This window comes from Desmodus rotundus, chromosome 8 (assembly GCF_022682495.2).
Source record: "Desmodus rotundus isolate HL8 chromosome 8, HLdesRot8A.1, whole genome shotgun sequence".
NCBI lineage: Eukaryota > Metazoa > Chordata > Mammalia > Chiroptera > Phyllostomidae > Desmodus > Desmodus rotundus.
In genome coordinates this window covers 50,545,772-50,794,422 of record NC_071394.1, presented here as the reverse complement: position 1 = coordinate 50,794,422, position 248,651 = coordinate 50,545,772, and the positions used below count along the sequence as shown (strand labels likewise).

Genomic DNA, 248,651 nt, shown 5'->3' with positions numbered 1-248,651 from the left:
TATGCCATAACTAGCACTGCAAAATCCAATAAGCTAAAAGGAAAAAAAAATGATGAAGAAAACTCAAATAAAATTGTGTACACTATCTTTATGTGGGGAATAAAAAGTTTCAGGAAATAATTAGATTCGTAGTCTAAAATTAAAATTAGACTTTTCCTAACATTTTTCCTTTGCCTAATATCATCTGCATATTACCCTACTTTTATAGTGTAACTTAAGATTACCAGTGATCTCTTTTCTCCTTCTTCTAAATATTCAATTACTCAGTGGTAATTATTATGTGGCCTTCTTGGCTTACTCTAATATTAGATTAATATAGATTTCTTGTGCCAAATTAGCGGAAATCACTGTTGCACATAAGAGTGATTCACTCTTTTTTGGTTGTATTTATGTTATAGAAGCAGCATCATTTTAGCTTAAAAGCTTTTATATTTTAAATTTGGATATACTGTACCTTGGAGAGCATAAGGTAGTTGTATTTAAAACATTTCAAAGTACATTGGAACTTACATGAGATTCTAATTCAGTTATGTTTAAAGGAGGCCCCCACCTTTTTTTTTTTTTTTGCTGGAGTGGCATTACTATTCTGTTATAAAAATCAACCAGTAGGATTTGAAGTTTCCTGGTTTTTCTTAAATTAGACATTTGTAAGTGCAAGTTAAATAGAATAGAAATATTTAGAGCTGTCCATGGTAGTATGCTCTTTAAAAGGTTAACTGTTATAAAATGCATATCTATATAATCTGTGTAACTGGTTTTTAAAGGTTAGGATTAAATTCTTATTGGATAAATTAACCTTGTATATACAGTTGTTATTCGCAAGTATTGTAACAATTTTACTCTTATAACTAAATTATAAAACTTTAAATTTCCATAATGTTAATGAATGTTCCTGGTTGCAGCTTTAAGTATTTGAGTAAATAAACAAAAATCACAAGCTATTAAATATATAATTCTTTGGGTTGACAATATAAAAAGACAGTGCAAATAGTTTCCATGGTAGTAGGCCAGTGTGAACAAACATCAAAAATGTAACTTGCATGACTTTATTGCTCTTGAAATTCTTGTCCTTACGTGACCTGCCATGTCAGCTATAGAAAACCAAAAGATCATAATTGTTTGGTATGAAATGAAAAAAGAATAGTTAAATTGAAAGTTTAACATCATGAAATTCAAAATCCCAAGCGGTATATAAACATTAAAAGAAACTTTGGACTGCTAATCCTAGGAAATGAGTTTTATGGATTGAATTCAACAAGGCTTCAGAAATGGTTCCATCTGCTGCCTAGCAGCTGGTGAAAGGATAAATTTAATTCATTAATTCATTTGGAAAAAAGGATCCAAGTAGTAAAGACTTCATTGCTCATAGTGCATATAGGTGAAAACACAAACTGAAATCTGGTCCAATTGATCATCTTAGATAATGAGCTACATTTTGTCTTCCCTGTTTTGGTAAAGGTCTCAGTGATTGAGTCAATACGGTGTTGATTTTTATGACAATAACCAATCATTTCCAATTATTTCAATGATTTAAAAAAAATTCAGGGAAATTTACAGTAAGTCGTGGTTTTTTAATCCTGGAAACGGGAGGCACTAGAAACTACACACTTCCTCATTTTATACATGTATATGTGGGTAGCAGTGTGTATATCTATGCTGATCATATGTCCATATATATTCTCTACATCATGGATTCCAAATCATGTCAGTGAACTACTTATGTTAAGTGGCATTCAACCATTTGTTGAAATACTCAAAATTATTTAGCCTTCAAGATGAATAAAGCAAATTTTAGATTCAAAATATATATTTCCTCAAAAGTTGCAAGATTCCAATAACACTTAATTTTGTTTTCTCCTCTTTCCATACTTCAAACTAGTTGCTCCAATCTGTTTTCACTCGCACCCTGCAGAGTACTTCAAAAGATAGAAACTTGTACGCAGTCTTTCCCCAACTCCTCTGCTATGTTGATCACTTTGACACTTTGACATTGACATAGGACATGGAGAAAGATTTAGTTCACTGGATTGCACAGGAGTTTAGTACCTTCATATAAAAATGATGGAGGTTTGGTGCCCAGTTTTTGGATTGTTTAAAGTTAATCAATATGATGAGGTTCTAGAAAAGTTACTGTTGAATTCCCTTTAACTTATAGTCATATCTGTAGAATTTTTAATTTGCTAACATTTTAATGAGAGTTAGGTTTCCCTTCAAAATGCATAGGTCACGTTTTTGGACGAGGTACATGTTTTCTGGTAGCCAGTTAATTGATCCGTGGTTAAGATAAGACCATTCCTGAAGTAAGGCTGCTTCAGCAGCCAGCTTACATTTTAGCAATTCTTTTTGGATGATGATTTCATGAATGGTTTTTGACTTTTATTTCTCTGTGGCCCATACCTCACTGTGGTCGGTTTGTTGGATTTACTATAAAGGTTCTGTTTGCACCCTGTGGGTTGGGTTAAGAATCAGGGTTTATGCATTTACTTGTACTGTTGCATTGTTTATACAGCTTTGGTTTAGTTTTGATCTTTTTTTTTTTTTTTTTTTTTTGCCTTTGAGGCTCTTCCACAGTGTCAGCTGCTGACTGATAGTAGGAAAACGGCCTCGTGGTGTGAATGAAAGGGACCTAGCGGTTGGTAAACAGAGATAAGGAATAAATAGAGCACAGGCAAAAGGAGATAGTTCTGTGGGGGCCCAGATTGCTGCCAGTCTGTTCAAGGGAGATGCAGAGCCTGTCCTTTTCCCAGATTAAATTAGTGTGCGAAATCTCCAGTGACCTGCTCCCCTTCTCCCCATACTCTTTAGCCAAGCTGAACAGCCTCTGCTGTAAAGTATTCATTTTATCCAGGGACAGGCTGGACAATAGAACTCTCCCTGATACTTATGGACAGCTGTCGTCATTCATAGTGCTTTCAGCATTTCATTTTTCATAGAGTTAAAAGGGTTTTTACCTTGTAACTGAAAGAGGGCATAAATGCAACTTTGCCTGTTCTGAGGCTGCTTAGGCAGGGCGTAGGACTGAGGTAGGGGTGACTTTGGAATGAGGAGAAACTGCTAAAAAAGGCAATTCTTTCTTGCTTTACTAATATGATTAAATTAAGACAAATTAAATTTCAAATCTGGGTTTCTTGCAAGGAGACTATAACTTTGATACTGAAAGTTTTCTAAAATTAAGGTCACCAGTACAAACTAGATAATACATCTCTGCCTACTCTACCCTTGTTTTGGCTAAATATGCATGCATTTTATTACCTGCGAATAACCACTCGTAAACAGTAAGCCTGTAAGATACCTCGGTAGTCCCATTTTTTTCTTTTTTCTTTTTAGTGATTTACTGCAAATATATTCAGCATTTGACTGATTAAATAGACCTTCGGCAACCTTGAGGGTCACTGTGTAGAGTATGTACATAGAAAATGCATCAGCCCATTGTACCCTGGCAGCTAATGAGATTGGTCGTTAAGTAAATGACACAAAGCCTACAAAAAAAGCTTAGCAGCTCACTAGAGTATCACAGAGTGTCCCTGCACACCACACAACGACACAAACACTGGACTAACCTAGCCCACCCCTGCTTTATTCTACATCACTGCTTCCCTGATGTCAGCGTGAGAGGCAGAACAAAGGCTAGGAGGCACCGGTAAGTCAGTCTGGCAATTAAGCCCTAGGGAGAAAGTAGAACAAATCGTAGCCTAACCGTGGGGCTGAAAGTCCGTTTCTTGACAAGTAGGTCAGAATGAAAGGGTTTTGCTATCACTTCTAGAAATATTGTTTCACTGATTAATGTTCTTATATTGTTGTTATTGTTGTTTTGTTTTACCATTTCATAAAAGTTTTTACATTTCAAAAGTAAAGTGTACTCCCAAATGCAAGTGAACTTGAATTTGAGAGGTAGACTATTTATCAGAGAAATGGTGCTTTCACAAGTGACTACCATTCAGGTGTGTGTTCAGGTTTGAAAACTTTCAGATGCATACAGAAACTTTGATTTTAGTTAGTCCTACGGCTTTTAAAAGAAAGTGGAAACCTGGGGCATAAATGTGCACAGTAAAGTTTATTCTTATTTAATATAAAATTGTTCCATCTGCTAATATATATTCAATATAATAAATAAATGACCATTTGCTCGATCAATATCTTTAACTATCTAACAATCAAATACAACAAAACAAAAATAAAATAAAGGCTTCTCTTTTCTTCATGTATTCTACTTCTCTTGGATCTGCAAATAAAATCATTGCGAATCTGTAATATTGAACAGGATTAGTGGTTATTTGCTTGCTGTACTTGGGAAAAAAATCAAAGCTATCTGACGCTGAGCAGGATTGGCTTACTATGTCCCTTGGAAAAATGCATTTGCAGTATTGAAGTATAAGATTGCAGGATCCTTTTAGAGAAATATGGCAACAGGAAGTTGCCAGAAAGCCTTACTTGCCTTGCTGAAATGTCGTCTGCCTTAGACTTGTGTGTTCAGAGGATGTTTAGTTCAAGAGGGGATGATATTGTTACAAGAAATTCAGGTAAATTAAATATTTTATTTTAAAACTATCAGCTAAGTGGATTGTCACCAGCTTAACAAACTCTGACAATCTCATTGAAAACACTTAAAAAGTATTGTTAACATAAGTGTGGTGTTTTAAAATATATGGATTTATAATATTAGTGTCAGGATTCAATTTGTAAAGACACTGTCATATAATATTAGAATGTCATTTCATAGTTATCTGTTCTAGAATTAAAACTCTACTTATTATATGGAAATCAGTTGCTGACTTGCATAACTTGCCCAGAATATTTTTATTTATATAAGAATATAGACATTATGATATAGAATAAATCACTTGTTATTAGTATTCATGAGAGATTCATAATAGAGGTTTATATTATGATCGGGGTGGTCAGAGGTCACATATTCAGGGGGTTTTTGTGTCTTAAAGTACTTTTCTTCCAAATTTGTTCCCAGCATTCATTTTTTATATAATTTAAGTCTATCTGTGTATATAGTACATAACATACATTATGTATCACAAACTCTATTATTTTTACAGTAACCAGAATTTGAAGGAAATAGATTTTGTAAAGAAAGTAGTATAATAGTGTCTTGTTAATTTCAAGTAAACTATAGGGAAAGTGTACTTTGATTGAACTAAATTCGAAGTTTTCTAATATGTAATCTCGTCATCATACCTTTAATGTGGCAGATCTGAAATGGCTAAAACTGCTACCTAACATTTCAGTTTAAGGCATAGTTATGCAGCTAGTCACACTCTTCCAGGCGTTACAGATATATTAGATTGTCCTTATGTACTGGACACCTTAAGCTTGAATTTTATGTATTATAATTTATTTTTCTATGGTTGCTAAGGTTCATCATGTTACAGGAGTGAATTGTTTAGAAAACACACAATCCTTTTGGATGGCTATACATATTTTACCCCTGTCCTCACCAGTACAGCAAAGGGTGAGCAAACTTGAATAATAGTCTTGACTATTTAGACTGTATATAAAACTAAGTGGAATTAGTTTCACAGATATGGAGGAGTCATTCTTGAAAAAAAGTACAGCTCTGTTGTAATTAAGATAAAAGGTACAGATCGTTACTTTTGGTTTCTATGAACTTGTTTTCACTAATATTGTTCTTGAACCTCAGAGATTTAAAAAAATTAACTACGAAAATACACTAAGGGAGTGGTTTTATCTAATGTATAACTTTCTTCTTTAATAAATTGAGGAACTTAATTTTTGTTGACAGAAGGAAACTGTATGCCTGAACTTGTATTCAGATTCACTTATTTGACAAACAAGTATTATTTAAATGACTTGGTTCAAAGGATTGCATTAGGGGCTGCAGATACTATAAAGTCCTCATTCCCACCCCTAAGGATCCATGATCTAAGAAAAACTAGAAAACGTTTTCTAGATAATAAGATAGTCATTATAAGTGCCACATAAGTCACATAAAGTAACAAGAGAATCGATGAGACTCCTTTCTTAAGTTGATATGTGAAAACTGGGTCTTCCGTTTATTAAACCTGTGGTCCTTTATAAGTTATTTAACTATTCTGGCCTCAGTTTTCCAGTCTGTTAGATGGGGGCCAGGGTAGATAAATCTTGCCTTATGATATGTGACAATTAAAGAAGATAATGTGCTTAAAGCCCCTGGTATATAGTAGGTTTTCAAAAAGTGGGGTTTTTTTGGCCTGCATTTGGAGTTTGAGAGAGCAAGTGGCTCATATCATGTATACTCCCTACACATTTGCTTCCACCGGCATAGAATTCTTTCTCATATTTGTACTTTCAGAGCCCTAAATTTTGTGAGATTTCTTGAACGACTGTGGAAATTCCATTTTACATGGCTGAGTGCTCATTTCAAGTCTAAGGTAATACGTTAAAAATACTCAATGTGTATTAAGAATATGTGATCAAATTGACCTGTTATGCATAGTTTTATTAACAGAAATAAAAAATGTTCATTAGAATTTCATTACACTTTAACTTAAAACTTTCTATAAGCAGGAATAATTAATTTCATTTCATTTCAAAATGGTTTATCGCTATCTTAAGTATTTAATTATAGCAAAGGTCTTTATCTACTAAAATTTTTAAGTTTACTCTTCATTGCTTTTTAAAATATTAATATCTTAATTTTGCCCCTTTGGGATTTATTTAAAGGTTTGGCCTAGCTTGTTTTCTTTATTTGATACCTTATATTTGGTTTAAAAAACCATCAACAAGGAAATATTTCACTTTATCAACTATGTAAAGAAACTTGAACCTACTTTTTTGTTGTTGTTGTTGTTCAAGTACCGTTATCTCCATTTTACTCCCACCACTCCCCTTGCCCCACCCACTCCCACCCTCCATCCTACCCCCCTTTTTGCTGAATATTAAAAAATTTCATTCTAGTGAACTCTCTAAGAGATACCCAAACTTCTTTACAAGTATTTGAATATTGTCAGGAGTTGCATCAAATTTATAAGCTTTTAGGCAAGTATTATTACTTTTTTGGTTTAACTTCATAGATTGATTGTGGGAATATTTGTTCTAATATGGTTTGATGTATACCTTCAAGTTGCAACATTTCAACAAATCTGTTGCTAAGAAGAATTTCTGATCTCATAGTTCTGACATCCATAGGTAAATTGCATTGGCTCAAGAAATTGCTAATGCTTTCAGTCTCAATAGTAACTTATTTATACTATTAAGTACTATCAACTAGCTTTTTAGATCAAAACATTTTTATTTATTTGATGAAGATAGTGAAAATATGAAAAGGCTAGAGATATATGCAGAAAATATGTGTTCTTCAAATATTCCTAAATATCATACTTGTTGGTTTGTTGGAGTAAATATATATGTGGATCTATATAAATGAATATATATTATTGTAATGAAGAGTTCCATATGGTAATTCCATGAAAAATGTTCACATTATGATTTTATAAAAAAGTAAATATGCTATTTTTGAGTGGTACATTTCTCTACCTTCTCCAAAGTTTAAAAGTAAGATAGTTTAGTTTAATTTTCTAAATGTTGAGGTTTTCCTCATGAAGGAGACATGGCTGTAGGTCAATGTGCAAACCTCCCCTCATCCTTTTTATCAGATGCATCATATATGGACTCAACTTCTAGAATAAATTCATGCTTGGCATGAGACAAAATTTAGTTATCTTTACTTGTCATGGTATTCAGAACCAGGTCAAAATGAAATGTAATTATTTAAATGCTATGAATAGTATTTTCATTCCTGAGATGTAGATTACAGAGAATAAGAAAACAAAAACTGAAAAATTTTGTTATTGACCTAATTTGTAAAAGAATAACATCAGCTAGAAAGATGCATCTACTGTTTGCTCTTTTGTTTCTATAGTATATTTGGTATGAATAAGAATGAAGGTATTTACCTCTTTTGCATTTCCTTCTTTCAAATATCAAACAATGATAGGGAATTAGTTTTAACATTTCTATTCTGAAGGATGAAAATGGGGTGAGGATGAAATATGCTTAAGAAGAAAATGAAATCAAGAAAAGATTGAGGCTGACAATATGACTATTGGAGGAAGGGAGCAAAAATTAGAGTGTACAACCCATTGTGTACAGAGCCCTTAATCTTTTTTGTGTGAAAGATACCAGTGTCTACCAAAAGGGTTAAAGAAAACGCATTCTGTTGCATCTGCTTACTAAATCCCTTACTTTAGTAGAAATTCAAATTTTGTAAAGATTATTCGTTTTATTGATGCATATAATTATAATCACAAGCCATCTGCTGATTTGGCAGGCATGGTTAAAATTCTCTAACTCTCATAACCTTTCAAGTACAGTGCCCTTGGGACTCTATTTCACTTTTATATTTTGGAAAACATGTAGGGACAAATAAGGGCGGTCATCTGCAGAATGTCAGACCTGAGGAAATGAAAAGAATGAAGATCGGGGTGGCTTTGGTGCTTATTTTCAGTGATAGGGGAAGTTCTTTTCTTTTTTTCTTTTTTTGGTCCTGACTTCATGAAGTATTATCTTAGTTTCGATGATGTGTTTTGGAATTTTTTTTTCTTAGGGATTAAAGCTCTATTATTTTACTCCCAAAAGTCAGTTCTAAGTCTAAACAAAAAGATTAAAAACCCTTCCAAATATTGCTTACATTAGTTTCCACAGATAAATTAAATGTGTTTCACCTAGACTTTTTGAACTAATAGAATATTCCACTGGCTTTACTTTTCTGAAATACATACACTAAATTGAATAACCTTCCAGCCACAGATCTCAGGTTGTAGGAGAGTTTGTATGTTTTGATACAGACTTGTTGGTTTAAAAGGTAGAATTTCTAAATGTTTTTTGTATGAAATTATGTACTGACCAGATGTCCTATAGTAGGTATCTTCTTGTGGCCCTTCTTTGCTATCACAGACATTTAAAGTTTGATGACTTTTCATACCCGATTTACTTACTTTCTTGGAAATGTTTCTTCCACAATAAGCCTTGTCAACCAGGGGCCTCCAAGGGTCAGGCTTTGCAGATTAGAATTGGAATATAGGCCATATCACAGCAGACTACAGTAGGTTGAGGGAAATTTGAAGAAACCACAGGATCCTAGGATTTGGCTTTGTCAAATAATATAAACATTCACATACACCCCTGACCACCCCCAAAACATGCACAAACACACGTACACATACCCACACTCACACTTAAATCTTTCACCCAAGAATGATTTCGTATGGTTTGGAAAATAACGAAATGAATTTCTGGTACAAATACTGTGCATATGAAATGTTTTCAAAATGATTATATACATGACAATAATAAGAGTAAATCTTGAACTATTTACTGAGTACTTGCACTGTGCCAGGCACTGTGTTGTTTACATGTGTTATATACTTTAATACTAATAATATTGCCATAAATACCCCTTTTTTCAGGTGAAACAACAGACCAAGAGACATTAAGATGTTTTTGTCTTAGGTTATCAGCAGGATAGAGGCACAACCCAAATCAAACACAAATCTGACTGTTCCTCAAACCTGTGCTTGTAATCTCTCCCTATGCTACAAGGTCTCTGCGCATAAAATATAGGAAAAAAATAGTGTCCTAAGTACACCTGGGTTCTATCATTACAAGTTAAATATCATTTAGTAGTTGAATGATCCTAATGAAGTGACTTAATGAATTGCTTTTATTTTCCTTATAAATAACATCTGTCACATTAAAGGTTATACTAGGTGAGCCCTGGAATCTTTTTCTCTCTGCAAATTCTAAAGCTCTATGAACTTTTTATTGTTAAAACATCCCATGAATTTGAAAAATAACTCAGAGACAGCATAAGCCTTTATTATACCTCTCAAAGACATACATGTCAAGCATGCCAATTAACCTTGATATCAGAAGTAACCATTCTAAGAACCCTATGAGCCTTAGCTCCATCATTTTAAATCTTAAACATTTGGCCAAACAGCCAGGAATCTTAGCTCTGTGAACATAAACACAGATACATAGAAACATCTGATAATTGATTTCTTCTTCTGAGTATTTTTGTGTAAAGCAGAATATATTTTTAATAATAACAATAATACTAATAATAAAACACTGACATAGGTCCAACCAGTCTTCTAAAAACTTTAATCTAGGAATTCTAATTCTCACATAACCACAACTAGAGCAGCAGGCTATAGGTTAAGGTCTACTACCTTCCCGTTTTTATAGATGAGAAGACCGCACCAGGAAGAGGCATTGCAATCTGCCTGAGACTCCATAGCTGTAGTGTCGGAGCCCTGACTGCACCTCGGCACCATGGCCTAGGGCAGTATGCCCTAACCACTACAGTTCTGGCCTCTGTGAACTGGGGATTATTTCACTTTGCTTAAAATAATGTTTGGAAACATAGATTACAGGTTACAAAATGTTTAGACATATTGTAGTATTTATTTTTGTATTTTAGATCTTAATGAGGCAGTTACTATTATAATACTCATATAGTTAAATTAAATTATTGTAAGTTACCCCGAAAATCTTTTTTAATCTTTAGCAAGTACCATGTTGAAAATATAATACTAAGCAAAAAAGAGTTAAGTTAATGAGGTCAGACCAAAATCTTTTGGAAAAGGAACTATATTTCAAATTATTTTATTCTCAGTATCTAGCAGAGAAGCTTTAAACATATTGGGAAATACACAAATGTTTGTTATAAGAAAGAATGAATGTAGGAATAAAGAGTTTCAATCACAATAGAACTCTTCCCAGGTAGATACCTCATCAAGCTCACCAGAAATTAAGATATTTTATTCCAGTTGGATATGATTTAAGATATGGTTGTATTTTACATGTACTAAAGTTGCCAAAAGAGTGACATAAAAATAATGTAAATATCAGCACTAGAAAATTATGAAGAGGTCATTTAGGTTCTGTACAATGAATCTAATAAGAAATATTTGTGTTTTTAGAAGGTACCAGAAATATAGAGAATGGATATAAGACATGACACTTTCCCTCAAGGACTTCATGAGCCGGTGTAGAGGCCATTGGTATAGACGAACCTCCCAGCCTTGTCTATGGGATATGGGAAGCTTGTGCACCACCATGGCTTGCGCAAAACACAAAACAAAACCGTAGTCTCTGGCCCCGTGCAGTTCCACTCTGCCATTTGGCCTTAATGTATGTGGGGCCAGAGATTCTCACCAGGCATAGTCATTTCTACTTTTACTCTAAAACATAAAGGTATGGCCTAAAAATAGAATGACCACCTTTCTTCAGAGAATAAACATTTAAAGATTTTTGAATCTATTTATTTGATAAACTCACTGAGAGTCTATTTTGTTTGAGCAACTGTGTCAAGCAGTGAGGATACAAACAAAAATACTGTATGATCTCACACCAAAGCAAGTGACACAAACAAACTGACATTTCTAATAGAGTGGGACTATGTGCTAAGCAAGAGGCAAGCCTGAGGACACTGATTTGGAAACTGAAAACGAGTCAAGAGTCATAAATGACAGCCATCTGGCTTGGATTGCAGGGTGGATGGGTAACCAAGATAAGACGTTCAGAAGGAAAAGGTTATTTAGAAGAAAAAGATCGTGTGCATATTGAATGCAGAACAACCAGGTGGTGTTGACTATACAGCTGATCAGTGGATCTGAAATTCAAGAGTGAGATCTGGGATAAAGAGGTGGACACCGGACGTTGTTTCCAAGGAGAATACATCGAGTGAGAAAAGGAACACAGTGAGGAGCCCCAGGGAATACTAATATTGAATGAAAGGTAAAAAAAAGGGCAACCAACAAAGAAATTTAGAGAAGGCTGAAGAAAGCCAGGAGTGCCAGAAAAAACAGAGACAGAAAATGTTTCTCTAGGGAAGACTGAGCAATAGTGTTGTTGCTAAGAAAATATACTAAAAATGCACCAGTAAAAAAAAAAAAAAAAACAAATAAAAGGTTTCTCATTATATTAGCCAGAGAAAATTCATTGGAATTAAGGGTGAAAGCAGAATGGCCATCAGTTGTGTAGGGGAGGTAGGTGAACAAAAATGTTTATGGGAAGTTTAAGAAGTTTGACTCTGAAGAACAGAGATAGTTATATATAGAGGAGAAATGTTTACATACTGAAGAGAAGAAACTGTAAGAGATAAGAAATTTGAAAAAGTTTGAAGATATGGAAGAAGAATAAACTAAATGAAGTAGGAAGCAAATTAATGGAGCCTATTTTATAATGGAGGGACCCTCTTTCAGTAAAACCAGAGAAAGGATGCAGATAGAAATATATTTATTAAGCATAAAGGTGAGATGTTAAGACTAAGACAATTGAGAAGTGATAGCCTCATATTATATGAAATATTAAAGGGTCTTCTTTAAGAAGAAGAAAAAAAAGATAAAATATGAGCAATAAAATAGCAATAAATACATATCTATCAACAATTGCATCTAAAACAAAATGAACAAGTAGAACAGAAACAGACTCATAGATACAGAGAACATTTTGACAGTTGCCAGATGGGAGGGCGGTTGGGGGATGGGTGAAAAAGGTGAAGAGATTAGGAAGTACAGGTTGGTTGTTACAGAATAGTCATGGGCATATAAAGTACAGCCTAGGTAATAGAGTCAATAATATTGTAACAACTATGTATAGTGTGAGATTTATCAGGATAATCACTTAATAAGATATGTAATGCCTAATCACTGGGGTATATACATGAAACTAATATAATAATTGTAATTGAAAAGTAAAGACACAAATATAATTCAACTGAAAAATTAAAACAATACTTGGGCAGAATTGATAGCTTCAAAATTTTCTGTAAAATTATGAAGCAAAAGTCTATACAACTCTTAGTTGAAATGTTTTCATTCTTTCTTAAATTCTCACACAAGTATATATTTACTGAATCCAGAGAGAGAAAGAGAAAGAAAGAAAAAAGAAAAGAAAAGAAAGAAAAGAAAGAAAGAAAGAAAGAAAGAAAGAAAGAAAGAAAGAAAGAAAGAAAGAGAAAGAAAACATCAATGTGAGAGAAACATCAGTCAGTTGTCTCTCACACGTGCCTGTATTGGGGATGGAACCCACAACCTAGGTATGTGCCCTGACTAGGAATCGAGCCTGTGATCTTTTGGTTCATGGGAAGATGCTCCAACCAACTGAACCAGACCAGCCAGGGCTGAGTTGAAATGTTTTAGACTGAAAGTGCTTTTAACTTGTCACTTTTTATTAATTTTTACATTTACATCATATTATTAAAACAAAAGCTTCTACCTCACTCTTAAATGTTATTTGTAATTCATAATGGCATAGAAACTCAGAAGACTAATGAGAACCAGAAGCACTAGGGATTTTCTTCTTGGATTTGCACATATTTAGGAAGGGTAAAGTGGAAGTGGAGAATGTCCTTCCTTCTGGAGCCATATGGATGGAAGAGTACAAAGAGTGGGTAAAAGAAGAAATTGGCTTCTCTTCATAGAGGACACGTGTCAGAGCATTGGGAGTAATGAGTTTGTATCATAGCACACACCAGATACATTTCTGCTTTTAAAACCTCTTCTTCTCATATTTTTTCTTATGTTATGCTGGAGATAGAATTCCAACTGTTAATCTTCTCTTTACTTTTACTACCTCCAACCCATACAAGACCCACCTTCTTATACCAAGAGGACTTGCATGGCCTAGAAACTGATTTCTCTGCTTTCACTTCTCTGCACAAAGCATCCAAGGGCATCCCATCACACTTAAAATAAAATGGCTCCGTGTACTTTTAAAAACAGCTTCAATAGTGTCTAATTCACATAATGTATATTTACCCATTTAAAAGTATACAACTAGATATCTTTGGTATAGTCATAGTTATGCACACATCACCACTGTGTTAGAACATTTTATTTCCCACAAAAGAAACTCTTATGCACATTATCCATCATCCTCCAATCCCCTCTTCTGCCCCAGATTCTAGGAAGCACTAATAATACTTTGTGTTTCTGTAGATATGCCTATTGTGGAAATTTTATATAAATGAGATTACACAATATGTGGTCTTTTATGGCTGGTTTCTTTTACTCAGCATAATGTTTTTAAGCCTCAAAAACATTATGTACTCAATTCTTTTTTATTGCAAAGTAATATTCCACTGATTAGATGTACCACATTTTATTTGTATACTCATTAGTTGATTGACATTTGGGTTGTTTCTACTTTTTGGCTATTATGAATATGTATGTAAAGTTTTTGTGTGTGTGTGGACATATGTTTTCATTTTTCTTAGGTATGTACCAGGAAATGAATCGCTGGATTATATAGTAACCCTATGTTTAATCATCTGAGAAACTGCCAGCCTGGTTTCATATGCAACTGCACTACTTTGTAGTCCCACCAATAGTGTATGAATTTCCCATTTCTTCACCTCCTCACCAACACTTGTTATTGTCTGTCTTTTTTATTATAGCCACCCTTGTCGGTATAAAGAGGTATCTCATTATGGTTTTGATTTGCTTTCCCCTAGTGACTAATAATGCTGAACATCTTTTCATGTGCTTAGTGGCCATTTGTATATCTTCTCTGGAGAAATGTCTATTCAAGTCTGTTGCCCATTTTTAATTGGGTAATTTGTCTTTCTAATATTGAGTTGCAGTTGTTTTCTATATATTTTAGATACAAGGGCTCTGTTTTCACCCTAGCACACAATTCTTGTACTCTTTCTTGAAATATGATTTTAACCTGAAACTAAAATAAACCCCCATCTTCTAGCCTACATTATTTTTTCATAGTACTTAGCACTGTTTTAAATTGCATTATATATTTATTGTTTCCTTGGCTTTTGGTTTGGCCCCCACACTGGCATATAATTTCTGTGTTGTCCATCCTAGCTTTTCCATCCCTGTGTTGTAATGCTGAGAAACTATTATGATACACACAGACATTGGAGGTAGAATCCAATTCACAGTGTTCCTCCTTATTGGCTCTGTGACCCTGGACAAGTACTTCTCCATGTTTTAATCTCCTTACTTGAAAGATGAGAATAATTAATAATCCCTGATTCATACAGTTATTGTGCAGATTGAGTTAATATAATATACATAAAGCATTTATATTAGTATCCAACACAAAGAAATAATAGCATTAAAATGTCAACAAATATTTTTGAATGAATACTTAACAAATTTTCCTGCTAACTACATGTTCCCTTGAAGAAAACAAACTGTTTAATCTCCAAGGATTTAATAAATCTCATCAACACACACCATCACCATGACCACAAAGATCATAGTTGGGTAGTACCTACCTGTGGGCTTTGCATATGGGCTGATCTCTTTTCCCATTATAAAATTTTACAGAATTTGTATTGTGTGCAATGTTGCAATGTCTTTTACATGTGGCATCTCACATAATTCTCCCAGCTCTAGAGGAAGTTTCTGTTATTGTGTCTCTCTACAGATGAAAAATCTGAAGATTAGGGAGATTAAATACAATTCTAAGATCATTGAACTAGAAAATGTGAGAGTCAGGATTCAAACTCAGGTTGGTGTTAGTTTAAAAACAAAGCATTTCCCAGGTCATTTATCACTGTCTTCTTCCATATACTGGTTTTATGATTGTTACCATATTTGTGTCTACATCATCTTAGCATTTATTACCGATTTTCTAAAATTCCTATTCAGTCTGTATGCAGACTAAATACAGCATAAAAGTTTGTGTCCCTTGATCTCCTACTCTATCATTGTGGGTCTTTCTATGTTTTGCTGAGAAAAAGGCATGTGGTCGTTAAACTTCACATGGACATTTTAGCCAGCACTACAGAGCAGGAAAAACACTGGCATCAGACGTGATTTTGAATACTATTTCTTACCAATAATGTGACCTAAGTTTGCTCCACTTAAATTGGGAATGAAAATGTTAACCTCCTTAAGTAGCCGTGAGACTCAAATAAGATAACTATACAATGCCTAGGCTAGTGCCTGAGTCCGTATGCATGCATAGTTATTGGCAGCTATCAGTGAAAGCCTCATCTGACTTTGTTTTTTACTTTTTGCCTCCTTTAGAGACCTAGAGCATTGCCTACCACTTTCTATTCTCCACCACCACTATCTAATTTGAGGCCAGTATGTCTCTTAGCACATTTACTTGTATTTTCGTGATAAATAATATCATATTTCTTCTACTATCTTTTTATTTTATTTCTTGGTATTTTAAGAATTACCCAACTTAGTTTCTTTAGGCCTTTGAAACATGCCAGTCACTCTTCTAATTTTAACATGTGATTGAACCAGCAGTGACAGTTCTTAAATTTTAACACCCCTCCCCCTTTGCAATAAAGTCAACAGTTATATGTGTTTAGGACGGCAGTATTACATGGGCTGATTACATTTAAAGTGAATCTCAATTTACAGGTAAACTGTTCATAAGATCATTATTTTCTACTTTATTAGTTTTCACATATAAAATTAATAGAATAATAATTACTTTAACCATTACATTTATTAGTCTTATAAGTAATCTAAACTGTATGTTGTTCCCAGCATAACTTTTGCTACATGCTATAGATAATTTTGTTTTATCTCTAAGTATTTGATCCATTGTTTTCCTAAAATTTATTATCACAGAGGCAGTGGCCTCATTATAGTTCCCTACTTTCTTAATAATTAGTCAACAATTACTCAAATAGTCAACACTCTCATTGTGTACCTTGTCTAGGAAAGGGAAGCAAAGAGGAGTTTGTCCTTGTCCAGCAGTAACTTTCCATTTAAAAGCAGATGATGAACATGTCAACAGTGATTCAGTATAGTGGGTCAGGTGCTACTATAAGAGTAGGTATAGCTTTCTGTGGGAACATGGCACCTAGATGTCAGACAAGAGGATTTAATAAGATGAAAAGAAACCCATCCAGATTACTCTGAGGCAAAATCTCCATTTCATGAACATTCTTGTTATTCACGTTGAAAACACATTGTGTAAATTAGATCTTTGAAAGCAAGGATTCTATGGTTCTTCCAAGGTATTTTCTTCTTGCACATGTTTTTTGAGAAAGAATTTAATGTAGCTAAAAAAATAATGTATTATTACCTCTGTCAGAAAACTAAGGTCAAATTCCCTTAGTTGTCCGCTTACCACTAATGAAACATTGTGCTATAGAGAGAAACTAACTGGCCAGTGAAAGTCAATAAAAATAATAGACTGAACCTGGATAAGCATAACACAAGATGCCTGATGTGAACTGTACTGACCTCTGATTAATCACATCAGTCAACTATAAAACCAGATGTTCAAATGACCAAAGGCAAGGCACTTATTTAGTTTGATCCATTGTAACTCTTAAAAATCATCTAAGGAGAGAGATCAGGTTAGGATCTCGATAGTCACATGAAGTCTCAGCCCATGAAAACAATGTATATTTCCTATCTAAATTTGTATGCTTATGAGTTCTTCTGTACTCAAACTATATACCCTGATATCTGTACTTCTGAAGGAGAGTTTTCAACAAACCCATCAGATAGGTCTCCCAAGTTACCAGAAAAATAAATTCAGCACTCACATATCCTCCTGGATTTTTATTTTGTCATCTTTGATTCTACAACAGAAATGTCTGTACTATTAGAGTGGCATGCACCATAACCCTCTCCACTCAGTGAGAGCTCTACTTGTTCATGTAAACAATTTCTTCACTTCTCCAGAAGAATAGGTGCTTAATGAAGATTTGAGTAAATAAATTATGAATTCCTTAAATAATACTGTTCTATACCAAAAGGGTTGGTTACACAGATAAAATCAAACTCCTTATTTGTGACATTATCATCTTCTTATATTTAGATGAGATTGATGTTTTTAAAGTAGACTTGTTAATTTATAGATTCAACACGATCCATATTAAAATATGGATGACATATTTCACAGATATAGAACAAACATTTCAAAAATTTATATGGAACCATAAAGTACCCCAAATAGCCATGGAAATTTTGAGAAAGAAGAAGGTGGGGTCACCATGCCTGATATCAAACTATACTACAAGCCCACTGTAATTGAAACGGTATGGTACTGGCATAAGAACAGACACATAGGCAAATAGAATGGAATAGAGAGCCCAGAAATAAACCCAAGTCTCTATGGTCAAATAACATTCGACAAATAGGGCAGAAGCATAAAATGGAGTAAAAATAGCCTCTTCAACAAATGGTGTTGGGAGATCTGGACAGCTACATGCAAGAAAAATGAAACTAGACCACCAATTTATACCATACACAAAAACAAATTCAAGGAGGATAAAAGACTTAAATATAAGTTGTGACACCATAAAAGTCCTAGGGGAGAACATAGGCAGGAGAATCTCAGATATTCCACATGGCAATATTTTCAGTGATATGTCCCCTAGAGCACAGGTGGCAAACACAAGGCCCAAGGGCCAAATCTGGCCCTCCACCTTGTTTTATCTGGCCCAGCACCTTGTTTTGACCCAGCAGCAGTGCCAAGCTCTCGCTTAACTGTTAAGGAGTAGTTAAATTGATACAGTCCTAAAATTATATTCAGCCCTTTGAAGGCAACTGCGAGGCTGATGTGCCCCTGGTGAAAATGAGTTTGACATCCCTGCCCTAGAGCAAGGGACAATAAGGAAAGAGTAAACAAATGGGATCTCATCAAAATAAAAAGCTTCTGCATGACTAAAGAAAACATATTAAAATGAAAAGAGAACCAACAGTATGGGAAAGTATTTGCCAATGATACCTCAGACAAGGGTTTGATCTTTATAATATATAAAGAATTCACATGACTCCACTCTAGGAAGACAAACAACCCAATTAAAAAATGAGCAAAGGACTTGAACAGACACTTCTCCAAGAAGGACATACAGAGGGCCCAGAGACATTTGAAAAGATTCTCAGTATCACTAATCATCAGAGAGATGCAAATTAAAACCACAGTGAGGTACCACTTCACACCGGTGAGAATGGCCATCATAAACAAATCCATAATCAACAAGTGTTGAAGAGGTTGTAGAGAAAAGGGAACCCTATGCACTATTGGTGGTAATATAGACTGGTACAGCCAATGTGGAAAACAGTATGGAATTTCCTCAGAAAACTAAAAATGGAACTGCCTTTTGACCCAGCAATACCACTGTTGGGATTATACTCCAGGGATCCGGAAACACCAATCCAAAAGAAACTATGCGCCCCAGTGTTCATAGCAAGACAAATTACAATAGCCAAGTGCTGCAAGCAACCTAAGTGCCCGTCAGTAAATGAGTGGATCAAAAAAACTATGGTACATTTACACAACTGAATACTACACAGGAGAAAGAAAGAAGGAGCTCCTACCCTTTGCAACAGCATGGATGGAACTGGAGAGCATTATGCTAAGTGGAATAAGCCAGGTAGTAAAAGAGAAATACCATATGATCTCACCTATAAGTGGAACCTAACAACAAAACAAACAAGCAGGCAAAATACAACCAGAAACATTGAAATAAAGAACAAACTGACAGTAACCAGAGAGGAGGGGGGAGAGGGATAATAGGGGAAGGGACATCAAGGAACATGTGTAAAGGACACATGGACAAAGCCAAAGGGGGCAGGTTCAAGGGTAGGAGGTGGGGATGGGTGGAGTGGGGGGATGTGGTGGGGTGAAAATGGAGACAACTCTGCTTGAACAACAATAAAAAAATAAAAAAAAAATAAAATAGCTTTGTTAATAAATATTGCTGGGATAACAAAGCCGAAAAAGGGGCAGTGAGAATTCAGAAGATGCATTTATTCCGTTATTCTCATGTGCTTACTGATATTTCTTACTTTGAGCCATATTCTTTCAGCTTTACTGCAGTACTCTTTAATAAGTTCAGGTTTCAGGACAATAGATAGTTTTTCCTGGCCTAAGCAGACCAGTACTAAAGCATCAAACTTCTGCTCAGAGGGTAACTTGCTGTTTGGAAAATCAGCCTCCATGTCTTTGCTAAAACACACTCAGCGATATTTCAATTTGTAATTTATCTTATCACCAAATGGTTGCACTCTCCTCTTCCTAATATATGTGTTCCTATGAATAACACTGCAAAATGTCCTTGTAAGAAGTTTATCACTGTGATATCTACATGAACAGCAATGAAAATATATCTTTAGTATTAGAAGTTTTCATACCATTTAGAAAATAAGTCAGAATTTACTAGAACTGGTACAATAGTGAACGCCTCAAGGAAATTTGCATCCTTGATTGATATTGAAATTGAAATTTGTTTTTATGATATAATTTTTAATTAATTCATTTTCATATTTTATTTACTTTTGGCAAGTTTAAATATTGTGCAGTCTTAGATTTGTAATTTGTGAGCTTACATTTGCTAATGGCACCTGTAATGAAGAAATACATAATTGCTGTTTCTTTCTTGACATCAATGGCTTCCTCTGAAGAGAAGATCAAGTTCAGGAAACTATAAAGTGGTTCTCAGAATGTACTTTGATGATGGGCCAGAACATTCACTTTTTATCTGTTCCTTTCCATCATAAAGTAGTAAAAACAAAACAAATAAACAGTTCGAGAATAAAATGAAGTGCTTCTGTTCCATGTCGATGGATAGTGTTTGGCCTTTGAGGACTGAGTTTTTTCAACACATCTAATAGTAAATATCTAAGGCAACGATTCTCAAAATTTTGTCCCCCAACCATCAGCACTTATATCATCTGAAAACTTATTAGAAATGTACATTCTCAGGCCTCGTCTCTGGCTGCTTAGTCAGTAACCTGTGCTTTAACGAGCTCTCCAGGTGACTGACTCCTGCAAAAGTTTGAGAACCACTGCTCTGATACAGCTCTTCAAAGTGTGGTGCATGGAGCAGCAGCAACACCTGGACCCTTATTAGCAACGTGGGACCTCAGGGTCCTGGAATCAAGACCTACATTGTAGCAGGATGCCCAGGTGATCCTGATGCACATTAAAATCTGAGAGCTACTGATCTAAGGTTTACAGCAGGAAAGTTAGTTACCAGTGGGAGGAGAGTAACCTCTATTCAGAGGCAATTTGGAGGTTGTCAAAGTGGAACTCAATGGATACTTTACTGATTTTATGCCCCACTCAGTTCCCTTTGGAATTTAAAAAAAGGCAGGGGGGAAGGGGGAAAGAGATGTATAAACCTCTTGGCTATAATATTAAAAAATATATAAAGGCATACTAGGTTATGATATGGAGAGCAGGGCTATTATCTGGATAATAAATTGTGGGTGTGTATGTGATAGATATTCCATATGGCACATATATATCATTTGTGCATATATATCACACAATGATCTAGACAGATGAGGTAAAAGCATAGCTTTTAAATCTAAATTTTTCAAAAACTCAATTTTCTAAGTTATGTTTAAATCTAAGATATGTTTTGTGTCTTTTCATGTTAGATTATTTTCTAGCTTTAACTTTTGTTTGTAGTGAATCATTTTAGAAAATCTTTTCAACTAGTGAAGTAAGTTGCAGACATTCTAGGCTGTCTAAGAGAGGGTAATTGTTATGATGCTAAGGAGTCATCAGTAAGACAAAGCTTTCTGTGGCTGGGATGAAGTTTGCTTCATTCTAAGCACTTGGCATTTTTACATTTACTCGTGGTGAATCCGGTGGCCTGGAAGGAAAAAAATAGTTGACCAAGTAAAATCTGATGTGTAAAATATTTTTAGCATGAAAACACATGAAAATTAAAAGATTAAAAAAATCCTCTTGAAATTTTTGCACAACAAACACCCCGATATGTAAATAGGACTGTCACTTGGTGTTTGTCCACAGCTAGAACTCCAGATGAACCAGTGTAGTGTGCGATGACAGGAACAGCTGACTCATTAGCAGAGAGCAGTGAAAGGTAATTAACCCTGGGAAAAGTACAGCTGCCGTGCGGGCTGTTCCTTTCTGTAGGATCTGATTAGAAATTAGTGTTAAACCACTTATTCTTTTTTTTTAAAGGACTGTCATTGATAATTTTCACTTTCACTCTCAGGTGTGTCCCTAGAAAAGGTTCTCAGATGTATTTATTATACACAAAAGGGCTCAAATATAAAAAGCATTTCCTGATAACAGTGGACACCTGTTCTTTCAAACGAATGTTTGTCTGTTGAAGATTGGTCGTACCCCAACCCATACTTGAATAGTCAGTATGTAAATTACTTGAAAGGATTGTTTCATATAGTCAAAAAGCTGTAGATAATTACCATTTAATTGAGTTTTCTCTTTTCTTTCTTTTCATTTTTCCTCTGATGATGCCTCTCGTCAGTAGCAATGGAAACTCTCCAGTTCAAATCCAATAGATATTGGTGAAGGTAAGTGAAGACTATTTGAAACTAAACATTTCCTCCAAAGAGAAGTGATCCTTAACTTTTCAATGCTTGTCAAAAATTTGAGACATCAAGGAACTTGTTTTTAGGGGTCTACCAAAGATTGTTGACTTTGTTAACATTGGTATCATCACGGCAATTTGAGTTATATTCATATATATTTTCAGGAGTGAATATACCCTTCACCTTGATTTATGACTTCACATTTCTCATATAAGGAGTGTTAATACTTTAACACAGAATTCACATTTGTAGCTAAGGAATATGGTAGACAAAATAATGGCCTTACCCCCAAATGTCTATGTCCTAATTCCTGAAATCTGTGAATATATTATCTAATATGGCGGTGTAATTAAGTTAAGAACTTGGAGCTGGAGAGATTATCCTGGATTATCCAGGTAGACCCAACTAATCATATGGTCTTTAAGAGAAAGGCAGAAAAATGAATCAGAGAGATGCAACTTAAGGAGGACTAAACTCAATTCACCATTTCTGGCTTTGAAGCTAGAGACAGGGAACCATGAGCCAAGAAATGCAGAAGCCTCTAGAATCTTAAAAACAGCTCTCGACCTACAGCCAGCGAGAAAACAGGGCCCTCAGCCCTATGATAGCAAGAAACTGGAGGCTGCCCAGATGAGCAAGGAGACTGGTACAGTCTCCCCTATGGCCTGCAGAAAAGATTGTGGCCTAACTTAAGTTTAGCCTGGTGAGACGGTACCAGACTTGGGACTTCCAGAGCTGTAAAATAGCATATTTATGTTGTTTTAAGCCTTTAATTTTGTGGAAATTTGTTACAACCACAATAGAAAACTAACACAGAAGATAAATAAACTAGCCAATAGATGGGATATATTTTGCAACGGGCAATATAATTTCTGTAAAGAATTTCCTGTGTTTGAATGAAAAGGAGAAAAAATTCTTGAGAGACCAAGGCTGATAGTCTAGGAATTGGGATATTCATTTTGTAGATTCAAATGATGATTGTTACCAACTGTGAAGTTTCTGTCTCCTGCTTTTCTAAGCCCTTCCCCATACCAAAAAATAATTCTTCACAATATTTGTGGAAACACAATGCTTATCATCCAAGGTGCAAATGAGTACATTTGATTGGAACATCTAGCTACCTCTGGGAACAGTGGACAAGGTAGTGAATTCACTTTGTTCCCTTTCTTCATATGTGAAATTGATAATACCTCCCCATAGGCAGGCCATTACGACTAAGGAAAGAGCACATTTTTTACAAGATGCCTGTTTTTAAGAGTTCAGTAAAGGTAAGCTATATTTGGTTAAAAAATAATGTGTCATTTATTATTTTGATCAAGTGAATAGATCACTTTTGTCTTTTTTCATGGTTAATGCTATTTAATCTCCAATACAAAAGTCGTTAGTTTAGAGTATATGGATGTGCCTTGGTTAACATAAAATGTGAGCGCACAACCTTCAGGACATTCTTACACATTGTGAGTAGGAGAAGTGAGGTCTAGCAACTGGGAAGTGGATATAGCTTGAATGAGTTGGAGATCTTTTTAGGTAGTTTTCTTGCTGAATTTGGAAAAATAAAATTATATTTCTATTTTATCTCTGGTTTGTCTTCCCACAGAAGAACCAATTTAAATCATAAACTCTAATTTTTATGTAAATTAAATAAAAGTAGACACTGGGTAAAATCTGACAATAAAATCTGTTATACTTCCTGCTTGCTCTTGCATTTGGGAGCTCATGTTTTCAACATAAAGGAAGATAAAATGATAAACTCTTCTTAGTTGGCATAGCAATGAAATAGACTAAATCTACAGAATCCAAGACGCTGTATATCTGGGGTGTTTTGTATTGAAATACAATTAATAAAATAATATCTCGGGCATCTGAAGAGGATTTTTTTCTATTTTAATTCAATTCAATCATAATGTATTGAGCATCTACTCTGGCCACAACATTATGTTGCAGTAAAAGGTCAAAAGGGCACAGCGTCTCACATCCATGGGCTTATACTGGTACAGAGAAGAGTCGGTGGACATAAGTGAGTATCAGACAAAGCATACTAATCAAGACGAAGGTGCCATCAAAACACTTTTCGGATGCGGAACTCTGTGAGATCCCGTCACTTGAACTGCAACACAAATGATAAATGGCACTTCAGCAGATAGATTCTGCAGTTCTGACACTGAAGTAGAAGTTTCTTTGAAAGTTACAAATTAAATTGATGAATTCTAAACGTTTAATTTAGCACATTTAATTTTGACCATCTAGTCTTCTTTGACCCTTTTGTAACTATATAAAAATATGGCTCATTACATTGTTTAGCCAAGCCAACTACAATTTGACTCTTTGTATCTTTTCTATTGGCCTTTGGGGACATTTATTTATTTTAGTTAAAGTTCTCTGAATTTCTCCAGGGATGAATTCTTCAGTAATCATCATTTTCTGGAAGCATTTCCAGTCTGCCTAAGCCTGCACTCCCATTTTTCCTTCTGCCTCCCTCCGTTGCCACACTTCCCACATCTTAATGGAATCCTCAGTTTGCTGGTTCGTATTCATTGGGCAAGAATTGTTCTATATATATATATATATATATATATATATATATATATATATATATATATATATATATTTAATGCCCCCTGTCTAGCATAGAGCAATCTATTCTAATAAATGTGTATTGAACCAATATAAGTAATATTTAGGAGAAAAATACTTATATTAAAAGAATTCATATTAAATTAAATACCGGAATGGGATTAAAATCCAAAGGTCATTCTGCAAAAATCCATTGCCTCACTGTCCTCAACAATTGAGAATCATTTAATTTTTTGTAAATTTCTGTAGGTTCTTCCATTCCATATTTCCTGGTCAAATAAATGACCTTTTAAAAAATCTTAATGAAGAACAAACAGCTACTGTTGGAGAAACAGAAGACTTGTTGAAAAAAATTCTAAAAAACCTCATAAAATGGATGAGAAAAATAGAAAATTACTAAGGATATCAAGCACATTGTATAACAATTTACATAATAAAATAGCTTAAAAAGAGAAAATTCCCTTTACATAATAAAAAGCCTCTTTTTTGAATCAACAAGTGCTCTTCAAACTTTATTAAAAATGTTTTGACATTATATGCTTGTTTAGTACAGATTTACTCAAAATAGCACATTTAGTTGCAACACAAGCCTTGAAGTTAAGTGGTTACTTTAATAAAACAGAGTTTCCATAGTTACCATGAAGAACAGAGGACAACTTTTATTTCTTTGGAAGCCAGGAAGGAGCTATAGGAAAAGAACTAAGCAAACAGACCCAAGCAGGTTTATTATGTGCAGCTGCACACCTGGTTGGGGTTGTTTATTTTTGAAGGAAAATTGCGATATTACAGGAAATTATATTTTTTCCCACTAAAACCTATAGCAGCACATTAAGAAACTTGAGCATTGTTTTTCTCTGGGCATTTCAAACTAGATTCTGAGTCAGAGAGAAAGCTAGTTTAATACGATATCTCCATGAGATGCATTTTTGCTCAGAGTACTTAGTTAATAAACCATGTCATAAACAAGTGGTGTAATGCGTGACACAGAAGACAGCAATGCCTTCCTCTACGGGACAAAATCATGCAGCCTTAGGTCCAACTTTATTGCTCTTGGGCAACATTGTGTTGAGAGGCCTGATGGAAGAGAAATGGACACCCACAACAGTGACTCTGTCTCTTTGCACTAGGTTTATTGTTGCTCAGTTTAGTGTTGAGATATGCTCTCTTTGAGTGTTAATGGAGGTCACTTTCAGCTTTGTCTCTTGCTGTGTCTAATTCAAGGAGTTCTTCACAGTTGACTGTTGAGAAACAAAATGATGTGGCTTCCAGTATCTCACCTTCGCTCCTCAGGCTTTAAAGCAGCAGTGATTAACAGGACTTTTACAAAGTTTCTATGTAGTTACAAGGACAGTTTCAATCTTCTGTCATTTTTTTGCATTAGCTATGATTATGCTTTTACCACAAAAATGCATTTGTTTTAAAGGTAACAATACAGACTAGGAGAATAGCTTATGTTTCATCTATATTTATCAGCACTCACTGTACATTTGTGTCTTCATTACCAGGAAATATTAAGGGACATTGTGCCATCTATTCCTGTTTACAGTTTATTATGCAGAGATAGGAAACACTTAGCATGTAAAATGAATGTAGAAATTATTCCTGGATAGAAACACGGACATTTCCCACTCGTTGGCTCTTTCTCCTCCATCACCGGATCAGAGTGTAATTGTCAGTAATCAGGCCTGCTTGCTGCTGATAAAACCACTCTGAATGCTAGCAGCCTTCTTTGTGTGATGACTCAATTATTCCAGAAGTGCCTCATCAAATCTGCCCCATCAGCTGGGCTAATAAATAAGGAGAAGAAACTGGCCCCCCAAAGCAAATTATAAATCCATTTGCATTAACCATTTCACTGGTCCATGATCTAGGCAGAAATAAGCATGGCAGATTGTGCTAAGCTTATTTGAATATGTTTATAATGTTTACAGCATGCAACTTTTTTCCCACAAGGTGTTGGAATTATCAGTCGTGAATGGCATCTAGATGCAGTTTTGTCAACTGCAGCAAGGCTTTAAGTATATTTAGGGCTATTTTGTTACTTAAATCAGGTGAAAGTCAAATCCTCTTGTGGTGAGAAATATGAGCCTTGTGCAAGTTGTTGGCATTGCTTCGGGATTTAAGGGGAAGAGGCTTGTGTTCTCTTTTTACAGGGGCTGGAAGAACAAACACAAACACTATTGCCTCCTAGAACAAGTACAATTACTTCATATACAGTACAGTGGAACCAGGAGTTATTTTGATGCTCAGTGTGACTTCAGCAATTTGCAGAACAAAAATTGCATTTTCTGGAAGACCAGAGTTGCCATAGTACTCCTTGTACTTAAAATTCCTTGAAAGATTCTATAGGGCAGAAATTTCAAAAAGCTAGGCAAACCAATGAAAGTTAATTAAATCCTTCAGTGGAAATTTTGTACACTGATAAATCTTATTTTGTTATTTTAAAATGACAAGCTGTACTGAATAACAAGAAGTTTTATTTATATTTGAACTTCAGTGATTACTCGGGAAAGCAAAAATATCCAAAAGGGATCAAGAAAAGCAACTTGATTGCTAACATCAAAGACTTAATCTGGTTGAGTATGTAATGATTTAAAATCTGAAACATCCTCCCTAAAAGTAAGGGATACCCCTGGCTCACTTTAAAATAGGAGCAGTTTTTCCTGCAGAATAGTTCCAGTTTTGATGAAGCCTTTTTTGCTCCTGCTGTGATCAGGAGCCTAATTAAGGGCTAATAGCAAAAGAAAAGCTTGTGGCCCATAACAGTATTTTTCTTTGCCTAAAACAACTTAAATGAAACTCACTACTTCTCTTCATCTGCTCCAGCCAATGAAGCATATCCCTTAATATCAACCTGGAGAGATAAGCAGAAGAAAGTCATCTTCGATGGCATAGATATAAAGTGGTAATAGGCTTACAGAATTTTTATGAATCAATTTCTAAATATATTATTTCTTGGTATGATGGGAAAATCAATTCTGTAGCTCATTGATTAGAAGTTCCTAAATAAGGTGCTTAAATTTTCATTAGAAATTTAATACAGCAACATGTCAAATGGAAAACCAAAGAATTTGATTGTCCAAGCAAAGATATCATTAAGGTTTATACAAAATTTGACTCTAATTTAAATTATCATACTGAGTAATATAAAAATAAAAATAAATCTGGAAACTTAGAACTAAGAAGGACTTGCTTTACCATTCACAAAAATAAACCTCTTCATCACTCCAACTAATGAATGATTGGTAAATATATTCAGGTTAGAAGAGTGATTAGGAGACTGCAAGTGTTATGGAGACAGTTTTGAGTTGCGGAGACAACTCAAATGCTAAGGTAAATATACTGGCATTTTTCTGCTTTTATTTTATTCCTTAAGAAACTAAATCTGAGAGTAGTCCTGGAGTGTGTATCAACTTTACAAACTTCTGACAGGCCCCTCTGACAGGCCCCTTTTGGGCATTCCTAAATTGACTGAAATAGATCAACAAATTCCAAAAACAAATTGATGGTAGTGGCGAGCTCATATTAGTTATATTACAGGGCTACAAGTGCTACATACATTTCATGTTAAAGTCATTTGCCTTTTCATCAAGTTATTCACTTTGAGTTTATTTGGAGGATTTTTTTAAATGTTGTGCTGTTTTTTTTTGAAACAGGTAAATCTATGACTCCGCTTTAAGGATACAATTGACATATACATTATATCACTTTGGGTCACTTCCCCCCACACCCCAATAAAATATAATATGATTTAATTTTTTAAAAAAATAATAGTAGATTCATTACATTGCATCATTAGAACCAGGTACTCACCCATGAAGCAGCTGTAAAAAACTGACTTCCTAATTATTGGCATATACTAAAGCAGACAAATGGAGCACCTTGTGATGACTCCATTAAACAAGTAAAGCCATGTCTTAATTAGGGAGCACACTTAAGGATTTTGTAGCCCATTAGGTTATTAATACCTTGGTTGTCATGTAGTTTTACCTTTTAAGATTGCTGTCTTATAGAAATACTGGTGTCCATGCATAGATAGAGCTAACTCTGTTGCCAGGTGTGCAAGCTTGGTCAAGATTCCAAGTGTTAGGTTAACTGTCTTCCAAAATGTGTATTTTCTACAAATATTTTAGTAAGACGTTAAGTTTTATAAAATGGTTTAAGATCAGCTACAGAGATTAAAGTGTTGCAATTAATAGAAATGAGTTTTTAAAGGGATTGCCTTGATGTAGTAATAGGGCACATGCAGGGGATGGAGGGAACCGATGTCAGTGGAAGATTCCTTTTGGTATCAGCCAAGAGTGTGCTTCCCAAAAGAGGGTGGGAGGAGTTGGTAATGATAGGCACATGGAATGGTGAGCCTCTGAAGGGCTCGTATTTTTCCACTTGTATCTTGGTGTACTTGGATTTCTCGAGCCCGAAGCCCGTTTGTGTCAAATCATATTTCTAAAGTTGTATTTTGTCCGAGCCCTCTGTGCACTTCTTCAAGTCGATCTCAGCTGTGCTGCCTCAACTCTCTTCCCCAGAGAGGGGAGAGACAGCAGATGGGGTTAGGGCAGAGGGCTGATGCGTCTGACAGCAAACGGCCGGGTTGTTGAGTGGAAGCTGCGAGCATCAGGAAGCTACTTTTCCCCTGAGAACCAACTAACCACTGAAGAAAGTTGAAAATGAGCCCTTTGAGAAACGCTATTAAAAGTAGTAAAAAATTGCAATTGTGCAGATGATGTGCTGCTGTGTGCTTATTCGGATGCTAATGAGTTTGACATTAGGGAACTCAGAGGGTTTACAGCTACTCCCTTATGTGATTCAGTTCTTTATTGGCAATCTTTGAGAAAATAAATGGAAAATGTATTGCTAATAAATACATAACACGATAGGGTATTAGACAAAAAGCCATTACTTTCAGGATTTAGAAAGAGCTTTGCTCACCAGTGTGACTGTTTTCCAGGATCTTTTGTTTTAGGTTGGACTGTGACAAACAAAGGGGAATAGGCAGGTGGAAGGCTTCAGAACTCTTTCTGAGCTGAGGGTGAAGTAGACTAAGCCAAGCGCGTCTGCAGAAACCGCCCCCCCCTTTTTTTTTAGTTGCAGTGAAACATAAACTAAGAATTCCCAAGCTCCCATGCTACTTTTCAATTTTTACATCATGTGTAGCAATGTGCTCTCACTTGAGAAAGTTTTATCCCTGTTTTTCCCCAGGAACCACAGTTGGTGACTGGAGTTGAAGAAGCATCTGCTTAATGTCTGCTCAAAGCTTACAAGTAATACAGAAATCTATGGTTAAAAAACCAGGCACTTCAATCCTCTGCAAAGGGTAAAACGGGACAACAGAAGTCTTCTGCAAGGAAGGTTGGTATTTTGTGTTTTAAAATACCAGAACTGCCAGATATAAGTATTTTAAATCTGCATTGATATAGGTGGTATTTATATAAACAGCCCCCCTAGTGTACTGCACTGAATTTCAAAGTTTCCTCATAAGGGTCAAATGGCTGGGAGACAGATTCTGTTCTTATCCCTTGAGACCAAAGAGAGGTGATGCAGCTCTGTGCATTATGTCCGCAGGCAAAGTAAACGAAGAGCAAATTGTTCCCATGGAAAACAGGTTAAAACGTTAGCAAAAAGAATTAGTAGCATTTTAGGACGGCCCATTAAAGAGAGCCCTAAATCACAACAGGATGAATTTTGAATCTGTTTTGTGAGTTGAATGAAGCACATTCCAAATCTTGTCTGAACTTTTTCCTTTGGTGCGTATGAGTAAAATAACAGTAATAATAGAGAGTCTTTCTTATCCGATTTCCCTCATAAATTGAAGACATAATATATATAGTTTGGTAAGAAAGACAAAAATGAATTTGGCTCACCTTTAAAAAAGTAAAAATATGTTTACCATTGATGTGTAGCATAAAATATTTCATTCTGTTTATAGTATAGTCCAGCCAAATTATAGGTAAAAGTGTCAATACATTATTTATTGTTCACTTTAGTGTGTTTATTGTTGATCTTCTATTTGATTTGTCATATCTGATAGACTTCCCTTCTTTTATCTTTTATCTACTAGAATGAATTTTAGGATTTCTCATTGAAGTGGACAAAGACATTTAGTCACTTAGAAGAAGCAGGGCAAACCAAGTTGGCATACACGTTACCTGGAGAAAAAGAGAGGTAAAGTAACATTTTTATGAAAAAGTAAAATATATTAAAATAAAATGAATCTAATCAAAGCATTTATATAAAAGCTCTCCTGTATAACAGTGCTTTATTTCTGTGGATTTACTTTTAAAAATGTTTTGTTAATGCTAAATTTAGAATTGTGATTTTTGTCAGAAACATAGTTACTGTAATATTTAAAAATATTAAACAGATGAAGAAGGCCTCTGAGCCTACAAACCTTTTGCATATTGATTAGTATGTATTATTTGTTCACACATTTGCCCTTAAGGAAGGGTTCAGAGTTAAATAGTTTTAAAAACTTGATTTAAATTTATTTGTATTAGAAATTAATTACTTAAGGATTAAAAGTAAATCAGGGATATATTTTACAAGCATGTTTTAAAAAGTACTATATGATATGTAGAGTTAATTCCTACAAACACTGAAAAGTAAGGAATTGGGTTGTTTTTGTTTGCGGGGGGGAAAGCTATTTAAAATAATTTATCCATGTATGAAGGAACTTGTTTGCTAACACATATTTTGCAACACATGTCTCAAAATATTAGCAAGAAAAAAAATTTAAGAACCTTTTAAGGTGTTACTAACTGAGTTATCTTTAAACGGGGAACACTAAAAAAAAATGTACGAAACAGTCTCCTAAAACATAAAGCCAGCAATTGCCCTCTTATGTTACAAAGCTGTGACTCAGAGGCCATGTACGGCGACTAATAGAAATCCTTGGCACACGTTGGCTACCTAAGGGAATAATAGAACTATTTGCTGGAATCGTTTGGCAAAAGGACACAAACATATGGCTTTGGTTTATATTCAGCATTGCCAGTTGTGCAAAGTTACAGGAAAAAGTGTACAACCCCAGTGACAACTCAGAAATGAGAAGTGAGAATCAAAATAGATCAGCCTCCTCAGAATGCTGCCCCAACTGGTCTCAGGTCTAAGATTTCTTCTAGTGCAGTGCATTTCCAAGTGAGTCTAGAAAACCACCTCATCTGTGGGAAGTGTGCACGCATTAGGCCCTCAGGAAGAGCTATTCCCGAGAACTGTGCTGAATCAGATGGCAGATGGAATCTGCTCCTTTAAGTATGGTGTTTGTTGGTGGTAAGAGGGGTTAGTGGAGACGAGGAGAGGTGGCATAAATGTAAAAGGTGGGCATTATGCAACTCGTTGGCTTTCTACACAGGGTTGAAGACAATACAATAGGAGACAGATAGGAATGGAAAGTAGAAATCAGGGACAGTGTGCCCTCAATAAAAAATTCAGAATTTTTAAAATTTTATTTAGGATAAAGGATTCAGAAAATTATACACATGTCTTCACTAATTATACAAAAACTCTGTTTTTATTAGTTTAGACTTTTTAAATGTTTATTTTCTGAATTACCCTTCTTGAGTAATTAATAAATGTATCAAAAGAAATCCAGAAGAGTAAAAAGAGGGTAAAAACAGAGGAAAAACACTTAGTGTTCCTCTCAATAACTCAACTATTCTTTTAGAATCATACTTCATTTTGCTCATCTTTCCCCTGTGTAACAGCAAAATATCTTTTGTTGTCATTTTGGACTGATCCAAAGGTATGCTTAAACAAAATGATGCCAGAATTGTCAAAGGAAAGGGCACTCAGTGTAGGATTCTTTGTTCTTCAACCTAGCCAAATTTTATCCCAAGGTACTGGCATCATCTAGTTAATTCATTTGGGGGCTTTTGGCCTTTCTCAACTTCCTGAGTTGCCCTGTCATTTGTTTTTTAACAAAATGGACCTTTGTGAGGAAAACACCCCTGAGGCTTCAGGGCTCTTCATAGAGAAGCGCCCGGGATCTCCAGGACTGAAATGACATCACACAAGACCAATGGGACACAACACACAAAACCCCGTTCCTTGTTCCAAAGTATCAGGCAAGGAATACAAGAAACTCTTGTTTAAAGTGGAAATTATTGCAAGTTGAATGTATATAAAGGACTTTCAAATGTGAAGTAGCTTCCTGCGTGAGACTATAGATACCCAGACGGTGTGAAAATTAATTGTATAAGAATTTTGAGAGAGTGTCCTCAAAACCTTATGATCACCATGTTTTTTTCTATTTATATTACGAAACTTGAGACTACTTATAAATAAGGAGTGAGGATGTCTGTGTCTAAAGTTCTGTTCAAGGAGACACAAAACTTAAACATTACCAAATGATTTGTTTTATTCAGTTCTTAAGTGATTAAGTAAAGCATAGGAAATGTACTCAATAATATTGTGATAACTATGTATAGTGCAGTTGAGGTACTGGAAATATCGGGGGGGAACATTATGTAAAGTATGTGACTATCTAGCCACTAAGCTGTACAACTGAAACTAATACAAAATAAAATTGAAAGAAAAATGATTAAGTTGGAGCAGAAAATTAATACATATGTATGTATACATACATGTAATATATATATATATATATAGAGAGAGAGAGAGAGTCTGTCTCAAGGTATCCAGGCATGTAATATGAAAAAATAGAGATATTTATTGAAGAAGATACCAGGTACAAGAAACATTGCACATCAGACAATGACACCTCAGTCCCCCTCAAAGCAGGCACCTTGGGACCTCACACTGTTCTCCCAATCTCCATCAGCTGCCCCATAGTATTCTCCTGAATCTCATTGTTGGTCTGAAATCTCTTCCCTTTCAAAGGTGATTTTAGTTTTGGGAAAAGCCAGAAGTCACAGGGCACCAAATCTGGGCTGTAAGAGGTCTGCGTCATCTGGGTGATTTGATGTTTCATCAAAAAACTGCATGAGACATGATGCATAGAGCAGGTATATCGTTGTGATGAAGCTGCCAATCACTACTTGCTCATAGCTGCAGGCTTCTGAATCATCCTAATAGTTTCCATGGAGTAAATATGCAAGCTTAACACAAAATCTGATGCAGATTCATTGCTCTATTCACTCAGTAACTTTGGACACAAAGGCCACACAGTACACATGCTCACCCAATGGTGCCTACTGCTCCCACTGACTAGTACAGTGAAGTCGTCATTGTTCATGCATGTGCATTCCAGTCCACTCTCCTTTGCTGCCAGGTTGTATCATAGTCATGCAAACTCATCTTGTTACATATTAACAATGCTGTGTTTTTTCCAGACAGACCTTGTATATATACTTACTTGGATTTTCTTACCATTAAGTTAAAATAGGATTATGGTTGAAAAATAAAATTAAAGTGAATTAAATCTCCTCATACATCAGTAATTTATTCATGTAAAAAGTAAAATTGAGTTTATGAATTCTGTGTCCTGCTCCTTGAATCTCTCCATCCCACAAACTGGTAATTCCAGGACTCCCTTGTCTGCACAAAGGAAAACACCAGATCTGTGCATTGGGGTGCTGTGGACAGGAGACCAAGTAATGGTCCCTGATATAAGAACTAGTAAGAAAAGATGGTCAAGTACAAGTAACTAAGAAATTACTGTGTGTACCTGTTTATAATTTTATAGTTATATAAGATGTTAAATGAGAACTTTGCAAATTCAACTAAGTAGTTACATTTTATTTTATGGTCATTTTTCTTTTTCATTGCTGATCTACTTATTTCCATTGTTTGTTCTTGTATGACTTTCCTCCAAGCTTTGCTCTTTTGCCCTCTTTCTTTTATAATGCCTCTTGTCATTTCTCCTCCTACTGACTCCTCTCCCCAGAAAACTGGGGAATAAAGTTTTCTTCATGCTTTATTATGAATTAGATAACAACAAAGAACATATCTATGCTTATAAGCTAAGTAAACTTTTTAAAAAGTAGTTTCAGATCAGGAAAAATGAGAATGGCAAAGCCTACCTTTAGTATTCTCACCCTATTGAGAAGTAGACTGCAAAGCCAGCAGGAACCATTATAGGTATCTCAGAAAACATCTTATCTTGTTCCTCCATAAACAATGGAATGAGGTAGATAAAGGTCCTAAGAAATCAAGAGATGGACAGCTTTTTAGAAAATCATATCTCTGTTTTGAAAAAAGAAAAGGTAGCTCACTAAATTTTATAAAATAAATTGCATCCTTGCCGATAACATTCGGGTCTTAAGTAGTAAAGATGATCAAGCTTCCTTTTGCAATGGAGGTGGGAACTTTGTTCCCCACGGCAAATGTCATTTTTAAGATTTCAGCACATGTTATTTAGGTCAATGTCCTGAATCATACAACAGTCATGTGCCTCTTCTATAACTCTCAGAGGATATGAAAGGACGGTGGTCATCATCACACCCCTGGTCTCAACACATGCACTGAGGCACAAATCTCTTTCTTCTTTTGATCAACCATTACCCACTGGATATGAGGTATGATTTTGCAAAAGTAATTCTATTCATTGTAAGTTTATTAAAGTTCATGAGAAAAGTTCAAATGAAGAACACTTAGACATTTCTAATCCCATTCAAAGTTTTAGAGAAAAAAACCTATTTTCAAATTGAGATTTATGAGGAGAGTTGAGCCATCTCATAAATGTTATAAACTTATATACCCCCCCTACCCCATAAGGAAAGCATATATGCTTTAGGTTTCTGCTATTTCTATCCCATGACAAACTATGAGATATGACCAGACACTGATTTTCCTCCTTTTATTATTCTTCAGGTTTGAGGGGAAGAAAGAAGGTAAGATAGATAGGCTGTATATTATGGCTTTGGTCCACTTTGTTCCTACAATGTGGCCCACACATTAAATCTGAAAACTTGGTTTTATAAATGATTGAATTATAATATTTATATAGGACATATATCCTACACCAACAAGAGAATAGTGGCTCCTCAAATACAATTATAAACCAGCATTCCAAGTACAATCAAGCAGAGGTCCATGAATATTTGTAATCCCTTCCAATGACTTTAATGGGGAGGCGGCTGCACGGGTGATGACGGACCGGTCAGGTCCTTGGATAGTTGAATTGCAAAATAGAACTAGTCTTAAAGCTGTTACAAAGCAGCTTACTTTTAAGTAGGTTTCAGAAACTTCTATTTGTGCCTACTGGTACTCTCTGCAGTCTGTGCTTTGTTCTTTGGGAAAGAAGCTCATGGAGTTCAACCTTCACTTGCCTTTTGGGGAGAATTTTCAGAGTGGCTGGTAGTGCCTGTGTGGCAGGATAGCATTAGACTTGAGGTGAGTGAATGCTTACCCACAGGAATAGCTTCATCAGAAATAGTGGAAGGTTTTCATCATTTTAACCCTCTTGCTTCTGATTTCTCTTAATCAAGTTACTCATTTAGCACATGGAGAGGAGTTTGTATGAGTTCAGCCACTTTATATGCATCAGAGGGACTTACAGAGAAGGAGGATTTCACAATGCAGTGCTCACCATCCTGAGTAAACCAAGCCATTTTAATCCCAGGCAGTGTCACATCTGTCATGAATTCATGTGGTTTTAAGGGAAGAAAAATCTACAGGAAAAAAAAATTCACTTCTGTTTTATTGTTCTTTTCTCCTATATAATTTAAAATAGTCATAACAATGAACTATTTTATTTAGACTAAAGCAACTGCTGCTCAGCAAAAGCAGCAAACACTTTTTGTTTTCTAATTTAAAAAATAGTTGTATGATTGGTGTGGTGTTTGTTATGAAATAATGACAAAAGAGTGCTGGTGGTTTTAATAGTTTTAGCTTAGGAGAGCTGTCGTTAATTTTGTCTGTAGTGTTGCAGGTGAAAAAATGCACAATGGATAAATAGTCTATATTGGTTTAACTGAACATAATATATAGTATGTTCTGGAGTTGTTTGTCTCAATAGACTATAGTAATCAAAAGTAATGAACCTATTATGTGCAAGACCTTGGAGAGCGTCAAATGGCAGTAAAAGTGTGGCACATAAAAGGTTTATTAAAGGAAATTAAAGTCCATCATTGCCACACCTGCTCCCCTATTATAAGTCTATGGCAGGTCAGTGCCTTCAATCACAACTCAGCCTCGGAGAGCAGAGATGCGTCTCCCATTACCATTACGGTCACATGGCTTCCATGCTAGAGTCAGGATTTAAGGATGGGAGCCACAGAAAGCACCTTCTGCCTGCATCTCATTTTCAATAAGCAAAGCAACTTCTTTCTATTTCAGGAACCCTTCTGATAATGTGTAAAGTGAATTAAACTAAGAAATTATTAGGGAAGTCTAGGGAAGTGGATGAATGCACTGAGGTCAGGGTCTGTCTCCACATGGACAAAAGAGCAGGCTTCTAAAGTTTTTGCATCCTCTGATAATGTATTTAATTATATTTAAAATATTTAGTGATGGTGTTTTAGGATATTTGCTGATGCACACAACTCTCAAATTTCCCCTTTCTTATAGATTTATTCTGGAATTCTTATAGTAGATGTATGTCATTGTTGATGATCGACATTTCTAATGGTATTTTGAAACAGGAGCATTTCAGGGGCTTGCCTTCATGCTGCTTTTTTACTCAGGGAATTATTTTTCCTGACTTGGCAAGAAATATGTTATCAGAAAGGGTCTAGAAATGCAAAGGAATGAGGTTTTAGTAAATTAGTCTGAAAACTTTTGCTTTGGCATTTGAAATTTTGTCTCCTTCACAACCATTGTTAATGAGACAATCATTTTCCCCCCATATTTGTAATGCCAGAAGTATTTGAAGCGCTAGTAAACACTTATAAACAAAGACATCTGCCCTCTTGTCACTGCTTCCTCTGGTTGTAGCATCTATAAAAGTATTTCCAAACCTCATGGAGCGTGAGGTCGCTCAGAGTTCCACCCCTCTGGAGTCAGAGCACAATTCAACAGCGTGGAAGTGTACTCCGTTTTTCAAAATGACTTTAAGAACCTCTAATGACGTGTTTTCATATTTTGGTCCATGTCAAAGAAATGACCTCAGGACTTGTGCTCATGTTGCAGATGGATGCAGAGGCTGAAGATAAAACACTGCGTACCCGCTCTAAAGGAACGAAGGGTGAGTTAGCAAGCGGGTTCCAGGACACCATGCCTACCACACCATGAAATATGGGTGTTCCTGTGCTCAGGCCCTGGTGTTCACTCAGAACAATTGCCACTTCTTCCGGGCTTGTTTTCGGAAATCAAGCCAGAACTTTGGATCATGGTATCGAGAGGCAAAATATTATGACCCAGGAGTTAAAGGACTCCCAAAAGTCCAAATGCTATATAATGCTAATTTTTACAAAATGCAACTGTCAGTGGACTTGATATCATGCAAAACAACATAAGGGTTACTGAGGGAAGACTGCTCCATGGAGACCTTCAAATTATTTAAGTGACCTATAATGGCCAAGGGAAAACACCACATTGTCAGTTTGTTGCCAAAGCAGGTTTTGATTTTTAGGTTATCTGGTTTAGTGATTTCCAATCTAAACTTAGTTCAAGTAAAACGATGATTATTTCTTTTATTGTTCCTGCTGGGAATTTCCAACGGCTCTGAGAAGAAATGTTTGGAAGGTTTAACTTACTGGTAATTCCTCTTTTTGTAACCAACAGATGGTAATGTAATATTGAAATATAAACAGGCCCTTGATGATATAAACATCTGGAAGACAGGATTGACTGGCAATAATACACCTTAAGGAAAATAACTTTTATTATAATTAGCCATATTTTTGTGATCCTTAATTCTAAAGGGAAAACTATAGGCTCACCATGGCCTCTGAAAACACTCTGGGTAGCAGTTCCCCACCCCACCCTTTTCACGTCGGCCTTGCTGAGAAGGGCTGAGTCAAGTAGCAATCGTGCGATATTTTGGAAGCTTTTGAGATTTATAGTTGAAAGTGGTTAATCAAATGGAATGCTTTCGTTAGCTATGTTTATATTTGTAGACAAGATAAATAATTACAGTTTGAGTAAAGTTGAGGATCCCCAAATTTTTAATAAATTCCAGGAAGATTTTTTTCAATTCAAATGTAATTGTGGTTATCATTAGCCATGATAAACAAAATGCAGAATAATACTATATGAGATATTGGGCTTTATTAAACAGAAATTTTATACCATATTATTTTCCAGTTTTAGTTTAAGGTACTTTTTAAAGTAATTGTATCACACAGTCTAATATTTGGAATTCAGTATTTATAAATGTTAAGTTTTTATGCAACAAACTTCTCAATAGAATACAAGTTAAGAAAAAAGTTTCTGTAATTATTTAGGATAAGCTCATGTCTGCCATAAGTATCAGTGTTTTAGGGACTGTATTTGGATTATTTCAATCTCTCGTTTAGATTCCTAGAAGCACACTACTCTAGCCTACTTTTAACTTGTGGCTGTTTTAATTTAAATTTTTTTGGACTTCAAATTCCTTGAGCACATACATATACACTCTTAAATAGAGCCAAAATGTTCTTCAAGAAATGAAACAACTGTTTCTCATGTTGCATGAGTAATCTTTAAAACCACCTGTTGTCTCTCTCAGTATGCTGTTGTCCTTGGGTATTTATAAACATGAACTTCTTCAGTTCCCATCATTTCAGTAAGAATTATCAAAGCTTTTTTTATATAAATTTCTTACTTTTAAAGTGATGTTGATATCCACACAGCTAAAACTTATTCTCCTCTTTCTTTACATATGGATATTTATGAAACAAATCTTGGGACATACTCATTAGTAAATCTGCTAGTTTTATTTATATACTTGTTTATTGTTGAGATCTAAATAGAATACTTCTTGAAAAATTTTTATAAACAAAAAATGGGTTAAATTGATTTAAAAAATAATTCAAGTCCTTTGTTCCCCTTTGAATGTATCTTTAAAGACAGGTATTTGGGAAGTACAATCCATGACGGCAAGTTCCCAGGGTCACCTTGGGCACTAAACCTAGAATCATTTGTTCTGGGCCCTGTTCATTTGTGCTCTTGTCTCCAAAGAACCAGACCCAGAAAAGATGAATCTACCAGGTGGGAAATTATGTGTGGGCTATGCTAATCATCTATTGGTCATTATCTCTAGGTAGATGAAAGGTTTCAGTTTTCAAAATTGCACACTGATTTTCTTTCTTTCTTTCTTTCTTTCTTTTAATAGTGCCAATAAACTCTCTAATCCAGGAGCTCAGGTAAGATTTGTCCTACATTAATTTTTCTAATGTTGATTTGCTTTAATTATTAGAATGTCTTATATTCAGAGTCCCTGTTTCAGTATGAGGAATAAGCCAATGGCTTATTTCATGTAATCTCTGTCTGTATACTAAAGAAGTGGGGAAAGAGAAAAGCTATTGATAATTGATCCACAATTCCAGCTACTATTGTGATAACAAAACCCAGCAGCATTTGCTGTAATGTGAGTAATTTTCCACTTTTCTCCATGGAGTGTGTACTGCCTCTGTGAACACACCTCACCTGTGTTTTGTTTTTGTACTGATGGTAAGTGAAGAACTGAGCTATTATTTGTGAACTTGACTAACAGATAAACCAAGTCCTAAATTCTCTATATTTTGAGCACGTGATTTTTTAAATGTAGACATTTGAAGATAATATCACTGATGGGTATTGGGTTGGACCCAAGCATTTCCACCTTAGATACTGTAAATGCACCTCAGGTAATATTCTGAAAAGTCCAACTTAATAGGTTTTGCAGAATAAACTCCAATTAGATTTTCCTTCACAGGGGTAAAAATTTTTTTAAGTACATATTTAAAAATGAACACACACTGACAGTGAATTTTCAGTATTGGTGATATTTTTAGCAAAATTATGTCAGGAGCAAGATAAGTACCTAGTCTCTTCTCTATTTACTATTGTAATCCCAGAAAGTCCCACACCCACTAAGTAAAATGGCAATGGTCTGTATGTGCTCCTCAGAGAAATGTTTCAAAACTGAAGGATGTATAACGGTGTCCGACACACATTGAAACTTATAATGCATGCATTAACAATTGACATAGTTATTTTCCAGGCAACTGTGTTCTGTGATGTCCTGAAGCAAGGGATTATTTACTTCCGTGTTCTATGACTCATTCTATCAGTTTTGTTTCACCTGTTTAGCAGAACATGTATCTATCAGAATTGATTACGAGTGTTCATGCTGATGCTCTTATCCAAGGCAATATTTTAGTAGGAAATCCATGGCCCTGCCTCTCCGATCAATTTCATCATTGAGAAATTTGCATTTTAAACTAATAACAGCAGAATATATAGTATACCCCACGTTGAGACAGGATTAAAAGATTGAATTGTTGGGCTCACTTAAGTTCCTGCTGTTAAAATCTGTTCTCATTTAGAATTCCTATCTGTTTGGAGACTTTATGTCTCCTATAGAAGGATCAAAAGAAGGTTAAATTATTAAAGGCCCAAAATGGGTGAGATGTTTACCATCGCAGGGAATGGTTTCCTCGTGGTCTGCAACAGAAACAGGGTGCCCAGGGACTCCGACCCTCTCGCCTGTTGAAGTGATTGTGGTTTTAGTCAGCGTCTTTCTTTGTAGGGAATCAAACAGAGGGGGAGGGGGAGGTCCTTTGAGTGATGTGTCTTATAGAATAACTTGGAAAAGAAAATAGAATATTGAATGAATGATGGTGTGCTTTGACCTTGGGAAAAATATGTAATTCACAGAGAAAAAAGAAAGGAATTAGCAGAGGGAAGCAACTAAGTGGGAAAAATACATTTAATAGAAGTTTCCTGGAGAAATAGAAATTAATATTTACTTTATTAGCATTAATTATTATAATGAAACTAATATTTATTGAGGTTTTATCATATGCCAGACACTCTTGAGCATTGTATATCACTCTCTCATTTAATCCTCACAATTACATTACAAGGAAAAAAATATGAGAGTTCCGATTTTCAGATGAAGAAAGTAAAACTAAATAGCTTACATAAATAGCCCACTGGTAAGTAACCCAGATTTCTGACTCAGAGTCCAGCTTCTCAATCACCAAGCTATGTTTTCTGTCATACACAATTAATAGTAACTGCCTAGAATATAAATTTTAAAAATGGTTCTTTTTTATTTTTATATTTTAATTGTTTATGCAGCTACAATTGTTCCTGGTTTTTCTCTCCTTCCCCACCGCCATCCAGCCCTCCTCTCTCCCCTCCCCAAGTCAGTTCCCATATTACTGTGTCCATGGGTCATGCATAATTGTTCTTTGGTTAATCACTTCATCAAATTTCATCCCCTCCCCTGCTCCTCTTCAACAGCTGTCAATCTGTTTTATATATCTAAGCTTCTGTTACTATTTTGTTCAACATATAAGTGAGATCAGGTGGTATTTTCCTTTCACTGACTGGCTTAATTCACTTAGCATAATTTTCTCCAGGTCCATCCATGCTGTTGCAAAATGTAAGAATTTCTTCTTTTTTACTGCTATGTAGTATTCCATTGTGTAAATGTACCAAAGCTTTTTCTATCCACTGATCTACTGATGGACACTGAGGCTGTTTCCAAATCTTGGCTATTGTAAATAGTGCTGCTATAAACATAGGGGTGCATATATATATTTTTTTTGTATTGGTGTTTTAGAACCTTGGGGTATATTCCCAGAAGTGGAATCACTGGGTCAAAAGGGAGTTCCGTTTTTAATTTTTTAAGGATACTCCATATTGTTTTCCACAGTGGCTGTACCGGAGTGCATTCCCACCAACAGTGCACTAGGGTTCCCTCTTCTCCACATCCTTGCCAACATATTGTTTGTTGATTTATTGATGGTAGCCATCCTGACAGGTGTAAGGTGATAGCTCATTGAGATTTTAATTTGCATTTCTCTGATGGTTAATGATGTTGAGCATTTTTTTCATATGCCTATGGGCCCTCTGTATGTCCTCTTTGGAGGAGTGTCTATTCAGATCTTTTTCCCATTGGGTTGTCTTCCTGGCATTGAGTTGTATTACTTCTTTGTATATTTTGGAGATTAAACCCTTCTCAGATGTACCATTGGTGAAAATGTTCTTCTATAAAGTAGGTTTCCTATTCATCTTGTTGATGTTTTCTTTAGCTGTGCAGAAGCCTTTTAATTTGATGTAGTCCCATTTGTTTATTTTCTCCATTGCTTCCAATGCCTTAGAAGATACATTAGCAAAAATATTGTTATGTTGGATATCTGAGATTTTATTACTTGTGCTTTCTTCTAGGGTTTTTATTGTTTCACAACTTACATTTAAATCCTTTATCCATTTTGAGATTATTTTTGTGTATGGCATGCGTTAGTTCTCTAGTTTCATTTTTTTTCATGTGCCAGTCCGGTTTTCCCAAAATGCATCGCAGAGACTGTCTTTGCTCCACTGTATGCGCCTGCCACCTTCATCAAATATCAGTTCATCGTATAAGCATGGGTGTATTCCTGGGCTCTCTGTTCTGTTCTTTTGATCTAATGCCAGTACCAGGCTGTTTTTATTACAGTGGCCATAAGTATAGTTTAATATCAGAATTTGTGATACCTCTAGCTTTCTTCTTTTGCAAGATTGCTGAGGCTATTAGGGTCTTTTTAGGTTCCACGCAAATTTCTGGGATATTTATTCTAGTTCTGTGAAATATGCCATTGGTATTTTAATAAGAATTACATTGTATGTATAGATCACTTTGGGTAGAGTAGACATTTTAATCATGTTAATTCTTCCAATCCATGAACAATGTATATGTTTCCACTTATTTGTATTCCTTGACTTCTTTCTTCATTGGCTTATTCAGTTTTCTGAATATAGGTCTTTTACCTCCTTGATTAAATTTAGTCTTAGGTACCTTATTTTTTTGTTGTTGTTGCAGTAGTAAATGGCATTGTTTCTTAGTTTCTATTTCTAAAAATAAAAATAAAATAAAAAGTTGTTCATTGTTCATTTCCTTAGCAGGTGGATTTTAAAATTATGGTATGTTTTTCAAAGCTTAGTTTTCTGAAATTCAAACAAAAATGTGTTTTAATTAAAAACAGTAATGTGCCCTGGCTGTCATGGCTCAGTGGATTGAGCACTGCACTGTGAAGCAAAGGGTCGCCAGTTCAATTCCCAGTCAGAGCACATGCCTGGGTTTTGGGCCAGTTCCTCAGTACAGGGTATGCCAGAGGCAACCACACATTGATGTTTCTCTTTCTCTCTTTCTCTCTCCCTCCCCCTCTTTCTAAAAATAAATAAATAAGTCTTTAAAAATATAAAAATAAAAATAGTAATGTTTCTTGTTCTTCTAATTCCCTAAAAATTATCTTTTATTAGTTATTTAGTACCTAATTTGTCATTAGACCAATTCAGAAAGTTAGTGATGATTGCTGCGAAAATTTATAAACAAAATTAATTCACCTAATTTTCTTTAATAAGAACCAGTTTATAAAAGTTATTGATTACTGTTAAGTTTATAATTGCTTATTTTCAACAGAATGGTTGTGCTCAGGCTCAATAGGTCCCAAGTTGTTTTTTAAATGTTTAAATTGACCCACATAGAGACCCTATTTATCATTTATGTATTACTAAATCTTTTCTAAAAGTTCTAATGTTATATGTAAGGTTATATTTTTAATTTCATGAAATTTCATTTGCTACAATTACTCCTCCAATTTTTTCTTCAGATGTATTCTGCTCTAGAACCCAGAATTTGTTTTGCACCTGAAATTTGAGTATCTTAGCCAATGTGGTATATTTTCCTCGGTATAAAAGTTATGGCTATTTTGTAAAGAACATGGTTAACTTTATTTCATTTTCTTTTTATAATGCATTGGGCATGTTATTGCTTCCAGAGATACCACTTAGAAAAATACTAATCCAAAAGAAGCTGATTTAAATATACTATATATTGTTCATGACACTAATAAAAATTGATACTGACATTCTAATCTTCTTATTATACTCTATGTCAGCTACTATCATCACCATTAAAAAAGCAATTTATAACCACAGGCCCACCTTTAATCATAATCTTTATTAGCATTTCCAATCTTGCCCCCAACACAGTTCAGGTTAGAAGTGGTATTGAAAAGACTCTCTTGACTCTTTGGGAATTAAGACCATTGTACTATCTTTTCTCTTTTCTTTCATTATTGTTATTCTTAATCTGACCCTCATGTTATCGCACCCACTGGTACTTGTCTCATGCACTGAAAAAGTGTTTTTACCCAAGTTCAACCCCTTTGTTCTAATTAGAAAATATAGTCTAGATTCTGAAATGACTTTCCTACGTGACTACTTGGGGACAAAAATAAATTCAGTGCTCTTAAGTATATTAAAGTCAAATCGCCACTGTTTGTTTCATGGTCTTGCAGATGCTTACCAAGTTGTTAGTTTAAGTTTTATAATGACATTTTTAATTTATTTATCATTTCTTACTTTGTTTTATATAATTCATTTCTTTATTTAAAACCTTATTATCTGGCATTTTCTTGTAAGTTTTAAAATGTGAATCTGTAATCAAGAAGCTATAGATTTAAGAGCAATATTTGAAAAAATTAGTAACCCTTAGATGGCTTTTTTCTTGTACCTAATTTTATTTACTAGTCTTTATACCAGTTAAACATTTCACTTAATACTGGCAATTTTTGCTTCTTAATCCCGTCACCTTCTTCACTCACAGTTCCAAGCCCCCCTGATCTGGCAACCATCAAATTATTCTTTGTATCTATGAGTTTGTTTCTGTTTTGTTTGTTCATTTATTTTGTTTTTTAGATTCTACTAATAAGTGAAATCATATGGTATTTTTCTTTCCCTATCTGACATATTTCACCTAGCATAATTCCCTCTAGGTCCATCCATCTTGTCACAAGTGATGAGATTTTGTTCTTTTTTCTGGCTGAGTAATACCCCATTAAGTATATATACCATATCTTCTTTGTCCACTTGTCTATCAATGGATACTTAGGTAGCTTTCATATCTTGGCTATTGTAAGTAATGCTAAAATGAACATTAAAATGCATATATCTTTTTGAATTAGTGTTTTGGGTTTCTTCCAATATGTACCCAGAAGTAGAATTGCTGGGTCATAAGGTACTTCTATTTTTAATTTTTTGAGGAAACTCCATACTGTTTTCCATAGTGACTGCACCAGTCTGCAGTCACTGGTGCACCAGTCCCACCAACAGTGCATGAGGGTTCCCTTTTCTTCATATCCTGGCATCATTTGTTGTTTGTTGATTTATAAATGTTAGTCATTCTGACAGGTGTGAGATGATATCACAATGTAGTTTTAATTTGCATTACTCTGATAATTAGTGACAATGAGCATCTTTTCATATGTCTATTGGCCATCTGTTTGTCCTCTTTGGAGAAGTTTCTATTAAGTTCCTTTGCCTATTTTTTTATTTTAATTTTTTAAAAGTTGTAAATCACTGTGCCAGTTGGTCTTCTTTTGCATTTATTGAATTTATTGGGGTGACACTGATTAACAAAATTAAACAGGTTTCAGGTGCACAACTCTATAACACATCATCTGTACACTGCATTGTGTGTTCACCACCCCAAGTCAAGTCTCCATCCACCAGCATTTGTTCCTCATTTACATTCCACATCCACGCCCCCCTTCCTTCGGCAATCCTTACACTGTTGTCCTTCTCCATGAGTTTTCTCTCTTTTTTTTCCTGGATTGTTTGGTTTTTGGTGTTAAGCTGTATGAGTTTTTTATATATTTGGGATATTAACCCCTTATTGAATGTATCACTGGCAAACATCTCCAATTTAGCAGGTTTTCTTTTCATTTTGTTGATTTCTTTTACTATGCAAAGTTTTTAAAGTGATGTGTCCCATTTGTTTATTTTTTTGTTTGTTTTTCTTGCCTGAGGAGACATATCCAAAAACACATAACTAAGAGCAATGTCAGACAGTTTACTGCCACTTTTCTTCTAGGAGTTTTATAGTTTCGAATCTTATATTTAAATCTTTAATCCATTTTGAGTTTATTCTTGGTTATGGCATAAGAAACTGATCCAGCTTCGTTCTTTTGCATGTGTCTATTTAGTTTTTCCAACACCATTTTTTGACCTGGCTATCTCTACCCCATTGTATGTTCTTGCCTCATTTGTCATACATTAATTGACCATACAGACATGAGTTTATTTCTGGACCTTCTATTCTTTTCCATTGATCTATGTGTCTGTTTTTATACCTGTACCATGTGGCTTTGACTACTGTTGCCTTGTAGTATAGTTTGATATCCTCTAACATGATACCTCCAACTTTGTTCTTCTTTCTCAAGATTAATTTTGGCTATTTGGGGTGTTTTATGTTTCCATGTAAATACTAGGATTATTTGTCCTAGTACTGTGAAAATGGCATTGGTATTTTGATAGGACTCATTAAGTTTGTAGATTGCTTTGACTAGTTAGGACATTCTAACAATGTTAATTCATTCTTCTTATCCATGAGCATAATATATATTTCCATTTATTTGTGTATTCAAGAATTTGTTTTGTCAGTGCCTTATAGTTTTTGGATTACAGGTCTTTTACCTCCTTGGTTACATTTATTCTTAGGTAATTTATTATTTTTTAAAATTTTATTATTAGTCTTTTAATCTTCACTTGAGGACATGTTTATTGATTTTCAGAGAGGGAGGGAGGGAGAAAGAAAGAGAGAAAGGGGGAGAAAGAAACACTGATGTGAGAGAGAAACACTGATCAGTTGCCTCCTATATACAACCCACCCAGGGATCAAACCTGCAACCTAGGTACCGTATTTTGTCATGTATACTGTACACTTTTTTGCTGAAATTTTTGAGGGAAAAATAAGGATGCACATTATACATGGGTAGTACCTGAAATACTTTGTATCTGTTCTTGTGTTTTGTAATTATTTGTTACATAAAATTTCTTGTGCCATAATGTATTAGAAAATAATTGCTAAAATTCCTTTACAATACAAAAAACAAGTATCTAAATATAAATAAGTAAAAAATTGAATTAAAATTTAAAGTGAAAGATTTTCTTCCTGAAAGTTTGGCCAAAAAATGTGGGTGTGCATTATACATGGCAAAATATGGTATGTGCTCTGACTGGGAATTGAACCTTCAACATTTTGGTGTACCAGATGATGCTCCAACCAACTGAGCCACCTGGCCAGGGAGTAATTAAATTCTTTTCATTCAATTGTGAATAGAATTGTTTTTTAATTTCTCTTCCTTATTGGTGTATAAAAATGCAACAAATTTCTGAATATTAATATTGTATTCTGTTACTTTACTAAACTTATTTATTTTTTTAACTTTTTTTATTGTTCAAGTACATTTGTCTCCACTTTCCCCCGACCACTCCCCCCCATGAATTTATATATTAATTCTAATTGATTCCTGTTGGATTCTTTAGGCTTGTCTATATATACAGTATCATGTCATATACAAGTAATGACAGTTTTACATCTTCCTTTCCAATACAGATACTTTTATTTTCCTTTTCCTTCTCTAATTGCTCCTTCGGCTGGGACTTCCAACACTATATTGAACAAAAGGGGTAAAAGTGGACATCCCTTTTTTTCTGCCTGATCTTAAAGCTTTCAGCTTTTCACCATTGAGCATTATATTATCTTTAGATTTGTCATATATGGCCTTTTATTATTTTGAGGTAGATTCCTTCTATTCCCACTTTGCTGAGAGTTTTTTTAACCATAAGTGGAAGTTGAATTTTGTCAAATGTTTTATGCATCTGTTGACATAATAACATAATTTTTATCCTTCATCTTTTGTTTTTCTGGATATTGAACTAATCTTGCATCCCAGGAATATATCCCAATTTATTATGGTGTGTGAACTTTTCAGTGTATTGCTGAATTAGGTTTGCTAATATTTTTCATTAAATATTTTATTGTTATTCTATTACACTTGTCCCAGTGTTTCCCCCTTTGCTCTCCTCTGCCCAACGTGTCCCCACACTCATAGTCAATCCTTAGCCTGTTGACCGTGTCCATGGGCCATTCATACATGTTCAATGATTTTCTTCCTTCCCTTCCTTCCACCCTTAACCCCTTCCTCCCACTTCTGGCCACCCTCAGTGTGTTCTTTGTTTCCATACCTCTGGTTCAATTTTGCTCATTTGTTTGATTTGTTCATTAGGTTCCTCTTATAGGTGAGATCATATGGTATTTGTCTTTCACTGCCTGGCTCATTTTACTTAGCATATTTACCAGTTTCATCCATACTGTTGTGAAGGGTAGGAGTTCCTTCTTTCTTTCTGCTGCATAGTATTCCATTGTATAAATGTACCACAGTTTTTTATCCACTCATTTACAGATGGGTATTTAGGCTGTTTCCATCACTTGGCTATTATAAACAACACTGCTATGAACAGAGGGGTACATAGGTTCTTTTTAATTGATGCTTCAAGATTCTTAGGGTATAATCCCAGAAAGGGAATCATTGGGTAAAAGGAAGTTCCATTTTTAGTTTTTCCAGGAAATTCCACACTATTTTCCATGGTGGCTGCACCAGTCTGCATTCCCACCAACACTGCACTAGCATTCCCTTTTCTTCATATCCTTGTCAGAACTTGTCTGTTGATTTACTAATGTTGGCCATTCTGACCTGTGTGAGATAGTATCTCATTGTGGTTTTAATTTGTATCTCTTTGATAGATAGTGATGTTGAGCATCCTTTCATATGTTTATGTGCCATCTGTATATCCTCCTTATAGATGTATCTGTTCAGGTTCTTTGCCCAGTTTTTTAATTGTAGTGTTTATCTTTGTGTTCAGTCATATGACTTCCTTATATATTTTGGAGATCAAACTCTTGTCTGAGGTATCATTGGCTAATTTGTATTCCCATACAGTGGGTTCCCTTTTCATTATGATGTTGGTTTCTTTAGCTATGCAGAAGCTTTTTAATTTGATGTAGTCCCATTTGTTTACTTTTTCTTTATTTCCCTTGCCCTAGGAGGTATATTGACAAAAATATTGCTCCATGAAATGTCTGAAATTTTACTGCCTATGTTTTCCTCTAGGACATTATGGTGTCACAACTTATATTTAAGTCTTTTATCCATCTTGAGTTTATTCTGTTGTATGGTGTAAGTTGGTGGTCTAGTTTCATTTTTTTGCATGTACTTGTCCAGATCTCCCAACACCATTTATTTAAGATGATATTTTTACTCCATTCTATGCTTCTGCCCCCTTTGTCAAATATTAATTGATGATGGTGACATGGGTTTATGTCTGAGTTCTCTATTCTGTTCCATTGATTTATGCATCTGTTCTCATACCAGTATCAGACTGTTTTGATTATAGTGGCCTTCTAGTATAGTTTGATATCAGCTATTGTGATCCCTCCTACTTTGTTCTTTCCCAAGATTGCTGAAGCTATTCAAGGTCATTTTTCATTCCATATACATTTTTGAAATAGTTGTTCTAGATCTGTGAAATATGCCATTGATATTTTAATAGGGATTGCATTGAATTTATAGATTGCTTTGGGTAGTATGCACATTTTAATGATGTTAATTCCTCCAATCCATGCACATGGTACGTGCTTCCATTTTTTGTGTCTTCCTTAATTTCTTTCTTCAGTGTTCTGTAATTTTCCAAGTACAGGTCTCTTACCTCCTTGGTTAAGTTTATCCCTAGATACTTTATTTTTCTTGTTGCTATAGTAAATGGGATTTTTCCCTAGTTTCTATTTCTGATATTTCATTGTTGGTATACAAAGATGCCTTCAATTTCTGAATATTGACTTTGTGCCCCACTGCTTTTGACAAATTCACTTGTTAGGTCGAGTAGTGTTTTGGTGGAGACTATAGGGTTTTCTATGAACATTATCATGTCATCTGCAAATACTGACAGGTTTACTTCCTCCTTTCCAATTTGGATGCATTTTATTTCTTCTTCTTGTCTATCACTGTGCCTAGAACTTCCAGTACTATGTTGAATATAAGTGGTGAAAGTAGACAACCTTGTTTTGTTCCTAATCTTAAGGGGAAAGCTTTTAATTTTCCCTTGTTGAGTATGATGTTGCCTGTAGGTTTCTCATATATGGCCTTTATTATGTTGAGGTATACTCCCTCTATGCCCACCTTATTGAGTGTTTTTATCATAAATGGGTGCTGGACTTTACAAAATGCTTTTTTGGCATCTATTGATATGATCTTGTTATTTTTGTCTTTTATTTTATTTATGTGGTACATTATGTTTATTCATTTGAGACTGTTGTACCATCCTTGCATCCCTGGGATGAATCCCACTTGATCATGGTGTATAATCTCTTTAATATATTGCTGGATTTGGATTGACAATATTTTGTTAGGATTTTAGCATCTATGTTCATCAGAGGTATTGGCCTGTAGTTTTCTTTCTTTGTTGTGTCTTTACCTGGTTTTGGATTTAGGATAATACTGGACTTGTAAAAAGTTTGAGATCCTCCTCTTCTTGGATTGTTTTGGAATAGTCTGAGAAGTATAGGAGATAGTTCTTCTTTAAATGTTTGGTAAAATTCACCTGTGAAGTCATCCATTCCAATGCTTGTGTGTGACTATATTTTTTTGATTACTGCTTCAATTTCACTAGTTGTTATCAGTCTATTCAGGCTTTATGCTTCTTCTTGATTCAGTTTTGGAAGATTGTATATTTCTAGAAATTTATCCATTTCACCCAGATTGTACAATTTCTTGGCATATAGTTGTTCATAGTAATTTCTTACAATCTTTTGTATTTTTGTGGTATTGGTTGTGACTTCTCCTCTTTCACTTCTGAATTTATTTATTTGAATCCTCTCTCTTTTTTTCTTGATGAGTCTGGTTAAAGGCTTGTCGATTTTGTTTATCATTTCAAAGAACCAGCTCCTGGGGTTATCAAACCTTTATTTTTTTTTATTCTTTATTTCATTTGATTCTGCTCTGATCTTGATTATGTCCTTCCTTCTGTTTGCTCTGGGTTTTGTTGTTATACTTTAGTTCTTGTAGATGTAGGGTTAGGTGGTTTATTTCAGATTTTTCTGTCTCTTTAGGTAGGCCTGTATTGCTATGAATTCCCTCTCAGCACTTCCTTCACTGTGTCCCATTGGTTTGGGGCTGTTGCATGTTCATGTTCACTTGATTCCAGATACTTTTTGATTTCTTCTTTGATCTCATTGTTAGCCTATTCATTATTTAAAAACATATTGTTTAGTCTCCATATATGAATGTTTTTGAGGTTTTTCCTTGAGATTAGTTTCTAGTTTCAAGCCATTGTAATCCGAGAAGATGCTTGATACTGATTTCAATTATTTTGAGTTGTTAAGGCTTTTTTTGTATCCTACCATGTGGTCTACCTTTGAAAATGTTCCTGTGCATTTGAAAAGAATGTACATTTTTCTTCTTTGATGTGGAAGGTTCTATAAATATCAGTTAAGTCTGTTTGATCTAGAGCAGGGGTATCCAATATTTTGGCATCTCTGCACCACACTGGAAGGAGAGGAGTTGTTTTGGGCCACATATAAATACATTGTGACACATTAAATATATTATGACATATAATCACAAAAAATCTCATAATGTTTTAAGTAAATTCACAATTTTGTATTGGGCTGCATTCATGTCCATCCTGGGCTTCATGTGGTCCATGAGCCATGGGTTGGATACCCCTGAAGTGTTGTTCTGTGCTACAATACCCTTGCTGATTCTTTGCATAGAAGATCTGTCCATTGTTGACAATGGGGTGTTAAAAATCCCCTATGATGAATGTATTAATATTGATATCTTTCTTGAAGTCCTCCAAGATTTTCTTTATACAGGGTCCAGCAGAAGTAATGCCTGCTAAGTGTGGTTGGTAGGGTAATGTATGTATAATAACCTATAGTTTTAATTTAAACATTTTACCTAAATTGTCATATGGTATGCTTGAGTGTAATATTTTTATATTACAGAATTGTATGCTTATGATTTTGTAACAAATGCTTTTGTACTAAAAAAGGGCATTATTTATGCTGGCCCATGGATGTTTAGGTGCTCCTATGTTAGGTTTACAAGGGTTTTATCTTCCTGATGGACTATTTTCTTAAGTATTGGGTAGTGACCTAGTTTGTCCCATTTTATGGCCTTTCTTTTGAAGTCTATTTTGTCTAATATAGGTATTGCTACCCCAACTTTTTTTCTCATGTCTGTTTGCTTGGAATATTTTTTACTATCCCTTCACTTTTAGTCTGTGTATATTTTTTGTTCTGAAGTTGGTCTCTTATAGGCAGGTGGGTCATATAATCTTATCCATTCAGGTAGCCTATATCTTTGATTGGAACATTTAAGCCATTTACATTTAAGGTTATTAGTGATAAGAAGTTATTCATTGCCATTTTTTCCCTTTGTACCTGTGTTCTTCTCTCTCTTTTTCTTAATCTTCTTAAAGCAGTCCCTTTAGCATCTCTTGCAGTGCTGGTTTGGTAGAGATGTACTCTTTCAGCCTTTTTGTCTGGGAAATTCTTTATTTTGCCTTCCATTTTAAATGAGAGCCTTGCTAGATAGAGTAGTCTTGGTTGCAGGACTTTGCTTTTCATTACTTGGAATACTTCTCGCCATTCACTTCTGGCTTTTAGTGTTTCTGTGGAGAAATCAGTTGATCGCTAGTTCAGAGCTCCTTTATATGTCACTAGCTGTTTCTCCCTTGCTGCCTTTAAGATTTTCTCTTTGTCTTTAAATTTTGGCATTTTAATTATGGTGTGTCTTGGAGTGGACCTCTTTGGGTTCATCTTGATCAGGACCTCTCTGCTTCCTGGACTTCTGTGGCTTTTCCCTTATCAAGTTAGGGGAGTTTTCTGTTAATTACTTTTCAAACAGGTTTTCTATCACTTTCTCTCATCTTCTCCTTCTGGTATCCCCATGATATGAATATTATTACATTTAAAGTTGTCCTGCAGCTCCCTTAAACTATCTTCATTCTTTTTGAGTCCTTTTTTCATTTTGTTGGTCTGTCTGGGAGTTTTTTTTTTCTACCTTGTCCTCTAGCTCACTAATTTGAACCTCTGCTTCATCTAATCTGCTTTTAATTCCTCGTGCATAGTTCATTTAAGGTATTACATTCTTCATTTCCTCTTGGCTTTTATTGATAGCTTCTATGTCCTTTTTCATGTTGTAGTTTCCAGTAAGTACCTTGTAGCTTCCATAGAGTTCCTTGTAGTTCTCACTGAGTTCCTTGAGCATCCTTATAACCATTATTTTGAACTCAGTGTCTGATTGATTGTTCATGCAATTTCACTTAACATTCTTTCTGAGGATTCCTCCTCTCTTTTCAATTGGGGGTTGTTTCTTTGTCTCCCTGTTTTAGGTAACTCTTCTTATGTGTGTCTGCATATTGGATTGATCTACTTGACTCCTTGTCTTCGTGGTAATGTCTTCTGTGGTAGGAGACCTGTGGGACTCGGTGTTGTAGTCTCCTTGATCTCCATAACTTGATGCTCTTGGGATGCCCTTTATGCAGTTTATGTGGTATTTCTTGTTGTAATTGGGTTTTGGTTGATGTTGGGTCATTCTTTGGTGGGTTCTTCCCTCTGACTGACTGACTGAGAGTTACACTGCTCACCACATCTTATATGCTGTTGTACAGGTGCTACCAGGACGAAACAAAACAACCCAGGAAACAAAAGCCACATCTGCAGCTATAACCCCTACCCACAACCACACTATGAACAGCAAATGAGAAAATATTAATAAAGTTGTAAAGAGATTATAAGAAAGGAAAAATGAATATGAGATGACAAATTGAAAGACAAATGATTTCGAGAGGGTACAGGGTGGAGAAATAATAAGAGCAGGGAATAGAAACAAGGTGAAGAAAGAAAGAAAATAGGATTACATTGTAATTTTTAAAAGAGAGGTAGAAGGTGAAATGGAGTAAATAAAGTGAAGAGTATAATATGAGATTTAAAAAATATTTAACAACAGTGAAAAAAATCAGGAACCAAATTGGAGAAAAAGATGCACCACAACAATATCAGCAACAAATGAGCAAAGATTAATACCAGTGGAATGGGAATAAGAAGGAAAAAAGAAAGAAAAGAAAGTTTATGAGATGTCTAGAGGAAAGAATAGTGATTTTGAGAGGACAGAGGAATAAGAAATACTAAGAGTGAGGTGTGAAAACTACACTAAGGAAAGGAAAAACTAAAATTTATAACAACAAAAAAAGAAAGGGTAGGAGAAAGGCAAAATGGAAAAAAAGAGGGAAATGATAAAATTTGAGATTTGAAATACAAAAATAGTGATGGTCTAGAAATAAAATTGGAGAAATGCAACAACAAACACTGTATCAACAACCACCATATCAACAACCAATGAACAACAATTGGTAAAGGTGGAGAGATAATAAGGATATTTTAAGAATGGGGAAAAATGTGAGGTGACTAAACACAAGAAAATTGGTTTTGAGAGGCTGGAGAGGGGTGAAATAGTAAGAGTACAGAATAGAAATAAGTTGTAGGCAGAGGAAAAAAAATTAAAACAAAAATAAGAAGAGAAAGGAAGAAGGTAAAATGGGGTAACAGAAGGGAAGAGCAAAATATGAGATTTGAAATAAACTAACATTCTAAAATAAACTAAAATAAAAAACCTAGTGCAATAATAGGCATGAACTTGAAGACAAAGAAATGAACATTAAAAAGCTATGCAGGAAAGAAAATAACACAAATCATGGAGAAGGCAATGGTGAAATTCATCTCCATAGAATCCAGAGTTTACCATTATCTTCTCTTTCTGGATCTGCCCTTCGTAACGTCAGATGGTGTCCTAGTCTGGCCCTAAGCAGTCTGTTCGAGACTACAGTCTGTGGCTGTCTCTTTCAGATCTGTCTGGTCCCCACTGTTCTGCCCCGCTGGCTTTCCATTAGCCCAGGGCCCAGGAGTGGTTCATTTAATGACCCAAGAAGACTGCCAGTACCTTCTCCACCTGTCTCCAGATGCGGCCTCTGGTGTGATTAGGAGGGTGGAACCCTAGTTCATCCCTCTGCAGGGGTGGGGTGCTTTTCACTTTTTAGGGAAGATAATAGGAGTGTTTCCATGACCCCCCACCACATGTCTAGGTCTGTCCCAGATCTTTCTAATAATGAATAGTTTCTGGTGAATTAGCTGTCCATTTCCTTTGAGGGGCCAATCTATTTAAAGGGGGCAGCTCTTTCCCACTTGATGAAGACAGCAGCTCTGTCTAAGCACTGAAGCTGGGTGTGTGGCCCCCTCACTGCAGCACCAAGCCCTCAGGGCCTGTTCTCCACATGCTCTCCCTTCTCAAGAAGCACAAAGTCTCTCTCATTCAGGGCTGGCCACAGCCTGCCAGAGCCTCTGACACTTTTAAATAAAATTTCTCTCTGGATTGCTCCCAGATGGCACTGTGATACAATACAATACTATAATATCAATGATAGTATAACAGTGTACTATAACAGTGATACTATAACACAGGGTGGGGGTGGAGTACCCTCACACTTCCTCCAGTAATTCTCAGCCTCGGGTGGGCCTGCTCCCATCAAACTGTTTCTTCAGGCAGCACTGCCCTGGCCGTCTCTCTTTCCACCCCCAGAGCTCACATCTCCTGAGATGAACTGTAGCCTCCTTAGATTCTGTCCTGCTCTTGGTTCCTGTGGCAACTGGGGTCAGGGAGGCTACAGTCCCTTCCCCAGTAAGTACCGCATTCTCCAAATCCTGGTTCCTGGCAGTGGTGGGGTGCACAGCCCTGCCGGGGTGGAGGGCACAGAAACATATTTGGACACTGAGGTGCAGGAACTCTGGAGGCTTCTTCCCAAGGAAGATATTTTAAATTCCTCAAAATGGCTCCCACCCCAAATCTGCACAGCCAGAAGTGCTGGGTTGGGCAGCAGCAGTGGCAGCTGCTCCCCTAGAAGAGCCCGGCCGCCTGCTCCCGAGTGCCCTGCAGACAGGCAAGCTCTTGCCCACTCATGCACATGCCCCATACTTGTCCACATACACCACACTCACTCACACATGCTCTCACTCACTCTCAGCTGGATTTTTGAGTCAATTGCTCTGTGGTTTAGCTGCAAGACTGGTCCAGATCTGGGAACAAGTGGATGGATCTAGCCACTCTGTGGCCATCTTGGATTTCCTCTTGGTCCAAGGCTTTTGTTTGGTAAGAGTTTTTTGATTACTAATAAATTTCTTTAGTAGTTATTTTTCTGTCCATATTTTTAATTTCTTCCTGATTCAGCCTTGGAAGACTGTTTGTTTCTAGGAATTTCTCCATTTCTTTTAGGTTGTCTAATTTATCGGCATAAAATTGATCCTTATATTCTTTTGTATTTCTGTGGTATTGGCTGTCACTTCTATTTCACTTTTTATTGTATATATTCATGCCCTCTCTCTTTTTTACATGATGAGTATGACTAAATGTTTATCAATTTTGTTTATTTTTTAAAAATATGAGCTCATAGTTTCAGTGATCTTTTCTATTCTTTTAGACTCTTTCATTTAGTTCTGCTATCATATTTATTTCCTTCTTTCTACTCACTTAGGTCTCTGTTTTTCATTTTGTAGTTCCTTTAGGTTTAAGGTTAGATTGTTTCTTTGAGATTTTTCCTATTTCTTGAGGTAGACCTGTATAGCCATGAATTTCCCTTTTAGAACTGTTTTGTCTGTGTCTCATAAAGTTTGGGTTGTTGTGTTTTCATTTTCATTTGTCTCAAAGTATCTTTTTATTTCTTCCTTGATCTCATTGCTAAACCATTTATTGTTTAGTAAGATGTTATTAAGCCTCCACATGTCTGTGTGCTTTTTAGTTTTCTTCCTGTAATTCATTTCTAGTTTCATATTATAGTGATTACAGAAGGTGCTTGATATGATTTCCATCTTCTTAAATATATTGAACTTGTTTTGTGGCCTAACATATGGCCCCTTTTGGAAAATGTTCTATATGGCCTTGAAAAGAATGTGTAGTCCACTGCTTTTGAGAGAATTATCCTAATGATATTGTCTATCTTCTTTTTAACATGTTACTTAAGGCTGATGTTTACTTGTTGATTTTCTGTGTGATGATCTATTCATGTGAATGGGGTATTAAACTCCCCTATTCCAACTGTATGGTGTCACTCTCTCCTTTATATCCGTCAATATTTGCTTTACATATTTAGGTGTTTCTATATTGGGTGCATAGGTATTTATAAGAGTTATATCCTCTTGTTGGATAGATCACTTTATGATTACAAAATGCCCTTCCTTATCTCTTGTTGCAGCCCTTGTTTTAAAGCCTATTTTGTCTGATATAATTATTTCAGCCCCAGGATTTTTCCCATTTGCATGAAATATCTTTTTTTATCCTTTTACTTATAGTCTGTATACATCTTTTGATCTGAAATGGGTTTCTTGTAGGTGGCTAAATGGTTATAAAATAAAAGACCTATACATATAGGTCTTTTATTTTATAACCATTTAGCCACCAAAGTCCTTTTTATGAAATGTATTGGGTTGCCCTGGCTGGGTGACTCCATTGTACACCAAAAAATGTTGCAGGTTCAATCCCTTGTAGGGGCACATACCTATGTTGCAGGTTCAATCCCCGGTAGGGATGTGTATGAGGGCAATTGATTGACATTTCTGTCACATCAATGTTCTTCTTTTTTTCTCTCTCTTCCTCTCTCTCTAAAATCAATTAAAAATGTATCCTTGGGGGAGGATTAAAATATTTATTGGAGTAACATTTGTTAATAGGATCATAAAGATTCCAAGTATACAATTCTATGATATATGATCTGTATATTTCATTGTATGTGACCAATCCGAAGTCAAATCATCTTCCATCACCATATATTTGTCCCCCTTCACCTTCATTTTTGCCCCACCCCGTTCCCTATGGTAACCACCATACTGTTGTCGGTGTCTGAGTTTCAGTTTCATATCCCACATATGAGTAAAATCATATGGTTCTTAGGTTTTTCTGATGGGCTTATTTGGCTTAGCATAATATTCTTAAGGTCCAACCATGTTGTAAATGGCAGTATTTTATCTTTTATTGTGACTGAGTATTATTCCATAGTACATATATTCCACATCTTCTTTATCCAGTTCTCTATTAAAGGACACTTTTGTTGTCTCCATGTCTTGGCCACAGTGAATAATGCTGTAATGGTCATAGGGGTGTATAAATCTTTGTGAATAAATGTTTTCAAGTTTTTCACATATATTCCCAGAAGAGGGATTGCTGGGACATATAGTAACTCTATTCTTATTTTTCTGAGGAACCACAAGACTGTTTTCCACAGTGGCTGTACAAGTTTATATTCCCACCAACAGTGAATGAGGGTGCCTTTTCTCTAAAACAATTGTTATTACCTGTCGTGTTGATAATAGCCATTCTAGCAGGTATGAGGTGGTATCTTATTGTACTTTTGACTTGCATTTCTTGAATAGCTAGTGAAGTTTAACATCCTTTTATATATCTATTGGCCATTCATATGTCTTTCAGGGAGAGGTGTCTGTTCAGGTCCTCTGCCCATATTTTATTGGATTGTTTTTTTCTTTGTTTGCTGTTGAATTGTATGAGTTCTATCTATTACATAGATCTGTTATGTCTCCTAGTCTTGGCAGAGTGGCTTTGTGTAGTGGGTTTTTGTGAGGCCCCATGGCACAGTTTCACTGGTCACCTGAGCTGAGTGCTCCAGGAGTGTCCCTGGTGTGGCTTGTGTGTGCCCTCCTGTTGTAGTTGAGCTTTGATGCTGATGGCTTGTTAGTGGGTGGGATTGACTCTCAAGGCCGAATGACTGTGACAGCTGGCCATGACTACAGCTGACACACTGTTGTAAGGGTGCTGACCCATGGAACAGGATTCAGTTTAGCCAGGCTCTGGCCCCAGCCTAGTTTGCCCTCCAGATTTATCATCTGTCGTGATGGTTCATTGGTACTCTGGTGTAGTCTGAAGCCAGCCACCAGGTTTGTTGGTCCTGAAGCTTCTTGGGAGAGACTCTGATGCAAACCAAGTTCATCTGCCATTTATGCCCAATTTGGGGCTGTCTGGTGAGAACTACAAAATGATCTTTGTTTTGGGTTGACACTTGTGCAGGGCTTAGAGGTGCTTGCCAGAGGTTATGTTAAGAACCAAAGCTGACTGTTGCTAGTGCTATGCTTGGCATACTTTGGTGGGTACCACAATATGAGCTGAGGCCAGTCTCCAGGTATACTGGGTTTATGGCCACTTAGCTGAAGCTACACTCCAACCCAACATTGAATGCAGTTTATGCCAGGCTTGGTGCCACCTTATGGGTGTTAAAATTGAAGATGAGACCAGTTGCCACTTCTGTTGTGATTAAGGCTACTTAGCAAGAGGTACAGGTCACACCAAGGCCAGCCACTACTACTTGTTTGGAGTTTGTGGATGCTTGAGAGGTTTCAGGAAATTTTACAGTCAAGCTGAGCCTGGCCACTGATCTGGGAAGACCACTGAAAGAGTCTTAGACTGGGCAGGTGAGATATGTATGGCAAGGTCTCAGGAAGTCACAAGGGTGGGGTCAACAGTGTTTGCCAGGTTAAGAGAGATCTCATACTTGGCACCTGCCTGTACTTGCTGGCTGGGTGGGGAAAGGGCTCAACAGAAGAGCAGTGGCTTCTGCCAGCACTTCCATCTCTAGAGAGAGCTGCCATGATCCCTGCCCCTCCAGCTCTTGCCCTTTCAGTTCCTGGTACTTTTTGAGCTGCTTCCCTGGCACTGGAGCCCAGAGTGAGTTTGTGAGTGAGCAAGTCCATGCACAAACCCGTCAAAAGGAAAAGCAACCCTCCATCTCACTCAGATGTGACTTCCACTGGTTTTCATAGCCAAATGTTATGGAGATCTTCTCCTTGGCATTTGTGTTCTATGGTTTTGGGACCTCCCCATCCAATGTCTCTGTCCCTCCTATCAGTTTAATTGTGACTTTTTCTTCATATCCTTAGTTATAGGACTTTTGTTCAGTTAGGCTTTAGGTTGTTCTATAATTTAGTGGTAATTTTGATGTGGTCATGGGCGGAGGGAGGAGTGCTTATCTATGCTGCCATCTTGACTAGAAGTCTTCATCATCTTTTTTTTTAATAGACTTTATTTTTAGAGAAATTTTAGGTTCACAGCAAAACTAAAAAGAAGGTACAGAGATTTCCCACAGATACCCTGCCCCATACACACACAGCCTTTTCCGATACTGACATTCCATACTAGAGTGGTACATTTGTACAATCTACATTGACACAACTTCATTTAATTTTATCATTCACATTGTGGGGGAAATATTACTTTAAACTTTATCAACAAATTAATAAATGAAATGAAACATGTCAGACATAGAAACTCATCCCACCACATTTTCCTAATTCACTGCATGGACAATTATAAGAAGCCATTGTCCTTTCCTTCTAGAATTATTTTTCATGAATGGATTGTGTGATGTTAAGTCTTTGTTAAAGTTTGTGAAGATAATGCAAATATCTGACTTTTACTTTTCAAACTGCTACCTCTTATGTGATGAGCTATCATGGGCCTTGTACTTCAGAAACCAATTTTCTAGTGTGGGAGGTGTGTGCCACTTAACATCCACCTGAAGCCACTGGTACACATTTAGAAATGAGCCCACAGTGGGGTCCTGTCCCTTCATAGCATGCTAGAATAAAATAGCTATTTGTTTTCTAGTTGGCACACATACCATATTTTATATATAAATACATACATATATATCATGAATATATAACTAAATATATATTATATATAATTATAACTGCATGGGACAGGGCATTCCTTGTATATGCTCTGTTTTAAATTTTGGTTGCATTTAAGAGAAATACTGAGGCTTATGAGTAAATATCCAGAGTGACATTTCTCAGAAAAGAATAAGAACAAGAAAATATACTGTATTTACTTTACTTTTTTTTTCTATGTTCAAATATTTTCACAAGGATATTAATCAACGAGTTATAGGAGTCTCAGGCACTAATATCTCTAGAAATCAGGCATTTTCTAAAACTGAAAAAATGCCACCACTGCAGGCTGCTCATGAAGATTTACTTCACTGTGGCATTCAGGTTTTCCAAGCTCACCCACAGAGATAATTTCTTCATCCATCTAGCTTTCTTTGTAACATAAATCTTTTAACACGTCAGAATTTGCTACTCTTGACTGAGGAATGAATATTTCTTCATTCAATGTTTCTTCTGTACCTGCATAGTACTAGGTATTGCAGTGGGCACAAAATTAAAGGCATCTACGTAATAAACCCAGAGAATTTTGTAATAACATCATTGTGGGTGTTATAAGCAAAGTGCTATAGGCATTCATGGGAGATATCTCTTCCAACTTGAGCATCAGATGTTACCCTGGAGCCAGAGTATCACCTTGGTCAGCATTCTTAGTCCCATGCCAGTTTTAATGAACCTGCATTTTAACAAGATCTGTGGGCTATTAACATGCATATTAAAGTTTGAAAAGCACTAATTTCTTTAGTACTTACTTGGAAAAGCTAGTTTTCAATGGTGTCAATATGCAGAAAAGTAAGTGTCTGGGTTCCTTTGGATTTATCTTGATCTGTGAATTCTTGGGGTCATTAATGATTGCATTTCTTTTTGATGAAGAGTAGCATAATTCCAAACAAACAATTTTGACAGTAGTGTAGCAAAAAGCACAAGCCTTGGTCATTTGTAAGTCTTTGATTTGACCTCTTGAAATTGTTTGAAATCAACTAAATCTTCCTTAAATATTTTTCCAAGACCATTAGAAAAAGAATTTATGTAATGACATTTTAAACACCATTTATATCCATTCATAGATGACTCCCTAGTCATCCAGAGCATATTCTCAGAATACTTAACGATGTCTCAAAAATCCAAATTGGTCAACTTCCATATGTCACACGACGTCTTGCCAGTTTGATTAATTGGTAACCAACATGCTGAATTTCCTCTTTGTTGTTTTGGTTAGTATATTCATACCCTAATGTTCTCTTGAGTATCCCTAACTCAACACAAAATTATTTAACATTATTTCTTGTTTCTTCTCAACCCTCCTTGAAGGAGTACATTAATTTTAATTCTCAAGCACAACACTTCATTTCTTATTGTTATCTTTTAAGTAAACTATCAACATTTGACCTCTTATTTTACTTACATTATATTGCAAACTTAATGTTTCTGACATCCTGTAACACTTTTCCTGCTTAAAGTGTGAACTGAAATAAGTCCCACAATGTTGACAAATCAACTCCCTACAACCAAAATATGGTAAGCTTTCATTTTAAAAATTTTCTCACAACAGGTGACTTGCAAAACTCCAGTGCAAACCCTCATTTAGAATTTGACTGGTTTGTGTGGCAACATGACAGTAGGGTCATAGCAGCCCTAGGCCTGGGGCTCTATCAATGAGTAGCTGTGTGACTTTAGAGAATTGTTCAAAGTCAAGTCTGGACTAATAAAAAAATTTTTTATAAAGCACTTTCAGATCTGGCCTCTAAATTCACCACTCTGTCCCCTGCCCCACCCTTCACTACCTCCTTCCCCCATCTCAAAGCATAGCCAAATTTAACCTCTTACTTTATTCAAACATGTCTTCTGAGTTCCTCTTTGCCTTTGAACCTCTCTTTTGCTATCTTTTCACTTGTTTTTTTTCTTTGCATGATCTCTCTCCTTGTTTCTTTCCTCCTCCTTGAAAGAGAAAGTACCTTTTCTAAGCACCCCCACCCCCAAATTTGTTCTTCCAGTCTCATCACCATACTATTTTCTGCAGGAAATCCCATGCCCAAAGACACTTCTTATTTTTTTCTTTGTGTAAAATGTTCTTTCCATCTCAACTCTGTTACAGGATATTCCTAGCAAAGTTCTCTTTCATCTTTCCCAGATGGGATTTTTACTCACTTTAAGGCTAATGACTAATATCATCTCCTTCGTGAATTCTCCCAATGACCTCCCAGGCTGACTGATACTTTTTTTCCATTGTGTACCAAAAGCACCTCTTTATCTGTCTGTCTTAAAGCACTTTTACTTTTAATCATAGCTATTTTATTATTCATTCATCCATCTGTCCACTAAATCAAAAGAAAGCAGATTTCTTCCTTTAAGTTTACAGTTCAGTTGGGAAAACAATAAAAAAGGACCAAACTATATAAGAAAAAACTTTAATTAATCATATATAGTTCTTTCTTTTTGATAAAGACAAGAAATCTATTTTATTCACTTGTATCCTTAGTACATGGTGTTACTTGAGAAATATTTCATTTCATGTTTTCTAACAGAATTTGTTTTGAGAATAAATAATGTAATTAGTAATTAATTGTAAATGAATTTACATTTTATATATTGATTTTCTAGATCTGTCTTAAAGAAACTGCAAATTTTTGCTTCCAGATTCTTAGATTCTTCCACTAGTTCTAACCTTTTAGAGTTAAGACTGTTGACCCAACAGAGCTACCACTGCCCCTTAACTACAAACCAGCCTCCTCTTGCTATTACCATTTTAAATGCATTTTTCTACTACCAGTAAGTGTTTTCTTCTACAAATATATTTTATGAAAGTATCAGATATACAAGTGAGGTACTCTTAATTTTGTGAACATCTCCCTTGATATCATTTTCATTGAGGAAGAGAAAACAAAACTGGAACAGAAATGCATAATGCCCTTTTCTGAGCTTGCTTGTATGAAGGGATCAGCCAACTAAATCTATTGATAGGAGTGGCCTGTTGCCACAAGATCAGAAAGTAAAGCCACTGATGGACATGTGAACACTTAGAATAAATCAAAGGCTGGGGCAGCCAAGTACAGAGCAGTGTAGATAAGAAAGAATAGTTTGGGGGGTTTATTTCAAGATCCTCAGTCTGAGGCATGAGAACTCACTCCATCTGTGTGGGAGGCACACATGGAGATTTTTCTTAAAGATGGAATGGGGAGTGTGTCTCTAGGAACTCATTCAAAATCAGGGCAGGGGAGTGAAACTTGTATAGGGAAAAGATTTACAATATACCTCTGCAGGCTGTTCTTCATCTTTATCCTCCTCCTATGTGGGAATCACAGAGTACACTCTGCTCTTCCAGGTTGCCCCTCTGAGAATATAGAGGCTTTAGACTCCTAGATACCTCAAAGTATTCATGACAATTGCTCTAGATCCTCTAAGGATGCTGCGTCCTTGTAGGTGAAAGCACACAAAGCCTTCCATTTGTCCTGTAGGATCACAGCTCTGGGTTTCTGAAATGCAAGACTTGCAAGCCAGCACTCTCCTTGGTCATTTTCAAAGAAATGTGACTTCCCATCATAACGTGCTCCTTGATTTCCTCCTACCTCACTGACTCTTCTCATTGCTAGTTTCCCCAGTCTCTAAACAACAGACTCTCACGGTACATCCTTGATCCTTTTTGCTGGTAATCCATTGGTGATCTTATTCAGGCTTTTCATACATTTACATATAACTGAACCCTGTCTTCCCTGAACTTCAAAGGTATATCTCCAATGTTTTAGTCAGCATCTCCATATGAGTCCTTAATGTGTATCTCAAACTTAATACATCCAAAATTAAAATTATAATCTTCTCTAAATTGGACAGACCCACAGACTTTCCCAGGTCAATAAATTAAGAACCAAAGCCCTGGAGCCATCCTTGGTCCTCTCTTCGTACCCTATATGCAAACTCTGAACATTCTTATGGCTCAAAGTTCAAGATAAACCCACAGTTTGACCATTTCTCACTATCTGCATTACTATTTCTATGTTCCCATACCATCATTACTCACCTAAATTAACATAGTAACTTCCTCACTGATTTTCCTGCCTCTGTCCTGCGCCCCTTACATTTTGCTCCACAGGCAGCCAGAATGACTGCATTTAATATTCCCGAGTACCTTCCATTGGTTTTCCCTTTTCTCAAAGGAAAAGAAAAAATCCCTACTCCAGCCTGATCTCTTCATTGCCTCCAGTACATGGAGCCCCTCCCTGGACTAGACCTGCCAGTGCCTCAGCCCTTTGCCTAGAAGGCTATTTCCTGCATAGCTGCATGTCTCTCTCCCTCACTTGCCTCAAATGAGCAAGGCCTTCCCTGACCTTAGGCTTTAAAGTGCCAAGCTCTCATTTCTTAGTTTTCTATATTCTTAATAAAAAAGATCATTTAAAAAATCATTACTGTGTTTCTTATCTGTCTCCTTTCATGGTAATGTAAGCTTTCTGAAAGCAGAAACTGTTACCTTTTATTTCATTGATAATATCTGAAATATCTAGAATAATACCTGATGCATATAAAGGGCTAATACAAAAAAATTGCAGGTGCATGCATGAGCAAGTGAGTGAAAGTCAGTGCAGTCAGTGCGTTGCTGAATACCAGGGAGAAGGGTGCTGGGATGTGCCAGGGAGAGCAGGCAGCGGACTCACCAGGGATCACCAGGAGGCCAGACCAACAGCTCTTGATGAGCCCTGGACTTAGTGAGAGAAGCATGGTTCAGTTTCAAATTTGAATCTCCTATAGTATGACTATAACCTAACTTCCGAGATTTTTCTGTAAGAGGTATATCAAAAAGATTGTACTTTCACTTGATGGTTTTCAAGGTGGTGGCAGCATAAGTGGATCTTGCAAAGCAAATTAAAATGACAATGAGATATTTTACACCTGCCAAGATAGATATCATCAATAAATCAAGAAACTGCTGGTGAGCATGTGGAGAAAAAGGAACCCTAATGTACTGTTGGTGGGAATGCAGACTGGTCCAGCCACTGGGGAAAACAGTATGAAGTTTCCTCAAAAATTGAAAAATGCAAGCCTTTTGACCCAGCAGTCACACTGCTGAGAATATATGCTTAAGAATCTGGAAACACCAATTCAAAAGAATGTAAGTACCCCCAGATTCACAGCAGTGTTATTTACAAGAGCCAAGGTCTGGAAGCGGTCCAGGTACCGCTTCAGTAGATGAGTAGATAAAAAAGTTGTGGTACAATTACACAATGAAATACTCTGCAGCAGAAAAAAAGAAGGGAATCTTGCCTTTTGTGACAGCATGGATGGACCTGGAGATTATTATGCTAAGTGAAATAAATTGGTCAGAGAAAGACAAATACCATATGATCTCACATATATATAGAATCTAATGAACAAAATAAACTGATGAACAAAATAGAAACAGAGGCCTGGATACATGGAAGAGATTGAAGTGGAGGGGGGTACTAGCTGAAAGAAGGTGAAGGGATTTTTCAAAGAACATATATGTATAACACATGGACGCAGACAACAGCGTGGTGATGGCCAGAGGGAAGCAGTGGGGGCTGGGGGGAGGGCGGCAAGGGGTGGGGAATGGTGACATCTGTAATAGTGTCAACAATAAAAATAAAGAAAAAATTTGCATAAATGTGTTCTGAGTATTATAGAAGATTCTGTCTGGAATAAGACAGAAACTCACAATTTTTGATAGGTAATGACCTAAAGGTCATGAAAACACAATATTTTAATTCCTAGAAGTAGATTTATGTAGGAGGGAACAATGGAATGAGCAGTTAATTCTGGCTGCTGGTTTGACCTCAGGAAGGATTAGAATTTATCCTTCCAAGGAACTCCTATGGGCATCTGTAAAGATGAATTAAATGAGATTGAATGGAAAACTCTTTCAGTAGCTTAGTTATTGGCCTGCTGTGCATTTGAGTGGCTGGGGCGTGGGGCCAAGCGAGGGACGATAGGTAAGACCAGAGACTGTCCCTTTATGTATATGAAGGTGAATTCCCTCCATCACTTCAAACCCACTTTCATTTGACTATCCTTAACAAGATTGCCTCATATGTGTGCATGTATGTGTGTGTGTGTATAAAATATTGTTCAATTACAGTTGTCCCTATTTTTCTCCCATTACTCTCCCCTGCCCTAACCACTCCCTACTTCCCACATTCAATCCTCCCCTCCATTGTCTTTGTCCATGGGTCCTTCATACATGTTCCTTGACTACCCTTCCCCTTCTTTCCTCCATTACTCCCCCCCCCCACCTCCCCTCTGGTCACTGTCAGTTTGTTCTTTATTTCCATGTCTCTGGTTTATTTTGCTCACTTGTTTGTTTTGTTGATTAGGTTCCACTTATAGGTGAGATTATATGATATTTGTCTTTCACCCCCTGGTTTATTTCACTCAGTATAGTACTCTGCAGTTCTATCCATGCTGTTGCAGAGGGTAGGAGTTCTTTCTTTCTGTTGTATAATATTCCATTGTGTAAATGTACCAGTTTTTTGATCCACTCATTTGCTGAAGAGCACTTAGGCTGTTTCTAGCACTTGGCTATTGTAAATAATGCAGTTATGAACATTGGGGCACATAGGTTCTTTTGAATTGGTGTTTCAGGGTTCTTAGATTGCCTCACATTTTTAAAAGCAATGAAAAACCATGTATCAAAAGAAAACTTATTTTCTAAGATCCAAATGTCTTCAATGTTATGATTTTGTGCTTTAATAAATTAAGGTTTAATGCTCACTTTATTTCCATATTTAAAACAGATGCAAGAACATTTCTTGACAAATCTGTAGACCAAGCCTGCAAACAGGCTTTTAACCTCATGATCCCTATTATCCATGGAAATATCCTTATAAATAATGATTTATAAGATAACTCACAGAAGTCCACCCAGCTCAAATAGTAAAATGAGCATCCTGAGTCCTTCCATTCCCTGAATCACTGTCTGTGTCTCAAGAACTGTGGAAACCACTGCAATGTTTTACAGGATGTGAACATGTGCTGATGTCCACCTTGTCTAGATACGTGAACTCTGGCTCAGAATTGGGTTTCTAGTTGCTTAGGTGTTCTCAAGAAAGCACTGCTGTATAATATCTTGAGTGAGAATATGATTTTTTAAAAGTTTACATGATGGAATATTACACTAGAATACATACACTGGCGAAATAGTCACTCACTTCTAACCCCAAAGGTGAATGGAAATATAGCAGCATTCCATGAGTAGCCCAGGAAGGTGGCCAACTTGCTGGGTTAGAAGACAGCAGAACTATGTTTGGGCCAAACCTATCTGACTTGGTGAGGCTGAGAGAGGTGGGCAAGGAATACATTCTCAGAAGCTGGTGGTGGATGGAAAGGGAAGCACAGGCATGCACATGGAAGGGGTTGGGTTACAGGAAGTGATGTATAGAACTTTTCAGCTTCATTTTAAGTTGAGTGTTTCTAAATCAAGCACAGCTTTTAAAAGCAAGTTATTTCTGATTCAATAGGGTACCTGGCTGCTAAAACATCTCACAGATTAGTGTGTGTACATATAATACTTATACATACACACATAGAGAGAGAGAGATTACACATACATTTATATACATGTTACAATTATATATCCAGTAGGTGACTTCTAGGTCAGTATGCACTTCATTATTTCAATACTTGATCCTCCTTTTATTTTATTTTTATTTTTTAAATTTTATTTCTTCCTTTTTATTGAATTTATTGAGATGGCACTTATTAGCAAAAGATTCCCCTTTTAAATATTATACCAGTATGGCAGCAAGTTCTGTGAAATGATTCGTAATGTTTTGGTGAAGTTGAGAAGGATAAACAGAAGCACTGCAAATAGCAGATAATTCTTTTTCATAGTAAAGCCTTGGCTATATATGTAGGTTTTTATTTTTTTAGTTCAGGGAATTAAGAAAGCAACCTAGATTTATGGACCGTATATCTGCATCAAGTAAAGGTGTTGTCAGAGTAATTTTAAAAGCCAAAAAATACCATATTACTCATATTACTTGATGGAGTTCTACCTTCGTGTTTGCATATGTGCATGTTTTGTTTTGTTTTCCCTCAGTGGGCATCTCTTTACTTCGTATTGGTGTGTCTCTGTCTCCTAGTCCTTCCCTCTGTAAGTTGCTCTCAGTGTCTCTCTTTCTGCTCATCTTTGACTATCTAATTGTGCCCTCCCCACCACACTCACACTCTCAGTTTCCTTTCTTCTTTCTTTCCTCCCTGGCTTCCTTCATTCTGACCACTTTAATCCCATACACTTCCTCCTTCTGTCTCCCTTTTCCCTTCTTTTATACTATCTTTTCTTCTGCAAATTTCTACTCTAAATATTCATACTAGACTAAATGTTCATACTAAATGTCCTTACTTGAAATTGAGAAAAAACATTCTTTTGAACATTGATAAATATCTATAGTAGAAACTACAACAGAAATTGTCAGAAGAAGAAATCAGGGAATAATGAAAAGGTCAACAATAATAAAATCTATTCTGGATGACAAAAATAATGTGCTTCTCCTTCTCACTAAAAAATAATACAAATATAGCCCTGGCTGGTGTGGCTCAGTTGGTTGGAGTGTCTTCTTATAACCACAGGGTGATGGGTTCAGTTCAAGGTCAGGGCACATACACTTGTGGGTTTGATCCCTGGTCGGGGCATGCAAGAGAGACAACTGATCGATGTTTCTCTCTCACATCGATGTTCCTCTCTTTCCCTTCCTTTCACTGTAAAAGCAATGAAAAAATACCCTTGGGTGAGGATAAAATAATAATAATAATAACATATATATATAACACCTGATAAAATTATGTATGATTTTCACCTAGAAGTAGTGAGTTTCAAAGAAGGCACTATATTGTTTTCTAACATGCAAGGTATTATCAACTGCATGTGTAAACATTTATTCTTACATCAAAAGTTTAAAATTATGTTAAGCTCCATTCTCTGTCATTCTTAATAACTATCCAAAGCCTGCTCCTTACAAAGAGTTCATATATGTACACCTTAGGAAAAAGAAAAATAAATGTTCATGCCAGCGAACAGAAAGACGCCTATACTTTATTCATTGTAGTAATAATTAGACCTTTGTGTTTCCTGATCTTGATTTGAAGCCCTACTAAATTAACTTGATTTTATTATGTGACCCTGGTTTGAGTGTTTCTGGGGATGATTAACCCACAGTAACAAAGAAGCTCCAAACCCCTATAAGCTAATTAGTTAATGATTTTAGTTAGTTAATTCTTTTTATTAGTTAATGATTTTTACTTTGTGAAGGAATGGGGCCATTTTCATTAATAAGGATGTGTTTACATCATAAAAATAATAGGAACTTGGTATTTGGTAGATTTGGATATGGTACACAACAGAGATAAACTCCCTATAAGTTGCTCACAGTAAACTTTTCTCCCTCTGAGTTGTCTAATTCAAATGATCTTGAGTTATTCACATGATCATGAATTAAAAATTAATTACCTTTGTTACTTTTGTTCAAAAGTAATTTAGAGCAGAGGGATTTTTGTGTGTATTTTACAATCACTGAGACTTTTTCCATTCTGATATCCCCATTCAAAAATGAGAGTTGAAAGAGAATTTTTGAAATGGAATTGTGCCAGTGCCTGGATAGTGGTTCTGCATTCTATTCAACAGCCTCCACTGAAACTTCAAGTTCTCATTCTGAGCAGCAGATAGCTGCGATTCACTCCAATCTTTAAGTTTTCTGATGAAGTTAACTTTCTTCTTTCTTTAAAAGTGCGCATGAAAGGGTTCTACTTCTCCTCCAACAGTAGGAAGTGCTTACATAAGGTCTAGGCGATCAGAACACAAACTCCATAACCTCTAGGCAACCCCAGGCACTGCGCTACAAACAAATATCGGAAGTATAAGTAAGGTGCAAAGTTAGGGAGAGGGCATACAGGATGTCATTATTTGCCAGACAAAATAAAATAGGATATTGACTAAATGGTAGGGTAAATGGAGGTTTTCTGCATCATTCATGGGTTGATTTCAAAATAATATGAAGATATTTGTATTCAGTATTTCTTTTTCTTTCAAGTTTGAGGTTTGGGCCCTACAATCCTTTCCTCCAGGAAAAAGCTGAGGCAGCCTGGCTGACTCTCCCACAGGAAGCAGGAGGTACTCTGGCCTACTGCGCAGTCCTGTAGACCCAGCCTTAGGCCGTGGTAGGGAGGAAAGGAGGAAAAACTTCCAACCTCCTACTAGGAGTGCCTTAATGTTTTGCTTTTTAAAACTTAATGATTTTTGCAAGCGTATTATACTGACAAAATTTCTGTTGGTGATACAATTTCTATATCAAATTATAGGAAATACCGTGCTAGGAAAATTAAAGGAGGGCACACTTTATTTTCTTCTAAAACTGGAAGAAAATAGGTGTCTGTCAATCCACAAAAAAAATGAGTGTATCTAATCTTATTATATACTAACATAATATGCAAAAATACAGTATTTTCATCTCTATTTTTTTGAAATTTCATAGCTGTCATTACTATTTTATGGTTAAGAACACAAGCTTCAAGTAAAAAAAGAGTCACTTTGAACTACATTTTATAAACACATTTAACTTGAATTGTCATGATGCTATTATTACTCAACCACATTTAATTTTTAGCAGATTCAATCTGTAATAAGATACTTGTCATAGATCAACTAAGATGATGAAATAATCCTCTAAAGTTTTTTCAAAGTAAGGTTTATTTTAAATATCTTCCCAAATATAGTAATTATTTTGGCAAAGCAAATACTCATACTATGTGAGTCTCATTTTTTGTATTTTTTCCTGACCAAAATAAGATAACATATTTAATTTTTTAATACTTTTAGTTTTATATGGCCTTTTTACAAAATTAATATGGCCACATAGGTTTTATCTTTATATACTTCAGACAAAGTGTTTCGAAGTACTACTCAATAAATTAAAATAACAAGCAGTCGGGCTTTAATGAAGCCAATTTACCAGCACACGATTACAAACCTCCTTCTGCTTTAACTTCGTCCTGAATTGTGTCAGTACCTTGATTCTCAAATCTGTAGTGACTATCTCTTCGCTGTCTTTAATTTTCTGGTTTTATCTTAATCTATCCAGCTTGTACTCTTTTGGTGAAATTCCTATGATCTATCATATTATGTTTCTAAGGAGGCCAGTGAACTGTATATATATTGCATGAGTAAGCTGTGGCTATACATTAATTGAATTCTTTAATCAATTTATAGGCAATTAAAAGGAGTTTGATGGCGCCCACATCATTTAACTGAGATACAGTGTTTGTCTTTGGATATAAATTGGAGAAAATTTTAACCTTGTGTTAGACTGTATTCCCAATGCCAGTGTGTTATTTTATGTTTTAATTAATGATTAAATACCTGTTTGCTTAAAAATTTTGGTTCTTGTAAAGATTGAATTATCTTTTAAATTACGTAACTGTTCTCCACAGAGGGCAGAGTTTGGAATTGATCAGTTAACTTACCTTCTGACTCGTTTTTGTATGTCTTGCAAAAGCACCCCCTCGGTGGTAAGGGGAACTAGAAACAAAAGCTTGCAGGGATCAGTGAACTCTTGTTCCAAGGAGGGTGGCCCAACCACATTATCTATACATTCAATGGATAGCTTTTAGAAGCATCTCCTGGTGAAAGGCATTTCCTTAGGTTCGTGTTTGCCCCGAAATCATTTTTATATGCTTACATCTGAGTGGAGTTCAATTTCAATGAACATTTACTGAACATGTTACTAAGACACACAGGCCTTATATTATGCACAGGAGATATCAAAATGAACAAGAAACAGTTTTTGTTCTCTTGTAGAACTGTCCAGGTTACCGGGAGAGAGAATTACAATTCAGAGGTTTAAGTTGTATAATCACAGTAAATGCCAAACTCTCTGGTGGAATAGAAGCAATGTGTTTTGATAATGTTGCTGGAGTGACATCCCAAAGGAGGGAGGGTGCGTTCACCCAGCACCAAAAGGCAGCAGGAGGTTAACTCCACCTTACTATTACCACACAATGCAGAACAAGTTTTTATTTTCATTATTATTAGTAGTAGTAGTAATATTTCAATGTGGCATGTAAGAGATTGACTGTTTTATTTTTTTTAAAAACTGTTGTGAATACTATGTAATTAATATATCATTCACAAAACAATCTCAATTAAATGAGGAAAAAACGTCTATCAGCTCTGGCCTTAAGGAAAAAAATCCTCCCCTTTTATAAACCTGGTATTATCAAATAACCTTGACAATGGAATCAGTGTTCCTTGACAGCAAACCAACCATCAATAAATAGCAACAACTTAAAGGCTGAATTTATGACATGAGTAATAGGAGAAGCTTTAAATTATAGGTTTACTGTTGGGCACACTATACCTTGACATATCTCTGTAAATGTGAGCATGGTCACAAGACTCTGAGACATCGGTGAGAGCCCTGGCTCATGAATTTCAGGGACTGTGCTCAAAAAATGAACAGTACCTCTATACTCCTCACTGCATACAAGTAAATTTGTCCCTTGTGGTGTCTTCTGCCTCTCTTAGGAATCAGGAGTCTCATTTCAAATGAACATGGGACTTTAACTTTTCCACAGGGCCCTTTCCCTAATTTCCTAAAAGTTTAGTCAAGTAGCTATTGCAGAGTATCTGGGAATCCATAGCACAGAGTCCCAGGTCAGAGTGTCTCAGGAAGGGAAGTGACCACTTCTTCAATTAAAAAAAAATGCAGCAAGAATATAGCATTACATAAAATGTGATATCATGTCTTAGGAAAAAATGACTATGCATTGCTTAAATTTTTACCAGAAATGACTTAGGCATTTAAGGTACTCTGTTCATTTTGTGAAATGTTCAGTGGGAAAATATTAAAAACTCAATTTCCTAAGGCATATTGTTAGCATTACATTTTTTTAAAATAGGTTTTTAGATTTCAGTGGGTGGTATTTTAGATCATTAAAAGGAAGCTTATGTTAAAACACAGCAAGAGGAGTATCCATCCTGTCTACTTCATTTCTCACCTACTCTTTCACATATTGCTTGTGTTACTCATTTCAGAATAATATCCTCTCTTGTCAGCTATGGTTGTCTTATGTGTTTACTTTCTCTTCATAGTGAGATCACCAGTTCTTAGCAAGTAGACACCATCTCACACTTTTTACATTTTCATTATACCAAGCTAATAACAAGCTCCTTGGAAATGTCACTGAAGTATGTCACTTTTTCAGTTTTTCAAATTGAATATATAATGATAAAGATTCACCAGAGATGTTTATTCTACTGGAGCAACATGAAAATCATATGTCACAACAATACTGTATTGTCAAATAAATTAACATGTTTTCCCACCATTGGTCTTTAAAGTCAAAAGAACAGCTCTTGGTTTTCTAAATGGATAATAATGAGGTCTGTCTTCACCTTCTTGTTTCAAATGGAGTCAAGAGCAAACCCACAAACTACAGCCAAGACTGTGTATCCTCTAGGCTCCCAGAACAAAGACTGCAAGAAGAGCTATATCCAAGTTCTGTAAGTCCAGAACGAGCTCCACAGATATCAGCACTTCCAGCCTAGCGACCAGTACCTGCCTTTAACCCCCAGGGCTAACCTCATCATGTTATTGCCCCATGTTATGTTCCCTGAGAAACAGACTAAGATAGAAACTTTAACACAATATTGGGGGGGGCATGCTCCTGGGAACAACACCTGTTAGCAGAAGGGAAGCATGACTGGGCAGGGGAAGAAGTTGAATTGCAATGCAGTTGCAACAGAAGTCTCAGACATTCCTCCTGGGATCTCTGGTGCTGGGATTGTTCTTCAGAGTTTGTTTTGCCTTAAGACAAGGGTGAGTTTGGACTGCCCCCAGGGGGATGTGATTTTGTGGTAGATAGTTCTCTGACTAAGGGCAATTTCCAGAAATGGATTCAGCTGAAATCCATTGGCTTCCAGCACTCTCACTAGGTGGGTAAAGTGAATACCTTAGTCCTGAAGTAGGAAGAAGGTAGTGGTATGCGACAGTGTCCAGCACAATGTACTCCTGCACAGTTCACATATACTTGTTTTGTATATTAAGTTCACTGTCTACTTAATTTTCTTTTCATCCCCTCTATCCTTGCCAAGTACTTCTACTAATCTAAATGGTTTACTTGATGGTCCATGTCAGAACTTCATCCTTAAGAGATCTGAACCCCTGGTCACTGTGACCCTCAGATTCTCTGGTTGCTGTACATATTGATTTGCTGTCAAGTGTGGGCCAGGAAAAAGCAGAACATACCTCAGTAGATCACTTGGGTCTCTGTCCCCAAAATATTCATGGCATCCTTACTGCTCCCAATGATCAGGGTCAGTTACTCATGCCGGGATAGTGACTCTTTTCCTTGCCTGCTGATCTCTAAGTACAAGAACCCCAAGTGACTAAAAGGCAGTCTAAATTTAAACTTTTTGAGGACTCACACTGTGTGCCCTGGTGGTGGAAGCATTCTTCCTTTGGGAGCTATGGTTGTCAGATCCACAGAGCCAAGATTTGGGGTAAGAAATGTACAAATCCTTCAAGTTGGTTACTGAGAGTCATGGCAAACCAAGCCACTCCTAATTTCATCTCTTAGTTCCTGGACCCATATATTCTGACTATCCAGGATATAGCATTATGTAATGATCAAGAGTACATATTGCGTCCCAGGAAGATACCTCATCTTGTCAGGGTATCATCTCCAAGCCAGCAACTCAGCTATTCCTTCAAGAAGTCATTCCACTATGCTACCAAACTGGCAGTTTCTGGGGTGCATATTAAACAGTGTGTCCAATAATTTTGTTCTCAATGTGATCTTTTTAACTGGGTCCCTCGGTCTAATGAGATGTATGAAAATTCTTGTTGGTAAGACAAACTTCTGTAAACCCTAAGATAGTGGTACTGTCTGAGTTTCTGAAGGCAGAGAAGACAAATTCATATCCAGGATATATATAAGTTCCAGTCAAGTTGAATTGCTGTCCCATTCAGAGTGAAAAGGATCTAGTGGCTGGTTGGTCTTTTGAAGGGATGGTATGATATTGGGTGTGTGACATTTATCTCTGTTGCTGGCAGATTGGCCCTTGAGCTGTGAGAGTTCAATCTTGGTAGGGGCCCATGCTGTTGTGCCTATTCAACATCCCAATCCCTGCCACTAAGGCTTCTCCATAATGACACCATTGTGCCAGCATATGAAAGCTGAAGACAGAGGCTGGCTGACTTCTCCTTACCAGGCCATTCCATCTAAATGGTGATTTAATGCTAATTCCTTGGCATATGCTCTCCGATGGGTGTCATCATGCAAGGCAAAGACTTCCACATTTCATCCTAACTCTCACGTATTCACCCACACGTGTTTTCCTCAGCCTTCCTTGTCCTTTATCTTTGAGCTAACATATTCATCTCCTTGTTCCTGACTGTTTAAGCTATTCACTTTGCTTACGAGTTCATATATTTTCTAAACTTAGCAACTTTCAATCCATGCAAAGTGGAAGACTAGTTATACCCTTGCTTTGTCCTATAGCTCTGTCCATTTGGGAAGGTTTCTTCTATTCCTTTCAGAGCCACCCTTAAGTGGTGGCCTGCAACCCATTTTCAGATTGCACTCAGATGCTGAGCCAATGCACTTACCAAGCTCATCCTTTTTCTTCCTTTGTATGATATTCACAAGCCCTCCGTGTGGCCCATTTGTGGCAGTTGAGCACAAGGTACTGCCATCAGAATGGTGGATGTCATGAGGGTCTGCTCATATAGCTTACTTGTTCCCTTTAGATTTGTTTCAGCCCAATATTGGACCTTTTATCTTATGATGGATTCCTTCTGGGCCTGCTTGACGTTATGACTTGGTAGATCTAACACAAACCAGTTCAGGACAGTCAGTTCCAGTTTCATGGCCAGGGTTCTGTCTCTACTAGGGCTATTTATTGAGTTATGTATAATTCTTTACTGCAAATTTACTTGCTCCAGAGACCTGTGGGCCTGTGTTGTGATTCTTCCATTAGATCTTGCCGTAACCTGTTATCTTGTCCTTTTACTACAGATACCTTCAAACATACCATGTGCTCTATCAAATTTTATGTCCAACTAGCAAGGCTGCCCATAGTGCATCCAGGACCTGCTCCACAGCTCTTTTGAAGCTGGTCACCCGCCTCATCACTCAATTCATGGGTCAGAGTGGTTTTTCCAAGTGTGGAATGCACTGTCCCCAGAACCTAAATGGGTCAATCTGGCATATGCTTTCTTCTCAGTGGTAGAAAGTGTAAAATGAAATAATTTGTCTTTTATTATGATGGGAACACCCAGAATGCCCCAGGCTGCTGAGCCTCTAAAAATTTCACTGATATGGTGTGCCCCTGAATCTTTGTTGGTTTATCTTCTACCCTCAGAAACAAGGATGTTTTGCCAAAGCTTCTAAAATGACACTTTTTGCTAATCTGTTCTTTACATGGTGTCATCAATGTAATATACCAATGTGATGTTTAGGGGGATGTCCTCTTATCTAGGTCCCTTTAGACTGTATTATGATGGAGGACAGCAGAATTTGCACAGTCCTCAACAAGACTACAGATTACACCCCTTTTTATTATTGGAATGCTAACCTCTCCTGCTTCTGCTCTCTGATAGGGACGGGAAAGAACATATTTGCCACGTTAGTGATTACAAAACCCATATTTGAGTCTCTGTTAATCGCTAAAGTAAATATCACGTGTTTTAGTCTAGCAGCTGCGGAAAGAACAATTATTTGCTTGAGTTTGTGGTAGTTTACTGTTGATTACTAGGATCAATCTTATTGGGGTCCACACTTGTGAATTTAATGGGAAAATTGTTAAGGACCACCAACCATGCATTTTCTGCGTTTTAAGGGTGGCTCTAATTTTTGCCATGCCTTCTAGAATATAATATTTTGGATTTACGATTTTGGTGATGGGAAGGGAGACATTTTAGAGGTTTCCACTTACAGTTACTACTTTATTAGCCAAGAAGTCAGTGCATGTTTTTGCATTTCCCTGGAGATGAAAGAGCCAGGACACCTCTTCATTTGTGTATCAGCTCTTTTGTGATGTGCCTGCCCACATCTTTTCCCCATCTTTTACATTGATTGTCGTTGTCTTATTTATTTGGAAGATTTTTATATATTCTGTATATATAAGTTACTAATAACTTCTCCCACTCTGTGGCTTACTTTTTCACTCTTACTCTTACTGATCTTTCAAAAGCTGTTTTGAAGGGCATAATAGAAGGACATGCATACTGTAGGAGTAGAGCTCCATGAATCTTCACAAGGTGAACATGTTTGTGGAAACAGATCAAAGCAGAATATTGATAGGTAGTTCTACTTACTGGTTGTTATACTTTGGTAAATAAAAGTTTTTAATCTTAATGTATTCTAACTTGTCTTTCCTTTAAATTACTGCTTTTTGTAAACTCCTTACAAAATCTTTGCTAAGGTCATGAGGATATTGTCTCACATTATTTTCTAGAAGGTTATTGTTTTACAATGCATGTTTTGAATCTATAATCCTTCTGAAATTCTTTGTTGTATATACTATAAGATAGAAGTCAAAACGTTTTTTACCCCTCAGATAGATATATCCAATTGACCTAGAGCTGTTCATTAAAGACTCACCCTTTCCCAAATGATGCCTTTTTCATAACTTGATCACATATATGTGTATCTGTTTCTGGACCCAATAGATGGAGCATCTGTCTATTCTGTTTCATTGGTCTATTTGTTTATGCTTGTCCCAATAACAACCTATTTTAAATACTACATATTTATGATAAGCTTTGACACCCAAAACTATCACTCTTCCAACTTTGTTGTAGTTCTCCTTTGAGATGATCTTTGCTATTCCTGAATCTTTACATTTTCATAAAATTTTTAGAATTAACTTGTTAATTTGGAAAAAAATTCTTCTTGGAATTTTTTTGAGGAATTGCATTAAATCTGATAGATAAATTTGGGGAGAATTCAAATCTTATAATATTGAATCTTTTATTCCATGAACATTTAATATTTTTCCATTTATATTTTAAATTTTCTTAAAATGTCATTTGTTTTGTATAAATTTATACATCTTTTGTTATATTTATTCCTAGGTGTTCTAATTTCTATGCATCATAAGTGGTTTTATTTTTAAATTATTTTTCTAATTTTTTATTGCTGATTTATAGAAGTTCAAATAATTTTTAAAGTGATATTTACTAAATTTACCTCCTTATTTTAATGTTTTAAATGTAGATTCTTTAGGGTTTTCCTGAAACACAATCATGTCTCTATAAAAAGTAATAGTCTGAGATATTTTTTTTCAATCATCATACCTTTTAAATTTCTTTTTAATTCAAATTCATATGTTCTGGTCCCTTTCCATCAGTCTGTGGTATTCTGTCCAGTTAGAAGAAATTAGTAGAAATACCACTATGGATTTTCCATGGAAATATTTGAGCACATAAATAGTTTCTTTGGACTCTGGGATTAATAACTTCAAATCGTTTTTCTGTTATATCCTTTTGGTGAAAAGTGCTCAGAATATAGTTATTGCTGAAACCACATTTAAAAAAAATTCTCACCCAAGGACACCCTTGTTGATTTTGAAGAGAGGAGAAGGAAAGGAGAAAAGAGAGGGAGAGAAACACGGAGGTGAGAGAGAAACATTGATTGGTTGCTTTTAGTACTGCCCTGACCAGGGACCTAACTCGAAATCTAGGCATGTGCCCTGATCAGAAATCGAACCTGTGACCTTTCAGTTTGCAGGACAACATGCAACTAACTGAGCCACACTAACCATGGCTAAAGCCACATTTTAATTTAATTTAATTTTTAAATTTTTATTGTATTTGTTCCATTACCATTTAGTCCCCTTATACTCCCTTCCCTGTCGCAATCCCCACACCGTCGTCCGTGTCCATGAGCCGTTTTTCCTTTTTGCTCAATCCGTCCACTCGCTACCACATTTTAAAGTGTTACAGATCTTCTGAAAACTTGCACTGGGAATTTATTACTGTGCAAGTAAGAGTTCTGGAAAATAAGCTGGAAAAGTGTTCTGGAGCCCAGTGCTTATTGGACAGATTTTGGGGGTTTACAGTTCCCTAATATGTTGTACTCTTTTTCTGAAACCTGAAAAGTTAATGAATTTGACTTCTAAACATACTCCCAGCACTGAGTTTATCATTATTGTTATCTAAGTGTTGTTTTCTTCAACTATTTGTGGAATACAATTTCAGTCATATATTGTCATCACAGGGGATACCATTTTGAATTCAAATTTGTGTTTCTAAATGCAAACATTTCTCTAGTGTATAACCAAAAATTTCCCTTGGGTAAAAATTCAGATATTTTAAAGATATTTTAATAAAATCACAATGACAGGTTTGAAATATGGTGTTAAAAAGTATTTGGTGCATTGATAAAGTTCCCTGGAGGACTCTGGATGTTTAAAGCAACAGTTTGATTGAATAGAACAATAAATGCAGGGGTATTTTTTCTCTTTCTTTCTCATCTACTAGAAAAATATAGATAATAGAGCTCATTTATTTCCTTAACATTTCAGAGCTCTGCAGATGGGAAAACACAACCCAGTGGAAATTATTTCTGGCAACCTTGAGAAGATATGTTAGCATTTTGTGGCATTTCTTTCAGTGACATGTAAAGCATGGCTTTCCCTCATTGCAGTGTCACAGTGAAGTGTCACAATAAAGCCAAAATAGTGTGCCCTCAGGGAAAACTAGGGAAAGGGACCATTTTCCATGCACACAAAAAGGGTAATATTTATTATGAAGCCTTTCATTTTAGCTCCAAATGCTGCCAGGACCGTAGCTACTTTGCAATGGAGAAGTGCACAGAGTGTGAGATTTAAAGCAAATGTTATGTATAAATCTAATGTAATTTATGTAAATATAAATAATATGTAGAAAAGGAAAATGCACTTATGGACATACAAGCAAGCATAAATCTGCACAGCGTGCCAGGGAGATAGTTTGTGATGTTGCACAGCGGCAGCATCAGCCTGATGTGGATGGAGTCCAAGGAGCACTTACCTGCGAGTCAGAGCAGCTCTGTCTTGACCTATTTTTGTCCTTACCAGAAAATGTATTTTCTTTATCTATAACACGTGATATAAAAATTATTATCCTTGTTTGATGGATGAAGAATTCAGTCCTCCAAAACATTCAATTACTTGTTACAGATTACACAGCTAATGTTACTTAAGGAACTTCATACGCATATCAAATGTAAATATATTTTAAGCTAAATTTGTACTTTCAATAAAATCTTGTATTTCCCCTTCATCCTTGCACACTTATTATTTGGACCCAAATACTAAACTTGATTTTTATTGCCATTAAATATCACTTCATTAGTTTCATTCTACTCCTCCATACTATGGACCTTCCGGGGTCTTAATTACACTTCACAATGTGTTTTTCATTGCTGCAACTCAGTAGCATCTCCAGGGCTAATGAGCATCATATATATCTGCACCCTAAGCATTGGGCAATGCCCTGTGATAGGCAGCTTCTTTCCAGTTAGAAAGGTAGCTGGTTTATCCAGGTACTGCTTCACCCAATTGTCAAATGGATATAGAAATTGTCCAAATTCATTGTTTCGATTTGGCAACATGCAGGAGAGAGCATGAGCCTTGGGGCCTACAGCCTGGGATTCAAATATCAGCACCACCAACTACCACATATGTGATTTGGGGAATGTAATTTGTCTTTATAAGTAAACGTTGATAATGATGTTAACAATACAAAGTTTGTAAGGATCTGACAGGTAGTAGATGTGCAGCCTCATTCATCACCCCAACCATCAAAGAAAGAAATGACATTTTTCTGACTGACCAGTTCTTTTTATCTACCCCTTCCACCCCATCTCCTTGGTCAGTGTTTCCAGCACTGACAGATTTTCATCTTCATAAACTTTCTCAGCCTCTTTCCCAATACCAACGTTATGTTTACATTCATTTTTAGGATCCACTTCTTTTTTCCTGGTTTAATTTCTTAATGATATTTTTCAGGACCTTCTTTCATTTTATATAAACCTTCTTAGTTTGACATAATGATTTAGTGGTCTTATATTTTTTCTGAGCATCTTCTTGGAAATTCACTTGATTTCGGACATTTTAACTAGGGAAATTCTTGAGCTCTTTTTACATAACTAGAAAGTTTATCTCCCCTTGATATGTTTATTGTGTCCCTCTTCCTTCCAAGGTCCATCTCCTTGACAAACAAGGCAAGTGTAAGGGTAGTTCTGTGTCTCTGTGCTTGCTCTCGTTATACCATTACCTCACGTTACAGGCTGTTTGCCTTGACACATCTGCAGGTTCAAGCCATGAAGTTTTTGTTTGCTTCGGCCTTCTTGTAAAGACATGTTTATATTCTCATGGTCATCTGGTTATATTCTCTTGTGCTCTATCTTCTGTACATAGTCATGTAAATTTGGACTCACCAGAAAAGTTTTGCAAAAGCACATTAGTTTATTTACGAACTACACTGTTCTCCTCCTCAAAAAAATTTTAAATTCTCCAATTTTTAATTATTTCTTGAGAAATGTTTAACCCTCTTCAATAATCTTTCCTTCCAGAATCTTTTTTTCTTAGAAGGAATACCACATTTTTTTCTCTAAAGTTTTAGTCTTCTAGATCCAAGGATTCTCATATGACTATAATCAAAGAATTGTCAGGAATCAGCCACAATCTTTGCATTGACATTTCTAAGAGAATAATTTAAGGCCTTTACCTATTTAGTATTATTACTATGTACTTAATCATTTTTTAGTGATGGAGTAAGTCATATCATTACTTTAAGTCTAAGATTCTCTCTTTTGAATATTTTTACCTACAGCTGTTGCATTTTTGTTCCTAAAGCATTTAATAAATATCTCTCATAGACTTACTGTTGGCTAAAACCTCTTGTCTTCCTGAATCTTGTTTGCCAAGGCAATATTTGTCTTAACTTCAATACACAGTGTGGTCTGTATTAATTCTGAGTAAGCTGTGTGTAGCAAATCTATTTTGAAAGGTCCGCCTTCAGGAGCACTTTTAAATAAAACCATATAAGAACAGGAGTAAGGATAAATTGTAGTCTATTTTTGTGAAATCCAATCTTATTTCTCCTCCTTTTATATATTTGCTCTGTGTGCCAAATGGGTGAGAATCAAAAGGTAGAATGCCATGCAGCATCTTTTCACTTTTGTATGTGCGTATTTGTGTGTGTGACTAGAAATGGGTTGGTGAAAGGTTCAGAACTTGTCCTCTCTGTTTCTGCTCCTTTCTTTCAAGTCAAAGCTCAGGATGTGGCATCTCAAGTTGATGTGCAACTGTGGCAGAGATAAGCAGTTTGGGTAGCAAACCACTATTGAAAAAGCTTGCAATTTATCCATACTGGACATTTTTTTCTGTCCAGTGGTATATTTTTCACATTAGCTGTTTCTTAGGATTAGCAGACCAGTGCAAATCTTGTTTCATCCCTCTCTGGGTATTTAGTGTACTACCAAGCAAAGCACAGATTAACATATGCTTACTCAGGATTAAGGAAGATTTTTTTTTTTAACTCTTTTATAGGCAGTAAAATAGAATCCACAGTCGATTCAATGGATGGGCTTGAGTTTTTTTGTGTGTTTGTTTGGTTTGGTTTGAGGTTTTTTGTGTGTGTGCCAACAGGAAATCCTAAACATTTAGTCCCAAGTTTCTACAGATTTTGGGTTAGCTTCATGAATGTCAAAAGGCAAATAGCAATAAACTATTTTACCATGTTCTTAATTTGCCTCGATCACTACAGTGCTGCATACGATTGCTCCATGGCAAAGAAGAGGAGAGCTGAAGAGCAGGCCTTGGGTGTTCCTGTCAACAAGAGAAAATCCTTGCTGATGAAACCCCGACACTACAGCCCAAACATGAATGGCAAGGAAGAGCGTGACTCCAGGACCGAGGCGGAGGAGGACGATGGCCTCCTGGAAGCGGATGCTCACCCTAGCACAGGTAGCAAAGAGCAGCCCAAACTTATGTGGAACACACAGCTTGTATGTTACAATTTAGGAACAAAATTAAACATTCATTTCACTCACAATCCATTCTTTGAGGGCTCATCTCTTTGATCCTTACTCAAGGATATATTTATTTATTTTAAAGAGAGAGGAAGAGAGAGACAGAGAAACATCCATCGCTTGCCTCCCAGACATGCCCCTACTGGGGATGGAAACTGCAGACTAGGTAGTGCCCTGACAGGGAATCGAACCTGCCACCATCTGGTGTATGAGAGGACACTCCAACCCAATGAGCCACTTAGCCAGAGGTACTGAGGGCTGATTTTTATCTGGAACTATGGCATGTCTAAAGACAAGCACCAGAGAGTCCTTTCCTAAGTTCATTTTCAAAATGCAGGGTTGGACTCTGCCTCCTTTTGAAGAATGTAAAAGATACTAAGCCTTAAAGTTGAAGAATACCTTGACTCCTAAATAGGGTAGATGTCTAATGCTGAAAGAATCTTTCAAAATAGAAGGACAAATTTAAGCTTTAAGATTTTTAAGATATAACATACATAAAACATCTGTTTTTATTTCAGAAACATATATAGAATTATTTAGTTATACTTGGTGATAACAACATGGACCAATGCAGGTGAACTGTGACCTTAATATTTTCAACATTTTTAAAATAAATATTTATAGCAGTGGACAGCAGAAGGGACCTAAACTTGTTGATCTAGCATCTCCTTCCATAGGAAAATGATATATTATAGAAAATGTATCACTATGCCCATTATTTTCAAAATAAATCATTTTAACTTACTCATAAGCACACACTGTTTCATGAATTCAATTCTTCAGTCATTCATTAAATGCCGTTTGCATTCTAAGTGATCTGTAGTTACAATTTCAGAATTTTTGGATGTTTCTCCTCAGGTCACAGTTACTCCCAATTGTCCCTGACAGTCACAGTGCTTCTAGGAATCAGAATATCACCAACCACCTCATGCATGAGGCTGAAATTGAAGGACATGCAAAATATCTCAAAAAATTCATGGAAAAAAATGGAAACCTAAATCTTATCTTATTAGAAAGTGAAATTAGGTGTATGGGTGTTCTAGTAAATAAACTTTTTTTTCAAAATGCAACATTATAGGAATCAAAATATACAAAATATATTGGTTTTTGAAAAGAATATATTATACAAACCAAAGGTAATGAGCTTTAGATCATAAGTATCTATTGTATATGGAATTATAGTAATAGTAGTAGTAATAATAGATATTAACAGAAAAGATGTAAAAGCATATTGACGGAATGAGCACGAATATCAGATCAGAATCAACAGATCTCCAGTAATCTGGGCTTGCAAGTAGTTTGAGATTCTGTAGTTAAAACAAAATTGTGTTCTGATTTGTCAATGTTTAAGTAAATCTTCTGACTTTTCTATATTTAACATATGGCTTAAAGCCTGCTGGCTGATCTGTAAATTATAATCATCCATGACTTCTTTTGTTTCCTTGAGCTGGTTAGAATTTTCTTGATTCATGAAAATTGCAGTTTGAATCTAGAAAGTCTTTGAATCAGTGTGGTTAGATGAACTATATCTATTTCTGTCCACTGATTCTATTATAGGTGTGATCAACATAGATGCTTAATATTAACCAAGAAAATATATTGTCAAAATGTACTCAGCTAAAATTTCAGTTATAAACACTACTGGACATCCATGTTCAAGTTCAAAAATGTTACCTAGTATTTATATTTAGTACTAGAACCACCACTAATAACAATGAATATGCTGAAATTCTAGCAGTAGTGGCCATTGTTTTTGAATTTTTAATATATTCCAGGCACATAAATTATATCATTTAATCTACCCAACAATGACATGATATATGCACAATTGTGGACACAATTTTACAGATATGATCATTAAGGACCAAAGAGATTTAATGTTTAAGGTAATGCAACTTGAAAATATTAAAAAAGACATAATTACAAAACAGTTGAAAGACAAGCGAAATAATTATTTCTCAGCTACCCATGCTTCATAATCTAATTCTCTCAAAGCTCTGACTACCTTTAGAAATCAGACTGGGCAAAGTTCCTCCAACATTAAATGATCATGTCCAGAAATGGCAGATCACAGGTGCTTCTATCCCTGGTCAAAAGAGCAAAACTCTAAGTTATCTTGAATCCTTTGAGGAAGTTACCCCTCACCCTCCAGGAAGAAAGAGAGCTAAGGCAGGGCCCAAAGCCAGTGTAAGGGCTTTTCATCTCTTGTCTCGTGGATTCCTGGTACCCCAAATACTTTACCTGGCCAGGTGTGTGCTCAGTTGCATCGTCATTAGTTCAGATGATGAAGAGAGTATACAAAGCTCATGAAAGCTCAAATCATGAGCTTGTATCCATTTAATGGCAAAACTACACCCCATTCCCTCAACTGGCTATCTTTCAAAGAGCTGTGGTATTATGCAGGTGGATGTTGAGGGCCATGGACAAAGCCGTGAAGATACATATTCTTCACTGGAGCAAAGAGACTATCAGTTGGTAAGACAAGCATACACTTTCCCAACACAGACAAGGAAAGAAGGGTCAACTCAAAGTGAGATGAACCCACCGTGGAACCCCCCATTTATGATTCTAGGATCTCTCAACAAACAACAAATAAGAGAAAAGCCACTCTAATTTTGAATGTTAAAAGGCAAATTTATTTTTCAAGACTTCTTTGCAGCAACTTATATATATATAGAAGCCTAGAAAACTAATTTACCTGTGAAAGTAACTTAGTTATAGAAACAGAACAAAAATATAATTATAATAAAATGGAGTTATACTTAAAGAGCCTAACACAAATGTGTTGCAATTTTCAGAGGATTTCTTTTGTTTAGGTGTTTTGATGCAAAAGAGCTGACATACTGGCAAGAATCCATTAGTATAGACATTCTAGGATTACCAGTACCTCAGGGTAGAGACTTTGGTTTAAAATCAATAAACAGATGTGAACTTTTACACATTAGGCAAAAATGTTTATTTTTTTCACTCTACAAGGAAGTGTCCCAGCTCCAGCCCCTTCAGCCTTCACCACATTGTGAAATGTACTCAGGACCCAGCAAGGGCTGTCCTTGGTAACTGCCCAGCTCTCTGACTGCTCCTGGAAGTGCCACTTAGGAATTTCCTGACCTATATTGTTGTGGCATTATGAAAGTAGAGGTGGAGTTATTTGTTAGTTTTTGCTTTATTGTCATATTTGTTTTCATATATTTTTATTTATAATTTTGGAGTCTGTAAGTTAGCTAATATTCCCTCTATAAATTATATGCTGATATCTCCTTTATAAATTCATTCTTGAAAATATTCAAACCTGAGAAAATAATAGGCTACTAGGATTCTGAACAGTCTCCTCAGGGTTTCTGATGTTGTAAACACCAGCTGTGATATATGTCATTACTAGGCTGTGGAATCTGGGGGTAGCTTGTTACAGAGGGACAAGCATGGAGCTGGGAGGTCATGGCCCTGGTCCTAGATCTCAGGCCCCTACTGGTTAGCTGTGTGATCTTGAGTACTCCCTTAGCTATTTAGAACCATAGTTTCCCTTTTGTGAAGTGGAATAGAAGGTATCTTTCTTGAGTTATTGTGAAGATTAAACAAAACAAAGAATTGAACACCATGCCCAAAACATATCAGTTTATTGTCCTAGATCATCCAATCATTGGATAATTGGATCCAATCATTGGATCATCCTCATTTTAAAGATATGGAAAGATAAGGACCCAGGACTCACTCACAAGACATGGTCCTGATAAGGTCACTCAGGCAGCTGGAGGGGAGCTGGCCACACATCCCCAGTCTCTGGACCTCACACCGGTAAAGGTTTCCCTCCACATTGTGCAGTTTTCCAGGGCAGTTGGTGAACTTTGCCACAGCATGTGTGGCGTGGGTGTTAACCTGGCTGAATTTTCTTTGCACTGCATATTGTACCATTTCACAGGGCTTTGTCTCACTACTTAATTCTAAATAAAAAACAAGCCCCACTTCATTTATGTGGTGGGCCCTGTGTATTCTCTGCCTTTACTACCGTTTTACTACCATCTAAAATAGTATCTAGTGAAGGAGGAAGAGAGGCATCATTTACTGAATACCTGTTGGGTGTCCCCTGCTTTCCATGGGCTCCCGTGTGACGTCTACAGTGTGACGCCTACAGTGTGCCTCACTGTATGAGTAGGACGCCAAGATCACAAATGTTAAAGGTCCTGTTGTAGTTTGAACAGAGACAAGTGCCAGGCCTAGAATCAAACCTAGGCGGCACTGACTTTAAGGGCAGGTATCTTTTAGTGATTTCAGTGGCAAAAGTGCGAAAGTCACTAGTCCACCAGGGAACATAGAAACACACCAGCATGAAAAAAATAGGCAGCCCATTACAAAGCTAGAACAAACAAGTGTCTCATCACAGATCTGTCAAGTGAGAAAGCTCACTCAAGTTTTTTTTCCTTATAATTACAGCGAAAGCCAGAGGGGCACGTAGGAAGTTGGTTTGCAGGTTTGCAGACCATCCCTGGAAACTATCGCTGGCGATGCACGTAGGCACGGCTATCGGCAGGACTCCTCTTTTTCTGAAGAATAATTAATAAATATTTTCTTTTAGCATATAACAAACAGTTGAACCAAGCAATTATGTAAACTGGAAATGACCCAAAATGCTAGCAGTTGGCAGCAACACAGTGAAGTGCATTGTCGTGCACATGTGCATTTTTGTCACTCCTGCCTCTCTGGTGATCTGCACTTAATAGGAATATTTTAAACTATGTAGCTAAGCAACAGAGGTAATTGTTGCTTTCTAGAGCTTTTGTTAGCACTCTACCACAGCCCAAATATGCATAATTAGGTATAATGTCTATAAATCATTATTGTACACATGTGGGTAGTTAAGTGGAGTGAGAGAATAGTTCAATGAATTGAGCATATTCACTGAAAATGCTTTTTATTTGTTTTCTGTAGTTCATAATACTTTAAAATTATCATAACCCTTTACACTTTCTCTTAATCACCAACCGTGATATTGAGAAAAACTTCATTTGCATTTTAGACTATGTTTAATATATTATTTAAACCTGGAGTTCCTCTGATATGAATTCAGGAGAGGATAGACCATCCTATCAAATATTATGTGCTTGTTTATCCAGCCTCTTTTCTAGGAAGTAAAATGTTAAATTTTTCAGTTTATGTTGAATAGATCCCAACAAAAGACTGCACCCTATAATCAGCATTATTTAAAGGGGCTAGTGTTGTGACTAAATTCTTCCCTTCATCCAAAAATGCTTTTAGTTACTATGGCAATATTTACTTGATCCTGGCAGTCCAGTGTTGATTTAGGGAGATAATTACCAGAAAGGAAGATGATGGAGATGTATTTTTGAGTGTCCTTGTCAGAGACAATGTTTATTAAAAAAATTAAATGAGACAAAAAAAGGCTCATTGTCTTCTGCACAGACACCCTCACCCACAGCCCTCACAGTGGATGGCTGTGCTTTCCCTCCAAAGATGTTTATTAACACAGAATGCACTTCTCTTGGTGTCTGTAGCAGTCTTCAAGGTGGCTTATTATTTTATGTTGCCCATCCCCCATCCTGCCTTTTGAGACATAGAAATGGTCCTCCTCCTTCTTCTTTTTTTGTTATAGTGTTCATTAAGAGCAACACTGATGGGTTGTCTGGTGCATTTCACAGCCTGGTGTGTGCTGGGTGCCCTCCTCCCCAGAGTATACCTGGTGCTGGCCAAGGATTAGGTCACCAAAGAAGCTGCACCCTCAACTGGTGTGTTTGCACTGGGACACACACACACACACACACAAGGTCTTATCACCCTACCTGGGCCACAGCCAAGGATGAAACGGGCAACACTAACAACTGCACTGGAACAACAGAGGGCCAGTAGACTGCCCCAGACAGCCCGGAACTCGGGAGCCTCTTCCTGGTCATGGGGCTCCTTGACTGTCAAGACTGCAGTGGGCTCCGTACAGCATCCTCTGACCATCCCCATCTCTTGTCTCATTTGCTTTTTACACACATGCACAAAGTACCAGACCAGGAAATGTGTTACTATTTAGGATATTTTTCGATCGTGCTAATTTTCCTATTCACTTATATTCCCCTCAGCATGGAATTTTTGCATGATGATTAGGAAAGTAGTCAGGAAGTCTTGAAAGCTTCCAAACTTTTTTGGTTTTCATCATGTGCATGTATTTTATATGTTAACTAAAATTCCCTAAAATCTGAAAATATATTGGAAACACTACAAAGGTAGAAAACATAAACCAACTAAACTTTGAAAATATATTGCCATGCTCACAGAGAAATCTGATGACTGTTTCCTTCATAATGTATATTGTTGTAGATATTTGATTTTCTTCTAGGTGGCTAGGGGTGCAAATATAAGAGGTACAGTAATAATGATTTCACATTCAACATTCTGTTACTGTTATATATTTATTTCAGTACACTAGAAGCACTCTGTTCTTAATATACTGAGAATTCTAATAGCTCATTTCTTTAAAGGTGATTCTCATAATATGAAGGTCTAAGCTTTGTTTTGTTTTGTTTGTTTTAAGAAGTTGTATATTTCCCCCTAATGTTTTAAAAACTGATAGAACCTTCATATTTACATATTTCATATATTATATATACATATGTATATATGTATTATGTATATTTCCTTAAAATATTTTTGAAAATGTTTCTTAAATAATTTAAAATTATTAAATGAATTTAAATAATGTTCCTTAACTATGTTTTATTCTTGCTTTTTAAATATTGGTTTTCTTTTTCCATAGAAGAAATCATGATAAAACCTACAGATGAGAGTTTTCATTCTACTGCACAAGACAAGTCCAATGGGAAGGAAGACAGATACGGCTGTTACCGAGAGCTCGTGGTCAAATCTTTAATGCACTTGGGGAAATTTGAAAAAAATGCATCTGTTCAGACTGTAAATGAAAACTTAAATGACAGCGGCATCCAGTCTCTAAAAGCAGAGAGTGATGAAGTAGATGAGTGCTTTATGATTCATTCTGATGATGGAAAAGACAAAATCAATGACTCCCAGCTGAGGTTCTGCTCCTCCGATGACAATGAAAGCAACTCTGAAAGTGCAGAGAATGGCTGGGACAGTGGCTCCAACTTCTCAGAAGAAACCAAACCACGTAGAGTCCCAAAGTATATTTTAGTGGATAATAGCAAAGACATATTGGAAGTTACTGAAATAAAAACTGAAGGTGACAAATTTCTATCTTGTGAAAATAGGTGTGATTCTGAAACAGAAAGGAGAGACCCACAGGATGCTCACATGGAACCACTGGATGGCAAAGCCCAGGCCTCATTCCCTGGGGCTGAGGAAGATGATAACGAGTGCCTGGCAGCAATGACAGAAGAGTCTGTGGACCTGGAGAAAGCAAAGGGGAACTTAAGTTTGCTGGAGCAGGCAATCGCTCTGCAGGCTGAGCGAGGTTGTGTTTTCCATAACACCTACAAAGAGTTGGACAGGTTTCTACTGGAGCACCTCGCAGGGGAAAGGAAACAAACCAAAGTTATTGACATGGGTGGAAGACAAATCTTTAACAATAAACGTAAGACATGTTTTTTGCATTTATTTTAGAAATAAAATTGCTTTAGGGCTGGGGAAAAAATTAGTTAGACTTGATTACTTCTTCCTGATAGCTTTTTTTGACAACTGAACACAATTTAAAAGCTAATTTGTATTATAAAATGAGCAATTTTGTTTTGTTTTCCTACTCTCTAAATTGTTCTCAGAACAAGTTTGGTCAGTTTTGCAGTGTTTTCACACATGATAAAAGAATCATTGCCTCTATTTCTTTTAATTTGACTGCTGTTTAAAAGTATATAGTACTTTTTAAAAAGTACTTTATTGGGTATTAGAAGTATGTTAGTATTTATTGGATTTTAAATCATTGTATTAATCAAATCAATTCCAGGAATTTATTTTTAATTTCCCACCCTCCTTCTGGGATTATCTGACTGTCTTTAAGCTTCAAAATAATGTCAAACTACTTGAAAGTCAGGCAGGATGATCTATCTGATCCTTCTCAGGATAAACGTGGCTGCTAATCCTTTCATAAATCTATGCTATTTGCAGGCTCTCTAACTCAGGGTCCACAAATATCGGGGCCAAACTTGAATAAGAGAGTAAATATGCTTAAAATTGTTCCTCGAACTTTAGGAATATTGTGTCCTCTCTACCCTAAAGATAAACCCCCTTCCCCACCCCAGACCCAGCCTTGCACTAGGTGGGCCCAATGATGATTCTTACAGTTAAGTGGAGTTTCACAATGGTGGTACTTAAGTGCCTAGAAGGCTTGTTTTTTTTCCTAGATGGGTATTTTCAAGGTCCCATCAGACTCACTGCTCCAGAACTTGACTTTTTTTAAAGCAAGTTTGTCAGGTGACTCTTGGAAACCCTAAAATCCGGTAGCCACAGAATTAGGGAAAATCAAGGTTGTGGCCCCAAAGCTGTGCTTATGAGAGATGTCCTGGTTGCTGACACTTATGCAGAAATGAGTGATATATTTTGTCATTTTAAATCCATTTTAGTACTTATCTGAAATCTTGTCTGATATGATCTTGCAGCTCAGAGCTGAGAAAACAAAAAAAGAATAAAATAATGTCATGTAGTAAGTAACAGGATAATGCCATGCAACATACTACCAGGGCTAGGATGGGGACAGAATGTTAATGAGTAGTGTATGATTTGGGACAGGATACTTACCTAGCTCTCCTTACTCCACTAATATGCAACTGTTGGCTTACCTGTGTGTTTTCTTTTTAAATGAACTCAAAATCAGAAAAAACAAAATTTACTTCAAATTCCCCCAACCTGTAATATACTATATTTCATTCAGTCTAAGATACAGGGTTTCCCAGTTCAATATCTCTGAAATCAGAATGATGTGCCATGATTTAATTTGTTTTTTTTCTTTCTTATCAGTACACAAAATGATGATGCTCTTACAATTAATGAAATCTTCCAGCCAATGAAATTCCTTATTTGGAGAAATGTTGACTATTTGTGCTATATCTTAAAATACTTGATGATCCTTTGGTCAATTCTGTAGAACTTTTGAAACTTTTTCTGTTTTCAAAAATTAACAAGGTGATAGAATCTGTGCTTGTAGACATAGGTCATGTTGGGCATTTACTGAATTACTCATAGGACTGTGAGAGTCAATAGTATGTCTTATTGTATAGAGCATGGTCCTGCCTTGGTGTGTTAAAAGCCTATGCAAGGAGATCCAGAACAGATTAGTATAAAATAGAGGGGGAAAAATAGTGAAACTCAGGGAAACTATAGACTTATCTTAGAGAATGCCTACAGAGTCCAAGTTGAGTATTCACTTTCCTGTTCCTTTTTCCAGATTTGGGAGGCAGTAGGGTAAGAGATGCTTTTTTCTCTGGCATGCATTCCATGCTTCTAAGTCAACACTTTTTCCAAATGATAGTCATGCTCTTCAAAATACCATCCTAGTTTTCTGTATGCATTGGGCATGTGACTGCTGTTAATGAGAGAACAGTAGGACTTTAAAATATCATTTTATCCAAGCCTTCAGATGAGTCATCAATTCTAAAATAATTTTTTAAAAAAGTTTGGCTATCCTGTTGCTACTAAGCATCTAGTGAGCCTTTAGGTCACCATATAAGTAGAGTCATCATGTAATCTATTGTACAGCATAGGGCACTAGAATGAAAGGGAGTGATATCAACAATCACACGTGTATATCAGGTGTGAATAGGACAGTCACAGACAAACCAGGATATAAGGTCACCAGGGTATAAGGTCATTATGCAGCATTTCACAAAGAAAATCAAAGAGAAGCCAGGAGGCCTGCGAGTCACTGGAGCTCTGGCTTCTTATCCTGCAAACAGGTTCTGCCCTATAGAGCATTTCATCAGCATCTTTGTTTCACCCACAGAGAAGAGGCTGGCAGACAAAGGTGCCTGATGGACTGTCAGTGGACCACACCTGGTCAGGTGCCAGCCCTGCCTTATCTCCCACACCCTCTCTGGCTTCCTGTAGACAAATAGTGTGGCAAGGAGGAGAAACACTCGACGCCAAACCTTTCAATATGGTTTAGAAATGTGTCCTCACCTGGATGAGATCCAAGAGAGGAAAGGCACCAAAATACACATTGCTGCTCCTTTTTTCTAATTCACTCTCACACGGTGTCAAACCTCCTGATTTCACTATCATCAAACTTCTAGGAATATGACTAACGGTTTACAGAAAGTACATGCCCAAATCAACTTGAAATTGGGCAACATTTTTTAATTAAATGAAATCTATATCCTTACAAATCATAGAATATATGTCAAAGCTCTTAATATGCCCTTTTGTCTCTTACAGAAAACAGAGATATTCTCTTTATCATTGCATTTAAATCCTGTCTCTCATGAAACAAAAAGGCCTGCTACTCAAGGGATCCCTACCTATTGGCTGTTCATTTCTCACAATTTACAGCTTGCTTTCTGCTCCTCCCTCCCACCCCACACCCTCCCTGCAGAGCAACTTGAAGGATCCTTGGTTCCTTCCCTATGCTGAAACCATGCCCCCAAATAATCACAGTACATTCAACATGTTGTGCCCATCCTCCCAGGACCATTTATAATCCAACCACTGGAGTAGCACCTCTCACAGAGCTGTGTCTGTGCGCTGCCATCTCCTGCCCTGGAGCCAGCTGTGCATCGGGGCCAGGCATGGAGAGGAGCACGAGTGCCCTCTGCGTCCCCCAGGCAGACCTCTGCCCCCAGTCCCATAGCCAGCAGCTTTCTAGTGGCAGAATTATACATTATTTATGTTTGCACTTAGCACCAAGTGTGTTCATTCCTGTTGATACTTCATGTTCTGAGCAGCCTGCAGCTGCCTCCATCCCCCTCTGGTCCTTTTTCCTGAGGCCCCTGAGGGGTCTGCTTCCAGTTCCTGGAAATGCCTGAAGGCTGAGTGACAGCCACATCCCAGTGACTGGTGTATCATTCCATGCACCAGTAAGGGGGCAATTTGGGCTACACCAATGCATTTAAGTTCATCTGCCATCTCAGTCATGAACATGAAAATTCTAAAGAAGCCCTCTGTTAGTTCTAACCTTGTCACTACTCATGTTCTTGTTTATTTTATACATTTAGATAACCCTTTAACCTTCAGCGATGTGTGTGCCAGGAGGTTGAAACCCCAAGTTGTCGTCAGCCTTCCCCTTTTAGGCTGCTGTCCATGGCAGGCTGACAAAATGAGTTACACAGTGTCCCTGTTCCCTGCCTGGCTGCCCCTGGGGTCCCCACCCCCACCCCATGTTCCTGGCAGTGATCTCACACCACTCAAGGCAACCTCCACTCTTTGTACTTCCATTTTCTGCAAGTCTCCCGCAAGAATGTTTCTTTGTCAAACCTTCTTCCTGTTGCCTTCGTTTTTAGTTTGCATTCAAAGTAAAATCCACAGCTCCTTTTCTGTAGCCCCTGCGTATTGATCCAAAATGGCAAACCATTGGTGTTTTGGAAAATTGGGACTCAGCAGCCTGCCAGTTGGTTGGCGCCACACAACACACCATTCTTGATTCCCTATCCTAACTCTTGTGGAAAAAGGTTCCACACACATCCAGGAGCAGCCACTGGGACCAAAAGCCTGGGGCGACCTGCTTCGTGCGTGACAAAGCCAGCGATGTCTTTCTCAGATATGATGGCTTTTTTGTTTTGTAATTTTGAACCTGGCCTTTTCTAGCCTCTTTCAATAGGAGACAGTTTTTGGTTTAAATAAATTCTTTCTTCATTCTCACTTTTTTTTTCTTTTCAGGAGCCTGTGTATCCTATGGAATTGCTTTTTCATAATGGGGCTCTAACTACAATCTGTGACATGACAACTTGAAACCATCTCTGTATTTTAACACTCCCTTGCCCTGTATCAGCCTTGGCTTAGGAAACCAAGAAAATTGAAAACACTTTTTTATGTTTCCACAGGTCTTAGTTAAGGGTCTTTATTCAAGGTAATGTGAAAAGAATGTTTATGATAAAACTGAATAAAGTGAGAATGTCACCCTGCAAGGCCACTCTATTGAAAGGGAAGGGAAAGAAGAATAACCAAATTAATCTCTCAATTTTATTTCTCTGTAGATTCACCAAGGCCTGAAAAGAGGGAGACCAAGTGCCCCATCCCCGGGTGCGATGGCACAGGACATGTGACAGGGCTATACCCCCACCACCGCAGCCTTTCGGGGTGCCCCCACAAAGTGCGGGTTCCCTTGGAAAGTGAGTACTGCTTAGCCCTAAAGGAAGTAGATGCCTTATTATAAATTCCACCACATCTCCATGTTATCCTCTTTCTCCTCTAATCTGGAACTAATAATGGAAATATAAAGTTTTTAAAAATTTTATCAAGATAATTTTCATCTAGCCTGGTGTTTAAAATATATATTAGTGTATGAACAGAAAATGTAAGTAGTGTCAGGCCCATAGATCAGGAGATGATTCACACTGAGCAGATAACTTGCTACTCATCGTTCCCAAGAGAAGGGAGCAGGCCTCACCAGGCAGGGCCATGCTGGGAAGTATCAGAGCCAGTCAGGGGGCAGAGTGAGGGGGGAATTGTGGGCAAGAGCCTTTATTGTGCTTTTCATGGGAAGAACAGAGTAAGCAGACTTAAGATTGGCTAGTGTGAATTCTTTCAGTGGGCTCTGAGGTTTGGGGCCTGTCTGTAGTTGTCTCATACCTGGCCATGGAAGATTAGGGCAGGTCGAGATTGTCCTATAGTACTAGAACCTAATGAAAGAGGCATTTGGGTATGGGCTTAGAATTGGGTGGTTTGCATCTGAAAAGTCTTTACTGTCTGTAGGAATTAGGTAGCCCTGGGAGGGGCAGTCTCCCTAGGGGTAGCAAGGCCCTGGATGTTAAAGTATCACAATACAGAAAATAGAAGTCATGGTCCTTTCTTACTTGGAGGCATGGTTTCCTTAAGCCCACATGGAGTGTTGTTAGCTTCAGTGCATCATTTAAATATGGAAAGTGCATCACTTCACTGATGTCCTCCCTACCTGCCTCTGCACTTAGGGTCACGTGATGTCTGTGATGTTGTCCCAGGACATCCTACAGCAGCTGAGGGCCCTGAGCAGGAGCAAAACTGAGTTTATCTCCCCACCTACATGCCCACTGTGAGCTAGGAAACTGAAGGAAAAGGAAAAGACTGCCTCCTAAGTTTTCAAGTATCTCCGTGTTTTATCTTCTACTTCTTGAACCTACTTACTGAAATACCTCTTGGGTCGTACAAATCACAGTGATGGGGGATGCCTCAACATCACCCTTCTCAAAAGTTTTTTTTTATTTTTTTTCAAATCACTGTTCCAAATCAGCTCAGCACTGTCTCACTGGATTAGCAGTTTCTCAAACTGATTGCCTCAGCCATACTCTTTCACCAATAATAAATGGCAGTGGCGATGAGGAGCAGGAAATGATGGGCAAAGAATCAAAATAATGTCTCTTAGAAAGTAAAGCAGACTGTGTTCAGAACTTCACACTGTGGGAAAAAGAACTATTTGACAAATCATGTTTTCTATTCACTCTAAGGAAAAGCATATACATATAGTAAGATTATGGGCTTTTCAGTTTAAGTTAAATATAAGCAGAATAGTCTCATTTAAGTCATGATAACACCATAACATGAAGTTTAGAAAACCCAAAACTTGGACAAGCTTGCTGAATTCAATTTTCGAGGTCCTTAAATGCTCATTTACTTCAACCCTAATAACTATGGGAAGGAGCATGATAGATTCAGTAACTAAATTTATTTGAATGCAAAGTTGAGAAATCAATTTGTTAGTGTGTTATATATTTATGGTATATTATCTTTCTCTTTTATGTGATATTTTGTGCTTAGTTCTTGCCATGCATGAAAATGTGCTCAAGTGTCCCACCCCAGGATGCACAGGAAGGGGGCATGTGAACAGCAACCGCAACACCCACAGGAGGTAATTGTCATGAGTTGCTAACCTTTTGCATTACAAAAAGAAGTGAGAGAGTCACTTTCCACAAAGAAAATAAGAAACTCACAATGTGTTTTCCAAATCCTGCATCCATATCAAATCCTTTACCACCTGAATACGAGGTAATCTCAATTGGTGCAAAGTAAACAAAAAAATGATCTCACTATTTACTTTCTTAGAAATGTTCATTTAGCAGTCAATTATGCTAACAAAAAACATTAAATTTGAAGACTAGGGTTACACATTCATATAGTCCTACAAGTAAAATATGTTCTCTTTTGCTTTAGAACCTCACCATGGCTGTTTTGACATTGAGAAGATTGCTTAGGACTTACCCTTAACCCCATTCTATGAGCAATAAAAGAGGCACCAAAAGGGCTGCAATATATACTGCAGTTTTGACTATAAATCAGGATGAAGCTAAATATTATAATGCTTCATGGAAATTCATCTCACTGAGATTTCAACTAACATAAAACATATGTGCATTTACATACAGATATATTGTGTTGATGTAAATATTTTTGGTGCAAATGCCAATGTTTTATGTGTATTTTATATTAGGTGTAGATTATGAGGTCAGGAGATACTATTTGATTCATAACCACATTGCCAGAAACATTCATATTCTATTCTTTGAATTTAATCTAAGACATCCGACAAAATCCCTTACATTTTCCTAGAGATCTGAAGATATCATTGCAATACCTCTAGTTGCATACATTGCAATTGGAGCGAGCACATCTCACTTAAAATATTATGAGGTTTCAGAATAATTTAGTTATTTGTCTCTTATGTAACATTTTTATTTAAAAAATGAGTTTGTTATCTACCACCTCTGAGATGTAGTTGAGGGACAAACGTTAACACTATAGTTTGCAAAACCCTTTGGGATCTCTCAGTATGAGAACGGTGCTAAGTGAACTATTAATATGACTTAACATTTAGTGTGTGCCAAGTATGCTGTGAGGTACATGCCAGAGAAAACTGTATCATCTTTTTAACTCAAATTCTCCTTTTTTTGGAAAACAGTCTTTCAGGTTGTCCAATTGCTGCAGCTGAAAAATTGGCAATGTCCCAAGACAAAAATCAGCTTGATTCTTCCCAAACTGGGCAGTGTCCTGACCAAGTTCACAGGTATGGCCCTCCTATGATGTCCCTGATACTCTACTCACACCATGCTCCTACACAATGGGTCTGTCACCTCTCATGTGCTAGTTCACTAAGGCCTGACCTCCACTCTCAGCTCCCAATGTCCATCTGAGAGGCTGGTCCAGTTGATCATACTGTCACTTAAATGAACTTCTAGACCCTCCAGAAGTTTCACTTGAAACTAATCTGTGTGCAAAAGTGACATAATGTGGATAAATCTGAAAGAAATAAAGTATATGATAACATATATTAATCAAAATTCTGAATTACGAAATGCAACCTATTCCACTGGGCAGCTATGCTCTTCCTTAAGGTTCACTTGAGCTTTCTGCACAGAGAATATGCTATCATAAATCACTTATACCACTCAAACTGTGTGATGTTATATATTCATCCTTCTGTTCCACCTAACTTGATAATTATTAATAAAATACTCCTATTGGTCCTAAGTACAACACAATCTCTGGTAGTTTAAAAGACCATACTTATACCTAAGTAGTAAATTACATATGATGACAATATGGAGTTATACATTTATTAATACAAAAATTGTATACATAAGAAAAGTAATTTCAGGATTAAAACAGATGATCAAATCTGTCTTGTTACTAGCACTCTGAAATGTAAGATAGGTAATAGGAATATTTTTGAGATTGGGCATCTCTTAATGTTTGCTTCTATAAGTTTAATTGAAAGAGTCAAATAGGTATTCAAATCACATGAGTGAAGAATATATGTCAAGTAGATGAATTTTACTGAATAACCAGCAATTTAAAATCTTATAATAAGATTCTTAGTTAGTGTTAGAACTATGCATTGTCTAGTTTTTCCCTAAGTAGGTTATTTATCAAAGCAGACATAACATTACATTTTATTTTGTTCATTTCTTAGAAAATAAATATTGTTTTAGACTAGAACACTTGTGCAAATTAGGGATATAAACCAAGTTACATAAACAATAACAGGATTAACTAATCTCTCAAATATTTTTACGTTTCAGCAAAAATTTTTTTTACCAAATCAGAGAAATATCATCAAAATTTTGACATTCTAATGAGTCAGGCATGTTTTGGTAGAAAACTAAAGTTTTTATTTCTATATATATGTACACACATATATACACACATATATACATATATACGTATACATTCTGAAAGGTATATTCATTTATGTTCTTTCACCATTAGAGCACAGCACAACAAAAGTTGTGTTCTTGTTGGCTGAAGTTGGTACTACACAGACACAATGTCCTTGATTAATCCAAACACAATAATTAAAAAAAATTAATTCACATTTAGCTTAGATTGGAATAATTTTGTTGAAAAAATTTGATAGCTACAATAATACAGTAATTTAGTTTTATATTGAAGTTATGGTCATTTAATAAGTAAAATATTGAAATACTATTTAAAATAATATTTAAATTAGCAAAAACATTTAGACTGAAGTTATCAAGACAAACGAAAAGCCTAAAAAGAAACTCACAGTTCAGGACTCTATCTGCTGGTGCCTGTGCTGCCTCGTTTAGGTGTTAGGCTCCTGCCAGTTCTGCTGAACAGGGCTGAGTGTTCGGAATTGCTTCGTCTGAACCCAATATGAAGTCTTTCCCTCACTAGATACAATCATGACTTTTCACTGCTAACTTGATTAACAGCCCTAACAAGCAGAATAGGCACATCTTGTCAGTGCCCTAACAAAAGCTATGTGGCACTTTTCTCTGAGGAGCTCAAAGTGCTAGTATAGATCCAATACACTTTCCTCATGGCATCTGCATAAGATGGATGGAAGATTGTACATCTCTCCTGCTGATGGGAGACTCAGGCACATGAAATGAAACGGCACCTCAGCCCTCCAGAACCCAAAGTACCTCCCTGCCTCTTACTCCTCTCGGTGCAGAGCACTGTGCTCTGTTGGCCGTAACCACAGCTCTTTCCCACAGTGCAGCGTCTCTGTGGGTACCCCAGGTGCCACGCATCTGATCTGTTTTAAATTCTGATGCTAATATGCTCACCAGTAGTTTTACCATATTTCTTTTGAACTCTTCAGAACAAGCTTGGTGAAGCAGTTAGAGTTCAATTTCCGATCACAAGCCATCACCTCTCCCAGAGCCACGGTGTCAAAAGATCAAGAGAAATTTGGAAAAGTGCCATTTGATTATGCCAGCTTTGATGCACAGGTTTTTGGTAAACGCCCTGTCATACAAACAGGTCAAGGACAAAAAACACCACCATTTCCTGAATGTAAGCTTTGAATTCTAATACTTATTCCAAAAATATGCATATTGTGTATGTGTGTGTTGGGGGAGTATGTACTCAAATATGCTACTTACTGCTGAGAGAAGAGAAAACATATCATACAGTGAAAAGGAATAATAAGTTGATCAGTGTTACTGATTTTACATGAAGTTACATTGAATATGATGATTAGTTAATGGACTGATTATTCTACAAGTATGATACTGTTGTTGAGTCTAAATATAATAATTCTAAAGAAATACTTAATGCACATTTGGCTAGGATTGGCATTAATATATTGAATACTGTGGGGAGGGGCGGGGGGATGGAGGAAGGTGCAGGAGAGAATAGGGGGTATAAATGGTGATGGAAGGAGACTTGACTTGGGGTCATGAACACACAGTACAGTGTACAGATGATGTGTTGTAGAATTGTGCCCCTGAAACCCGTGTAATTTTATTAACCAGTATCATCCCAATAAAGTCAATAAAAATGAAAACTAAACTAATTAAATAAATGTAAATTAAAAAGCACAAATGAACACTTTTCTATGTTTTAATAAACCTTTAATAAGAAAATATGTTGAAAGCTGAAATAGCTATTAAAATAAAGTAATTTTGATTCATAATGAAATTATGGTAATTAATAGGTAAACTATTGAAATATTACTTAAAACACTACTTAATTCAGCAAAAGTGTTCAGCCTGAAAGTAGGAAAGAAAGGGAAAAGTCTAAGAAACACAATTTAGAAATCAAGATGCTACTAGAAAAAAATGTGTGGCTATGGGGGTGTTTATCCACAAATAAAGGAATTTATATAGAAACGTTCAAAATGTGTTAATACTGTGATGCTAACACATCTTTATAGAAGATGTGTTCATAACTCAAAGATGTTATAACATATAAAACTTGATGTTTTTACCAGCGCATTTTTTAAGTTGTTTAGAGTCCTTGAATGTTCTACTGAAGGAAGAGAAAGTGAACATTGGCAGTAAAGCCAGGAATGAGTTCTGCATTATGGTAACTGAGTCATAAGAGAACAGGCGAAGTAATTTCCCACTTTGAGTCCTGCGTAGACCATGAATTTTATATAACATTCTGTAATTCTGCAGAATTCCTTTGATCTCATACCTACTTACCTAGACTGAGTGCTCTTAGAACACAGAATATTTGCTTTATTCTGCAATATCGACCTCGTCTTTTAAAGAGCTAGAATGCCATATAAAACCCAACAGTGGCTAAAAACAGACTTGAAAGGCGTCTGCCCATCAACAAGTACATTATACTCCAAAAGATATGTTACCTATTCATACCAAAAAATAGGTCCCAACCAACATAAGTAACCATAAAAGCCTGTATTTTGTATCTGTCTACACAATTTTATGTACAGTTTCATCTAGTTTTATTAAAAATATATAAAACATGAACATGTTTAATTCTGGTAAAGCTAGTTAATAAGAGCAAATCTATATACTTATATAAATATTGGTTTAAAAATGTGAAATACGCAGTGACATTTTCATATTTTTACATAGAGATAACATTTGGTAAGGTTTCAAATTTTGTTTTATAAAAAATAATAATCAAATATTTAAAATAAACAATATTTACAGTGATATAATAACTAAATGCCTTTATAAGATCCCGCATTAAATCTTGGGTGTTTTTCCCATAACCTTGAGTGATGTTTACAAACACCCAGAGTGAAGAGAAATATGTTTAATTCTATCTCTCAACAATGCCTTGGTACCTACAACAGTAACATAAAACAGAAACTCAGCCTTGATATCTAAATTGCCTTGCTGTTCACCTTGAGAACATTTTTGCTGTCCTTTACTCATTGTACTCTACCTGAATATGCAAAACGCCAGCTCATTAAAGACTCTGCCATCTATTTAGTCCCATCTAGTTGGATGGAGAACAACTTCTACTGGTTTAGCTACAAAGCAAACCTGTGTGTCAAATAATAAAAATGCAATTCCATATCTAAATATAACCTGTTATTGTGAAAAAAAATTGAAAAGATATATATTTTTCCTCTACTGGAATAGTGGTCCTCACACGTACACAGCTTAGGGATGTACAAACCTCAAGGCTCTGCAGTCCCTGATGTGTCTTCTTTAGTGTGGTTTTTGTTATACAATTTTTGCCACAAATGCTGCCAGTGCACCTGTCCCATAACATTAACTATGGAGTTTTTGTCATAAGAAGTACAAATACAAAAAAATATTAGGAGAATATGTATTTTTCCCAACAATCACATCATTTGTGAACTTCTGTGAAAACCAATCTGAATAACCCTCATTTAATGTACCAGTGCATAATGGATCATGTTTTAATTTATTCTTCACATATTTTAATGCAAGAAGTTATATCTTTAAAACAAATCTATTTAATGACTAAAACCACGTACATGCAATTGCTAATCAAATCTCTTTTCAACAGCGAAGCATTTTTCAAATCCAGGGAAATTTCCTAATCGACTGCCTAGTGCAGGCGCCCACACACAGAGCCCTTGCCGTGCCAGCTCTTATAGTTACGGTCAATGTAGTGAAGACACCCACATAGCAGCAGCTGCTGCCATCCTGAACCTTTCCACCCGCTGCAGGGAAGCTGCAGACATGCTCTCCAACAAACCACAGAGCCTGCATGCCAAGGTAGGCCAGTCCAAGAGCCTGGAGGGTGGGCCAGGGCCTGAACTGTGAGAATAAACTGCCTTTCATGTTCCTAACCACGTTCACTACCATGCCGCTTCCACCCCTAAAGCACATCCCCTCCTTGTCTTAGGAAGAGGCTCAGAGGACATTGACAGGGATGAGCTTGGTGGGTTCATGGAGGAGTGAAAGGGTGGCTGTTCTTGAAGGTGGTATATCCAAAGTTGGGGGAAGAGTGAACCATGGAGACTGTTTTGGGAGATTTGTAGCTTTCAAACCTATGTTTTTTGTTTGAGGAGTTTGGCACACAAGAAAGGATTGCCATTAAAATCAGTCTGAAAAATGGAAGCTTTTTGTTGTCTGCAAATCAAAGATGGTAGGAAATATTTGATTGAACAGTGACATGTAAAACATGCAAAATTAACTCATGAAATTTTATTATGGCACATCACGGTAGCCTTAGTTGTTGTAGCATTCTCAGAGGACACATAAGAAAACCTGGACAGGTTAAATCAACAACAGACAGTTGAGGGGGACTTGACAACTTAGGACATTCGCATCCAAAATCTAATTCTGTCAAGTTTATGAAGCCCCTGAAGTTAATCATATTTCTCTAAAAACCTTGCCTTTCTGACTAACAATTAGAAATCCACATCCATGTTTATGATACCTTGATGAAAACGAGAAACGCAGACCCTCTCTGTCCTGCCTTTTGAGGAGTTGGGTAGATCAGGCTGCAGAGTAACAGTGACGCTCCCCCAAGCGAGGGTAGGACTGTGGCTGCCATCAGCAGGAGCCTGGAAGCCCTATCTAACAAAGGGCTCAGTTAAAATACCTCATTTCCCTACCTGTATGGCTGAAGCCAGCTGAAATAAAGTGGTTTATCTGGGAAAAGATTCTAACCCTGCTTTAAGTGGAAGATGCCTTGGGTTAAACTCTAACCCCAAGACTCAGTTGATTAAAGGATAAAGCTCTGTTTTTCCCTTTAAGTGCAGCCCCATCCCCGGTGTGGTCAGCTGCTCACCTGAGGCTGCCAGGCCTTCAGGAGAGCAGGAACGCAGGGCTGTAGAGCGTTTGACAGAAGAATCAGAATTAGCTTCTGGACAAATCTGAGCCAAGTAAACCCCAGGAAGAGTTGGTGGCCAAAAATCACTCAAAAACAACGTTTAAACAAATGAGGTTCTTAAACAAAGAAAAACACTTCCTCTAAAAAAACATAAAGTTATACAAATTCAAAGGAATCCAAGTCAGATATTATTTATATTCATAAATGATCTAGAGTACTTTCAAATGCAATTTTATTTTTACATTTATTATTAAAACCTGAATAAATTTTTCCTTTTTAAAGAAATATTCTAATATGCAGCTAGTTGGAGAAATATGGAAACATCTTTTCTTAGTGCTTTATTGTTTGTTTGTATAGGCTGTCCTATGACAGTGATGATACCAATATTATCATCATCAATGCTGATAAATCACTTGAGTAAATGATTCTAGGTTGAATGCTTTCCATTTGCATGTGTAGATATTTTTTGTTCCTCATAATTCTGACTTTTATCCTTAATATACTCCATGTTCTATTAATTGCTGAAGCCAAACAATGAGTCCAACAAAGATGACTAAAATTTGAGAGCATTGTCTCATATTAATATATGTTCTTCTCTTTTAAAAATACATTTCTGGTCAGATAAGTGAACGTTAAATTGCCTTATTTCAAAAATTCCAACGATCGACTTCCTGCGTATGTTCTTACGCTCCTGTTGGAGCACTCTGGGTGCCTGTGCTGCCCGGTGGAGCAGATACGCCTGCCCAGGGATGGGAGCTCTGCTGCAGACTCAGCCTCCAAACTGCCAACCAAGTCCTAACTGCAGAAGCCAAATCGTGGATGTCATGATGGAGATGGAAGAGACAGGAAGTGCACAGATAGACTTTTAGAAGGGGTTTGGCTTTCTAACAGCTTTAAGAACCATTTCCCCATGAAAAAAATCTTGTTTGGCATAGCAATTGTTAAAAAAGGATGAATATGACACCTACTTTGTGCAGAATCCTTCTTCCAGGCGCACATTTGCACACAATTGTTTCCTTAACAATTTGTAGAATTCTGTCCATGTTGGATCCTATTTTCTGAACATATAAGAGAACCTCGTAAATTCCCCAAACCACAAAAAATAATTATTGTAGCAAAAAAAGAGAGAGAAAGCCAAAGTAATTAACCCTGGAAAATGGCCTCTGATCAACCAGTGCCCAGTGTGGGCCGTTTCTATTGTCAGTGTTGTACTTTGCTCTGTGCCTTTTATCTAATATTGGACTAAGTATAAACAATCTTCCCCTCCACCCTGAATATGAGCCTGATTTTCTTTCCACTATTATTTTTTTTCCTCCATGGCAGGTTGTTAGTATGTTTATTACTGGTAGCAAAAAAAAAAAAATCCATAGGTCTCTTGAGTTCCCTATTTAGAATGGAGGATGCAGACATGTACAGTTTTTCCTTAATCTTGACTTCTATAGCCAAGCATTTTTGATGTACCAGAGAGACACTTCGGCAGGTGGACTTTTAGCTATACTGCACTGTTCAAGCCCAAGTTAGATTCCATCACAGACCCTGCCTTCAAGGCACTTTCAGACAAAGCAGGACGAAAAACATGGTTGTTCCAGGTAGAGGGCTAGGTTTCCAGAGGTAATGTTACTCATGTTCAAGGGTGGCATGGGTGGCTTCGCAGAGAACTTGAAAAGAACTTGGGTGAGAGCTAATTTCTTATTTTCCTTCTGTCTCCATTGAGTCCTTTCTTTCACATGATCAGATTCTCTGAAGTAGCTTAGAGAGCCCAATAAGAGAACAAAGTTACAGATCATGAAATCACCTGGTCATAACCTTTTTAAAACCAAGCCTAAGGACATTAACCTTAAAATTGCCTTCATATTCACTTCTTGAGGCTAATACATATATTTTTCATGCTATATGCAAGCTCTTTGCTGTCTCCAAGTTTAGTGGGAAATCTGAATTCGTGATTTGCAAAAATCCCCACTCTTATGAAAGATAATAGAAACAGAGGCTGTTTTCAGAGAGGTGAGGGAACTCTAACTCTGAGTTCCTACACGCTAAAAACAATGAAGGATGATATGGATACTCTAGAATGTTCTTTTCTTTCTGAAGTTTCTCAGCTCTGAGAGGCTGTCTAACTGACACTAAAGCACTCCCTTCATCTGCCCCTTCCCAACACGTATCAGTGCCCAAAGTCAAGTTCATTATATCCTGCATAGAATCTTCAAAGGGGTTATTCATTAAAATACAATCTGGCGTGAATGTAACACATCTACACTGCCAAAATTCACCTGTATGTGTTTTAAGTATCTCTTTAAAGAAACAAGTCAGGAGGAAAACATAATACCATTTAGTAGATTATAATACAGTGTCCGGCAGAAGTAAGGCTTGCTTGAGTGTGGTCGGTAGGACACGTGAATGTGTCACACGGGATGGACAGCAATTTGCACATTGCACCTAAAATGTCATATGGTGTGCTTGAGTGTAGTATGGTTATGTTACCGAATTGCATGCTTGTGATTTTGTAATAAAAAAGGGGTGTTATTTGTGCCAGACCCTGTAGTTAAAAGTAATTTTGTCTGTGGTATGAGCCCTCTTTTGATTCTAATACTTTCATTTGTTCTAAGAGTTATAGATATCCTTCATTTTAATTTGGAATTCATATGGGTTTGTAAAGCGTACATGGACCACAGCTTCAAACACCCCCCTTAGTCTGGCTACTGTTGCTACTGATTTGAGCAGAGAATTCAGTCAAAATAGGCGGCAGGCACAGAGTGAGCATCCTGGGTTTGTTGAGTTTGCTGAGCGCTTTCCTCCAGCCCTCTGTGAGCGTGTGCCAGCACGTGTCAGAGGCACTCCCCATTTTTCTTCCTTCCTCCCGCCCTCATCAACAGAGGTAGAAACACTTCACAGTCTATCTTTATCCCAATCACTGCTGCTTGCCAAGCATTCTGTTGTTTGTTTTGGTGTTTTCCCCACCTGTTCAGACAAAGTGGCATATGTACAGTGTGCCTTAAAAGAAAACAAAAAATGACACTTGCTTGAAATGTTTAAAGTTCAAAGTCTGTTTTGTGCTTGAACAAGGCCTAGAAACAACATGATATCACACCGTCATTCTTGCTGCCTGATATCAGAAATAGCCAGGCAGCTCACAGGGCGGTTAGAATCCAAAGCAGCCTTTTCAGTCGCTTTACGCCGTACACTGTGAGTGAAATGTTATAAGGGACTCCAGTCAAGGATCTCAAGGAATCAATTAATACATGTGTAGGGAAAATAGATATTTAATAATGGACACTTTACCTCTGTGCACAAAAACACAGTCAAATCCTTATTATTAGTTGTCCTTAATTGAATACCTACTAAGTACCAGGCACTATAAATAAGCACTTTGTCCACATTAATCTTTTTTAATTTTTCTAGAAACTCCGTAAAGCAGAAAATATCGTTTCATTTTGTAGATGAAGAAAAAGTAGTACAGGCATATTAAATAATTTTTTCTTAGTGGCACAGCTATAAACGTTGGAGCTGAAATTTGAATTGACACCTGTTCCACTTCACATCTTCTTAAACATCTTGTCATTGTGTGGCATTCAGACTGCTGACCCACCGATAGTTTTTACTGGCTGTGACTCTGAGTCCCAGACAAACATTTTGGGGAAATTACATTTTAATATTGTACCTTATGGAAGACAGTTCTCCCCCAAATCCAATCATTCTATTTATACTGAGTATATTATTTTATAAGTTTATACTCTTAATATAATAGTTTTAATACTCAGTTACTATTTAGTAAGAATTAGATCTTTTCTTCTTGTTGTTGCTTATTGTTAATACCCTGCCTGCTTTGAAAACATATTTCAGATAGCTTTCAAACACGAAAACACACTTCCCAAACAAACACTCTGAAGCAAGAATGGAAGACCATGAGTGAAGACATGAAAGTAAGGGGCTCATTCCAGCGGAAACCTAGGCTGAGGGGCATTTCATTTTGCAGGACTTTTAGCCAAGTCAAAAAGGAAAAGGTGGTGGGCAACCTATCTTGTATTGATAGATAACTTGCCAAATAAGGAAAATAATGTTGAGTTATCCTACCAATGTTTTGAAAATTAACAATTTTGATCATCAAAACACTTAAGGTAAAAATTATTATTTTGCTATTCTTAATTTCACCATCTTTAATGTGTGATAAAATTTTTAATTGTTTAATCCATATAATATTATCATTTGCCTGGAAAATTTTGGAGGAAATAGCCCCAAACCTATCCTCTAAACATAAGTACAATAATTTCTGTGTTTTCCTTTCTTCTTCTTCTTCAGGAAACAAATTTCTATCTATTTTTCCTACTTGTAAGCACAGTGGAAATGGCCAGTTGTTTCCTGCTTTCAGTGATGGGTGATATGTCCTTTCCATGTTGCTATGAAGTCCTCATAATTATTATTTTACTGGTCACATAATGTGTCATTAAATACATGCAGCATAATTTCAGTGATCATTTCTCTGTTGGTGGACAACTGAGACACTTCTTATTTTATAGTGCAGATAGCAATTATAATGAATAATTACCTCAATTCTCAGTTTAATAATTTATAGCACACTTATTAAATTACCTTTTACTACAAAATTCTCATGTACATAAAATAAGCTCCTTGGAGGCAGAAACAATGTATTTTTTCAATTTTCTTTTTTCCAAAATATAGTAGCTCGAAAATATTAAATCCTTTACCAGCAATTTAATGAATAAATGATGAATCCTAGGTAACGTCTGTAACTTGAAAGTGGCGGGTATGGATAGAAGGCCTTGGATGTGCTGCAGAGCTGAAAGGTGCATGAACAGCCTTAGACTTATGCCTACCCTCGCTAATTAAAATGTAAACTTGGTGGTTAAAATAAGGATCCCAAAGAGCACTTTGAGAAATCAGAACATTTTGATTTCTGTGGCTCCCTTTCAGCTGTTGAGCTATTTTATTCTCCTCCTGTGGCCTCCCCCTTCAACACCCCCCACCTTTTTTATCCTGCCATTTGGATTTTCAAACACTGGAGAGAAGTGATGTCTATCAATACTGCTCTCAATAAAAATCCATGCAGTAAACGTGCGATCCACCCATCTATGGGCAGAAAGGGACCCTTCTCTGGAACTGTGTGTAATTGTTGAGTGCATCTGTGCGCTCACTTAAAGCCCATCTGTACCCTGTTACCCAGACGTGCTCTCTCCCAGTGAAGTCAGGTGCTGGGAGCAGCCGGATGGGGCTTAGCCTACAGAAAAGTAACTCCTTTAAACATTGGGAGTGATTTTTTGCAATCAGCACATAATTACTCAAGATGTATAGTCATAGCAACTCTAATTTTTAAAAATTTACTATTTGGAACTTTTTTTCTGTAAAAACTAAAATATATATATTACTGTTGTCTTAGAATAATTGATATTTTTTCAGCAAGATCAAATCTGCACTATTTATGGGTTTTGTACTATAAAACTCTGCAGCCCAGTCACATGGCTTCTTTTTCCTAAGCCATCTGTCACAGAGGTCTGGAATTTTATGTGAATATTGGTTGTGCATTCTTAACCCAAGTTTTAATTTTTTTATGAAAAATGTCAGCAACTACGGTACCCAGCATTTTACTTTACATTGGTTATTAAACTTGATTACTGTAGCTCTGTTTCATTGCTGCAGTTACACATCAGCTATGAAGCCAATAATTGGTTTGATATGCTCCTGACAGAATGGATTGTTATGTCATGGAGAGAGCACATGGCACCGATATGGTTAATATCTTGGATTTTTGTAACTAAGGTTTATTAATACTGGTATAAAAATGTATTTGATATTATACAGATGGCATAAGATGTTGTGGTTACTAAGTTATTATCCTGGATAAGCTGTACAGTCAAATTCAGGGCTTAAAACTATCACAGGAGATTAAACTATGTATTAAAAAGGACAGAAAGATATGGCCAAAGCATCTCAGTACAAACATATTAGAAGTGTATTTACCTCCCACAAATAAAATAAAGCATATCTATTTCATAGGCTGAGAGACTGAAAATAGGGACTTCGCGGTTTAAACAAGCAAACAGAAGAGGTGCTTTTATTTTCTAAATCAGGAGCAAGCAGTGAGTGAGCAGTGAGCTCAGCTACTGTGGCCCACACCTCAGTGGCAGCTCGTGGGCAGGAGTGGGGTTGTTGGGGAGGTGAAGGCACAGTGTAAGTGGGGAGTTACAAATAAATCTCCTGGGAAGTAACTGGCCACCACACACGTTAGGGATCTTGCCAACATAATCAAGGATGACTCCTGCTTTGCCAGCCTAAAGGACAAAGTGTAGAGAAGTTGTCCAGACGTTAAATGGGAATTGACAGATGACGGCGAAAATACCAGAAAGGTATTCATTTGACCTACTTAGGAAAATGACAAGCATGTTATCCCAAATTCTGGGAGTTATTGCCTGGCGATCTTCATAGTTTCTGAGGTCATAGAAACCATCCCATGGCATGTGCCCTGCAGAATATCCCAAACACAGCACCATTTGTTGGCACATGAACCTTAAAAGCAAAAGAAAAAAACCTTAGCCAAAGGAATCCCAAAAATGAAATGTGAGATTAGTTTTAAGTCTTATACTAAGTATTTGGAAAATAATCACCTATATTCTGAAGTTCTTTGGTAGAACTTAAACCCTGCGTGGTCTCGCAGGCAGCTGCTACCCAACGGCCCACAGAGTGAATTATGGTTTGCATGTCTTCTACCCCCAAAGTGCCTCCCACAGTTTAACAAAGCTTTTATGGTTCAGGTAACCCTGGGTAAAATGTTACTTTTATATTCATTTAACATTCCAATAAAAATTCTCTTCCAGCTGGTTATTTTTGCATATTTCTCATGTTAGATTAATATTGTGATTGGGGGGCAGGGGGAGAACTGTTGTGCCTTTTTATAAAGTCAAGTATTAATACTTTAAGTGAGGAATCAGGAGTGATAATCTGTAGACTAGGAAGAAAGATTTAAAGCTAAAACTTTAAAATATATATCACAGGTTTATCCATAGTTAGTATTTATATTAGGCTTACTTTGTTTAAACCCAGAATCATGAAGCTCATTAATGGGGTTGCTTTTAAAAGTCTGCCTAAGAATTGAACATTAAGCAAAGCAAATTAGAAAGATTTAGACTAGATTTAAAATCAGATACACTTACATAAAAGCTTGCATTTAAAATTATCCCTTAAAAGCCCCACATGGGTAGGGTATAACTGCAAAATGTTTAAATGTTTTTCTCTTTCCTGTGTATACCAGGGAGCCGAGATAGAAGTGGATGAAAATGGCACATTGGACTTAAGCATGAAAAAAAATCGAATCCTGGACAAAGCTGTACCCCTAACTTCCTCTAACACTTGTATTCCAACTCCTTCCTCTTCTCCATTCAAAACAAGCAGCATTTTGGTCAATGCAGCGTTCTATCAGGCTCTCTGTGACCAAGAAGGCTGGGATGCTCCTATCAACTATAGCAAAACTCATGGGAAGACAGAGGAGGAGAAAGAGGTATTGTTTTAATATGTCAATAAGTTCAAGATAGCATTATTAAAGAGTGTTATTAGCTTTTTCCTCCTAAATTATGTTTTTGCATTCCTGTTTAGATAATACATCATTCTATACCTTGTTTTAGATTTTGATAACACGCTAATTTGAAATTTCAGAGGAAATTGATAAATGAATCCAACTTTTCCTGTCACTTGCCTAAAATAATCTGTTATTATTGTGAATTTTATCCCCATTATGGCTACAATTGTGTGCAATGCACACGAGATTATATTATCTATCCCTTTAGATACAGCTGCCTGGAGGGGACAATGTATCACTCAACAAGGAAATACCAGCTTACAAATTCTTTCGGAAACAGAAGATAGAAGATGAAGTCAATTCAGGAACAAATAAGAATCATGTCAAATTTATTTACTTGGTTTGTGAAGGAACTGTGTTAGCAAAACTGTGTACAGTCAGCCTTCTCTATCCTCAGTTTTTGCACCCACATATTCAACAGCTGTGGGTTGGAAATACTCAGGAAAAAAGTTACATTGTTGCTTACATGTGCTCTGTAGTTAAAGCTACAGTGATTGCCTGTGTACTGAACATGTACGTTTTTCCTTGTTATTATCCACTATACAATACAGAATCTCAACTATTTACATTGTGTTTACATTGCTAGGTATTATAAGTAATGTAGAGATGATTTAAAGTATACAAGGGAATGTAGGTAGGTTATATGCAAATACAATTCCATTTTATATAAGTTCCATTGATTTGGCCTCAATGGATTTTGTTATTCAAGAGGGTCCTGGAACTAACCCCCTGAAGACTCTGAGGCACAATTGTATCGGGTCATTGCTAAGGTATTGGATCACAACTGCTGGACGACTGAATAGTCTCAATCCCAAAGTCAAGGAGAGACATTTACATATTTGGTTATCTTGGAGGTGGTTTCACTCCTGAAGGCCAGATGTTGTGAGTGTGCAGAAATTCATGTAGCCTTCATCTCTATAGTTTGAGCCACCTGGCTTGGCCTCATTAGCATGGCTTAGTGTCACTCAAAAAAATTCATGGACAGAGCCCTCTGTGGTTTAGACTCTATATCATTGCAAATGTGACCCTAATTATTACAGTAAGTGATTCTTTTTTTCTCTTTTTGTCAGGAAAATTATTGATACTTGCCACTTTACATGTTTAAAGAACTGAAATAGCCACCCTTTCCAGCCTTTTGAAGTTCAGAGACTTTGGGGGAAGACTAATTTGATTTCAGCATATGCTTTAACATCTCAGTGCATAAGTCAACATAAATGGTAGTGATCACAAGATTGGATTGTTTGCAGTTCTCCTCTCTCCCCTCCCTCCCTTCTTCCACCCTTTTCCCCTTCCCTCCCTCCCTCCCTCCCTTCCTCCCAGGGGCACATGCGCACTGGCGGTAATCTCTATGTCCAGGTAGAAAGATAGGTCCTGAAGAGGCAGCACCACAGAGGACGTTCTTCCACCACACGTGTCCTCAGTCTGGCAGAGGACAGACCCATAACCAGTTACGCTGATAAACAGCATGAGCAGGCACACAAAGTAGAAAGGAGGGAATGGCCAACTCTATGTGGCATAGTTGGGGACAGGTTCCTGGACGAGTCCCCCCAGGACCCAAGGGCTGCTCTGTGTCACCAGCACACACACCATCACAGGAAGGAAGTGGAAAATATTACATCAGCAGCGTCTGATTAGATTCTGTCATACTGGTCTTAGTGACTTTATTCTGCTTGGCCTTAACATTTTACCTAAAGTATTGAGGGATGGTCTTACTTAATCTATCATAATCATATTTTAGAAGAACTGTTTCTTAAAACAGTATATTTTTGACTTTAATAAATATAAAACTGACACCTGAAAAGTATAAAAAGCTGGTTTACTTCAAGTGATGACCACAAACTGGCAAATGTGTTCCTTCCCTCCACCACATTCCCCTTGCCGCTTCAGGCTTGTGCAAAAGAACAGAAGTGATACCTAGCTGACTTCCATCTATTTTTATAACCCAGAAATCTGTTGACATTCATATTAACTGATCTAGCACAATCACGATGAGGTCAAGAGTGTTGATTCAATCCCACTCCATTCAAGTCAGTTCTGGGAAAGGTGGGTAGGGTTGCTCCCCAATTCACAAGTCTGCTTAGTCTCCAGCCGGTCGATTGCTGATGCTGATGGGATTGTGGCCTATCCTACCCCACCTCCCTAATGGGAATCTTGATCTGAGTTATAGGATCTGTTGTTGGGAGTTCAGTAAAAGTCATATGTGTCATGAAGCACAGTGCTTTGCAAAGTAAGCATAAATGAACCCTTATTCTTGGATGAATCCTGCTGGGATAAAGGATCTCAAGGCCTTGTGCAGGGTGGGACTTAGGCTTTCTGTCCTCATCCTTGGGACTGTGTTTTACAGGGGCCGTAGTCAATGTGCAGTCAGACATATGAGTGCAGTCCTGTGTCATAATGAAGCAAGTTTAGGACAAGTGGGTCTTGTGTTGTTTGACACCGGTTACAATTCTGTGCCCCCAGCAACAAGGTCAACATTGTACCCTTTATGTTCTGAGAAACTCCCCCCCATGTTGTGTCTAGTTAATATCTCAGGGACCCCCTTGGCTACACTTCTTATCACTTGGTCAGAAAATGAGGTCTTATAACAAATATTTTATCTTTCCAATCTCATTTTTGCATAATTCCAAAAAACATGGGGATTCACCTTGGCAGCTTTATGGATTTAACAGAAGTACGTTCTTATGTAAGGCTTATATATCTATGCCCATGTTTTATTTTCTGGCAAATTCATGGTGGGAGGAATGGACTTATTTAGGTTAGATTTCTGCTCTTTTCAGAATGACTTACTTACCTCAGGTTTGATAGTACAGACTTTTACTGGTACAATTTGCAGCCCACCGTGTTTTGCTGTATATAATACACACTATTTTGCCCAAATGTTTGAGGATAAAATGAGGATGTGCACTATACACGGATAGTACCTGAAATACCTTGCATCTGTTCTTGTGTTTTGTATTATTTGTTATATAAAATTTCTTGTACCATATTATGTTAAAAAATACATGCTAAAGTTCCTTTAGAATGCAAAAAAAAAAGTGCCTAAATATAAATAAATTAATTAATTAATTACAAAATTAAACGATTTTTTCCTGAAAGTTTGGGCCAAAAATATGGGTGCACATTATATATGGCAAAATATGGTAAATAATTTTAAATCTGAAATTTAGAAGGTATGTAGAAATTCCATGTTACTAAGAATAAGGAAAAGTGAATTTGGAGATGCTAAGTGAGTTCTTGGCATCAAAGTTCTGCCTGAGGTTTGAGTTGACACAATATTTTTTAAGCTTGATGCTTATTGCCACAGCCATCAGACACGGGTGAGTCGTGTCCACTCCCGTGGGCAATGGGAACAGACACGAGTGTTTCTGGATCATTGTAACTCCCAAATACATTTTCTTTTGTTCTTCGTTTCTTCGTCCATGCCAAGGTAATCAACTAATAGAAAGTATTTTTTATGTCCTGTTCTGAATCTTGAAAATGAGAAGTATGATCTTCGATAGGTATTATTTTGAAAGAGTAGATTGCATTCAATGTCCTCGTGGCAAAGTTATTAGAGGCATTCCACGTTCAGTAAAAATAAAAATAAGCAGGATTATTGTCAAAAATTTTAGAGGAGAAAATGGAGGCTCAAGGAGATAAAGTTGTTGGTCCTTGGTCATGTAGAAATTAATGGACTTGGGCTTCCCTATAGCAAAGAAAAAGAAGAGAGAAAATAAAGAGAAACAAAGAAAAAAAATATACCAAAAATGGAGACAACTACAGAATTTTGAAAAAATTAGAAAGAAAATTGAAAAAGAGAATAATGAAGAAACTGTATGTGGCAAGGTTAGTGAAGGCAACAGTGAACGACAGTACCTCTCAGAATAGCAGGATCCAGATCTGCAAGATGTGACCGTACAAGTTAAAGGGACTTGTCCATGTTTGCTATTTCCAATGAGCTTCACTGGGTGGTTGCCCATGGCCCAGGTGATACACTGAAGACTGGCTTGTTGTGGCCTGTTTCTGCTCCCACACCCCATCCTTCCCATTGCCACCCCCATCACCTCCCCACCCCCACCCCGTGTGACACGCTTACATGTACACACTTACATGTAACCAGAAATTGAACCATTATTTCTAATTCATTGTTATCTAGTTCATATGCACAACAGTTGCTTAATTTTGGTGGTAATTTTCAGAAAATATTGTCTGTCTCTCTCAGTAAAATAGCCTGTCCAGATGCCCCCTAAAAAAAAAATCCTGAATCTGGAAAAAACTCAAAATATCTCAAAAGGAAAGTACTGAGAAATAACTAGGGCTGTCAGTTTCATTCAACTGTCAGTTCTCCAAAGATTTCAGGGCTTAAAATGTTAAAAGTGCCAGATGCTATTATCTGTTATTCATGTTACCATTATGTTCTGGTCTTTACTGAAATCAATATAAACTTCCATCTGTATATTGGAGGAATTTCACTGAACCCATGTACTCTCTAAAAACACACATACAGGCCACATTGGCTCTTACATATGCACAGGATAAAATTATTTTCAAAATAATACTTTTGAAAATAATAGTTTTTATAATATTTAATGGTACTTTATATTTTGAAAAAATCTTATAAATTATATTAACTTATTTTTTTTTACTAAGTCTTTAAGAATTTATCCAATATAAAATGCTGCTATAAGAAAATTAAGAATTTTCTTAGTAATGGTCACCTGTATTTTAATACCTGTGCTCTCTGCAAGTGTTTTAGGGGCAATATGCTGAGCAATTATTTTATAATGCAATTGCACACATAAGAGTCCATAGTTTTTAAAAGAAGTTACAAAATACTTAAAAAGTCATAGCCAATAAAATCATCTTGTTAAATAATCACTACATATTACTATATCGAATTCAATGATACATATTCTGGATTATTATTTTGTATGCATTTTAGTCAAATAATAAACTCTTATAAGCTATTTTCTTTCAAAGTCTCTCATTCCCTCACTTTCTATAATGTACAGATTCAGCAGCCAAACAACAGCTGATGACCTTTACATATTTGTCTCTAAATTTACATGTCTTCTCAGAAATACTTGGTTCTCAGTTCTCTTTATCATAAAAAATAACAAACTGCCTCTTTTTCCTTTATGTCATTGTTGGGAAAAATTCAACATCTAAATAGAAAAACAAAGACTATTTCACATTGGGACTTAATACGGGGCTTAGTGTTTATATCTAGTTTCCAAAAGCCAAGACACTTATGAGTATAAATTATAGTGGAAAATACTAGCTAGGCTGAATCCAGATAACACTAAATGGAACGGATGGTTATACTCTTAGGTTTCAGTGAGTCTTGTAATTAGGAATTGCTTCACTTTAGGCATTCATACTGTAAAACTTCAAAAGTATAAACATCATTCATCTATTTCGCTTCAGATTCCATGAAAGCAGCCACTAAAATAGCACTTCTCTTTGTATTTTAGTAGGCAGCTATCATTGCATACCCCTTTCTCTTTATTTTTAAATTGCATATTGTCATCTGCTACCATTTTCAAACATTTATCAATAAAATGGAGAACTTAGCACTGTAAATAATATAAAGAAAAAAATTGTACCAAAACAGGTTTTATTAATTTGGTCTGAAGATAATCTTACTTGAGATATTTTACCAATGTATTTACTCTGTATGGTCTCGTGTAAATAATTGATTGAATTGTTATCTAAGTAATTAATGAAAGACATTGCATTTGCCTTTATAACTGAGATCAAGGTCTAGTATTATATTTTTAGTTGGAAAAATTCAGAGATTTTGTTTTTCCTTTGTTTTTGAATGCAGACTCAGGTTATTAAAATTGTTTTTTTTTTCATTGCACTTTTATATTCACTTGATTTTAATGAAATTTGCCTTAAAAATTCAAAATAGTTTTATCATTTTATTTAGATCAGTGCTTTTGAGAATTAGAATAGTTTTCTATATCAGTTAATCTGAATTTAATATTAAATCCAGAAAGTATTATATTTACCAGATATAAACTAAATAATAAACTAATTATGTGATTGAGAAAAACCATCATTAGGTTTCTGTAATATAATATATCAGGTGGTAAATAAATATTTTAAAAGGATTAGTGAGACTTTCTTATGAAATCAAGATCAGTTTTAAGCTTAAAAGAAGGCTATGAAAATCAGTGATAATCCAAAAAGAAATTCCATCCAATAAGTAAAAGCCTGCCAATTTAGTGTAAAAAAAGTAACTTAACAAAACTAAGAAGGGATGTAAGAATTAAAGTAATTATTTAGAAAAATCAAACTAAATGCCTAAATATTATGAGGTCAGTTATCATAATTCAAACAAATAATTTAAATCTTAGTTATTTGTATATTAGAAGGAACATTCTGTTAAATTTACTTCTTTTTCCATTTAAACCTTTTGTGATTATTTTTGCATATAGCTTCTGTTTTACCAATGAACGCTGGGTATATAAAGAACAAGTCACATGTTCTTTAGGAAATATTCATTATACATTAAAGCCTGAACTATATTAAAATATTAATTACTGGACTCTATAAATGCCCCTGTAGTTAGATATTTGCCAAAATGTTAAATTTTTAAAGGTATCTCCATGAATTATAATATGTCATTTTTCACTGAGGATAAATGTACAAAACAATTGGGATGTAGCCTTATATGCATTATTTATTTTATGTACAAATCCTATGAGGAATTTCAGCTGAGTTTTTAAGCCAAAACTCATATTTGACACTGATGTACACCTTCTAATACCGCTGTCTTGCCAGCGTTCACTAATGCCTTCTGTGCTTCTGTTTATTTTTTCTCCAGAAAGACCCAGTGAACTCTTTAGAAAATTTAGAGGAAAAAAAGTTTCTTGGAGAGGCCTCCATACCAAGCCCTAAGCCCAGGCTCCACGCAAGAGATCTCAAAAAAGAACTAATCACGTAAGTGATCGAAAATGGCATATTCTGTGAGATTCTGGAAATGAGGCTCAAAGTCACAATTTTGAATAATAATACCTTGGTTTATATAGTTGACTTCAGGAATGTTTTAGGGCAATTTTGACCATTTGATAGTTAAATGTTCTATATGTACCTAAACTTATATGCAGGACTAAGAGGATTATGGGAAAAAAGTATGCTGAGTGTGATCTTATGCCAAGAATTAAAAGTCTAATTGATTATAAAGCAATATGAAGCAATGAGAAATGTTTATGTTTTCATCGGAAGTTCTTACTCTGAGATCCACTGACTCCAGAGGACCCAAGCCAGGGCTTCAGGCGTATACAAACCTTTTCACACTTAAAGCAGATTACTATTTGGGTAAGAGAGTTCATGGTGTTCATCACATTCTCAAAGGGTTCTGTGATTCAGAAGAATTTAAAGACCAGGGCACCCAATGGCAGTAAGCACTGGATAAAACCACCACCGAGTTCAGAGACAGAGGGTCAGAACACCCAGCAGGACGGGGCTTGTGGAGCAGAAGGCCCTGAGCTGAGCCCTGGGAGCCAGCCGGACCTGGCAAGGGGAGCGTGCAGGCATGGACTCCAGCAGGGGCCCTGAGAAGAGTGGCCTGGTGGCAGGTTTCACCTGAGCAAGCCACATGGTGTTTGAGCAGAAAAGCAAACTAATTATATAGTATTTTGGAACAGCAGTGTGCAGAACTATGCTGAGACTGGATGCACTTGGGGACTGTGTGTAGTCAGGAGGATCATCTAAAATGTTGATGTAGAGATCCCCATGACATGTTGAGGAACGCAGTGTAGAAAGAAAAGGACAGAGTGGTCAGCACAGAACTGGAGGACACATTCTGCTGGGACCTGAGAGGAAAAAAGAATACAGAAACGAGTTTACTTAGAAGAAGAGAACTAAGGTAATAATTGTCATGGGAGCTAAATGCTGAGAAAATTCTAAAATTGGGTATTTGATATTATCAGATGTCACCAGAAGTACAAAGAGGTTAAATTGGAAAAGGCTGGACAAATCTTTTGAAGAGAGTCTCATAAAATAATGGAAGCCAGCCAGTAGGTGGCCCGTGGAGGCAGGAGAGGAAAGTCAGAGAAGTGCGTGTGCAGGTACAGCGCAGGTGATGCCCCCAAATTACCGCAGCGGTAACAACTAAGTCTATGGACTTAGCCCAGCTCACGCCTCCTATTTTATTAACCCTGAAGCTCTGACTGTTGGTTGCTAGGATTTTAGACTGTGATTCACACAACTTCCTTGTGGATATGAGTTTATCTGGTCCATTGCCAGGACAGGAGACCTTCTTGAGTTCCTTCTGCACCTGAGCTTCCAGCTTCCCAGTCGTTGTGAAGCGGAGGTAGAGATAGCAGGGACTACATTGGTAGGGGGGAGGGGGTGGGGGATGGAGGGGAGGAGGGCAGTTCCGGCAAAGATAAGGCAGGAATCTTAGCATTTTCCTATTTATAACTTTAGTGAGTATGTCATTCTGGCTGGGTTGCATTTTACATCAGGGAGTGAGTAAGTGAAATGCAGGAAATGTTTTCCCTGTTTAAATTATTAAATATTAAAGTATATTCATACCCAAGTATATTTAAAGCTGCCAATTTCTGAAGGTTCCTAGCAAAGAGTAACCCTTCCACTTAGGTCCCATCATTGGCACTGTCTCATCTGTATCCTTCATAAAAATGTTTAAATTTTTCCAATAAAAGTTATTTTAAACCCTCTCTTGGGCCAGCTACAACCCGACCTCCTGTCTCCCCTTCCTTTTACAGCAAAACATCTCAAGAAGATTGTTGCTACTGTGTGACTCATTTTCTCTCCTGAATCTTCCCCAGACAGGTTTTCACTTATTGCTCCACCAAACCATCTTAAGTTCCCCAGGGAACTCCCATGTGGGTGTCGCTTCTTGGTCCTCTCAGTCCTACTTGATGCCACAGGATTTGACTGAGCTGATCACTTCCACCTCCTAATCTGGTTCCCACACTGGGCTTGTAGGACGCCACGCCTGGACTTTTTTCCCACCTTTCCTGTTACCCCTTCATAGACTCCTATGCAACCTCTAAAAATAGGAATTTGCCTCTGAGCTCAGTCCTGGAACCTCTTCTCTCCCCTATCTACACTCACCCCTCCAGGTTCTCAGGGTTTGAACCATCGCTACACTGAGGACTCCCAGGCTGGCAACACTAGTAGTGATGTGACCACTGGACTCATTTCCAAAAGCTCACATGGGCCATGAACTCTCCCTTCCCCCAAGGCCCTCCCCCTCCACCAGCCACCCTTTTCTCTGTGCCTTTCCCCTAAGGCCTCAGGACCTTACAGTTTCTGGTTCCTCTGCCAAGAATGCTCTTCCCACAGATCTTTGTGTGCCCTTTTCCCCTCCCTCGGCCTTATCTCAACTGTCACTCAGCTGAGCCATATTCATGGCTACTGTAGTCCCCTTCCCCACCCCAGCTCTGATGCCCCTGTTTCCAGATATTTTTTCCTTATTACTAGCTAACATATACATTTTGCTTTACCTGTATTCTCTTTTGTCTGCCTCCCCCACTAAAATGGAGACCCCAGGAAGACAAGGCTGATCTTCTTTTGTCCATTTTGTTTTCTTCTTTGTCCACCCTGTTGGTACATACTTACTGTGCTGCTGCCTTATTTCCCTAACTACATGGACAGTGACTCAGAATCAGGGAGCACATCTCAACTGCTATTGACAAGGACAGGGTTATCGATTTTTGTTTCTGCGAATTACTTTGAATATCTCAAAAAATAACATTTTTTTCCTTTAAGGTAGATTTTTGGAAATTGTCAGAATCATTCCAAAGTAAATGTAGTGTTCAAGTCAATAATTAACCTGCATTACTATTTGGGACAGAAAAAGTCAAGTGTGCTTATTTTGTACTGGGTACTTCTTATTGGTGCAAAAGGAAATACAAACGAGGAAGAATCCTAAAAAGTTTTTGAACAATTTTGAGAATATACTTATGAATTCTTAGAAAATTAACTCTCTAGAGCCTTCATGTTTCTCACCTCATTTTATAGACAGGTGAGCGCTTCAGCGGATAGAAAGCACTTACACGTATCTGTGTGGACATGCTGGCTTTGTGAAAGTCTCGCTACTTTACAGTTTCACCTCGTCCTTCTTATGTTTTATGTTTCTAACACATAAACAATGTACCTAAATTACTTCCTAAAAATTGTTCAGTTGAAATAGGGTTTTTTGAGGTTGTTGATAAGCATAAGTTTGCTTAAAGTTTAAATGCTACTTACTGAGGGAACTACCTAATTTCCTTTCTTTAATTTTGATATTTTCACTTGCAAACCTTCTCAGCATATTGGCAAATGTTATTGTGTAAGATTTTTCATGGGAGATTTGTAATTAAAGCCAGCTATCAGAATCCGTAACTGGAGCTTTTCCCAGTACAGCATCGCCCCCAATTCTTTCTTTATTGCTTGACCTCTTTATACCACCAAACATAAAAAAAAAAATCAGTAGATAATTAAGTATACACTTTATTATTATATTTACTAAGTCATTTATAGATTACTGGTTTAAGAATGATTAGCACTTCTTTACCTATCCTGGCAGTATTAATAGTAGTAATTTCAAAGCAGAAATAAGAAATAAAATCAAGTAACTACAATGCTGTCTTGAACACTAGGTGGCGATGTGTTTACAAAGTGGGAATTGACAGACAATGGCAAGGTATCTTTCAACCTCTGATGTTCCATTTGTATAATATTCAGAAAAGGATTGTTTCTCCATTTGGTGGGTGAACGGCACTTGCAAGATAACTCTGCAAAAATGTTATTTATTGTTCATTTTTTCTTTATTTGTTTACATATGTATATAGCTTCCACATTTTCCCTTCTGATATCCCATCTAGGAAAGTGATGGGGTAAGAGTTAGATAATTGTTCTTGGATCCAGCCCTGAAAAATCAAACTTCTCTCTGAGAGATGGGAATGTTTTAACTCTTACAGTTTCTTTAGATTACCTGAAAATGATTGAAACATAGCTCACAGGAAAAAAAAAAACCTGGGTGACATTTCAGAAAATCTTGAATGTTGTTGATCTCCCCTTAAATGTCCCTTCAAAAGTATTAATTGTGCACCCTACACATGTGGGTAAGCCTTCACTTTAGGCAGGATATCAGAAAAAACAGAAGCACGGATGACGTAGATTCTTCCTCTGACTATTAACACCACCACAAATAGCGCTGAGTAGGCTGAGGTCAATCTGCTTACTCCAAATTAGCAACATTTAAGCAGCATCGAAGGAAAATAAATGACTGAGATACTGAGGAACTTATTAACTATGGATGTAAAACTGCTCAGAATAATGATCCTGTTAGGTTATTTTTAAGACACTCAGAAGATGCACAGAATGTGACCAGCTTCTGAGATAAAGTGCACAGGCACGGACTCTGAGCTTTGGCAGGTGCCCTGATAGCCTATTGCTTAGGTTAATTGTTCATTAGCAATTGTCTTTGTTGGGTTCAAGATTTGAATGAAACTGATCACAAGCTTTTTAACTAACCTTCTTACCTGTCAGCAATTTTCTCACCCAAAATATCAGTTTATATTTTTCTTCTTTTTCAGATGGTTTCTAAAATGTTTATGAAATTACTATGTTGCCTGTCTCTTAAAAAATAACAAAAATCCCTTTCTGAAATCTGTTATATAATTGGTGATGGTGTTCCTGAGAGCCACTATCATAATTCATGGGCTCATAATATTTATTTTAATAACATATTTTTTAAGAAATAAAATGCCATTGATTATTGACTCACAAAATCACCACGACATATATTTTAACATCACTTTCCCACATTATTTGAATCAGAAATTGGATGTGGCGCTGAGAGCTAATAAGATCATGCCAGTTCTCTTTTAGTCTACTCATCCTTATGTAACATAAAGTTCACAGCTTCTACGTGTCCTATACTGTGTTAGCTGACTTTGAAAAGAGAAGCTACCTTGTGGCAAATCAGACAGAACAAATGAATCCATGAAATGTATTTGACTCTAATTACATTCTGTTTGTTGTTGTTGACCCAGCTGTCCAACACCAGGATGTGATGGAAGTGGCCATGTCACAGGAAACTATGCATCCCATCGCAGGTACATAGTAACCTGGGGTGCAGTCAGGGTTTTATCTTGTTCTAATTTAAACACTTATTCTTGCCCGTTCTGAAGGATATCTGGATCAGGAATTGGAGATTTAGTTAGTTGGGTTTTTGGTTCCTTTTGTTTTTAAGAAATAAAGCTAAGTTAAAGTTTTAGTCTTTTCTTGTATGTGGCATAGAAATTATTATTTTGGTCAAAAATGGTTTCTGGCCTTGTAGCCCAGGTTACAAAGTTGGAGTTTGTTTCAGGCTTTTGGTTGGGTCTAGCTTTAGGACTCAAGTGAAACTAAGGTAAGACAACAGAGTGACTGGGGTTGACCATTCACCCTGGGGATGTGGCATCTTTAGCCCTGGGCATATAACAAAGTCAAGGTATTAGGAAGGTTAAACAGTGACAGAGGCTGTGTTTAACCTTTCTGCTTACCTCCTTCACTGATGTCATTTGTTTTCCCTTCGGGTGCTGATTTAAACCTTTAAGCCACTATCCTCTGGTGATGCAATGGAAATGGACTCCTAGTCAGGAGTGATTCTGTCACTGAATTCTAGAATGAGGGAGTCTCAGTGAGTTAAAGCCCTTCATTTGATAAACAGCAAACCAAGTCTATCATAAATAATTGAGGGGCCCATTAGCCCAGACTTGCTAGAGTAATAAGGCCAGATTCAAACTTAGTTATTTTTCTCCCAACCTACAGTCACCAGTAAGTTCAACATCTATTCACAGACTCAGGATGCTATTTGAGTCAGATTTGTGTGTGTCAGTGTTGTATGTATTATTGTTTGTTTTTCTTATCCCTTTTCAGTGTCTCTGGATGTCCTTTAGCAGATAAGACTCTTAAATCCCTCATGGCTGCTAACTCTCAGGAACTTAAGTAAGTGTGGGAAGCATGACCTCCTTGCCCTTGGTTTGCTATGCTGGGGCTCTCCTCACTCAGAACCAGAGTGATTGCCGGCAAGTAGTAAATTGTCTCATTATAAGCACATGCTCTGTCACCAAAAAGTTCAAATGACTAAAACCAAATCACTGTAAGTTAATTAACTTGCTTTGGGAGGTTTGTTTCCTATAATAATTTTAAAGCAATGATGTAATACTTTAAAAATACATTTTTCTGTTAACTACATAATTTATAATAATAAACCAGACCTATGAAGGTATAGCAAACCATTTTTATCATCTAATTTTAAGAAAACTACATAATATTTTTCTTTATGAGCATTTCAAATCCTATGATGGCCTTTCACCTTTGGGTACCAGACACATTAGGTTCATTTTTACCTAGTCTACAGAATCTCAGTGTCACATGTATGTTAACTTTTACTTATTTTTTACTGATTTTACTTTTCCCATTCTTATCCTCTTTTACTTGAAATTTCTCTCTTGTTTATTTTCATATATTGTTATATTACATGTAGAATAATTAAAAGTTATAAGGTTAATTTACTTTATACCCTTTAAAAATATACAGTATAAATTTTAAAATGATAAATAAATAATATTAAACAAAATTAATGAAATTCATTTGAAAATAATAATATTTTAGGAAAAATAAGTATTACTAAGTCTAGTAATAAAACAATATTTCTCTAAATAGTAGAATCAACATTTGGTATCTAGGTCACAGATAAAATTTCAGATATATTTTTTTAATATTTTGTTAGTATTTCCATTTTCTATCTTGTTTAAAATCTAAAAATTACAGAAAGTAGGTTTGTGAAAGAAGTTAGAATATTAAAGAGATATAAAAATTCAGAATTTTAGTACCACAAATAGTAAAGGGAACTATGAAATATGCAACTTTCCCCACTTTCAAAGTGTAAAGTTCATTGATTGTGTCAGTGTACGATGTGGACTCTGGCCAGTGGTGTCCGACGTGTTGTGGATGCGATAAACAAAATCACATGGACTGCAGGAGTCCTGTGGAGAAAAAGGGACAGCATGGCCCCTCTCTGAGTGAGAGCACCCCAACCCTTGCCTTGACAGGCTTTTATTGCTTTCTGGGAGCATTACCTCAAGGAAGGTCTTCATTCATCATTGTCAGGCAGTAAGGATCAAACAATAGATAATAAAGAACTATGAGGACCTTCCTTGATCTGAGTCAGGGTCAGTTAGTTAAAGGGCCATAAAACTTTGGGAAATGAACTCACTTCATGCTTGGACCCTTATCGGAAAATTGAGGACATTCTTAACAAAGTAGGTTTCACAGGATTTTATGTATTCTTTCTTAGGCCTTGATCGAACCAGGGAGCCACCCATTCCTGCCAAAGGCTACACCACCCTCCTGCATTGTTTCAGGCTAAAGTCAAGCGGGGGAAGTAAGGCAGCCAAGAGATTAGGAGACTTCTCACAGACAGAATGAGGACTCAGGCTATGTCAAAGATGAAGGGCAAGGGTCCATCACCCCCTTTTTCTCTAGCCCCCCAAGTCCTTTTCTGGGGGCCCCTTTGTGACCAGGCCTGTCTTAGGTCGTCCCTCCCTTGAGGAATCCTACCTGTCATTGGCTAACCAGTCATCTGCCTGGGGCCAAACAGGGTGAACTAAAAGGGGCAGAGGTGGCGCCCCTGCCAGGAAGATAAGCTTTGTCTCCTTAGTGGCTTATGGTTCCAAGGTCTCTTTACTCAGCCTTAGCCATGGGGGTTTACAGCTTCTCAAACCAGGCAGGGCAGTTCCCAACAAGTGTAGAGTCTGGCAATTGTTTTACTGACTGCTGCTTTTCCAGACTGAAATGTCAGAATGCTAAGTAAAGATTAATAATTAACAGATTGAAAAAAGAGAAGAGCTATGCATACTTACTCACTGTTAGTTAATCTGACTCAGTAGTTACTTATTTAATCTTAGAGAATTGCTTAAACTTCTACATTGCCATGCCTTCATAATAATTATCAGTTCACTTTAGTATATTCTCTAAACATTATTCCTAGGGGGAAAAATGTTGACAGTAAATGAAAAACATATAGGTTGATAGGTCCTATAACAGTCTCTAGTATTTATGTTTTATGCAGTCATCTAATAAGTCACAGCTTTGGTTCTTTTCCATTCACAGAAGATAAAGAGACATTTCATTGACCTGTTCCTTAGAGACTCAAGGAGAACTCCAAAACAAGGTTCCTTGACACAGATTTTTCCATAATTGCAGTACACTAGTAAACCACTATTTTATAAAATATTAATAGAACAAGGATAGCATTCAAGCCTTTCCTACAGTATAGAAAACATATTACATCTGAAAATGATTGATTAAAGACTCAATGCATAAATATGATTTCAGTCATGTGTGGGATATAAAACTGAAAACAGCAAACAAACAAACAAGACAAACAAAAACTTGTAGACACAGACAATGGTATGGTGGCTACCAGAGGGGAAGGGGAACAGGAAAGGGAGAGGGGGTCAAATATATGGTAACAGAAAGGAGATTTGACTTTAGGTGGTAAATACAAAACACAGTATGCAGGTGATATATTATAGAATTATACATTGAAACCTATATAATTTTATTAACCAAGGTCACCCCAATAAATTTAATTTAAAACATTTTAAAAAATAAAAATAAAAGACGCAATGCAGGTTTCTCTGGTTAGCTTAAAGAGATGTTTGCAGATTTTATATCTCATTAAAAGAAGTATTTACTCCTATTTTTTGCCTCAGGATTGAATATAAAAGCATTAGCATGAAAGTTCAGTGGGTTAGAGTTTAAGAAAAAGGAAAGTATTCACATTTTTCTCAAACTCTTCTTTGGGTGAAATTTGAACCTAGGTGAGTGTACAACTAAAATAATAACAGAGATAATTTTTACAAGAACCTTCAGAAAAGCAAGCATTTTAAGGTAGTCTTTGTGTATATGTTAGTATTTGGGATTTAAAAAAAAAAACAAAAAGGAGAGAAGCTGTGTAAATTGCATTCAAGTGTATTTTGAAATCCATTCCTAATTAGCATTCTAAGCCAAATTGGATTTTTCCTTTGCTTTCATCTTCCTCATTCCAAATGTAATGATTGTCAGTAATAGCTCTTGGTAGATTTTCCAAAAGGCCACTTAGGTGGGGCCGTGAGGTAGAACAGACCAGGAACAAATTACTTGGGTTCTTTGGCAACCGTATTGATGTGCCAAGTCTCTGGAACTCACATACACCACTGTTGCTCATCTGAATTTAATGGATTATTATGGTAGCAGGCCATGTCAAAGAAAATAAATTATGCTCAAAAACAATTTGGAAAACTTTTTTTCTTCAGTGAAAGATAAGAATTTTGCACAACGTAGACAGAAGCCCAGCAGTTGTAGGTCAAATTTCAGGTTCTTTCCAAAATAGATTTTAAGAAAGAAAGAAAAAAGAACATAAGATAACTAATACATTGTCTATCAAGCTTCACACAGGAGTTACATTTCTTAACAATATTTCTTTAAATGGACTCTTAGCCAAAAACTAATTATATTTAAGTAAAACGTATCCCACCGAAAGCAACTAATCCTGTTTAGTTTTATTTGAATGTGTTGTGATCCCCCTTCCTCCACTACAACCAAGTGGCCTGTCTTCTGTTCCTGTGTCTTCCAGGTGTCCAACCCCAGGCTGTGATGGTTCAGGGCACGTGACTGGAAACTACGCTTCCCACAGAAGGTAGGATCGATCCCATTTCTGAGAAATGATATCAGAGTGTCAGCAGCAGTGGCCATGGAGATCACATGGTTTGGTTTTATTCTTTGTTGGGTACATATTTTAGTTTGTCCGGCTGCCCTCGTGCCAGGAAAGGTGGTGTCAAAATGACTGCTACGAAGGAAGAAAAAGAAGACCCTGAACTCAAGTAAGTGTGACGGTCGAGGCAGCAGCATGGGGGCCAGAAGTAGAATATTGGTCAAATGGGTGGGACCTTGGTTGGGGTGCAACTGAGCATTGATTGCATTTCAGGGAGGGCGACCCTATCAAACACAAGGGCCTTGAAGCCACAGCAAGTGTTTCAATGTTTGAGAAAAATGTTCCATTCCTAGCTATGTTTTCATAGTTTTATAGATAATGTAAACTTAAAAGGGGTGAAATCATACTTTTTCCAATTGTTTTAAAGAAAATTAGCAGTGTAAGAGAGCTACAGAATAACATATTGGCAGCATTTTCCCCTGAAACTTTAATTTTGTTTAAGGTGAAATTTCATGTAAATTAAATTCCCTCCTCTGAGACACATGCTTCCTAGACTAGGATGATATGTGCAGACATAGATGTAGAAATTTAAATTGTTTGCTTGACAGCATTTCTAAGTGTAATATTTAAGCATTTGGGAACCAACTTTGCAGTTCTGGGAGCAATGTGCTATGTAACAGTGTAGGGCAAGGTAGTTGACAGTCTACGCGTGTGGTCTTTGCAGGCAGAAAAACAGGGCTTACCTGGTTGGCTAGGGCTAAAAGTGTGGGCATGAACTTGACTCCACTTTTTGTGAAATGGATGGCAAGTTACCTAAGCTTTATAAGCTTCATTTTGCCCCACCTATAAGATGGAATAATAACACTCCCTGCCCAGTAGATCCTCAGTGAAGATTACAGGGAATAATGCATGAAAATGGCGGAGCCCAGAGCCTGTGGACCAGTGTTACTGCCAGTGCAATGCTGTTAGGCTAGCTGCAGTGCATCTTTTAAAACTGTAATTTCACCATTTGCCTTTTGGGTAGTATGGAACCACCACTGCCTTCTTATTCACTCAGTTACTGCATGTCACGGGAGTTATTTAGTCTCCCAGCTGGTTGTATGTCTCTGTTGTATCTCTTTAGATGTCCTGTGATAGGGTGTGACGGCCAAGGTCACATATCAGGTAAATACACATCCCATCGTACAGCTTCTGGCTGTCCCCTGGCTGCCAAGAGACAGAAGGAGAATCCTCTCAATGGGGCCCCCCTCTCCTGGAAACTGAACAAACAAGAGCTACCACACTGTCCTTTGCCAGGCTGCAATGGGCTGGGCCATGTAAATAATGTTTTTGTCACCCACCGAAGGTAACATTTATTCTCTTTTTCTTGTGTTGTTGTTGTGATTATTTGTCACCTGGGTTGCTTTGTGTGTGGGTAGGGCCCTCCTTGAGGTCATAAATTATAGCTTTTCAGATTTGGTAACAATGAGTCTTGCCCGATACATAGTTAACCAGTTTCAAGAATAAAAAAAAATTCTCTATTTCTGAAAATTCACTACACAATCTTCAAGTGTTCTGAAAATTGTGTATTTGTTTTTCTTATTCTAAAATATTGCTTATCCTGCTATTTTTTTAATGGTTTGGTCTTTTAATGGTTCACTTCTGTTCCAAGTGGTGATATCTACTCTGTTATGTTGTATAATATGTAAAAGCCACTTTACATATCCATGCCATTCCCTTCCTCTCATGAACTGGCTCAATTTCAGGCCAAATTGTAGTTATTTTTTGCTGCTGGGAAGATGTGACTCATCCCCAGCAGCCAGAAAGAAAATGACACCATGTCTACAAAGTGTATGATAGGATGAGATTTAGAAAACCCTTTATAGTTTGACAATGACTTAGTTCCTTTATCACTGAGTGTCACTTATTTCAAGAGTCCTTTGTGGTCCAGTGATCTTAGTCCAGCTTTTTGGTTCACATTCCACCTAAAGGAAGGAGCCAGAAGATTCGCTGCACACACTTCTTCAGCCAGTGAGGGCGCTTCTAGCCTTGTGGCCACGACACGGGAGGCAGATTTAATATCAAATGAAGCTTTAGTGAGCCCTGCTGCTTTGCTCATGAGCAGAATGCAAACTGAGCAAAGCTGGGGTGTTTTGACATTTTGTTCCACTTCAAAGATACATATCAATGGTATCAGAAAAATGAAACCTTACAGGAACTGCTGATTTAAGTGGATTTGCAGTGACACCTACTTATGGAGAAAACCTGAACTTTTTAAGTGGTTTATTTATTTATAGTCGTCAAATGCATGGTCAACTCCACAATAGTACAAATTGTTTTATTCTGAGTTTTAATCTTCATTCCATATTTAGAAACAACCGTCACAAATCAAGTATGCCTAATGTCACATATACTGCACAGTAGCTTCACTTTCTTAGCACGGCCTCAGCAATATCCATGTTCACACTGATGATGAAATCCTACTGCCATACTGTGGTGAGCATATTCCTCAGTTAGCAACAACAGAGTTACCTTTAGAAGTCATGAAGAAACTTTAAATGATGAGACCTAGGGGAGGGGAGGAGCTACACGGATTCTTATAAACTGCAGGTAGATGAGTAGTGGGTAAAGCCACTTTAGGAAGCAAGTTGCTTTTTAGGAGTCAAGTTGAAAAAGAGCAGATGAACATACGCCTGCTGCCCAGTCGTGGAGGTGGTAGGCTTATGCCCCAGAAAATTCCCCGCACGATGGGACTCAGAGACACGTCTGAGAATGTCTGTGGTAGCATTGTTCTACTAACTCCAAATTGGAAAGGACCTACCTGCCCGCTGGCAGCAGAGGGCGTAAATAAACAGTTCTGTGTACAGCGGCTGCCGCACAGTGGTGAAAATGAAGGCACAGCATAGGTGAATTTTAGAACACATGCTGAGTGAAAAGTAACTGATGAAGAATATACGCAGTATGGTTCTATTTACAAAGGGTTTAAAACATGTAACAAAATTACATTTAAAAAACTAGGTAATTATTACCTAAAATTCAAGTTAATAGTTTTCTCTGGGGGACAAGAGACAGCAATTGATGAGGGTCTCAAGGAACTTCACATATACTGATAAGGCATGCTCTAAATGTGAAGGGAAATGGTGTTCATTTTAAGAATATTCTTTAAACTGCAAATCTATATCATGTGTCTATTTATATAGTATATATCTCATAACATGAGAAACAAAATGACGAGTTCAGAATATACAGGCTGCAAGATTAATGACAAGATAGCACCTTCTAGGAAAAGGAAAGCAATTAAGAATTTAGACAAGTGAATAACTCAGATTTCACTGTTTCCACTGGGGATTCCTCTTATTGCTTATAAGATTTAAGAGACTGAATTTAATTTGTGGGATTCTCTTTAATGTGGAACGTTTCTGTTAACTATCCATGTATATATAACTTAATAAAATAAAATGGCAAAAATTCCTAGCCTCTTCCAGGCACACCACAGGTGTTCCATGCAGACCAGTTCCTTTCTCTTTCATAAAAATATATTAATGCAAGTATATGGACAATAATTTATTAAAGTAAGAAGACGTACTGGAATAGCACTTTCTAACCTACCACAGACTTTTACATATTATATATTTTGAATGTAAAATCCTTGAGGTTGTTCAGGACTCTTCCCAGTCACCAACAATAGCTAACACCTACGCAGGGCTCTGCTCTAAGTCACTTTCATGGTTTGCTCCCTCAAAACCCTGCAAGCTACAGAGGTACTATAATTTGCTTCCGTGGACACAAGCGCAGGGATGTTCAGGGACTGCCCCTGCAGGCAGCCCTGGGATACCAGGTCCCTTCTGTGAGTGCTGCGTCCTCCGCATCCCTGTGTTTAATGAGTGTTTCCATGTGCCAGCACACGAACATGCCGTCTCCTCGGCCATTGTCTAAGATAAGTTTTCCACTTTTTCCCATTTTAAGATTCAACCAAATGGGAATAATTACAAAACTTACCTCGTATGATGGTTAAGAAATATTGGACCTGTGAGTTACACCAGCATTATATTTACATAACAATTGCTTTAAAACCTGGCTTTAAATCTTTACATTACAAACTTCCACTTACTAAACTAGCAATCTGAAGATAAATATTTTAATATTAAAATACCAACACACACATCATTGTAGATGTTTATAGCTTTAAAAGAAGAATTTCTGTGACTAATAGAACTCAGTGCTGTGCCATAGCTTTGTAATTTTCTGAGGTTTATTACTATACTGTAAACAGTGACGTCCACTACATAAATTGTATCACTTGCCATTTTACTTTAACAAGGCAGATGAAGATACAGTTCAAAACTGCCTTCATAAGTCTTAATAGAATTGCAAATTTGGTCAAAACCATACAAGGCATATTTTTCTGGCTACAACATTCCCGTTTTCTCAACCAGCAAGATGGAGCCTCATGGAGGACATCCTCAAAAGGAAAAGGAATTTTGAAGTGTTTTTCCACCTATTTTTTTAAAATTTAGGATTGCGTTATATTCTGGAAGATATAGCTACATTCAAAGATACGAAATATCAAGCATCATTTTTGAAACCAAAGTCTCCCTTCATAACTTAACTATACTCTTTGGTTCTAAGTTACATCGTTGTGGACACTTCATTCAGTTCCCATACCAGTGCATTACAACTGGACATTTACTGCTGGGTTGTTTGAACAAAGTAGATCTGTTAGGGGACAGGTGTCCTCGTGAGCTATTAATTTCCATTATTTTACAAACAGACTTATGGTAGGTAACTTTTAAAACTGAATTTACCACCCTGGCTGGTGTGGCTGAGTAAATTGAGTGCTGGCTTGTGAACCAAAGGGTCACCGGTTCTATTCTCAGTGAGGGCACATGTCTGGGTTGTGGGCCAGATCCCCAGTAGGGGGTGTGCAAGAGGCAACTACACACTGATGTTTCTCTCCCTCTCTTTCTCCTTCCCTTCCCCTCTCTAAAAATAAATAAATAAAATCTTCAAAAAAACCAAAAAAAATAAAACTGAACTTACCAACAATATATTAGTCCTGTTCATGACCATTTTCTGAGAGCACAATGTGTGACATAAAACAAGACAGACTTATGCAAACATTCCAGAAAAAAAAAATGAAGCTTAAATAGGCCACACTTTACAATGAGAAGCTTCTAAAATGGAAAAATCAGGTACAAGTTCGGTTTGTGCTTTTCCATTATTTTCTTTTCCTGTGTAAAATGTTACATAATTTATCAAATTTTGGTAAGTTACATAACTTTTTTATGTATAATATTACATATCTATCTTTTATATTTTATATAATCTTCACATATAATAATTTGTAATTCTTTAAAAAAAATGCATTCATTCAGCAAACATTTACTTTGCTTCAGAAATACTTTCTATTGGCCAAGTGTCCTAAACTTGAATGAAAAATGATTATTTTATACATGCATTATAAGCAAATTTCTGTGCAAAAATATTCTAAGTGACGGATGGCAATAATTTTTATTTTATTTAAAAATCATATCTCTAAAAAGAAAAGAACACAGCAAAATTACAAAATAGTTAATAGTTCCTTTAAATTAAAAAAACATCTGATAATGCCCTCTGGAAAACAAGTTTATTCAATGTCATTATTATATTGGTGAAATTTAAGTAAAACAGATACATGTGAAAAAAGAAGCATTGGGGAAGAATGAAATTCAGGAACAGAGTATAAAAACCACTGCAGGGTGATACAGTTTCTGTAGTGATTGTGTCTGAATATACTTACAGTGGTTCCTTTTATTTTTGCCTTCAAGGTAGAATAATTTAATGAAAAATAATGTTTTAAAAGTAAAAAATAGAAACTTTTCCATATCCAAACTGTATGGGGAAGAGAAGTTTTAATTTTGGGTTTGAGTCATTCTGTTAGATCGGACTACTGCATGTATAAAGACAGTAAGAACTAGATTCTGCTTTATTATTCATGGAATTTTGATGAATTTGGAACAATTCTTATTCATAATATATGTACAATTTCATGTTTACAGAAAATAAAGTAACCAGAACTAAAGAAAGGCACTTACATGAATTCAGAATAGAAATATTTTAACAAAATGCATGAAATGATAATATCAGCAGTAGTTATTTGTATTTTGATTTAGGAAAAAACAACACAAAACATTTTACATTATTTCAGGGCCTTTTGCTTTTGCTTTAATAGATATTTACTTGTTACTTTCTACAAAGGGACGGCATTTATAATGTAATTAGTAAGCAGGCAAACACATAAATAGTAAGTAGTAAATAAATTTAATTTTTATAAGAGATAAAATTTGTTTCACACATAAGTATAATTTCTATTTTCACAGCTTATCTGGATGTCCTCTTAATGCACAAGCTATCAAAAAGGGCAAGGTCTCGGAAGAACTAATGACCATCAAGCTCAAAGCCACTGGAGGTGAGAGCTCATGGCAGGGGTCGCCATTGCTCCTGAGGTTCAGATTGCAGCTCCTCACAGGGTGGTGCACCCCACATTACACTCTTTGTGAACTGGAGTTTTAATATACAATAAGGAAGCTTTTCTCACATTTGAACTAAAACCATAACTTTATCTCGAAACAATAGCTTGTTTTTTTCCCTTACTTTTTAGTAAGGATCTTCCGCAGGGAGAATCAAGCGGAACTTTTGTCCTTCAGTCCTCGGAAGGACAGCGTGCAGGAGCACGCACGTGTGTGTGTGTGTGTGTGTGTGTGTGTGCAAACGTGGGGGTGTCTTTCCCATGTAAGCCCTCTATCAAAGGGCAAGAACACGGCTTCCGGCATCTATATTTGAATCCTTCGATTTTGTTCTGTATTCAAAATGATAGTTTAATGGTGAATCTGGATGATTTAAATTTAGCATTTATCTGTGTTTCCCTACATGTTTCCCTACCATCAGTCTCTGATCAAGGTTAATACATAGTTTCTGGGCTCTATATTTGGATCCTCCAATTTTCTTCTGATTCTCCAGTGCTTTTCTCAAGATTTTCTCATCAGCATGTGCTGTTTTCCATTGAAGGCCATTCTAGAACATCTAAAAAACAATGGCAATGTAATTATTTTTCTTTGGAGTATTTATTTGATGGTATCTTTGACACATGACTAGAATTGAGCTAGAGATTTTTAACTATTGTAATTTTAGTTCTCTGAAAATATTCTTCAATCTTTTTAAAAAAGATAAACAATATCCCAGGGAGGAAAGCACTCTTAGGCTTCCTACTGGTTTACCTTTGAGGCCTTCTTCTGCTTCAGACATGTTTCTAAAGTGCTCTCCCTCCATGGGGCTGGTGAAAGGGGATGAAAAGCCCTGGTGTTAGGGACATGTCTGCCTCTACATTCTCTCCAAAACTCAGATGCTCGGTCAAAATGCTTTCTCCAGAAACTTTGATCATTCCTTGAAAATACTCCCCATCCCTCAAATGCCTCTTTGCACATTTTTAGTGAAATTGGCACAATTAATATTAATTTGTACAACATCTTATTTTAAAAATATTTAAAGTGTGGGATGTGCAAAACTACACTTAGAAAAAAGAAAGCTACTTAAAATTAATTCAAAGAATGAGACAAAAAAATCAAAGCAAGATGGGACAAGCCTAAGGAAAATACAGTGAATATGTGAACTGAGCCATTTCATGGAGGGTCAAAAAGGATCTCAAATTGAACTTTCAGCTTTATAGAAGCCAAGACAAAAGGAGAATATAATTATGATGGGAATCACACTGTCAACAAGTAAATTTAGAGCAAAATTCTTTCTGGAATTGAGTGCATGAAGAAGTATTTCTTATGAGTCTTCATTATGTGAACCAACAACACCCCATAGTAAATGCAGTCGAAATTGCAGGCTGTTCCTTAAAAAGATTAAGAACAAAATAGTAAGCCAGTGACTTTATAGCAAATTGCAGTGACGTTTTTATCAGACCAGGTCCACCGTTCTGCTGGTCTGTCTGAACCTTCTGGTAGAGGGTCATGGAAACCTGGGAACAGCCAGACTGAGCACACACCCTTTATAGATCCAGCATCTTCAACTGAGCTTTCAAATGATGTGGAGCAGCAGTGAGATGGGTGGAACACACTAACAAGTGTCTGAAATGCAGTTATTCTAGGTGGGCCAGGAAACCACAAAACTACACGTTTTTATGATCTAAGGAGCTAGGGACTGATACTCACATGAAGTTTGAAAATCTCTGATGACTTTTGCATAAAGAAAAACCCACCTGAGTAAAGATTGCTGGTCTGCTGAGGGTCAAGGAAGAACAAAAGAGATTCAAAGTCTCCTCTAACACTGGTCTGCCACCACAGCCCCTCCCTTCAAACTTAGCAACAAGAATTATTCTCTGCATGATCTGTAAAGCAGGTGTAGCCCAATACTTCCTCAGTCATTAAAAAATTCAAATTGCAGTAAAATATATAGTGTTTACTAGTTTAAATGTCTCAGTGTACTGTCTTAAGTTAAACTAGGAGCAGATCATCCATGCAGCTGGTTGAATTTAGGTAACATGTTGGGAGAATATCACCCACAAACAAGTTAAAACATGGATGTCTATATAAAACAATAAGCTTGTCTGTAAAACAATACATTAATTTTAGAAGAATTGATCTTTTGATCTCCATCCTTACCATAATTAACTTGTCATACTCATTATTTAAGACCATTACTAGTGCTCGATAACAAAATTAGATCATTTGTACGTGAACAAATGGCTGCCTTCCTAGTCTTTGTGGGGACGAGTAAAAGTCAGGATGGTTGACTCACATATGTTTCTGCACTCAGCATCCTTTCAGTTCTTCCCATGTAGTAAGATAGTATTTTCCAAGTATTTAATACATTATTTCTTTCTGTATTAAATCTCTTCACCCTTTGAGTAACAAAAATAGTCAAATTTACATCAATTCACTTTCCCCTAAATAAAAGCAGGAGTAAAATTTTAGTCTGTAAGCAGGAGTAAAATTTCAGTCTGTAACAAAATATAAAAATAAAGTTTCACCCCAAAAATATAAGAATTTTTAATAGAATAGTATTGTTTTATTTGTATAAGATGAAAGAAATAACTATGTAAGGCCCCTCACCAGTTGAGTATACTTGCTCAATACAGATATATACATCACATATGTTTATTTGGAATATAAAGAAAACATTATAAATTATATAATCCCTGGTTATGTAAATTAATTAATATCAAGTAAAAGTTAGAATCATTGATTGAAAGGAAGCATATTCTCCTACTGTTAAACAGGTGTACTATATAAATAAACAGGGCCATTGGATAGTTCACTAAAATATTTAGTGCAAAATTTATATAGTTTCCTTGTTCAGGAATACCTTGCTAGTCTAACATTCTATTGTAAGTATATCTGCAAAGGAAAACTAGTGCACACATTCTATCAATACTTTCAAAACATTAATTATCCGTGAATAAAGGTAGCATTATAATGGGTAAAGAGAACATATTCCAGAACCAGAAATCTTGTGTTTTGAATCTGAGTTCTACTAGCTTACTAATGAACCTCTTTGTGCCTTGATCTTCCATTCATAATATAAGGTAAAAGTGTATTTACCTCATGGGATCCTTAAGAGAATCAAATGAGTTAATGTAATATTTATAAGTACAGTGTGAAATTCAAAATTGGTGCCATCCTCTCAATTTCATTCGATGGTGAAGGCTCTTAAAGAGTATATGGATGGAGAGGAGTATCTCAGGGGAAATAGATAAGGTAATGTACTCATGGAAAAAAATTACAAAAAGATTGGCTGACTCCTATGACTAAAATATTTCCCCAAATCCCAGAAATAATGAAAACATAGTTCACTCATTTGTTAATTTCATGAGAATTTATGGAGTCTCTATTATGCATAAGATTCCATCATTGTGTTTCTTTTTTGAAGTCTTTCCCCATAGGGAGATTTTTTTTATTCTTGTACCATTATTTTTTTTCACATTTTTTGTTGTTCAAGTACAGTTGTCTCAATTTTCCCCCCACCACTCCCCTCCATTCCAGCCATCCCCACTTCCCACCCTTGACCCTACCCCCGCTTTGGTTTTGTCCAGAGAGCATTATGCTAAGTGAAATAGGCCAGGATGAGAAAGACAAATACCATATGATCTCACCTATAAGTGGAACCTAATCAACAAAACAAACAAGCAAGCAAAATAGAACCAGGACATTGAAATAAAGAACAAACTGACAGTAACCCCGAGGGAGATTATTAAACATCTTCCAAATTCCTGCATTTGATAAGAGGCTTGAGTGTCTTAACTAACATTGAACGTCAGGGGAACATAATCCCAACCAGAACTTAATACCAAAAATCCAGATTCTCACCTAAAAGTCCTCTCACAAGCATCCACACTTAGCAAAAATTGAACCCTTCACTTTCCTGCTGTGAGTTGCTACTCCTGGAGTATCCCTCGTCCCAGAAACATCACTAGCTCCCCAGCAGAAATAGGTAGTCGTCCTTGATTCTTCCATTCTCTTATGTCCTTCCTTGAATACATCATGAGTGTTGCTAATTCTACCTACAAATTTTATCTTGAATCCACTTCTGTTACTCCTCCTTCCACTGCCATGGGGCAAGGGGGTTATCAGACCCAGCCAGGACCCCAGCAATAATCTCCTAAGCAGTCTTCTGGCTTCTGCTCTGTTTCCCCTTCAATCCACCCTCTGCTCAAAAATCTGAGCTATGCTTTCAAAAAGTCAGCCGGGCCACATCGCTCCCTGCTTACAATTCTTCGCTGGCTCTCATAGCACTTAAAATAATCCCAAACTCCTTGGGAGGTCCCCTCACTGTGCCTTCACACGTGAGGGCCTACTTACGAAAGTCCCAGGAACATCTCCTTCCCACTGCAGGCCTTGGTACTTTCTGCTTCTTCCACCTGGAATGTCCATCTCACTCCTAGCTTTCCATATGCCTGCCTCTTTTGAATCAGTAAAGGCTCAGATTAAATGATACTTCTCTAGTGAGGCTCCTCATAGGCAGGGAGTGATATGACCTGCTTGTTTCCTTTAGAGCTCCTTATATTTTATGTGTTTCCTTGCTTACTGTATGCCTCACCAGATATTATGTATGAAAATGTCTTTCCTTGAAAAGGAAGCTGACTCCAAAGAGGCATAAAGGGAAAACAAAAGCCAGTAATGTCAAAGAAATATAGCAATAGAAGTTTTCATTTGCTCAAATCAGAAAAATATTAAGTGCTAATAGCACTCAAAATACTTGTTTAATTGAAAACTCTATGCTCCCAAGAACCAAGATGGCGGCGTAGGTAGACACACTGCGCCTCCTCGCACAACCAGAACTGACAGAGAATCGAACAGCAAGGGGGACCAACACCAAGGAAATAGAAAATAAACATTCATCTAGACCGGTAGGAGGGGCGGAGACGGGCACCGGGGTGGAGAGGACTCGCGTGGCGGTGGCGGGACTGAGACTGGTGGAGTGTGGGACAAATGGCGCAGGCAGTCTGAGCACTAGCAGACCCTGCGGCCCCACATTTGCACAGATAAACCCAGAGGGCCGGACTCAGAGTGGCGGAGAGCGGGGCAGGCAGAGCAGCGGGTAGCACCCCGCGGCACCACATTCGCCCACAGATAAACTGGACCAACGGCGGGCAGCGAAGCAGACCGCGTAACCCACAGCTCCAGCTCGGGGAAATAAAGCCTCAAACCTCTGATTGAAAACGCCCCTGGGGGTTGGGGCGGCAGCGGGAGAGACTCCCGGCCTCACAGGAGAGGTTGTTGGAGAGACCCACAGGGGCCTAGAGTGTGCACAGGCCCACCCACTCGGGAACCAGCACCGGAGTGGCCCAGTTTGATTGTGGGTAGCAGACTGAAGGATTGAAAGCTGGAGGAGAGTGAGGCGGGCGCCATTGCTCCCTCTCAGCCCCTCCCCCACGTACAGCATCACAATGCAGGGACCAGCATTACCCCGCCCCGGTGAACACCTAAGGCTCCGCCCCTTAAAGTAACAGACGCGCCAAGACCAAAAAAAAAAAAAAAAAAAAAAAAGGGCCCAAATGACAGAACACTTCAAAGCTCCAGAAAAAATACAACTTAGCGACGAAGAGATAGCCAGCCTATCGGATGCACAGTTCAAAGCACTGGTTATCAATATGCTCACAGACTTGGTTGAATCTATTCGAAAAACAGATGAAAAAATGAAGCCTATGCTAAGAGAAACAAAGGAAAATGTACAGGGAACCAATAGTGATGAGAAGGAAACTGGGACTCAAATCAATGGTGTGGACCAGAAGGAAGAAACAAACATCCAACCAGAAAAGAATGAAGAAACAAGAACTCGGAAAAATGAGGAGAGGCTTAGGAACCTCCCGGACGCCTTGAAACGTTCCAACATCCGAATTATAGGGGTGCCAGAAGGAGAAGAGGAAGAACAAAAAAATGAAAACTTATTTGAACAAATAATGAAGGAGAACTTCCCTAATCTGGCAAAGGAAATAGACTTCCAGGAAGTCCAGGAAGCTCAGAGAGTCCCAAAGAAGCTGGACCCAAGGAGGAACACACCAAGGCACATCATAATTACATTACCCAAGATTAAACGCAAGGACCTACATCCAAGATTACTGTATCCAGCAAAGCTATCACTTAGAATGGAAGGGAAGATAAAGTGCTTCTCAGATAAGGTCAAGTTAAAGAAGTTCATCATCACCAAGCCCTTATTATATGAAATGTTAAAGGGAGTTACCTAAGAAAAAGAAGATCAAAAATAGGAACAGTAAAAATGACAGCAAACTCACAATTATTAATGGCCACACATAAAACAAAAACGAGAGCAAACTAGGCAAACAACTGGAAGATGAGGGTTGTCATTAAGGGAGTGGGAGGGGGAGAGGGGGGGAAAGGTACAGAGAATAAGTAGCATAGATGATAGGTGGAAAATAGACAGGGGGAGGGTAAAAATAGTGTAGGAAATGTAGAAGCCAAAGAACTTATAAGTATGACCTATGGACATGAACTATAGGGAGGGAATGTGGGAGGGAGGGGGGTGGGCAGGATGGAGTGGAGTGGGGGGGGAAATGGGACAACTGTAATAGCATAATCAATAAATATATTAAAAAAAAAAGAAAACTCTATGCTCCCTAAAGTTATTGAAAACAAATATTTTAATCCCTGTTGTCTAGAAAAAGATTCCTCTACCAGCAGCGTATCAGCCAATAAAATGTGGCGCTGAGAATGCAGTGCAATTGTCCAAACACCACAGGGCAGTGCAGAAAAAGCCCCATGTCCCAGGTAGTGCCGTTATTAAGGCCATGGGCAACTGTTTAATCTTCCCAATAACTGTGCCTTACCGTTGACTCAAATGCAAGTTGATGTAGATGCTAAAATTTCTAGATTTTAGTTGTGAGCTTGCTTTTTCCCTTCATTGAATTCAGAGCTTAGTATTAGAAATCTCTTCATGGGTTCATACATGGCCCAATTTTATTTAGGTAGTTAGTTTTAGTTATTTATAATAAAGGAATAAGTACCTACAAAACAGCCACCTGCTTTATCATGCTGTATGTGAGTTTTCAAGCCTTACTTTTTTTCTCTTGACAACATATTAAGAAGAGTTATCCTAATAACTCTTGTTTTTAGGAGGCCTGTTTCAGGTCATAATTTTGTGAACAGTGTGCTGTGTACATCTTGTGCGTGCCTTCTGTTGTACACTTGCAGCTGTTTGTCTCAGGCGTGTACCTACCACTGAAATTGCTGGGTCACAAAGTATGTGAAGTTCACCTGCATAGATAACAAACCGTGTTCCCAAGCAGTAACCTCAGGAAAGTATAAGAGCCTAGATCTCTTTCAAACAAATGCCAAGTCTTCCTATCCTTCTCATGAAATCGATCTTATTAAGTCTAAAGTGAAACTTAATATTTATCCCTCTTAATTGTCATCTGTTTGGTTTAGATTCATCACTATGGACTGTTGAGATTACCTTAAATAATTCTTCTGGCATCCTTAATATTAACTAACTTTCCCACCTTTTAAAAAAACCTTTAAAATATATTCATGTTCCTTCTATAAAATAGTGATGGGAAAGTAACTCCTGATCTTTGAGAGCTTACTCTGTATTCAGAACTTTATATTTTATTGCATTAATTCTCACAACATAGATTGTATGTACAGACTAGGAAATGGAAGCACAGAGAAGTTTCCCAAGTTCAAGAACAAGAGTCAAGGCCAGCATTAAAACTCCAAAGCCCATGTTCTCTCTAGATTACATTTACTCCTCCTTATCAAAGTCCTTGTAGAGAATTCAAATTTTGTGTCCCTGGACTGAAACCCACCTACCAGCATACAACTCTACCTTCACAATGGTTTGTAAAGTCCCACTCAGTTAAGAATGTATAATTAACCAGCATAACTTATCTTAACAGTCTTTGCAGCATTGCATTTGAGAGAATGCATGCATTTTGGTATTCAGTTCCAGCTCTGCCTCTTACTTTGGACTTGGACAGGTTATATCACCTCTGTCCATGATTAGCATGGCCAGACTAAGCTTGAGTCTCAGTGTCTTCATATGTGGAAAAGGTACAGTGGAACATGACTCTCGGGTGCAGTAAAGTTTAAATGAGAAAATGTGTACAAATACGAAAATGTCCAGCAACACACCCGGAACATAATGGAGGAATATTAACTGGTGGTACTTTTTATACTCCCTTTTATTCTTACAAAGGATTTGAATCCTGCGACTCCTTTTACCTACCTTTTTAGAATCTTGAACATGAATTTGGATAAAAATTCAACCTTTCAAACTAACGTCTAATTTCCACTCCACAAACCATAAAGTCAATACAAAGTGATTGAATTCATCACAGTCTCATATTTGCAGTTTGAACTAAGATAGTCTGATTCTTTGTAGGTATAGAGAGTGATGAAGAAATCAGGCATTTGGATGAAGAAATAAAGGAACTGAATGAATCCAACCTTAAAATTGAAGCAGATATGATGAAACTTCAGACACAGGTAAAAAAATAAAAAACAAAAAAGGTAACTTCATGGTAATCATAATCTTTAGTGGAGGCCAAACATTAAACTGTTAAACCTTGTGATGAAAATACACTAATACAATGAATACACTGAGCATGTCTGGATTATATAACTATTGTAAATACATGTATAGGTGGATCATCTGGGCCATCGCTGAAGTCAAAGGTACTCATGTTTCTGCTCCGGGCGCATCAAAGGCTTTATAAGCAAATGTAACAGGTCATCCTGTAACTAGAGTCCTGTAGAGCATGTGGTGCTTTAGAAAAACTGTCATGAGAAGACATGATCACTTAATTTCATTTAAAATTCAAGTAAAACAGAGCAACATTTTACATTCAGTTTTTCTACAACACCTCTGAATGTATCAGTTTTTGTTAGAAGCAGATCTTTCTGGAGATTTTCATGAACAGCTTCTTTACCAAAAATGCAAGCAATTTCTTAACTTGATATTCTCCTTTGTAATGTCTGCCCCATCCCTGACTAAATTTATCCAAGTGGAAATGAAAAGTTTAGTCCAGAATTTTTTTTGTACACTAATAATGACTCTATTGCAACAAGTGCAGTATCCTTCTCCTTTCTCTCCTCTCCTGAAATGTAGGATTTTTAGAGCAATGTGATCGCCAACTCTCAGAAGTCATTCACAGCAGCTTAAGACAGAAGGTTTTAGTCCATCTGAAACCCACCTTTGGTTTCCTTACTCAGTGTTACCAAGGTCATGGTTTTCCATTAACAATGACTGGGGTCTACGAAAAGAGCTCGGGCTACAAACCATGCAAACTCCTCTGAAGAACCATAGCAAACATAGCAAAGTTCTCTGCCCTCATGGAGCTTAAAGCCTAGAAGGGAGAGGCAGACAATGACAAAAAAAAGTCATAAATGATAAATTGTTTGTATGAGAGAAAAGGGTGGAGAGAGGCAACCAGATTTTAATATAAAACAAGCTAGGCCTCAGAAAGTAGGAAACATTTTGGCAGAGACTTCAGGAATTGAGAGTGTTTGCCAAACAAGTATGGAGGAAGAATGTTTCAAAGAGTAAAAAACAAAAAATCCAAAAATCCTACATCTTGAGAAAGCCCAGAGTTTTGAGAACTAGCAGAATGAGTGTGGCTGTGGGCAAGTGACCTGGGGAGTCAAAGGAGATGAGTCCCAAGGGTATCACAAGAGCATCCTGGGCCAGTTTAAGGACCTTGGTTTTTATTCTGAATGAATGTAGAACATTTTGGGGATTTGAGCCAAAGATTAACATGATCGTATTTGACCTACATCTCACCTGCATTTTCAGAGACTTGCATTGGTAGCTGTGTTGAAGATGGACCAAAAGAATAGATGGCAGGGGGCAAAGCCACACTCAGTGCCCCCCCATGAGAAGGCAGTCAGTCACTCTGGTGGCAGACCCCAGGGACAGCAGTGCAGGTGGGGACAGTCACCCATCATGGAAATTTTGAAGGAGGGTCCTAATGGATTTGAAGTGTGAGAGAAAGAGAGTGATAGGAATACCTTGAAGGCCTGAGCAACATTCTGGTTGCTACCAGCTGGGAAGGAGCAGCTGGTATGCGGAGCAGGTTTGGGAAACACACTGAGCTTGAGATATCCATTGTATAGCCATGTGGAGAGGTGGTGGAATCTTCAATTCACAGAAGTCCGGGCTAAAGACATAACTTGGGAAAGTGAGTCCAAACTTTAGAGCAATAGGATGGGGCTGCTATTTGTGAAGAGAAGTGGTTGGATACACATTCTTTGGCATTTAGGTTCAGCCGATGCCTTTCCTCCAGAAAGAAATCTTTGTACGCCTTCCAAACTCTACTTCTTATATTCTCAATTTATTTCCATTTCAGATCACATCTATGGAGAGCAATTTAAAGACAATAGAGGCAGAGAACAAACTTATAGAACAGAATAATGAAAGCCTGCTAAAGGAGCTGGCGGGTCTAAGCCAAGCTCTCATTTCAAGCCTTGCCGACATCCAGCTCCCCCAGATGGTAAGTCCAAGGCCAGAAAGGAACTGCTCCATTCTGTGCTTGCAATGTTAATGTGCAGTCACCAACAGGGCTGTCAGACAGAAGTGCCGAGCTCTGAGGGGACCTGTCAGCAGTCACTGAGGTATCATGCTTCATTATGCATGGCCTGCAATAACCTCCTTCAGTGGGAACAAGATAGATACATACATTTAAATTACATGAAGGCCAAGGGTTTTTGATACTGTAGAAGTCATTTAAACAATACGTTTATTTGAAGTTGGTTTTATAATGAAAGTTGGAGACCAAAACTCCCTGGCTAAAGTTGTTTTCCCAAATAGAAAGTTTACATGGTTTACAAAACCTGAGATCCAGCCACTTGCATCATCCACCCAATTTAAGAACCATAGAAAAAAATTACCTTGGTGTTTTATTTATACTAAGTATGAAGAACATACTTAAGCCCATTTCATATAAAAAGAAAAGCACACAAGTGAGTAAGGCATTCTTATTTCCAAAATGTAAACACATATTTGAAGTATGGCAACTATTTAAAATTTCTAGAAAAATCATTTCCTCTCCATGTTCATAAATATAATAAACACTTGAAAGAGGGGCTACGTTGTTGAATGCCTTTAATTTCCTCACTGTGTACATTTTTGGAACAAGTTTTCTGAAGCTGCAAATTCTATATAATGAATGTTTTATAGAATTTATAGAATGCTTTAAGAAAGCAGCAATTTAATGAAGATATATGATTAATTTCCTGAAAACAGAAAGTCCCTCAATTTACCCAACTTCCCAGTATGGAGCCTTTGTCTTAACCAATTCCAAATGTGTGTCTAAGCAATAAAAAATCAATAATGTAATAATATAAAGCACAAAGGAAAATAAATGATTACTTTGTGGCCAGTATTGAGGTAATATTGAACATTATTATAATATTATTTATTAATGTTTATCTAACTCATACTTCAAATTTATATTTGTTAATTTTTTTTCCTTTACCAATGTCACTAAAATAATCATTACCATACAAGTTAACTTGTACTTTATGTAATTACCATATAAGGTATTCTAGTGGCAACTTTTAGGGCTGATGGCACTAAATTTTCACAAAAACACCAAAGACATTCTTATTCTATAGTTGAAGAAGTAAAGGCTCAGAGAATCTACATAATTTGATCAAGGCTCCAAAGCTAGCATGAGTCAGGGGGCCCGGGGTTATACTGTGGTTGTTCACTCTGCCACCTGGGTCCTAGTGCCGTTATGTGACTCCAAGAAACATCTGACACCACAAAGGCAGAAGCTAAAAGGAACAGAAAGCCACAGTTAGACAACACTAATAATTTAGATCAGTACTTTGCTGAGTAAAACAAAATAATCTTCAAATTTAGAAAGCTTATCTTCTAAATAGCAACAATAATAATAATATCCTTTATATCTAAAGTGTTTCAACCTTTTAAAAGTCCTTTCTTCTAATCATCTTGTGAAATAAGCAAGGCACATGTCACATGTTTTTAAATATGGGGAAATGGAGGCACCAAAGAATGGTTAGGTAGCTTTGCTTCATGTCATTTACTTCCTTTCACACAGCGGGCAGTTTCTACATATCAAGTGTCTGCTCTCTCTCTCTGAGGCACCACACTAGGCAAAGGAGATACACACACACACACAATAAGGGATGAGTAGACCCTGACTTTGTGGACATCACATTCTACCTGGAAAGACATGTAGAGAAGTAAAGTATATTACAGTGACGCTGCAAGGGGAAAATGCACAGTGAAGTGGCTGAGAATAAAAGAGGAACATTTTCCACCAGACAATTGGTCAGTGAGCAGCTTGCTCAAATCTCAGATTCTGTAATCCAACCCAGTGCTGTCAAAACAAGCATCTGGTACAAAAAAGCCTTCCCCCACCCAGCCTCGCTGACTTCACAGACTGGAGGTCTGTTTTATGCTGAGCACATGCAGTTGAAGCTGAGAAGTAGGGCAGCTTCGAGGGGTCTTACTCAGCTGCCAGACAGCTACCTCATGTGGCTCCAAACTGACCACAAAATACTGGACTTTCACATTAATCCCACCAATTGAGCAAGGGACAAGCAGATGAATCTCTCAACACACACTTAGTCTCTGTCCCTCTCCCCAAACTCCAGCAGCTACGTGCATCCTTACCTTCCTTCCCAGACTTGATGTTACTAGCATGCTTCCTTGTGGTTTGGTCCTCCTTTTGCCTCAGACTGAATCTCTGTGATTGGTTCAATGTGTTTTGTCTTCACTTAGGGGCCTATCAGTGAGCAGAATTTTGAAGCATATGTAAATACACTCACAGACATGTACAGCAATCTGGAACGGGACTATTCCCCGGAATGCAAAGCTCTGCTAGAAAGTATCAAACAGGCAGTGAAGGGCATCCACGTGTAGGACCGCAGCAGCACCGGGCAACAGAAATCACCAACAGCAGTTTTATCTGCTAGGGGCTCCTGGGCTGCTAAGGCATGCAGGTTGCCGTACTGCATTTACAATTGCAACATTGCACTAATTTTTCCCCCCAGCTGTCATAAAAAGGAAAGAAAAACTATGATAGACTCTTTGAATTAAAAGCAATGCTGTCAAATATTATATTTTATTTATTTTCATATGTTTTTCTTTTTTTCTTCATTGCACTCTTTTGAATTTTTTCTTTGTAAAGTATATGTAAATTAATGTGACATTTTATATTTTATTTATTTCTAATCAAAGAGTTTTTTATCTTTTAACTGCATTTTGAAGTCTGCCATATTTTTACAAGTGTTTGTTAATTTTCCAATAGAATTTAAATAGAAATGCTATTCTCAAATCACATATCTTGCTGGGTTTAAATGAGAAAAAAAATAGTATGAAGGAAATCCTTGTCTAAGGACTGGACTATGCTCCGGTTTGATTTTTATTGCACAGTCCCCCTCCCCCCTCCTTCACCCCTTTCACTGGCTTTGTATTTATAAGTGGGCTTGTGGTCAGGTGAGATGCATGAAAGGAAAAAGAAGACAAATGGTGCCCACTAGGGGGCAGTGCACTCTCACAGCAGCACAGGTACTGGAAAAGCCTGTTCAGAATCTGTTCGTGATAATTAAATATAGCAATCAGCAAAGTATTCGACTTGGCTGTATGGTTATGGTTAACATGAATTATTTATTTGAAATGTTTTAAAGAAGCATAAACTTTTTTAGTGATGCAGACTTGTCTGTTTGTTTTTCAAGTCATATCAGCTAGTTGGCAACTCTTATCCCAAGATGAGAAATAAGACTTGATGTGACCAGCCAGGCTCTCCTGCCATATGTTGGTACAATATCCAAGTGACAATATTAATGTAGATTTGTACTTAGCAAATAAAAATACATCCAAATGGAAATTTTGTAGATACCATATCCCCTGAAATAGCATTTATCTTACTTGGTTGACTGGAAAGGAATGGAAAATATAGTAACACATGAAAAAATGTTACTCTGATCTGAGTAATTACTTTGAACACTGGTGACATCGCCTTACCATCTTTAGGCAACAGTAAAACTTTCAATTTGATTAAAATCTTTCTGTTGAACTACAAGTGCTATAAAGTGTACACACTCAACTCACAGGCACACACACTCACGTACGCTCACACACACATAAAACTGAGCCCCAAATCTTGAATTTCTGGATGGATCAGAGTTTAGTAGTTGCTACAGTAAAGGCAATGTCTATTTCAGGGATTGTAAAGTAGTTAAGCATTGTTTCAAAAGTTTTTTTATATTTATTTTTTTTAAGAAAAGGTATAGACAACCAGCTAAACTGCCTTTTTGGTGTGCACACACACCTCGTGTGCAATGTGCCTCCGTGTAAATGGACACTTGAACTTAGTGTGGGCATAATTTTCTGTTCTATAACAAAAGTGTTTATTTTTTACTAGCCCCATGGATATGTAATTGAATTTGATGGCACTCACAGGCTTGATATATTTATTCCACTGTTATTACTGTTACCTGCACAAATTAAAAGTAATATCAACAGTAATCCCACTTCCGTGCCGCTGTGGTCATTGTCATGTACTGAGTGGGGCTTATCTTTGGTTCGGGGTTCGTTTGAACTCTTGAATCTTAGTTTAGTGAAAATGAGATGTCTGTTCTTAGGTAGGAATGGTGTTTATTTAAAAATCAATTTAAAAAAGAAAAAGAGCTACCATATGTGCTGTCTATTATAAATGGGACACCAAACAAAATTTCCTATTAAAGTTATGTACTTGCAAACGTTTTGCTATACAGTACTTGATAGATGCATTACAAATGAGTTTGCTTATTACAAAGTTTAATTTGCTAAATATTTTAACATGTTTGTTATATATTTTATTTAATTTAAAAGAAATCTCTTACCAACCTATGTATTTATTACTATAATTTACTATGACTTCAGGTTAATTTATGTGTGTTTGCATAGTTTGAGCAGTATGTTTGTGAAGTACATTTATATTTATTTGCCTCCTTTGTACTTGATGTGTTTTGTAATGTGCACTGAATTTTTTTCCTTTCAGCTCTGTTGATTGACACTGTAAATTGGGTCTTTTGTAAACAACAAAAGGGCAACGATGTTTGCATATTTTTAATTTCAAGTAGTTTGTTTGTATACTGTTTCTTCAAACAATTAATATTTCTTACATCAAAGAAACAAAACTGTGTTCAGTGCTGTACATTTGGTGTATGGTAGGAAATAAAAATGGATAACGAGTTTTGCTGTGATCTTCCTCAGGCTACTGCACAGACACCGTTCTCACCGTCCAGTGGAAAGCACTGCCCCAGAGGAGCTCTGCGGGTCAAGTACCCCTGAGCCCTTGGGCATCTCTGATGTACCTCGTTTCTGTTAACCAGTCTGCTTGGCTTGTCCTTCCACCACAAGTAGACAGGGTTTATTTTCCCGCTGACAAGTGGTCACAGCCTTTGGCTGAGCACACATCTACAGAAAGGATGGGTGCCCGCAGTGTAAGACACACCTTTGCTAGCACTGGCAGGAAATGCGCCTGGGTCTAGTGAGCAATAAAATGCAGGCCTCACCCTCCTGATTGGCAAATTGCTAGGGGCATATCTGTATATTCATATAAGTCCGTTGGACTCAAATTTTAAAAAGTAATGATTGATTCTTGATAGCACCTCCTTTACTTATGTGTTTTTCTCACCTAATATCAGTGTTCAATTTTTCAGACTATGAAATAGGTCAGGCAGAGGGATCAAGAACAACAAATGAACAAATAAACAAACAAAACAAGCTCATGGATACCAGTGACAGAATGGTGGTTACCAGAGGAAAGGAGATTTGGGGGAGGATGAAGAGGGTAGAGGTGACAGAGGGAAACTAGACTTCAGGTGGTGAGCACACAATATAGTATACAGATGTCATATTATAAAGCTGTACATGTGAAATCTATATAATGTTACTAACTAATGTTACCCGACTACATTTAATTTTTAAAATTTCTGATTTCAGTTCAGATTTATACATCTTTAGGACTGGATGCCATTCATACTCAATGTGGCAAAAACCCATATAATTCATGTAATGAAGCAACATCAGCTGAAGGGAAGCGTGGGTCGTCAGAGGACAGCAAGATACTTGGGTGGACCTTTATGTAACAGGGGTAGTACAAGGCAGTCAATGCACAATAATAGCTTTGCTTCCGGTCACCAAATTTATTTGTATGACATGTGCAAATCCTGTAAAATGGATCACAAGATGCAAATCTGCTCAGCCAGCTACTTAGCTTACTCTTTGCAGAATACATGTATCTTGCACTGATTGGGATTTTACATCAATGAGTATTGTCTTCATTTTTATCACCCAACATGGCAGAAGAACAGTACCAGTTCCACTGGAAATGAGAAGAGAATGATGAATAAGAATCATACATGAGGGTATTTACGCCAGGCCCACTTCCTGGCTTCCATGTAAGTTCAGCCTGGGGGGGGCCATGAAATGAGTGGTAGGTATTATGACTGCGGTGCAAACAGGGTCCTGTGGAAACAGGGTGGAGGTTCACACAACTAACTGATGTCCTGGGGAAAGTGCCAGGTACGGATGAGCTGGGCAAGTTGGAGGAAAGGCATTGCAGGTAACGGAAACATCATGTGCACAGTCATGGTGATGAGACAAATCCAAGCAGCCTAAGGTAATTAAAATATAAAAAAAAAAAAAGAAAAAGAAAAACTGGTGAGAAGATAAGAGGGAAAAAGCCCAGGTAAGTGGGAGAGCAGGTCATATTATAAACAGCCATATTAAAGAGTTCTAATTTCCATAAACAGACTTTGGAACACCAAAGAAAGATTTAAAATCAGAATTATAGGATCAGATTTCCATTAGAGAACATTTATTCTAGCAATTCAAACAATTAATATTTCTTACATCAAAGCAACACGTGTGTTTAGTGATGTACCTTTACCATTTGGTGGGGAATAAGAATTGATATTGAGTTTTGCTGTGATCTTGTTCAAGCTACTATATGGAAACTATTATCACTATCCCATGAAAGATGCTGGAGCCTTAAGACACAAAACTAAAATATTTCTACTTGAACCAATGTCCTGATTGAAAAGAAGGCGTGAATGATTCTTTGTTTTGTCTCATGAGAAAAAGTTTTAAAATTAATTTCTTATGACACATAAATATTTTATTAATATTAATAAAGTTAATGTTCTCTGTGTCTCTATACATTATGCCCATTTCACTGTGGTCTGGGAATATTACTCTGCTCTGCCTTTGTATTACTCAGCAGATAATTCTGAAGTAAGCACATTTAATTGGCTAATAACCATCTATATTGTTAGACATAATCGATGTTGCCTTGTATACTTCATCTCATGAAATCCACAATTATCACGATGCCCAACTAAACTGATGAGGAAACTGGTCCTCAGAAATGTTAGTAAGTCACCCAAGACTACAAGACTCATAGATACAGAGAACAGACTGACGGTTGCCAGAGCAGGGGAAATGGGGGCTGGGGGGAAAAGATGAAGAGATTAAAAAGTACAGAAATTGGTAATTACAGTACAGTTACAGGGATGTAAATTACAGCATAAGGAATACCATCAATAAGGTTATAAAAACTACTTGTATGTGTGGTACCATGTGGGTACTTGAAATATCGGGAGGACCACTTTGTAATTGTGTAATCCCTATTCTATACACCTGAAATGAATACAAATTATAATATTGAATGTAAACTATAATTGAAAAATAAAAACACTAGGAAAAGGTACGGCCAAAATTTGACCTCTTTTCATTATTTTTAAGGTCTAATCTGGGGGAATCTGTCTAGTCACCTTTCAGATGCCATCTCACCTGGAAGAAAGAAAACAGGAATTAGTTAAGATTAAGATATAGACTAGGGCCCAGACATATCAACATTCTTAAATCGTGACAATGTCATCTCCCATTACTGAGTCCTCATAGTGCCTGTGAGCCCCTGAATTTGCTCTCATTCGCTTGACTGCCACACCAGACGGGTAATGATCGGCATTCCACTGACAGAAACTGAAGGTTAGAGAGAATACAGAATTTGCTCAAGCGTCAGCACTAAATGCCAGGGTCAGGGTTCAACCCCATTCTGACCCAGTGTAGAGCCCCTGTCCCTGCTGCAAGCCATCGTTGCCGTCTTTGACCAACCCCTGACTTGCTGACCATCATCCTAACCTACCTCGCATAAAGTCATTGGACAAGAGGCGGTCAGTTTAATCACCACTCTGGATAAAGTTTTTTAAAGAAGCATCATTTTTACATTTAAGCCACACTAATATGATACATTTATCTTGTGAAGTCATATCATAAAAATGTGACATCTTAATAATTTATTTGACAAATTGGGATTGAAAATCTTACTATGGTTGTAATAACAGTCAAAAAAGAAAAAATGCAAATAACTCATTTTTTGTTGTTTTTAGAACAAAACAACTCAATTATTGTTCTATCAGTAGCTACTTTGTGTGAGCTTGACAGTTTTACGTTGGCCTCTGATGAATAAAAGGACACTTAGTACTGACCTTTATCAGCCATTAAATACTTAAAAACATAAAGAAGATATAAAGTTCTCTGTGCTTAAGAAACAGCTGTTGTTTTAGATTTCCCACTCAAATATGTATTATCATCTACAAGTGTGGTCATTTCCCTTCTGTGACTGAGGACCTTGCTATGTTTGAAATGAAATCCAGGATCAGATGGATGAGTTAGATATTTTGAAGTAAGAATGGCCCTTTGGGGATGTGACACCCTAATAGTGTTTTAAAGGATCAAACTTTTAACCATTGGAAATCTTCGTAAATATTTATCCCCAAGACTAGTGTACTCGAGAGAACTTTCAAGTATTGTGCTTCATCAAACCCCTGAGGACCGAAAGCATTCATAACCACACAGCTGGCAGCAGTCAGGCCAAGCATGCTGTCCCCTCTGACGTGCTTGACTATCAGATTATCCTCATTCACATGAGTGCACTATTCCAGGAAATTCTTTCCCAGGAAGAAAAATTGAAAATGCCTTCATTATTTGTTCCAGGAACTTCTTATAAGTACATTGATCTGCATGGGAACTACTCAATGTACTCTCGGACTAAGTACCTCTTCTCAGGACCACATGCTCTGAAATGATTGTTTTCTCTCGGGGACTCACTTTGAACCCCCGGCTGTGCTGTGTGCATCTCTCCTAGGTTGTTATGTCATGAACTTGCCTAATTCTAACCACACCCTCACATTCAAAGGCCCTCTTTAAATCAGAACGCCCAACCCACATGAATATCCCACCTCTGCCTGCCCCTCTCCGCAGATGCGAAAACCCTGTCAAGTTGAACTTAGTTTTCTGTATCAACAGATTATTTGGGCTGTGTTCTGTGGCAGCGGCATTCAACAGACCCAAGTAATTGCTGCACACAGGCATGATATATTTCTATATCCTCAGTTTTAGGTAAGCAGGTACATAAATGGCTTAATTTTCAATCATCAAAAACCTAAAAGCTTAACTCTAAATATTTCCACCAATCTTTTTTTGGTGTTTCTGTGAACATGTAGCTCAGAGATCATAATGCTTCTTTTTCTCCTTTTCTTGTTTTGTGAGGGAGAAATCCTCAAAATTTGAGAACATCTGAGAACTATTGATATTATAATGTTTACAAGTTCAGACAAGAAAACAAAATGACTAATAACACTATACAACCCATAAACCTATCAAACATACTTGCACAACCCTGGAATCCACTCATTTTAGCTCTTTTTGTTTTTTTTATTTTTATAATTAGCAATCTACAGAACCAAATTCTGTTTTAAAAGATTATTGTCATACTCGGGATGATTGTTTTAGTGCAAATGCTGAAATAGAAGCTGAGGGAACCTATCATAAATTAGAAAACCAAAAATATCACATAGATTTCCTTTAAGCAACAGTGATCTTCAGTTGTTAGGGAAACCTGAGTTTGCCGTTGTCATGGAAGGACAGCATACGTCCTGAAGGGGAAAGGCAGTGGTGGGCTATTTATACTTGGCGAGCTCTGTTTTAAGACAGCTCCTTCAATGGCAGTGTCTAATTAGGTATATGATACAATAGCTTACAAGCAGTGGACACGGGTTCAGAGGCGAGACATTGGAAGGGAGACTTGGAAGAGTAAACAACTGTTTGAAGCTATCTATTGAAAGTTGCCTGTTCTGATATTCATTTAAAAGGATTTTTGGGTAGATCTTGAGAGAACAATAAAGTTGTTTGCAGTTTTATCCTCCTGGGAAGAATTTTCTGCAATGATAAAGCCATGTCAGTACACTATAATAGCAAAGTTATATTTTATATGGTAAGCTGTGTGGGGTAAATAGTTTTTCCTCTCCAAGGTAAATCACAGAAATTTTACTGTGGACTTGAGGAATCCTAAGGCTTTTGAGCTGACAGGGATGGATTCAGGAAAGGTGTGAGGATCTGGTAGCCAGGGCCAGCAGGAGTTCCTAGGCATGGAGACAGAACCAGTTCTGAAAACATGGCAGAAGCAAGCCCATTATCTGCTAGTAACAACAGCATCATTGTGCACACCTTGTTGTTGTAAACACTCCTTTACTGCGCGTATCTGGGAAGGGACTAATTAGGCAGCATACACAATGCCCTTGCCCTTAGCGGATAGACACATACACCTTGAATGGGCAAAATGGATGAGCAGAGGGCTGGGGCAGAAACCAAAGGAAACAGGTCTGATGTAAACCAAACACTGCCAAATGTTGAGTATATGTGATCTTAGAAAGTCTCTCACCACAGGACCTGTATTTGTTTTTTGTTTTGTTAAAGATTTCATTTTTAGGGAAAACTTTATTAATTTATTTTTAGAGAAAAGGGAGGGGAGGGAGAAGAAGAGGGACAAAAACATCAAAATGAGCAAAAAGCATTGATTGGTTGACTCTTCTATGTGCCACTTCCAGGGACCAAACCCACAACCCAGGCTGTGCCCTGACTGGGAATCGAACAGGGGACCTTTTGTTTGCAGGACAAAGCCCAACACACTGAGCAACTGATCAGGGCTTGTACATAATTTTTTTTAAACCAAAGACTCAAAAAGGTAAGTAGCTTGTCCAAGATCATCCAGCTGGCTAAAGGAGTAGCTAGAATTTAGTTTGTCTAACTCTAAATATCATAGTTCTCTCACCACTTCATACTGATGCCAGTACTTGTTGGAGAAAAATACTAGACCTGGTGGGAGATGAAGTAGGTGGTAGAGTCAAAGTTGGAAAGACCAGCTGAAAAGCCGAAAAGATGGTAAGGGCCTGAGCAAAGGCAATTCTATGGAAAATTAGGAGGAAGGCCAAGTTCAAGGAAAAATTTCAAAACATAGAATTATTAAACTTTTAGATTGCCTGAGAAAATTGACACCTACATTTCATTTGTACATTTAATATCTATGATATTTTTTTACCCGAAGTGAATAAAAACCTTGAAGTTTAACTGACCATCTAAGGCTGGAACTTCTAAAGTATAGTGCCCAGGCCACAGCTAGGCTGGGAGGCCAGCCAATGATCTGTAAGAAGTGTGACAGTTTCAGAACACGAGGAAAACAAATTTGTCAAATGCGTTTTACAAATTTGATATATCTTAAATTATTATTTTCACCAAAATCCCAATTATCATAGTCCGTAAGAATTGCAAGTAAGCTATAGGATGGTCTGGGTTAGTTTTTATGAGTACAAGCTAAAATTCTGTTCATCTGGTGCAATTCATCTCAGTGAACATATTTTCATGCTCGTTGTGCCTATGTTTAAGCTGATTAAATTTTCATTGCCTTGTTTTGTTGATACACAAGTGAATCAAGGGCTCAAAATCGATTCATTAAAATGAAAATGAAGAAGTGACAATTCTAACCCAAATATCTCAACTTAGAAAAACATACTCCCATGAGGCAGACGCTAATGATTTCCCCAATGATATATCAGGAAACTGAGGCATGTAGTGAGTTCTTAAGATAAGATGACAAAGCTCCAAGCTTTGTAAGTGACAAAGCTTGGATTTGAACACTGCCATTGAGGACCTGGGGCCTGCAGTATAAGTGCTGAGATACAGGGCCAAACAGTTAAAAAGGTAGATTTGTTCTATTAGCATCCAAAACCTGTGAGATTTTTTTTCTTTTTTGCTGAATTAATGAGAAATTTTACACCATTATTTAAACTTAGCATCGGTAGTAATGAAGCACCTGCTAAGTGTGAAAAAGGAAAGGCATTCGTGCTGGAATAAAAGTGGTTCAACCTGAATGCCAATCCACAGTCTATCTCATTCACATGGAGCAGCTGGCATTGCAATACGCCCCTTGATCTTAGTGCTGGCTTGGAGGAAATAGTGGAAATTGAAATAATTATCTTTGGCCACTGAATGTACATGTTCTTAGCATTCTTTGTATTTTTTTACCCTGAAGTATTCTAATTAAGAGAAGGTGTCACTACTATTCAAGATCATTTTTAAATAAAGAATGAGATAAAGATACATATTTTTTATTGTTGTTCAAGTACAGTTGTCTCCATTTTCCCCCCACCACTCTCCCATGCCCCATCCACCCCCATCTCTCACCCTCAATCCTTACTCCCCTTTGGCTTTGTCCATGGGTCCTTTATACATGTTCCTTGATGACCCTTCCCCTTCTTTCCCCCGTTATCTCTCTATTATCTTGATATTGCTATTATAACCATCTCTAAAATTTCATGCAACTTTGTCAGTTTTGGATCTCAAAGATATTCAGTGTCTTAAATATGCTGAACCTGTAACTTTAAAGCCAAAATATCATAACTTTTATTGTTGAGGAAAAGATAGCAGAATTTCTGAGTAAACTATGAATCATCAAACAGTTTGATCACCTTAAGTTCTTCCACAAAACTGGATTATTTTTTTTACTCAGTGGAGAAAGAAATCGATGGCTCTATTGGACATACCTAAAAACTATACTAAGATCAAATACATTCCAAAATGCTTTTATAAACATATACAACCAAGGAATGGATGAAGAATCCATTCAGAGTGCTTGTCCAAGTTAACAAACCTGAGTTTTGTGTGAGGCATTTGTCACCTTAATTCCTTTGAAGCACTGAAATTAGTAAGGAATGAGAAATCTCACCACTACTTTTAGATCCATATTCCATTCAAATATACAAAACTTCTTTCCAGAGCCACTAAATAATATCTATCACCTTAATAACTGATCATCGTTTTAGGATTTTCTAATAGAAATAAGGAATAATACACTTAATTGTACTAGATAGATTTGGTTCATCTGAACATAACAGTAAGACTCCATTAAGGAGTCTTAATGACTTGTGAGAGGAGCTCTAAGCTTGATCTCTCTCTCTTTCTCTCCAAAAAGTTGGATGGCCAGCAGTCCAGTGTGGCTCTAGTTTCATCTGTCTTTCCAATCATACTATCAATAGGTTGCATCTGCAGGGTAATAACGTGAACCAACAAGGCTGCTAGATCTCCAGCCATTTCACCTGCATCCTAGACTAAGAGGAGGATGGCAAAAGAAAGAAGAAAGAAAGGAGAAAGAAAAGAGAGAGAGAGAGAGAGAGAGAGAGAGAGAGAGAGAGAGAGAGAGAGAGAAAGAGAGAGAGAGAGAGAGGGAGAGAGAGAGAGAGAGGAAAGAAAGAAGAAAGAAAGAAAGAAAGAAAGAAAGAAAGAAAGAAAGAAAGAAAGAAAGAAAGAAAGAAAGAAAGAAAGGAAGGAAGGAAGGAAGGAAGGAAGGAAGGAAGGAGGAAAGGAGGGATGTAAGGAAGGATGGAAGAAATAAAGAAAGAAAAGAAAGAAGAGTAAAGAAAAAAAGAAAAGAAAGCAGGCAAAAGAGCAACAAAGGGACTCACAGAGATTAGCCAGGTCCCTTTAACTGGCCATCCCATACACTACATATAACACATGTACTTACTTTGGCCTGAATAAAAGTCATATGGACTTACCTAAATCTAGAGAAGTCTTTTATTTTAGATAATTATGTGCAGAGTTCTGTTACTCAGTAAGGAAGAGAACAGATGCTGAAGTTGGCTCCTCTTGTTCTCAGCCACTGAAGCAACATGATGTGGAGAATCATGTGTAGCTCATTTATCCAGGGTGGAATTGGGTGAAAGTTCTTCACTGCAATTTAAAAAATTGTCAGCTTAAATACTCATTTTGTCTATTATTTTAAGTATATTTTATTGATTATGCTATTACAGTTGTCCCAATATTTTCCCCTTTGCCCCCCTCCAAAGGGTAACCCCTTCTCTCCAGTATCCCCCTCTTATTTCATGTTCATAGGTTGTGCATGTAAGTTCTTTGGCTTTTCCATTTCCTGTACTATTCTTAACCTCCCCCTGTCTATTTTTGTACCTACCAATTATGCTTCTTAATTCCTATACTTTTCCCCCCATCTTCCCCTTCCCCCTCCCCACTGAAAACTCCCCATGTGATCTCTATTTCTATGATTTTGTTCCTGTTCTACTTGCTTGCTTCGTTTGTTTTTGTTTTTTTAGATTCGGTTGTTGATGATAGTTGTGAGTTTGTTCTCATTTTACTGTTCATAGTTTTGATCTTCTTCTTTTTCTTAAATAAGTCCCTTTAACATTTCATATAATAAGGGCATGGTAATGATGAGCTTTAGCTTTGCATTGTTTGGGAAGCACTTTATCTGCCCTTCAATTCTAAATGATAGCTTTGATGGATAGAATAATCTTGGTTGTAGGTCCTTGCTTTTCATTACTTTGAACACTTCTTGACAATCTCTTCTTCTCTGCAAGGTTTCTTTTGATAAATCTGCTAGTAATCTTATGGGAACTCCTTGGTAGGTAACTGCTTTTCTGTTGCTGCTTTTAAGATTCTCTATTTTTAACCTTTGGCATTTTAATTATGATGTGTCTTGGTGTGGTCCTCTTTGGGTCCAACTTGTTTGGGACCCTCTTTGCTTCCTAGACTTCTATGTCTATTTTCCTTGCCAAATGAGTGAAGTTTTCTTTCATTATTTTTTCAAATAAGTTTAGAATTTCATGTTCTTCCTCTTCTCCCTGTGGCATCTCTATGATTTGGATGTTGACACATTTGGAGATGTCTCAGAACCTTCTTATTCTCTTCTTGTTTTTTGAATTCTTGTTTTTCATTCTGTACTGGTTGACCATTTATGTCTCCCTTATGTTCCCCATCATCGATTTGAACCCTGGCTTCCTTCCCTTCACTGTTGGTTCCCTGTAGATTTTTCTTTATTTCACTTAGTGTAGCCTTCACTTCTTCCCTTATGTGTTTGCCATACTCAACGAGTTCTCTGAGCATCCTTATCACCAGTGTTTTGAACTCTGCATCTGATAGGTTGGCTATCTCCATTTTGCTTAGTTCTTTTTCTGGAGTTTTGATCTATTCTTTCATTTGGGTCATATTTCCTTGTCTCCTCAATTTGGCAGCCTCTTTGTTTGTTTCTATTAGGTGGAGCTGTTTTGACTCTGTCTTGGTGCACCTGTTACCTTGCAAAGGGTGGGGCCTTAGGTATCCCCCAGGGTGGGGCAACCCCCTTCACCACTTTGTGGCACTGTATGTGGGAGAGAGTTCAGAGAGGGAATGATGCCACTTTCTTGGCTTTCACCTTGTTTCCAGTCTCTTCCCCCACTTCCCAGATGGGACTGGTGCCCTTCTAGCTGCTGCCCTGGTGCTGAATCCAGAGTGGGTTGGTTTGCATATGTTCTTGAATATGCTGGTCCTTTAAAAAGACTGTCCTGAGAAACCAGCAGTTTTTTCTGTGGCCTAACCCCCACTGGTTTTTACATCCAGATGTTATGAGGCTTTATTTTGAGATGCTGGAACCCTGAGCTCTCAGTCTGGCCTGGGGCTGGGATTACTCACTCCCCAATGATCCACTCAGTTGTCCCTCCTGGTTTTTATCCAACACACATGAACGTGGGACCTCTGTGCCACTGGCTGGCCACCACACCACTGCCTTGCCACCACTTCCTTGCTGCTGCCACACCACGTCCTCTCAGCCCCAACTCCCTGTTTCTGTCCCTCCTACCCATCTGGATGAATGTTTCTTCTTTATCTCCTTTGTTGTTGGACTTCCATACAGTTCTATTTTCTGGCAGTTCTGATTGTTTTTTGTTATGAAGTTAGTTGTGATCCTTCTTATGGTTGTTAGTGGAGGTAAAGTGTGCCTACCTCCACCTCCACTTTAGCTGGAAGTCCTTTGTTTATTATTTTAAAGTTCAAATAAATCTTTTTTTCCCTCAAACTGGATGTTTGCTGTTGTTGGACATATTAAGTGGATTGAATATGCCCCAAGTTTGATGTGCACTTATTGCCATGACTCAATTTGAGGGGACAAAAAGTCCATTTTCTCCAAATACCAACCTCACAGGGTTCCATTCTCCACTGCTCCCAAAATTCCCATCTATGGGAAGAGAAGAAGGTTTGCCATATCAGACACACCAGGCACTTTTTAATTTGTGACTGTTTACCTGGCAGAAATGTGAGGTAAAGAGGCATCAGACTTATACTATGGTCATTATTGTTTCCCAGGGTAAGATATAGCCTCCAAACAGAGTGAGTAACCACTAAAGGAATAAGTGAATGAAGCAAATGAGTGAGAGAGTCACATCTAAAATGCCACTAGATCTTCGCTATGTCTATTTTCACAAACATGAAATAGTATCTGACTCAGTTTTTCTTAAGTTCTTGGAGGATAACAGATGTGAGAATACCTGGAAAATTCTAAAAGTAAAGTTATATGGTGATATATTTTATTACATTATAGCTATACTATATATACAGCAATTATGATTAGCAGTAATTTCAGTACACTAATTCTTTTTATTTTTAGAAATCCTTGAGGCCTCCTGAAAAATACTATCTAACATGTATAGCACATACCTAACACTTATGATATACTCATAAGTTCTGGGTTTTCTCTCCATTTCCACCATAATTATACTATGTGATCTTTGAGAAAAAAACTTGGATCTTGTTGACATCATAATTCTTTCACCTATGAAATACAGAAAGTACATATTTTAAAGTTCCAGAAAAATGTGCAGACTGAGGCCAGTAGGAAGGGGATAGTAAAAAGTACAGAGGCCTCAGCAGGCAAGAAAGAATTTGAGTCTGTCCCCTCAAATGCGTGTCCTGGGATTTAAGTGACCTCTCAGTGTAACCACCAGGCTCAAGGCTCTGTGGGTTTTGCTTGACATCACCCTAGCATGGCCCTGAATCTCCTTTCCCAGTTCCCCTAGTTTTTCCTGGATACACTTCCTAATATCATACTCACTGTAATCCTAGTGTCAGCGACTTCTGGATGTAAGACCCAAGTAGGACACCAGAAGGATAAGAGGAACAATTGTCAGGGGTTGGGGGCAGGATCTGGTCAATACAAGTCTTACTAACTCACAGTCCTGCCTATGTCTGGCCTCTTAGTTTGGGGATATCAGAGGGGCTAGGCACCCACGGGCAGCCCAGTTAAATAATTGTCACCCTCTACACTACACTTTGTAGAATCCTACTTAACAGGAAAATTATTATTTCTTTTTTCACCCAAAACATGTAAAACTATGATTCATATTATCAAAAACTGTAAGGTACTTAGGTGAGATGATGTTTGGTATAGAAGTGAAAACATCCATGTGTCTGCATAAATACAGTTTTTTTTTCTTCCCATCTAAATGTTTTGGCACTAAGTAAACAGAAGCTGAAAAATATTACAGCCTGACTCATGTTAGCTAATGTTATATAGATTTAGAAAAACAAATTGGCCAATACACAGTTTTTCAATACTGCTATGCAACAATCTAATGCTAATTTCTCCGCTGCAATTATATTTGGTACTGGCACTAAACAATGAGTAAATCAACTTTTCAATGGCCTTTTTTAGCATGTTCCTATGACTGAATTATACACATTTCCCATGATGCTCTTAATTTCAAAACTCATTTCCTATCACAGTGTATATCATTTTTCTAAATGTTCCCTCATGATTCTGAAGCCATTTCTGTATTTGATTCCTCCAACACCTGATTCAGTTAGGGCACACAGTGTGAGGAGGGCTTATGTCATGTAGACGTAAATGGTTTACTTGTTAGTAAAAGGGTTGCTTTACAAGATCCTTGGAGAGGAACTCATTAAAATGGGAAGGGGAATTTATATGTATTTTATAAACCATAACAACAATGATGTAGTTTCATCGCCTTTAAAAAAAAAGAAAAACTCATTTTAATTTATTTTTCTTCCACCTCTTTTGCTCTAATGATTCTTTTCCAGTCAAGCCTGAACAATATTCTATTTGAAAATTAGTCTAATTTATTCTCTGATTTAATTTTGTCAAAAGCCCTTGTTAGTAGACTTATGATCAACTGATATCCACTCTATTTTGTAGACCCAAAACAATTTCTCTTAACAATGTCCTTTAATGGTCCTTAAAATATTTGAATGCTTTTTCTAACAATACCCATAATGAAATTTACTTTTATTAGCTTTGGGGAATCCAAAGAAGTGATCGGACAAAAGTTTAACCTACAACTGTAGTGTCCCATTAGTCCCAAGGATCACCAAACAGACATCACCTCACCACTCAGCCTCCTCCAGGATAATCTGCTGCAGGGTATCTTCTCAAGACAGAAGGAAGTGCCATCTCCCCTCTCACTCTCCTACCTAGAACAGTGGGGAGGATTCCTCCAATACAGCTGGCCCACGAAGCTGTCAAGAGATGCATGACAACACCCTGTCAGAGAGAAAGATGGAAAAAGTGAGCTCCATGAAGCTGCTCTCAGAATGCCTAGTGCTAAATCCACTAGGATGTGTTGTAACCACTTCACCCTGCTGGCTTTGGCAGGCTTACCAGGAATTTTAAACATGTTTAAGGTTAAAACACCAGAGATAGAAACCAAGCCTCTATTAAACTGACTTTCCGTCTCTCCCAACCTCTCATAGCTACTTATGCTAGCACTGTGCTGCAGGACCGGGGTGCTGGAAACGTCAAGTGATGCCAGAGACAAATAAGCCCCAGCTTCAAAGAAAAGTCTAAAAGATAAAGATAGAGACCACCCAGAAGAAAGTCCAGATTCCAGAAAGTGTATGGAACTGTTAAAGGCAAAGGGAGGAATGGAAGAGGTCCACCAGACACTTAAATAAGGATTATTTGAATTTTAGCTCAGTGGCAAAGTAAGACCTAAAATGTGAAGTCCAAGGTACCGCTAAAATTGATTTTATTTCATTTTTAAAATTATTTTTTATAATGATCCACCGGAACCAAGAATTTCAGAGACTGTAAGTTACAGGCTCTTTATGAGATGGGTGGGAAGTTGTTCTTACAAAGGGAAGGACTGGGTTAAGTGTCTACCTCTATTTTGGCCTCAGTTTCTCCCACTATACAAGGCATAGGTTTAATTTAATTCAGTGTTGCATTCTCGCCTAGGAATAAAAGGCCCAGTCTCCTATACAAACCCTTTAAACAACTCAAAGCTAATCTGTCATGAGAGCAAGACCTACAATAGATTGGGTTCCTTTATATATGTAGGTATATAATATACATATAACATATACATATATGTTAAGTTTTATATATGTGTTGAGTTTTAATAGAGGACAGAACTAAGAACCTCTACCCTGTTCAATTCAGTCAAGATGTTCTCAGTACCTTTACTCTGCACATGCCAAGTGCTGCCAACAGTATCTGATAAAAAAAAAAAAGAGGTGAGGTCCCAGGAAAGAGACAAAGAGGTGAAAATGTGCATGAAGAAAATGTAGTGGGGTGTGCCCTTAGAAACAAGTCCTCTTGGAGCAGGATTGGACAGATGGAGGGATTGAACGGTGATGCAGCCGCTGCAAGAACTCAGCCAAACCAAAGGGATCTTCAGAGCTGAGATGGCCCTGAAGAGCTGTTCCACTTTGAGGCAAGGGTGCTGGGCTTTTAACTCATCCCCAGTGGATGACCCTAGAAGCCCTAGAAGCCCTGTGGAGGCCTGGCCTGGCCAAGGCAGCTCACTTCAGGAGGCCAGCCCAGCTGTAAGCTGCTGGTCACCCACATCGTAGAAGCTGAGGGGGAAAAGGTGTCAGTGATTCAGCCTGGTGATGAGGGATTATGTGGTTCACCTAGCACCCACCTCAACCACACTCAATGCAACAGGAAACCCTCTTTCTAAACTACTATTACATTGCAAAGCAGAATGTTTCAAGGGCTGTGGTAAAGAAAAAAACAACAACAACAAACAGTAGAACAAATAAGATTAACTTTGTCTGATGAGACCAAAGAAAGAAAGTATCAGTAAAGCAGTAATATTTGAGCTGGGACTTGAAGAATGGGTAGAATTTGGAAAAAGTGATAGAATTCTAAGTGAAGAAAACATCACATAAAGAGGAATAAAATCTGCAAAGCTGAGAATGGCATTTTGGAGGACAAATATCAGTTGGTCAGATTTACTAGTGCAAATGGTAATAAAAGGAAAGCAAGTGGGGAAAGGTACCTAAACAAGAACGGAACAAATGAAAGAGGAAGGGGGAAGACTACCGATGGGGAACGTTTCTGGTGTCCACGATAAGTAGTAACAACACGTCAGTGATACTTGCTCAGGAAAGGAGGCTGAGTGAGTGAATACTAAGATTGAAATGTAACATATAAGGTCTGTTTTACCAAGTTGTCTTTCGTGAGATCAAAAAATAGCTCTGTGCAGCCTTACTTCAAAGTATTACGTGTCCCCAAGTTCTAGTTTGTGAATTATTTGGACATTAAAGGAATCATGATTTAACTGAAGTCTCAACCCCCATATCCTGTGGAAGTTCCAGCAAGCACCTTTTCCAATACATAATAGGATTCCCAGGGGAGTTGTGTTCTTCTGGTGGCCTCTCATTCTAAATTCCTTCTTCCATGAAATCCGGTCGACACTCTGCAGTTCCAACTGCTGGCTTTGCTCTGTGTGACTTCCTCCACTTGCAAACACTAGTCATGCCCTCCAAAAAAGTTAATGAGCTAACCTGAGGTCACACATTTTCCAGAATGAAAGCCACATCTTCCTGACCCCAAGCTTATCCATTCCATCTGTGTATTAATGGATTCAAGGACAGGGAATGGGAAAGTTAGGGGTAGGTGAGGAGAAACCTCCTGGTACATGTAGAAGATTTTACTGAATTTTAATGTATAACAAATATTCTGAAGAAGATGATATAATTATATAATTTGTTTATTACTAAGATGTGTGTAGCACAGTTATTATAAAAGGATCTTGAATAAAGTCCTTTCTCTGATTCACATTGTATGTGTTTTTTTAAATATATGATACTTCATCTATCTTTATAAGTCATTAATAATAATTGTGTAAAAATATAACATAAATGCTTACAGTTTTATTACTAATTCATAAACTATTCATTTCATTTTAGAAATCAAAGTAATAAACTGATATCAACTACATAATTTACAGAAATAGACTTATTTTCTTTGGCTTTCTGGAAAAGTTGAGAGAAATGCAAAATGTGTGACTATGTTTTAATGTACATTGGAAATAGCTCTGCTCTATTGTATTTCATAAAGCACACAGGAAAAAAGTGTCTTCCGTGTTCATTTTGTCTGACCTCTCGTAGAAATAATGATGGCGTTTGTTATTATTTAGTTAATACATGACTATTTTTATTGCAAATTAGTCTTAATTGACATATAAATACATTAGACAGTACATATTTAAAAAGTGAGGTGCTCTTAGATCATCTGGGGGAATGTGCAGTTATCTGCTTTATAAAGATATGCAGCTCAGCAGAGAACTCTGTCAGGCCACTCCTACACATCCCAAGGAAAAAAAATGTGGTATTGAATTATCTAAGAAACTGTTACAGTCATCTGTTATTTGGTATAAGTTCTTAATAACTGAAAAATATCCAAATTACTTCGGCAGTATTTTTTTCTCCTGAAATTTAAGTTCATTTTAATCTAACAAGTTAAGATCTGGTATTGCCCACAATGTAATTTTATTTTTGCCTTCCATGTACCAATTACAACAAAAAATGCTTTATTCTTGTTACTGGTTAAATCAAATCCTCCCCACCCCAAACTTATATATTGAAGTTCTAATATCCATTATTTCAGAATGTGACCTTATTTGGAGATTAGATCCTTCAAGACGATCATCTTTAACTTAGTTAAAATGAGGTCATTATGGTGGGCCCTAATTCAATATGACTGATGTCCTTATATGAAGAGACAGGACACAGGCACACAGTCAGGGAGAATTCCATGTGAACATGAAGAAGGCCTACAGACCTCGGAGAGGGTCCCAGAACAGATCCTTCCCTCGCAGTCCCCAGAAGGAACCAACCCTGCCAACACCTTCATCTGACACTTCTGGCCTCCAACTATGATGCAATACATTTCTGTTGTTGAAGCCACCCAGTTTTTGGTGGTTTGGTGTAGCAGACCGAACTAATACAATATCTCATTTGCTTTTAAAATGTGTAACTTATTCTGTTTATACCATATTTATTTTCTAAATTAATCTTTAAGCTGGTCCTAAAGTTAACTGTTATCTAAAGTCCTCAAGCTGACTGTTATCTGCAAGACAAGCAGCAAGTGACAAACTAATTATGATGTTACTTCTCCTATTTTTTAAGTGTTTAAGAGGAATGTCTGTGCACTGCTCACGTGGAGTTGCTGTTTCACTCAGGATCCTCTGTGGGGCCCCGATGAACACCCCACAAGGAGATCATTGCATGTGCGTTACAGCAGCCACGGGAGCAGGCCGTCAGCTGGGGCCTGAGTGTTCCCTGTGTCAGTGCTGGGCGCCAGTTCCGAACGAATATACAAAGCAAGTGTTTCTCAGTCAGAATAAAAGAGCATTTGATCAATTCTGGGTAACTTACAAAACTTGCCTGATGTAGAAGAAACAGTTTTGGTGGAAAAAATGCCTGTTTGACAAACTTATTAAAAACGAGTGGGAGAAATAAATCAGTTCATCCTAGCACTGAAAATCATTAGCTTAGCTACAAATGTGAGACAGTGAAAGTTCCGCTATTTTGTGATTCATGATGTTCTCACTCAGGGTCGCCTCAATGTGATACATTTTAATAAATACTAAAAGGTTCACAAAGAAGCTGAAATTTTCTAAATTCCACTTTCCTGGTTACAGATATAGTGATCACCTCTTCTTGCTAACAAAAGTATACTATTTTCATACTAAGCAGATAAAAATGTTCTTTACAGAGATTAGAATATCACCAGTAATTCAAGAAGTGGTACTTTTCCCCATAGTCTGTGGTGAAGTGTCATACTTGAGTAATTTTAGGGTCTAGTGGTACACATTTCCAAAATTCCACTATTTTTTCTCTTTCTTTTTGTTGTTGTTCAGTTAACAGTTGCCCTGCCTTCTTCCCCATTGCTCACCTCTACCCCTACTCCCACAGTCAATCCCCCTCACTGTTTGTGCCTGTGAGTCCGCTATTTGTGTTCCTTTGCTTGTCCCTTCACCTTCTTTCCCCAATTATTCCACTCCCCCCACACCTCTGGTTATTGTCAGTTTGTTATTTATTTCCATGTCTCTGGTTCTATTTTGTTCAATTTTTTGTCTTGTTGATTATGTTCCACTTACAGGTGAGATCATATGATATTTGTCTTTCACCACCTGGCTTATTTGACTTAGCATAATACTTCCACTATATAACTTTTAATGATTTCTCTTAAGTACATGCTGTTAACACTCTTGACTTTTACAAATACTTATATATTGTCCATTTCCATCTCTGTCTCCCCCTCTCTCATTTAATATATTTTCTTGTCCTCTCTTTCCTTCTCTCTCCAGTTCCATCTTTCACTTTTATAGTTAAATCATCTCATTTAATTTATTTGCTTTATAATCTAGTATTGAGTAATATCAGTTGGGTTGAACTGGGCTGTGATCGTGGTGCCCTGGCTATACCTACATTAGACCATAAGGACGAGCTATCTCACTTAACACAATGTTCAGAGGCAGAGATGTGGCAAGCTTCAGGGTTGGCTAGCTCATTGGCTCAATTAGTTCCACCAGGAGCCAGGTTCCTCCCACCTCTCTGCTCTTCTCTCCTAGTATCATCATTATTCATAACATTTCCGGGCCTGTTGTCATCTGGATGATGAAGACAGTTGGTTTTTTCCTATGGCACTCCCACAGGAGCAAGGCTGCTTTTCCTGGAATGCCTGCTGCAGACTTCTCCTCACTCCACTTGGGCCCTTCCCTGAACCAATAATTGGTCAGTTGGGCTCACTCGTATGCCATTCCCTGCCATTCTTACTGTTTGTTTTTGGTAGAGCAAACTGTCATTATTGTCCTGATGCTCCCCGTGGCCAGGCTTCTTGCTCTTTGGTTTCCATGCATTATCCCAGCTTTAAAGACTTACTGCACTGGGCCGATGTCAATCTCCCCCTTGTGCCTGCAGATCCCTTTACTCCAAGATCTTCGCAGCATCTTCTTCCCTCCAAGCCCTATCACTAAACTTCAGGCTAGGTGACTTCCAAGCTTGTCACTATGCAGTTAATTGCCAAGGCACATTCAGTAGCACCCAAGATCTCACTCAAACAAAGAACTCAGCAGGTTATAGTAACCACATACCTGAGAAGATGCACAATTCAGGGATAAACATAGGGAAGTGAAATCTCAGTGTGGTTTTTCCAGAACCCTCTCCCCAGTCATTAATTTCATCCTTATTTAAGCTTCTTTGAATTGGGATTCTATCATTGCAACCAAAAGAGTCCCATCATTGATCACCCACTAGCTGAAGCTTTCCAAGTCTTTGGGTTTTGCTGAAACTAACATGCTGTCAGGAGAAATTGCACAGAGCTGACCTGTGCAGTTCTTCACAGACCAAACTGAGCAACTTGTAAGGCAATAGGGAAATCCTTAAGCAAGCCAGGAGCATCTAATGCCATGTTCAAAACGGTGAGAGTGGGGTTATGGGAGAACAAGAGGAGATGAGATCAGGAGAGGCGATGAAGTAGCAAGCAAGGAGAGCTCCATGGGTAGATGCGTGACTGTGAAAGACTGACTTAGAGGTGCAGACCCAACATAGATGGGCTTTTTCTTAAAATAGAACAAAACAGTAATACCTTGGCTAAAAGCAGAGTTTTAGAAGTAGCATAGGCTTGGATTCATAGAAGTGAAGCATAGACTACGGGTTGCCAGGGCCAAAGGAGTAGAGGAAGTAGGGAGATGTTGGTCAAGGGTACATGTTTCCAGTCATAAGATGAGCAAGTTCTGGAGACCTAATATACAGCATGGTGACTATAGGTAACAGCACTGTATTGTAGATCTGAAATGTTCTCACCACCAAAAAAAGCAACTACGTAAAGGGATGGAGGTGTTAACTAACCTTATTGTGGTGATTATTCAGCAACATACAAATGTATCAAATCATCATGTTGCACATAAACTTCAACAATGTTATGTATCATTTATGTCTCAATCAAGCTGGGGAAAGGGAAAGAAGTAACATAGGCTCTATTATTCCTAACTTAATTGATTGTGTAATTAAAACAGTTGCTCGGTACACTGACTATTAATGTTTTATTACTATTACTGTCATTGGGGAATAGATCTGAGAAGTAAATTCTTTACAAAATCTGAAGTAAAAACATATTAATACAGCTTCATTTGTGCCAGAGAGAAATGCACATATGAGCAAAACAAATGTTTATTAATCTATCATTAGCTTATTATAATCCTAATGTTATTGTGCACCTCAATCTGAAGCATTTTTTCCTACAGGTAGTTTATCCAGTCAGCCTTTCTGCCACAGCCTGATTTCTTTGTCAGGTTAGGTGATTTTGCAACAAAATATTAAATTAATAGAAAATTAATTATTTATGAAAGTGATGAATATGTTAATATGGGTGATATAAAATTCAAAAACCAATTCAGAATAATTCAATTGTTTTTTAATAAGCTACACTCATATTATTTGAAAATCTTAGTTTATGTCAAGGCCCAAGGTCATAAAGTCTGGGGAGAATTTAAACTTTTTCTCAAATGCACATACTTTCAGAGAAAAAAATTATATACACACAAAGGGAGCCACAATTCCATGTACGTAGATGTAGACGTAGATGTAGATATAGATGTGGATGTGGATGTAGATGTAGATGTTGATGTAGATGTAGATGTAGATATTGATGTCGATGTAGATGTTGATGTAGATGTAGATGTACATGTTGATGTACATGTTGATGTCAATGTGGATGTAGATATTGATGTAGATGTAGATGATGTAGATGTAGATGAGGAAAGACAGAGAGACAGAGAGAGAGAGAGATGATACTGGTATCAGTCAGGTTCGAAATAACACTGAATTAAATTTCATTGACATACATTCTAGGCTTGGATCTGTAACTAACATCAGATAAGCTTCTTTCTCTGGCATAATGTCCTACAACAGTAAAATAAGAGCTTGAATTAGATGATCTCTTGGGTATCTTTTTCTTCTAATACCGTATTATTAAAATTCTACTAAAATAATTTCAACCCCTGCAGTCATCTTATTTTTACTCTATTGTTTCTTGTATTTTTCCCTAAGAGGCTCCTCTTTAACACTAGGACTGATAATAGAAGCTAATACTCATAAAGGAAGTCATCTAGTCAAGGCTATAGTTTATATCAGATAAGTGAAATCAAAATGAAATTAAAAAGGCTAGAGTTTGCTTTAAAAATATTGAAACAAACAAAAGAAATTCTATGTTTATCAAGAAAATTGTTTTGGAACTAGTAAATTTATTTAATGTAATAATTCCACATTAATATCATTTTTGGCTTGGGGCTGAGCCACATGAAAGCTTATTAAAGCAGAACAGATCAAATCAGCATCTTCATTCTGGAATTTCCAGGCACTTTTCTACGATGGCCTAAGGGAAGTCATTATGGTAATGACAGGTTTTACTAGACTATCACATTTACAATACATAATAATTATGTGTTGAAATTCCTAAAAGGTGGGCATTTTCTAATGTTAGAATGGATAAACTTTAACAATTGGCATTTTTTCCTAATTCTTACAATGAGTACAAAATTGTGTTGTGTGATATTATTTATGGAGAGAAAAAGTAATGTTTGTATTTTAATTCAACTACCATAAGTTTGGTTTTCTAAGTTCTATGGCTAATACCTTTAGTGTTGGTCCAATTAATGGTATCTTAATTCTCTCAGCTAAGATAAATATTGCTACTTTGAGAACAAACTAGAAGACAGACATTCTGGGACACCAATATGAGACTGAGCTCATCAAGGGTTTTCGTATTACCCATTTATCTTCTACCCCAAGTACTGTTAAACATTTAGATATGACATTAGTTTCGGCCTTTTGCTGGACTCAATTAAGCCATCTGCTAGAGATATTTCTTCTCTTTTGTTTTTTTCTCAAAAATCTAAACTAGTTCTTGGCCTCATCCTCTGTTAGAGAACACAACAAAGGGTTCAAGGTGTAACCATATGACCATTTAGGGTGCTCTGAACACCCCCTATTACCTTCCCTGGGACAGAATGATGAGCCACTGTACAACTGATAGTTCCGCATTTAATTGGTGTTCAATAGTCAATTCCTTTTCTCTGATCTAATATTTAAAAGGCCACAAGCACTACAAACTTTTATAATATGCACAATGAATATTTTAGAGGAGCCCTAGCCCAGTGACTCAGTTGGTTGGAGTGTCTTCTGGTACACCAGAAAATTTCAAGTTGGGACCCCAGTCAAGGCACATACCTAGATTGCAGGGTTTCTCCCCTCCTCTCCCTTCCCCTCTCTTCCCCTCCCTTCCCCTCCCTAAAAAAGTCAATAAATATACTCTTAGGTGAGGATAAAAGGTACTTCTGAGAAAGGTGTTAATACATGTCAATATGATTAAATTTAAAGATAAGAGATAACAGTCCCTTTTTTCCAATCCCACAGAACTGTTTTCCTTGAGAAAGGGAAATAATCATGCCTACAGAGGTCTCTAGAGTACTGTGGACTTTTACCTGTGTTGTTGTTGATGAATGGAAACAGTGAGGAGACCCTGGAGGGATGAGAAGCAATTTTTACTCTTAGCCAGGGTTTGTGTGTTTTGTGTGTGTGTGTGTGTGTTTTCCACCTGCAAATCTGTGAAGAACCAAAACCACATCTTTGTCGATATTGCTTTATTAGTTGGGTTGGCAGTGACAATTCTCTCCAAAAGGCAGTTGTGTTTTTCTTGTAGGATGTAGGCTGATTTAGGACTCGTGAGAGCCTTTCTGCCCATTGCCCTGGACTAAATGTCTTCCTATGCACAGTCTAGCCTGCCTGGTAATGAATATGTGTAATAGGTGTTCATTTAACTTCTTTATTCTTGTCCTGTGGACCTCTTCATTCTCCCTAGTCAGCTTACTTTTATTGTTGACACTTACGGATGTCCTCATTTCTCCTCCTTTGCCCTCCTCCACCCAGCCCTGCCCCCGCTTCCCTCTGTGTCTGTCTATGGGTTATGCTTATATGTTCTTTGGCGAATCCCTTCACTTCTTTCATCCAGTTTTCCTCCCCCTTTTCCTCTGACAGCTGTCTGTCTGTTCCATGTGTCTATGCCTCTGTTCCTATTTTGTTCATCATTTAAGTTTTGTCATTAGATTCCACATATAAATGAGATCATATGGGATTGTCTTTCACTGATTGACTTATTTCTCTTAGCATAAAATCTCCAAGTCCATTCATGATGTCACAAAATGTAAGAGTTTCTTCTCTTTTTTAAAAAATATATTTATTGATTATGCTAGTACAGCTGTCCCATTCCCCCCCACTCCACTCCAACCTGCCCACCCCCTCCCTCCCACATTCCCCCCCTATAGTTCATGTCCGTGGGTCATAGTTATAAGTTCTTTGGCTTCTACATTTCCTACACTATTCTTACCCTCCCCCTGTCTATTTTCCACTTATCATTTATGCTACTTATTCTCTGTACCTTTCCCCCCCTCTCCCCCTCCCACTCCCCTGTTGATAACCCTCCATGTGAGCTCCATTTCTGTGGTTCCTGTTCTAGTTGTTTGCTTAGTTTGCTTTTGTTTTGGTTTTAGGTGTGGTTGTTAATAACTGTGAGTTTGCTGTCATTCTTACTGTTCATATTTTTTATCTTCTTTTTCTTAGATAAATCCCTTTAACATTTCATATAATAAGGGCTTGGTGATGATGAACTCCTTTAACTTGACCTTATCTGAGAAGCACTTTATCTTCCCTTCCATTCTAAATGATAGCTTTGCTGGATAGAGCAATCTTGGATGTAGGTCCTTGCCTTTCATGACTTGGAACACTTCTTGCCAGCCCCTTCTTGCCTGTAAGGACTCTTTTGAGAAATCAGCTGACAGCCTTATGGGAACTCCTTTGTAGGTAACTGTGTCCTTTTCTCTTGCTGCTTCTAAAATTCTCTTCTTCTTTTAATCTTGGGTAATGTAATTCTGATGTGCCTTGGTGTGTTCCTCCTTGGGTCCAGCTTCTTTGGGACTCTCTGAGATTCCTGGACTTCCTGGAAGTCTATTTCCTTTGCCAGATTAGGGAAGTTCTCCTTCATTATTTGTTCAAATAAGTTTTCAATTTTTTGTTCTTCCTCTTCTCCTTCTGGCACCCCTATAATTCGGATGTTGGAACGTTTCAAGATGTCCTGGAGGTTCCTAAGCCTCTCCTCATTTTTCCGAATTCTTGTTTCTTCATTCTTTTCTGGTTAGATGTTTCTTTCTTCCTTCTGGTTCACACCATTGATTTGAGTCCCAGTTTCCTTCGCCTCACTATTGGTTCCCTGTACATTTTCCTTTGTTTCTCTTAGCATAGCCTTCATTTTTTCATCTAGTTTTTGACCAAATTCAACCAATTCTGTGAGCTTCTTGATTACCAGTGTTTTGAACTGTGCATCCGATAGGTTGGCTATCTGTTCACTCCTTAGTTGAATTATTTCTGGAGCTTGGAAGTGTTCTGTCATTTGGGCCATTTTTTTTTTTTTTTGTCTTGGTGCATCTGTTACTTAAAGGGGCAGAGCCTTAGGTGTTCCCCGGGGCGGGGTAATGCTGGTCTCTGTGCTGTGATGCTGTACGTGGGGGAGGGGCCGAGAGGGATCAATGGCGCCTGCTCCACTCTCCACCAGATTTTAGTCTTTCACTCCACTACCCACAATCAAATTGGGCCCCTCTGGTGCTGGTTTCGGAGTGGGTGGGCTTGTGCACACCCTAGGCCCCTGTGTGTCTCTCCAACGACCTCTCCTGTGAGGCTGGGAGTTTCTCCTGCTGCCACCCCAACCCCCAGGGGTGTTTTCACTCAGAGGTTTGAGGCTTTATTTCCTCGCACTGGAGCCCTGGGTTAGGCGGTCTGCTTCGCTCCCCGCCCTTAGTCCTGGTTTATCTGTGCATGAATGTGGGGCCTCGGGGTGCTACCCGCTGCTCTACCTGCTCTGTTCTCTGCCACTCTGAGTCCAGCCCTCTCGGTTTATCTGTGCGTGAATGTGGGGCCTCAGGGTCTGCTAGTGGTCAGACTGCCTGCCCCTTTTGTCCCACACTCCGCCAGTCTCGGTCCCGCCACAGCAACGTGAGTCCTCTCCGCCCCGGTGCCCGTCTCCACCCCTCCTACCAGTCTAGATGAATGTTTATTTTTTATTTACTTGGTGTTGGACTTCCTTGCCATTCGATTTTTTGTCAGTTCTGGTTGTGGAAGGAGGCGCAGTGTGTCTACCTACATCGCCATCTTGTTTCTAAATAGAGTTTCTTCTCTTTTATAGCCGAGTAGTGATCCAGTGTGTAAATGTACCACAGCTTTTTTATCCCCTAATCTACTGATAGACACTTGGCTGTTTCCAAATCTTGGCTGTTATAAATAATGCTGCAGGGGACATAAGAGTGCCTATATTCTTTCAAAATGGTGTTACAATTACAGGATTCTTAAGCTATACTCCCAGAGGTGGTATTGCTAGGTGAAAAGGAAGTTCCATTTTTAATTTTTTCCTTTCCTATCTCAGGAGGGACAGCCACCTTCTATTAGGTGCATTGTATGTGGCACTGAAACCTGTATTAATGGCAATCTAAGGACGTTTATATAATAGCATTTTTTTAAAATAAGCAAAAAATAAAGTATCAGTGACTCCTTCCTTCACAGATCTCAGTGGTTTAGGTCTATGAAGGAGGTAGGAAGACAATAGTTAGAGCTATGAAAAGACTAAAATATAGACACCAGTTCACTTTTCTCTTTTAACCTCTGAGGGTTTTTATCATAGCATTATTACTAGTCTCTGTAATAATATCCTATTAGATTTCTGTCCTAATGTTTCTGTCTCCACTCACTTCCATTCCCCTTCCTCAGGCATCCCTTGACAATTTATACTAGGATTTACCAATATGTATTTATTCACAAAAATCCCCTGTTAAACAGGCCGCATGCCAATGAGCACCGCAGCTGAAGATCTTCACTTGCCTTACCTCAACCTTGGTGAGCCTAATTCTTAGTGTTTCTCACCTCATATTCTGTATAAAAATCAAAGAAAAACGTTTCTTCAAGTCATTGATTAAATCCATGCTTGCTCAGGGCTTACAGTATAAGGTTCATTTTTCCTGTCTTGTGCTAATCTGCATTAATTTTTGAAAAATCAAAGATTATACCTTAAAATTTTAATGTGCTAATGTTCAAAATATTTTAAATTAAAAACAATAAGTTGTACTTATTTATTATATTGATAAAAATAAAAATACATTAAAACTCGTCCTCAGTAGAGTTTTTGGAACTATGCCTTCTATTACACCGCTATTAGAAGCATAAATTGCTACATGTCTGGAGAAAAATTTAGCAAGTTGTATAAAAAAACCTTTAAAATGTTAATATTTTAGGTTCAGCAATTTTATTTTTAAAAATGAGACCTAATTAAATAAAAATGTTTGCAAAGATGATAATGCAGCATTGTTTTTAAGAAAAATATACAAATATTTTCATTATTAAATAAAAGGATTATTTATTTATGGCACATTCATAGAATAGAGTGCTTTAACCATTAAAAGATAATTTTGCAATTGTATGCCCTAATATAGAAAAGATTTCTCCTAAGCAAAAATTATAACCTTTAAAACAATTTAAAAATATAACAAAATATTACCAATGGCTATCACTGGTTGATGAAATTACTGTTGAAATATACTTATATATTTTTAATATGGACTTTAAATTTTAATACCCAAACTTATATTTTTATATATTCAAAATTAATTTTAAAACTTTCAAGTCAGTTCCATTTCATAGAAGCCATCAGATCTGCTAATGTACCTACTCCATCAAAACACTGAGAACGATTATTGGAAAGGCAGATAAAACCTCTTCAGAAACAAAAAGAAGAGCCAACAAGGGTATGAAAAATTGAAATCTAAGATAGTTTAAATCTTATTCTTATATCTTCTCTTTTTAAACAAACATGCATACAAGAAAATCAGTTACCAAGTTTAGTCTCAGCAGTTTAGTTCCTGATGAAATTAGAGAATTATGGTAAGTGAATTAGAATAAGAGTAAATATATTTACATTTGGGATATATATATATCCATATGTATATAGATATATGGAGATATATATATATATATCCCAAAATAACCCACCAATTATGTACTTATTGACTTATTGATTGGGTCAAGTTCAGCTATAAGTCCCTATGAGTGAATATGAAGAGTCCATCATATTCACTCATACTGATGAATGAGGTTGAGAGGGCCTAGGAGTTTGCTGCCGTTGTTACTGAAGTATGTTGTTAAGGAGTAAAATATAGACACACATGGTATTTCCTGTCACAGCACTTTCTATACTGCATTTTACCAACATAATTATTATTTCCCACTATATTATAAACTCTTAAGAGACGGGCTACATTTGTTCTATTATATATCTGTTTCCCTCCATATTCCTAGTACTAGGTGACATTGGCAGTTCGTTGTATTGCTTACATGAATGAATCAATGAATAACAATGCCTTCTTGATACTCTTCCACACATAAAACATATCACAAACCTTCAGTGTCTGCTGCCTCTGGCCCTGTGCTCCCACCATCCAGGTTGGGCAAGAACCCTACCAGCTCACATTGAGGGAGATCGTGGGCAATTCCCTTCACATCCTGAGTCCTCTCACTCAGCCTTCATGTCCTCCTCCAACCACAACAATCACCTCTGTCTGGGGAGCTGTCATGAGATAAAGTAGTCGTGAGAGCTCCCTGAGAGCAGGGTAGTGTCTTCATCCCCCTGAACCCTCCCTGACTGAATAAGGGTGGTCACCTGTGGCCTTGGTAAAAGTCAATTGCCTTTCTCCCCTCCCTTCCAGCCATGAGGCTCAAACAGAATGCCAGATAAACTTACTTGTAATGGAGAAGAGAAAACAAGTTGCTTTACCAGTATTTTAATTCAATTCCACACATTTCTTAGTCCCAGAATGTCTCAAATGGAAGAATTTGTCTGAAAGTCTTTCAGCAATTCACCAAAATGCTATTTGGTGTCTGCATAATTATTATCACCAATCTAATTATAGGAGGACAATTTGTTTTTATTAAATATTTTTCTGGCTGTGGTTACCATGCTTTTAGTCCACTTTGCATCATTAAAAAAAATGTTTCATCATTTTGTGTTATTGTTAAGTTGCTAATATTTTACAGTTTAGAAAAACTTTCAATTTCATAATGGCAAAGACTTTGGGACATTTTCTTTGTACCTTTATTCATTATCATAAGTGAGTCCAAATTTTTCTTTAATAATAAAATTAAAAATTTCATATTTTCTATAGAATTTTACAGATGCTTCAGCTCTTTTAGATGTTAGGGTTTTTTCCTCCAGTATATTTTGGACATTGTTTTTTTTTAGTTAAACAACATCAAAATAAAAATCTGTGTTTTCTGGTTTAAATATTGATATATGAATTTTTCTGCTTTTTGAAATTTTATTTTATGAAGTGAATTACATTTATAAAATTATATACTAACAATTATAAAAAAGTGAAATAATTTTAAAATCAGAGATGTGATTCATCCTCTTGCTTACATATAATATTCCTGAAATTATTTTTCCAGATTTATGCCATAACACCTTTCTGAAAGTCTCAACTGTGAGGAGAGTGTTTAAGATCATAAAGCAACAATTTCTACACTTGGTGATTGTGACACTTGCTCTCCCACTCATTTTATGCCCTACCTTGTATTGTCATGGCATCACACTCATCCAGCACATAATTATAGTTATGAAACACCTGTTATGTTTTATTCAGAATCCAAAAGCATTAAATACCACCTTTCACTGATAACTCCTAAATTTATGCCACTAGTCCTGATGTAACCCTAAGCTTCAGCATCAAATTCAATTGCATACCTGATATCATTCTTGACTATCTAATGGGCATTTCAAACTTAACAAATCCCAAACACAGTTCTTATATGAGGTCTGTCCAGACAAAGCCCAGCCATTGTTAATATAACAAGACCACACCCATACAATATTGATGTAACCTGGCAGCCAAGGAGAGTGGGACTGGAATGCACATGCGTGAACAGTGATAACTTCACTGTACTAGTCAGTGGGGGTCGGTAGATATTATTGATTGAGCATGTGTACTGTGTGGCCCATCGCATTAAAAAATGACTAAGTGAGTAGAGCAATCAATCTGCATCAAATTTTGCATTAAGCTTGAATGTTCCTCCATGGAAACTATTCAGATGATTCAGAAGGCCACAGCTATGGGCAACTGGTGATTGGCAGCTTCATCACTACAACACACCTGCTCATGCATCACATCTCATGCAGAGTTTTGTGGTGAAACATCAAATCAGCCAGGTGACTCAGCCCCCCTAAAGCCCAGCTTTGGTGCCCTGCAACTTCTGGTTTTTCCAAAAACTAAAATCACCTTTGAACGGGAAGAGATTTCAGACCATCAACAAGATTCAGGAAAATATGATGGGGCAGCTGATGGTGACTGGAGAACTGTGTAAGGTCCCAAAGTGCTGACTTTGAAGGGACTGAGGCATCATTGTCCAATGATGTGTACATTGTGTACAATGTTCCTTGTATCTTGCATCTTATTCAATAAATGTCTTTATTTTTTTTTATTACATGTCTAGATACCTTCTGGACAGACCTTGTATATAAGCCCCTAAAGATCTTATCCTCCCAGACTTCCCATCTCAGTACCTGGCAGCACCTTCCACTCAATTACTAAACCTAAAAACCAACGGATAGCATTAAACGCCTCCCTGTCAGCCATTCCCTTTTTCCAAACTAAACAAATGTCAAGTTAACCCACTTTTCTTCTTTGCTGGAAAACTAACAAGGTTCTATTTTTGACCTGTATACTCCATTCTACTCTTATATCCAAAATGATCTTTATAGAATATAAAATTAGATCATTTCACCACTAAACCTCGACTTTAAGCCCTTCAAAATCTTCCCATTATAGTTTGAAAAACCAAGTCATCAGTGTTGGGCTTTTTCTATGGGCTTTCTGCATAGCATCTTTGTGTTCTACTAAACATGGGAGTAGGCATACAGCGGGGAAATCACAATCTTCACTTCATTAACACTGTTAGGAAAATGCTCCTCTGGGTGTGAATCAAGTGGGGTTATGGACACAAACCCTGAACTGGACAGTGTCATTGCTAGGTGACCACAGGTATTGTGACAAGAGCAGGCAGACCTCATTACATGACAGGGCACAGATGTGACACTGGCAGGTGCATTCCCCCAACAAAGCGGGAGCCCAGAAAGGCTCTGCTGCTTCTGCCAGTCCCACCATTTGGCAAACTCACTGGTCCCCTTGGGATGGAAAGCAGCCAGGGGAATTTCCCTAATGGAGAGCTCCCTTCACAGGGACACAAGACCCTCCTGACCCTCAGCATGTTACAAGGCCCTTTCACAATGGGTTCCTGACCTACCGCCCCCCAGAGGACTCCTTTACTACACTTCAGCCACAGTGACCTCCTGCAAAGGGCCCATCCCAAGCCTGGAAGCGTGTCATCCTTCAGGTTTCAGATTAAATGTCATGTCCTCAGAGATGGCAAATAGAACCCCAAATGAAACCTTAGAAATGTGTCCAAATCTGTCACTAATCATCACTGTTGGAAAGAGATTTTTAAAATTCTAACACAGTGATACTTATGTAAAGTTTAGAAACAGAAAAGCTGAAAATAAAAAGTTGGGAAAAGATATGCCAGGCAAACTAAAAGATAGTATAGAGATATTAATAACACAGAAACAAGACCTAATCAACACAACAAACTAGCAAGCAAAATATAATCAGAGACACTGAAATAAAGAACAAACTGACAGTAACCAAAGGGGAAGGGGAGGGTGATAATGGGGGAAAGAAGGAGAAGGGTCATCAAGGAACATGTATGAAGGACCCATGAACAAAGCCAAAGAGGGGAAGGATTGAGGGTGGGACGTGGGGGTGGGTGGGGTGGGGCAAAGTGGTGGCGGGAGAATGGAGACAACTGTACTTGAACAACAATAAAAGAGCTGCAAAAAAAAGAGAGAGACTTGAGGACAGAGTATTAAGCATTGAGACAGATGAAGTGAGGTGGTATATAATAATGAAAAGGAACAACTAAACTAGTAGATATAGTGAAATCATGAACTTGTATGCAGCTGACAAACAGCCCTCTGAGGTTAGAGATATATAGATGACAGATAATCTCCAAACCCCATGGGACCTTAAAGAAAATTACCAAAACCACCATCATGGTAGGAGACTGTAACACATCTTCATTAGAAACGGATAGATCAAGCAGCAAAAACGAAGCTGCGCCACACTGGTTTCAGGGACAGGCAGTGAGACAAGCCTGCAGATGCCTCACAAGATGGTGAAGGCTGGAAGGCCACTGAGCAAATGGGGAGCTGATTTATGTATGGTCGGAATAATAAAAAAGGATTCCTAATACAGTTACAGGTGTGGCTAAGGAATTCCTGTGGCAGAATGTTCAAAATGCAACTGGCTCTTTTTAGCTGCTTATGTTAAAATATGAAAGAAATAAAATGAGCTAAAGAAGGAAATGTTTTATTTTCAAGCAAAATTTAGAAGAAATAAAAAGAACCAGGACTTTCTGGGTTCTAAAGTACAACTGTTTTTCATCCTCAGTATCTTGTAGTAAAAGATTTTGAACATTCTAACTTCCCTCAGAGCAAATATCAAATTTAGGTGCTGCCAGTACAAAATAAATAAATACCCTCAGGGGGGAAAATAACTGTAAGACACTATTAAGACTTCAGGAAAATTTAAGGCAAAACCACAAAAATTCTCTCAGGAATACAAAAAGTTTCGGTTTTAAGTATCTTTTTTTAACATCAGGATGCTCTTATATTTTTATGGTTTATCAAATTTCTTGGGGTGGCATTGGCTAATAAGATCATGTAGGTTTCAAGGTTTCAAGTATACATTTCCACAATACATGATCTGTGCATTGCATTGGGTGCTCACCACCCAAAGTCAAATCACCTTCCACCACCATATAGCTGGCCTCCCCTGTAAGTATCTTAAGAGTGTACCTCCTAGATTTCCTCAGATAGTCATTAAGGCTTCTAAGAATTTTAATTTATCCCACATCATCCTGACTTTCAGCTCAAAGTAGAAAAAGATCTGTCTTGAAATATTTTGAAAGTGGCTTTTATGTAATAGAGTGGATTTATAATTTGATACATAGATGATCTATTAAACATTTTAAAGGACTTACACCATATGTTGAAGGTAGTTCAAAATGAAAAGAGGATTCTAGGCCTTCAGCTTCCTATGGGAGAGAACAAGTTGTGCAAGAAGAGGTTAATTTAGACCTGAGGTACTCAACCCTTCACGTTCCCAAGAAAGGCCTGTCTTCAGAACATGCTCCTGAGAGATTAGCTCTGAGTCCCTCAGATATTCTCTGCCTGATGAGAGTGATTTGGTATACCTGCAGCCTTGGAATATATCCCTTTGACTGGCTGGTTTATACTAATAATACGATTTATGGCAGAGGTGTCAAACTCATTTTCACTGGGAGCCACATCAGCCTCACGGTTGCCTTCAAAGGGCCAAAATAATTTTAGGATGATATAAATGTAACTACTCCTTAACTATTAAGGAGTTGAAATTACATTCAGCCCATTGAAAGCAACCATGAGGCTGATGTGGTCCCTGGTGAAAATGAGTCTGACACCCCTGATTTATGGTGAATGTTTTGGCTGATGGGGTGGAGTTTGAGTAACTGAAGTAAATCATGCAGGCACTATGTGCCTACGTGACCGATCCCAATACAAACCATGGAATCAGACTCAGGTGAGTTTCCCTGGGAGTCAGCACTTCACGTACGTTGTTACACATCATGGCTGAGAGAATTTAGTCTCTCCATATGACTCCTGGGACAGGTAACCTGGAAACTTGCATCTGGTTTCTCCTGGGCATTGTCCTTTTGCTGACTTTGATCTGTATCATTTTACTATTATAAACTAAACCATGAGTACAATCACTTCTGCATTTTGGGAGTCCTTCTAACGAATTGCTAAACATGTAGGTAGTCTTGGGTACCTCTGACACAGTGAGCATCAAAAGTGGGATTTGTTGAGATCACCTTACTCATTAAAACATGGGAAAAGCATTGTTTAGGAAAAGGCATAATTGTAAGATGGAAGATGACAAACTTTTGATGCCACAATACCTACTAATTCGTGTGGAATGAGACAGCTGGAGCACTGCAGTCAGTTACTGGGGGTAAAAGCTAACAATAGAATTTAGAAATGTCAAAACCAAATTCCTGAGAAATTGAATCACTGGATACATAAGGAAATGCAAAATAGTGAAAAACAAACTAAACATACAAATCGTTGGTTGTTTTTAATTTGTGATAGCAAAGGTTTAAAAGAAATGTGTCAGTGCTGATCCTGTCACTGTGCCAAGTTCAGATTTTAACTGCTTTGATCTACAGTTTCTAGTCTCAGGGCCACTGCCAAAGAGAAATTGTATGCTGGAACGACAGAGAGCACCTCTAAGACCTTTGATCACCAAGAAGGTAGTCTAGGTGGTGGGGGGAAGGCAAAGCCAAGAAACTACTGATATTATCAACTTTCTAAAGAACTTTGCTAAAATGGATTTTGGAGTGACTAATTTAGGGACAGTCTGTTTGACTTTGAATGTTGTAGAAGGGAGAAGTATGTTTGGATTGATACTTTTCTGAAAGATCTGGGGGAAAGGGTGTGGGGGAGGATATGCACAAGTACACAATTCTTCCTCACATCACTTCAGCCTTCCAGGACCAGAGCTGCTAGTGTGGTGCTGAAAGCAGAAATAATCCCTAAACAAGATCTTTACCTTTAAACATTTATAGTGGAATTTCTAAGGCCCTCATGGGGTGGATTGTGCCTTTATCGCATTTGGCAAAATTAGGGTTATAGTGATCACAACTATATCACCTGGTTGTTGAGATAGTCCACTACTTCCATACCTATGCAAACTTTTTCCATATCAGTGGAGTGGACTGAAGGGAGGCACTTGCTAGACAAGTATTACTGATAGAAATTTGGACCAGCACAGTAGTGGTGCCTAATGTTCCTTTCAAAGTTGGAGAAGTTTGTGTAAGAATCTATAAGAAACAGACAAATGGCTTGTATAGATGAGCTATGAAACAAGGGAAATCTAATATTACATTTCTGTCTCAAGGGATACTCAAAGCAAAGAATGATAGCATCTTTTAGTTCATTTATGCCAGATGCCTGAAAGGGTGAAGTTTTATGTTGCCAAGATGACATCTAGTTTTAAACCTGACAAAGTTGAATGGAAGTGTGAAAACCTGAATGGCATCACTCTGGGAGACATTTCTATCATACAATGTGACAATGAACTAGACCAATATTTAATGATAATGGGACTCCAGTAATGGGTCAATATCTTTTGACTCTTCTGGTTCAGGTTACATCTATTACAAAGGATATGATTTTGGAAGGAATTTATGGGAACTACCCTGCATATATAGCCATTGGACCTTGCAGTATATAACTCTTGGCAGACTGATCTATGTAAATACAAACGTTGGTGACCAAATGCTTCGAAAGGTCCCTTGTTAAGTGCATAAAGCATAGCAGCTACATGTCTGACACGATGCAATGTGCTCTGCACAAATATACACCAGCTTTTCTGTGGATAAAAAGCTATGAAACAATAGAAAATCATATTGGAAATTATGCCATAGACATCACATGGTGGGTCCAAAGATCCCTAAGAAATGGCCTCATCCTGAGACAAGGAATATTGTAGGTGGCCTTTGGAATACTCAGATTCAATTACATTTAAGTGTGGTTACCACTCACCTAACCCTAGTACAGGGGACCTAGCATTTTTGGACACAGAACAAGGGCTCTCAGGCCACTAGTACATGGTGGCAACATACACAATGGATTAAAGAATGCCATCTCATACGCTAGAAAAGGACTTAGGGGAAGATTGGTGCTTGTGTGGGCATCCCAGGTCAAGTTGAATTTGCTTTTAGTGAGGAGCAGCATTCAGAAAAAAAAAAAGTTTTATTAACTAGAGTAAGCAGATTAGAGGGAATCCTCTTCAAGGAAGTAGGAAATGAATGAGAGTCAGCCTGAAAGATAATGAGATTTTAGTGAAGTCAGTCAAGCAAACTCAACAAACAATGATGCATGAAGCTAGGACCCAGACTTGAAAAAGGCTAGTTCCTTACCCAGCAGGGCCTCTTGAATATTTTAGTATAGATGGAGGCTGAAGTAGTGAAGGGACAATGTACCTCTAGCCTAGCAGCTGAGGTCCAAGGGACCACCTGTGGGAAACTTATGGACCACCAAATCTATGGTAATTCCCACTTAGGAAACTTTTTTGAGGGCATTTGTAATTAACCTCAATGCCTCTAGAATAAATCAAAATAAGACATATCCTGTAGTATTGTTAACAGGGATAGAAAATATTCTGAATACCACCTGTGTCATTTCTGTAGGTAGGAATTAGGCTCTGTTATATAATAGCACACAATGGAAACCAGTCTCAGTACATGAACTAAGAAGGACGACTAATTAGCCCCCAACTAACTTGGAACCCAGAAGTAAAAAATCATGGCCAATTTGTACCCAGGCCTGTTTATTATGATATGTGATATATAAGCAAGAAATAATTCTGTTGGGAATTGCCTCTGTAATTCTTACTGATTTGTCCTGTAATGAAATTGATACTGCAGTATGGCATAACACTGGAATTATTCATAGAACCCGACTGTCTTATATAAATAATAACTGATACAATAATATTGATACTGATGATCAACTATGTTGGGAAATCAAGTTAAAGCCTCCTCAGGATGTAATACAACTGGAAAATTACTGGCCTGGGGAACTACTGGATTTAGCAAACCATCAGCTGACTTCATGTTAAATAGCTCTGCACAAACTTATCACAAGATACAAATAATAGTAGATCAGAAGGAAAAGCAAGTAATCAAATCAGTACAAAAATATGCAATGCTCAGTGCATTGAGTGCTGGCCTGTGAACCAAAGTGTTGCTGGTTTGATTTCCAGCCAGGACACATGCCTGGGTTGCAGGCCAGGTCCCCAATAGGGAGCACTCAAGAGGCAACCACACTTTGATGCTTCTCTCCCTCTCTTTCTCTGTCCCTTCCCATCTTTCTAAAAATAAATGAATAAAATCTTTTTTAAAAATCTCAAAAGAACACTCAATAGACAAAAACTTAGAGCTTTCCCACTAAGATCAGGAACAAGACAAGGATGCCCTCTCTCACCACTCCTATTCAACATAGTATTGGAAGTCCTAGCCACAGCAATCAGACAAGAAAAAGCAATAAAAGGCATCCAAATTGGAAAGGAGGAAATGAAACTGTCACTGTTTGCAAATGACATGATAGTGTACATGGAAAATCCTATAGACTCCACCAAAAAACTACTCGACCTAATAAATGAATTTGGCAAAACAGCTGGATACAAAGTCAATACCCAGAAATCAAAGGCATTCCTGTACACCAACAACGAACCTGCAGAAAGAGAAATCAGGAAAAAAATCCCATTTGATATAGCAACAAGAAAAATCAAGTACCTAGGAATAAACCTAACCAAGGAGGTAAAAGACCTGTACTCAGAAAACTACACAACACTGAAGAAAGAAATTAAGGAAGACAGAAACAAATGGAAGCATGTACCATGCTCATGGATTGGAAAAATTAACATCATCAAAATGGCCATACTACCCAAAGCAATTTATAGATTCAATGCAATCCCTATTAGAGTACCCATGACATATTTCACAGATATAGAACAAACATTTCAGAAATTCATATGGATCCATAAACTCCCCGAATAGCTGCAGCAATTTGAGAAAGAAGAACAAAGCAGGAGGGATCACAATACCTGATATCAAACTGTATTACAAGGCCACAGCACATAGACCAATGGAACAGAACAGAGAGCCCAGAAATAAACCCAAGTCTCTATGGTCAATTAATATTTGACAAAGGAGGCAGAAGCATAAAATGGAGCAAAAATAGCCTCTTCAACAAATGGTGTTGGGAGATCTGGACAGCTACGTGCAAAAAAATGAAACTCGATCACCAACTTACGCCATACATGAAAATAAACTCAAGATGGATAAAAGACTTAAATATAAGTTGTAACGCCATAAAAGTCCTTGAGGAAAACATTGGCAGGAAAATCTCAGACATTCCACGCAGCAACATCCTCACAGACACATCCCCTAAAGCAAGGGACATAAAGGAAAGAATAAACAAATGGGACCTCATCAAAATAAAAAGCTTCTGCATGGCTAAAGAAAACAGCACCAAATTACAAAGAGAACCAACAGTATGGGAAAACATATTTGCTAATGATACCTCAGACAAGGGCCTGATCTCCAAAATATATAAAGAACTCACACGACTCCACTCCAGGAAGACAAACAACCCAATTAAAAAATGGGCAAAGGACTTGAACAGACACTTCTCCAAGGAAGACATACAGAGGGCCCAGAGACATATGAAAAGATGCTCAGCATCACTAGCCATCAGAGAGATGCAAATTAAAACCACAAGGAGGTACCATCTCACACCAGTGAGAGTAGCCAACATAAACAAATCCAGAAACAAATGTTGGAGAGGATGCGGAGAAAAGGGAACCCTAGTGCACTGTTGGTGGGAATGCAGACTGGTGAGACCACTGTGGAAAACAATATGGAATTTCCTCAGAAAACTAAAAATGGAACTGCCCTTTGACCCAGCAATTCCGCTGCTGGGATTATACCCTAAGAACCCTGAAACACTAATCCAAAAGAACCTATGCACCCCAATGTTCATAGCAGCACAATTTACAATAGCCAAGTACTGGAAGCAACCGAAGTGCCCATCAGCAAACGAGTGGATCCAAAAACTATGGTATATTTACACAATGGAATTCTACGCAGCAGAGAGAAAGAAGGAGCTTATACCCTTTGCAACAGCATGGATGAAACTGGAGAGCATTATGCTAAGTGAAATAAGCCAGGAAGTGAGGGACAAATACCATATGATCTCACCTTTAGCTGGAACATAATAAACAGAAGAAAAAAGCAAACAAAATATAACCAGAGACATTGAAGTTAAGAACAATCTAACCATAGCCGGGGGGGGGGGGGCAGTGGGAAGAGGGGATTACAGGAACTACTATAAAGGACACATGGACAAAACCAAGGGGGAGGGTGGAGGTGGGGGAGGGAGGTGGGTTCACCTGGGGTGGGGTGGAGGGATGGGGAGAAAAGGCATACAACTGTAATTGAATAACAATAAAAATTAAAAAAAAAATAAAATGTGATTCTTCCCCCCAAAAAAAAATCTCAAAAGAACAATATGCAAATGTATGAAATGGCTTTACGTGTTGGATAAGTTATTTTTTTAAGCCTATGACTACCCCACACTGGTATCTCCAAATATATGATAGATAGTATTATTATATCTGTCATACAGATGTTATACTAAATGAACATGCTGATAAAAATATAAATATTTTTCTGAAAGAGAGCCTAGGGCAAAGTTCAGGTGGTTGGTCTGGGCAGACAGGGTGGACTCATCAAGTCCGCCCTGTTCTCTCAAACCATGTACATTCCCAAGAAAGGTCTCACTTTAGAACTGGGCCTTGGCTGGCTCCTGTGTTATAAACTTTGAGTCCTTAGAATATTCTGCCTGATAAGAGTGATTCTCTATCGCTGAGGCCTTGGGCCATGCTGCACCAATTTGATGAGAGAGCTCATGCTAACGTGACTTACGATGAATGTCTGCTTTTGCTCTGAGGGGCTGGAGTCTGAGTAGCTGAGGTGCTCTGTGCCTGCATGACTGAGACAAATAAAAACACTGGACACCAAAGCTCAGATGAGTTTCCCTAGCTGGCAACATTTTACACATGTTGTCATATGTTATTGCTGGGAGAACTAAACGTATTATGTGTATTTACTGAAAGAAGATATCTGGACACTTGTGAATGCTTTCTCTTGGATACCACCCATGCACATCTTTTCTTTGCTGTTTTTAGTCTGTATCATTCCACTACAATAAACCACAACCATGAGTACAACAGCTTCCAGTCCCTGTATGTCCTTCTAGTGAATCACCAAACCTGGGGGTGGCATAGGGAACTCCTGACACACAAGCCATGAGAGATATTTTGCTCTGAACAAATGCTGTTTCTCATGGAAAAGAAATGTGAGTCAGAGAGAGGGGCCAAGGGTCATGCAGAAATACTACAGAAGAGTAGACCTGGGACCTACTCAAGGAACTAGCAATTTGTTCCTGTATTTCAGAGTTGTTATGGATCAGTGACTGCTGTGGTCATACTACTTTCTCTTTTTCTGAGCAGACATATCTGATTTTTCTATCACTGTCTCATCAATGTGTATTGGGTGAGTGGAGGAAAGATGATTTGAATCTCGAGTTCACAGGTTTTCAGATGGAGAGGGCCTATTCCTAAGAGGCTTCATCTGTACCTGAACCTAATTTAGATAAGGAGATTCTGGGCCTAAACACTGAGTCCTGTGTCGTAATAGAATAATATATTCGGAAGTCATTATAGGGGTGAACGTATCATATATATGGTAGTACAATTCTGATACCAGTTCAATGTGTGTGTGTTTTTTAACACACTACTAAGCAATTCTGCAACAGCAACTGAGTTCCTACAATTTAACTCAATTCTGACACTACCTACAATGCCTAGAAATAGCATCAGACTCTACAGGTTAAGGACTCAGTCCTATAAGACTGCCCCTCCCCCACTTTGGACACTCTACTAAAGTGAAGGTGGTCACCTGTGCTTCTGACCAACCTGCTATAGATCAGAGGTTCCAACAGCCCTGTCCTTAGATTTGGTTAACTTGCTATAGCAGCTCACCAAACTCAGAGAAACATTTTACGTACTAGATTGCCAGTTTATTATAAAAGGATATAACTCAGGAACAACCAGTTAGAAGAGATGTATAAGGCAAGGTAGTGTGATAAGAGAAACAGTGCTTCCAAGCCCTCCTCCAGTGCGAAGACCTCACCAACATGCATCTGCACGTGTTCACCAACCAGAAAGCTCTCCAAACCCAGTCTTTTGGTGTTTTGTGGAGGTTCCATTATACAGACATGATTGATTAAATCATTGGCCATTGGTGATTGAACTCAGTCTCCAAGACCCCTTCCCCTTCCTGGAGGTTAGTTGGGGTGGAGGGGACTGAAAGTTCCAACCTTGTACTCGCATGGTGCACTCAGCTGGTAACCAACCCTGTGTTTAGGTGGGGTCCAAAACTGACCTCAGTATTATAATAAAAGACACCTTTATGGCTCTTATGACAGGGTTTTAGGAGCTCTGTGCCAGTAACAGGACTTAGACCAAATATATTTTTCTTTCTGTAAGTCATAATATCACAGATTGAGACATGAATCATTAGGAAGTGAACTATGGTAGTCTGTTGAACCAGTATCTCTGTTTAATACCACATCTCACAGTATTCACACTTCCCCTTGAATCTAGGCTGGGCCTGTGACTTGATTTACAAAAAAGGATATGGTAGAAAAGATGACGTGCCATATTATATTATACTTACTCTTCAGATCTAGAAGATTTCATTTTTGCACTTGTGGAAGTCCTGAGCTTCCATGTAAGAAGTTTGCTGAAAAAAAACATGTAAGGAGACTTTGTGTGAGACTGACCATGTGCAGAAGCCAAAGGAAATGAGAGGGAGTAAGAGAGATAGAGAGAGAAAAGAAGAGGAGAGGAAGCAGAAAAGAGCAGAAGAGAGACCCTGAGACTATACAGAGAACTGAGGAATGACACCTACAAAGAGCTTCTAAAGCCCTAGACATATCTGCTCACTCAAGTGGTCTCAACCAGCCCCCAGTACTTGAGCCTTCTTAACTGAGGAATGAGAAATGAGTGAAGACGTCTTAAACATTCCAGTCCCAGAAGAGAACACATGGAGCAGGATGAACAATGCTGCTGAGCCTTGTCTGAATTCCTAACCACAGAATCATGAGTACATAAAGTAGTTATGATTTGAGCTGCAAAGATCTGAAGTAGTTTGTTTTGCAGCAACAGATATACTTTAATAACCACTCTCCCAAGCTTCCACTCATTTTTATTTTACCAACTAGTTCTTCCTTTTCATCCAGAATTGAAGTCAAATGTTATTCATTCATTTGACTGATAAACAGGATATGGGATATTAGTCTAAGGAACTGAGTCAGAGTCCAGTTCTGCCACACTAGCTCTGTGACCCAGTCCCTTAGCTTCAAGTTTCATTTTCCGTGGAAAAATATTGCCTCACTGCCTGGTGATGAGGATTAAATAAAATAATAACACTGAGATGTCTTTGAAACAACCAAACTTACTCTTCAGTTGTTCTTCCCACAACTGAGACTCAGACAGAGGGTCTTCCTCTCCCCCGTGTGCCCATTGCTGGATGGTAGAGGTGGTAATTGCGCAGGCTGTGTTCAATAGGTGTCTGTGAGTTACTGTATGAGGTCAGTTATCCAGCCATACAATGAGAAGTCATAGCCTCCCACAGGATACATTTTAGATGTGCATATATTTTACAGTGACTATTTTGACAACCACTAAGATTATAGGACCTACAAGTACCTACTTTTCCATTGGCATGACCTTTAACTTTGGACTTGGAAAAACATGGACTGAAGTCCTGGTTCTGTTGGTTACCCTGTATGTGATTTTGGATGTTAACTTCTCTGAAATCTGCTTCCATTTTGTGAAATGGGAATAATAGTCCACATGTAACTATTGATAATGCATTGTTTGTCAGTTAGATATTATATCTTGTGTGATTTATCAGGCTTCTATTCAGTTTTTCTTTAGTTTTGTGCACTACTTTTATGAAAAATATTTCTAATACAGATTATTGTACTTAATTACTAGCACTAAAATCTCTATTCATGCACTCATTGTAGAAACCAATTTAGAAAAAATATTACATAATTTTAAAAGGAATGCACCTATTTTCTATTTCACGAATAAAATGACTTTTTGTGATGGTTGTTTGTTTAATTAATGTTAGAATAAATTCTTGTTGCATTAATTAGCCAATAGATGGCAGGACAGCAGAGACAACTGAAGTTTTGCTGCCTCTGTGCAAAAAGCTATCTGCATAACCCAAAAGATAATTAACAAAGATAAAATAATTCCAGTTCAGAGTTTTAAATTTAAACTTTGCATATTTATATTTTCAATGTTACACTGCCTTCTTTCAGTCTGATAATAATTTGCATTTTTGTGTAATATTAATGCAAAAACTCTTATTAAACATGAAAATATGGTGGCATGATATAAGGAAAAATGCTATTTCAAACACTAGGGAAAATACATAATTCATTTCAGAATAGATGGCTTTATGTTGAAAAATATATATTTTTTAGGAAAAAGGTAAGGTCCCCAGAGTATAATCTGGAAGAAGATAGAGAACAAAGAAAGCTTATTTTTGCAATTTCAGAAAACAATAGTGAGAATAAGAGATAAATTGAGTAACACAGAGACCAAGAGAAAAGGCAAGGATGCGAGGACTCCATGAGGAAGAGCTATCTAGACAATATGTTTCCCCTTTTTCTTACAGCCATTTTTGAACTCCCCTGTGAAATCTTCAGTGTCTTGAAGGATCTTGTCCTTTTGAATATTATATAATGTCTCCCCCAAGCTGTGTGATTTCAGGTGCTTTCACGAGCTATGAGCCTGGGGCTTAATTCTGAAGCATATTTGCATACTTTTGCAAATATTCTGGTCCTTTTGCAGAATCTGCCCTCAAGTTTAAATCTACAAACAGCAGCTTGAGTAGGGTTTTGTAAATTAAAATAATTTTCAGGCACATTGGGAAATTCATATCCTATATTACCCTGGCACTCTTGGCAAGAACTCAAAAGTAATTGTACACCACATTAATATTAAAGAAGCCATTTCAAAATTTTTTCTGAAGGTGGTGATGCAATTTCAGTAGCTTTGTACCATTGGGAATTTATAAATATCAAATTGGTTTAGTAAAGAGGCACTATTAGGAGTCTTCATCATAAAGTGCACCTCTTAAAATAATCTTTCAATATATCATGTGGAAACCCCACAACTCTGGTGTGGAAACAGATGGGACAATTGTGCTATTTAACACCAGTGCCACCCTTGGACTGTTCATGTCAATTAAGACTTTTAAGTCACAGCGGGTAGATTATGTTACTGGTGCTGGTCAGCAGAGTGTTTTCACAAAGCCACACTTCTTGACGTCACGTTATAGGGCAGGAGAGGGGGCTGTCGTGACACGTGCATGGGACCCCTGTCAGAAATACGGGAGCTGTTTCAGAACTCTAGGTTTGCCTCAGATAGAATCAAATCCTCCTGGATGGTTTTCAAGAACCCCACATTTGCACCATCTTTCTTTTATTTGAGAGGCTTTCAGAAGCAAAGGGGCACAGTGAAGTAATGAAATAATGACAAAATGAAGCTGGAAGGCAACACCTTGTTTTTCTGAAACTGTTCAAAATAAACCTGAAAATAATGCAGACTATGCAGGAGACCTCCTCCAAAGGAACAGGCACAACTTCACATTATTTAATATCTTTGAAAAGGCAACATTAAATAAGTAAAGACAAATATACTAAGGATTTTTAAGTAGCTAATAATCTTGCTTCTTAACCCAGAAAAACAGTGTGTTTAGGGGGATAGAGGGTGAGTTAATTAATCTTCCCAAATCTTTTTTTTAATTACTTTCCTGTTGTTCAATTACAATTGTCTGTATTTTCTCCCCACCACCCACCCCAACCCAGCCAAACCCACCTCCCTCCCTTGCTTCCACCCTCCCACTTGGTTTTGTCCATGTGTCCTTTATAGTAGTTCCTGAAAACTCTTCTCCCCACTGTCCCCTCCCTCCTCCCCTCTGGCTATTGTTTGATTGTTCTTAATTTCCCAATTTGCAGAAAAGAGAGCTAACAGGGTTTTGTTCTTTGGGGGTTAGTCTGAAAATATACATAAAACCATTTGAAAGTAGAAATGACTCCCATCACTTCAGTAAGCTCACCACTTCTACTGCAGGCTGGAAAATCTCCAGGATATGTCCTTGAATTTTTGAGTTGTAATAGGAGAGGATAGGAAGGTGTTGGCTCAGGTTTTTGAAGAAAAATAATATCAGAAAGAAAAATCATCACAGTTACTGTATTTGTTTGCTAGGGCTGCCACAACAAAATGTCAAAGCCTGGATGGCTTAAACAACAGTGGAAGCTGGAAGTTCAAGATCAAGGTGTTGGCAGGTTTGGTTTTTCCTGAGGCCTCTCTCCTTAGTTAGCAGGTGGTTGCCTTCTTGCTGTGTCTTCATTTGGCCTTTTCTCTGTGCACGAGCCTCCTTGTGTCTCTTCTTCTTTTAGGGATACCAGTCATATTAAATTAAGGCTTCACCCATTTAGCCTCATTTGACCTTAAAATTTACCTCTTTAAAGGTCATATCTTCAAATATAGAAACATTCTGGAATGTTAGGAGTTCAACATATTAATTTTTGGGAGATACAATTAAGTCCATAACAGTTGTCTAAAATAAATTATAATTCATAAATAGAGGTTTAATGAAGATTGAAGACTTAAAGTGAGTAGGAGTTCCACTTTTGGTGTGAAAATGCGAGGAGCCCCACGGATCTGCACCACAGTGGAACTGGTCAAAGTTATAAAAATTCAACCACTTAAAGCTTCTGGAACTAGTTCTAAGGCTAAACAGTGAATGAGAAAACATTTATTGAAGAAAACCTGATAAAACTTAGTAAAAACAGCAAGAATCTATGGCATTTAAACCATGACCCATTCTTCCCTCCTATCTCCCTTCTTACTATAATAGAAAATTCACTCCAGGTGGGTGTGCCCAAAAACTCAGGGATCCCTCTCCCCCTAGCAACCAATTGGAGGATTAAGGAATCTTCTTGGAAGGAGTAGAATGGCAGCTTTTCTCATTCTGTCCTCAGCAACCTCTGGCTGAAGCTAAGTCCCACAAGGGCACAGCCAAGAAACAGGGTTCTCTTCGTCCACACAGTCCTAATTTATGGGATGGAGACTCTACCGTAGCTGCAGACACTGAAAATATTGGGGCCTAGAATACCCTCAGCCCATCTTGGCTTATAAGTCAGAGGTTCCACATCTGTATAGGCAAACTGAGAAAACCATAGGTGACTTTGCCAATCAGCAAGAAAACAGACAAATTGTTCTTAAAACGGACCTTAATAAAATTATAGCTGGCTTATCATGAGAAATAATGGAAGTCAAAAAGAAGTGGGATGATATTTTCAAAGTGCTCAAAGAAAAAAACTCTCAACAAAGAATCTTATATCCAACAAAGTTATCTACTAGACATGAAGGCAAAATATACGAGGTCTGTCCGGAAGGTATCCACCCATGTAATATAAAAAATAGAGACATTTGTTGAAGAAGATACATGATAAAAGATACAAGAAACATTGTACATAGAACAATGATACCTCAGTCCCCTTCAAAGCAGGCACCTTGGGACCTCACACAGTTCTCCTAATTGCCATCAGCTGCCCTACTGTATTTTCCTGAATCCCACTGATGGCCTGAAATCTCTTCCCTCTCAAAGGTGATTTTAGTTTTGGGAAAAGCCAGAAGTCACAGGATGCAAAATCTGGGCTGTCGGGAGGCTGAGTCACCTGAGTGATTTGCTGTTTCACAAAAATCTCTGCACAAGACATGATGCATGAGCGGGAGCATTATCATGATGAAGCTGCCAATCACCAATCGCCCATAGCTGTGGCCTTCTGAATCATCTGAATAGTTTTTGCAGAGGAATGTTTAAGCTAATACAAAATTTGATGCAGATTCATTGCTCTACTTGCTCAGTCATTTTTAATGCAATGGCCACACAGTACACATGCTCACTCAATGGCGTCTACTACCACTACTAACTAATACAGTGTAGTTGTCACTGTTCACACATGTGCATTCCAGTCCACTCTCCTTAGCTGCCAGGTTATATCAATGTCGTGCAAACCATTCTCATGTTGACAATGGTCTTACTTTTTCCAGACAGACCTCATGGACGTTCCCAAATAAACAAACACTGAGAGCATTTGTTGATAGCAGAATTGACTTACAAGAAATACCTAAGAAAGTGTTTTTGGACTGAAAGCAAGTGACAGTAGTTTAAGTCCACATGAAAAACAAAGAGCTCTGATAAAGGTAATTATGTGTTTATAAAAGACAGTATAAATGTACATTCATACTTCTTTCTTCTCTTAAGTGATTTTAAAAGCACTTACAAAAACAAGATGTACATAATTGTATTGCTGGACCTATAATATATAAAAATGTAATATATTTGCTACCAGCACAAAGGAGGCAGGTGGGAGGAAAGCTGTATGGGGCTACGGAAAGGACTCCAGATGGTAACTCAAAGCTACAGGAACAACTGAAGAGAACTAGCAATGAAAAAAATAAGAATAAGAATATTACAACAAAAACCATAAGTATCACTCAGAACAAAAGTGAAAATTAAATGTATGTGTTTATTTGGTTGACTTAATACAGGAAGTCCTCACTTAACATAATTGATAGCTTTTGGCATTTTAAGTAAAATGACTTAAAAAGAAAAAAATTTTAACATACGTTAATTAACATAAACAAGAGTCAAATTCTCCTAACATCTCATCAACATCATAATGGAATAATGTTAAACAAAACAATATTATTTGAGGACCTGCTTAGTTTATTAGTGTTTATTAAGGCTGGCATAACAAAATGCCACAGACTGGATGAGTTAAACAACAGAGATTTATTTTTCACAGTTCTGGAGGCTAGGCCTCTGAGATCGAAGTGTCAGCAGGGTTGATTTCTCTGGCAGCCTTTCCTTGGCTTGTAGATGACCATGTTCTCTCCTTGTTTTTATATGGTCTTCCCCCTCTGTGTGCACACGTCTGGTGTCTCTGTGTCCTAATTCTTCTTCTTACAAGGAAACAGTCACATTGGATTAAGATCCATTCCACTGACCTCATCTTAACTGAATTACCTCTTTATAGGCCTTATCTACAAGTACAGTCTATTCTCCTGTACTGATGGTTAGGGCTTCAAGATATCAATTTGGGTAGGTAGACACAATTCAGTCCATGGCAATTACATAACACTTCTGCAAGGCCTGTGCTCACACCAGTGGGTGGATGCAGGGCTCTCAGAAGGTGCCACCTTCTTTATTTTCATTCAAGAGGAGGATTTTTATCATTTTCAATTCTGATTAAGCATTAACTACAATAGCTGAATCAAAGAATCAGCTAAATATTTATGGAAAGCAAAATAAATTATTGGATATTCAGCTAAGAAGGAACCATTCACCTCAGTTTCCTAAGACTGCCAACTTCAGGCTGCACCGTGTCTTCGGGTGTTTCTGAAGTGGCTATGGCAGCTGCTAATAATGGAAACACTGCTCTTCTAGTAGCATGCAGTCCCAGTGACCCTGACAAAAGACTAAACACTCTTCAAAGCCATGACCATCAGGTGCATGAGACCTTGGCATCCAGGTTGGATATCCATTTCTAGGACCAAGCTAAATCCCACTTCACTGTGGTTAAGAGGTACGTCAAGTCCTTGCCCTTTGCTTTGACAGTCTTCTTCAAGAATTAATATATAAGAACTCACAATGATAACATTTGGAACATTTTTATTTTGCTGTCATTGTATAATGGAAGTATTTTAGATGGTCTTTCAGTTATAGTGTACAATGGCTGGACATCTATACTTGACTACACATCTTGGCAAGACCAGGGATGAAGAATAGAATAGGAAAAGAATTGTCATCCTCAGAACAATGCTTTCCTAGAGCAGAAGGAGAGCAGTGAATAACTATGCTGGTACAACTGACATATACCTGATGCAGGCAAACCTGGATGTCAGGGCACCCATTTCATGAAAGCTGGAGCAAGGTTGATGAAGAAAACATAAAACTGTTGATTCCTTCCATCCAGGAATCAACCACTAGCCTGTTGAAGGAAATGAAACCCCAAAGAATGTTCTTCATGTCTTGGCTGTTTATATGGGGTTCTTCTACTAAAATACCTCTAACATCTGGCCTCTGCCTCTATCCCATGCTCACTATCCCCAAAGAAGGCATGGCTTCCCTGACTGGTGAATTCTGAGAAGGGACTGAGTCTGTCTGTGTCATTCATTCTTTTCCTCTCCTGCAGGTAGCTGCCTGTCCTGCTGGCATGCAGCCTGCGTGCCCTCACTTAGTCGACCTTCCATCCTGCAGAGGAAGGTCTGCAGCTTGAGAGGGCAAGTCAACTCAGGCAGGTAGGAGGAGGTGGGATAGAAGGGTGTGGGGTCACTGGTCAGAACCCATCTGCATGCTGCACTTAAGGCTCAGTAACAGCACAGAAAAGATAATTTTGTGAGTCTTCCTGATTTCTGAAGTGTTCGTGATTATCACTGCTCAAACCTCAACTGTGGTAACAAAAAATTTTACTAGATATGGCTAGATTGGTTGCGACTTACGAAGAGTGGTGGCTACAGCTTTCTCATTTCCGTTTGAAACTCAGCCACCCTGACTCTCCCACTGCTGAAATGCCTGGGACATATGTTCCAGGGAAGTCATGATGACTGTCTTTACTGGACTCATCACTGAAACCCAGCTAACAATTATGCCTGGTTGGAAAAGATGAGTAAAAGTGAAATCTATGCCAATGCATAATTCTAAATTTCCTCCCCCATAAGCCTTGTAAATGCTATTAACCACAAAAAAAAACACAAAATATTTTTTAAAACTGCAAAACAAAATCCACTTTCTATTTTCCTCCTCACCTTAGTCATGAGTGTTTTCTGCCCTCTGGGAACTCCTAGAGTTCGTGATGCTCCAATAATGACATTTGCCATATTCTAACATATTATATATTCATGGCTTAACTGCTACTGAACTCTAAACTATGGGAGGCCACGAACATCATCCTATTCATCACGTGTCCTTAGGATAGTGACATGCAAACAGCACTTGAGGCAAGTTTGTTCAATGAAACGAGTACCTCTTGTTGCAAGTATTTAAAGAGCTCAGTATTACAGCTTTGTACATCCACCCTGTGAGGAATTATTCTTTACCATCCAGAAATTGTGAATTGCATTTCAGATGAAAGCTTTGATTAAAACAGGCCTTGCTGGCAAAAGCACCTCCCATCACTAGCTACAAGTGGTGCCAGGATACCAAAATGAGCCAGGTCCCTTCCGGCTTTTGGATTTCAATAAACATCAATACTCATATGTTCAAAACGGAAGCAAAATCCTTCAAAAGATCTTAAATTGTGTTGAAGTGAGGATGAAATATACTGCTGATCTGAGAGGTGGCACGGCAACAGAATTTCTCAGCTCTTTGATCAATACTTAAGTGGGCTGAGAGTCTTACAATGGAAATAACCATGTAGGTTATGCTGTCACCATCCCTCCTGTTTTAGATGAGGAAACCGAGACACAAGGAGGGTCAGTGATGTGATCAATGACTTCGCAGCTGGTCAGTGGTTATACATCCACTTTGCTCTCACTGAGACTGCATTACGAATATCAATGCAGAGAATTCAGATTCAGAGTTCATCAAAACCTGGCTGCTGAGAGAGCTGTGAATAATTTTTGAGCACAAGGTGCCATGATCTGAGTTGTAGGAAGAATGGTCTGGAGGTCGTGCTCACGGTGAAGCAGAAGCAGAAAAGCAGGAGATAAGGAGGCCACGCAAGAGACCCTTGCCCAAGAAGAGACATCTAATGAGCACTGGAGTGTTGTTTAAGGGACATATTGGGTAGACTAGCTGAGATAACATTTTATAGAAATTATTTGTTTGATAAACTACTTTCTAAATGAGTCAAGGATTATTAATCCTTATTAAGCTTTGTTGTACTTATTTTCCAGGTCTCTAGATTTTCCCTCTGGATAACACATAAGAAAATGGTGAAGTCAGGGGGTTTGTCCACAACAGGCAAGATGTGAACCTTGTCATCCATCTCAGAGGCAGAAACAAAAAGACCTGAATTCACAAAGTAGAGTATGTTAACATGTCGGAGTAGTACGCAGCTGTAAAAAGATTTGGGAAGAGCTTCTGTAGTGAATCACATTACATTGTGATTCACTGTGGCACATTCTGTAGTGAATGTGGCATCATTCCAAGAACACACATGTTGTTCTGTGGCTAACACAAGTCAGAGAATGACATTAAAATACCAGTCCACTTAATTAAAAAACACACAGGACAAGATCAGTATGTGCATAACTCTGTGTTCATAAATACAAAGACCACTACCTGGAGTCATCTCTAAGGAAAAAAGAGCATATACCTTGTTGGTCTAGAGCTATCTACACTGTTCAAATTTTGCCAAAAAAAGGCATTTGTGTAATTTTTTGGTTAAAATTGCTTACCATACCAATTATTTTTGTATCACAGACAAAAAGTAATTTCTACCTAATTTTCTTGATTTGTGGAGACAAACAAAGTTAGAATGAGAATAAGTTGAGAAGATGTGTGTTTTAAAAGGTGGAGACAGCAGATGCAGGAGCCTGTGGCTGGTCGGGCCCTGGAATGGTGGAGCACATGTCTGTCCGAAGAGCTTTCGGCTGTGGTCAGCAGGCCCCAGCGGGGACTCAGCCAGCGATCTGCGATGTGGTCTACAACAGTGATTTTCAATGGGTGTGCCACAAGGATTTTCAAAATATGCAACACCTCACTATTTAGTCAGGGGCACTGACCTCTTTTCCCTTAGATCATCAAATAAAAAAAATGACATACACTGGTTTCTCTTCAGAACATATAAATCTTTCACCTTTTACTAAAAAATGACAGCAACCAACACAATAGCCATCTTGTGTGAATGAATCAAAATTATATCTTTTTTTTTGTCAGGTAGGCAAAAAGTATATTTTTGGTGCGCTGTAGAATTTAGTAATTAATTTATGTGTGCAATGGAATGAAAAAGGTTGAAAATTGCTGGTTTATAAGACTTCATTGCACAGTCTGCTGTACAATTTGATCAACAATGTCTGTTTTGTTTCTTTTCTTGATTTTCTATAATAGAAGCCCTCCTTTTCATGAATTTGGCCACAATAGATCAATAAGACAACCTAACCATAGTAAACAGACTTTTCTAACTCAAGGGGGAACTAAAATGACATTAATTTTTTTTTTATCTCAGTCTCCTTTTCCTTCCTTCCCTTCCCCCACTTATCAAAATAATTTGAGGTTTTACTGATATATCTTGTTTTTGTTTTGAAAATTACTTAGACTTTAAAAAAGTGATCATAGCAATTAAATAATTGATTATTTTAAAGATTAATTAAGGATTGCTTGGGTACCATAATTTTATTACAAACATATTATCCATAAACTACAGTAACTAACTTGAAGCTGTGGGAATATCGTTACTATAGATCCTAACTAACGCTGACTGTGCCCCCTTTTAAAATGAGAAAATAACCTTCAGCTCCTTTAAAATGTAGAGTTTGGCATTTTACTAAATTTCATAGGGAGAAAATGTAATGAGTCAATAAACCCAATTTGGAGGCTGGTTATTGTCACATAAATTAATTTGCCTGCTAAATGATCAGATTCACATCCACCTTTTTCCCCACCATCTGCCTCACAACAAAGTTGGCATTGTACTCCTCTGAGGATGAACTGTAAAAATGTCATTACTTAAAGGCTTATTATCTACCAAGTCATGCTAAACCCCAATTTCCCTGTATTTGCTGGCTGACCAGGTAAAGAAGAGTTGGGAAATTATTTTTTAAAAAAATATGTATACCAATAATATACCTTAAGGAATCTCTTTTTACTGGGCTATCGTCCAAAGGAGCAACGTCGCCATGTGACCTTGGACTCCTGCTTGGCAGGCCACCCCCATGTAGCGGGAAGATGGCAGGCCGTGTTTGCATGGCTCGATTTTGACTTGCTCCTCCGAACACTTGTGATCTGTGAAATCTCTCCTGACTGTCACACTGAGTGAACGCGTCCCGTTTCTCTGTGCAATCAGGCACCTGGCAGGCTTTGCCAAACAGAATGCTGGTCAGGGAGGAGGAGGCTGAAGCCAGATTTTTGCTTGAGCCAAGTTCTAAATATGACCCTAATGGAATCCAAAGGCCACGATAATCCTGATCGGGATCTTCACACAATCCTTGTTTGAATGGAGAAGGGGAAATACGCACAGTGGGGAAAATGTAGTAGCTATAAAATAACTGTTTGATATTTAAAGGTTTTTAAAAGTCAGAAACTAAATGCAGTCATAAGTAATGTCCTTTGTTAAATAGCTAAGTTATACCACCCAGTGGTAGGTAATGGTTCTGTGCGTGTGTGTGTTTTTATTTTTTGCCTTTTCATTTGTGCTCTTCTCTAGCGGTCAAAGTAGCATTATGTACACCAACCCATTCTGTGCTACACAACTTCTACCATTTATGTTTCTCCATAGTGATATGATAGGAATTTCTTGCTAGATAAATCACTTTTTTTGGAAATATGTAACATGTAAATAATAGCAATTACTCAAAGAACAGTTGATAATTATACTTGAAAGAATAATGAGGAATATAATTTAACCTTGGATTTCACAAATATATTGTTAATCCAATAACTTCTTGAGGATTTATTATATGTTAAATATGCAAAACAAACAGTATAAAGGGAGGTGACCCATGTCCATGGGACTCCTTGTCTAACTGTAGCAGAAAATTCAGAGAAGTAAAAATAATCTACTACAGTAGGTGATGCAAAAAATATTGTTAGGTACACTAGAGAAGGAGTCAGAGTGTCATGGAAAGCCTCCCAGTGACAGGGCCAGGGATCTCCAAGCAGGAGGATCCACGTGAGTGGAAGACGCAACAGTGAGACCTTCAGCCAGACCCCTGGGAGCACCAGCCCCAGCACAGAATGTGACTGGTGAGTGCGCAGGTATTCAGTTCTCCAAGGTTTCGACTGTCATGCAAAGGATTTCAGAACTATGTAGTTTGGAACCATCGAAGAATTGTAGGCAGAAGAAAAACATGGTCAGGTATGAGTTTTAGAAAGCTCATTTATTCCAACAACATTGTAGCAGATATATTGGCATGGGGTGAAATTTGACGTATGGAAACTAGACTGGAGGCTATGGTGGATTAATCCGAGCTGAATAGGATGAATCAGAACTAGGCAGTAACACCAGGAATAAAGAGAGGGGTAGGTTTAAAATAGCAAGTAGGGACAATCCACAGCAACTGGTAAAAATAATATCAACAGTGAGGAAAGGGAGATATCAAAAATGACTATCATATGACTATAAGTGATAACTCACTACAACAATATGGAATGAATTTTGATTTCTAATATAAGCTGTAAAAGCATGAGAGACATTGATTATACTGCTACCTGAAGGACAAACAGTTAACTTTATGGATGGGAAATAATTAGCTTATGCTATTCCAAAGCCATGGAGATGAAGCAGAAGGAAAATGACAGAAATCTTACCAAGTATTATTTATCGATCAGCCATCTGGAAGAGCAGTTTGGAAAAGTAGAACAAAAAAATTGCTAGAGGGTGAGGACATAAGGCAAGTGAATTCAAGCTCTAATTTTTTAAAAATTTGGATTAAAAAGCAGTGAAAAGACAGACAAAATGTTGAAACATGCTAGATATGTCTCCTGTTGGTGGCGGTGGTGGTGGGAGGCACCCGGAGGTCAGGAAAAGACTGGGACAAGAGCACAGAGGACCCCCGTGAACCACTGAGCTGGGACAGAAGCAGCCATTCTCAAGGGAGCCAGGTGACTCCAGTGGCGGAAGAATGTGCTCCTCCCTCCTCTCGAGTCCCAAATTGTTTCTTTCTGAGCTTGCCATGACCAGCACCAGCCCCTGAGTCAGCTAGGAAGGCTTGTCTCTGTAAAAGGTCTATTGTTACTCAGTGTGCTTCTCGGCAAGATGGTGAAACGTCTGGCTGCTCTGAGTGTTGGGACAGCTTAAAGGAAACCGAGAACAGTTTAAATAAGGAAAGGCAGCCAAGCCAAGTTTCAGGTGCAAAAGGTTCTGGGCTGACATGAAATTTGTCAGGTTAATTTAAATTGTAGAAACTAAATCAGTCATGCCCCAAATATTTACCTTGAGACATATTATCTACACCCGCTCTTTATTTACTCCAAGTTGGATAACTTCTAGATAAATTCTTTCACTTAATACTGTGTAGACTCAGCTTGAGGATCCTTCACAAGGTTAATACTAAAGAAGGCCCAAAGTTCATTCTATATTATGGTATTATGAAATAATCCCGACTTTCCAAACTGTTCGAGTACAGGAGGGTGGGAACAGAGGAACTACATTTACAAATTGTCATTTGTATTCAGAAAAACCTATCTATCGTAAAGATACTCTGTGGGTCATTTACTTGATTTGAGCCCACTGTTTAATTTGAATCATTCCATGCTAACTCTAGCACTTACACAGCGATCGAAAAACCTTTTATCCTATACTTTGTAAAAACATTTTTGGTCATTTTCATGTTGTCAATGTGAGTAACAATGGCAACAATTCACCTAAATTAGTTGCTATCTGATTATTATTTTATTCACATATACTCTCAAATTTTCAATTAAAAATCAAAAATATTTGACCTTGGGCTGCCAGTTCAACATCATCAAGCTTTCCCCCAAAGTGCTGTTAAGTTATACATTGAGTTCATTTAAAATTTGTTTTTATTTTAGGTGTGTGGAAAATTAGACGTACTTACTTCTTCTAGAAAAGAGCTCTCTAGGTCAAAATACCTCTTAGTAATACTGACACTAATTTTAATTTTGGAACAAGGTTAATTATGACTATCTCAGTACATAATCATAAAAAATAAATTTTATTGTTCAGATTTTTTTCTAGATTAAGTCTTTTGTTTCTCTGAAAATTGCACTTCTGATCATGATTTCTGAATGTCTATAAAACTTATTCATCTCCACCTTTTTAATACTCTTATTATTTCACTTCATTTTTATTTATTAATTTTTATTCTCTTCCATGTTTTCTATAGAGTCAAAAGCCACATGTCTAACATGTCTTTAAATACTATACTATTTATTAATAATAACAAACTAAATGTTTACTACAAAGATGTTAATATAAAATCAATAGCCAAACATAAACATCTACATTCACTTATATTCCTGAATATTATGATATATCTATATACTTGACAACTAAGAGGAGCTTGCTATTGGAATAGAATTTGCTTTTTTTTAATTTTATTTATTTTTTTAGAGAGAGGGGAAGGGAAGAAGAAAGAGAGGGAGAAAACATCAATGTGTGGCTTCCCCTCACATGTCCACAACTGGGGACCAGGCCCACAACCCAGGCATGTGCCCTGACTGGAAATCACACTGGAGACCCTGTGGTTCGCAGGCCCGTGCTCAATCCACTGAGCTTTACCAGCCAGGGCCTAGAATTTGCATTCTTTCAACAGAAAAAAGTAAAAGCTAAGTTTAATGTCATGAATATATTTAATGTCGAATGAATACAGACACACACAGGTCATCATCACCACCCTCATCATCATCATCATCAATCATCAATTTACCAGAAGTACATTTGAAAGTTTGAAACCAAGAAAGGTGTGTTTGTCTTAGAGCCACAGATATGAGAAAACCTATACTACAAATTTATTATTCTGATCCATACTAGTAATTCTGGACTGATATTATTGAAATTGAATTCTATTAACTCACTTTGATAATAGGATTAGATAGTTGAGTACCGTTTGCTCACTCCTGAAGCAAGTACAATTCGCTATTCACAAATACTGTAATGTGAAAAATACATAGTGTGTACAGGACCCAATGACCCTGACTATGTATTTCTTCAAGACTGTCGAAATATCTATTCTACTATTCAAAATAAGATGGACACATTTTAATAGATAAATAATATCAAAAGAATATCTAATAAAAAAACAACTACTTGATTTTAAAAGTCTCTAGAGCTCAGTCTGAAAAAATGTATAAAGTCATAATTAATGACCATTCCAATGAAGTATTTTTGTCTGCATTTCTTATCACCACTTGTATGATAAACATAAATGTTTTTAAGGGAAAAAAAGTCTTAGCTGTCTCTCACTAAGTTAACATAGATACAGTCCTTTGTAATAATCCCAGTGGCTCCTTAAGTGAGACAAAGTAAACAGGTGGGAAAACACAGTCTCCCTGGGTCTGATTTGAAAAGACTTTTCAAATAACTTCTTGGTGACTTGATAGTTGAAAGACTGTCATACTTTATTCCAGGGTGACTGTACATGCATAACCCCAAAGCTATTTTTATAGATATGTCAGTAAGCCCTAAGATGATGGGGGCTTCTATCTTTATAGCCTCTCCCCCCAGGCTTACCCAGCCTTAGAGTAGCTGGCATATAGTTGATGTTCAACAAATATTTGCTGAATGACTAGATGTAAAATTCCTAACACTAATGAAAACTCAAAGACAAGAAAAGCCTCAGACAAGAAAAGCTTCAATTAGAAGCTGCTGTGAACATTTTATATGCATTTCATATTCTCTCTATATTTGAATTTTTTTATAATTACTGGTAAATCTAACTACATAGTAAACATATTCACCAACATAACCATGAACTACTTGTGACCCCAGCCAGAAGTACACATTGTTCAAAGGACCAAAAAAATCAATGGACAATGAATAAATGCAAACACATCATCACATAAGTCTAGCAATAGTGGAGTTAACTGCTCAAAGAGTGATTCTAGGGGATTAAATGCTAGCGATGCCCTGCTTGTTTGGCTGAAGACATAGGACTGAGCCAGCCCATATTATGAAAATAGCCCACTGCATTAAAGCATAATGAACAGAATTAGATACAGAAGAATGTTGGACATATCCAAGGCAGTTGATTGCCAATGGGAATCTATAGATGAGCAGTTGATATTTTTGAGTCAGAAAATCATACTTGAGCTTCCTGCCACACAGACTCCCTGCCACATAAAGCAGTTTTTTTGGATCCTTTAAAATTGAGTTGTCATCATTCCTTTCTGCACATTACCTTTATCAAGGAACACCCTACCTCCTTTCTCTAAAGTTTGGCTATGGGACTATTTTCATTTCTCCACTTACCTTTCTCATTGCTATCTCAGAAAGGAATACACTATATTATTTTTGTCACTATTGTACCAAAAGGCAACAAGAAATATGGAAAGGGATGAGCATGGGGAAAGTTTCAAAGGCTCAGGAAACCTTCCGAAAATAATTGGCTTGAGTTTTTCTTTGTGCCCTACACTACGCTAACAATTCCCTTGTATTAGCACATCTAATCCTCAAGACAACCCCAGAAAGTCAGTACTATCATGATTAGTCTTATTTTTAAAATGAAAAATCCAAAACATGCATAGTAGTTACTCCATTACCTATATTGTAATATAAAATAATCCAGGCCTTACTTCTCACAGCATTTTCTTTAATTTCCTTCTGAAAGGCCTAGAATTTCTGGTCAAGAAGGCAGAGTAGGTAGATGACGTATCATTCATTCACCTCTTCCCATGACCACATCAAAATTACAAATAATCATAGAACCATCAACCTGGATAACCATCTAAAGAGTAGCTGAATAGAAGCCTTATAACTAAGGACATAAAGAAGTCACATCAAGATTGGTAGCAGAGGCAGAGACACAAAATGGGCTGGCCCCACATCCACATGTTGTCGAGAATCTGGAGGGATATCTCAGCCGTGGAGGTCCCCCTGAGGAACAAAAAGTCTCAGCTCCATGCCAGGGCTTCCCAGGCAGAAACACCAGGGTTGGTAAAAGCCGACATAATATCTGGCTGTGAAAATTAGCAAGACTTTTGTCTATCCCTAGGTGAGATGGAAGGCTTCTGGAAACCCAGGAGTCCTCTTAAAGAGCCAGCACACTAACTCTCACTCACCTGGGGCTCCAGTGCTGGGACGGTGGCTCAGGTTGTAGTAGTGGTGAAGGGGGAGGTGCCAGGGACTTACAGGGAGAAACTGAGTTCTGTGAATTCAAGGTGAGGGTTGAAGGGATAACCACTATTATCCATGTGGTAAGCGGTCCTCCACATAGCCAACCAGCACCATCTTTCTTGTTTTTAGTCCTTCTCCCACACAGCTAAATTTGAACCTGAATTAGCCTGGTAAACTCCACTAGCTCCACCCTAACAACTCCATGGGATACCAGCCTACCCAACTTGCTCACGCTCGAGGCTCTTTGGATACTACTCAGCCTGGGCCTTGCATTAGAGTCTTTCTTAAAACACTCTTGAGGAATTTTGTCAAGCTTGGGGGATACCAGAGACATAAAAGAATAATGTAAGTTGTGTGGCAAGACAAGGGCTAGAGGGGAAGGCACCATTGCCCTTGTGTTGAGCCTTGAATGTAAACAAATATATGCAAATCAATAAATGTGATACAACACATAAACAAAATGAAGAATAAAAATTAAATGATCATGCCAATAGGTGCAGACAAAGCATTTGACAAAGTTCAACATTAATTTTTTATGGAAACTCTCTGAAAAATGGAACAGAGGGAACGTACCTCAACATAATAAATGCCATATATGACAAACCCACAGCTAACATCATACTCAAGAGAAAAATCTAAAACATCTCCCTTATGATGAGGAACAAGACAAGCCTTTCCACTTCAGCAATTTTATTCAACATATTATTATAAGTCCTAGCCACAGCAATCAGACAAGAAAAAGAAATAAAAGGCAGTCATATTGGAAAGAAAGAAGTAGAACTGTCATTATTTATAGATGACATGATACTATATATAAAGAACCCTCAGATTCCACTAAAAAAAACTACTAGAAGTGATCAATAAATTCAGCTAAGCATCAGTATACAAAGTTAATTTGAGTTTTACACACCCATAATGAATTATCAGAAGGAGAAATTAAGAAACAATCCAATTTACTATTGCATCAAAAAGTATACGTTACCTAGGAAAAAATGTCCAAGAGTTTTTAAAATACCTATACTAAGAAAATTATAGTACATTAAAAAAGATAAAAATAAATGGAAGCATATACTGGGCTACTGGATAGGAAGAATTAGCATTGTTAGAATGTCCATACTGCCCTGGCCACACGGCTCAGTTGGTTGGAGCATCATCTCGTGTGCCAAAGGGTTGTAGGTTTGGTCCCAGTCAGGACATATGCCTCGTTTGGGGTTTGATACCTGGTTGGGAAGCATGTAAGAGGCAATCCACTGATGTCTTTCTCTCTCTCTCTCCCTTCCTCTCTTTCTAAGATCAATAAACATATACTCAGGTGAGAACTTAAAAATGTAAAAAAGAAGAAAAAGAAAAAGAAAGAAAGGAGGAAAGAAAGAAAGAAAAAGGAAAGAAAGAAAGAAGGAAAGAAGGAAAGCCCATAATACCCAAAGCAATTTATAGAATCAGTGCAATCCCTATCAATTTACCAATGGTATTTTTCACAAAATTAGAACAAATAATTTAAAAACTTATATGAAACCACAAAAGATTCTGAATAGCCACAGAAATCTTGAAAATGAAGAAATATTAGGAGGTTTCACACTACCAGATATCAAACAAGTCTATAGTGATCAAAACAGCATGGTACTGGCATAAAAAAACACATGCATTAAAGAAACAGAATAAAGAGCCCATCAGTAAACCCATGCCTATACGTCAAGTGATATATCATATCACTATATGATAAAGAAGGCAGGAACATACAATGAAGTAAAGACTGTCCAATACATGGTGTTGAAGAAACTGGACAGACACACATGCCAAAAAAATGAAACTAGATCTTCTTACATCATATACTACAATAAACTCAAAATGAATTAAAGGCTTAAATGTAAGACTCAAAACAATAAAAATCCTGAAAGAAAACATAGGAGGTAAAATCGCTGACACTTCTCTTAGCAATAATTTTTGTGATACCTCCTCAGGCAATGGAAGCAAGAGAAAATATAAACAAATGGAACATCAGATTAAAAAGGTTTGCACAGCAAAGGAAACATCAACAAAATGAAACGACAACCTACTGAATGGCAGAAGATATTCACCAATAATATATCTGATAGGGGTTAATATCCAAAATTTATAAAGAATTCATACAACTGAACTCCAAAAATACAAACAATCCAATTAAGAAAATGGGCACTTGCAGAGAGAAAGAAGGAGCTTATACCCTTTGCAACAGCATGGATGGAACTGGAGAGCATTATGCTAAGTGAAATAAGCCAGACGGAGAGGGACAAATACCATATGATCTCACCTTTAACTGGAACATAGTCAACAGAAGAAAAAAGCAAACAAAATATAACCAGAGACATTGAAATTAAGAACAATCTAACAATAGTCAGTGGGGAGGGGACAGTGAGGAGAGGGGATTACAGGAACTACTATAAAGGACACATGGACAAAATCAAGGGGGAGGATGGAATTGGGGGAGGGAGGTGGGTTCAGCTGGGGTGGGGTGGAGGGATGGGGAGAAAAGGCATACAACTGTAATTGAATAACAATAAAACTTTTTTTAAATATTTAAAAAATGGGCAGAGGAACAGAATACACACTTTGAAGAGGACATATGGATGGCTAATAGACATTTGAAAAGATGCTCAATGTCACTAATCATCAGAGAAATGCAAACTAAAGCTACAATAAGATATTACTTTCCACATGTCATAATAGCTATCTTCAACAAATCAACAAACAACAAGTGCTGGCAAGGATGTAGAGAAAAGGGAATCCTAGTGCACTGTTGGTGGGAATGCAGACTGGTACAGTCACTATGAAAAACAATATAGAGAGTACTCAAAACTTCAAAAATGGAACTGCCTTATGACCCAGTGATTCCATTTTTTTGGCATATATCCCAAGAAATCCAAAATACTAATTTGAAAGAATATATGTATCCCTATGTTCACTGCAGTGTTCTTTACATTAGCCGAGATATGGAAGCAATCCACATGCCCATTACAGATGAGCATGATACAGAACAGACTCAGAGGGGTGGGGCAATGAACGATATACTATTACCAAAAGGACCTCCCTTTCTCTCTGGGGGTCACCCCACCTACTAGGTTTGCCTTGCCCGCTGCCAGAGGAAAAATGTCTCTCAGTGCCAGAGATTGTTGAAAAGGAAAGGAATTATTTATTTAAAAGCTATACAGACTTAGAGTAACGACTTAATGTCTTCATTAAAATACTAAAGTTCTTCAGAATACCCATAGATACACACTGTCCTTCCTTCTCCCTCTGCCCAGTCTGGGGTACCATATCTCAGGAAAATAAGTAGAAATCTGTGAGTCAGGCTCCCGGCACCATCAGCTGTGTCGCCACCACAGGGTCCCCACTCCGCCAAAGCTGAGTGGTCCTCTCCCCCTGATATGGGTGCCGTGCCTGGGTTTCCCCACACCCCAGCACTAGTCTTCCTCTGCAGCCCCATTTCCAACTCCTCTTACAATCAGTTACACCTGCCAGCATTCCCATATTCTTCCCGCTTTACTGGGCTGCCATAGTAAGTCTGGGCAGGTGTGGCTCCATGGCATAGAGCCACTCTTCTCCGAGCTCTCACGAAGGCACTGTAACCAGGGGGAGTTGTCTCCCAATTACATCTTGGGTGGAAGTCACTTCCATCCCCTTGGCTTAAAGCATGGACACCGCTATTTAACATAGCCATGAAACCAGTTAAAGGTTATAGATATGTTAAATGACCATGCCAGAGGTTAGCTGCACAGCTGTTGCTGTACAAAACAACTCTGAATGGCCCTGCTCCATGTGTCCCAACCCCCAAGCTCAGACTTGTGGTGGTGAGGGCATCCTGTATATATTTTTCTAATATTACCTGGACACCTTGAGTTCTGGACCCCATTACAAATCCCTATTTGGGAACCCCACCTTGACTGTACCCTGTTACAATTGGTTAAAGAACAGGTGATACACATAAAAAATGGGGTATTTATTGGCCATTAAAAAAGTTTGAAATCTTAGCACTTGTGACAACATGAATGGACCTAAGTGAAATGAGTCAGATAGAGAAAGGCAAATGCTGTAGAATTTCACTCATATGTAGAATCTGAAGAACAAAATATATGAACAAAATAAAAACAGTCACAGACACACAGAACAAACTGAGAGTTGTTAGATGGGAGAGGATTTTGTAGGCTGGGTAAAAAAAGATGAAGGGATTAATGTAACAGTAGGTCAGAGCAGAGATCCCTGGAAAGCAGGGGAACCCTCCAAATCCAGCACAATACTGCTCCCCCTCTTACCAGTAAAGGCAAGGGTGGGGAAAGCTGCTGAGGCTACAGGTTAAAAGCACCCTGCTTTCTCCACGGCAGGGAGGAGCCTACAGAGCAGAAGGCACAGTGCTTAAGGCACATTGCCTAATAAAGGCAACTATCAACTGTAAAAGAGCTAGCTTGTGTAACCCTGACAACAAGGCAATCCCACCAAGGAGGGCCTGTGGAAGGAGATTGCCCCTTACTCTGCCAGAGGTGGAGCACAGGCAAACGTGGCTGACACTGGCCCTCATTGGTTGGGAAGCAGGGAGTCCTCTGCCATCCAGAGTGCATGGGATTCCAGAAGAGAAGATTTTTTAAACAGAAGGCAGGGAGCACTCTGGCTCTTGCTTTTAGCTCATGGTGCAGGCTCTTGGCTATGTTGACTCTTGACTTTTGGTTTCTGGTGCTAGGACTTGGGACCCTTGGTAGCAGGTGCACTTGGATGCTCTGGACCTCTGGCTCTTGCTCCCCACATGGACAGGAGTGATCGTGGGACTGGGAGATGCCAGACCCACCAGAGGTTAAGGCCTCGCATGATTGGAAGCCCACTCCTGGAGGCAGGGTCCTGTGTTGCGATGTATACCTCACTGGGCTTCAGCCTCTGGGACACTATGATCCAATGAGGCATGGCACATGGGTCCTGGACTGTGACATGGAGACTTACAGCAGCACACCCAGACCCTGCAAGAAAGAGCTGCTGCAAGAAGATGGAGTCTCTGAATCCCATGAGTGCATGTTCCAGAGATGAGGGAGATCTGTTTGCATGGCCAACTTCAGCTCCAGAGGACAAATAAAGAAATGAGGAAACTCTGAGTGTCATTTTGGCTTGTAATCTTTTGGGAGAGCAAGGGAAGTTCTGGGTCTTGTGGGAGACAAGGGCTCAGAGCAGGGGTGCTTCCAGCTCCCTGCCCAAAATTGTTAACAAAAACCTGTTTCCTTCAACACAAATCTTTGGATCATGTGTACATAAGGTGACAAGTAGCTAAACACCATGATCTACAGTTATGTTAAGATGTACAAATTGGTAGTTACAAAATAGTCACGGTGATGTAAATATACCATAGAAAATATAATCAATAATATTGTAATAACTATGAATGTTTCCAGGAGGGTACTTAAATTATTGTGGGAATCACTTCATAAATTATATAATTATCTAATCATTATGCTGTACATTGGAAATTAATATAAATTTAAATGTCTATTGTAATTAAAACACAAAAATTAATTAATTAATTAATTAATTAAAAAGAAAATACGGGGTCAGGCAGAAGTAACACCATTGCGTACGGTTGGTAGGGTACGTGAATGTCTGCATGAGATGGACAGCAATTTGAACAATTCACCTAAAATTTCACATGGTGTGCATGAGTTTGATATTGTTATGTCATAGAATTACATGGTTATGATTTTGTAATAAAGATTTTTATTTAATAAAAAAATGGTGTTATTTGTGCCAGACCCTGTATGCTATCACAAAGTAACAAAATGAGATTTTCTCACGGCTTTAGCTACACATCCTGTCCTGCTAGAGTTATACACTTCATATTCTGAGACTACATCATGAATATTTTAGTTGCATTCTCTATCATTTCCTATAGTTAATTTCTGCTTGCATCCCATCAATATTTGAGAGTTTAGTCTATTCTAGTCTTTGGGTCGGGCCCATTTGGATGTAAAGACACAAGGATGAGTGGACCTTTATAGAAGTTATAATATAGCCAGTATGAATGGAGAAAAACAATGTATCTATTGATTACCTTTTATATAACAACAGCAGCATGATTATTCCCATCGCACAGAATAAGAGTTTGTACCTATATCTACAGAGCTGAAAGTGGAAGTTCTGGAATTCAAACCCTGTGCCCCAATGCCTAAGCTATTTTAATAAGACAAGGCTTCCTCAGAGGAGCTAGATATGTATATGAATGTACATTTGATAAAGCTGTAAAAGATTGTACACTCAGCTATAGGACCAAAGAATGCACAATTCATTCTACCTGGACAGATAGTGACATTTAGCTTGGGCCTTGGAGAATATATAACATTGGGACTTTCAAGATAGCGGTAGAGTAGGTAGTTCTTACACTCACCTCCTCATAGGACCAAACTGGAATTACAACTAAATAAAAAAAAAAAATTACCCTGAATAACCAACTAAAGACTAGGTGAAGAGAAGTCTTATAACCAAGGATTTATAGAAGAATCCACATTGAGACTGGTAGGAAGGGAAGAGATGTGAAAGGACTGGCCCCAACCCTGCAGGTGGCAGCTGAGGTTCTGGAGGGATATCTCAGCTATAGGGGGAACCCCCCTGAGAAGCGTGGGGCCTACACCCCAGGCCACACTCCCCATAATGAAGTACCAAAGCCAAGAAGAGGCACCCACATTAACGTTCAGCTGTTACAACCAGCAGTATCCACTGGAGAGATGGAATCTGTTAGAGACACAGGCACACTCCCAAAGGGCCAATGCACAAAATTTAATTAGTAGCCATTCCTTCTGGGCTCTGGAGGATGGAGGGCAGTATGGACTAGAGCAAGTCTGGGGTTTGGAGTTCGGGGAAAATATGCGGTATGGTCACAGGGATCCCTGCGCTTAGTCATTCTCCAATGCCTTGGTAGTCATCTTTCTTGGGTAGAGCACTCTACTCCAAGTGACATCAGCCTTGGGGGAAAGCAGTTACTCCAACCTCTGGAATTATTTTTGCCCCACACCCCAGACCTTAAGCCCTGCTGAAAAATCACATGCATAGGCCAGGATGTTAAAGTCTGGGCAGAATTAGGGGATGTCAGTGACTGACTTTGGGGCAGGGCCATTCCCCATAACCTGACTGGTGCTTCCCCCCTAAAAATAAATTGGATAGAACTATCCTCCTGGCTTATGGCAGACCCAACCTCTGGACTCTTGAGGCCCTATCCTTCTGACTACTAGGGACTCCACCTTGCCAAGGTCAGAGCAAAATCCAGGACAGACTCAGTCCTGTGGCTCTGGGGCCAGGACCATACCCACCACCAATTCTGAAGCCTCAGTGGTACCCCACCCTCCCACAAGAGTTCCATTAGCCCCATCCTCTCAAATCAAACAGAGGCTCTTTCAGTGACTGAGCCTAATAGGAAGCCAGCAGGCACAGGCTGGCAGAGGCAGTCAAAGGTGGATCCCAGGCTGCCTTAGTATGTTTGCTGACCCAACCCCAGGCCCAGAGTTGGTAAAAGAAGGCCTTGGAGCACAATTTGGTCCTTTCTATATGAAGCCAAGACCAGCAGGGTGAACTACAAGTAAACTTGTAGCTTCAAACAGGTTGTCAAGGGCCAGGCATAGACAGTGTCTGACATTGGTTACATAAGAGTCCCTCCCAAAAGTCTGAGAACCAAGAAACCATGTGGCCAGCTTCAGGCAACATTGGAGCAGGATCTAATAAACTTCACAAACAGCACATACAAAGGGAAATCACAGCAGACACTAAATTCTGCTGAGGAAAATTCTACCTTTTCTTTTTTATTTCCTCTTTCTCTTTTTCTTTCCTATTCATCTTTTTCTTTTTTCCCTCTTTTTTTTTCCATTTTTTAAATTATTAAATTGTCTTAAAATTATTTTTCTTTGTTTTATTTTTTTATTTTTTATTTTTATTATTTTAGTTTTTCATTTTTATTTATTTATTTATTTATTTATTGTTTCCGAAGAGACAATGGCACTGAAGACACAATTACAATAGGAGGGCCCACATAACCCACACAAGGGACATTCCTATAGCACCCAGCTCAAGAGGTCAAAGAAACTGCACCACTGGAGCCCATAGAACACCTATTACATAAGGCAACCTCATGGAGACTAAAAGTCATAGCAGATCTATCTAATATATAGAAACAAACATAAAGTTGCAGCCAAAGTAGACAAACAAACAAACAAACAAAAAACAGGCCACTAATGAAAGAAAAGAAGTAATCTGCAGAAAAAGAGGTAAATGAAATGAAGGCAAGCAATTTATCAAATATGTAGTCAAAAGTAAGAGTAATAAGGATGTTCAAGGAACTAAGAACTACAACATCATGAAAATGGACATAGAAACCCTGAAAAAGAACCAGTCACAGGTGAATAATACCATATCTGACATCAAGGATATATTGGAAGGAACAAACAATGGAATAGAAGATACAGAATATTAAATTAGTAATTTGGAGAAGAGGAAGAATAGAACACTCAATCAAAGCAGTAAAAAGAAAAAATTTTTAAATGAGGATAATTTAACAGAACTTTGGGATAACTTGAAATGTAACAACATCCACATCATAGGGGTACCAGGAGAAGAGAAGGAGAGCAAAGGATTGAGAACCTATTTCAAGAAATAATAACCAAAAATTTCCCTAACCTGGTGAAGAAAATAGACACACAAATCCAGGAAGTGCAGAGAGTCCCAAACAAGATAAACCCAAAGAAGCCCACACAAAGACACATCATAATTAATACGGCAAATATTAAAGACAAAGAGAGAATCTTAAAGCAGTAAGACAAGGGCTGTTAGTTACCTAAAGACATTTCCCATAAGACTGAAAGCTGATTTCTCAACAGGACATTTTAGGCCACAAAGGACTGGCATGAAATATTCAAAGTGATGAAAAGCAAAGACCTACAATCAATACTACTTTACCCAACAAGGCTATTATTTAAAAGTAAGAAGTAAAGAGCTTTTCATACAAGAAAAGGCTGAGAAGGTCATCACCACTAAACCAGTATTACAAGAAATATTAAAACAAAGTCTATAGTAAGAAAGACACTACATAAATATAAAAGTGGCAGCCCATCAAGAGGATATAATTCTGATAAACATTTGTGCTCCCCACATAGGAGAACATAAACATGTAAAGCACATCTTGATGTACATAAACAGACAGACTGACAGTAACACAGTCATAGCAGAGGATTTTAAAATCCCATTGACATAAATGGATAGATCTCCCAGCCAGAAAGTCAACAAGGAAATGGTGGCCTTAAATGATACATTAGATAAGATGGAATTAATCAATATCTTCAGAGCACTTCACCTCAAAATATCAGAATATACATTCTTCTTAAGTGCACATAGAATATTTTATAAGACAGACCACATGTTAGGACACAAAACAGGGCAATAATAATGATCAGAGTAGAAATAAACTAAATAGAGTCTAAAAAAATACAAAGTATCAATGAAACCAAAGGCTGGTTTTTTGAAAAGATAAATTAGATTCACTAATTTTAACCAGACTCATCAAGAAAACAAGAGATAAGGCCCAAATAAATACAATCAGAAATAAAAGATGAGAAATAACAACTGACACCTAAGAAATACAAAAGATTGTAAGAAAATATCGTGAACAACTATATGCCAACAAATTGAACAATCTGAGTGAAGTGGATAAATTCCTAGAAGCATACTGTCTTCCAAAACTGAATCAGAAAGAATCAGAGAATCTGAATACATAGGTTACACCTAGTGAAATTGAAGAAGTAATCAAAAAACTCCCAATAAACAAAAGTCCTGGACCTGATGGCTCCTCAGGTGAGATTTACCAAACAGTCAAAGAACTAACACTTATTCGTCTTACATTATTCCATAAAATTCAAGAGGTAGTAAACCTCCCAAGCTCATTTTATAAGGTCAGCATTATCCTAAATCTAAAACTAGGTAAAGGTACCCAGAGAGAAAATTAATAAGCTAATATACCTGATGAACATACATGCAAAAGTCCTCAATAAAATATTAGCAAAGCAAATCCAGCAATACATAAAAAAGATCATACACCATGATCAAGTAGGATTTATTTCAGGGATGCGATGCTGGTACAATATTCCCAAATTAATAAATGTATACACCACATAAAGAAAATGAAGGACAAAGACCACATGATCATAACGATAGATACAGAAAAAGTATTTGGTATCTCATTGCTGACGTATCTGGAGAGATTATGCTAAGTGAAATAAGCCAGGTGGTGAAAGACAAATACCATATGATCTCACCTATAAGTGGAACCTAATCAACAAAACAAACAAGCAAGCAAAATATGACCAGAGACATTGAAATAAAGAACAAACTGACAATAACCAAAGGAGAGGTGGGAGGGAATTTTGGGGGGATTAGGCAGAAACGTTGTCAAGGAACATGTATAAAGGATATATGGACAAAGCCAAGGTGGGGTAGGATCAAGGGTGGGAGGTGAGGATGGTTGGGGTGAGGGGAAGTGGTGGTGGTGGGGGGAATGGAAACAACTGTACTTGAAAAACAATAATAAATAAACAAATAAATAAATACATAAGCATTTGGTAAAATCTAGCACCCATTTATGATACAAACTCTCAGCAAAGTGGAAATAGAGGGATCATACTTCAACATATTAAAGGCCTATATGACAAACCCACAGCCAACCTCGTACTCAATCCACAATCTAAAAGTGTTCCCCTTAAGATCAGGTACAAGATAGAGATAATCTGCTTTCACCACTCTTATTCAAAATAGTACTGGAAGTCCTAACCACAGCTATCCGACAAGAGGAAGAAATCAAAGGCATCCAAATTGGAAAGGAGGAAGTAAAACTGTCATTATTTACAGATGACATGAATATTGTACGAAGAAAACCCAAAACACTCTACAAGAAGCTACTAGATCTAATAAATGAATTCAGGAAAGTAGCAGGATACAAAATTAGTATTCAGAAATCAGTGGCATATCTATATATCAATAATAAACTATCAAAAAAACTAAGAAAATAGTTTCATTAACTGTTGCAACACAAAATACAATATCTAGAAATAAATTTAACCAAGGAGCTAAATTACCTATACTTCAGAAACTGTAGGACATTGGAAAAAGAAACTGAGAAAGATCCAAATAATCCAAAGCATATTTATGTTCATGGATTGGAAGAATTAACATCATTAAAATGTCCATACTACTGAAATCAATATATAGATTGAATGCAATTCCTATTAAAATACCAATGGCATATTTCACAGATTTAGAACAAATATTGCAAAAATTTATAGAACCAAAAAAGACCCCAAATAGCTTCAGCAATCTTGAGAAAGGAGAACAAAGTTGGAGGGATCCACAATATCTGATATCAAACTATACTACAAGTCCTTTGTAATCAAAACAGCCTGATACTGGCATAAGAACAGGCATGAAGATCAACGGAACACAACATAGAGCCTATATGGTCAATTAATATTTGACAAAGGAGGCAAGAGCATGCCATGGAGTAAAGACATTCTCTTCAATACATGGTGTTGGAGAAATTGGACAGGTATATGTGAAAAATAAGACTAGACCACCAATTTACATCATACACAAGAATAAATTCAAAATAAATAAAAGACTCAAATATAATTCACAAAACTATAAAAATCCTAGAAGAAAACATAGGTAGTAAAATCTCAGACATCTCTGAGGTAAGACATTTGCTGATGTCTCCTAAGGTGTGGGGAACTGTTCCAAGCATGGGAAATGTGGCTCAGCCCCGACTTGGAAAAGCCAGTGGGGAGAGAGGTTGGCGGGCAGGACCACGTCCATGGATAGGTTCTCCAGTGGGAAATCAGGCCTGCATTGTACCTAGACTGCTATGAGACTTGTTCTTGCTAAAACTCCCTCACCCTGAGGCAGCAAATGTTTACTGAGTATCTTTATCTTCCTAAAATCTGGGCTAGACCTTCCAGGTATGGGACATAGCCTTTTGGACCATTTCTCCTTTTACATTGCAAATATCCTCCTTTGATGTATTCAGCAACACCCTCTCCTTTGTCTGCAAAAGATAACCACCCAAAACAAACCTTTGCATAGTAAAGGAGGACCTTCTTTGATGTAAGGGGCCTAGAAAAACAATAAAGGCCTGTCAAGGCAAGGGTCGGGGCACTCTCCTCTTGAGGGAGTGGCTGTGCTGTGCCGTCCTTTTTCCTCCACAGGATTTCTGTAGTCCGTGTGTATTTGTATATTGCGACCACAACAGCAGATCATGCGGGCCCGCGATCTGCGTCATCTGGTGCATCCACGTCACTAAGGTAAGGGAACAAAAGAAAAAGTAAACAGATGGGACTACATCAGTTAAAAAGCTTCTGCACAGCAAAAGAAACCATCAACAAAATGAAAAGGGAACCCACTGTATAGGAGAACATATTTGCCAAGGATATATAACCATGATAAGGGGTTAATCTCCAAAATATATAAAGAACTTAATACAACTTGAAACCAGGAAGACACATAATCCAATTCATTAATGAACAAAGGACCTGAATGGATACTTCTCAAAAGAGGACATACAGATGGCCAATGGACATATGAAAATGTACACTATCACTAATCATGAGAGAGATGCAAATTAGAACTACAATAAGATACCACCTCACACTTGCCAGAATGGCTACCATCAATAACGCAACAAACAACAACTGCTGGTGAGGATGTAGAGAAAAGGGACCCCAACTTCCATTGGGATGACTGGGCCTTCATTTCTAGATCACAGCCATAGACCCAGGATTCATCTCCATTTATGACCTTGAGGAAATCTTGTTCATTAGAAGCGGTTTCAATCAAGTCATTAGCAAATATATGACAATGTTCCTTCTGCTGTTGTAGCAGAAATTGTGGAATGAATTTTGCCACGACACATTTCATGCCAAGATCCTGCATCAAAATCTTGGACACAGTAGTTTTTGGAATTCCCAGATCAGCTTCTAGTTCTCCCACTGTCAGGCACCAATCTTTGCTGATGGCAGCCCATACACGTTCAACATTCTCAGATGTTCTGCTTGTTGCAGGCCTTCCACAACGTGGATCACTTTCAACAGATTCTTGAGCATCTTTGAAACATTTGTGCCACATTTTTATTTGCACTGCACTCATTGCATCATCCCTGAAAGCCTCCTGAATCATCCAAACAGTTTCTGTGGAGGAATGTTCAAGCTTAATGCAAAATTTGATGCAGATTCTTTGCTCTACTTGCTCAGTCATTTTGAATGCGATGACCATGCAATACACATGCTCACTCAAGGGTGTCTCCCACCCCCACTGACTCATACAGTGGAGTCATCATTGTTCACGCATGTGCACTCCAGCCCACTCTCCTTGGCTGCCAGGTCACATGGATGACACACAAACCGTTCTTGTTATATTAACAGTGGATGGACTTTTTCTGGACAGACCTTATTTCAGAATCATATTTAATTTAGTTAAAATTTAAAACAACCTAATATCTTATCAAAAGTGTTAGTACAGACATAAATGAGAAAGGGAACGTTAAAGGATGATAGTATTTTTTAGAATAAAGACCTTCCGGTACTGTCTGTGGATTGAGAAAAAGACTGAGAACAGAGAAAGCAGTAGCCAAAGAAAAGTGAGGATGACAAATAAGAAAATATGCATTTTAGAAATATGTGTTTAGGCATCTAACTTTTCAGAACTATTTTCACAAAATACATTTTTTCACTTTATAAATTACATCTTATAAAATTATTGATATAGTAGATATTTTGAATCTTGAATTCTGAGTAGCGTATTACAATGTAGGGTCAACATCAGACATTTAAAATCACATTGATGTGATGAAAATATGATAGAAATAATTTTTTTGTATTTTATTTAATCTTTATTGTATTTTTTACATTACCTTTTAGTCCCCTTATACCCTCCTGTCCCCAGCAATCACCACCCTGTTGTCCACATCCATGAGTCCTTTCTCCTTCTTGCTCAATCCCTCCTCCCCCTAACTTCTCCCCACACCAGTTGCCATCCTGTTCTCCATCTATGGGTCTGTTCTCATTTTCCTTGTTAATTCAGTTTGTTTATTAGATTCCGCATATGAGTGAAATTATATGGTGTTTGTCTTTCTCTGACTGGATTATTATTTAAATATCATTGATAGCACTTAAATTAGATCGACATATTTCATTCATTTGGCAACATATAGAAGCTTTCTCTTCCTACTTCCTGTCAACCAAATCACAACTCTAAACCCATCAATCTCTAAAAAAATGTCTGAGATTATTTTTTCTAATGGAATTTTCTTGATGCCTGTTAAATATGGGTAGTAGGGAATTTTTTACTTTTTAAAATATTTTAAGTGTTTAATAATTACTTTTTAAAGTTATAAATATTAAAAGGGAATGTCTGTGGGTGCAGAATGATACAATTTTTTTAATAAAAGAAGTTGTCAGAAGAGGATCTTCACATTTTGCCATTCAATGTCCTACCCCTAGGTTGGCATGGCAGGCAGAGAGACCCTCTTCGGCAGGTGCAGTCAGGCACAAACCAAATTTCCCTCAACACTAATCCAATTCCCAAAAGAGGACAAGCCTTCTTGAGTCTTTAGACTTCAACTGCTGGTTGCTTTCTATTTGTTTGCCTGAATGTGTACTCCTGAGTATTCCCAGGTGAGTGGTTTAAATTTTCACTAAAGTAAATTGGTGATTATGCATAACACAAATCTGTTTTACTTTTACAATATCAAATAAAGTACTTTGAGTAGTTCCCTCTTTCTTTTTTGCTTAAGCTATAATAATTAATTGTGTTGAAGATGTCAGAAACTCAAGTAAAATTATTAAAAGAGAATATATCTTATTTTCAAAACTTCATTTTATTTTTAATAGAAATAAACATTAAATAAATCATATCTAAATATCAGTGTTGTTAAGTTTCACATTGTATTTGGTTATATTCATTAAGATATAATGCAAAGACACCTCGACAAAATCTGACCAGCAGAAAGAAGCAGTATTTGAAGCTATTTTATAAAAGATTAATGCATAGTTTTATGTCTTCCTTAAATATATAAAGTACTGTATTGTAAAATGAATTATCCACCTACCTCCCAGGGGGCCCTTGTTAAACAAAAGGCAGATAATGGTATTTCTCTGTTTAAGCCCTGGAATGACTTCTTAGTTCCTCAGAGTAACAGCCAAACTTCCTAAAAATGCACTCCTGATGCCTGGTCCTCACAGATAAGCCTGGGTGTCCTCTTTTTAACCCAAATAATTTCACAGAACACTAACAGCCGACAAGGCCATTCGAAGGCCATGATCCATCAAGACAAAAACAAGACCACTCCATCATCGATTCTGAACACTTTAAAAATATCAACATGTTCAAACCACAAAGTGACCAAACATCACCCTCTCCTGGTAAAGAGAAGTAACTGCAGCTCTTTTGTGACAGCTTCAGCCTTGATTCTTGTCATAAAAGACAAGATTTATTAAGATATTCACAGAATTGCCCCTGCTTTCTGCCAGTATCAATCCTCAGCAAAACGCTACTTGTTAGAACCCTCCTCCCAAATCACATAACACAGCCCCAATCCTATAATCGTTTCTTTCCACACCCTGTTACTGAGACGTCCATGGTTTCCATGGTGTCCATTCTCTCCCTAGCCGCCAGGAGCGATACATCCAATTTCCTCAACCACAGATGTGTTCCTGGTGGGCATTGGTATTTCCCCAATATAATGTGGCTCTTTTATTTTTATTTTTTGCTATTAAATACAAAAACTCAAAAAAAAAAGACTTCTAATCACTTCTTCATCAAATTTAATGACATTTTAAAGATAAGACATGGGCATCACATTTAAAATCTGCACTGTCAGAGGTGAGTCCAAGATGGCAACATAGGTGGACACCAATCTCGCCCTCTTGCAAGAAGGTATCAAATGTATACGTACGTTTAGAGCAATTGCTGCTGACATACAACTGAGGGCTAATTGCAGAAGAAACAATAGAGAGAGAGCCATAGAGAAGGTTGAGGAAAGGCAAGATTTCTCAGGGAGCTGAGGGAACTCTCCAGGGCTTCAGGAAATGGTGAATACCATTTCCTCTGCACTTAGAGACTGAGCAGAAGCTTTATCCAGGGGTTCTATCTGACATCGGCCACTGTAATGCATCACCAGCCGCCCCTTCTGGAGCTGATTCCATCAGGAAGAGGAAGGCACCATAGCACATTGCACCAGCTGAGCCAGCAGTTACACTGCTATGCACACCACTGGGCTGCACACACAGAATAGGGCCCCACCAGGAGAAGCAGTGAAACCCGTCTGGCACTGCTGTGTGCACACATAGGGCTTCCCCAGGGGAAATACGGAACTAGCAAGTGGTTGTGGTGCCTGCACACAAGACAGCCCTGCCCAGACCTGGCTCAGGTAACAGAACATTAAAGTAACAGGGCATGCTGCGCATACACCAGGCAGCCTGTCTAGCTCAGAAGGGGCAGGAAGCCACACATATCGGGCCATCTTGCCCCAATTTCATTCTGGTTATAGACAGGCAGAACGACAAGGAGCTACTGCATACATATGTATACCAGGTTTTCCCACCTGAAACCCACTCCATGAGCACTGGCACTGACTCCAACTGGACTGCCAAAACCAGCCAGTCCACAGTCTACACAGAGGCCACGCCTACACAAGACCACTATTTCAAGAATGGGAGTGACAGCTAGTTCTAACTCATAGGAACACAAAACGTCAAACAAAATGGGGAGGCAGAAAATATGCCTCAAATGAAGGAAAAGTAAAAATCCCAAAGAAAAACTTTAATAAAACAGAGATAAATAATGTGCCTGAAAAAGAATTGAAAAAAATTATCAAAAGGGTGCTCAACAAACTTGTGAGTAAAATAGTCAATCTCAGAGAGAACTTCAACAAAAAGTTAGAAAATATATTTAAAAAAAATCAAGCCCCAGTTGGTGTAGCTCAGTGGTTGAGCACTGGCCTGTGAACCAAAGGGTTGCCGGTTCAATTCCCAGTCAGGGCACATGCCTGGGTTGCAGGCCAGGTCCCCAGTAGGAGGCACGCAAGAGGCAACCACACATTGATGTTTCCCTCCCTCTCTTTCTCCTTCCCTTCCCCTCTCTTTAAAAATCAGAAAATAAAACCTTTAAAAAAGAAAAATAAACAGTCACTCCAAAAAAATCAGAGATAAAGAAAACAATAACAGAGATGAAAAATACATTAGAAGGAACGGATAGCAGATAAGTTAGTATAAAATGGCTTAGCAAACTGGAAGACAGAATAGTGGAAATCACTCAGAGCAGCAAAATGAAAAATGAATTTCAAAAAACGAGGATAGTATAAGGGACCTCAGGGACAATGTCAAGCACTAACATTCTTATTATAGGGATTCCAGAAGGAGAAGAGAGAAAAGGACAGAAAGTACATTTAAAGAAATAATGACTGAAAACTTTTTCATCTAGGGACAGAGACAGATATCTAGGTCCAGAGTGCACAGAGTTCCAAATTTGGTGAACCCAAAGGTGTGCACATGAATACATATTGCAATGCAAATCTCTGTGAAATGACTAAATGATCTCAATTTAGACTTCTTAGTACCTAGCAACTGTACCTTTTAAGGCAGGAGAATACTAATTAATTCAAAGTCCTAGTGGTGTAATTTTTTATCATTACCTAACTCACCAATCTATGTTTAAGTGTTAAGCAAAATACAAAGTTTGATTTATTATGTTATAATTATGTTAATTATACTAATTTACTGTATTAGTTATGGAGACATCATCAAACACCTAAGATGGCTTAAATGTGAATATGTAAAAGAAAAAGCTGACAGTTGTACCCACGAAGGTTCAAATTAATGTTCTTTTATCATTCTGAGTTAGATTTACATTTTCTAACATGTGATCTTTCCAGATTGTTTATTTAGACTCTTATTTAAAATATAAAATAAAGGCTAATAAATCAGTGAACACCATCCAGCCTAAGACTCTGAAGGATATGGGGATCAGATGAATTCAGAGAAAAATACTGACCAAGGTTTCTCCATCTCTTTCAGCTTTCCCTTATAAGCCTGTGGTAGGAAGCCTCAGCACACCTGCACAGCAGCATCTCGTGGAAGAGAGCAACCTCCAGCCTTGTCTTGAACAAGCACTCACAGAGCTCCCCCATCAACTCTATACCAGGCCACCAGCAGGGTCTGTAAAGGCTCAGGATTTCTGGGCCTTTCTACAGGTGTGTTCTTTTATAAACCACAATCATTAAATCTTGGTGCAGATGAAACTCACTGCTGATATTAAAGCAGAAGTTGTGGTTTAAAATTTTAAAGCAGTTATCTGGATAATAGATGGTTTAAACTTTAAAGAAAGAACTGTCTTAATCTGCCTTGATACTAACATTCGATCTTAATTTGCTAATTCATTTAAATATCATAAATTATGCCAGTAGAGTCGTTGAAAGTGACTCAATCAATGAATTGATATGAATTGGTATAAATATATTATGTATTATTATTCATTATTGCATAAATCATTAGCAGATACAGAGGAAGCTTGTACTTTAGATTTGAATGCTAGCTTAGATAACAAACTGCATAATATAGGGCAATTTATTTATTCTTCCTGGGATTTTATAGCGTACAGAGCTATATTATGCTTGGTTGTACATAAAGGAAACCATAAAATGACAGTGACTTAAGATAGACATGTTTATATCACACATAAATCAGTCATTTGGGATCCTGAAATTTTCTATTTTTCTGCTCTTTTATCCTAAAACTACGAGTCCGGTGGCCCTAATTTTAAGGATTACCTCAAGGTCCAATGTAGTGCCCAGAGTTCCAGACATCACTTTCATAGTCCAGGAGGCAGGACAAATAAAGAGAAATGTAATGCAGGAGCTCCAAACTGGGGAGCAGCATTGCACTTGTGCTTGTGATATTACAGAAAAGAACCACCCAGAGGACCAGCAGGTGTGACCGTGCCATTTATTACTCACATTGTAGGGGAGTGCACCAATGCCGCGGATCAGCAGACTGGTGTGACAGGGACCGAGCCCCACCTCCAGCCTCAGTGTTACTTACGGTGTCAGGGAGGGAGCCCTGGCAGTGGGGAGGGAGCTGCAGTAGCGTGAAAATGCTACAGGGTTGTGATAAACACAAGGGCCTTAAGAAAGCTGGGAGTCCAGATACAGACTGTTTCCCCCGCTCCTTGTGTCTGCTGGCTAGGCAGCCATTTGTTCTCTGAGGTGGAGGGCCCATGTCCTGAGTCACCCCACAAGGAGAGAGAATCCAATTCCTTTAACATACTCTTGAGTATGTTGAGCTTCCTTTAACATACTTCACAGAAGTCCCACACAGCACTTCTGTTCACACCTCAGTGAACAGAATGTAGTCTCCTGGTGTGTAGTCTTCCAGTGGTAGGAAAATGTGGAGATTTAAGGTTTAACCAGGTACACTGAGGATAATGGATATTGGGCATCAACTATCTCTAACACTGTATTTATATGTAAATGGAGTAAGTAATGTCATACAAATTTTTTAGAATGGAAATAGTATATGTAAAGCACCTAGCTTAGTGTTTGAGCAATAACTATCATTATTATATTATACTTTTGAAATGTAAATTGTCATATAGTATCCATCACCATATTCTTCCTTAAATATTTAAACTGAATTTAATTATGAGAAAACAATCTAACAAATTCAGAAATTGAGACAATCAATGAAAAACTAGGCTGGACTTTTCAAAGAGTCAATCATATAAAAGATAAGACAGGCAAAGAGAAAAGAGGGAAGGAAGGAGGAAAGAATGAAGAAAAGGAGGGATAGGGGGAGGGAGTTAGGTCAAGGGAGAAGAAGAAAGGCAGACAAGGGAGGGTGCTAGGGTGATGTTTTAGGATACAGTAGAGAAGGCAACCGAATTCAAAAAGTGAGACATGATTGGATTTTAAACTTTAAAAACAAAAAGAACTATGAAGGACTTTTGTGAACAATTGCATAAATTTGAATATGGATTAGATATTAAATAGTATCAAATTGATGTAAAAATGTTGCCATGTGAAAATTATAATGCAAAAAGGAGATTAGGAAATATGTTCTGCAGTATTTAGGGGTAATGTCATATGTCTGAAATTTATTTTTAAATGTTCCAGGGGAAAAAAAAGTGTTTTTATGTAAACAGAAAACAACAGCACCAGGTCTTAGTAAACTTATTCTCATCTGTGGTGGATGGGGGGGGCCCTGTGGGCAGAGCCCCCCCACAATAGAGAGCTGAAATTATAAAAATTCTAGAAGAAAACATAGTCAGTAAACTATCCGACTTTGCTATTTGTAATACTTTTTGATACATCTCCTTAAGCAAGAGAAACAAAAATACATAAACAAGTGGAACTACATAAAACTAAAAAGTTTTTGCACAACAAATGAAACCATCAACAAAACGAAAGACATCTTACTGAATGGAGGAAGATATTCACCAATTATATATCTGATAAGAGGTTAAAATCCAAAATTTATAAAAAACTCATACAACTCAACATCAAAATCGAACAAACAATACAATTAAAAATGGAAGAAGATCTGACTAGACATTTTTCCAAAGACTGCTAACGGAAATATGAAAAAATGCTCAACGTCACTAATTAATAGAGAAATGCAAATTAAAACCACAATGAGGTATCACCTTACACCTGTGAGAATGGCTATCATCAATAAATCAACAAACAAGCATTGGCAAGGATGTTGGGGAAAGGGAACCCTCACGCACTGTTGGTGGGATTGTGAATTGCTACAGTCACCTGGGAAAACAGTCTGGAAGTTCCCCCCCAAATTAAAAATAAAACCACCTGTGATCCAGCAATCCCACTTCTGGGAATATATCCAAAGAAATCTAAAACATTCAAAAGATGCATGCACGCCTATGTTCATTGCAGCATTAGTTACCTTAGCCAAGGTATGGAAGCAACCCAAGTGTCCATTAATAGACCAGTGGATAAAAAAGAGGTGGTGCACATATACAATGGAATATTACTCATCCATAAAAAAGAATTAAATCTCACTATTTGTGAAACATGGACAGACAAGGATGGTATCGTGCTGAGTGAAATAAATCGGACAGAGAAAGAAAATGCCAGAGGGTTTCACTTACATGTGGAATCTAAAGATCAAAATAAATAAACAAAATGGAAACAGACTCATAGAAACAGTAAACAAACTGAAAGTTGCCGGGTGAAAGGGAATGGGGGATGGGTGAAAAAGGTGAAGGGATTGAGAAGTACAAATTGGTAGTTACAAAATAGTCATGGGGATGTAAAGTACAGCATAAGAAATATAGTCAATAATATTAAAATAACTATGTTTGGTGTCAGGTGGGCAGTAGAACAACAAGGAGATTACATCGTAAGTTATATAATTGTGTAACCACTAGGCTGAACACCTAAATCAAATATAAAATAATATTAAATGCCTACTGTAATTGAAAAATTAAAAAATTTAAATATCAACTTCTTAAAAAAAAATCAACTTCTTGTTCTACCAGCCTAGGGATGGAAACTGCCTCCTAATGTTCTTACCTCTGTGGTATCTGGGTATCCCTTCTTTGAGTCTTTAGTTAACAATTCCTTATATGAAATTCTCTGCTAAAATAACTTGTGTGGTTCTATCCCCTGACCTGACTCTGGAAAAAAAATCCAACAGAAATTTGCTGTATATGTGGTTCCAGGAAGTAAGCACTGGCTGGTGAGGCTCAGTGGATTGAGTGCTGGACTGTGAAGCCAAGGGTCCATGGTTCAATTCCCAGTCAAGACACATGCCTGGGTTGTGGGCCATGTCCCCAGTAGGGGGCGTGAGAGAGACAACCACAGAATGGTTCCAGGAAGTATATGTAGGGATTAGATCATTTTGGTTGTGACCTTAGGCCTGAGTGCAGTGTGCAGCTCTTTGCCAATAGGAGCTCATCATCCAAGAAATGTAGAAGCATCAGAATTAATCATAAATAATCACCTGTTCTTGATAGTAATTAAATAACTAGATGATTTGGCTTTGGGTGGTGGACACGCTTAAAAACAAAATAAGTAAATAACTACAAAATGAAATGACTGCTGCCATTGGCCATCATGCAGCAGCAGATTCAACAGAGACCATGATATGGAAAGTTTCTGCTAAGTACTCTGGAGTGCTCACAGAAAGAAAATGAGCAACTCAGGTATTCAAACTCCCATCACAGTCACAGAGCCAGAAAGCTTCTATAGTAGCCCTAAAGGAGTTTCATATTTCTTGTAACTATATAGTTATAGTGATGGAAATTTTACATAAAACTTAATAGGGAAGATTACAGAATTACAGTGTAGGTTAAAATCCCAGCCACTCAATTCTCTTGAGTGAAGGTTATAGCATTGATTGAGAAGGAACACAATCCTAGGCTTTCAAATGGGACATCCAGATGGACTCAGAAAGCTGAAAATCTTTAACTTTCAAGTTTCTCTGATCCTTTCTTGCCAGTTGTATTGATTCTGGTTTATCCAGATAAACAAAATCAATAGAATATAGTTAGGCAATAGCCAATAGGTAGATAATTAGAAGATAGTTAGATAGATGATATGAGGAATTGGCTCACATGTTCATGGAGTCTGAGCAGTCCCAGAAACACCCATCTGTAACTGGAGATCCAGGAAAGGTGGCAGTGTAGTTTGAAGGCCTGAGAACTGGGGAGCCGATGGCGTAGGGTGTAGTCCAAGTCTGAAGGCCTGGCAACCAATGTTATGGTTCAAGCAGTCAGATAGATTTAACTCCATTTCCCGCCTTTGTGTTCTATTCAGGCCCCTAGTGGTGTGGAAGAGATCAAACCACATAAATGAGGGCAATCTACTTTGCTGAATCCTCCAATTCAAATGTTAATTCCAGAAGCCCCGTCACAGAAATGCCCCAAAACAATATTTGAACAGATATCTGGGAACTCATGGCCTAGTCAAGTTGACACATAAAATTAAACATCATATCAGTGGGAGCAGTCTGCCCTCCTTGGTCTGAGGGTACGAAGTCTTCCTTTACTTGAAGACATGTAATGAGCTCGCCTAGAGTGGTTTCCATCTGAGAGGGGGCTTATTTTTCTTAAGATCCAAGATAGTCACCTCTTGTCATGAGACCCACAGTTAGGGTGTCATATGCCAGCATCTCTAGAGAGACAAAAACAGTTGAACTCTGGAGGATATAGTTGTACATAAAATAATTACCAGATTTTACTAACTTACGTCAGCAGGAAGCTGAAAATCTGTATGAGAATGGATTCTCATGATGTTAGATTAAGGAAAATATTTTAAAACACTGTATGGAGCCACATTTATTGAAATGGATACATCTACTAGAGATTTTGGATTTAATGTGTTAGCTTGCACTATTGTAAATATCTCTAATACTTTATTTCATTGGTTTGATGAACTTTGTCCTAAGTGGCATCTTAGAGAAACACATACATTGGAGTGGACGTATCACTCTGTGACCTGTATACCTACCCCCGCACTACATTCCCTGAGACAAGCCGAAGGACCCTTCTTTCATTAAGACATTGGGAAATACATTAGTAAGGGGAGAATTAGCATCCTTGAAAGTTCTGTGCTGATTGTCCTCCACACACCAGATGTCGTGGAAGGGAATGCCACTACTGAGATGCACTCCCTGATTTCAAAGGCTGTCATGAGATTCCAGAGTGTCTGAGTTCAACTGGCAATGTATAACTTCCAAAGACAAAGAGGGTACAAAGGGGGAAAGGAATGAAGTAATCATCAAAGTATTTTGACCACAGGGATCTTTGGTAGTGGATGATTAATCGTAGTGTTCCTATAAATGAAAGAGATAGACAGCCTACTAAATGTTACTTGATCTATACAACAGGAAACATCCAGGTCTGTCACCAGAATCTTGACTTACGTCACCACAATGGAGAGTCTTTGCCTTTTACCTGAGTTCCATGTCTAAGCCCTTCACAAGCCCAGAGTGCCTTGACTGAAGGCACTTGACTTAGGCAGATCCCCTTGAAGAGGAATCCTGCAACACTAGCAAAAGTGTACACTGTAAGTCCTCTCCTGTACTTCCCCAAGGAGACCCATGGCCACTTAATAAAGTTACTATGCCTGCGGGAAAAGGAAATGCACAGACCTGTTAAGTGTTACTGGGCATTGGCTCTACATTGACGTTGTAGTAGTATGCCATTATAGTATTCAAGTAAAAGTGGGGGCTTACAGTGGTGAGATGATAATGAAGTTTGAGCTGAAGTTTGAATCACAGTGGATCAAAGGGTTAATGAACCAAAGCTATGATTATTTTCCTACTTTTGCTAAATGTGTAATTGAAAAGACATACTCGACAACTGGTAGAATCCCTATATTGACATCCTGGCTCTTTAAGCAAGGCACATTATGATGGAAAAGATCAAATAGACCCCTAAAACTTTCTCTCCCTATCACAATGCAAACCATTAAGTGTCCATGCACTTTGCAGGGGCAATTACAGATATCTGCGCATCATCACAAACCTGAAAGATGTAGGTTTGGTGGTGTCTATAACATTCCATTTAATTGCCTCTTTGGCCTATCCAGAAGATGAATGGATATTGGAGAATGACTTTGGATGATCACAAACAAAATCAGATGATTACTCTAATTGTAGCTGCTATGTCTCATGTACTATCTTTACTAGAGCAAATTACCACAGCCCTTGATATGCAGATATTATTAATTTGCCAAATGCTCCTTTCTCTATACTAATTAATAAGGACTACTGGAAGCAGTTTGCTTTTACCTGGCATGACTAACAGTACATCTTCAGTCTTACCTCAGGGGATCATCAGCTCTCTTGCTCTCTTTCTTAATATGATTCATGGAGACCTTCATCATCTTGATAATTCAGAGAAATATCATCCTGGGCCACTGCATTGATAACCATTTGATAATTGACCAAAAGTGCAAGGCACAGGAAGCACTTTGAGGGCCTTGGCAAGGTATGTACAAATTAGAATGTGAGAGATAAACTCCACGAAAATTCAGCACCCTACCATTTCAGTGATGTTTCTTGGGCTACTGCATGCCAATTTTATAAAATGAGAATGACAAGTTATTGCACCTTGCAATGGATACCATGGAAATAGAGGCATAATGAATGCCTGATGCACTTTTTGAAATTTGGGTTTTGGTGGATCTTTTGGAGTAGCATTCAAGTGCGCTTCTCTGACCCACACATCAAGTGACCCAGACACCTACAAGTTTTAAGAGGAGGATCAAAGGAGAGAAGGCCCTGCAGCAAGTTCAGGCTGTTGGGGAGATGCTGTCCTGATTGGGCCTATGACCAAACAGATACAGTGATACTTGTAATGTCTGTGTATGTGCAGAGCCTCTGGGAAACACCGATAAAGAAGTCACAGCTCAGGTCTCTAGTTTTTTGTAGTAAATTCAAGTCTTCTGAAGATAGCTATGTTTTGGGGCGGGGGCAGAAACAGACTTTTTTATTTGCTCCTAGGCCCTGATAAAGCAGCTGAATCCCTAATAAATGTGTCGTCATCAAGTGACTATGGGAGCTAAGCTGCCTGTTCTCAATCTATGATATCTGACCCACCAAACCATGGCATTGGACATGTGTTGACACAATTTATTATCAGGTGGAAAAGAATTTAAGATCTTGCTTGAGCAAGCCATAAAGGTACAAGTAAGTTATAGGGCCAAATAGGTAAGATAACTTTCATCTACTCCTACCGCATTGACTTCTTCTCTTCAGACCACACCTATAGCTTCAGGAAGAATCTCTTATGACATGTTGAGTGAGAAGGAAAGAAAATAAGCCTGGTTATCTGATACTGTTTCTAAATATGCAGACCCCAACTGGGAGTGAATGTTTGCAAATTTAGGACCCACCCAGGAATGCCCTTGCAAGGAAGCAGTAGTAAAGGGAAACCTTTAGTGGAAAAGGGGTTCATGTCCATGGAATTAACTAATCTCACCATATGTCATCACTTAGAATCAGTTGGACTAATATAATAAGAAAGAGCCTACTGAAAACTCAGTTACAGTGTCAGTTGGAAAAAAAAAATCCCTAGAGCATAAACTTCTAGCTTACAGGATACAGTGAATGTTTTCAATCCACAACCAATACATGATGCTGTTTCTCTGATAAAACATACCATACTCATTTGGGGATCAATGGGGTGAAAGTAGGAATGGCTCATCTTAGTATCCCATTCATAAAATTTTCATTTCTCATTCCTGAAGCTTTGGCTAGTTTGGAAATCTTGGTTCACAGAAGAATTCTTTGACCAGGGCAGGATAATAAGTCCATTGAACTAGAAGTAGGGACTACATTTTGGCCCTTAAGAAACCTCACACCACTGAAACAACCAGCAAAAAAATACAGAACCATTGTGATTCAAACAATTTGGCAATGAAGGTTTGAGTTATCCTACCAGGTAAAATATCCCAACCAGTGCAGTTCTCTTAGAGGACAAAAGCAACATACACTGACTATTGGAAGAAGAAAGTCACAGGACTAGAACAGCTCTGGATACAGCTTTTCTTGCTTGTGTATACATATCAACCAATTTCTTCTCTCTTCCTCTTCCTCTTCTTTGTATACAAGATCTGTTGGTGATGGTTAGTGTTACAAATTTGTGTTCAGGTCACAGAATATTTACCTAGACCTGTGATTGAATTTGAAGAGGAATTGACAGCACCAGGAAATGCACAGTGTGACTGTTAGGGATCTGTGTGCTGGAGGAAAGAGTGAGGATTGTTTTTTTTATTAAACATAACTGCGGCTCATTTGGTAGACATATGGAGTTGTTTGGGATGCTGTAATGGAAGTTCTAAAATGTGTGGAAAGGTGTATATGAATTGATGGTACCAATTATTAATGCATTTTTTCAGCTTCGGATCCATACTTCTAAACTCTGTTGGGACTGCAACCACATTTAAATTTTGCCCACAGGCTCCACATTAGGCCAGTCAGGGGGCAAGATGGTGCACATGAGGGAGGAGAAAGAAAGAACCTACTACTTCTTGTTTCCTGTTTATTCTGGCTTCTGCTTCCTGTCAGTGTCACCCAGGCAATGTTCCCTCACTCTGGTTCTGGCAGTTCCAGTAGCAGCGGCAGCTCATCATGTCCCTTAGAGATACCAGTGCCAGATGGCACCTCTTCTTTGAGAGTCTGGGTGCAGTGCCCTGAAGCCTTCTGTGGGCCCAGGGGCACCAGACCAGCAGAGTCAAGCAGCCCTCCCTCAGAGGCCTGACTCTGCTTCGCAGTGTACCTTATCCAAGTGTGTAAGTTCTAACAGTTCCACCCATTTCCCTTTGTTCTCCCAGCGCCAGAGGTCGTAGATGCTTTCTGACATTGCTACCTCTGTGAAAAAGTGTCTGCCTTTCTGAGTTTTCAGTTCTGCAATACTAGTTAACAGCTGTTATATAAATTCTCTCTGAAAAAAACCCCTCTCATGTGGTTTCTACTTCTTGACTGACTGTTTCACTGGGCAAAATAACTTTGAACTTGAGGGCCTGGGGCACAAAACCTTGTGCACCACTTTATAGCTGTATAACTTTGGGTAAATTCATCAATCTAAGTCTTAGTTTACTCATCTGTAAAAATGAGTTAATAATATTGCTTAAAGCTATAAGGACTAAGTGATAAAATTCAAGGAGAACAGGTTTATTCATGAAAAACACACCACAGATATAAAGAAACACAACAATATTTTTCCATTATAGAAAATTTGCTCTGAAGGAGCCCAAGACACTGGATTTTGTAGAGAGAGAATGAGGTAGAAATCAATAGAAAGTGTCTATTTTCACTCTAAACCACTTTATATTGTTTGAATTTTCAACCACAGGTATAATACTTTCATTTTATTTTTTTAAAAGAGCACAGAGATTATCTGGACAGTGGATTCTGAGTCATTTTGCTTTCTTGTAATATATTTTCTACTAAAAATAAATAAATGCTTGAGTAATGGGGAGAGGGGCACATTAAAAATCTCAACATTGTTTGCAGATCCTAAAGGGTCTCGTGAAAGGTCCTGTGTCTGATTCTGCAACAACCCGTCCCAGCTGCTGGCCCCCTCAAGCCGAGCAGCCTCTGCTCCAGGAAGGAGGCAGCCAGTCTATGAACAGTACGATTATGGCAAGTCTCTGCTTCTGTAATTGTGGCTTTTCATCACACAAAGAATGCTGCAGGTTTGTGCTAGATGAAGCTTGCTTTCAATTTATTATACACTAGTCTATGAAGCATTATTCATGATTCCACATTTGCATGAAAGATAAGGTCTTCGGTAGGCTAAGAACAATGTGACTCAAGAGTGGACCAAAAGGAATGGGTTCAAAAGTATGCTCACTGATCATGATCCTTATTACAGCAGGGACAGGAAGAAAACTGGTAATGTATTAGCAAAAATCAAATCGTGACTTTTAGTTAATTTAGTTAAAGATATTAATTAAGTTAACCAAATGTGTGCATGTGACTAAAATGCAATATTGCTGTGATTATAATGCAATCAGCAAGTTATTAAACTGCAGTCAAAGTGTAAACAGGTCCTATGTGTCACCAGAAGTCTCCTCATCTCCTTATTTTAACTCAATCTGCAAACGAGGTTTAGTAAATAGACTGTCATATTTCTCGGCTGTCACATTTTCTTTTTTCTTTTAATTTGTTAACTGAATAAAAATATCACAGGGGTATTTTTAAGGAATGTAGTATATCTTTCCAAGTATAATTTTTAAGAATATAGAAATCAGGATTTATCAGTATTAATGTACAAAATTTGATCTGCTAAAAGGAAAATAATAAATTTCAACATCTTGTTCACTTAGATTAAGTAATAACACAAAGATTAAGCAATATGTTAATGAATGATAAACTTAATACTATTTTCTTTTAAACATATATATTTTTAATTCTTACCTGAGAATATGTTTTTTTATTGATTCTAGAGAGAGAAAGAGAGAAGGGAAAGAAACAGAAAGAGAGAGAGAGAGAAACATCAATGTGAGAGGGAAACAACCGGTTGCCTCCCGTGCACTCCCCCACGAGGGATCAAACCTGAAACCGAGGTGTGTGCCCTGACCAGGGATCCAAACTGCAACCTTCTAGTGTACAGGGCGACACTTCAGCAAAGTGGGCTAGTCGGCCAGAGCTTAACACTATTTTCATCACTGGTAAATTAGGTTACAAAATAAGGTTTAAAATATTACAGCATATAAAAGTGTTCAACACTAGAATGGGATATAACTACACTTTTAAAAAGATGTTAAAATTATAAAATCTCTAAAATGTAACTATCAAAACAGTGCATTTTACTTAAATCATACATGTTAACCATATCCCTAGCTTTCTTTGCTCTGCCCACATTAAAAAAATACTTTGCTGATTTTCTGATCCTAAATCATACAAGAAAGGAACACTCTAAAATATTTCACCCAATTTATCCCAGTAAATGCCCTTAAAAAACAAAATATTTTGATTTTTATTTTAATTGCACTTTGTAGTTCCTATTGTTTAATATAGACCATCTTCTCCAGGATTCTTTGGATTCACATAATCTAAGCTTTGTTCTTCACTGGAAAACTCCTACTAGAAGCTCTGACTGTAGCTGTGATGTTGTAATATAGGTGGGTTAGGCTGCCTTCAAAGGTTGAGACACAAAGAGCTATTTCATTTAAGCAAAATAGAATGCGTCAGAACTTCTTTATTAGTCTCGGGTGGGTCCCAGTGACAATTATGGTATTTGAGGCTTTATTTCCAAACAGTCTACTTGAAAGCAAGCATTGTCTGCTCCAGGACTGGAGTTTGAAGGCATCTTAAAACTCACCTGATGGTTAAAGGAATTATAATTTTTCTGTCTCTTCTCCTTTAAAATAACAATCTATCAAGTTAAGACAAAAAAAGGCTAAAGATTAGAATCTTTTCTGATTCTAATCTTTAAATACTTGAAAGTTATATATAAAATTAATGTGTAAATATTTTTGGGCATTCTTTTTTTGTCATTTTTTCACACAAAATTTTCATCAGTCTACTTTTCCCACGTATTTTCCTTTTAATTTGCAATAAAATATTCTGTGGTTTACTTATTCATTCTATAGTTATTAAATTTTGAATTGTTTCCAGTTCTTAATAATACATTATGCATCTATCTACATACAAATAGTTTTCCCTACTTTTGGAATAAAAAACCTAAATGAATTGTTGTTGCAATCCATAAAACCAAAAGTTAAAAAATCATAATATTAAAGATAGTTCATTGAATTTTAAGAATATACTATATAAAACAGTGATAATATGAGCCAAGAGATGTTCTAAGTGACTTACATATACTAACTTTTAATCCATAAAACAACCTCATAGAGGTAAGGTAACTAATTTACAGACAGAGAAATCAAAGAACAGAAAAGTAAAGCAACTTGTCCAAGGTCACACAGACAATATAGGAAAGACTGATTTTCCAACCTGGGCATTCCGGCATCAGAGGACACACTCTCAACAGTTATACTACACTGCCTCACTCATGAGAATGAAAATAGAGGAAGATCCAGTAAGTGAGAAAGGCGGCATTAAGATAGTGGACTAAAAACAAAATAATAGGAAACATAAGAAAAAGGAGGAAGAAAAGAAGGAAGAGAGAAAGGGGAAGAGGCAGGGAAAGAGAAAGGAAAAAGAAAAGGGAGGAAGGACAGAAACAGGAAATCCTTAACAGTGCTTGAAGACAAGAAATGGGCATCAATGGAAGAGCACTTGTGAGGAATTCCTGAACGCTGAGGCCGTGATATGTATCTCATCCTGTGGAGCAGGTAGACTGGTTGAGAGACACCCCCTGCCTCCCCCCACACACACACACTGCAGTAGTATTTAGCATCTGGCTTAGACCAGAGCATTAAACAGGAAACATGCTCTGTGAAGAGAGTGAACTAACTGCCTCAGTAAGATTTCTAATGGGGAACGAATATCTGAGAGAGAGGAAAGTGTTTCTCAAGAACCTCTGATTCTCATAACAAGCTTTTGTGAGAAATAAATAAAAAATAAGTTTTTACCCAGAATGAGAATATCACACAGCCAAATAAAGTTGGCTTTACTTGGTCCTTTGGGATCCTTGGATGCCTAACTGTGTCCTGCCCACAGCCCTAAAGAGAAGCTGCCACTCACACATCTTACCCAACTTACTGTCCTGCCTGAAGCCGCTTTCTCACTCAAGAGAGAAGTCATTGGGAAAATGGACCAAGCCACAGAAAAACACACACCAGACACCTGCAGGGGAGTGGAACAAACACCAGATGGAACAGTTAATCCTAAAAGTCTAATGTGATTTAGGAGGCAAAGAGTAATTTAGAAAAAATAATTTAAAAGGTATCAAATGGATTTGAGAAAATAATGCACAAAAAAGAACAGTTGTCTATGAGGAAAGGAACAGAAACAATAAGTTAAAGTGTGACTGCCATCGGGAGGTGATGGAAGTGTTCTGTGTGTTGACAGGGGTGCTGGTTAAACGACTGTGTGCCGTAGTCAAGATCCATAGGACTGCAGGCCAAAAGGAGCAAGTATTACTTTATGCAAGTTATAGCTGTAGGCCTTAAAAATAATTTTAAGTAGGATTGCAATTTTTTGAAAAATTAAAATAACTAAGTAAAACAAGGAACAAGTAAATTAAATTAGTAATCCAAAAGGCAGAGTAAAAAGACCAAGTTGAAATTTCTGTAAGAACATAAAATAAAAAGACAAAAAGAAGGACAATAGAAGAAAATATTTATGAGGCAGGAAGGATAAAACCACAAAGTTCAATATGATTTTAGTAGAGGAGATCTAGAAGGAGAAAAAAATGTAGAAAGGGAAAAATTACATAAGAACAATATTTCTCCAAGCTAAAGAGAGGCACAGGTCCTTAAGTTTAAATGACTAGTCAAATATCAAATGGGATGAGTAATCAAAGACCATCACCTATATATATCCTGATGAAATAAAAGAGCTCAAAAGACAAATAAAATGCCAAATAGCAACAGTTAGAACGGAAGATGGGGGAACAAGGATCAGGCTGGCATCAGAATTCTTATTGTCAATTAGGTTCCTATTAAATAATGAATATTATCTTCAGAGTTATGAAGGAAATTGCCTCTGGAAAGTCGGGGTGTTCCTATTTCCATACTCTGTTAGAAGGCAGCCACAACATCTAGCCCATCTCTTCTGGAAGGAGTAGGAAAGAATATATGGAAATATGTCAAAAGCACCACAGTAAAGAATAGATGTTTTGGAGGGCATGCAGTGAGGCTATGCAAATGTTGCGTTTCTCCTAAAAGGTCCAGGCTTGGCCTCCAGCTCTTCTTCAGAACTTTGAGCATGTTCCCTCCTCTGGGTGACATCTCGTCACACTCCTGCCCCGAGATGGCAGCGGGCACACTCTGCTCAGAGACCTCCTGCACAACACTGTCTAAACCACCTGCAACCCTCCTACCACCTTTATTATTCTTATTAATATTAACTCACCACATATTCTATAATTACCTCCTATAGATTACTTACCCACCAGTTCAGAAAGGAAATTTCATGAGAAAGGAATTTTGTTTCTCTCCTTTACTACTCTATAGAATGCCTGCATAGAGCGTGAAAAGTGTTTGTTGAATAAAAAAATAAAAATTAGTGCTATTGGTATGAAAAGATTGCAAGATTGTAACATATTTGTTAACTAATATTTCTTGTTTCTTGGAGCGTGAAAAGTGTTTGTTGAATAAAAAAATAAAAATTAGTGCTATTGGTATGAAAAGATTGCAAGATTGTAACATATTTGTTAACTAATATTTCTTGTTTCTTTAAAACCTTAACCTATGATTGAGCCAACGTGTAACCAAATACCATCTGTGTGCAGGAGGCTCAGAAAAGTGTCAAGACCAGTAACATTCACCCAGTGCTGGACAGCCAGGGGGATAAGGCAGCCCCTGCCCCCTCTTCTGAGCCTCCTCTGAAGTTTCTCTAAGCCTCCCTGAGCCTCCTCTTAGCCTCCTGTGATAGTATGCTCCTAGAAATCCGTCTTCTTCAGTTCAGGCTGCTATAATAAAAACACCATAGACTGGGGGGCAGGGGTAACTTAAATAAGAGACATTTACTTCTCACAGTAGGGAAGGCTGGGAAGTCCAAAGTCAAGGTGATATTTAATTTTGTGCTTGGTGAGGAGTCTTCCTGCATTGCAGGCAGCTGCCTTCTCACTGTGTGCTCACATGGCAGAGGGAGATTTCTCTGGTGTCTTTTCTTTTAAAGGCACTAATCTTATTCATGAGGGCCCCACCTTCCTGAACTAATAACCTCCAAAGGTGCCACCACCCTATTGGCAGTTAACGCTTCAACAGATAAATCTAAGGGGATACATTCAGTTCCTAGTACCATGTGCCCGTTAGTTAAAAAGTAGGATGAAGGTCCCTGGCCAGGTGGCTCAGTTGGTTGGAGCATCATCCCATGCACCAAAAGGTTGGGGGTTCAATCTCTGGTCAGGGTACATAACTAGGTGGTGGGCTGGGTCCCGGATTGGGGTGCATATGGGAGGCAACTGATGGATGTTTCTCTCATTTCAATGTTTCTCTCTCTCTCCCTCTTTCTGTCCCTCTCTCTCTCTCTCACTCTCTCTAAAATCAAAAAAATGTCTCCTTGGGTGAGGATCAAAAAGAGTAAGATAAAATATTATATCCCCAACTCTTCCGCAGCACACAGTGACAGGGACAGATTGCTTCCGACGTTGTGCTATCAACCTACGTGTGTGCATGTGATACGAAGAGCATCAGCTATCTTTGGCTGAGTGTTGTTCTAGTGATTTAAACCTGATTCCTGGAGAACTAAATTAACACTGATTCTTTTCAGTTTCTTTATTTTAACTTTTTAAAGTACCAAAATGAATATTGTATTACTCCATGGTACAGAAAATAAACTACTTTAAATATATACTTATTATTTAAGACTTAATATATAGTACGTATTAATGTCTGAATTAAGGGGTTTTCACTAAATTCAGTGATGGAGAAAATTAGCTTAATAAAATGATTTAAGACTAGATGGAAATGTGTTGTTTCTGTGTCTCAATAAAGAAAAGTAATGAGTTTCTGGGATCATTAAATTCTAAATTAAAATCTCCTCTTCTGAACCAATTATTATTTTTCTAAAATAATTAAACATCTTTAAAGCCAATAATATACTATTATTGGAAAACCAGGTTTGGAAAAAAAAAAAAACTTCTTTGGTGAGAGTTAATGTAATTAAAGTACTTGATGAGCTTCATCTACCACCTCACATGGATCAGTTCATAAAGAGCAGGCATGCTTGCTGAAGTGGATAAACAGACGGGAATTGGCTTGTAGTGTTTTAGAAATCTCATACATTATTATATGGTTCCTATGAGATGTATTTCCCTCATTCATATGCTTATTCATCTCACAAAGGTCTGTTGACAGTTGGATCAAGTAAGGCAAGGTTTCTGTCTGCCAGTCTGGACGCCCCAGGTCAGTCCTGCAGTGAGCAGTGACAGCCAGAACACGGCCCATGCAGGGCAGCGTCATTTCAAAGTTAATTGTTCTCTTTCCTTGGGTGTTCCCAGAGCCCAGCTCTGAACGAAAGGAATATACGTGATTTGGGAGTTGATTCCAGGAACCACCAGCAGCAGAGTGGGGAGGCAGGACAGGGAGTGCTTTTGTTATAATGTTGCGGCTCCCCTGGGGCTCCTGGCGGGGAGATGTGCTGCTGGAGCAGGGAGTCGGGCCAGACCAGCGTGCCTGTGGTCTCAGCGGGGGACATTGGTTAGGCAGAGTCCCAGTTGTGTGCCTTGTGACTTTACATGGGTTTCTCAAACACTCTAAGGCAGAGATTTTCAACCTTTTTTTTTTTTTAATCTCATGGTGCACTTAAGCTAATTACTAAAGTTCTGCTGCACACCAAAAATATATTTTTTACTAATCTGACCAAAAAAGGTATAATTTTGATTTATCGACATTGAACAGCTATTGTGTTGGCTGTTGTTTTTTTTATTAGACAATCTAATAGAAAAGAGGTCAGTGTCCCTGACTAAGTAGTCAGGTATTGCATGTTTTAAACATTCTTGTGGCCCACCAGTTGAAAATCACTGCTTTAAGGGAACTTGAGACCCTCCTAATACATCTTACATGTCCCTCAGTCACCCCAGGAAAAAAATTCTTTTCTCTCCTAGCTTCTTCAGCGTTTAGTTCTATCCTTTTCATCTCTGATTTGGAAGAAGATGAAAGACTGGGAACAAACTTAAATTGTGTGTTTTTGCCTAGAGTTTTATTTAACCCAATAATTGCTCTTATGCCAGCAATGATGAGATGGTGTCACGGGATCACAGGAGAGGGGAGTGCAACTCTGCTTGGGATAGCTGCACAAGGCTCCGTAATAGGTGCAGCTTAAAGCGGGCTAGGAGTTTGCAATGTGGGGAGGTAAGGCTGTTCCTATGAGAGGAAAAAACACAAGCAAAGCTCCAGCGTGCCGTAGAAAGGAGAAAATGTGCTTTGTGCCTGGGTTGCAGGGTACAAGGGGTGTTAAAGGACACAAGGACAAAATCAAGGGGGAGGGTAGGGGTGGGGGAGGGAGGTGGGACTGGCTGGGGTGGGGTGGAGGGAAGGGGAGAAAATACAGACAATTGTAACTGAATAAAAATAAATAAATAATGTTTTTTTTAAAGGGAGCCTTGAGTTAGGTAGAGACACATTGCATGGAATATTAGGAAAGAAGGATGCCGGAAAAAAAAAAAAAAGCTTTCCTCCAAACTGCTGATAACACTAAAGATTTACTTAACCCTAAGTCAAGTATAATGACATAATAGAAAGGAAGACAGCACAAAAAATTTGGACATGGGTAACATAGCTAAGTCTTTATTTTTCCATAATGGAGGTAGTAAGTACTAACTAATAATAGAAACAATGAGCGATAAGGAAGGATAAAAATGACAACAAAATATTTTATGTACAAGTAATTCCATTAGACATTGCTAAATATGCTAAAGATAATTGTATGCAGAAATGAGAGTTGGAATAAAGAGAGACAGTAAATTGATGAAAGATAATTTAACTTTTAAACCTATGAACATGTGTTACTTTGATAATTTTATTACAACTCTCAGATAGATCAATACCTAAATGAATGGAGTTCATCAAAAAACATTACCTGCAGGGTCCTCAGTAAGATGTGTAGCATTGTCGCCTGTATCTCCTCCTAAGAGATCCATTGAATATCCTGACTGATTAGGGAGCTCTGAAAAGTCTTCTTGCTTTCTTTAAATTTATCATAATTACAGTCAATATAGGCTTATAACAGTTTAGTATGTTAAAATTTTGTTCCATTATCAGTTTAAATAATTTCTCATAAATATAGTCACTTTAAAGATCAAAAGTCAGCATGAGGAGAACAAAATGATTAGTTTGCCATTCTCTCCCTATAATTCAACAATCCCTTTACCTTATTGAACTTTTAATCTACTTCAAATTTGCAAGATTGTGTGGTAAGATCTTGAGGGAGAGAGGCGACTAGAAGAATATTCTTGCTTTTTGGTTTTTACGTTGGGAAGGATTAAACATTAAAGTGTTTTCTGCTAAACAATCATTAACCAACAACCTTTTTATGAAATCATTTTTCCAGTTGCATTTATTACCCATAGGTGAATATTATTAACTCTTTACTTAGGTATCCTCAATAAAAGAGCCCTTGATTGCTAGGTGACAGTCTCCAAAGCCAGACAAGCTTAACAGAAAGATCGAATGTACTTACGATACTCTGCTTCACAGTTGTGTCCAATGTGGTATGCACACACGCATGCAACATTTTCTTATAATGACCGGAAAATAATCGGTGCTTTAAGGCAGCGGTCCCCAACTTTTTGGTACCAGGGACCAGTTTCATGGAAGACAATTTTTCCATGGACCAGAGGTGGGAGGGATGGTTTTGGGATGATCCAAGTGCATTAAATTCAAGCTCACCTCCTGGTGTGCAGCCTGGTTCCTAACAGGCCTGGATGGTAGTGATCCAAGGCCCGGAGTTTGGGGACCCCTGCTATAAAGTCCTTGTAAAATACAGAAGGCAAATAAAATGTGTAACTTTTCCTTAACAGTTTCTAGCAATAGCATCACATCCGTCATGTACTAAACATTAGTAATTTGATATGCCAAGGTATCTGTACATCTTGTACTGTCACACATGATAAATAACCCATTGATATATTGTTGCATCTATCTCATTACCTTAGACTTAGAATGACAATGGTAACCATTTATGAAAGGATAGTTGCCTGAAGCTGTTTTTTTTCCTGTGGTGTTGATGGATTTCCAATATATTATCACCTCCAGCACCTAGTCCCCTTGCTAACCTTTAGTGTATATTTTTATAACGGCTGGCCAGAGTTGATTAAAGTCATATACTGTGGTCATGAGATGATGCAAAACCATAGAAACTGACTTCCATGTTGTGGCACTGGCTTCATTTGCTCTTAACTAAACACTTGAGTTAACTGCAGCTAGGCCAAAAAACATGAATTATGTCACAGTGTATGGTAGATAAACCCAAATCCATCTCTTCTTGATTGACACCATGAAGGGAAAAGGAAAGAATGAACAGAAAGGATGAGATGACATAGTCTATTTTGCAATAAAACAAATGAACAGATTACAATTGTAGATTCGATCTGAGATTAACAACTGTAAATTAGCAATTTTGGCAATAACGAGATTGATCAACAATTTTATTATAAAAATTTGTGTTATAGGAGTCAAGTTTGTCAACTCCTTTTAAGACTGCTCCTTGGCCAGTGCTTTGAAATCCACTTCCAAAATATCATGTCCTGGTCATTTTATGATAGGTACCAGTTACTCCTGACTTAACTTTTTAGTGTAAGTTATCTTCCCCAAATTATACAACTTTTAAAAAGATTGTATTTATTTATTTTTAGAGAGAGGGGAAGGGAGGGCAGAGAAACATCAATGTGAGAGAGAAACACTTCTAGTATGTGCCCCAACCAGGGACTGAATCTGCAATCCAGGCAAGTGCCCCACCAGGAATCGAACCAATGACCTTTTGCTTTGTGGAATGATGTCCAACCAACTGAGCCACACCAGACAGGGTAAATTGTACAACTTTTCACCCGATATCATTTAGTAGCATATTTTTCAGACTATATGATGCACCGGACCATAAGACGCACCTAGATTTTAGAGGAGGAAAATAGGAAAAAAAAATTTGAAGCAAAAAATGTGGTCCTGCTCCTGCCTCCTGTGACCCCCCCTCCACCGCTGCCCACCCCCTCGCCCCCAGGGAGCCAGGTAAACTACATTCTGACTATAAGACGCACCCCCAATTTCCCTCCCAAATTTGGGGGTTGCGTCTTATAGTCTGAAATATACGGTAATATGACATCTATCCTGGTTTATTAAATTAACACTCAAACTGCCTTATTTCCTTTAGACACTAGCCCTGAAATTTGCATCCTTACCGCCAGGTGGCAGCAGATCTCCTGTCTTCAAGTAATCTAATGCCTTTCTTTTCTTTTTTCTTTTTTTTAAATATATTTATTGATTATGCTATTACAGTTGTCCCGTTTCCCCCCTTCACTCCACTCCATCCCACCCACCCCCTCCCTACCACATTCCCCCCCTATAGTTCATGTCCATGGGTCATACTTATAAGTTCTTTGGCTTCTACATTTCCTATACTATTCTTACCCTCCCCCTGTCTATTTTCTATCTACCATTTATGCTACTTATTCTCTGTACCTTTCCCCCCTCTCTCCCCCTCCCACTCCTGTATTGATAACCTTTCATGTGATCTCCATTTCTGTGGTTCTGTTCCTGTTCTAGTTGTTTGCTTAGTTTGCTTTTGTTTTTATTTTAGGCGTGGTTGTTAATAACTGTGAGTTTGCTGTCATTTTTACTGTTCCTATTTTTTATCTTCTTTTTCTTAGATAAATCCCTTTAA

The 248,651-nt window shown here is 37.5% G+C and overlaps 1 protein-coding gene across 1 annotated transcript; it reads left to right on the top strand.

Annotated features, from left to right (window-relative positions):
• Positions 1-6,343: 6,343 nt before the first annotated feature.
• On the top strand, positions 6,344-151,501 carry ST18 (ST18 C2H2C-type zinc finger transcription factor). The gene is made up of 25 exons (XM_053930203.2): positions 6,344-6,380; positions 22,208-22,250; positions 24,662-24,791; positions 30,042-30,191; positions 30,901-31,004; positions 37,869-37,923; positions 39,994-40,024; positions 84,231-84,430; positions 91,250-92,041; positions 96,585-96,719; positions 98,341-98,431; positions 99,479-99,583; positions 101,645-101,838; positions 104,278-104,489; positions 112,811-113,056; positions 119,946-120,061; positions 125,131-125,193; positions 125,999-126,067; positions 129,744-129,806; positions 129,910-129,990; positions 130,945-131,166; positions 136,160-136,248; positions 144,681-144,784; positions 146,644-146,787; positions 149,046-151,501. The coding sequence occupies exons 6-25, from the start codon at positions 37,869-37,871 to the stop codon at positions 149,184-149,186; spliced, it is 3,153 nt and encodes a 1,050-aa protein (XP_053786178.1). The 5' UTR covers positions 6,344-6,380; positions 22,208-22,250; positions 24,662-24,791; positions 30,042-30,191; positions 30,901-31,004; the 3' UTR covers positions 149,187-151,501.
• Positions 151,502-248,651: the final 97,150 nt, after the last annotated feature.

Bases quoted from the DNA above. Each gene is read 5' to 3' on its own strand.
- ST18 (XM_053930203.2), top strand. From the start codon at position 37,869: ATGGATGCAGAGGCTGAAGATAAAACACTGCGTACCCGCTCTAAAGGA. The intron at 84,431-91,249 runs GTAGCAAAGAGC...CTTTTTCCATAG, and splicing joins GGATGCTCACCCTAGCACAG to AAGAAATCATGATAAAACCT. The intron at 129,807-129,909 runs GTAGGATCGATC...TACATATTTTAG, and splicing joins AACTACGCTTCCCACAGAAG to TTTGTCCGGCTGCCCTCGTG.